This window comes from Epinephelus lanceolatus, chromosome 14 (genome assembly GCF_041903045.1).
Source record: "Epinephelus lanceolatus isolate andai-2023 chromosome 14, ASM4190304v1, whole genome shotgun sequence".
NCBI classification, from domain to species: Eukaryota; Metazoa; Chordata; class Actinopteri; order Perciformes; family Serranidae; genus Epinephelus; species Epinephelus lanceolatus.
In genome coordinates, this window is record NC_135747.1 from 16027591 (window position 1) to 16315948 (window position 288358).

Genomic DNA, 288358 nt, shown 5'->3' on the forward strand with positions numbered 1-288358 from the left:
TACATCAACCTACTCACAACAAGGTGTGTAGATTATCTTGAGTAAGCAGGTCATGATTTCTGGAAAGAGACATTGCTGATGATTTTTTTTTTCTTTGAGCGCCACAAGCAGAGTGCCGTCTAGTTTTATTATATTTGAGAAAATGCAGACATCTCTATGGCTAAAATTCCAATGATGGGCAACTCACACCAAAATAAGTTATACTGATAAATAGCACAACAGGTAAGAGGAAAAGTATATATCTTTGATTTTTTTAGGGTGAACTGTTCCTTTAAAGCTAGTATGCAAACTTTGAGTTTTTGATTTTTTGATTTTTTGCTTCATGTCCAACTAATTCAAAACTATTAACATTGCCTTGATGAACACGCTAACCTCCAGGGGCCTCTAGCGAGGCTTTAGACTGATTATCAATGTGATCGCTTGCAGAGTGAGGGGCTTTGTTTTTTCAATCCCAAAAAATATGGAAACTGTTCTCAGAACCTCCTCAGTAACCAACACACATTGTGTTACCACAAGCCTCCCTCTCTTCTAATGTCACAGGAAACACAGTTTTGACTCTTAATTGATAGATGTGAAAAGCACTGTCAAACTGTCATTCACTGCCATAGAAACTGAAGGCTAAATCTTTCTTTTCCTTTTTAACTTAAAGTTTCTACCTTAATGTAATTTACATTTAAAACACCATCATGTTTAGGTACTTCTGCTGCCTCTCACATTTTTCAAATACTACAGTAATTATTTTGTAATTTTCCATGTTTCACACAACTTCCTATTCACACAAGATTATCCAGCTCACATACTGTAGTGTTTGGTGCTTGGCTAATGAGTCTAGAGGATTCTTTTGTAAAGCAGGTCTCCTGGTTGATGCTGTAGTTCAGCTGCTAGCTGCCTCCTGAAGACAAAGGTTCCTGCCAGTCCAGTCGCCAGACAAAATGTTGGCATCATACATTTCTGCAAACCATGGATAAGTTACACTTGCATATTACTAGGTTTTCTTGGCACTATATCCACTCACAGATCACTACAGAACACTCAAGTTTTGAACCTTTAAAGCCGCTGGCAATAAAGCAATGACTTGCTAAAGCCAAACCGGCTTGGCAGCTGTCTCGCCAAGGTGACTTGCCACCCACCATCTCCTCAACCCCCTGATGGCAAAGTCAACTCATACATTACGTCACTATATGATATGATAACATATTCATGGTTTGCAGGAAAGCATAATGCCAACATTTTGTCTGGTCTGGTGTCTGGCTGTTCCTGTAAGTAAAAACTTCAGGGTTCAAACATCTGTTCGGTTTAATATACGTTTGTTAGTAAAGGTTATATGACCGTCACTGATCACTAAGAGACTGGCCTCACAGTTTTGGCTAACTGGGGATTTTAGGTTCCATGAAAGGCAATGAAATGTGTTTTAACTGAAGCAAGCACAAACTTTTCTTCAGAAAGTTTTGCCTTGACTATTATAAATGACTTTTGCTTACCAATGGGGGTGGGGGGGTAAAATGCTATATTGATTTTGATTAATATTTCAGCATGTACAGTACAGTATGCTCTCCTATATAGCCTGGTTTAAAACAGAGACTTACTGGCGAGAGACCAGCATAATAGCCTATTTCCAATGGAACTTTTCCAATAACTTAGGAACCTTTACTGTGTTCTGATTGGAGGAACCAGGGTCTAATTTTAGTTCCTTTGCTATAGTTCCTGGACCCCCAAAAGCCCCTGTACCAGGAGGTTTACCTTTGGATACAACTGTCAGGACAGAGTTTGTATCTCTTCACTGTCAAATATCTTTAAGTTTTAGGCTTTGACTTTCTATCTTTTGTTCAGCTCTGCCATGTGGTGTTTTTCAAGGGCGTATCTTGTCACTTTTGGAAAAATTTGAATACAAAATATGTCATTTGTGACATTTGTGTGGATCAGATAAGTTTTTGAAGGGGGGGTGGTCTGCAAGGTAAGAGTCAAGGGGAGTTGAATTAAGAGTCTCTCACAGTAGCGTTGTGATAGCCTTACTTGGCTTGTATGACTGTGTCAAGCTTGTGACTGTTAATTAGCCTGATTAGGCCGAGTTGTTTTGATTAAGCAAATGCTAACTTGTGTTCCCCCTTGCGCTGCTGCTATGAAATCTCCCCATATGCTATCTCTAATTTTAGCAGCCAGAGTCTGGAATGAGCAAGGATCATAGATATAACACACCCAGATATGGGTGCGCCGATCGACTGGCCACTGATTGTTATTGGCAGATATCCATTCATAATAGTTTGAAGGCCAATTAGCAGGTCTCTCTGATAATGCTATATTGTGGACAACAAATCTGCATTGACATCAGCAGGAGGAGAGCTAGTCCACGTTAGGTGTAGGCAGCCAATGGTTATTCCTGATGGGGGTTGCATTTAGCTATATTGTGATGGGTTCAAGCTCTCTTTAGTAAAAATGAGTATTGGGCGAAGGTAAATTATAACATTCTCACCATGTGTTCAAATGTAATCTTGTAAAATGTATGAAGGAGAAATTTGTTGATGTTTTTACATCATTATAAAAAAGATATTAGAGAGGGAATAATGATATATTTTATATGATAGAGAGGCTTTTGAAGCAGTTACTAAAAACTTTATTGTTGACCAAACAGCAGTTGCAATAGCCTTAAAGAGCAATACCCTGTTAATTTTTACAAGCTACAATATACTTTAATGTAGTTTTGGACCCAGCTCTGCACTCTCTTGGCTGTTTTTTGCTTTATTGCCCTGAACTGATGTCTCCCTTACATTGCTTTTGTAGTAATAGGATTACCTTAATTCTAGGTTGTGTTTTTCCCTATAATGTCATGCTGAAATTGACTGGAAATTGACATTTCTAGCTGAAGCTGATAGTTATAAAGGGGGGGGGGGGCTTTTTCATCCCAGATGAGTTTGCACTCTGTGTTTTTACTCAAAAATGACATTTCTTATAGTCAGGATTAAAAATGTCGAATTTTATATGTGAAAATATTAGTGGTCAACCAGTTTATTAGATTGGCCGATTCATTGGCGCTGCTAGGAAGATTTACAAAGTATCGTCATTGGCGGAACTTGCATTGTGACCAGTGGGTGTGCAGCCTCCTTCATTTTGTATGGGGACTTACCGACCGACACTGCAGAGGGAAGAGTTGTGTAAACTGGAGGAGAAAGGAGCAGTGGGTACAGTGAAAGCAGGTTTCTGCTGCTGCGTGACTGTGTCTAGTATACTGTTCTTAGCTGTAACTTGTATTTATTAGAAGTTGTTGCCTGGACAACTACAGCTGGTCCAGGGATGTAGCTGAGCTAAAGTCCGTAGGTCCGCAAGGCCATGACTTAGTGAAATCTGCCATTTCCTTTAACAGATTAAAAGTGCTCATTTCAAAATAAAAGCCTTCTTGCACTTTAAATACAGTCCAGCCATATACTAGTTTTTGACCTAGTCTTGTTTTATGTTTTATGAATCCTTGAGAAAGTATTTTGAGCATCACGAAAATACAAAATTACTCCTCTCTTTAGTATCTTGTTTCAAATTACATTTGATTTTTTTAACAATTTCAAAATGCATAAAAGTAATTGAAATACATATTTCATATACAAATAGCAGAAACAATTAATTAATAATATTCAGTCAATTTAAATGTGTCCTAAATTGCCCCCCTGCAGTTTGCATGAAAGCAACAGTTATCCACAGAGGCGTCCAATAGATGGAGCTTTTGGACGAGATGATGATAAAACTGTCTGCCTGCTCTTTTAGGGAGGACATCATCTGTTCACATCTTCCAGTTCTTTCTCCTACTTTTACTTTTCAATAAACCAACCAATTTTTAGCCTTCTCAAGCATATTTTGCAACATTTCCATTCGCAGAGAAGCCTTGTATTTAAAAAGGAGAAAAGCACTTGGGTCATGTCATTCATAATCTGTATAAAGTTTTAATTCAAACTAGCTACTTATGGTTGTGTAAGAAGTGACCTTGAAGCCCAACAACAGCCCTCGCTAATACATTTGCAATGTAAATAGTCCTGCAGAATGAGACATTATTGACAGTGTAAAAAATGACTTGAAGGTCAGCGACATTTAATCCATTGTATCTCATTTTTAGGGCATCAAACAGAAAACAGGCCTGGGGTTTGGAGTGTTATTGGCTCTGACAAACAAACGTAATGCCATGCACTCCTTGAATGGTTTTCATGTGCCAGATGTGCCTGCGTGTTTTTTATTCACATTTGGTATTTAGTCATGGCGTGGACTGTGAGCTTTCATTTCCTCTGTGAGACTGTAAATAAGCCCAGCATCCTCTGGGAGTGACTACATAAAACACTCTGTGGTTAGCAGACCTCAGTGCCTGCCAGAGGCATAGCTAAACCATGGATGCTTCACTTCTGTCAAGTAAAGGAAATATCCTAGATATCTGTTTATCTAGCAGAGGAACACACCATCAAAAGACAATCCTACTATGAAAAAAAGTATAAAAAGCAAATGTCTGAGGCAATGACAAAAAATATAAAGGAAAAAAGGCGGTTTGGGGATTTTTGTTGTTACATTGTTTTGTCCCTAAAGGAGATGCTGATTTTTATCGAGCCAGAGATATTAATTATAGAATTCTAATCTGATTATTCTTAACATTTAGTGTTTAATTATGCCAGAAATTTTCAAGCATAAATGATGATGTTTTACAGTTCAGCATCATCAAGAAAATGGTTGGGGGGTAAGAAAAAGCAGGTCTCTGTTGTACCCTTATTCATTCTGCATTTTTGAGTAATCTCGCATTTCTGATGCTCTCTCGGACTTGACTTGGCACGTGTATTTGTAGCGGTTGAATTCACTTTTAAATATGCCTTTTCTCTAGAGGTCCCAGCCCCTTGTGATGCGAATGTGACCCGCATGACTAATTCCATTTAAAGGGGAATAACATGCATTAGGGCTCTCACTTTTCTGCCTCGCATTTGCATAATTTTGTTTGGCAACTTGGAAAAGGGCCATTAACAGCACTAAGACACACACTGTAAAGGATGGGGACGGAGGCAGATCAATACTTTATTTCAACATCTTTAGCAGCATCGGGGTCCCGATTAGGAGGCATTCACTAATTCAAATTCGTGCAGGAGTCTTGTGATGCTTCCATTAGTTCCTGATAAGAAAACACCGTTGTACTGCCTCTCTTAATCTCTGACAGACACCTTCGCTCGATCAATAGTCTTTTACTTTTTTGTTGCAAAGACAAGATTGATTGCCAGGAGTCGCTTGTGCTCAATTCCACTTCTCGCACTCCTCATTATTGTTTCAATTAGGGATTCTCTAGAGAACTCTTTAGGAGTGGCATTAAAAAGCGCTGACCCCCTGCGATGCGCATCAAACACCGGATGTTTGGCAGAACAACCTTTGACACCAACTTTATTCAGGTCAAGAAGTGGAGGCGCCCGTCCAAACAAGTGGATTAGGCAGGAGGGGGCTGTCTGCGGGAAGTGCTGGGATGACCGCGGGAAGTTGCGGCTCGCGCCAGTGAGGAGGAAATAATCACAATGTTACCTTCTCATGAATTATTAAGTACCCTGTGCCTATTTTAGTCCGACTGAAAATGCTGCATTTTCATCTGTGGGTCTGAGGCAGTGTACAAGGGTGTTTTTTTATTTGACAGCTGTATTACTGCTGATAAGCGAGACTGTGTGAGCTGATCAAGTAGTGAGACAAGCGTTCAGAGCAGTAGCGGCACAGCAGCAGCAGTGCTCTAGTCACTAGGAGCCGTGGCGGCAGAAGCAGCAGCAGCACTATCAGTCACAGCAGAGGCAGCAGCGGCAGCAGCAGCAACAAACTCTCTCCTGTCTTTTTCTCTTCTTTCTGGAGTTGTTTCCTGCTCAGAGGACAAAAGCCAAGGAAGTAGGAGGGAAGTGATCCAGGGCTGATAGCTGCCATCAAAAACAAAACCAAAACGCAGACCTGGCTGCCCCCATGCCTATCGAATTTGTTTGCAAAATCAAATTTGCAGAGGAGGATGAGAAGCAGAAAAGCAAACAGGATGGGGACAAGGAGAGCCTGATCGAGGAGAGCTGCACACCTCCGACTAAGGACTTGGCCGGGTTTGCTAACTCCTGCTCTCTTCATGGGATTAACCACATCTTTGTCTCTGGTCGCCTGGGCATCCGGCAGACTCTCTGGGCACTTGCCTTTTTGACTTCACTGGCGCTGTTTCTATACCAAGCAGCTAAGTGTGCCATCTCTTACCTGGAGCACCCTCATGTCACGGCTCTGAATGAGGAGGCGACCCCAGAGATGGTTTTCCCCGCTGTGACCATCTGCAACATCAACCGCTTTCGCTTCTCCGCGCTCACCGATGCCGACATCTACCACCTGGCTAACTTGACAGGTCTGCCCCCCAAAAACAAGGATGGGCACAAACCCACTGATTTAATGTATCCTGCCCCTGACATGCAGGACATCTTCAACAGGACAGGACATCAGTTAGAAGAGATGCTCATGAGCTGCAATTTCAGTGGACAGAACTGTTCAGTCGAGGACTTCTCTGTGGTGAGTGAAAAAGTTTCTCAAAGTTCTGTCTTTGCCAAGCTCCTATCATATTGCATTACACCATTGTGATTTATTGGTTTCATGAAAACTTTCTGTGTAAAACAAGTTCAGTAAAAGCAACATTTTCACATTTTAGGAATCATACAAACACAGCTTTACAAGACTTGTCTTGTTCATACAAAACTTCCGATATGCATGAAAGCAAAATGAATACTTTAAGGCAAGAGGAATTGAAATTCTCTTTGTGCGTGTACTCATCTCCAGGGGCCATGTGGTTCCCACGATACATTTCTGCATGCAAGATTCATGACTTTGGCTCAGTCATTGAGCTGTATCTCGTCTCACTAAGTTCTAAGCAGCAACAGTGCTTCTCTCCAGCCGTGTGTTTCAGCCTGTACTCGAATCTATTATGTCAAAGAACAAAGGCTGCTCCCGAAAGAGAGAAATGGAGAGCTGTCGTATGTGGTTGTATACTTTTCTAAGGCAAACTGTGCTTTAATGCTGCTTCCAACTCCAGTAGCTGAGAGTGCATGGCAACAAAATTGTCATCGAAAATAGCCGAGTCTCTTCTTCCTCTCTTTTCCATCTCTCCCTGTCGCTCCCCCTCTCTCTTTCTGACATTGCAGAGCAGCTGCCTCTCTCCCTCTCTCTCTGGCTTTCTCTCTCTGAGCTCTTGTACCTTTCAGGAGGGAAGGAGTAATGCTTCTTCAACGTTGTATTTCAATCTTGCTGCTGTTAAGATTAAATATTTAAAGACAGACATACATGATTTTTGCATTAGCCAGATTGACTAAAAGGAATGAAACAATTTCCATGAGAGAGGGAAAGTGTGCGTGAGAGAGAGGGAGAGAAAGAGAGAGGGGGTCAGGTGAAAGAGGGAGAGTTTGTGCCTGTGTTCTGTGCACTATTTATTAAAGGCACTGTCCTTGCCGGAGATGGATTTCCCCATCTCTCCTGCAGGAATAGGAATATGCAATTGCTTTAGTGATGATAAAGTGTGGGTGTCAAGTCTTAATAGGGTATGTTGAACATTGATATGCTCACCTTCCTGAGACCTAAAGATTCTGTCTTATCACGGAGATGGCTCCACATTACCTCTAATGTTCCAAATTACACTAAAGAAATAATGACATTTCACTGCTTCTCACTGGGTTTCTCCAGCAGCGTATTGAGGAATTTTTTTTTTTTTTCTTTGTTGTCTTTAAGGCGACCCCTCACTTGAAAACATAAAATTACCTGTGACATGAGAATGGATCCCCCTCTAAGAGATTTTCTCAGTTGTTTCATCAGGCAAAAGAAAATGTCATGCTCCTCAGGGGAGCCAAAAAGTTTGACGCAATTCAGTCTGAAGCAACAACATGACTAAAAGTTTATAATGTGCTTCTAGAACGTTTGACGGCGATGTCCTCCGACACTTTGACACTCAGTCCTCTCTGAGTACATTAATTAGCAGACAATTCTGACATCCAGGAAATGTCTGTCCCGTGTCAGTCTATGAAGTGTCCTGTAGCTCTCTTTGGACACTGGGCGACTTCATCACAGATTAAGATCCTGTTGAAAGTTCCCGAAGCTGCTGTTTCCTCTCTGTCGGCTATGTGATCTGCATTTTCGGGGGCTGTCAGTTAGATTTGTTACAGGCTACTTGCTGCCTCCACGCATGACAAATCACTTACTCTGAGTCCTGGTGGGGAACAAAACTGGGAGTGCATAGGGAGGATGGACTGGGAGCTGTGGGACCAGGCAGGAGAGCAGAATGTAAAAGTAGTAGAGTGCAAACTCGGTCACACGCGTTCACTCCTCTGTTTGTGTATGCGTGAGTGTGTATTTTGTAACTACAAATTGCACATCATTTGTTACAGCAGGAAGGCCATTATTACAGGTGGTGCATGTGCTATTAATTGCACACAAGCATGTACAAACCCACATCTCCTGCGCGCCTTGGTCATTATTCGTCCTCTCATGGGGCCCTCCTGTAGGATCGGCTGCTTGTAATGTGTTTTCTTTCGATTGATCACCATGTGTGCTCCAGATGTTTCATTTTGATAATAGCTACATAGATGTTGGGCTCTTGGGAATTTTGCATGATGAAATATAATGGAAATATTTTGTGACATTTTAGCCTCCTCTGTAAACAGACCTTGTTTTGTGCAATAGACCTCGGCTTACCGTTTTGTTTTATTCCACAATGAAATCCAAGTAATTGCTCATAATTGAGTTCATCATTTCATTTGAATGGTAAATTTAGGCGAAACACACTGTCTGAACTGTGTGCTTTAAAATACTTGAATCACCAAAAAATCCAGTGTGGAAATGATGTTTTCGCCCTCCATTTTAAGTTATCAGTTTATTACAGAAAATCATTAATTGGCTTCTGTGCATTCAGTGTTCAAAAGATTTAAATAACGACACGTCTCTGGGCCAGAACAAAATTGTGTTGCTCCTCTAATTTATGGCAGGAAAACGCATAATCACGTAGCTGAGAAATTTGTTTTCCCCTTCCCAGCATCGTGGACCGGCGTGATTATTTGACGTAGGTAATAAGGCCATTCTTTATAATTAAAGATTACATTATTGACTTGGATTAATCACAGAAGATAAAGCTGATTCAACAAGCCATGAATAAATAGATTATTTTTCTTCCAGTCTAACTCTGAATAATTGTTCATCTATTGTGTTGTGCTGTCGCAGAGATGAGCAGCAAGCCCTTTGGCTTTTTTTTTTCTTTTTTAAACAGAGCTCTGAATTGGTTTGCTCTGACTCTCTGCTGTGTTTGCTGCTGCATTATCAGATTTTGCTCTCAGCAAGGACAGATCCCTTCTGCATATATTCATGGAGATAACTAAACAGCTATAGGGTGGCATGCGAGGTGAGCTATAAAAACCTGGGTTAACGGGGACAACACTGAAGAGCTCTCCACCTGCAATCTGTCATTACACTGACTGAAGCCTCTATTGTGTGTTTTATAGATAATTGAAAGTTTAATAGTGTAAGCCATAGATGATATTCACCCCCCCTCCGCTTGTCCTATCCTTCATACTGGGATGAAATCTTAAACCACATCAATGTAAATCAATCAGGGACATTATTGTGAGTTGATCTCAATACGTATGCTGCTCCTGTGTGGTTCATAAGAAAAAAATCATTGTTGGCAAAGAAAAAATATGCATACAGCCTTAAAAGGAAAAGCATATTCATAATATTTGTATTCGAGTGTGGCGTGTGTGAATTTTACCTATAGGGCTTGTACGAGCAATGCAGAGAAAGACTTCAAGGTGCAATTGTACAGAGATGAGTCACCAAACCAACAACGTGTCCGGTAGAGCGATCTGGCTTTACTTCTATTGCAAAACAAGTTATACATTTTCTGGCTGTGTTGCCATGCACAGATTTCATTTCTAACTTTCAGGTGCAAGGTCGCACCACTTCGTCAGTCTCTCTTACAAGGCGTGTGGTTTTCCAGCATCTGTGGAAAGACAGAAAGTGTGATCATCCCTGTAACCTCAAGAAATACAACCCCTGACTATGTCCGCAAGTCCTGTGAAAACTCCTGCACACACGCTTCCATTCTCAGTGTTGTGTATATATATGTTTGTGTGTATGTGTGAAAATGTGCTGTCTACATGTGCAGATGACTGTGAGAGTGACATCCACCTCCCTAGTGGGTCTGCACGCACCCCTTAACAGCATACCCACCCACCCACACACTCACACTCACGCGCACGTCTCGCTGTGCCACCCACCTTCCCCCTGGTGGAGAGCGGGGAGTGTGGGAGCGTGAAAGTGACTGGCTATCTGGACCGGCTTCGTCTCCAACAGCCTGTCAATTAGCCGTCTACAGTTCCACTGCTGTGGGTGTCCCTGCAGCTTAGCATGCTGTCTGATATCTGATCCACACACCCGACCCTGGAGGCCGGCACTGAGCATTATTACACCCCCCCACAACCCAGAAACAAACAAATACACACGGCATCTTTTTTCTTTATTTTACCCTTCCTGCCAAATGCGAAAAGAAATAACTGAACATTGATCCCATATCTTTTGAAGCTAAAGGGAGGACTGCTGCTTTTGCAACCTACTTCAGTCCCACTGCACTCCTTTCCCAGCTCCTCCTTCTCCTCCTATCAGAGGAAGATGAATTACAGTGCAATTGGTCGGCTGCACCCCCTGATATGCATCACCACTGTCTAATCAGATGAAACCCACCTGTGACCAGCCACTGGATAACACCAATATGCAAACAGTTTATATTTGGGAAGATTTACCCCTTCTATCACTCCCTGAGCCAGTTTTAAAACCTCTCACTGTGCCAAGGTTTGGAGCGCTCGGTTTGATGGGGAGAATCTCCGGCTCAGGGATGGCTTTTAACTCAACGATAAAGGCTTCCGATGTTGTGGTACCACTAAACCCCCCTCCTCTAACCCCTGGGAGTCTTTTACTCACACAGGCATTTGTCTCTTTCTGACAAGTCATACACCAAGCTGTTGGTAGTGTTAATGTGGCTGCACACACACACACACACACACACACCAACATGTGTATTTAGAGTGTGTATAGTGTAGATAGAATGCTTCCCCATACAAACACACACAGGTTTCATCACAGATTGAGAGAGTTGGCTCGCAAGATTGATCATGACTCCTGACCAGGGGCCCCTCCCTCTCTGCAGGATCAATACATCCTTCAGTCAGATTGCTTCCCTGCCCTTCCTACTCCAAGCTTGGTGTGACTAATTATCTTGTGCCTGTGTTTTGGGGCCCAGTCTCAGCTGCATTTGTTAATGCCGCCAGAGTTGGTGAAGAATTTGATCTTTAGAACAAGATATCTGTTTGTTTTAGCGTATATCCAGCCCAAATCAATCAATATACACTGTCTACCTCTTCCCTAAAGGGCGCTGAAATTATCGAGCAACACGAGATGACTCACAGCTTGGACTGCGTGGGGATGGGGAGGAATGAGCATTTTGATAAAGTGAAATCAAATTTAAAGTCAGATCCATGAAGTCAAAATAGAAGTTTTTCATATGTAGCTGATTGATGCTGAAGTTCCACGTAAACAGCACCGCCTGAATTAGGATCCACCTAATAAAGAGCAAGAGGGAATTTTGATTGATATTGCACCCTTGGGCCTGGTTAGATTACTCTGAAATTTAACAAACTCAAAGATTACTGAATTTGAATTAGGTCTTGCAATTGAAGCGTGTGTGTCTACATGTTGCAGTGTCGTCGGGGTAATGACATGTAATGCTCTTTCTCTCTTCTCGATTTCCATTTTGCGCATGTTCTGCACATTAACACTGCTAATAAATTGTTGTGGCATTTTCAGGCTGGGTCTCTGTATTACCAGTTTGAAAGGTTTCATTTGCTTCAGTGATCCTATCAAACAAATACATCTCAACCTGACTCACGGCACTGCCCACAATGCCGGTATTATTCCCTGGGATCATTTTTAGAAGAGCTCATTAACATTATCAGTGTATTTAGGAAAAGGCTGACCTCTGTTTGAATAAAGCTTAATAAATGATTTTAGCAGAGAGTATACAGTTTTCTTTTAAAAAACAATGGTAGACTGAAACTCTATTTTGATTAATGAAGCATTCCAGTACTTCTGCACATCCGTCATAATAAGGCTTTTTAAAAAAAACAATTTACATTGATGATGAGTAGCATCCACCATACATGATAACTATGATTATGAAGGCCTTTGGCCGAGCACACTTTACACGCACACTTTTCTTCTAAGCTGCCAATGTGAGCTTTTTATTTTGTCATGTTTCCCAGTCTCTGAATACATTAGTAGAAATTCCTCTGAAAAATTAACCAAGCTTGCTTTTAGGCCACCGCCACATAATGGGTTCGTGCTTCCTCATCCCCCCCACTCGTACGGTTTAATTACTTTGGGAGAGATAGCACATGCAGGAGGTGGACAAAAAAATAGAGACACCTTATAGTGTAATTTGGTTCAATGCAGTAATGTTATTTCCGTTAATGAAAACTAAACTGAAATTTAGAAAACACAAATAACAGTATAGAATTTTCAAAATTATGATGAAGGCTATAATGTTGCAGATGTAAAATAAACTGATACAAAACTGAAGTTTTTCATTTTCTGTATTTAAATGCCATGTCCAACTGCACAGAAGCAATTTCCAATATGTATCACATTCCTCGCTGAAGGAGTGAATGTTTGAGAGCATGGACTTGAGCCACCAAAGTAGAGGTTTCAAACGAGAGTGCAGTGTGTGGGATCATTTGGAGTTCATACCAGAAAGTATCAAACTTAAGTGCTTAATGTCTCCTGGCAGCCGTTTGTGACTTTGAACTAGCAGGGAAAACCAGAAAAATCTCATAACATAACTCAACTGTTGCAATAAAGATGTACCTACCTGATGTTAGCAGGTAGTATTGTAAGCCATGTATTTGATTATCAATAACTAACCAACCTTCAAACTAATTATATTTAATAATATTCAGGGGGGCTAATGTTAGCCAGCTCTATGATGTGTTAATGTGATATAAATCTGAACTTTTATCACTTATCAGTAGTTGTTACAAATGCTACCTGAACTAAGTTAGCATTTGCTAACATTAGCTAGCAGATGCCCTACATTAATTTAGAGATAACACCATTAACGTTAGTAAGAAACAATCCTTGTGAAGCTGTAAGGGAAACAGACAGGAAGCCACTGTGTTCGCGGATTATAGCAAATGTTAAAGCCTCGCTAGCTTAATCGTTCATCATGAGGCTGTGTGTGTGCTAGCTAATAATATAGGCTAATGTTAGATGACATTAGTCTGAATGTAAATGACTGAGGCAAATTTTAAGGCATTGTAGCTTATGGTTAAATCCTAGTTTGGCGGATATTTACCTAACTCTTGAGTCCATCTAGAAAAATAATCAGAGCCATTAATAAATTGATCTGGTTATACGTCGATACGCGTAGATCTGTCTTGTTGCCTTTGCTCAAATAAAAGTTACTTTATATATTTTTACCTGAAGAAGGAGTGCCTCAGCTTTTTTTCCTTGGTTGTCTGCATTTTTTACAAACAGCAAGACCTCCTTGGTTTTTTATTCTTGATCTGGTTATAATTGCAGTCTGTCACAGGTTGGACCTGCCCCGTTTGTTAATGCATCGTTATGTAGCTTGGAGCAAATGGGCTTGAGTTGAGCTATATGCAGCTGCTGGACAAAGCCATGATCTTTTTGGAGAGCAAAAACAAGGAAAACAGACGTGCACATTTAGATTTAAAAACAAAACAAAACAAAACAAAAAAAAACATTACAACAAAGATATGGGTTATAGTGTGGTTTGCTGTGTCTTCAATAGAAGTGGCACCAAAGTCCGGCAACAATGCAATTTGAATCCTATTATTGACTTCATGACCTTTCCTTCTTTTATAGTTTCCTTGGTAGCTGACAGGAAAGTAACAGGAACCAAAGCAGTTGCCCTAGCAGCAGAATAGCAATGAAAAAGTCGATTGAACTTTACTGCCATCTACTGTATTTTAAGATGTATGGCATTTATTCCACCAAGGCCAAATTATCTATTTCGTAATGTTGACGAAAGTAAAAAAAAAAAAAATGTGTATCTGCCCCATGATTTGAGTCCCTTTCAAAATTTCCTTTTCCTATTTTTTGTTTAATTAAAAGTCTATTAAAATAAGGCAGAAAAACTAACTAAGATGGATATGATGAAAAGCTCAGAAAACTGAACTCAGAGGGTGAGACTGTGTCAGAGAGGTGTTATATCACCTCTTCGTAGCAAGAACACCTTACAGTCTATTGGTGTTCCCACTCAGTGTGCGCACCCCCTGCGTATGTGATATTTTAAATAGATTTGAAATGTAGAAATCACGGCCAGTGTGACTTGGATGAAAATGTCAGTCGGCTACAATTCAGCCGATGGAAACAGCATACAGCACAAATGTCATAGTGAATATTTACCCCTGGCATAGTCTGAACATGAAGGCCTCGTCTGTCCGCTTGGCTGGACACTTGGCCCTTATTCTGAATTATGTCTAATGTCACACACTTGCCTGCACCCCTTGCTGCTTTTTCGAGTTTGTTACCACACACACTGCACATTACCAACATGCTTTTTAACATCTCTTTCCTGTCTCTTTTCCTCTCTGGCTACATTACTGTTGGCTACAGTTATGCAAACAAGGTTTGAATAGTTGTACATAAACACTAAGGTGTCATGACAGGTGTGATATGTTGTCTGAATCTATATGACTGTGTGGTGTAAACCAACTGAACAGGGCTTCCTGTATGATGACATTTGGCATACCTTGAAGCTTCCTCTTGGGAGATGTATGCAATGATTTGTCAAATGGCTTCGAGGTTGGGTCAGCAGCGAATGCACCAAATGCATTTTTTTTTTTTTTTTTTTGCCACTGTAATGTTCACACCTAATGAAAATCCCTGACATTCTATATTATTTAATAATGTACACCAAGCTTATGGAACAATATACTCCATAATAGAAAATGCTGAATAATTCAAGTTATTGCCCTCCTAATGTCAGCAGTTCTTACTGGCCATCACTGAGGCCATTTGCTGTGGAGCGACCCTGGTTATGTCTTTATACTGTTTTGTACAGCCAAGAGGAATCAATGGCAGATTAAACACTTGTGGCAAATTTGAATTTAGGTTGCAGATGGAGCCTGGCATAATTCAGAGCGGCTTTAGTCATAACCAACAGAATGTTGAAAAAAAAAACAAATGAGGCATTTGGTTGTTCATTGTGCTCTGGTGCTTATTTGGGTGAAAGATTTGAGATTTTAATAAAATCTTATCTTGGTATTTCTGATTGCAATTAAAATACTGGTCATTTTCTTTGAATGAAACAACAGATCTGTATTTAAGCTTAAGCTAAGTTTGCTTCACAGACAAAAAAAAAATGCATCACCGACCTAAATCCTGGACGTCCTGATCTTGAGGGTGATACCTTTTCCCTTTTAAAATCTCTTTATTCACCAATTAGTGCATATACATGTAGACTAGATGGACATACTAAGATGTACAGAAAAGATGATACTGAATCACAAAACATAAAATGACACGTACAAGTAACGGGGGGGTAGTGTGTGAAGAAAGAGAAAAGAAAAAAATGGAGATAAACTCATTTGAAAAGAAAAAAGGGCGATATATTTGAATAGATCTGACAACTCAGTTTGTTCACCAGCTGTCTGATATACTTGAAAACTCGAGCTGCCTGCCACCTACTCATCTAAAATTGACATGAGACCCACCATAAACAATGAAGTTGTCAGTATTTTCTATATCTTGGTATCTCTGTTTCCTCCTGGGGGATTAATACCGTGCTTTGACTCATATTGAATCTTTTTTAAACAGCAAAAAAACACAGCCCACTCACTTTATATCAACATTATATATCCTTTTTTTTAAAGCTGTCTTTTCCTAAGGGTTAATACTAAAGACCCTGTTTTGCAAACTTAAAAACAAAAACAAAAAATAGCTGCACCGTTATCACATTTTTCACGTCTGTTATTGACTTAAATTTACACTTGCTACAGCTTCTTTAGACACTTAATTATATGTTACACTCAAAATTGCAAGGTGAAAATTGCTGTAATACAATTCTGATATTAAAAACGATTAATTGATTGTTGTTGCGTCCTATTTTGTCCCCTTTTTCCCTTTTCTCTGCACTTTCCACTTGTTCAGAATAATGAATTTGTTCTTTCTTAATTGTTTCACGCTTTGCAAACTGACACAGGCCAGAAAACAGCATATAGACACATAGATGTTGTATCACTCCACATCCAAACCTTCATTGTACCAATGTAAATCTTACTGTTTACCAACATTGGCAAACCTCCCTTCTTCTCAGACGCGTTATGTCTGCATCTTGTTTGGGTGACATGTGGACTGGCAATCTTTCACATGATGTTGGCAGCTTCGTTGTCAGGCTCTGTCCATGTTGACAAAACACTTGACCTTCAGGTGCAGCGAAATGTCATCTGATTTAACACAGCCAGCTTGAATTGCCACCACTCATTTTGGAATCCAAGCACTGTGTTTTGGTTAGGAATTGTCAGAGCAAATGCATTACAATATAATGAGCTTGCTTAGAGCATCAGAATCACACCCATCACAAGTCCTAATATCATTTGGACGCAACATTTGCATAGCTGTTAGTGCAAGTGTGTGTGTGTGTGTGTGTGTGTGTGTGTGTGTTTGTGTGTGCGTGTGTGTGTGCGCTTCAGTGAAATTGTAAAGAAAATGAAAATGGATGACTATCCATTACATGCTATTCTTTACCTCCGATAACCAATTTGTTGGTCAAATAAATGTGAAATATCTAGACATGTTTTGCCCTGCATAACAGAGATACCAGATTCATGCACTACAAATCTTTAAAGTGGCATTCATGCTGAAAACCATGATTTTATCCAAAATGACAGTGAGTGAAGCCATGATGCACTGAGGTCTTGCAACATTAAAGATGATATTGTGGATTGCTTTATCATTATACATGCATAATGCAATGTTTAATTTATTGTCAGAAAAAAAAAAAACACCGTTGTCTCCAGTCATCCCTTTTTCTCTTTATTTATGCTTCTCCCTCAGTTAGCACAGTAGCTTTTTGTCCGGTGTAACGTCTGTCAGGCTGTATTTACCTACATCCCTCCTCACGTGATGCCGAGCCACCGTCAGGCTTGTTTGTTTAAACAAGCGTGTAACTCCAGTCATGTTCCCCGATGGTGTTGTCAAGATTAATTCCGTGTTTTCCTAATGCATGCTAATGAGAAAGTTGTGTGCATTTGATTGTCAATAACGTGAAATACGGCCCTGCTCCCTAAATGCTGGCTCCGTTCAATAACCTATTAAAGTTGAATCACAGATAACTTGGCGCACATCAGGAAAGCAATCTGAAATTTGTGCTGACATTGATCCAGCAGGAAGGAGACCTATTGCTCCGATTAACACTGTTGCCCCAGGAGAGGAGTCCCTTGGCCATTAATAGCCTACTGTCCTAGATTTCACTTAGACCATATAAAATGCTTATATTTATGAGACACAGGGGCAGAGCACCACGGACATAGCAGACCAGAGCTAACCTTTTGACTGTCTCCGGGAGCTGTGCTGTTGATCAGTGTGTTTCATTTCCAGGTAATATTTTATACCATGCTACTTTTTGATCTGTCAGTGTAGCATAATTTGCTGATTGTACTATGCTGTAAAACTAAAGTAGTGCACGTAATGGGTAAATTCTAAACTATTCACTTACACAGTAGCAGCCATATGTGTGTATATGCTGAGAAATGTTAATGTTGCAAAGCTAACAGTCAGTGTTGTGCAGGTTTAAAGGAGCAGTGTGTGGGATTTAGCGGCATCTAGCAATAAGAATTGCACATTGCAGCTGGCTGAAACTTCTGTCATGTGCTAAGTGTGAAACTCCATTTAGGATTCCTTTAGCATTCACTGTTCAGGAGCCGAATTATCCGCAGAGATCTCTTCCTTTCCAAAACAACCAGACTGGTAAACTGGTAAATACACTTAATAAAGCAGTTTCACATTACAAATCAGTGTTCCTCTAATGCTGTTTGGCTAGTCCCAGACGAGCTGCTAGCACAGCACCTGCTAATGTGTACTCATCTTATATGATAACATAAGATAATGTTAATGGCTTTATCTAGAGCCAGTGTTTGGTTTGTCCATTCTGGGTTACTATAGAAACATGACAGCGTAACAAAGCGATCACCCCAGACAAGGAACATTTCCATTTTTAGATACAGATATTAGATAAATGGTTCATTCTTAAGTAACAAAAACACAATGACTTTTATTTTCAGGTGATAATACACTAAAGAAACATGTTTATTATTTTATAATATATTCTATATTCCACACACTGAACCTTAACGCAGTGTTAAATCAAAACATTGGAAAGATAAATGTGCTGTGGCACAAAAAGTTTGGCCTTTAAAATATTAAATAATGAGTGAACTCCGATTAAACTTTAATCTCTTTGTTGTTGTTGTTGTTGATATTTTAGCAATGTTTCAAGATCTTGAAGATGTGGCATTTGAGTTGCCCTTAACAACAGACAGAGTATTTGAAGTCGGGAGGTTTGAGTTCCTAGTTACAGTTTCTTGCACTTTGGGTGTCATCTCAGAAGCAGCTAATGGGTGTCCTGACACATTTTAAACAGTGCACAGGAACATCTGTAAAATGCCGTGGACCCTCTCTGTGTGTGCCAATTATTTGAATACCAGATGTCTGCGTGCTTCTGTAGTTTAACGCCAACTCATGGGAGGCTGCTATAATTAGACCCACTCAAAATGGGATTGTCTGATCTTACAACGAGATGAAAAGCATATAACATGCACCATGGCTGGAAAAGACAAATAGCTCATCCATTAAACAACCCCCCCAGGAACTTGATGTGAGAAAATGACAGATCTTTTCAAACTTGCGGTCTCATCCATTTAATTATAAACACTGTGATAAGGGCATCTCCTTAGAATAAATATGACCAGTAATGAGGTATGGCATCGCTGTTTACGCCTGTCCTTGACATTCACTTTGAGAATAAGGAAAGGGGGTAACGGCATCTTTCTAAACAGATCTTGAAAGTCCACGGGAAGGGATAAATGTCAGTGGGCTTCACTCACAAATCACTGTGCTTTTTTCTGCCTCTCTGACCTTCACTGTGTCTACTCTAAAAAGAATTAGCAGGATATTAATAAATAATTGGTATGTATACCATGATGAAAGTGATCCCCAGAGACAGATTGAATATGTCTTCCATAAAAGCATGCCCTTAAACTGACAATTAATTAGTGCGTTTAGGTAATGATAAATAATTAATTAGCATGACATTGAGGGACTTCTGGGACAGTTTGACAACTGGATACATTTCCAAGCTTCACAGTGAGCCAAGCAAGTCTGAGATTCTTGCCCACACCACATAAATCCTTTGTGTATTTGAATATCAGCGTAATCTAATTGGTGTCATCATATCTCTCTTGGCAAGAGCTTCGCCTGAGGATACCATTTGGCTGCTCCAGTGGAAGTGTACTGTGAACAGATCAATAGATGTAGTAGGCATGATTATGTTACGATTATAACTGGAGAGAGCCTTGTAAAGCCTGGAGAAAGGTGATTTGAAGAGAGGCGCCACACCTCTTGGCACAGCTCCTTCGGCTGAAACAGCTCAGTGGGAAACAGAGCGGTCAGTGAGATTGGCTGCAGCCCTGCTTTAGGACCAGCTGGCTCGAGAGCAGAATTAGAGCCTCCCCCCTTGTTTCCACCTGCCGTATGCTGCTCAAGTGTTCCAAATCAAGCCATTATTTGCTTCATTTCCTTGCTGAATGACTCAGCTTGCAAGAAAGTCAGCTGCTCACCCCTTTAGCATGACATCTCTCTGCTTAGGCAAGTATCTGAAAGAAATCTAATGGTGAGAGCTTTGAAAAGAGGGTTGATATCAATTCAACTAACATATTCCAGAAGATTACTACCAGAATGAACATTTCCCAGCATCACCATAGGGCCAAGATGTCAACGTGAATTTCACTCTTCAAATATCCTTTTGAATAAGACCACAACAAAGATGTTTCTCTTTTCTTACGTCTGAATAATTGAACTAACTGCTCTTACAAGTCAGTTATGATGTGTAAAATGAATCAGACCTGATCCTCACAGAGCTTATGATGATACTCGGAAGAGGTCACCTTTAACCGTGCCTCTTTCTAATGCAGGTTATGCAGGACTATGGCCTGATCTCAACAGACATCGCCTGTATACAGAGTAGATGCCACTGAATAAATAAAACCCTCACCCCTCCAAACACCAGCGTAAGATGCCAGGATTAGCATCTCATTAGACAGTACTTGCGCCGCTGGTTTGTGGACAAAAGAGCTAGAAGCCAAGCAAAAGGGGGACTGTTTGAGGTCCTGTCCCTGTATGTGGAAGAGATTTAGATTTTTGCCTTCCCTGGAGAGTTCATTTTATAAATGTAGAGAGTGCAGCCTTCTTTTTATTGGAAAGGATCTCCTTTTTTGTGGGTACTGTGAGCTTGTTGTAAGGCATGATCGCCTGCTCAGTTACGCCAGCTGCATCATTACAAAATACTGTGGCAGAGATGTTGGTTGGATGTACAGACAAGCTTGCAGAGGCAAAATTCGCCCATGTGATATTTGTAAAAGTGTAAGATTATTGCAGAAATCCATTCACTCAGGACGACAGTCTAATCTAGAGAATACTTACACTGAAAAACTTGGTGACAGTTTGCTTTTGAGATAAATTGGCCTCAGCCAAAGTGTCTCCTGCTGGTGGCCAGTCTGTGTTATCTGCGCCATGAACATGCAATTTCCCCTTGATTGTGCTCCCCACGGATAAGTAAACACATTCAGCAGAGCAGTAAACTACAAAAGACAAGAGCCCAAAAGACAGTGGTAATAATCTGCCTGAGGAGAGAAATTCAAACCGTAATTCACAGAGATTCTCAAGATTTTAGATATTCAGATTGTCAGCCTGCAGTAAACATGTGGTCTCTTTTGGAGCATCCATTTATTAAGATAAAACTTGGATGTCAGTTTGTTCTTCCTGCATGGCTCCAGAATACGAAGCAAAAAAACCCCTTTCTATCCACTCTGATTTCCTAGATGTCTCCGGGAGATGTACTATAACTGACAGATATGAATGAAATATGAAATGCTTGGATTGCCTGGACAGCCCGGACTATCCCACACCACCACCTCAATTTAGCCGTACAAACAGCTCTTTGCAGCATCGGATGGCTGGGTTAATGTTACAGACTTGTGTGGAACAAAGTTTAAAAAGAAGGTTAATGTTGGTATTTTAAATGGCATTCCCAGGTGTGCCGTGCAGCAAGCTGAACTAAAGAGTTTTTATTCCCACATGGATTGTTAAACACATATTTCCATATCTAAGGTGAAATGACATCCCCAGCATACATATGCTGGAAATGGAGGCTGAAGTCTGGATGTTGATTGAAATGGCAGTGGTGTGTTTACTTCTGGCTGTTGATAGCACCATAATCTCTTTCCAACTCTGAGGACTGTTCCTTGTTAGTGTGCAACACTATCATAAAAATCTTCTTGTCACTATGAGCAGAGCAAGAAATCATACTGTGAATTTTACAGAAGTTAAACTGCCTTGCTCTGTCATCGTGACATGTAGGCAGTGTCTGAAATTAACTTTTTAGCTCACTGCCAAGGGGTGTAAACTAAAAAATTACCTGCCAAAAATACCGCTTCTTATCAGCCAAAATATTAAAAAAATATATATAGAAATGTCACGTTCAGAGGCTTTTCTGAATAGAGTCACGTCCTGCATGTAGATTAGTTTTAATACTCACTTGCGTACTTACTTATTTTGCCACTCTCTTTTAATGTTTCAGACTTGATAGATACAGTGTAATCATGCACACAGTGAAATAGCGTTAAAGGGACAGTTCACCCCAAAATTAAAAAATACATATTGTTCCTCCTGCCTGTAGTGCTATTTATTAATCTAGATTGTTTTGGTGTGAGTTGTTAAGTATTGGAGATACTGGCGGTAGAGATGTCTGCCTTCTTGAGATGGCACTCAGTTTGTGGTGCTCAAAATAACAAAAATACATTTAAAAGCAACAGAAATGTCTGTTTCCATAAATCATGGCCTGGTTACTCAAGATAATCCTCAGACATTGTTGTGAGCAGTTTGATGCAGGAGCTATTTAACTTCTACTGAACTACACCTGCCACCGCCTCAATGCACAGAAGGAAGCGTGCATCTATTCATGAGGCTCGTGACAGCGCCAGGTGCATAATGGCGTCCTCCTCAGCTGTCTTGTAACATTAGCTAGCTCAGTGGTGCTAGGTAGCAGATACTGGCTTCCGTCTTCAGGTTAATACGGTAGGCAGGTGTAGTTCCGTACAAAGAAAATAGTGGTCGTGACTAAATGCTTCTCCAAGTGGTTGCTTTTTAATGTACCCCGGGTTTTGACAAATGTGGGGAAAAATGTATTTTCCTACCATGCACCTTGGGCATAGAATAACCTGCAAAAAGATCTAAAATTAGAAACTTCAATATCCATGTGGGCATGAGGCATGTGATTGTTTTTCATGGAAGGCCATCTTGTTAAATAGCTGTGCTTTTGTTTTATTGTGAATTTTTGTTAGCATGTTGTATGTTTTAATATGGGATTTTACACAGCTGCTACCTTGGTCAGGTCTCTCTTGTAAAAGAGATTTTTGATCCTAATGGGTAAAATTGTGAAATAAAGATTAAAAGAAAAAAAAGATGATAACCCTAGATTTGCAAAACTCTCACTAGTCGCCGTTATTGTTTGATGCCGGCTGGTTGCATCAGGAGGAAAAGCAGCCGGACAACAACGAAAGTTAAAGGGGTGAAAGTCCAAGTGGGGTGGGTGCGGATGGTGGATGGGTCCAACAACTACCAACACCGCTTCCTGTATGATTGTAAATCCAAACCCTGTTCTTTTTTCCTAAATCCAACCATGTGCTTTTGTTGCCTAAACCAAACCACATGCATGTGTTGGGGGCCGCCAGCATTTGTTGAAGTAAAAAAATGCAATTTTGGGGTGTTGTATTGATATAGTGCGTTTCATTTGAAAGAGACTGTATGAAAACTTTACATTTCCTGTGAAAACAGAATGCATCTAACAAGCTGAAGTTGACATGGTGTCCCAGAATGTCAGCATCCAATGCACCCAGGGTACCTTGCAAGTCATACGTCGACGTGGAAAGTCCATGCCTAAACGTCAAAATGTGACGAGGTCAAAGTGAGAATGTGTTGCACTAGCCACTTCAGATTCATCTTGTCCTGTTTTATGGTGTGATGATGCATGTGGTTAAGGTCTAGTTAGGTTTAGGCACAAAAATAACTTGGTTTGGGTGACAGACATATAGGCTAACTGTTCAGGTAAAATGATCAATTGTTTGTGACATGGAAGTAGGGCTGTAGTCAACCAAAGAAAATCTTGGTCGACTAAAGTTGCACATAATCTTCAACTAATCGATTAGTCGTGGGGGGAAAAAAAAATCTGCACGTTATTTTTACTTCTGCGGTGGTGTGTCTGTGTCACTCTGCAGTTACACCTCCAAAACACTAGTCGGCCGTGGACGACTGTGTTAAGTGCTGTAAAGTTTAGTTCAAATCAGACTTTATTTATATAGTTGATTCAAAACACACATTAAATATGGCTTAATAGAGACAATGTCAAACATAAGTACGCAAATTGGCTTCACTATAAATCGCAGAACTGACAGACAAACACTTGTCTTTATCTGGACACATTTCCCCCACCAATACAACATGCTAACGTTATTAGCACAAGTCTATGGCATTTTACATTTTATACATTAGCCTAGCGATGAGTGGAGATTTCCTCTGCTCATATGAAGCCAGGATAAATCCCGAAGTATAAATCCCTAAAGGATAAATCACACACACAACTAAAAATGCTATTTTACTGTCTTCACAATTTATTGTTTCTTATCTGTGAAATACAAGTAAATACAAGCTACGTTCCCACTGAGGGAAATGGTTTCAGCTTATAGAAACAGACAGGAGGTCTGCGTCACCGTGACGCTGAGCGTGAGGGTGAGGGTGGGCGAGTTCAACTTTCTGTCAACAACATTTTCACAGGTAACTTAGCCTGTCCCCCCGCTGCAGGAAATAATGGATTAATCCTGGAAAGCTGTTGATGTAGCACTTTTCTCCTTATGAAGGTAACACGGCGATTATTCGACCAATGAGAATTTGGTCGAACGAGAGCATAGCAACTAAATAATCGACTAGTCGACCAGGAGACTACAGCCCTACATGGAAGAAGTAGAGTACCATCTAGTTTCATTATATTAGAGAGAAGGCAGACATCTCTATGGCCGATCTCCAACACTCAGCAACTCACACCAAAATAATATAAACTGATAAATAGCACTACAGGAAAGAGGAAAATATGTATTTTGGATTTTGGGGTGAACTGTCCCATTAAGATAGATATTACACTGATTGCATTAACCATCCAGACAGTAAGACTTAATGGTTGAACAGTTGGCTTTCAGATGGTTGGATTTGCTGAAAAGTTTCACAAGTTGATTTCACTGCAAGAAATATTGAGCGTCTTTCCCTGCTGATAGGTTAGAAAGGGTTTTTTTCTTTATCAGGCACATAGTGAACAATACATGAAAGGTTTTTGAAGCTGATACAAAAGGGCATAGACATGAGCAAAAAAAATGAGCAGGAAAAAAGAAAAACAACTGTACAATGGACTGCACCATTGTGTGTTAATAAAACCACAAGTTGTGTTATATATGTATATGCATGTATGTGTATATATATGTGTATGTGTGTAAACACACACACACACACACACACATATATATATATATATATATATATATATATATATATATATATATATATATATATATATACACACACACACTATTTTTAACATTTCATTTTACCCTGTTGGTGGAGTGAAGACAGAAATAAAAGGCACAGTTTTTCCTTGCGGGCAAAGGTATAGATTTAAACCTGTGACATGCTAAACATTGATTTACTTTAGTTGTTTTTAGCTGTAAAATAGATTTCAACATTCACCAGGTTCTAAGACAGCGTAAACACCTCATCACCCATTCTGCCTACAGAACAGGAGGCACCCGCTGTGACTTGCATTGTCACACCTGTTTGGTTCCTTTAGTCTGGAACAAAAAATAAAAATGATACATCGTTGTCTTTGGATTCTTGTTCATTTTGGGGTCACAGTGACTTATTAGACACCAAGTGAGGTAAACATGAAGTCAAATGGACTGACAGGCGTTCATTGGACAGTTTTGGTGGCTTGTCGTCCTGCATCATCACCACCACGCGGACCTGCAGGGGAAAATCAAAACAAGGTTTGTTTTGGTGACTGATAGAAGGTTGTGCTGCACTTCACTGTGCTCTACAGCTTTATTCATCTTCTAGGGTGTCACAGTAGAGCTCACAAAGAAATTGTTGGTCAAAGGCATTAAAGGGGACAGCAACTGCACTTCAAGCATCAGAGGTAATGTCGGACACTTACTGTACAAACGGAGCACAGAAACGAGATTTCTTGTACCTTAATACCTTAATAATACTGTCCAAGATGAGACATGACTGTATATTTTTTGCAGTTCTGTGAATTGTTGTCCCTCCAAACATAATGGTGTTATAGCACCATGAAACCTCCAAGACAAGGAGGTTAGGGTTGTTTGTTTGCGAGGACATAGCTTGTGCCTCTGACATGGGAGACAGCTGTTGGTTTCCCATGTCTAACTCAACATGTCATTTTAACCAATTTTCCTCAACCAAATAGTTTCTGGTTAAACCTAACCAAACCATTACAATAGCAGTGGCAGGTCAGAAAAGAGTCATATAACAGTCAAGAGTTCAAAAACTTTCAGCGCACACTAGAATATCAGGATTGACACAAAGTTTATTCAAAAATATTTAACAACAAAAGGAGCGAACAATGCGTTTTGCTTGTTGCGTCATCAGATTTGCGAATCTGACGACGCAACAAGCGAAACGCGTTGGATAAACTTTGTGTCAATCCTGATATTCTAGTGTGCGCTGGAAGTTTTTGAACTCTTGACCATGATTTATCCTGCACCAGCTGGCACCTAGAAGAAGCACTGCGCCGCTGTGCACAGGGATTTACTATTTTTTTAGAGTCATATAACAGTTTTGGCAGCCACTGACAAACAATGACAACGTTTACATGCACTCTACATTATATTGCACAATTATTATTAAGGCCCGAGCACCATGCAGTGTGAGGACCCTTTTGAAATCCGAGGAATTTTTAATCTTCCTCCAAATTGATTGCATTTTTGAGGTGCTTAACATGCTCAGAAACTCATGAAACTTTGCACACATCACGTCATGTGAAAGATTTGATATTTTAGTGTTCTCATGCTTGGTTTGCAAAAAAAAAGCTCAGTAGCGCCCCCTACCACATTTCTACGAAGCAGCCCTCTGAAGCTGGTTTGACTTACATGTACACAACTTAGTAGGCACATGTAACATCCCAAGACATACAAAAAAAAGTACCTTGGAGCCATGCCCTAAATCCAACAAGAAGTCAGTCATTTTGAATTTTATGTGCATTTCTGGCCATTTACAGGGGTTGCACGTTAATGAACTCCTCCTACAAATTTAATCTGATTGACTTCAAATGTCTATATTATCTAAAGACATTGGACATCAAAAGTTGCTTGCTTTTGTCGAACCATGTCACCGTGTCAAAGTTCCATGTATAGTAGCCACCAAACAGGAAGTTATTGTAACTTCTGTGTGCCTTCTTCAAGCAGCACCACACTTCACATGTTTTAAAAGGGTCCAGGCCCAAAGCCAGCTACATGCACATTAGGTGTCATGGTGATTGTGCCACCTTCTGGCAACAGGAAGTACGTCTTTTCAGACACTTGTCTTTTGGTTCACATGAAACTTTACACGGTTAGTGTGTTCTCCAGTGCCACATGTAAACAGCTAAGTGGGGATATTGTCTTTTCAGAATAAGGCCAAAATCTTAAAATTTGTGCATGTAAACGTAGTCAATATTGTGCTGAGAAAAGGAGTACCAAATCAGAAAACACTCACTCATGGGACACTGACTTGTTGCCATAACCAACTTGTGCATTTGTGATCTGATACCCCTATGGTTTAGGCATTGTCAAGTTTAAGGAACTAAAATGATTTGATAAGGTAGTAAAACCAATCACACCCTTCACAGGACTTCGCAGTGGTATAATGTGGTACTGTGCTTCCACCTTTGCCACTGAATGTTTCCATGCTGTGTATTGTTTCAACAAATAGTTAATTAAGAAATGACACTAACTTTGCACTCTAGACTGTGTGAACAAAAGATGCTGTGGACAGTCTAAGTTACCTCCATGTTTTCAATCACCAAAAGCCAATGACGCATTGAGGAAAAAGTCAGTTAACAGAGAAGCTATTTGATTTGATACACTAGTTCACCCCTCCCGTCATTGGTCCTTTACTCTTACAGCAGTTATCCTGTCTTCTGTCTACTGTCAGACCTGACACAGATGCTTGCCTCTCCTAATGTGAATTATGCTTTTATTACACAAAAGGTAGTTCTAACCAAGTTATTTGATTGGACTAGATGCATTCCATAAGTGCAAATAAAGTACAACAGCACTTAGACTTTTAACTGTGCATGTATAACTCAGCTTTACAACTGTTCTAAACCGTTGATTAGATGAACTGTTAAATAGCTTACATTTACAGTCGTCATAACAAACTACATCTCAAAGATGAACATATTTCCACAAATGACATTTGAGTTAAATAACGAGTGGTCGCCAGAAGAGGATGAAGGGAAGGAAAGAAGTCTGGATACTTCACTGCAAACCTCCAGGTGTGCTCATGTGACATCAGCCAGTCAAAGCCGTGCTGATATTCAGAACAGCAGTACTCCCTCTCATGTGATATTGCTTAAATTATCAGCCTTGATTAACTAGTATGTCATCTTGCTACACTGTCTTGTCACCTACAATAACACCACCCTGGAAAGATTACACAGTAGTTTCTACAGTTGACAGTGGTGCATCTAAAGCAATGCTCAACAGACAGGTTTTATTACTGTCAACATGGTGCAGCTGTGACAAAAACAGCACAGAGGTTGTCTTATCCATAAAATTCTTTGTGCAGAAAAACACGAGGAAGGCCCAGCACTTACTGTTTTGTTTGTGGTAGAAACACTCAAGAAGGAGCAGGTCCATCAATGTGCAAAAGTGGATGTAATTGCCATCTCATTTGAAAATCAGGAACTTGCCAGCCTCCTAATTTTAACTTTGCCTCTTTATCAGCTGTATTTTTTTTATCATCAGGGATGTGGAGATGATGATGGACTTCTTTGCTTGTTTATACTATTAGCATTAGTAAGAATGATGTTCTCAGGGGAACATATTGTCATAATTTGAAAGGAAAGAAAAAGGGCATGATCATATGATGGAAAAGTGGTGGGAGGCGCTGTCATTCTCTCCCAAGGCCAGTCATGTAATTTCTGTTTCAGATTCACAGGCACAGAAAAAAATGATCAAACAGAGCAGTGAAACCAAAAAGCTGCAGTTGCTCAGAACTACCAAGCAGCGTAAAAACAGAAGTTTAAATGTTTTTTTGGAGACTGAATAATGGAAAGCTACTCAGAGCCATTGTCTTGCTTTGATGCAACAGACAGACCATGCATGAAGGCCAGCAGGGACACAATGTGAGAACCGAGGCATTCAAATGTTACTATTTTTATTAGCAGACAGTAATATATACACCAATTACAGTTTTAGGGCCAAACCACAAATATGTTACATTTGCATGTTTCATAACTTTTCATATCAATGTAAGTGACGTAATGTATACACTGACTTGGGGGAGGTAGAAGGGATGGTGAATGCTGTGTCTAAAGGTGGATTTATACTTGTGCGTCAGCTCTATGCAGAGCCTTAGCCTTAGCCTACACACGTGGCCAGCGCAGTGAGCATTTATACCTGTGTGGTGATGTATCTGTGTCACTCTGCAGTTACACCTCCAAAACACTAGTTGGCGGTGGGGTTTCTGTGAAGTGCTGTAAAGTTTACTTAATTCAAAACACACATTAAACATGGCTTTATAGCGACATTTTCAATTACAAGTACATAAATCAGCTTCACCACAACTCACAGGATTCACAGACAAAGCATTACCTTTTGTTGGACACATTTTCCCCACAAATACAACATGCTAATATTTTTAGCACAAGCCCATGGCATTTTACATTGTATAAATTAGCCTAGTGGCTAGCAGACATTTCCTCTACTCATATGAAGCCAGGAGCAACAGCAATATTTAACAAAGGTAACGTTACAAAATACAACTCCCAAAGTTCACTGAAAAAACATGTCTTATACTGAACACGTTTTTCAAACAAATACAACATGCTAACGTTATTAGCACAAGCCTAAGGCATTTGACATTGTATAAATTAGCCTAGTGACTAGCGGAGATTTCCTCCACTTATATGAAGCCAGGATAAATCACACACAAGACTTAAAGTGCTACTTTGTGGGGGCTTTATTGTCTTCATAATTTATTGTTTCTAATCTGAAATAGTAAAAATAAATAAATAAATAAACATAAATAAATAAAAGCTTGTTTCCACTGAGGGAAATGGTTTCAGCTTACAAAAATATAAAAGGTCTTTGTTGCCGTGATATGTAGTTACGTATCTGGAGAGGTGCATGTCAGGCTACGGCATCAATTCGATGCACAAGTATAAATCCTGCTTAACCGTAACCAAGTGGGTTTTGTCCATAAACCAACCACACCTTCACCACAGCATTGGTGAGGAATATAAAGCTTTGGCGTATCCACTTCAAAATAATGTACAAATGTAACATATCCATGGTTTGCAAAAAGATACATCAGGCACATTTTTTTCTGGCGATTAGGTTGGAATTGCAAAATGAATGTATGTTGAAAGATTTTTTCACCGGCCGCATTTTATAGTCAAATTCTCTCTTGAGAAAATGCATATGTGGAAATGTATTTATGACTGTAAATGTGAGGATTTGGGTTACTCCAGGCAATGTAAGATGTGATTCAGATGATCTTAAAGCTGGTAACACCTCCTGTGAAATATTGATAAGTGTGTCTGGGAACTACTACTCCAACAGTCTCCCCATGCTGGAAAGTTAAGATCATTTGATCACCCACCTCAGAGGCATCCACAGCAGTGATTTACTTCCTGTATTTTATTTTATATTTTATCCGGCCGATCATCTATCTTGGCCCAGCACATGGAGCCTGGATTTGCCCTCTGTATTCTGTCTTCCAGATTACAACAGGTTCAGCAGCCTGTCCACCGCCCACCACTCAGCTGAAGCCTTTTGTGAGGCCTGTGGGACGTGGCTCGGTGCCGATGATCCTGAGATGTTGCTGGAAGTTTAATCCCCACACTGTGAGAAATGAGGTTCTCCTGCTCTCCCTCTTGCTCTTGCAACTTTGATCAAGCCCTAATGTGATTAGGCAGTGACCCTGACATGACTGGCCCAGGAACTTGTAAAAGAAGCCTGGGGAGTGGGGGGTGGTAGAGTGTCTGATCTGACCAGTAAACCAGGAGAAGAAAGGAATTATTCTGAAGGTGTCTTTCCTCTGTTGCTGCTCTGCCTTGTGGGTAATAAAGGTTTCATGTATTCGTTTTACCCCGGCAAAAATTGCGATCTATAATGACCTGACATTTCTTTTTTAAAACTAGCCAAGAGGCTCATGATTTGAATGTTAACCAGGGCTCTGCTTGATGTAAGGTGCAGTCTACTGGGAGGAAGCTTCTTTTGAATTCTACAGGATCTAGGCTCCTCTCAGTTGAGTCCTCATGGTAAATTAATGTAAATCTTCCGCTCCCTGTATTACAGAGCAAAATGTTTGTGTACACACCCCGTCATTGTGGTGTATCTGCATAAATAACACATTTCAGTCATTCACATGAAACTCTGGCTAGACTATGCCCCTCACAGACAACTCTTGTTCAGAGTCATGCACTGAGCCTGTTTACTGTGTCGTGTACTGGACTGCTCCCATATGTGCTGCACATTATTCTTGCCGTCAACTCGCTGATGATGTGTGGGGGGAAACGCGCTGCCTTAACTTCAGAGGCCAAATGTGTCAAGTCTCGATATATTAACTTCACTCTAATGGACTTTATCAGCCATAGTGCAGAAAGTCATGGAGATTAGAGCGAGAGGGAGTGGATGTTTGATTATTTTTGCATTCTGTTTGGTTTCCCGCAGCGTGCCAGCAGTTGCATGAGGATACTTAAAATGCCCTTTGGAATCTGTTGAATATGTCTTCATTTTCAGATACCTGAATTTCCTCTAATGATACAGAGGCTAACCACAGCCCCATAATTCTCCCTTGAGATGAGTTCACAGTAATTTAGGGCAATGTATTCACTGTTTTGCCCCTTAGTCTACGTCTCAACAATGTATGATGCTCTCAAGGTGTGCACAAATGTTCGAAGTATGGAATTATGTGCCATAGAAATTAGATAAATATATCTGACATGTACACTGTGTTTTTAATAAGCATTCCAGTCAGATACTTGTACGAAGATCCACCCACATGTTGTGTATTCCTCGCTTGCTTTTGCAACTCAAAGGGGACAATGTCAAAGAAGAGACAGAATGTGAAAGATGTCCTGTACAATTGGCAGTGAGATGGAAAAAGATGCTGCACCACAAGGGATCGTTTGCCATTAGTCTAGAATGAGGGAGCTGGTGTAGAATGGAAATAGGCTGATTTGCAGACATGATGGTGCCTTGGATCAAGAAAAATGTGTGGAATCACTCACATTGTTGATGTCATTAAACCGTTTACTTTTGACCAAATATTAGGAAAATGAGCCGCTGCATATATTTTGTTTCAGACTTTTAAACTGACAACACACAACCATTATAACATTTGATGAAGTTTGAAGTAACTGCATAGTGAGACTCACTCTAACGTCTGGTTTGAGTCTGTTTACTTTGAATCTTTCATTGCAATCTGTAGGTATGACTCGTACTGACATATAACAACAGCCAATATAGGAACACTGACAGGTATCTTGTACAGTCACTGAATGCTTCCCATCCATTGAGTTATAGTTGCCTACACCATTAGGTCCATTAGGTTCAACCACAGAGCACCAGAACTCAAAGATATTGCCTGCCTGACTACATCTCCAGTCCCTCCACATTCAGCAGCGTCATTCAAGGCCGTGTGGAGCTAGACAGGAACATAAACTAACACAGATGCCTGCGTGGTGGCCTTGATAGATCGGGCAATAAATACACCATTTGAGCAAGGTTCATTTCTTTGCCTCGCCAATCTTACAATTGTTTTTTCTCTTCTGTAAATGTAAGGACCACAGATTGAGTCAATTATAATGAATATCACCGGTTCATTCTCCAGCGCTAAGAGCTCATTGTGATGTGGTGTTTTTGCAATAGACTTTCCAGAGTTCACTTGTCAACTGTTTAGGTCTGTACTGTTTGCAGAGTCTATTTTTGCAGCATTTTCTATATTGCTTGCTGCTGTGTGGTAGGTCCTGTAGAAACAGATGTACCACCTTCTTCTGAACGGCACATTGAGGAGGTAATGCACATTTCGAACTTTCTTGAATTACTGTAGCACTCCACCAGAGGTTCAACTGCCAGGCATTAAGATATGGTGACTATATGGTGACCATGAGGTAATCGGCTTTTCTGCTGAAGAGGGTCTTTGCAAAATAATCTGTCTATAGGTTAAAATTTATCAGATCATTTTGAGGATAGTGATTTAGTAATACAAATGGGCGTTTTGAAATGCATGATAAAATATCTGTTGCCTGTTGTAAGGCAGTCATCTTAAAATGACCTGTGATCTTTTGGCTACACACACACACACTCCTGTTGTGCATGGGTCAATACCTCCCTGGCCTTTGAGTCTGACTTTTTTTTTTTTTTTTTTTTTGTGGAAAAGAGCAAAAGTGGGAAGCTGTTTCTGTGAAACAGTAGCAAATTATTATATCAAGTGATGCCATCAATCGCCTTGTGTTAATTTAGCAGAGCACTTTAAGAGCCCCTGATTTCACATGCCAAAGACCAAAACCAGAGGGGCGTATGTGACATTTGACCAAATTCAGGCGAGCCAAAACCACAAACAAAATAATGAACAATAATTTGACATTTACTGAAAAAAAGTATTCCTTTTTTTTTCTCAAGTGCACTTCAGTTGCGGCCCCAGGGGGTGGGGGAATGGCCCCCCAGTACAGTTGCTTTTGACAGAACAACTGGCATGACCATTTTCAAAGGGATCCCTCCAACTCTCATATCAAGATGTCTGAATTAAAATGGCTTCTATGGGTGCCCACAAGTCTTCCCTTAACGTAAGAAGGCTTATTGCCAGTAAATGTTTTGTTCCTTACAGTTGATGTACTTCTTCAAATTGAAGCTGTATATTTGTCTTTTAAAGGAAAAGAACAAGCAGCCAATCTGAAGAACAGTAAATCGCCTGCATAGATAAATAAAACATTAAAAAATGGTATTTGTGAAACTCAAAGTGTTAATGTACTGGTATTAGTCTATGCACATCAGATAATTAGTAATTTTAACTTTGAAATAAGAAACCAAAGTATATCAGTATGCGATTCCTTAACTTCCATATTGACCTAATTTTCAACTAGCCTGTATGTTGTGCCACCCAGAGATTTTCAGTGGTGCCATCTGGCCACCACTATGACGAATTTCTAGGGGTGCCGCTGGTGCAAGTACACCTTTTTGGCCCCAAATTGTTCACTGCCCTCAGTGGTACATCTTTTGGTATTTCATTAATAACTCCTTTTGATTGAAAATTCACATGATATAGTCAGACACTGTGGGCCTCTGAACGGACTAAACACAAAAGTTCCTGTTTGCAATGCATCCATGGATTTTTTTATGTGATGATTCTCAGGCGGCTTCTGAAGTCATAAGAAGTGTCTTTTTTCTGATGTTTAAGCGGATTTAGGAACGTTTTATACATGATTCACAGCGCCATAATGATATCCTCTGAAAGTCTAAAAATATGTATATCATCTATGTGTATGGAGATTTAACTGTGCAATGACTTCACGAAGGTGTACAACTTTTTGACACTAATAGTGGCAATCTGGGGTGCTAACGGTTTTAAAGTAATTAAGGTAGTTAATTGCCTCCATGAGCTGTCACAACCACTGCGGCAGCTGCAACTGCTGACCGTGTTCAGTGGGCCAAATCAAACTACAATAACTGACTTCCCGTTGTTTTCAGAGCAGCAGCATGCACCTGCTCCTTTCACCTCACGCAGTATTGCTGCCCATGTCTCTCCCTCCACACACCCCCTGCATTATAGTATTAGTATCCCTATAGTTGAACAGATTTAAGGTGCCTTTGTTCGTTTGTAAATAAATATTGTGGCCTCTTGTTCGGTAAATATATTTGTCAGACTTGATTTACAACACTGGATACATGGAATCATAACCTTGGTTCATATAGTGTCAGTCATCTCTTCTCCTGTAAACACTACTATTGCTGCACTTAAACTGTTTTACTGCAACGTTTTTATTTTTCACAGCGGAGCTCCGTCCTCAAAATGAGACACAAAGCATATTTCCACTCAAGCCAAAATAGAAAAACATACAAGTAGTTTACATCCCACACAGAGTGGGTCAGACATCCCACCTTCTTCTGTGTTGGCCTTTTGTTACTACTGTTCTCTATATTATACAAACACACACACACACACACAGATACAGACACACACAGGCCTGCTGTCCTTTTCGGCTGCATTTTGAACTAGTATATCAACACAGACCTAGAAGTAGATCTAAGGCAGTGTCCCCCCCCAAGGAAAGTCAATCAAAGCCTCCCAGCGGTGAGCCATTTCTCCAGGCCTAGCTGATCATTTTCCCTCTAATATCCCAAGTCCCGGCAGCTCAGAGGCTGATCAATGTTGTTGAAAACAGAAAACTGTCCATTCTGTCTGGGAGCGGTGGGGGAAGTGAAAAACACACTGAATTGATGACTTTGTTAATGGAAGCTGGGATAGACTTTGTGACACCCATGGTTTCCCCCCTCAAAATACGTTCCCTGTCGTCCTCATCACAAACGAATTAGCAATTCAGAGCGTGGCCCTGGGGTTGCCAAATGTTTATGTGGATGCCCAGTGCGATGAAGGCTCACATTTGTTTCCTGTCACTGACCTGTCACTCACTCTGCCATTAGAGCCAAAGGCAACGCTGATTTTAACCTCAAATAGTAGCAAAGACGAAAGCTGTGACCAAAGAAAGAGGGACAGAAAGAAAGAAGAAAAAGAGGAGAGGAGGAATGTTTACCAACTGCACACCCATCTCCTTTACACACACACACACACACACACACACACACACACACACACACACACACCAAACAAAGCAGACGTTATACCATCAAAGCTTTCAGGGAGAAATGCCCTTCACAAAAGTGGTGAGCTGGCACCCTCAGTCTCACAGTAGATTACCCGGTGAGAGACAGGCTCTGTTTTTAAACATTATTATATGGGATCAATACTCCTAATTAGCACTTCTAAAGCGGCCTAAAGTATTTGTCAGATTTTCAGATTATATTTCCCAATGCATAGATCAATTAGCTGTTTGAAGTGTCATCTTACTTGTGCTACAGTAATTCTCACCCTTCACACCCCGATAAAGAATGCCGCTCTGCCTTCTCGGAGGTGCACCAAGTTTTTCAAAAGGTAACTTACAGTAACTTTACACCGAGTCTGAGCTGAAAGATGCGGCTTAGTCTCAAAGCACACACCTCACATTGTGTAATGCAGATTAGCGGCAGAGCATATTACATTTAAATGGCATTTAATGCTGTACATCACACTGATCCAAAATACCAACAGCAGGTGTTAAATGAGATTCAGTGCGATGAATGCTAGTGGATTGATGAGGGTGGCAGTAACGCCTCGCGTTATGCAGGGGGTTATTTTATATTCAGTACTCACAGATACTGTATGCCTTCAGTCTTACAGTATCTGCTACAGCGAGTGACGCACAGTAAATATGACAGTCAGATGTTTACATTTAATTTTAAATATGTACATTATGACATTAAATGGATCCTTTATCAAAGGTGCTTTGATTTTTCTTTGTAGACAAAGTTATGTTTACTTTCAGTTTTTCTCACCCAAACACAGTGCGTGTCCTCGAGGGATTAAACACACCAGAATAAAGTCAAATTTATTTAAATAGCACATTTCATATGGCAGAACTGTCCTGGGCGGGAGGCGGAGTACACCCAGTGTCACTCATGACCTTGGACAGGATAAGTGGTTATGGACAATGAATGAATGAATGAATGAGTGAGTTTTATATGACAGGCGTAAACTCAGTGTGCTTCACATAAAAGGCAAAAATAACTGACAAAGATCATACGTATGTGACAAAAACATTCAAGATGAGAACATGTAAGATAAGAAGATATTACAAATGTATGAAAATGTAAGATAAGAAGATATTACAATGAAACGAAGAAAATTAGAAGGTATTTTTGAAAAAGGGCATTAGCCACACAATTTAAACCCAACTTAAAGCTTGCAAAATAGATGTGTGTTTTGTCTGCTCTTAAAGAAGACAGACATCGGTTCTTGTGGTGGGAAATTCCAGGGAGTCGGACCATAATGATAATAAATATGTGAAATGTATTACTTTCTTTCTTTTGAAATCTACAGTACATTGTTTATCTCCATGTCTGCTTACTAGTAGTCATCTTCTTCTATGCCTAAATTGGGGCATTGCTACATTTCTTGGCATGTTACCACCATGAGCTGTCAATCAGCGAAATAGCAGGAAACCATCTGCGGGACTGTGCACAGGCGTCCGCGTGTGCGTGTGCAAGATACAAACAAAAACATTGCTCCGTATTGATATTGCTCACGCTACCTTTAGACCTACCAGCACTTTTATTTTATTCCATTTTATTTTCATTTTTGGCCACAGAGGTGCAACAGAAGCAGCTTTAAAAGCAATATTGACTATGTTTACATACACACTGATATTCCACTATTCTTCTGAATGCCCTTCTCTGAAGCATTATCTGATCAAGACATGGGACATGCTGGTATTAGCCAGGTTTTAGGAGCATTCTTTGGACATACAGTACAGGCCAAAAGTTTGGACACACCTTCTCATTCAATGCGTTTTCTTTATTTTCATGACTATTTACATTGTAGATTCTCACTGAAGGCATCAAAACTATGAATGAACACATGTGGAGTTATGTACTTAACAAAAAAAGGTGAAATAACTGAAAACATGTTTTATATTCTAGTTTCTTCAAAATAGCCACCCTTTGCTCTGATTACTGCTTTGCACACTCTTGGCATTCTCTCCATGAGCTTCAAGAGGTAGTCACCTGAAATGGTTTTCCAACAGTCTTGAAGGAGTTCCCAGAGGTGTTTAGCACTTGTTGGCCCCTTTGCCTTCACTCTGCGGTCCAGCTCACCCCAAACCATCTCGATTGGGTTCAGGTCCGGTGACTGTGGAGGCCAGGTCATCTGCCGCAGCACTCCATCACTCTCCTTCTTGGTCAAATAGCCCTTACACAGCCTGGAGGTGTGTTTGGGGTCATTGTCCTGTTGAAAAATAAATGATCGTCCAGCTAAACGCAAACCGGATGGGATGGCATGTCGCTGCAGGATGCTGTGGTAGCCATGCTGGTTCAGTGTGCCTTCAATTTTGAATAAATCCCCAACAGTGTCACCAGCAAAACACCCCCACACCATCACACCTCCTCCTCCATGCTTCACAGTGGGAACCAGGCATGTGGAATCCATCCGTTCACCTTTTCTGCGTCTCACAAAGACACGGCGGTTGGAACCAAAGATCTCAAATTTGGACTCATCAGACCAAAGCACAGATTTCCACTGGTCTAATGTCCATTCCTTGTGTTTCTTGGCCCAAACAAATCTCTTCTGCTTGTTGCCTCTCCTTAGCAGTGGTTTCCTAGCAGCTATTTGACCATGAAGGCCTGATTCGCGCAGTCTCCTCTTAACAGTTGTTCTAGAGATGGGTCTGCTGCTAGAACTCTGTGTGGCATTCATCTGGTCTCTGATCTGAGCTGCTGTTAACTTGCGATTTCTGAGGCTGGTGACTCGGATGAACTTATCCTCAGAAGCAGAGGTGACTCTTGGTCTTCCTTTCCTTGGTCGGTCCTCATGTGTGCCAGTTTGGTTGTAGCGCTTGATGGTTTTTGCGACTCCACTTGGGGACACATTTAAAGTTTTTGCAATTTTCCGGACTGACTGACCTTCATTTCTTAAAGTAATGATGGCCACTCGTTTTTCTTTAGTTAGCTGATTGGTTCTTGCCATAATATGAATTTTAACAGTTGTCCAATAGGGCTGTCGGCTATGTATTAACCTGACTTCTGCACAACACAACTGATGGTCCCAACCCCATTGATAAAGCAAGAAATTCCACTAATTAACCCTGATAAGGCACACCTGTGAAGTGGAAACCATTTCAGGTGACTACCTCTTGAAGCTCATGGAGAGAATGCCAAGAGTGTGCAAAGCAGTAATCAGAGCAAAGGGTGGCTATTTTGAAGAAATTAGAATATAAAACATGTTTTCAGTTATTTCACCTTTTTTTGTTAAGTACATAACTCCACATGTGTTCATTCATAGTTTTGATGCCTTCAGTGAGAATCTACAATGTAAATAGTCATGAAAATAAAGAAAACGCATTGAATGAGAAGGTGTGTCCAAACTTTTGGCCTGTACTGTATATACAGCATATTCAGACACACGGCCTCTTGCTTGTTTACGGTTAGCTCTGCTGATGTCATGGATATATTGTACACAAACAACACATTCTCACTCCGACTTCGTTACATATTGACATATCGCCTGCACTACGTTGGTACAACACCGCAAATTGACGTTCCCCCCCCCCCCCCCCCCCCCCCCCTTCAACAACAAACGCACCTGGTTGGGTTTAGGACAAAAGAACAGGGTCGGCTTTATAATCTTACGGGACCCAACTCTGCTCTCCTTGGTGAGTGTTGGTGTTTGTTGGGCCTATCCACCCCTTCCTCCAGCATTACTGACTTTTGCCGCCTTAACTTTTGTTCTTAACCCGCCGTCTTTTCCCCCGATGCCACCAAGCGTCATTCAACAATAACAACGACCAGCTGCGCATCATGCAGACGTTAAAGGATGGCTTTTTTCGCCAGTGTCTCACACTGCAAGTCACTGCCCAAGTGCCAAAATTTCGACAAATTTGAAGTGAGACTGGGTTGACACAAACCAACCAGCCAACAGTTCAAAAATAGACAAGGCTGTAGAGTAGGGATACATGTCCAAAAAAAGCCCACATTTTTAGTCAGAAGGAGAAACACACCTACTTTTAAACATAAATACTTTGATATCAACAGGTTTTTAAATATGTACAAGTATCGCAATGCTGATATTTTCAAGAAGGTAGTTGAAAGAACAAGTCCACCGAAAGTCCTATTTTGACACAGAGAAGCAAAATGCCACAAGCAGCTTTAGCCGTTCCACTTTTCCATATTTTGACGTGATAAACAACATGTTAGGGGATGTTACTCGGAGTATGCACGGCTGCATTTAAACGGGAATATTGATGGGATATTTATATTTATTGGGCATGTACACAGCTGGGTACAAATATTGTCTTTTTCTGAATAAGGGCAAACAATGGAATATTTTATGCATGTAAAGGTCGTCATGACATATTGTAACTTTGTGAACATTGACACATCCAGCAAGTGACACTAGCAATCATTCGCAATGCTAATGTCTAATAGTCACTCTCCTTTTTGCCCTGTTTTCCTCTCTATCAACTACTGGGGTTAATCTGAATCTAATACCTAGCTGCTTATACCTTCACTATGTTTACCAGCCCGTCACTAAATTTTCTGTCTTCCATTTAGTGCTGAGCACAGGTCTGTTCACGGTCAATAGATCAACAAACATCCATTCGACCCTTGCACATTGTAATGACAGGTAATAATACTTGCTTAGGCTTTACTTCTCAAAGATTGTCTTATAAATAAGAACCCATACTTGTTGAATTGTTATGGTGCATACCAGTTTCTGAATTAGAGGCTATGCTCTTATTAACATGTACTTGTCTGTGAATGACATTCAGTCCATGTGGGCTGTAATAAAACAGAACAGCTTGCTGCATAAAACAGACTAATCAACATGTTATTTCCTGCCACATTTTTATCCACCGCTTCCATATAGGATGACAGCTCATTGTGGCTGCACAGTCTTATTAAATTCAATAGCGGTCATGTCAGCTCAGGTTTTATATATGTGGTGTTTGTCCATTGCTGACCCTAATTATTTAAATGTAGCATTAATCCTCAGAATCCGGGGGATTGTGAAGCTGAATTAGGGTCAGCCAGAGGTTAATGATGGTCAGAATTATCTGGGTGGTTCTCAACAGAGCCTTTTTAAAAACCTGCATTTAATGTGGCTGCTGCGTGATTATAGCTTGTAGACTCAGTTTTGCCCACCTTGCGGATGTCCTGTTGTGTTCATGTTTGTGGATTTGGGGGCAGTTTTAACCTTTACTCTGTTGAAATATCAGCTGTATGTTCAGGCTCACTGCCAAACGATTCTTTCATTTGACTCTTTTGTTGGTATTTGTCAAATGTTTTCAGCTATACAAGTGGCCCATCACACAGAGCTGTTTAATAGTACAGATCCCAGTGGGATAAGTGTCAAGGTTTGACTGCTTTTGATTTCTGTCAAAAGATCGTGAGTGTCTGATCTTTCAGTGTGCTATAGCCTAATCAATAAGAACTTGGGTGGCCACTTACATGTTCTGCATGAAAGCATTCACTCGGGTGCAGTTCAGCACAAACAAAGCACAGAGGAAATTGAGTAAAATGAATAGTGAATAACTGATGGAGCTACTGTAGGTGAAAAAATGTTGCGAATACTAATTCAATACAGCTTGAAAGCGTTTGATGTGATTTTGACGTGAGTTTTTCTTCAGGCTACACTACAATCTTTGCACATCAACAACTCAAAGCGTTACTGGAAGGTGAGTGGGGATGTGAAATGCTCTTTATATAATATATTATTCTAAAAAATCAGAGCAGACCTTAAAGGCATGTTTCCAAAGTCTGTTGTCAGGTGAAGCCACTGGTTGCCTCATATTCCTCAGCATTTAACTCTCTGTGGTGGGGAGATGTGCCTTGCACGTTGGATGAATTATTGCAAGACATAACAATGATGATAATGGACGTGTTTTTATTACTCTAAGTGCTAATTAATGTAGAGCAGATCCAGACTACAGTGCATATTTCCAAATAATACTACAGAAAATGATGAATCACAAATGACATTTTCTGACTTTTATGTCTCTGATTAAGTATATTTTCACTGAAATGACAACCCACAAGTAAATTCTAACTGAAGTCCATCTTGACTTCTGTTTTATACTTTTGAAACAAAAACTTTGCCATGAATTCGCAAGCAGTTCAGTCATCACGGTTTGGTTCGTCCTTTAGACTGTGAAATCCAAAGTCGTGCCAGAACGTGGATGATATAAGATGCTGCTTGAAGTCGAATTTCCATCGACATATAATTATCCTTCCAGTTTGTTTCCACCATATGAACATCCTGCCTGCACAGAGAAAATATATCTTATGTAATGCCTATACTCTCTTTGGTTAACCTGCTTTGAATGTAGCAAAACCAATAATTATATGGTTTATGGCAGGCTAAAATATAGGGTATTGATTTTTTTATGGCAATGAGAAAATTTCAATTTTAAATTTCATGACTGAATAAATGTTTGGAAACCGTCCAATTTCGTTAGCTCATTGCACACTTATCATGCTCAGAATGGGTGAAGGAGCCCGAAGCCTCACCTGTTTGTGAACCCAATAAGGAGATCAAACAGCCTGACAAGGAGGGCTTTCATGTAATTAATATTGTGTCATGGCTTAGCTGGCATACATGTAGTATTAGATTCCCTACAGCTCTCATCACGTCTAACATGATGGCACTGGTAGCCCGTGACTTGGCATAAGCAGTATCTAAGGAGGAGTGCATGGGGCCCAGGGGTGCACTTGATTTGGTCATCAACATAATGAGGTAATTTTAAACAGATTGCCGCTGAGACAGATAATAAGCACATCATCAATGTGCCGGCCTGACCTTTACTAACAAAGCATAAAACTGTCGTGCTCTGGCTTGATGTTCAAGTTCTCAGGGCAGTATTGTATAAAGCCTTTGTATCAAGTGATAAAGTCTCCAGACAGTTTTCCTCTTTTTGCTCCATAGAATTAATGTAAATCAATGTGGATATAATGATTAATAAACCCTTTGTGGCGATCCCATTTTATTACCTTTGTGTTACTTTGCATCAAATTGCATTAAAGGTGTAATCTTTGATCCAAATGTAATCAAAAGGAAACCACCACAACCAAAATTATAACCACTTTGAAACCTTGTTACCATTTCCAAATTGACTGGCAGGTCTTTTCATACAAGAAGTAACAATACACGGTGCATATTAGGAATAATTTAATCAGGTTGTTAAATTAAAACTGGCCTATACCTTTGTGTTTAGCTGAGAAACATATAACATGCTTATTTAAAATCTGGTTTTCATAATCTAGAATTCATAGCCTTCAATTACATGAGGAAAAAAAATATTTTGACATAATTTCCCATTGACCGTTTTTAAATCACATGCCAGCTAAAACACAATGAAGGTTTAATGAACAGATAAATACAACCTGGTAAGATTAGAAATTCTGTAAAAGGGATTCAGTGCAGCTACTGAGAAAATCATACACAGAAAACATTCAGATAACACCCATATAAACTACTGCTTCTTTAAGAAGTAGCCTATTTCAATGCAATAACACTGGGCTCTTTATGCAGTAGAAAAATGCAAATACTGACGCTGATGCTACATGACTAGAGAAAACAGAAAAGAAAGGGCGTGTCATAACCGTTTGCTCAAGAAGTAGAAAACCTACAACTACCAGAATGCACTGCACTGCACTGGACCAATAAACGCTCCCAATGGTGGGTGAGGCAATGTCGGTGTGGCTGTTTTGACACAGAGAATAATATGAAGGCCGGCTGGTAACAAACAATCTTGAAATTACAGTTAAAGAAAGCTAAAATTTGTTCTTTTTTTCTCTCCTCTGTTTTGACAGTACACAAAAAATTATGACACCCACTTCCTGTTTACAAACTCTCACATTACAGTGAAACAGTGCACTAAAATATATTTCTTAAGACATTTTAGCCAGGAAATAGCCAATACTGTAACAGATTCTTTGTTTATTTTTATCAGCACTGTTCAGTTTTATCATTTGATCAATTTGTTTTGAGTTTGAGAGGGAGAGGGGGGCGGGACTTACTCTCAATCTGCTCTGTATTCTTTATGCACTTCGTAGCAGGTATACAAATATGAGGAGGTGCAATCTGCAGTTGGAGAAACAGCCCATGAGCCAGTGAAAATCCAGTGATTTTGGCAGAGAGATGAGCAGGGACATCTGGGTGCTGGTAAGATGGATGGAGGTTTATCACAGTGCATTTACACACACTTCCCACATTGTTATGATACAAAGCTGGTTGAAAATCTGCAAAGTATCCCTTCAACTGAAACTTGATTCAGCAGCAACATGAAATTAAAATTGTATGGCTATTCATCCAATATTTATTTAGATATTTCCGTCAAGAACAAAATGGTTGACCTTATGAATTCCTCAAATAAGGCATTTTTATAAGATTAATTTAATTTCTCCGAGAATCTCTGAACATATGCATCAATTTTGTATTTATTCTAAACGTTATCACGTTCAATATGCGGAAGGCTCTACCTTGCATTGAAACTGCATTACATTAAATGGTGGAACTGGCAGTGCGAGCCTGTTATTTACTTTGTACAAACTGACAACCTCAAATAGAAACCCTGTTCTGACTGATGGTCTCATCTAACCACGCCGCTCAATGAGAGATGCACACTCTATCTCTGGTCAGTGAAAAATTGTGGAGTGCTTTTGGGTAGATATGCCAACTTGTATGCACTGTCAAGTCTCAGCAGGGCTTAGACTGATCTGAGCTGTGGGCTTTCATTTTGAGGGTGCGTGTGATTTTATGTATTTTATTTTTTGCCTCATCTGCACTGTGTTTCCCTCGCTGGTAAGAACATAGTGCTCTCACAACCTCTGTGTCTGTTTAAACAAAAAAAATGTCAGCTGAGACGATGCAGCCACATTAACAGATAGGACAAATTAAGTACATTTTTAAACTAATCTGCAGTGAAATAGCTCATTGTGGGCAATTGGCTCTGTGGTTAATCTCAGCATTGACCTTGATTTTTGAGAATGACAATTAGCATTACATCAGCCTGCAAAAAGAAGTTTCAGATGCTTGGTATAACAAATTAAATTGGCTAAAGAACAAATGTAATAATACACTATAATAGTCCACATGCATCACAGGTTGTTATGATGTCTGTTATCAACGTCCCAGTCATTAGTCACCATAGACAAATGCTCTCTGTTGCTGGCAACAGACATTAGAGAGATGGAGGACAGCAGTGCATTGAAAAATGCACTATCCATATTCTTCTCCCAACCAAGTGCTTTATACCCTGTCTTTGCTGAGTTAATGTGAACAGGGATTTCCATTATGGATTTCTGTGTATAAATATGATATGACATATGTTTTGACAAATAGACAAACGTCAGTTTCAGACATCACACTTTGCTGTGTGATATACAGCCAGGGGTTGGGAATGCACACAGGAATCTGAACAAGAGCTCTCCACTCAAATGTCTCAGAGAAAACACCTGCTTGAGCCACATTCATGTGCGCGCACACACACACACACACACACACACAGGACGTGACTGTCTTGACTCCCTGTGACACGACTATACACTCTAATCTCCGTTAGGGTTCAGCCGGCGTGCTACGTGCTTCAGTCTGAATAATGTTTCTCCATCCTCTGCCTCCTAAGCCACGCTGGCCTTTGACTTGTTTACACAGATTAAAGATGTGATGTTGAAACATGTGCTGGATCAAACAGTGGCTCTGCCGAGGCGTAACAAATGTCAGCATGATGAAGGTGAGGACTCTAATGCTGTATTATCTCTGCTCCATTGTTTAGTGGATACAAGAGAGGAAGCAGGTGTGATGAATGTCCAGCAGAGACAGACACACATTTCTACCTGTCTCTACCTGTCTGTGGAGGGGAAGGAGGGGGGCAATCTATTTAGCCGCGGGGGTGGGGGTTGGGTCAGGCAATCCAATCTGAAGATGTTTGCTGGTTGACGGGGTGGAAGCAGTGAATGGACATGGCACAGTTTGGCCCTGGGAGATTTCTGTCTGACACTGCAAGGGAGGATAGACAGGAGCGGGTCGAGGACAGAATGGGAAGGTCAGCATGGGACAGACAGGTGTCACCTGATGTATTGTGGGTTAACAGCTTCCGAATGATGTTGCCATCGGCTCAGCCCACAACAGAAGCATCTATGAAACAAGGCTGAATTCCTTCCTTATCTCTGCACGTCTCCGATGATGTTACACAACTGAGGTCTGTCTTACTGACTTTATGTATGTTAAATTTGAAATGTAACGCTATAAGAACAAATCAATAATAGAAACAGTTCATCAATTAATGTGGTTATCATGAAGTGATGTAAATAAGTTGACAAAAGATCTCTAGTTATATAAATCACAAATACAATACAATAAGTTCTCCAAACTAAACAACAAAATGTTTTTGTCAGCAGCAGTTGCCTACAAAGACTGTAAAAAATATTCATGTGATTGTTTTCAGATCTTCCACCATTATAAAAGCCTTTGCACACCAAGTATGAATATTTTGTCCAAAATTGAAGAATAAAACACATCAGACTCAGTGTGCAAGTTTTCTGTGTGAACAATCGTTATCAGACGGATTGGACTGAATCAGGACTGAATGTTGGTGTTGGAGGTAAATCATGAGGTAGGACAGATTTGTCTCGTATAAATAATTCCCAGGGATAATGAGAATTACAGCAGTAAAAAGTGTAACAACCATTGTTGGTTTCTTTTATAAAATCACAATGGCATCTGTCGAATCTTTAAGCCCTGTGTCCACTTTGGTGTTTTTTCCCAGCTGAAAAAGCCAGGCACTCTTAAGTAATATCCACGGAGGTAAAAATGTCAGTGCAAGGTAAAATTCTTGCTCTGGATGGAGGGAGGGCTTTTTTTCTCCTCCATTGTTGTTGTTATTCAGCATTTGCACAGATAAGATGTCACAGCAGGTCCTTGTGGTATTTGTCCCTCCTCCACTGTGACTGAACAGCTGGGTAAGAAGTGACAGTGACGAGCACAGTGTTTTAACCCAAAGTTTAGCATTTTTCAGTTATAGGCACATTTAAAAAATGCCCAACGGGCAGCGTTCAGAAAAAAATTCACTCAACACCTAGTCACGCTGCTGGCGTTTGTAAGGTAGCGTAAATACATGTTGCTCTCATTGCAAAGAATTTAAAAAATAGGCTAGCCTCGGGAAAAATTGCTTTGGTGGACACAGGCCCTAACCAAGTCGTTTTTGGTATGCAGAACCATGAAATTTCCATTAATGAAAAGGCTAAATAACAGGTAATGTACTTAATGGTTTAGAAAAACCTTTAAGCAGAGTGATTCATGCGTAGTTATCAGCACACATGGAATGCCTCTTGTCTAGTCAAATTATTAGGTAAGAACTATTCATTCATTTATTTTCCATTACCGCTTATCCTGTTAGGGGTCGCGGGAGACTGGAGCTGACAGCGGGTACCCTGGATGGGTACCCTGTATCGCCATACTATCACAGGACTGAGACAATTTACCCATTTACACCCACGGCCAATTTAGAGTCACCAATAAACCTGCATGTCTTTGGACTGTGGGAGGAAGCCAGAGTACCCAGAGAAAACCCACGCTGACATGGGGAGAACAGGCAAACTCCACATAGAAGGGCTCTCCCACCCCAGGGTTTGAACCCTCCTCCCTGGGTTCCAACCAGGAACCCTCTTGCTGTGGGGCGACAATGCTAACCACCACGATGCCATGAGAACTAACTGTTGTATATACATATTTACATATAATCACACACACAGAGTTTCTGCTGAAGCTCCAAATAGACAAAGATCACACAGCAGCCAGAGGTCTGGTAGCAAAGGTCTAGATGGGTTTTTAAACAAATGATGACAAATGCTGTCATTTTTCTTGTGAGGGACAGTCTCGTAATTTCCATCAGTTCCTTTCAGTTTCATCACTATCAGTACACAGATAATATTTAACTTTTTTAAAAAATCATCCATCACAAAGGCTGTATGCGTCAACAGTCAGTCAACAACAGTTAAATTGCTTTTCAGACTCAGTTTTAGATAATAAATCACATACTTTTGTCAGCAGTAAATGCGGGTGAAGCTCCCTTTTCTGTTATGTAGACAGACAAATTCCACTCCGGAAAAGAGATCATGCTGGTGTCAGATTTCTGAGAGAAAAACAGGCTGTGGTTTAAACATGTAAAATAATTACAATATAGCACACTGACCTTTTCTGTGACCCTTTTTTAAAGGCTGCTCTGCTGACAGGCTCTAATTAACATTAGCCTCCAGCAGCTGACTGGTGTCTTCTGGGAAGCAGAGAACAATCCTGGCCAGGCTGTAGTCCTGTAAAACACAGCAAAAGGCCATCAGTTCATCTGTTCGTCCCCCCTCCTCTCACCACCCACCTCCTTCTCCTCTTCCACTCTAGTGAAAAAAAAAACAGCTGGAAAGATACTTTAAGATGCTGCCATTAGAGATGCTCTCTCTCTCTCTGTTTTTACATTTAATCTTTTCCCTCCCTATTTACAGCCATGTAACTGACTGAAAGCTTGCACTTAAGAAAATGTAGGATGTCGGTAAGTTCAAACAGGTTTAGATGGAATGGATGTGCTGATGATTTTGTGAAGGTAAAAATGCACAGTTAGTACCCACTACGTGATCGTTGTTTGGAGTCATTGTTGCACATTTTTTGGACCACGAATATTGTACAACATTCCTTGTACTTTTGGAGATGATCTTGGCACCTCTTGTTTTCTACAACCCTTTTTCTGCCAATTGAGCTCTGGGTCTTGAACTGCTTTCATCCAGGATTCTTGGAGCTGTCGTGCTTCCTACCAAAACCCGACTGCATTTCCACCAATTTTGAGCACAACCAGTGTTATCAAAGATTCATTAACAAAGAGCGTTGCACAATGCACAATAGAAGTAAACAGTAGTAGCAACATGTTAGAAAAACAGATAACTGGTTGCGCTGTGTTGTAGAGTGTAGATCAAAAAATGTATCGGGTGCTCTTGGGAAAAAAGGAGGGAACTCCAAAACACTGCAAACAGGAAAGGAATCCAGGCACTCCAAACAAAAATGAGAATGAGGAAGGAAAGATTAGATTAAAAAGCCTTTAATATAATGGCTCATTAAAAAGCCAACATGTTTCGACCACTGTTGGTCTTCATCAGGGCTGGAGAAACAGATGCACCAAGGTGTGGTTTCATCTATATAGTAGCAGCAGCCAATAATAAACTATCACATGACACAGTTAATGACATGACAAGTGAAGCCAATGAACCATGATAATAAATCACAGAGAATGAGAAAACAAGAAAAACACACAAAACATAACCAAACCAAACATCAGTCAAACTTAATAAAATACCCATGAACCAGTATTCAACATATGTTTAAGATATGATAAACATATTAAACATAACAGAAACATTAAAGGAAACATGTAAAGTCTATATCTTCATTAAGACCAGGATATTTTAATGCATCCAATTGATGAATCCAAAAAGCTTCCCTTTGGTTAAGTCTCTGTATTTTGTCACCACCCCTAACCATAGTTTTAATGTGCTCACTGCCCTCAATGCACAGTAAGGAGTCATTGGCATTGTGATATTCACTAAAATGCCTGGCGATGGGGTAGTCATGATTTTTAATTCTAATGGCATATTTATGCTCAGCTAGACGATCTCTCAGGCGTCTTTTGGTGTGGCCTATGTGGAAAAAACCTTCCTCACATGGACAGGACAGGCAAAAGTAGTGTTACAGTTAATGAAATTACTTTGTTTATAAGTCCTGTTTGTATTTACATCAACAAAACTTTTAGTTTGCAGGACATTATCACAGTGAGAGCACCGCATACATTTAAAAGTGCCCACCGGCTTGGTCAAATAGGTACTTTTTTTATCTGCTGTAAGATATGAATGCATGAGCTTATCCCTGAGAGTGGGGGCATGTCTAAAAGAAATGACCGGTGGTTGAGGAAAAACTTGATTCAACAGATTGTCACTTTCAATAATGGCCCAGTTACTTTTGTAATTGTAGAAGCAACATGTTGGATTGCATTGATTACCTGCCAGCTTTTGTTCAGTTCTGACATTTGTTTTTATCCCAAAAAAAAAGCATGGACAACTGCACTTTTTTCCCCTTCTCATTGACTTGAATTATTGCCTTCTCCATCCTCTCTTTCCAACCTGTAGAATATTTCCCGCCTACTGATGTGATGGATTCATTCAGGATTCATTATTCAGATTGAGGAAAAACCGCTCATTTTTGGTTCAAGCTGGGGACCAATTTTTCGAGTTCAAACCAATTTATTTTTGGTCAGAATGCTCCTACTAGTTCAAAATTAGGTGGGGTGATGGTGAACCCACACACCTGCCATAATCTTAAAGAGTCATGGAGAGTAGGTGCTCATCATCACATTGGAGTGCACCAATTTTCCTGGCATCAGCATTCCAGAAACATAACAGTTGATATGGGAATAATATGTATTGTGTCACAGTGTTGAACCCCGCTGCTCACAAGGAAAGTACCACGAATACTTGTATGGCTATAAAAAAGTGCCACATAGAAATTCAAACTCTGCACAGCAGACTGATGATGGCGTGAAGAAGGTGTACATGTTGGATTGTCATTTTAGGCTTTTCTATTTACACTATTGAGTTGCATTATGGGGAATGTAATATCCAGCACTCTCTGACTGAAATATAGACTGCTCCAGGAGTGTGTCCCTAAAGCCTGAAAATAAGTCAATATTTTGCCACTCCCAGCTTCCTCATCAGTGTCAGTGGGTTTTTACAATAGGTTTTTGGTAAGAAACTTGAAACATCTGTGGTTAGCCAAACCTAAAGAGACTATTTTACAACATAAAACATGTTAGTAAATACCCCACTCGTATACGTTAAGGCTTTTAGTATGTGTCTCTTAAGGAAGACTGTTGCTAACAAGCGGCTAAATGAGACTACAGAATGTCAAAACACCATGCACTGTACAGCATAGTTATGGTGGCGATGTTAAGTCAAGTAACTGTGGTGTAGTTTGTGTATAGCCTGACGTTAGCTTTTTACTTCTGGCAATTGCATTTACGCTTCAAAAGAAATAAAGAGGTGTTCATTTGTAAAAGATTATCTTGCTGAGCAAAAGGTGTTAGTATCATGAACGTTTGTTTGCCACAGAGTTTATTTTCTGCAATAATACAGAATCCGGTGAAAAAATCCCATAGGCTTTTTAACGAGGGAACCAGGGCGACGCTAACTTCCCGTGTTGTCCTACAGAAAAACAAAGAAAAATGTCCTGGAGCGCTCTATATCTCTGACTCTGCTACTTTGACTTTGGTCATTAGTTTTTAGTCCACCAACTGAATTACAGTACAATACTAAATAGCTGAAATACCTCTTTAGCTATTTTATAAACTTTTCGTATAATGTGTCTAGATTCTGTTGTGCAGATGTGAAATCCAGCAACAATACAAGACACGTCCAGTGTTTGTTGCTCTTTAGACCCTGCTGCTAGCAGAGCCAACACTAAATTAAAGCTCAAACAGCCAGAAAATGTTTCAAGATCCTGTATACAACATTCAGAACATTAACATAGCAGAAAACAGCTATTTTCCATGTAAAGATATAGTGTAGTCATGGCGTCCTGGGCAGATTATGATGTCACGCTCCCTCTGGGTGTGTTGCAATCTTTCTGTTTGTTGTGGTGGATGGTTGGAATGCTCGCATGCGTTAGTGCATGTGAGTTACTGTGTGAGTATCCCATTGGCTAGCTAACTGACACCGCTCTGCACTGCGCTCATACAATGGAACAGAGGCATTGTGGAAGCGTAGCGCCCACCCTGCTGTTCACAGGTTAACACTGTTAACTATGTCGGCACCGTTGCAGTTGTTAGCACTGTTAGCATTAGCGGCTAGCCACCAGCTCAGGGTCCATGTCATTGGTTCGACAGCCCATTGGTTCGACATCCCATTAGTCCAGCTGTCCGCGGTGCTGAACGGCTCACGGTGGGCGTATGGTGCGCCGCGACCGGCTTGAGGCGGAGCAGGCTCACGGCTTATGTGTTTGTCACTTTCTTTTTCATTTTAACCCACACCATGATCTTTTCCTGACCCTAACCAAGTGGTTTTTGTGCCTAAACCTAACCAGACCTTAACCACAGGGCATCATGACGATTTCGGAACGGACTTCAGAACAATGAGTTTAATATGGTCGGAACAATGGGATGTCGAACCAATGGGCAGTTCCCCCAGCTCAGCCATCTTCATGTTGCTCAAATTCTGAATCATAGAATGTTGTATACAGCTCCTTTAAAATGAGAATTTTCTTGATGTCTTTGTGCATTTTGATGGTAATGAAAACACAGAAAGAGTCAAAACTCCAGTCTTTTTGCTGTAGTGAAGGCTGCAAATCAATGAATGTGCTCCAGTACTTTTTTTCCCCTCTGAAGCTCACTGTCCTTGATCTGAGAAGCACCTGATTCAGCTGCATATTGCTGGAAGATGCTAATATGTTGGTCCTGAGATCACAGAATCATGCAGGAGGCTGTTATGGATGACTGCAGACATCATCGCAGTGCTGTTTTGGTGCTGTATTTACTCAGGCTTCAGTTAACCCTTACTCAGGTTGTAGTATCAATATCGATTCAGTGTCTAAATATTTGCTGGGCTCTGTAGCTGCAAGCTGAATTGCTTTGAGCTTTGCAGATCTTTTTGCCCCAAATACATTTTCTCTGGGCTGTCTGACATTTTTATTTTTTTAATGGTAACTATGGATGATCTCTCAGAGGAATAAAGCCAGGGTGAGTTTTCTAATCTGTGACTGTTCCAGATTTTTTAGTCAAGGTCAAAACACTCTTTCAGCTTTGCAACTCATGGCATAGGACCAGTCTCCCCTCACTCTCCAAGATAAATTCGGGTAGCGTGAGAACACCTAGTGAAAACGATTCCCCATACCTTCTGCGATTTGTTCAGTGCCGACAAGTACTCCCTACGCACCTGCCATTTTTCACTGAAAAAATCAATCAGCTGCATCAGGGGGGCTCATTTTCATCATCACTTCATTGACTTTCTCCGGGGCTAAATTCTCTTTACAACTACCTGGTGATACAGCTGGAGGCCAGGGAGATCATAGCACGTCTTAATGAGCTTGCACTTCTTTTTCCTTTAGCCTTGTTAGCTGACATTTAGCGGAGGCGCTCACATGTTGCTGACAAAAGCATTCCCAGTGATGCTCTTGCTAGGTGAGGCACGTACAGCTCTGTGCTTGATCTTGGCAGCTTAGAGGCATGATCATCACGGCAGCGGTCAGAAGAACAAACCAGGTGACAAAGAAGCACCCTGCTAGGATTTTCTGCTGAACAATTGCATGGATGATTTTAGTTTTCCTGCTGATGGCAGGATGGATAAAGCGGCAAAAAGAGTCTTGATTGCCTTGTATTCAATGTATATAACTGAGCCATGGTTGTAGCCAGTGTATTTTTAGTACCTTCACATTGATGTGAACATAAAAATACTGCACTATGCAAATCGATATTATGCAAGTTATTTTCTTGGGTTGGACCAATTTCATGTCCATAATTGATCTGTCAGTCAGTTCGTCCCATGTCAGACATGATGGAGGTCGTCCTAACATCTGATACAAAAACTTGTATTTTTGTTAATTACATATTGTTTGTTCATTCACTAATAATGTGCTTTTTGATTCAGCGTTTAACACCCTAGTATATCCCAGATTTCCTTAGAATTTATACTCAGTTATTAAATATGTAATAGCCATGTAATGATACAGTTTATTATGCTTTGTTATTAAAATGGTTCAAATTGCAATAAAACCCAATATTTTGTTTCCCACAGGACAGGAATCTATTTGTGGTGGTTTGGGGGGGGGGTGAGTATTTTTCAATACTCATCTGTGTGAAGGAGTGAACATCCAACGTCAGAGTTAATTACTAATGAGCAGAACCTTACAGCCAGGCTCCACCTGCAAACGTAAGCGTCACGTCAGCGTAGCGTAGCGTTGCGGCGTATTCATTTGGGCTCCACTGACTGCGTACGGAAGCGACACGTAGAGAAGCCAGCGGGGTTGTTTACCGTTTGCAGAGCCAAGAGGCTGCATGTAGGCTGCGTGAAATGTTAAAGCATTTTCCACCTAAGTTATTACATATATTTGAGTTATCTACAAGTTTACTGTACTGTTTGTCATCTACTCGCTTTCAAATGTCCGCCACGGACATTTATACAATGTCACGGATAAACATGGGTAAATGCATGAAAAAGAATCATCACATATCACCTCTGATAATGGTTTATTCATTTAAAAACACATTGTGCTCGTTTAGCACACTATTTCATGTAGTTTTTATCTGCTGGAGGGTCGCATAGGGGAGCGTAGCGTGACAAAAATAGAAGAGCCGCGTAAAATAAAGAGTTGTCGCGCGACAGACAGTGGTTGTCGCGCCACTCCCGTTGCCGGTGCAGCCGCTGTAATTGATTAACGGGGGCGAGCTGCTACAGGACTCGCGCTGCAGTTAACACTACTAACAGCGTGAGTTAATGTCTCTGCACATGTTGAGCTTCCAGCTATGTTAATACAGACACAGGCTAATATAACATGATGAGTTAGAGTTGTTTGGACCACTTTTGGACTTGTTTGCCCACATATTTGTACCGAGAGGTCTTTTGATCCGTTCTGCTACTACGTCTGCTTCTTCTTCTGGCGGACCAGGTGCATTAAGTGTGTCTTTACGATGCATACCGCCACCTATTGCACCGGAATTGTAACGACAAGCTACATTCACAGACAGTGAGTCCCATTATAATGTGTTTATGAGCGAGGTCGAACAGGTAGCGCCAAAAGCATAAAAATCTATATGTGGCGGAGATAATTTATTCGTGGCACACCGCCACAGATAAATGAATGTATGGGAAACACTGCAGTATCAAATAGTATTCCAGCCAAGCTATCGACCACTGCTGACCACTGTTTGAGACCATCAACAAAACCAGTTGTGTTTTAGTGAGTCATTGCTGTGTTTCCAGCCCAGTCTTTTTCTAAAGTCATCAAACACCGGCGCTTGGGTAGTTACTCCTGCGTCAGACACCGATGAAAAGAGCCGTCCTTTTACGTCGGCATGATAGGGGGCCGGGTACTGTCAGTGCGTAATGGCGCATGATGATGTCAGGGGGAAATGTGGCTGGACAACAACGTACATTAAGGGGGCAAAAAGTCCAGGTAGGGCAGGTGGGAGGGGTGGTGGATATGTCCTACAGTCACTGACTTACACCTGGAAGGCTGGTGTTTGCGTCCTGTATGAATGTAAAGCCAAACCTTGTAATTTTTTTCTAAACCTAACCGCATGCTTTTGTTGCCTAAATCTAACCACTTATGTCTGTTGTTGAAGGAAAAAAAACATCAATTTGCAGTGTTGTACTGACAGTACCTTTATTTTGAAAGAGACTGTATTTAAACTGTAAATTTCCTGCGAAAACGGAAGTGTATTTCGAAAAGACACAATGCGTGTAACAGGCTGAAGTTGACATGGATGTCAACAACAGATGCAGGAATACTTTGCCATGTATATGTGGACATGGAAAGTCCATGTCCATGGCTTTTTAGGCTCCAAATATGGGTGTTTTGAGCGACCTGTCTGTGGGGATAGTGCCATGAAAAGCCGTTGTTTTTTTAGACATTGCTGCTTTTCCTGCCTGGTCTATGCTCCCTAAATGGGGTATTTTAAGCTAAAGCATGATGCTCTTCTGACCATAATCATGGACTTGTGCCTTCACCTAGCCACAAGTTAACCACAGTGCTGAAGTGTTTCATTGTAGTCTGCTTCAAGTACAACTGTAACATGTCTGTGGTTTGCAGAAAAGTAGGATGTCAATATTTTTTCTGGCGATTGGGTTTAGCATTCAGGTATTAACAATTAAGTTGTGCTTTTTTTTATCTGATAATGTGTTTACAAGATAAACCAAAAATCTAATAACAGAACCAGTGAAAATTGTAATTACATAAGTCATTATTTTCACATCAAATATTAATTTGTTGCTCATCATGAGGAAATTTGCACCAATTTGTGAAAAACCATGCTATTTACCATTTTTATTTCATTTTTAACATATTACTGAACACTTTTGCTTTATCCAGCTAGGTTATTATGAAATAATAACCTGTAGAGCTTTATCTTGGGTCCTAAATTAAACACCAATTTGTCCAGTGATTATATTGATCCAATTTAAAACCAAGTGCAGAATTGATAATGCGGCTCTCTTTGCCTGTTGCTGAGGAGATTATTGTTAGGGAAAGCATTTTACATTATCTGTGAGGGATGAGGCGTTTGACTTTGACTGGAGGTCTGACAACTTTTGCACTGGCAAGATTGGGTGGAGTAATTACTATATACTGGGCCTTTTTTGTTTTTGTGGCTCAATTCACCAAGAGAACAGAAATTCCCTTTTTAAGTGCAACTCTCTCCTAAGCAGCTGCGACTGTCTAATAATCCCCCACCACCGCCACCCCCTCTTCCATCTTGACTCGGCTTCGTCCTTGTAGCCACTGAGGTCTTCCACGCTTTTCGATGCTGACCTTATTCCCAGTATGTGTGACGTGATCCAACATGACATTCAAGTATGTCCCCTGGACCACCGAATGACTCTTAGTGCTGCGCGCTTTCAGATGAGGCCCGGCTTTCTGGTTCTCTCTACTATCCTATGGGGAATGAGCCAATCATCTCTTGTTTTCCAAATGGACCTGAGGCACCGCTGTAGAGCTGCTCCTTAGGTAGTCAGGTAGGTGGAAAAGTGGGAATGAAGGTCACTGGGGGGAAAAAAAGCGTATCATGGATTGTTGTTTTTTTTTAATCAGATCTACATAAAGTATAGCACTGCTCGGCTGAAGAAAGTAACACTGAAGTGCACCATAAGATTGTGTGGTCACAGTGATCTCCAAAGGCACTGAAGTGTGTTAAACAATCTGAGTGTTCAAATATCCTGACCAATGTGCCTGTGGCCTTACCCAAGGGATGTGAACTGCACTAATGGAAATCAATGAAAGCACTGGCATTTCAAATGTGGCTTGATTAGATGTGTGAAGTTACCAAGAGAAAAGGGATAAATTGATCCAAAGTATAAATGCATGCAGACTGAAGTGATGGATGTCGCTCGCTGATCTTGTATAATGATTGGCGTATATGTGAGCTAAACATGGGCTGAGTGACCTGTAGCTCACCATATACCTACCATCATTACGTAAAAAGACCTGATGGTACACAGAGGATCGATGCCCCAGGGGTAATCACACCAGCAGTTACAAAAGACAAAGCATCAGGGCAGGATACTGTGAAATGTTAGTCTGTGATATTACTAGCTGAGGTGCAGATCTTAAATCGAAGTTATGTGGGTGTTGGATGTGTTTTAGAAGGTTCCCCACGAGAATCGCGGTGAGAAATGTTCTTTGCCGAAGGAAAGCGAGAGAGAAAATGCATTCTTACCTCTTTTCTCCAAGATACACAGTTCAAAGGTGAACTGCCAGCCTCCTCATCTCACCTTCTCATTATTTTACAACAAATAGCATTCCTGCCATGTCAAAGCACAGAAATAAAATCATTTTATTACTTGCTTCTTTTATGTTTGTCCAATGTAAAGCCAATGAGCCACATACACACTGTACCGTGTAAAGACATGTTTGCTCTTTCTCTGCAGATGCATGACACTGAACCAACACACCGCAGGCTCTCTTACAGTGAGAATATCCACCTATTTATTTTTCAAAGGTATATCTCCAAAAGGCGCACATGTATCAGGTTTTATATGAATTCCCAATTGCAAATATTCAGAATGAACGTAGGACTAATAGATTTAATTGCAATGCTTTCCTCTGATAGACCTTTTGTTATTGAAATGTTAATACGCTGATGGCTGATTATTTTGGCAGTCACTCTTAATTATTAAAAACTGCTGTTATCTGCAGGTTGCAGGGTTTGAATCTGATAAACTCTTGATAAGAGCAAAAAGAGGGATTAATGGATTTCATTAGCTTTGTGATTAACTAATCTGTATTATGTTTCACTGTGTTAAAAAATATGTCCACATCTATCGCCTTGTCAACGAGGGTTCAAGAAATAAGAACCAACAGGTTTGCAGAAACTGCTTTGATATAAAAATGACAGAGGGCCTTCTTGAACAAAGACACAGATGTTCCGTAGAGTTAAATGAGTTTGTTGTTCAATAGCATGAAGAGAACAAAGTCGAACAGAAACTTTAGGGAAACAGAGAGGCTGAGAGCAAAAAGCTGCCCATTTGGCTGACAGACGGCTGCTGTAGCGGCTCCCAGCAGCTTTCTGTAGACTCTGCTTTTGACAGCCAGGGATAAGTGGCCATTAAAATCCCATGATCACTAAATACACCTGTCATTAGCCATCAACTGTGCATTAACGCTGCTAGCTGGGGCTTACCACAAAGGAAGAAATACAGTATTGCCTCAATTAAAAAAACAAAAACATGGTTCCACATTTTGCCAATTTGTCTGGTCATTATGCTCTAAGTGCTCTCAGGAAAGTAAAAATATGTTATATGTTTAACATTTCACACATAAGTGAAAGACACGCAATATTCACATTTTATCTTTGACAGTCAACATTTATAAGAAAAAAAACAAATGTCTTTAAGCTTGAAAAGAGATTGCACAATCATAAGAAAAAACTTTTCTAGCACTGATTTGTAGACATTCAAAGACATACCTCATCAGTGCTACAACATGCATTCAGACCATACCACTGTTTCTTACTGTCACTATTGGACCTATTAATTTATTAATGGCTGTTATTTGCAATGAAATCTCATATATTTCCACGTAAACTACTCATGAGCATTTTGTTATCTGCTACGGTAACACTTTACTTGAAGGTATCTACATAAGAGTGACATGACACCTAACTATGACATGACACTGTCATGAACTTGTCATAAACATTATGAACATGTCATAAATGTTTATGACTGCTGTCATTAAGTGTCATTCGGTTTTTGTAATGACAAGTAGACATTGTTTGGGTTGTCTTGATTATGAAAACTTGACATTAATTAAAGTGACATTACCAGAAGTTGTCTTTGTCATGACAAGTTGACATTAAATTTGTTTGGGGTGTCCTTAAAATGACAACTTGACATTAACATAAAGACATCTTCTGGTAATGTCATCCTGGTTAATGTCAAGTTGTCATTATAAGGACATCCCAAACAAACTTAATGTCAACTTGTTATGACAAAGACATCTTCGGAAATGTCATCCTGGTTAATGTCAACTTGTCATTATAAGGACATCCCAAACAAGTTTAATGTTAACTTGTCATGACAAAGACAACTTCTGGTAATGTCACTTTAATCAATGTCAAGTTGTCATAATCAAGACAACCCAAACAATGTCAACTTGTCATTACAAAAACCGAATGACACTTAATGACAGCAGTCATAAACATTTATGACATGTACATAATGTTCATGACAGGTTCATGACAGTGTCATGTCATAGTTATGACAGTTTCATGTCACCCTTATGTAGATACCTTCAAGTAAAGTGTTACCCCTGCTACCTTTATTGTTACAGGAGCACTTTACCCCCAAAATGATCATTTGTATATCAATTACTCATAATTACTCATAATACGAGTCTCATTTATCCAGTTGTATGCTCAGTGCTTCAATAACATTTTTACTAAAACATTACTACTTCCATATAAACAGTCTCATGCATTGGAGAGGAATGCACCTGGGTAACCACATGCATTTGAACTCTGCTGTGCATCTCATCAAAATCCCGCCTCCCAGCTCCTTCATTTGCCAGGGCGTGACAGGTGTGGGTGGACGACAGCAAAGCTCCTGGGCAATGAACAGGCAGAGTTGAAACCCACATCCTTGCCCAGGTGCGCTCCTTCTTTGTGCCTGGGACTGTTTACATGTAAGTGTTTTAAATAGTAATGTTTTAGGGAGATGCAAACGTTTGGCAAGTTCTGAGCATATGACTGGATAAATGAGACTGTTTTAGCTGTAAGTTTTCCTCATGGAATCAAGGTAACATGGGCTGAGTAACTGATATACAAATGATCATTTTGGGAGTGGACAGTCTTTTAAGGTTTAGTTAATACTGAACATCAGAAAAACATTGTAGTCTTTGTAAAGGTTAGGGAAAGATCATATTTGTTTCCAAAAGAAACAGACATCAGACACTGCGATCTCTGGCATCAGCGTCACATGCTTTCAACACCCAGCCACCTTGACCTCCTGCCTTCTGTTTCGCAACAGTATAAATACGTCACACTTCTGCCTTGGCTTTAAAGTCTTTGAACAAATGACTGATGGTGTAATTTTTCCGATAAGAACAGTCCCCTTTGGAGACAGCTGTCTGGGCTTTCTGGTGTTTTTTAATCTCCCTCTCCACCTTTGCACATTTCCTGTTCAGAGAACATCTTGATGACTCTGTGTTAATGTCTCGACACATGCTAAGGTGACATTTGAAAGCACCCAGATGCTTTTTAATCTGAGAGCTGTCTCATTTGCCCACAATTTTTTTAGATGCAGTGCAAGCACAAAAACTGATGCATTAGAGGAACATGTGGTCCCCAAATTTGTTCTTGGGGCTTATAGTTCTTGGAACTGTTTGGTTGAAAATGGCTATTTGTGGACACCAACAGTTCTTAGGGGGATTATCCAGGACCGAGGACATATTTTCGTATCTGCAAATCTCATTTTTATGAAAAGGCTCAGAGACTGTGAGCCTGTTAAATCTGCCTAAGCAACATTGTCGGAGAATCACCTCCAGAAATTGTAGTTGGATACAAGCACAGATTAGGATTTCTGTTCTCCTGATTCTGGCATTTGGGTGAAGTTGTCGGGTGTAAACAAATACAGTATCGACTGGGCTGTCCAATGTCTCACACATTCTGATGCATAACTGCTGTTTTTATTGCAGATTTGCTCTGTAAAGACAACCGGCAGTTTATCTCAAAACAACGTTTTCTCTCATTTTGCTCCATAAAAAAAATGGACAATAGAGTTGGGACCTTGCCCAGTCAATGGAATGTTATCATTAATAGAGTCATTAAAAGAATAGGAAGCTGTATATGTATAAATGGATTTTCTGGTAATTGTTTTTGTAGCCTGAGGCCTGGGATGCGGATTTGTTTTGTTGGTCTGTTTATTTCTTTGGGTATCATAGCTAAGGGTTGCCCATTTTCTGCATGAATATACTGTTGGAAAAGCGTGGATGCCAGGTCATTTTAATTAGGTCCAAAACAGGACGTTGTTCCTGCCAACACTTATAACTCTTCCTCTTGTTATTAATTGATATGCAAAATTAGCTTGTGTGAAACTGTCCATCAAACTGCAGATCTATCCTCTGAGCTGTGAGTGATAGTACTCCCATGGCTTCTAACAGTGTTGTCATTAAAAAAAAAATCCACTATAAAGGAACAGTTTACCTCAAAATCAAATCCCTGTAGTGCTGTTTATCAGTCTTGATTGTTTTGGTGTGAATTGCCAAGTGTTGGAGATATGGGCCGTAGAGATGTCTTTTGCCTTTTCTCAAATACAGCAAAAATAGATGGCACTCAGCATGTGAGGCTCAAAGCACCAAAAACAGATCACTGGAAAAGCTCAACACCAGTGTCTCTTTCCAGAAATCATGCCCTGGCTGCTCACAATAATCTTCAGGAAGTGAAACGCAGAAGGAATTGTGCATCTACTCATGGACAAGAGGCCTGTGCTTGTGACTTGTTCACTGAGGTGTAACACTAGCTAGGTCAGCAGTGCCAGGTGAGCTAGCAGTAGATGCAGGCTTCCTTCTGCACAGTGATACAGTTGGCAGGTGTGGTTCAGTAGGAACAAAATAGTTTTTTACATGAAACTGCTCACAACAAGGTCTGTGGATTATCTTGAGTAACAGAGCCATTTTTTCAAATTTTTCCAATGTATTTTTGGCACTTTGAGCACCATGAGCTGAGTGCCATCTAGTTCCATTATATTTGAGAGAGGGCAGACATCTGTATGGCCGATATCTCCAGCACTCGGCAGCTCACACCAAAAAAAAAAAAAAAAAGCACTACAAGAAAGAGGAAGAATATGTTATTTTGATTTTTGGGTGAACTGTCCCTTTAACGTGATGTAAACACTTAGATCATCTGTATCTAACTTGCTGCATTATATTGAGCCTTTTAAACCTTCATCACAATTAAAATAAATCATATCAGGCTTGCATTAGTGCTGCAGCCTTGGGAATGATTCACTGAGCAATAAGGATTTGAGAGATGACAATGTGAAAGATAATGGAGTAGTAAATGTATAGCAGTAAAAAGACGAGTAGAAATAATCAATGAATGTGAAATAGTTAATAGAAAGACAAACAAAAGAATGATACCTTTCCTCCTTGAATTTATGCAATAGTTATTTTAAGGTGAACAGCCAGTATGGGGGAAATCAAATGAATGAGGAAGTCATTTAACGTCGTCTTCCACTCTATGCTGATTTTTATAATTACCGCTGCTCCAAATCAGTGAATACAGTAATACCTCTCTTCATCTGCAGTCCTCGAGGCTCCTGTTTTTTTTCCATAAAGCCCTCCAGAAAAGCTTGTTGCATCCAAGGCTGAAACCTTAATGCTGGTTGTAAGGTCAAGTGGAAGTCATCATCATAAGATTTTGAGTTTTTTCCCTCTTCCTGGAGGCGGGTCAGTTGTTTTGTGCTGTTAATAACAGTCGAGTTGAGCTTGCTGCAGGCCTTCAGTACTAGCTGCCCTTGTGCATATTATACTGTCATCTACTAATCAGAGCCATGAGCTAAGTTGCACTGAGATGTGGCTTCGAATATGAATATCCATGCTTCAGTTTTTCCAAATAGGCATGCTAGCTTGAATTTATGCACATGTGGGATTTTTCTTGTTTCTTTGCTGCCTGAGGGTAGTTGACAGCTATTCGGTTTGCCAACAATCTTGTCAGATAGCAGGCCAATGAGTTACAGCGTTTCTTTGCTCGTTTCTTTCCTCATCGCAGTTTCACCAAAACAAATGTGGAAATGGAGGTTGTCAGTGTTCAGTCCCACAGGATGCTGCACAGAATCAGTGGCATCTGACTCTCTGTGGTCGCCACAAAGGGATGTGGGAGGGTTTGTTTTTTTTTTTTTTTTTTGGGGGGGGGGTGGTACTGTATGTGCCAGGGATAGTATTGGAACTTAATGTAGCTGCAGTTAGCTTGTCTTTCCTCTCCCCCTTCACCCCAGCCAACCCCCACCACCACCACCACCACCACCCAGCGCTGACTGATGTCAGACAGTCAGGGATGCTGGATGCTGAAGGAGAGCGCAACGGCAGCAGGCGGCAGAGATAAGGCCCCCCCATACCTCCACAGATTAAACAGCAGGATTAACCTCTCTACTCTACCACTGCCACCACGGTGTCTTTCACCCCCTTATCTACCCCCACCTCCCCCTTTTCTCCTCCAACATTTGCCACCATACATTTGTACAGTTGTCATGATGTAGGAAATTGCTTTTTAACCCTATGTGGCTCTGCTCTGTCCTTGGCGATTGAAACATAAGAAAATGGAACAGACCATGCCAGGAAAACAAACAGAAACGTTTTCCCCAAAATGCTTTCTGGTCTCGTCCCAAACCAGTCTTGAAATAGCATGTCTGCAGAAATAAGGAGAGAAGGGAACCCTGCTGAATATGTCACCGATTACAGCAATTTTGGTAATTTCAACAGTTTTTCTGCTTCTTTTCTTTGAGCTTGCCAGATTTAATGACTTGAAGATTCAGTTGCAACATTTGATTTATTCATGTTCAAAGGAATAAGGGAAGCCAGAAGCACCAATAAATAGTCCAACAGATAATGTCCTCAGCTGTGCCACCCTGAAGCCACACCACGGAAATGATTTGCAGATATTTATTTATTTTGTGCTCCACTGTTCAGAGCTCCAGCCACACTGACAGCAATACATTTCCAGTTCTCTTGTTTCATAGATACTGGATAGCAATCAAAAAATGTATGTGTTTAAGAGCCCTCTTAAATGGAATGGTATATATTTACATACATTGTGTGGCGCGTTGCCTCAGTCAGCATGCACTCTGAAGTCCATGCATTTCAACTATCTGTACTCAAGGCTTATGTTAAAATTGTATTTAAACTACATTTGAAACACCACATTTTTGTTAGTCCTACTCTAGATTTATTTTCATACTTCTGCATTTTTAGTTTTTGCCACGTCAGAGAGTTGGAATTTCCTGCAGTGTCTGGTAATAGCGCCTGGCTCTTCACTGAAAATATATTTCGAGGTAAACAACACATCATATCATGTCAACATTTTGTCTGTGCGTGCAAAGGCTTTTGTCTGTCAGGTAACAACTATAATCAGTCATATCAAATATTTGGTTCTGGCTGTCAGACGTCAGCCTAAGATGGAGGAAATGAAGATCCCCTGCTCTCCAAACCAGGCAATTAGCATAGCATCCCCCTGTGTTAGGTACCTGCGATAAGAGGGCTAGTGACCAAGTGAGCTATGACATTCCATTGATCCAGAAAATTGCTGCAGAGCCAGCCTTGAAATTAGTTTAAATTGCTGAATCAAAAAATGTTATCCTGGATTCTGGCAAGGCCAGCGTAAACCTTATGCCTCTAATCCCCAGACTGATGTGAAAAGTTGTCAGGGATCGTGTCGCCCACCGCCACGATTGATGGGGGAATTTGGATTCCATGTGACAGAGAGAGACACATGCAAGCGACTGGGATTTGACTTGGATGGCACTTATGGCTACTAGGGTCGTGACTTGGTTTCAAATCCTCAGGCTTTGGGAATTTCCAGTACGATCTACCACTGGCTTTGTGCTTTTCAATTCAATTACACGCCAACTCTTTACTCTGTGACAATGTCGGATATCAAGCCCTCTTAGATGTGAGTTGAGTCATAAATCTGAGCTTTGACGCACAGTTCAAGGATTGGGGGGAATAATTTACCATCACTCAGGTGCCTCGTTTTATCCTCTTTGGATACTCTCAAAATAGCTACAAACAGCAGCGTTGGAGTTGTAGATTGATGGAAGGAGGGGAGCAGGCAGGAATATGTCAACTCTAAACACCCTTAATGTGGAATCAGTTCTGGTAAGAGGATCACTGAAGCAAACACAGGAGTGGATTAAAGTCAAATATATTCTGTTATAAGTATAATCTCCAGTCTGCCTAAAAACAGAGCTTGACCAAGACTATCGGCACGGCTAGTGTTTTTATAAATCACATATCTGCTATCTGAACAAAAAAATTAACACTGATTGCTCTCGATGATGCAAATAGTAACATGTCAAACTCAAAGGGAAGTTGTAATTTTAACTTTAAGAAGTCACCCACACATTGGTTGGCACATTATACTTTTCACACAGTGATTAACCAGGCAATAGACACAGCCTGCTTAACCTATTTGAGTTCACCACTTGCCTGCAGCATGCTGCTGCCCAGATGTGCAGAGACAGCTCACTAATGAACGGCTGAAATATGACTTTAACACCACTGTCAGAGCTGCAGAGGTTGTTTTAACCTGTTTATACAATAAATGTATTATGTATCTGTTGAAATAAAACCCCAACCGCCCTCCTCCCTCCACCCGACACCGATGCACCCCACTTGCCGTTTTTTTTTTTCCTTTGGCACAATTGTACGGTTGTGGATTCAGTTTCACATTCAAAGAATTTCTTCCATCTTCACCACTGAGTTTAGAAAATGTCAACAGCCACAGAAAACAGAAGGCATTTTATCTGCCAGTTTGATGGGGCAATCTTTGCACAGCCCCTGTTTTTAAGGTTTGTTTATCATGTCCCACGATGTCAGCAAATGTAAAAAAAAAAAAAAAACAAAAAAAAAACAGGTCTTTTTTTAGTTTCTCTTTTTGCCTCATGTGGAGAAAAAGTTCAACTCTAAGTGGGTGAAGCTTTAAGTATCGTACATAATCCCTCTTGCTTCTGACAGGAATAAGAAACTTGCCCTAAAGACCACTCAACGGATTTTTAAGTTAGTGTGTGAAAATCCAGTAGGATAAGAGAATGCCCCACTGGATACACCAGGATTAGTATATCTATTGATTTGTGTCATCTTGAGGAACACGCAGTATATTACAAGCACATTAGAAGACAGTATCTCTCCACATTAAAATGTTAAGCAACAGGAACAGGCAAGGGCACTTCAAACAGCTGCTTAGCAGCTTACTGATTTGCTGAGTGTGTCTCTTCCCAACAGGTATGTAGTAATATGTTCTCATTAGAGCTCCAACATCAAAGCCAAAACAAAAAACTCCTTATCTACTAGTGAAGGCTCAGGACTTCACCTCTTTTACAGGGAGAAACTTTATAAAGCTCCAGATTACAACATTTTATGTAACTTCAAAACAGCATGTGAGGTGAAGGAACTGGCGTTGCAGTGACCAGAGCTTTACCTGGAGCAGTCCTCAGTGCTTTGTCTGCTTTAAGTCTCCCACTGGGGGAGCAGAAACCACAAGGCCTGACAGAGTGTTGACTTAGCAATGTGTTGACACTGTCCCGTATGTCACACCAGCACACATGCTGAACTGGAGTAAAAATAGCCCACCATTGCATGGTCAGTGTCCAGCAAAGCTAAATAATTTCTAACCTTATCCAAGCAAATGTACTGATTTTTTAATAGGCACCATCACAGCACACACTAATGGAAATAAATGGAAATTAAAATCACACACATAACAAAGTCCTGAAAAATTGTTTTTGAGCTTGTTCATTATAAAATGCATCCCCAAGCACTAATATATAGCCGAGGGCTTATCTCCAGGTCTGAAAAGTAAAGCCAATGCGGAAGTGCCTTAATGCTGAATTCTTTCTAATAACTAGCAAGGGTCAACTCCACTAGCTGCGAGAAGAAGTCAGATTATATAGAAGTCTATCAGAAAATGATTGCACTTCTCACTTGATTTATCACCTCAGCAAACAATTAACTAATGAGTATCTGGTCTCAATCTCTAGTTACAAGTCTTTACTTCAATACAGTACGATGTTCACTTTGTAAACTATCATCCCATTTAGAGTAAAATAGACCATAAAGCGGGTTATGCTTTAGGGCGTGGCTACTTTGTGATTAATCTCTTGAAACAGATGCATGTTGTGTAGAATCTGTAAGCGATTTCAGTATCGGAAGTGTTCTTGTTCGCGACTGTAGTTTGTTTGTAGTCCGAGTGGTATTGACCAATCATGTCTAAATGATGGTCAACAATCCATGAGGAGAGGCGGAACACATTGGCTGAATCTCTTTATAGAGGTAAGCCAAGATGAGCAGCGCATGGAAGAGGAAGTGTTAGCTCAAATATCCATTGGCTACAGCAGATCATCCCGAAAAATTTCCCAGAGGCTTTATTGTCATCAGACCAAAAGCCGATGAGTTTCGAGATTGGCTTGTGATCGACAAGTTGCTACCAAGGCAGTGTCCTCAGATTCTCAGTCAGATCCACCGCTCACTTCTCCCCGGCTCCACCCTCTTGCCCAAATATGGTCACTTCTGACTCCAAAAAAACACGATGGCAATGGCCAGAATGCATGCTTTAGTTTTCAAAATGGTAATCCATGGGTGACATCAGGGTGGTAAGGTCTACAAAACTACTTCAGGTAGTTTGTCAATGGCTTGTGTGATTAGTAACACTACCACTGTAGTGATAACTGTAAACACACCTTGCTAATAAGCCCAAAAGCTAAAGTAAATGAATATACTAAATTATGATTGACACACTGCTGCCACTCCAAGTGGTAGAAACAGTATGGATTGCAAAAGAAAAAAAAGGTGTTGGACATGTTTTATGAGACTGACAGTGCTTAAATTGGAAATCATGCAGTTGAAATAGCGACTGAGTGGCAGTGTTGATGAGAAGAGCGCACGGGGGCATTTTCAGAAGATGTAGAAAGGACTCACTGCATCATTCAAGTCCATCAGTTCTGTTGTGAGCAGTAATGCAGTGAAATGACACACATCGTCCTGTGAATCACAGACTGATTCAAAGTCTTTGTCAAGACCATGGATCAGCGCTGCTCCTCAGCTGCTTCGTCAGGTGGCTGTCTTGTGTCAAAAGCATTGAAAAAACTTTTTTAACCTCACACTGAGATATGTGCTTTTCTAAATGAGCACCTGAACCATCCAAACTGAACGACCTGAACTTATCACTGCGAGGTAAAGAAACAGAAATCCCACAAGGTTAATGTTTTCAAAAGCAAGGTCAGACTGCAGGAGGGGAGATGTGAGGATGGAAAAGCGAGCTGTTTCTCAGACAGACAGAGCTCCTGTAGTGAAAATGGTGAAAACGTGTCTCTCCGAGCTCCACAGTGAGTTGAGCTCATGTTTGAGTGATATTGACAGGACATCTGTTTAACTGGACGGGGCAAGGAACCCTTTCAGTAAGGCTGGGAGCAGCAGCAGCAAGCTTCCTAGGCTGCAGGAACATGATGATGGATGTGTGCTCAGACTGTGGACTAAAGATTAAAGATACAGGCGAGAGACGCTGTCGCACTGTCCAGACATGGGGAAATGTGGCCTTAATGAACCCTTATCCTTTGGATCAAACCTCTTGCATGAAGTGACTTGCACAGCTTTGACCCAAATCAAAACATAGCAGTGGAAAAGATAATGTCTGATCACAGCTATGATCAAACTACCATTAAAGATTTTTAAGACAAACAGTCCTCATTAAGGGCAAGGAGATTATTTGGTCAAACTAACATACTGTATTTCTGTTTCGGTGTTGATAAAAGGATAGTTGAGCCATAGTGATAGGGCAGTGGAAGTCAACGTGACAAAGAAGGTCAGAAAATACTGCCCCAAAATAACCATGCTGCCACAGGAAATGACATCTTCACGAGTACCAAATTGAGTGGAAAGCATCAGTCTGACCTTGAATCTCTTGGAGCAACTTTTTTTATCCGGCTTTAATAGATTTGACCAAACATTCAACCTTTAAAACCTCAAAGGAAGAGAAAGACTTGAATTCCATTTCTCTGGTTTTGAGCTGCTTTGACTGCTCATATTTTTTACTGATGGTTTGAAGAACTGGAAAAATAAATTTGTTGATCACTCAGAACAACCTGATCAGGGCTGTGTTGGGTTTGAACCCAAACCAACACAAAGTTTCAGCAGCTTAAATGCTTATACACGAAGGACAGTACAACTACAACTAAGTATGTCTAAAATATTCATAACAAAAAGGTTTTAAGTACCAACATGGGTACTATACTGCTTTAGCATCTGTGGGGCCAGGCATTAGAATAAGTCATTGTTGCACATGAAAATAATAATAAATAACCAGTACAAAAAAAAAAAAATACAAAGAAAATAAAATTATATTTGTCATGTAAAAATTTGAAGTATGAGCTTATCATCCAAGTGCCAAGTTTTATGTATTTTTTTATCATGTACCTTTTTAGGTTTGACTTTGATTTCATGGATTATGATGATGACAGTGATTAAGATATTTATTGTGTTGTTGTTGTCACATAACATCAACACCATGTCACTCATAACCCCGAACCATTTTTTTTTTTTTTTTTACCAGCTTTTCGTTTGTGGAGACTACATCTTATAGACTGATCATTTTTTGATAAATATTTGCACCCTCTGACTGGCATGTGTAACTGTTGCTTAGCTCACTGAACCTCTGGTGTAACTACAGTGTCACTGGGTGCAGCCTTTTCTGTTGTAGCTTGATGCAGGGGGTCGACTGTAAGGATTGGACGGCAAAGCTGCTTGGTTATGATTAGGAAAAGATTGTGGTTGACATTAGTCAAGTCAGCGGACTAATGGGAGTAACAACTGAAGTGACTAATGACTGACTAACGAGTGACTAAAGACTCACATGATTAATGTTTCACTTAATAAAATAACTCAATGTTGACTTTAAGTTTCACGCGGGACAAAAACAGACCTATCTATTGAGCCTAAGTTGATGTATGGACCCTAAGTCACACCCTCTCCCTCCATTGCTCTGACCATCTAATAATGATGTGGATGAGTTTACACTGGAGTTGGCAGAAAGCTTGTTGCATCTCATACAGACACAAAAGGGCAGAGATGGGGACTCGAGTCATTGTGACTTGGACTCGAGTCGACTCGAGTTGCTGTTTTGATGACTCGTGACTTGACTTGACAAAAAATAAAAGACTTGGGACTTGACTCGGACTTGGAAGTTAAAGACTCTGGACTTGACTTGAGACACGATAACTTGAATGACTTGAGTGTTATTCACATCAAAATTAATAAATTAATTTAATTTAATTTAATTTAAAAAATAATGTCGATTACCCGGTAGGAGCGCAGGCTGAAAATGGCGTTGTCATGAATGGATCACTACCCTGTCAATCAGTCATGCCCTCTCTTCGTACCTTTACTCGTACCTTCGTACGTGTTTATTGGGGAAACACACCCTCTTATATCAGATAGGCATTAGTCTGAGTGGGTGGAAGTTCGCTGCAAAGATCAGCCTCTCATTGGGCGGAACGAGCCACCCGATGAAGCTTTTGTGGTGTTTGATCTTGTGGGGATGTAGCAATTTTTCTGCCATGGTTCGCGTCCTGTAGGCAATATTTTTGTGGGCTTGTTACACCAAAACCTGTTCCCCCCCGGCAATATTTTTGCAAGCGCACCATTGCTGTGGCACCGCCAAGAACGATTGTGATTGGTTGAAAGAAATACAAACAGCCGGGGCGTTTTTTCCTCCAATCTCACAGTGAGAGTCGGCCCAGCCAGACCTTTGTTTTCTTGAGAAAGGTCTGGTGAGCGAGACTAGATAGGCATCAACATGTCAGCAGGAGGGGTACCGAGGGTCATCATCTTTGTTTTCTAATTTATTTGCTAACATCAACCCCAGAAAATGAAATAAATAGGATTTTAAAATGAAGTAACTTTTAGTTAAAACCAGCATATGCAGTTGAGCTAAGATCAGATTCTGCAGGTAAAATGACAATAATAAGGTGACTTGACTTGGACTTGACTTGACCTATTACAGGACTTGACTTGACTTGACTTGACTTGACATAACCTGTGACTTGACTTGACTTGACTTGCCCAAGAAAAAATGACTTGGGACTTACTTGAGACTTGAAGGTTAAGACTTGAGACTTACTTGAGACTTGCACATGTGTGACTTGGTCCCATCTCTGCAAAAGGGTGCTTTGTGCGTCTGACACCAAGGGCTACTGAGTAAGCGGTGGGTTTTGATGACCTAGGAGTTAGACCGGACAGAACGTTTGCTTGTTAATATATATGTGGAGTTTAGATTGCTGAGTAAAAGAAGTAATACGGAATACTGCGATCAACACGTGACCTGACCTGATCAAAATGCTTTTTAATAATGATGTCAGCTGGGAGTACTTTTAATTACATTTCACACACACTCATACTGTGTCAGGTCTGGCTGAACCTATACTAATTCTACACTAAGGGAAAAAACAATGCTCTGGGTTGTTCATGGCAGTAGCTTCATCCATAGGGACTTGGCTTGAAAACCAGAGGATTGCAGGATCAAGTCCTGATACACACCAAGTATGGAGTGTAGGCTGGAAGCTCACTTCCAAGGTACTGCTGAGGTACCCTTAAGAAAGGCACTGAACCTCTTCCTCTGCCTCCTCCACCTCCTCCTCAATCACAATCATCTTGGACAGTACAAGGCCCAGGGTGTATCCATGATGCACTTGCAATATATGTCGGATGGGAACTTCTTGTGGTGTAGAGGCGACCCCTGCCAATAAAATGGCTGTATTCTCACAAAAGAAAAGAGATAAGACATTAAAGGAAGTTTTAGTGTGTAGGTTGCTAGCCCGGAAGTTATTGTTTTACTGGCAGCGCTAAAACAAAGTGCGGGTATTGGTCTGGCTGTCTGAGACTAGTCTAACGTATCAATGGGGATTTTAAGATAGGTGACCAATGATGGGCCTTATACTCACAATTTGTCTGAGCCAGACTTCACCTGAAATGAATAATGGATTTATGCAACCCACTCTGGGACTCGTTTGTTTACCCCAAGGACTACAATGGAAATGAGTGTTGGACATTATTGTATGACGCTTGACATTTTTGTAGTTTTGTGTTGTGTAGTTTTGTGTGATTTAATGTTCTCTGTCTCAGTAGGCCCATGTCAAAAAGACTTAATTAAAATCTATTTCTTTCAGTGTTTTGAATGAATCAGGAAACCTAATTATGGCATAATTAAAAGGAAAATAGCTGAGAATAAAGTTGCAGCTTTTCAGTGTTTTTATCTCATAATTCTTTGTCTTTAATTGTTTAATGTGATTTCCATTTGGGTAAAGTTGTATTGTAGTTTGTTATAGCAGCACTACAGTGTGTGTCCCAGTGGAAGGCAAATAAGAGTAAGTAGTACTAAGCTTTGACTAAGCACAAGAGCGGACCATGCAAATAGGAAGAATATTTCATGTTAGGGCCCATCATAATGACAAAAGAAAAAAAAAGCATACCTTTTAGTTTCATTCAGCAAAGCTGCTCCATCGTTAAATAGTTGCTGTGCAAGGACCTCCTGGGAAATTAAAAACATATTGTGCCACAATTTCCCTGTGACTCAGAGCGTCCCTGGGGAGAGCACTTTTAAAATTTCTAATAAAGGAGACTTCAAATTACAGAGAGGGGACCTGGCATTAATTAAACTGGGGATTTCAGTAGGGTCAACGTCTCATATTTATCTGTTTATACCCATGCTTTGGCCCTCTGTAAAGACTGTTTGGTGTATTGAGGTCACAGCTCATGGGTAAAACAAACGTGGATGTTCTCAAGTATGATACAGAGATGATTTATGTGTTACAATAAACTAAAATCATAAGGTGATAAAAATGTGTTGCAGTGCAGAGAGCTCGGGAAGATCTGACAAAGTTCTCTTTTCTGTTATTTCTTCTTCCTTGAAGTGTCACGAGGGGCCTTTCACTGTGGGAAATGGGCTGTTTTCTCCTTAATTATCAGATTTTAATGTCATCACCTCATTTGTCAGATTAACCTTTTGAGAGGGTGTACAGTGCAAGTCTGTTTAAACAAGGTTTTTCTTGCTGTACAAAAGGACCTGCACCAGTATGTGTCTGACATTATTTCTTCTGAACCAATCTACAAATGCTCACTCACCAACTATCTGCAGTTTCACAAGAGTAAAAGTGCCCATAATTTACTGTCCTACTACAGCAGGCTGCAGTGAATCTATTTTAATTCAAGATACTAAACCTGCAGCTAATGTCGTTTGCAGCCTTGACTTGAGCTAAATTGCAGACATGGTTGGCAGGCAATATACAAACAATAAAAGATGTTGTTTTTCTGTGTGTGTATTCTTTGTGTGTGTATCTGAAGCAGGACTGTTGTAGGGCATGACTAATAATATACTTCCTGTTTTGAATGCATGAATGTTTTGGCTTTAGGTTTTTGTCCCGCTCATGGTGGAAACTTAACTTGGCAATGTTGCCCAGATTACTGAATTTGATGTGAAATTGAAAGCTGAAGCTCTTGATGGCATATCGGATGAGGAAGAAATTAATCAGGCAACAATAAAGACCTTTTTAAAAGGCAAGTTGATGACAAAATGGGAGGGACAGACATAGGATAGAAGACAGTCTGCCCAGAATAAAAACGCAGCCACAGATCTACATAGTCAGCATACATACATCACCAGGGCCCAGTTGATTGGAGGTTATTTGATTTTGACTATCAGATTGGAGCAGATCTTAAAAAATGGGTTTTTCAAAAGAAAAAGAGGATTCTGAAATTGGATTTTTGTCACATAATATAGCCTTGGTTTTGATCTGGCTCAAACCTTCAGTATGTGTCGTTCAAAACTGTTTAGCAAGATTGAGATACCTTTGATTAGAAAAATCAGGGTTAGTCTGATCCCAGCAGACGGTTGGATTTATGGTGGATTTCAGGAACAAAATGTAAAAAAAACTTGGTCACATAAATTGTTCAGATATATATACATTTATTAATGTTTTTGCAATTGAGTTGTTTAGCATAGATAAAATAGACATTAGGCCACCAATTAAGTCTTTTAGAACAGCACAGTAAAAATAAACAAGTCTATGTCCCCATAAAATAATCCCCCAAATAGCTGTCATTATCTAACAAAAATTAGTAACAAGTTACATTCTTGAAGATCTCCATTTAGTTTTCTTTGTCGGCACCCATGGCAATAAGCTGTAATTGCAATGTGTTTGTTGGCAGACTGACACTTGAAGCCAAGCTGCTGATTTTTTTTATGAGCCCTGCAGCTGGCGAGATGAAAGGGTTACTACAGCATGTACGTATGTTTTGGTGGGTGAGATATCCACAGTCACAGACATCCAGTTAATAATCCTGCAAATGCTTTCATCAGTGAGTTACCAATGTGATACCTCATTCAGCAACAGAAGTGACTCAGCATTTTTTTATTTAAATGAAAACATTTAGATTATTACTTAAAGTAACTTTCATTTATCACTTCATATTAATTATAGTGGTAGTCAAAAGTAGTCTCTAAAAATGTCACCACCCATACTGTTTTATGTCTCTTCAAATGAAAACACTTAAAGTGCCCCCCTGCTGGCTATTCTACCTGTTCTTCTTTGCATAGCTAGTAGCCTACACTGTGATATCTAGTCTCTAGTCTAGTGTTGCTTTGAACAAAATGGCACAAAAGTGAGATGGATTATCTGATCCTGGATTGAAAACATGGGGTTTTAAAAACCTGGATCATTCTAATCCAGATTAAATTTTTTGGCTGGGCCCAGAAGCTGTATGTTATGTCACAGTTTCAAGTCATGGTTGCTTGTTAAACATAAATTCTAAGTATAAAAACTGCTGTGAAACAGAAAATATCCATAAAGTCAGAACATTTCCGTGGCCGCTCTCAGTGTCTCATCTATAACATCTTTCCCAGTTATTGTCTATGGAGCAGCTCCAGACTTAATACCCTATGCCATCACAAATTTGAGTTTTAGCACCCTAGTTTTGGATTTGGGAGAGAGTTGTTCATGTTAACTAATAGCTTGTGGACTATCTTAGATCACAGAAATAACATGTATGAATTTTAAAAAATGGGCGTAGTTCCCCTTTAACAGATGATATGTCAGTGTTGCATTTACAGGTTGTTGTACTGCCCCCAAGTGGCCAACAAATAAATACATTTAATACTGCAGGATTAATAGTTAATGTCAAGATTTTATAAATTATTTATTTATACAATATCTATCGTGGCAGTGTTCAGGAAAGATAGCAATGTTGTCAGCTTTGTATGTGAGTCATGTTATTTGTCATTTCCTCTGGATGAAGAACAACATTTGCTGGCAGTGTTTACAACACAAGGATTTAATCAGGGCTTTGTTTTACATCACAATTACAACTAGTGATCCCAATCAGTAATTTCCTGTTACATAAATGGAGTGGGACAAATGCGGTTCACTGTGAACAGAACTTTACTGGCCTCGTTTTACAGCCAACAGCAACATTTTAGACTCCTTGTCTTTGCTTCTGAATTACGTCACTTTAAGAAGTTTTATTGTCTTTTCACACATGAGGGTCTATGGACTTTGTTAGACTGTAAACATGTCTTACAGCAGGCTTTCTAACACTCAAGCATTTTACGTTGTAGGATCATAAATACAGCAAACTGCTTACCTTAATATAACCATCATTTAGGGGACCCTGAAAACCTTCTGAACGCTGACACAGGGGTGTAAATATAGACAGTGCAGACAGTACAGTTAGAGAAAGCAGGACCTCCAAAAACGTGTTGGGTGGAGAACGAGCCCTGTGAGTGCTTCAGTTTGCCAACTCCGTAATACGCCTGTGTTCAAAGAACAACCTACTTTAAATTAAAAACAGTGCCATTTGCTATAAAAGGCAAATCCATCTCAGTTGTGGTCATTTCTTTGTAACACAATCAATAGCAATCTGTAACAAAAGTATATGCTTACAGAAAATAAAAATAAACTAGAAAAATCTGTTAGATTAAATGAACAATTTCTTATTTTCTTTGGTATGTTTTTGTTATGGACCGTTTCATTGCTATTCTATTGCTAGGGCAACAACTTTGGTCCCCGTTTACTTCCTGTCAGCTTCTGCATTAACATACATTCAAACAGGAAATACAAAGGAACCCATTTAGAATGTTTATGTTGTCAAGTTTGAAACGGTCTTATAGACCGTTTCAAACTGGACAACAGCAATGGTGATTGCTGGGTAATATGTATGTTGGCATTGTCCAGTGTCGAGGCTTTATTCAATCATATGACGAGCACCTAGTTTAGGTGCAAGCAAAACACATCTAGGGGCAGTAGCACTGTCGCCTCACAGTAAGAGGGTTGCTGGTTTGAACCCAGGAGGGAGCCCTTCTGTGCGGAGTTTGCATGTTTTTCCCCGATGGGATGGGTTAAAGAGGCAATAGATAGGACTTGGTTTTTTTAGCTTGGTGCCACCTAGTGTCAGTGGTGTTGCGTCGCACTGTCGCAACGACCAAATTGACCGTGGGGATCAGAGATAATCAATAATATGACTCTATTAGACTCTCTAAATTAAATAAAATGTAGGCTGTAAAGCCACCGGTATACCTCTATGTATATATAGAATGAGATGGTGTGTGGACACTCTACTAAATAAATGAGTAAAGAGACCGAGCAACAATTATCAGATTTATCTGAAGAAAAAACAAATAGTAATGCAAATAATTATACCAGAATGCACACTACCAGAACAAACACCTCACAGTAAATGATACCAATATGTACAGTATCAGTACAAACAACAGTAGACACAGTGGAATTCTACCAATATGCACATGTAAACAGTCCCAGTTCTAGAATAAACGGTAACGGTACCGTATTGATTGATTGACTGATTGATTGATTCTTTATTTCGAATATATTTTAAAAAAAGAAAGTAAAAGAAAAGACATATTAAAATAAATCATACCTGTTATAGTTTCTCAAAAAACAAAACCAATGTTCAAATCAATAAACAACGTACGCTCGAAAACGAGCAGGAGGAAGCCAAGGTTTTCAGTTCCCACCCCTTATTCACCGCTCCATCATTACATTTTAAAAACAAAACGAAAAAAACCCAAATACAAACAAAGTCAACAGACTCCCTTTTAGTTTTATAATTCCATATTCAAACAAAACAAAAACAAAGCCAAACAACCCCAAATACAAATGAACCAAGTCAACAGCCTCACTCTTAGTTTCATAATTCCAAAAACGATAACAAAAACCAAATACAAAACAAACAAACAACAAAAAAAGAAAAAAACAAACACAAAACAACAAAGTCAACAGACTCTCAGTTTTATAATCACCTATCCCTATGTAATCAAAATAATATTCCACTCTCCACCCTACTTTTCCTCATCCTCATAGTTTTTTAGAAACATGTTTTTGTATAATTTTTTAAAGTTTTATGTTTGTGCTGTTTTTGAGCTCCTTCTCCAGACCATTCCACAATTTCACCCCACAGACTGTTATGCACATACTTTTCAGAGTTGTTCTGACTTTAATTCTCTTAAAATTAAATTCCCCTCTCAAATTATACCCACCCTGCCTTTCCCTAAATATCTTTTGAATTTCACCAGAAAGTAGGTTGTGTCTTGTTTTGTATATGATTTGTGCAGTCTTATGTTTAACTCTATTGGTGAATTTCAGAGTGTGTGTCTTTATGAATAATGAATTTGTATGCTCAAGATATCCAGTTTTATTGATGATTCTTATTGCTCTTTTTTGTAATGTGCATAACGGCTGTAGGTTGGGTTTGTAGTTATTACCCCATATTTCTCAGATTGCTCAGATATGGTAAAATGAGTGCACCGTATGGAAATGATGTGGCCGGTTGGAGCTCAAATTGAATGGGAAACAAAGTCCAGTGTTCACTTAGCTGGGCGTAACTTAGCTGGGTGATGTCCGTTGATAGCTGCCTCCGTGAGAAGAGAATGGAAGGGGGGGGGGGGGGGGTATCACTATCCGAGGGCCGCCGTAGAATGGCAACGAGGTTGTCAGCCGACCAACACTCGCTACCCGGTCCCTGGTTGCGGCGATTTGCGATGCTGGCCAGCTAGGAATGAACTAGCAGCCAGTACAGTACAGTCCTCTCTCGTCTAGCTAACATTTAGCCGTGTTACTTACTGATCCATTAGAAAGAAAGCTAGCTAGACACCAGTGTTGAAGCCTCTCTTGAACGCCTTACTGAGGTTTACTCTTGTTTTTCCTCTTCTTTTATCACTCTCCTCTTTGTGCATCCTCGCCTCCTCAGACAGAGGAGCTTGTTTTCTTTTGCTAGGCCGTTTTTCACTTGTCTCCAAACTTTGTCCGTCTGCCATTGCGCTCCTGACTCAACTATCTCATGCCACGGCCAGTTCCTCATAAGGACCAGCTCCAGTCCCTGACTGGCTGACCAACCAATTTCGCAATACATGACGCATTTCCTGCCGTAAAGCAGATTTTTTCCGCGAAATTTCGGCGCCGGTGGCAGAAGCTTATTGCGAAGTCACTAAGTAACCTATGTAAATGCTGATAGTCTGATTTTACTGTGTATACTACCCTGTGCAACCCACATTATTTTCATAATGATATACAGTACAGGCCAAAAGTTTGGACACACCTTCTCATTCAATGCGTTTTCTTTATTTTCATGACTATTTACATTGTAGATTCTCACTGAAGGCATCAAAACTATGAATGAACACATGTGGAGTTATGTACTTAACAAAAAAAGGTGAAATAACTGAAAACATGTTTTATATTCTAGTTTCTTCAAAATAGCCACCCTTTGCTCTGATTACTGCTTTGCACACTCTTGGCATTCTCTCCATGAGCTTCAAGAGGTAGTCACCTGAAATGGTTTTCCAACAGTCTTGAAGGAGTTCCCAGAGGTGTTTAGTACTTGTTGGCCCCTTTGCCTTCACTCTGCGGTCCAGCTCACCCCAAACCATCTCGACTGGGTTCAGGTCCGGTGACTGTGGAGGCCAGGTCATCTGCCGCAGCACTCCATCACTCTCCTTCTTGGTCAAATAGCCCTTACACAGCCTGGAGGTGTGTTTGGGGTCATTGTCCTGTTGAAAAATAAATGATCGTCCAACTAAACGCAAACCGGATGGGATGGCATGTCGCTGCAGGATGCTGTGGTAGCCATGCTGGTTCAGTGTGCCTTCAATTTTGAATAAATCCCCAACAGTGTCACCAGCAAAACACCCCCACACCATCACACCTCCTCCTCCATGCTTCACAGTGGGAACCAGGCATGTGGAATCCATCCGTTCACCTTTTCTGCGTCTCACAAAGACACGGCGGTTGGAACCAAAGATCTCAAATTTGGACTCATCAGACCAAAGCACAGATTTCCACTGGTCTAATGTCCATTCCTTGTGTTTCTTGGCCCAAACAAATCTCTTCTGCTTGTTGCCTCTCCTTAGCAGTGGTTTCCTAGCAGCTATTTGACCATGAAGGCCTGATTGGCGCAGTCTCCTCTTAACAGTTGTTCTAGAGATGGGTCTGCTGCTAGAACTCTGTGTGGCATTCATCTGGTCTCTGATCTGAGCTGCTGTTAACTTGCGATTTCTGAGGCTGGTGACTCGGATGAACTTATCCTCAGAAGCAGAGGTGACTCTTGGTCTTCCTTTCCTGGGTCGGTCCTCATGTGTGCCAGTTTCGTTGTAGCGCTTGATGGTTTTTGCGACTCCACTTGGGGACACATTTAAAGTTTTTGCAATTTTCCGGACTGACTGACCTTCATTTCTTAAAGTAATGATGGCCACTTGTTTTTCTTTAGTTAGCTGATTGGTTCTTGCCGTAATATGAATTTTAACAGTTGTCCAATAGGGCTGTCGGCTGTGTATTAACCTGACTTCTGCACAACACAACTGATGGTCCCAACCCCATTGATAAAGCAAGAAATTCCACTAATTAACCCTGATAAGGCACACCTGTGAAGTGGAAACCATTTCAGGTGACTACCTCTTGAAGCTCATCGAGAGAATGCCAAGAGTGTACAAAGCAGTAATCAGAGCAAAGGGTGGCTATTTTGAAGAAATTAGAATATAAAACATGTTTTCAGTTATTTCACCTTTTTTTGTTAAGTACATAACTCCACATGTGTTCATTCATAGTTTTGATGCCTTCAGTGAGAATCTACAATGTAAATAGTCATGAAAATAAAGAACACGCATTGAATGAGAAGGTGTGTCCAAACTTTTGGCCTGTACTGTATTTAGGAAAATATGCTATCTGTTGCTTCTTTAATTGGTGACTCTAAATTGGCCGTAGGGATGAATGGTTGTCTGTCTCCATGTGTTAGCCCTGTGATAGTCTGGAAACCTGTCCAGGGTGTACCCTGCCTCTTGCCCAATGTCAGCTGGGATAGGCGGAAAGATAGCAGGGGGCTGGAGCCCCCCTGCGACGCTCAAGAGGAGAAGCGGTTATGGAAATGAATGAATGAATGAATGAACACACCTACGAGCCAAGAGAGCAGTCATGCCTTTCAGTCATAAAAGCGGCAGTAAGAAAAGACAAGAGAAGCAAAGCTCCCTAAATTAGACGCTTTGGCATTTTTATAAACAATCGCCTGTGGTGTGTGTGTGCTCCATAACTAGTAACTAGCATGCACTAGGGCCCATCATAATAGCGTGCACTGGAGCATGTTGTAACTACCTCACGCCACTGCTCTGAAATCTTAACATGGAAGCATATAATTTTCCAGGTCGTATTCTTTTGTGTCTGCCAGACCTAGTTTAATATGAGTTTGTTTTCAATTGTTCATTAGGTGTGTCCTTTTTGTTGTGTGATGGCTGTATGTGCAGATGAATGTGAGTGTGCTGTTTGTTTGTTGTCACCTTTGTGGAAATCCCTCCTCCTCAAGTCAGTGTTTATTTCTTTGTCCTGTTCATTTGTGGATGGAAAGGTTTTCTCACCTGCTTTCGACCTATCCCTTCTCCTTCTCCTGTACGCTGTGACAGCGGGTATGTGGACCACAAAAGATCTTGGCTGCTCATATTTGTGCAGGACCATGGCTGGCTTCCATATCTCTCCTCTTTGCATCCTGACATTTTCTCCAGCTTGCAGATCAGATAGTTGTCTTGTTTGCCTGTCGTAGTTGAAGTTTTGTTTCTCCTGCTTTACTTTCAACTGCCTGCGTACCTGGAATGTTCCCTCTGGAGGTTGAGGTTGGCAGTTTTCCTTTCGACGTCCCATAACTTACTGTACTGGTGACAATCCTACATTCCACTGGTGTGTTGTGATAGTTCAACAGAGAAACGTATTAGTGGCCATTATGTACAGGTCTCTGTGAGTGTGGCCGGCTTTCTGCAGAATCTTTGAAATCAGCGCTGGCCTACTGAGGACAATTATCTGAGATCCGACATCAGGAGTAACATGCATTGCAAGCATCAATTTCAGTGCAATAATGACACTGTAACTGGTGGTGTCCCTCAACCTATGATCTCTGGGGCTTTGAAAAGTAGTCTCCACATAGCAGAAACTCAGATCCTTTGTAGTGGAAGAGATCTGTCTCTACTTCTCCCACAGTCTTTCTGGTACTGGGTGTGACTCTTGCTGTTCCTGTTCTTGTAAACCACAAAAGGCATGCAGACCTATCATCTCCTCAATATGTATAGTCATGTTTGGCCAATAAAGTATGTTTTAAGCACTTTCTTAACTCGTAACAATTCCTAAGTGTGACTCATGGATATTATTGCATTACTGCATTTCTTTTCTCAGCTGATGTGGGACAATGAGCTTCACTGCTTTGAACATCAAGCAGACGTGTGGGTGATTTCGTCAAGTCTCCATTATGGCTGAAATCTCTTTGGTGCTGCATTTCTTTTATTCAGCCATCCATTCAGTGTTATGTCTTTTAGCTGCTGCATTTTGGGCTCTTCTGAACTTGTGCAGTTTTTCCTCTGAGGTGTTACATAGTTCACCTCCAATTCTTTCTGCAGCAGATCTTCTTTCTGCTCTTTGATGAATGCTTGACTTAAAGCATCTCCAATATGAAGTTCCTTGCCTTGCCAATAGGTGACTTTAACGCTTTATTTTTGCAGCCTCATAGGACATTGGTGAAGCAGCCTTTTGAAGATGCTCTCAGATTCAGTTTTCTTGGCCAAGTATGTGTGCACATACAAGGAATATGAATTTGGTCCTGTGTTGCTTTCAGTGTACATAAGCAAGACACAGAACCGAAGACAAGGACAACAAAGCTGAACACAGTGAGTAGGGTTAATTGGGGAGTGGAGGGCTTCTGGAAGGTTGGTGTTGAACAGGAAGCTGAAGTCCACAAACAGGATCCTTGCGTATAGTAGGGAGTTGAGATGTTGTAGGATGTAGTGGGGTCCCATTTTGACTGCATTTTCCACTGACTTGTTTGCCCACTAGGAAAACTGCAGGGGGTCCAACAGAGGGCTTGTGATGTCCTCCAGGTGGGCCAACACCAGCCTCTTGAAAGATTTCGTGACCACAGACATCAAGGTGATGGACCTGTAGTCATTTAATCCAGTGATGGAGGGTTTCTAGGGGACTCAGATGATTGTGGAGCGTTTGAAGCAGGAGGAGACTTCACGCATCTCCAGTGATCTGTTGAAGAGCTGTGTGAAGATGGGGACCAGCTGGTCAGCACAGATTTTCAGGCAGGAGGGAGACACACTGTCTGGGCCAGGTGCCTTTCTTTTCTTCTGACTGTGAAAGAGCTGACACATGTCCTCTTCACAGATCCTGAGTGCAGGTGGGGTGTTTGGTGGGGACGGTAAGGGGGTGGCAGCAGTGGGTGCAGTTGCTTGAGTGATGTCTGAGGCAAAGTAGGTGAGGTTTGTGAAGATGGATTTGTCAAATCTACAGGAAAAAACATTCATGTCATCAGCTAATTCATAGGTCTTCACAGTGTAAGTAGATTACCTCCTGTAGTTTGTGATGTATTGCAGGCTCCTCCATACACTGATGTAGGGTTGTTGGCTAATATATGTTTTTCAGCTTTGCTCCTCTGACCCTGTTTACAACTGGTATTAGCACAGGTCTTGGGTGATGGGATCACAGATGTTCACACCTGGCATTACAGTGCATCTCCATAAGCATCTTGATTGACCACTTGTGATCGGATCTTACTTCCCGGCTCTATAGATAAATAAACATGTACATCATTCGTGTTTGCAATAACCAAATGTTGTGCTATACACAGCCTTTACTATTACTTTCAGCCACTGGGAGACTACTGCTGAGAGAGTGTGAGCTCCATGCTGGGGACAGTTGGTACAGTGGGTACAGTGACAGCACTAACTGTTAGCATGACACAGCTAACACTACCTAAAGGTTATTAGGTAATTAGGTTTAACAACAGAGTTGAGATGTTTTGTGTCTGTGTGAGTTTGTTGGGACTGTTAGCTCATGCTAACCGGGCAGACATTTTACCCCTGGGAGGAGAGCGGCTCTGGGGACCATCCTTAAATGCCGCGTCTTACCTTACCAGTAGCAACAGAAAGTTTTCGTATCCAGAGGAGAGTTGTATAAGCAAGGACGTCAGGTATTATGTTGATCATTCAATGTGGCCCAGGACACATTAGCGTACACACTGCTAAAAGAACATGGCCATTTGCGGCATAGACCACCTTTGAATGTGGTCTTACCGATCGGATCTCAAGACACACTGAGAGCACAATTAGTTCATTCACATTTGTATTTAGAGTGATCTGATTACCCAAGGCTTATGTTATTTCTAGGTGAAAACAGGGTTTCTGAACTCCTTTTGTCATTGTGTTTCTGGCCTGATTGTACAGGAGCTTGTCCCTGCCTCTGTAGGCCTCCTCCTTGGCCTGACGAAGCTGTCTGGGGTTTGCGGTAAACCGAGTTTTTATTGTTGTTGTATGTGAAGAAGGTTTTAGTCTACACACACATGTCCTCACAAAAACTGATGTAAGATGTCACAGTGTTGGCAAGTTTATCCATGTCCATAGTATAAAGCAGGCCTGTAACTCCAGCTTTGCCTCTGTGGTCCATCTCCTCACAGTCTCAACCACAAGCTTAGCAGATTTAGTTTCTGCCTGTAAATCAGGAGAAGATGAACCAGACAGTGGTCAGAGAGTCCCAGAGCTCCACGGGGAACAGAGCGATAGGCATCCTGCAATGTTGTATAGCAATGGTCCAGTGTGTTGTTGTTGTCCCCGGTGGAACACTTGATATGATGTCTGTATTTTAGCAGTTCATGGCTGAGATTTGCTCTGCTAAAATCCCCAACAACAATTCGCCAGGAGTCTAGATGTTTTTTCTCAATGTTACTAATCTGGTCAGCCAGTTGTTGTAATGACTCACTAACACAGGCCTGAGGCGGGATGTAAACACCGACCAGGATAAAAAAAAAACTCCCACGTTGAATAAAATGGTTTATAGTCAGTAATAAGAGACTCATGAGGACTGCATGATTTCTCCTACACTGTGACATCTGTATACCAACCTTTGCTTTGGCAGAAGCAGATTCCACCTCCTCTTGTCTTCCACGATTGCTCTGTGATGCAGTCCACTTGGAAGCCTGGCAGATGGAGTGAAGTGTCCTGTATATGTTCACCAAGCCAGTTTTCAGTGAAGCATAGTGCGCATCTGCAAAAGTCCATGTCTGCTCTGTTGAGATATAGCTGTTCGTCAATCTTTTGGCCAGAATGCAGACACTCACAAGATGTGTTGAAGGGAGTGCAGTCTGAAATACCCACTGTCGCAGTTTACCTGTGCTTCAGCTCATTACCCCTGTCTGTGTCTTCTTCTTATTCCATAGAGAGCTGCTGCTCCACCAGCGTAGAACTCCATAAAACTCTCTGGTTGGGTGAAGGGTGGTAAAGCGGGCCATGTTAGTAAGTTCCTCCCTGGTGAATGTAATCAGAGAGGGAAACCAGGAAATGGAACAAATAAACAAAAACAGAAAAAGTCCTAGAAAGTGCAACACCAAGGCTGACATAAGCGCCATCTACGATCCACGTAAACAACAAAAGGCACACTGACATACCAACTCCATCATATGTAAAGTCATGTTTGGCCAATAAAGTGTATCTCTGGCTCTTTCTGTACACTTAACAATTCCTAAGTGTGACTCATGTATTTTGTGTCTACTAAAATGGAACAAAGAGTTTTGCTGCTTTGAACATCAAGCCAGACGTGTGGGTGATTTCATCAATGGTCCATTATGCCTGAATTCTCTTTGGTATTGCATTTTTTCCTTCAGTCATCCATTCAGTGTTACGTCATTCAGTTGCTGCTTTTCAGGGTCTCCTGAAATTATACAGTTTTTCCTCTGAGGTGTAATCCAGTTCATCTCAGATTCATGGCCCAGCAGATCTTCTTTCTGCTTCTTGATGAATGCTCGACTTAAAGCATTTGCAATATGAAGTCCATTGCCTGTCCAATAGGTGACTCTAAAGCTGTATCTCTGCAGCCTAAGCAGGATCCTTTGCAGCCTCACAGGGCCTCTGTGTAGCTGCTTTTTAAAGATGCTCTCAAGCAGCTTGTGGTCACTCTCAGCATAAATGTCTCTTCCATAACTATACTAATGGAATTTCTCTCACATGTACTATATAATGGTGAGTAACTCTCTTTCTGTTTGAGCGTACCTGCACTGAAAGAAAATGAGTGCTCTTGACCCATATGCTACAGACTGCCCATCCTGCAGTTTGACTGCTCTGATATCCTCTGAGCCAGCATCTACTGACAGTGTGATCACTTTGTTAACATTATAAAAGTTCAGTGTTAGAGCATTGGTGACCAGCGTTGTAATGCCTGGGCCACAGTGGTCGGTGAGCACCACGTGATGGCTACCTCGCTTAACTGCTGCAGCACACATGTGCACAGTGTTCATACAGACAGCGTTTCTGCTGTACTGCACAGCTTCCTGCTGCTATAACTACTGTATATTCACAATTAAAGTATGTACTCCACAAATTTATGTAGTCATGCAAACCACGGCAACAACACAGTCATGCAAATATTTCACAATAAAAAGCCTTGGAATAACAAATGTAGGAATTCTATAAACTGAAACATTGTCAGGGTTTTTTTTATTGTGAAACAGACACATGAAAGGTTCAGTTATGCCTGTGACAGGTGAAGACATTAAAACTGTATTAAAAGGCAGTATAATGTCAATATTATTACTATAAAACCATTTTCACTTTCTACTTTTGCTGAAAACCGCATGAGTTACACAGAAAAAACAGATGATGATTCTCTAGATGTACTGCAGCTGAGCAGGGCCGCTCACATGGGCAGTGTGACTGCTCTAACCTGAACATGGGCACTGAACAAAAGATACAACAGGTTCAACCAGGCAGTGTGGCCTTGACACACGTTATTCAAAACTGCTCTTTTGTGCTTCCTCCCTTTGCCAGTGTCAGTATGAACCTTACAAGATACTAGATCATTCTCATAAACCTGAGCATCTCCTGTTTGTCCTGTGTTGGTGGTAGCTGGATCACTGCTCACATTTTTCCCTTATCCAGTTTCACACTGAGTGCGTGTCCAATTTCTCTTGTCCTGATTTAGCACTTGTTTTTGATTAGTTTCAGGTTGTACTCCCTTGTGCTCACCAACAACTTTCTCAGCCTGTGGTCATGCTCTCCCCAAACAAGCAAGTTATCAGTGATGTTAACAGCACCTTCCAGACCTTCACTCATCTGTGCAATGGCCCAGTGAAACACATCAGATGCCAATGAAATCCCACAGGGCAAGCCCAGGAATCTGCATCTTCCTTTAGGGTTATTAAAGGTACACAGCTTTTAGCTTTTATCATCAAGTTTTATCTGCCAAAAGCCCTGATAAGCATCCAGCACAGAAAAGTACTTTGCATTTTGCAAACAGGGAATTACTTCCTCAACACTGAGCAATGGATAGTGTGTAACAGTAGGCACTTTTCCATTTACCTGCTCTTTACGCATTTTCAGTTTCTGCATGGAAATATCCTGAGTGGGATGTGGGAGTGGGAGGCCATATTGCAATTTTTTGAAATCAGATTTTAGGAAAATGTCAATGTTAGCAGTGAACCTTTTATAACTTAATGCCTGTTTCATAGGCCTGTGTTTTTTGTGTTTACACTAGTATATAGTGTTACGTCGGAGTGTAAGAGTCAAATGGATAGGAAAAGAGCAGCCAAGGGCTTCAAACAAAAACAAATCTTTGCATTCTAACTAAAAACCAGTAGAGTTTTTCATAATCAGTACAGTACCCCAAAACATATTATTGTGATACCCACATGTGTCAGTATTTTCTTTCACCCCTTATGTGAACGCCATTATATGTACAGTAATAATACTTCTTGTATGTATGAAGGCGTATGACTCTTCAGTGGTAATAGTTTGGTCTTTTGAAAGGCCTCTGAGTCCTTCACTGTGTGTAAGAAGGAATATAAAGAGGCTTCAGGATGTCTGAAGGTTAGTATAAAAAGAAAACCGTGTAGATGGTGAGCAGACTGGACTGTGGGTTACACGAAGACTGTTTTGAATCATCCGTGATAGTGTGATAATGTGTGCTTCTGTACGATTGGTGAAATACAGTGTATAAGGCTGAATCATTGTTCTGTTACTACTTAGGTTTTTGGTTTGTCTCTATCCATGTATGCGCTGTACCAAGAGCTTATCAGATCTGATTTGTGTTTAATTAAACTTACAGATTCAAGTAAGAACAACTGAAGCTCATTGAGTTTATTGTATTATTCATTAATTGAAGACTGACAAGAGTACAGGACTTTCTTCATCAACGTCACCTCTCGATGGCTTTTCACATGCTTGTGTATGCAAACAGTTATTACCAGAACTCTTCTTAAAGCACATAGCTGTAATAGTTGTTGTTCAAAACTCTATTTTTATTGTCCAGTGTGCTCCCCGTTATTATACACCCACTGTTTACCTTCATTTGAGGTTTGGCTAGTGCTCTTTTAATTACATCTTTTCTGGCATGCACCTAACTGGAGAATTAGTGCCACCGATTTTTTTCCACGAAGAGCCCGATCTCACTCCAAAGCCATCGCAATCCGGTGCTTGGGCAGTGACTTGCAGCATCAGAAACCAATGAAAATAGGCGTCCTTTGACGTTGGCATGATACACGGCCAGTTGCCATTATAGTTTAACAGCATCAGGGGGAAACGTGGCAGGACAAGGATGAAAGTTAAAGCGGTGAATGTCTGAGTGTGGTGGGCAGGAGTGGTGGTGGATGGGTCCAACAAACACTGACTTTCCCCTGAGAGAGCGGTGTTCGCGTCCCATAAGATTCTAAAGCCAAATCCTGTTCTTTTTTCCTACACCTAACCAAATGTTTTTGCTGTTGAAGGAAAAAAAAACATCAATTTGTACTAACATAGTGCGCTTATTTTGACAGAGACTGTAGGTAAAGGTTAAATTTCCTGTGAAAACAGAAGTATATTTTTATAGAAGACAATCATGTAACAGGCATAACTTGACACTGTCCCAGGACATCAACAACCAACACACCCAGGGTACCTTGCATGTCGTATATATGGACATGGAAACCAAACGTCAATATGTGACGAGGACTAAGTGAGAATGTTTTGCTACGAACCAACTCCCTGTGTTCACTTAACAGTAGTCGATGTAAAAGTTTATAAAATTGCATTTTATTTTGCTAGTTTTCTGGAAATTTGGTTAAAATTTGTGTTTCATTTGGATAGAAAATTGCAGTCAATCTGTACATGGTGCTGACCACTGAAAAGTTCATCAGTCTTTGACTTTGTCCTTTTTTTTTTTTTTACATCCCATACTTTTTTCACTGTGGTCGCCCCTTGTACTCACATGACAGTGCTCTCTTGCCCAGTGGTGCTGTCTTATGACTAGAGAAGGCAACAAGTTTGTTTGTACTTGCCCTGAGGCTGCCTCTTAACATCCAGTGCATTGAGTGTTTGAACTGACATTGCAGCCTGCAAATGTGTCCAGTTTAAAAGTCACACTTTTCTTATTCATTCTCAGGCTTTCAGGCCATTTTCCTTCCTCAGACTCAGTGTCCACAGTTCTATCATCCTGGTGTATTTGTCATGCTCCTCTTTAGCTGTCCCAATAAACATGTCATTTCCACTCTCACTCTGCTCGGTTGCATGCACTTTCATGCTGATGCTAACCCTGTGAGCCAAACATCTTTGTAAAGTGATTTTTCTGAGCATGATTTACATATCTGGTCAATTGCAAGACATTTTTTTTGATTATATGTTAGAAGCCACGTCTGCTGCAACTCTATTTTTATTCAGGATTTATTGTGTTTGCTTTTATTTTGTTGTCTTTTTGCGTGACTGTTATTATTCTATTGACTTCCACTTCTACTGCCAGTACTTTGACTTGGTTTGTAACAGTCTCACTTGCACGGCAGATACCAATCTCTTTTTCTAATGTCAGATCTGCTTTTCTCACCCGATCGTTAGCGTTAGTTAAACCACATATTATTGTTACATAGAATCACACAGCTGTCCTAATTCGCTATCTTTGGCTTTTTCTGTGTCTGTGACATAGTCATCAATGGATTCCAGGCTTGAGTGAAGAACATGTGCATTATGTGAGGGTTTTTTTCTGGGGTCAAAATAGTCTTGAATCTTCCACTTAAGAATGTCTTTTTCTGCCTTCCTCTTTCACCTTTTCATCTTCTTAAAAGTCAGAAGTTTGCATACTTTATTTGCCTCTTCTGAGTGCAGTTGCTCCAAATTTTGGAAATTGCCTTGCAGACTTAAACTCGATGGAGCCTGACACTGCGGCATACTCTTCTCCCACCTTAAATTCTGACACATTTTTATATGAATAGAGCAGAGCAACCACAGTTAATTGTGAACATAACTGGCCCCATTTTAAAGCCAACAACAACATTTTAGACTCCTTTTCTTTGCCTTCACAGAATGTTACATGACATAAAAACCTACTGCATTAGACTTCTATTACCTTGTTCCCCCACTGTAACAAGTTTACACTAATGCTCAGTCCCTCTAGATTTTGCAGGCTTATTTGGGATGCAAAGGCCCCTGTCATGATGATTTGTCTTGTCTGTTGTCGACGCATTTCAATTATCCTGTGGATGTGTTGCCATAGACTAGTGTTTGTCAGTCAACTTTTGTATGTGTTTAACCACAACATTTTACACAGGACAAAACAGTTTAACCCTGCTTTCATGCCGAAGCATTTCAAGCATTTCAACCAGAAGCAAGGAAGTGAGTTTAGTGATGCTTTTCATCAAAATACAATATTATATTGTTTGTTTGGACAATGATAGAATATTTGCCGATATTACAATGTCTCCGATTTCGATTTGATGCGATTCCAGGGCCTGCTACAGATATGAGACAATATTAAAACTTCTCCCAACAGCCATAAAACATGGATTAACAACAAAATTGATCAACAAAAGTATTAAATTCAACTCAGTAATACTTGTCAAGGTTCATAGACAGAATATTTGTTTTTTGCTAGTGACCCATCATTAGCTAAAGCATGTTTACACTGCTGCACCTTTTTTTACTCTACTCACAGCTTAACAAATTACATATAACATTATTATTTTGCTTACTCACCATTGCTTTAAGTCACTGCATCTCCTGACAGCACAGTTGAATTTCAGCCTGCATGCACGGTTTTTCAGCCAAACACTGTTAAAAGTGAGCAGCTAATGTTACTGTAATGAGAGGTTATTGGACTGAGATGCCTGTCCAGGCAGGTCGTGTTTTATGTTGTAACAGCATTGTGTATGTAGGGCATGGGCTTTGTCTGTTCACCTGTGTCTTCTCCGAAATCCAAAATATTTCCACTCTGCTGAGTTTTTCCTGAATAAAACCGTAATCCTCATCATCTTTCTCTTGGCTACTTGCCAGTATTTGCCTGCCACTTTTGACGGTGACACAGACTTTCAAAATAAAAGCATATCCTGACGCATAATTTATAGTTCTTCGAACTTCATTTCATCGCAGTACAATTCACCGCCAGAGCGGTAGGAGGCTGTGTTCCTTTCCTGAATGGTTATCGTCGTCTCTAGTTGATTCTTTGTTTAGCTTCCGGCTTTTCCGGTCACAGAGAAATGAAGGCGGAGCACGGACAGACGGCTCTGTCCGTATCCATATCCATATTGAACGTTGAGCATAAATGGGCCTTAATACTGCAACATCTACATCGCAACAGAAGATGTTTAAAGATGGCGGGGATGGCGCAATCTGGAAATACGGAACCGGAAATGCGTTGCTACCAAGCAAACCAATCACAGCCTTCTCGGTCTGCGTCGCCTCGACGTGTAGCTACATTTTTGGGGAGGTGCACGTCAGGCTACGCCGGGGGCTACGGCGAGCCTTCTGCGTAGCCACGTACCCTACGACGTAGCGACATCGTTGATTTAACGCAGGACCATAAATCAGGCTATAGGCTCCACGTCCATTTGGAGCCTGCGTCGTAACCTACGCCGTAGCCTAACGTGCACCTCCCCAGAATTGTAACTACATGTTGCAGTGACGCAGACCTCCTGTCTGTCGCTGTATACTGAAACTATTCCCCTCAGTGGAAACAGAGCTTGTATTTACTTTTAGTTCACAGATAAGAATTAATAAATTGTGAAGACAGTAAAGCCTCCACTAAAATAGCATTTTAAGTCTTGTGTGTGATCTATCCTTAAGGGATTTACACTTCGGGATTTATCCAGGTTTCATATAAGAGGGAAAGATCGCCGGCCGCTAGGCTAATCAGTACAATGTAAAATGCCATAGGCTTGTGCTAATAACGTTAGCATGTTGTATTTGTTTAAAAAAACGTGTTTAGTACAGGACAGTTGTTTTGTCAGTGAACCCTGTGAGTTGTTATGGAGCCAGACTGTGCGCCGTTACCTTTGTTAAATGTTGCTGTTGTCCCTGCATACGAGAACAGGAAAAGAAAGCTGGTTGCTAGGCTAATTTACACAATGTAAAATGCCATAGGCTTGTGCTAATAAAGTTAGCATGTTGTATTTGTGGGGAAAATGTGTCCGGATTAACACAAGTGTTTGTCTGTGAATGCTGCAAGTTGTAGTGAAGCCAATTGGTGTACTTGTTTTTCAAATTGTCTCTGTCAAGCCATTTGTAATGTGTGTTTTGAATCAACTAAACTTAACAGCACTTCACAGAAACCTCCGCCGCCGACTAGCATTTTGGAAGTGTAACTGCAGAGTGACACAGACACACCACCGCACAAGTAAAAATGCTCACAACAGCATAGGCTACATGCATAGAGTCTCCGCACAACCATAAATCCCCTTTAAAGATGAAGAAATGGATTGATGTTTTCACTTTGTATCACTGATACTGGATTTACTATCATTGAATCGATATCATCCCTTGTGATGCTATGCGGGGGGCTGCTATGATTGGCAAAATAACAGCAAACTGTTTAGTCAAATTTGTGGAAAAGTTACACTGATTGGACAAAATTGCAAGGTCATGCAAAATACATGGGGGTTGGTTGAATTTTCATTAATTATTGCTAACATGACATCGCACTATCCTGGGCTGACTGCTGATTTTACTGATTCTGTGACGTACTGTAAAAAATATAACATGAATTTAGATATCTAAAACTACCTGATGCTTTTAATTAGAATTAGCTGACTGACCAAATGCCAGCATTAAAAACATGTGTACATATACTTCAGTATTTTATTTACCCAAAAATGTTGATGAAACAGATATGTATTCCCAGATATGACAGGCTGTCATGTTGAAACAATAAGTGTCTCCTTGTAGAAACAAAACAATTTAGAATCTGTGTCAGTGCACTCAACAGAATAACTTTAGAAGAAGGATGTGGCCACATGTACCTCAGTTATGGTGAAGTCCATGGTTGCATGACTTTAATTACATTGTCTGTTTCTCAGAGCAGTGGCACATCAATCTTATCTGTTAAGCTGCATGCAACAAGCTCCAAGAAAAACCTCTCAGCTGACACAGAAGTGCAGCACATATTCTGCTCTCTATTTTGTCAATACAGACTGAAAACCTTTTTTTGTTTTGTTTTTATCACTTTAAAATCTCACCTTCTGTAATATTAAAAATGTAGACATGATCGCAACTGCTGTGAGAGGGAATGTAGAAACTTCAGCTTACGTTAGTGTATTGGTTTACATAATTTGGGTTTATATATTTAGATTTTGATGAATAAGGAAACATGTGGCACAGTTAATCTGTATTGATCCACATGTGGAACTTGGCTTGTTACAGCAGTAATATCATGGCTAATACTAATGATATGGATCCGACTGTAGTTTCCCAGTCATAATATCCTTAAGTACACCTTTTATCAGTATTATTGACACAGTGCTGCAGACTGTTGCATCACTATTATACCTGTCATCGCAGCATAATAAACTTGCAATTTTCTATCAGTCAGTTTGACAATAAAGAATGTGCTGTGTGTGTCCCAGGCGAGCCTCTTTGTTTGTTTTGTTTAGCATTACAGATTGGGCCTTAACAATGTTTGATCAAGCTTAATTGAAGATAAGGCCAGCTTTATCTCCAGCTCAACAAACAGCAGGGTAGAGCCAAGTAGGAGTGATGGATGGCTCCCTCCTAGCTTCTCTTGTTGTTTGTTTCATCCCTCGTCGTGTTTAAAAATGACCCTTCAAAACGGTACCAAGGGTGGAAACTAGTGTTCTCGGCTGCGCTGAAGGAGGACATGCTTGCTTGGATAATCCTTTACCATGGTTTTTACAAGGGCCTTTCTTGGCACCAAGGCAACCCTTCAAACATCAATATTGGGTGTGCGCTATCCCCCTTTGGGTAGGTTTAGTTGATGGCTTTCCATCCTTGTATGAGGGCTTGCTGGCAGAGATGGAGGAGGCATGGGAATGCACTGACATTGATTTCTTCATCCCAATGCACACGCTGATGTATTGACTGTCGTGCCGATCAGTTAGAGACATTCTGTTTGCCACTGTTTGGTGGAGCTGAAAGACAGTGAACAGAATTTTATCAGACTAAGCCAGCGAGTCAAAGGCCATACTCATTTCATTTCACTGGAACACTGCTTTCTTTTTCTGTTTCTTTCAGGGAAAAAAAATCCACTTTGACTGCTTTTCACAGTGAAATGTTGCCACAGTCAGTTTAGAGAAGAAGTCTTGACTTACTGTTCAAGCTATGATGACAACCAATGTGCTGAGGGGTGTCTAAGTGCAAACGGTAAGCTTGCTCTTCTGTGCTGCACTTACTGTCATTCACTTGCAGTCAGCTGCTCGTGTTTAAAATGTCTATAGAGTCTGTGAAGGGTAGAGACACGCACAGAGAGCCTGGTGTGGAGTCGGGTGGGCCTTCCCTCTTTCGTCACCGTGAAGAGTCTCTGATGCATGGCGCTTTGTTATCATAATTTAGTCATCTCAATGGTGTCAACGCCCGCTAATGATAAATCACACGTGGCACAGAACTCACAGGCTGCGGGATGTAAAGGCCTGTGATGTTTTCAGAGGTATATTTTGCAGCTTGTTGTCATGGCGCGGCCAAAATAAACATGCTCCGTTTCTGACATCTGTCAAAGTGAATTATAGATCTCGAGAAGAGTTGCAGAAGTCACAATTCTTCTTCTTGGTTTACAGCTTTGTTGTTTGTTATAATAAGTCATGCGTTTTTGGTGCCTGACTGGAGTCTGACTTATACAACACGTGCTCTAGAGGCAGAGTACAAGGAGAGAGACACTGCAGCTGCTCTCCACCTTCAGGTAATGGAGTATATTCTGTGTGTGTGCATGTGTGTGTGTGTGGTCGAAGGGTGCAAATGACCTTGCAGCAAGAGAAAGAATCCTGCATACTTTATGATTTAATATCAAAATGTAAACGATGAATTAATTGTATGTCTTCACTCGTAACCCTAAAATCATTTAAAGAATTGAAATTCAAATAGCCTGATGATTATCTGACGTGCACACATTTCTAGATATGTAAAATGCTTGCATTATATCATCTCACTTCTGCCTGCAAAAGTGCTCATCACTGGGAGCATCCAGGCTGGCTTTGTGTCTGTTTAAATGCAACGAAATTGCTCCGAGTTGTGTTAATGGAACTCAGTCACAATCTGAGCAGCTCGGGACAAGGTCAAAGTCAAGGGTGCCACCTTTGAAATTGATTTGACACCAATTCATCCGCATGGAGCAAATGCGTGTTAAAAAATGCATGCGCTTGATATTTTCATATTATAAATGTTGAAGCCATAGTCACCTGTGACACAATAAGGAAAATAAATGTATTAATGTCTTGTCTCATAGGTAGAGATACAGTATAAATACCTCCATATGCATTGATGACAAATAAAATTGTTTATCTGTTTAGATTAAAACAATTGTATAACCATTGGCTTACAATTTTCAGTCAAACACTTTTTTCCTATTTCTGCAAATGTTAAAAATGTAAATGAAGATTCACAGTGAGAGCACACTGTGGCTATAGGCTATAGTTACTGTTTGTTCAGCCTTTAACAATTTCACTTTATATACACCATTATAATCCATGGGTTATAACACATAGTGGGTGTCTAGGTTCAGATGGAGAGCGTAACACATGTAACATACTGTTTTAACGTCAAACTTTCCTAATTAAGTGTTTGAAGATGTGCTGGCTTAAACTTTTTTTCCATCAGATTTCATGTTCTCACTTCATTAAAAAATACACGCTAGCTGCATGCATTCAGTGATATGTTAATTATGTAAAAATAACAATAGAAGCAAACTCTACCACTCTAACCACAGGTTGGTTTCAAGTGAATGTGATAATTGGCCAGAGGTTGGTTTCAAGATAAATAAGGGTTTATCATAACGCAAAGAGAGATGCAGCAGTGTTATATAGTTTATTTGTATGAGGATGGTATAAACAATAACACGTTGAGTCACTTGGGAGATTTTATAATATTTTATCAAGTGTTGGATGAGCAAAGGTGTCAAAATGACATAGGAAGATTTAAGAAATACTGTCTTTATTTTTTCTAAATATAATTAATAATAAAGTATTTCTGATAAGACATAGTATCTAGAATAGTTATGGTACCACAGGGGCCTCATTACAGAAACTTCCCAAGTCTTATACCCTGTCTTATCTCAGTTTAGGATGACATTAGGATTTTCAGTATTAAAGAAAACTAGTCCATACCCATTGGTAGCTTTGTCACCTTCTACCTATGCCAATCCTCAATGCCTATGTGCAGTTTCACATAGATTGACCACGTCAGTGAGTAGAAAAACATGGGACTGACAGAATGACACACTGACAGTTTCCGTGATTATGTACAATATACATGTACTTAGTCATACCAAAAATTAGAAAAAAAACAACATTGGTCCACAAGGGGAGCCACAGCGATCGGTCGCATTTTAGCCATTTTTAAGCATCTTTCTGTTGTTATAGCGCCACCCAGTTGCCAATTAGAGTTAAATTTCTCCAGTCACATTGAGGCGTCCTGTTCTACATATCTACCAAGTTTAGTAAAAATCAATATGGCGGTTAGGCCTAGATAAGAAATTAGCTCTCTAGTAAGTTACGTGGTGATCGGTGAAACCCTTGAGGTGTTACACACCTTTATGTGATGAGCCACACCCTCCGCAATATTCATTGCCTTATAGAAGCTCAGTTTTAGTAAGTTTTCCAACTTTTGCCAAGAGGGAACTTTAGATATTGGTTCCTAGATTATGTTCACTGAGTTTCATGCAGATCGGTCAAACTTCCTAGGAAGAGATCGAGTGTTTTTCAAAAAATTCAAAATGGCGGAAAATCTATATAACCGGAAGTTATGGGTTCTTGAGGCAAATTTGTTCCTCATGAGGAGAGGCATCTCTGTGCAAAGTTTCATGTCTCTACGACACACGGGGCATGAGATATGCACATTCAAAGTTTGAAATTTCAGTCGGTTGCTATAGCGCCCCCCTTTGGCCAATTGATGTAATATTGGTTCATTAATTGGTTCACTCCCATGACCCTCTACCACTGTGCCAAATTTCACATGAATTGACCAAGTCAGTGAGGAGAAAAACGTGGAACAGACACACACACAGACAGTTTTCGTCATTATATAGTAAGACATGTTTGCTAACTGCATGTAGAAAAAATTCTTTTATTTTAGCATAGGAATTTAGCTATTACAGAACCATCCTTACTTAGGGATTTCCCATGTTAGGAATCCTAAGTTAGGATGACATAGACCCTGTCCGACATTCAAAATATCTACCAAAAATGGCAGCAGCACCGTTGTTAGGTCTGTATGCCAATGACAATGACGATGGGGGGCAGTACAAAGAAAATTTAACTTCAAGATGTTGTAGAGAATGCTGTGAGCAGATGGCAAACCACAGTCATATTTTGGTCCTGTAACATTCTAAGTGGATTCTGGGAAAGTTCTGGGTATTGAATTCTGGGTATTCATGGCACCTGTTGTCGTGTCCTATGTTAGTCGGCTATAACCACTGACTTAAATGTATCACTAACCAGTAAATTATTAATGTAACCTGGTAAATTATATCCTACAAACTTTACTAATGTAACCATGTTTCTTTACTTACTTAGTTCTTGACTTTTTGAATATGTATGTAATTGTGTTTTTCTTTATAATATTATTTTCCTGATCTTTCTTTCTTTGTATTTGTAATTCCAGCAAAATCATGTGATATAATATCTTGAAATGCAAATTAAAAAAATAAATAAATAAAGAAGATGGGGCACAACACAAACATCAAAGTATGATGATTAAAAATGCTTCTCCAATCATACGATGACACTTCAAATTTCAATTAACAATTCAAATGAATGGCTTGATTTAAATAAATAATTAATTCAAATATTGAAAGGAAAATGTCCGGAAAGTGTGAGGTTTTCTCTCCTTCACTGACACGATTAGTTCCTCCAACTCCTAATAGCTCAAATGGAGCTTCTGTCTTTTGATATTGACGGATTGATTGATTCCCATTGATATTATGGCTTGTCCATCTCAAGTGGCCTCCCAGTTTATTCTAATCAAAGATACAGGCATGACAGGAAGAGTGTCAACTGAAGAATTGAATTTAGAGTTATTGATCTATGTTAAGTTGAAATAGGACGTTTGAGACGAGATAGGACACAACCATGAGTTTAGGAACTGCTTCCATAATAGGAAAATAAGATTTTTCCTATCTGTAACACCAAACAATTGGGATATGTTCCTGTAATGAGGCCCCTGGCTTGTCATTTCTGTACTGTTCTGTAGTCGGCATTAGTGTTTCCATCAATGTGTACAACTGGTGCCATCTTGTAAGTGTGTAAGCGTACTAATATTTGCTATTAAGCACAAATGAAGCTGCTGGGATTGTCACTAATTTTGACAGTATTTGGTCATGAATCAAAGTGTTAGGAATCACTAAAATCATTAGAGATAAATACTCTGGGCACCACGGACATCTGTACCAAATTTCATTGCAATCCATCCAGTAGTAGACAAGACAGTTTACTAGAAGAAAAAATGTCAACACCACAGAGACACCAGGGGAAGGTCAAAGGATCAGGATCTGGTCACTGACCGACCAACTGATATTCATCATTGTTTCTTTTAAACATGGCAGACATTTACATGCATTTAACTTCAGTGTGTTTTTGGACTACAGTTTGACACTGGGATTACATGAGCATCATGCAACAAAATGGCCCTGTGGTCCCTGTATGTTGCATGTATGCAGGTATTTGTCTCCATTCTTATTGTGACAATGAGTAATGTGTTTCAATAATGGTTAACATAATGGTAACGATCATGTCGACCTCCACCACAGCCCGGCTGAGTGTACAATGGCACAGACCCACTCTGAGGCTCTGGCTGTAAATACCAACAAACGGCTTCAGTGTGAGTAAACTCCAAGGAGATCAAATGCACATTGACAGTCATGGCTGTAACCACAGGAAGCCTTCCAATATTTTGAGGCCCTATCACAAGCAAGTTCTTTAACTGACAGTCAGAGCCCAGGCAACAGGCCTGGGATTGTCACGACTGTGGGATATGCAGAGCCCAACATCAACTCTTTCTAATCCACACTGAGCTTCGTGGCCTCTGATGCAGGATATCAAAAGTGCCCGTTATGTTCATAGAAAATTAAAATTTAAAAGTGAGGCAGCTGTGTCATCAACTTCTAAAGGTGTCTGGATCAAATGCAGTAACCTTGTTAGTAAGGTGTGAAAGAATGCTTTATGAAACCTCTTAGCGGACATTAAACAGCATACATACGTATATGGCAAACATAAAAGGGATTGATAGATTATTATAGGAAATATGTAACATTTCTTTAAAATATTTTGACCGCAAGCTTGTCCTTGAAGTTTGGGAGCCTCAGATGCTTCCTGGAAGGCGTCCTGTGGTCTCATGATTCCCATTTGGCAGAACCTGAGTCCACATGCCAAACATCTGGGCAGGTGGCATCCAGCCACTCGGTTAATAGCAGGCCAGATATCTGGCCTGTCTTTGATGTGCAGACAGGGATTACAGTGGTCCTCTGCTCTCACTCTTAATAACCTGGTATTAAAGGAGCATCAAATCATCTATAATCTTTATCGACCTCCATTGGTGAACAGTAGGAGTTGCAACAACAGTGATAGATGAGCCTCGGGCACAGAGAGAAAGGCAGGCTACGTGTGAACTAGAGAGATCCAACAGAAGGTCTGGTGAGGAAGTGATATGTCAGGGTGCTAAATACTGGAATAATGATACTGTAGTGTAATAAAGGTGCTTTGTTTGCGAGGGTGTGCAGCTTTCATGACTGAAATGTGAAACCAGTTGCTCATTTGTACGGTGGTGCTGCAAGGATGCGTGTGTGTGTGTGTGTGTGTGTGTGTGTGTGTGTGTGTGTGTGTGTGTGTGTGTGTGTGTGTGTGTGTGCGCGCGTGTGTGTTTGTGTGTGTGCATGCGCGTGTATGTGTGGGTGGGTGGTTGAATGAGCTTGTGGCGTTTTTGTTCCAGAATAGAATAAACACAAGACACCGATTTTATAATGCCAGAAATGTCACCACCTGAATTGTAATTAATGAAATTAATCATCAACTCTGTCACTCCCCTGCAGATACACTGAGCACAAATATGGTCATTTTGTCCTGTAAATTTTTTTTCCCTCACTGTGACTTTGAGCAGAGTCTGTCAAGGGCAGGATCAGTGGAATGAGGATTTCAATTCCTGTTCGATCTGCTGGCCCCTTTTTTCCATCGCTGCATTATCCCCTTCTTTAACTCAGCCATTTGAGAGGACTGTGATTAGAGGCCAAATTAAACTGGGCGTGTTTAGGTGTGCAGTTTAAACCTCTGCGTCTGCCAAACTTCCTTGGGCTCTGGCTTTAGATCCAGCTTAGTCTAATGGACTGTGAGATCTGCTTTCGACTCAAAACAAGCTCTTTCGCCTGAGCAAAAACACTAATCAGACTTGTTTACTTGGATGATTTATGTAGCATGAAAAACACGAATCCCCATGCTCATAAATGTTACACGGTTGAGAGGCAAATATTGTTTCACTGTTGCGCTCACCAAAAGGGGGAAGGTTTGGGTAAGTGAGTCAGTAAGTGGGTAAGTAAGTGCACTTATTGCACCATCTTGTGAATAAAGCAAGTGTTGCATGTCATTAGGAGTCCCAGGACATTAGACATGTTACACTGGGGTACAGGAGGGGAAATAAAAACATTTATTTATGATCATCTAATGCTGCAGGCGCATTTTATAAAATACTTGCAATCACAAACACTTGTATATGTTGATACATGTGCTCAGTTATGAATAACTTGTCAGAAAATGACAAGAGGTAGCAGCTGATATTTATTTGCATCTGTATCTCCCTCATATCCCTGAAGGGACACCATATTTTATATTGATGATTCATGTCAAGAGATAGTAGATCCTGCTTTTCCTCTTCGGCAGTTTCATCAACCCTAACATGTGGCTCCAATCCAACAGATATCATTTCCCCAGAGTTCCCTGGAAAAGAAAAACAACCAAGCAGGTGTCTTGGTTATGATGAATACTAAATAAAAGTTTGGCCAGGGAACTGTGACGGCGTTTCTTCAGTGGCAGTTGGGTGGGAGTGTTTGTGTTTTGGAGTGGGTGCCAGAGTCTGAGAGAAGCAGAGAGTGGTGCGAGATTGAGAGCTTAGGAAATGAAATCCTGTGTTAATGACAGAGGTACCTTAATTAAACCTGAATATCTAAATGACTGCAGGAAAACAAAGTCGACAGTTAGACAAATGCCTAAGGCGGGACTGTTTGTCGGCGCAGTGCCCTGGGCAGACTTCTCCTCGGCAGTGTCGACCGTACAGAATGACTGATCAGAGGACTGTGGGCAAAATGAGGTGAAGTGGAAAAGTGAAGCATACTTGGCTCATGTATAGAGAGCAATATGCTCCTTTGCTGTCTTGAGAGCCCCATTAGCTCATACATTCAGCATGACTGTACTGTACTCCGCTCCTCTGAGCCATGACCTCGAGCTCTGGAGTGGAATAAATAGCCTGAAATTGTTCCTAAACCACCATAGGCCAAAAAATAACCATAGCCTAACCAGAGGCGGTGTAAGGGTTTGGCGGGGAGGATCCTGAATGACTCAGATGAACCAGACTTTGACAAGAACCCTCGAACAAGCCAGGGATTATACATTTATATGTTGTCGGGGCAGTTTTGGAGCTGTTATCTAGGGGATTAAAGAGACATGAAAATCACCATCCAGGTTGGCTCATTTTAACGTAGGTAAATGGATAATGGCACCTATTGTTCCATATGGAGCGTAATTAATAGGCACTGTTCTGTTGGACTCTTAAGGTCAAGAATTATTACCATTTTGGTTCGACCCAGGCACAAGCTCTCGCTGCAGGAAATGATTCATCTCAATTACACATAAAGACTGATTAGGGACCTGTCTCACTGTGGTGATCCAGATGAATTATCCCCATTATGACAGTAGTTTCTAATCATATTTATAAACGGCACCTTTATGGGCCCATGGCCATGATGTTAGTGCAGACTGTACTCAAAGGAAGCTTTCACATCTCTGAGAGTGCTGAATGTAGTGGACTATTCTATTTGTGAGTTGCTGTATTGTGCTGGAGAGCCTGTCCATTTTCAACCTCTTTTTCAAGAGCATCTCTCACTGCTCCATTAGCTGAGTATGCTCGGATATGCGGGGAATAGCAGCATGGGGGGGTTGGGAAAGGACAGGAGGGGGAAAAAATGGGAATACTAACATTTGAAGAGAGAGAGGTTTGCTGAGTGCACTGTTCTGACTTCGGTACTCCACTTATTTTTGATGCTCTGTTGGAGGAAGCCAGAAAGAGGGCAGCAAAGGCAGAGAAGAGATGAGTCAGAACTCCTACACTAATGACTGGAACAGGCCCTGCAGGTTTATATCAGAGTTCATCATTTTAATGTATGGTATTTAGTCAAAGGGGAGAGCAGAATGTATAGACACCTTGCTTAAAATGATCAAGTCAGTTCACCACTATGTAGTGTAAACCCACCTCAGTCATGAACACAGTGGGTCAGCGCTAAAATTCAGTCAAAAAAAGGTGCTTTGCTTCCTATTAATCAGAGGGTCTGCTGGGAACACTAATTATAACCAGCATTCATTTACAATTCTTATGACAATTTGTGGAAATTATCACATTTATTAAACATGTTATTCTGCCCAACAGCAGAGTTAGACAACCACGGTGACAGCCCGCTGATTACACAGTATTTACCTCACTTGAATGACTGTATTAAACTACCATTGAGATCTCGCCACTCGGTTGTGTAATGAAGGTCGGAATTGATACACAATCACTGTAATGTGTTGAATGGCAATCCAAAGCTGCGTTCACAGTGCCGACATGAGACGGAGGTTAATGGTGCAAAACTTGTGTGGCTCACATTCCACTCTGCACTGTTTAGGCTTCATGTCTGAGCCTCTGCTCTGTTTGGCCAAACTGTTATTCTCTGAATATATCAGGGGGGGGGTTAGGGACGTTATGATGCTAGCTCGATTTGTATTTACTCCCCACTGTATGTATGTAGAGATCTCAAAGCGCTGACCCAGGATAAAAGTAATCTGCCTGACATTTGATTGAGGATTATTTATGAATTATGCAGCTTAACTGTGGTGCACGAGGAGAAGAAAGATTTAGCAACGAGTTCTTATCACTTCTTGTCAGTATTTCAGACATGTGCGCTGAGTTAACACATCACTATCATTTTTCTTTTCTAATCTTGAGGAAAAAAAAAAATCTCAGAATCTCTGCAGCCTTGCTGTTAGCCTTGGTGGTGATTTCTACTGAAGGACTACTGAAGGTTTAGTCACAGTAGAGGGATGTTTCGTTCCATGACGGGTCCAGTGGCATGTTGTTAAAGACATTTTTGTGTTGAGTTTTGGATGAATTAAATGATACACTGAGTTAGCAGTTTGTGTCAGATCTAATGCAGTAGCAGTGTAATGCACCCTATCTTAACAGAGCTCATAAATCAGTTGCTGCTGTCACTGTGTCAAGCTTTTATTTAGCTCTATGGGCATTTATAAGGCTGCAGATAGTGTTGTTGTTGACTGTATTATATTTAAAGGTGTTGCTTATGTTGGGAGCGTATATATGTTTCCCGGGTTTTATGTTTCCCGGGTTCTATGTTCCCCACTTAACCCTGCAAAAAAGCTTCTATGTTCCCCGCTTACATAAAAAGGGTTCTATGTTTCCCGCTCAACCAAGCGGGAAACATAGAACCCTTTTTTGTGTATCCACAAACCAATGGATGCTACAGTAGCTATGTCCATTATTCCAACACTCTGTAGGTACACTTCACAAAATTCAGACCTGGCATGTGTGCCTCTGTGTGAATGTCAGGGCAATCTCCACTAAGAGCAGCTAAGGCTAGATAGCTTACAAATGATATTTTACCTGGAGGTCGTCTGTTGCCTGTGACCCATATTTTCACAAGAATCTGTTTGGAGATGGAGACTCAGTTGTGGAGATAGGCAGCATTTTATCCCCTACATATCCAGCCACAAGCTTCATTAGTTCTCTGTCTGTTGAAGCCTGCATCTGTACACAATTCAAATCCAGTTTAAGTTGTTTGGCCAGTGCAGGGCTACAGCCATCCTCCACGGCCAAGGAGGGCTCACCTTTGGTGTGGTGTACTTCCTGGAGGGTCACATTGTTGCACTGTTGGTCATGGTAGGTATTTCAGGAGGTTTGAGCTCATGTTTTTCGCAATGGAAAGAGTCTTAGTACCACTACCTGCACACAGTTTACATTTGACAACAATGTACTTGTTATCTTTCCTCTCGATAAAATCAGTGTAATCAATGTAACCGTTTCCATCTTCCAAGACAGCTTGCTGTGATAGATTGTTGGATTTCAAATCAGTAGGGGGTTGACAACACAAGTAAGGTTGTAATGAGATATTTGTTTGGGGAGTAACCGTGTATTATTAACGAAATCTTATTAGTAATTTGTTACACTACCAGTTACTGGGGAAAGTAATATTGCTATATTCTCTTTTCTCCTTTCCTTCCCTTAACCATTCTTATTTTTGTCAAGTAAAGTTAACAGCAGAACAGAATTTATACATATAAATACCAACAATGATGCAGAGACCATCTTTTTCCTCTACCTCTTTTGTTGTTCAACTGAAGATCACATGCAGTGTCGTGTTGCCTTATCACCTTTTGTTGTTTTTTTTGGGTGCTGGTGAAGAATCTTTGTCTGCATTGAGAGTTTTAAAGGGAAACACAGAGTAAAGGTTTTTATCTGAGACATAAATGGGAGTATGAAGTGCAAGGGCAAAAGGAAGAAATGCAGCAAAATGTTCACTGTAAATTTGTTGTTTTCTTTTGAAGACTTATTCCCTGTATTTTCTCTTTTCTCTGGTGAGAAGGACCCCTAAGGTTAAGACATCACATCTTTTTTGTGCGTCCCTCTAACGCCTGTTGACAACAACAGTTTTGACCAAACTGAGATGTCTCCCTGAGTACTTTTTGAGGCAGCTCGGCTTCCTGTTGTTACAGTATGTCCTTTTGTCCTCCAGTGCAGGTTGGGCAAAAACGATGACACTGTCTCAGGTGCATTATGTAAGATTTATGCATTGTCAAGGCAATGTTGATTTATTTATTTGGGTGCTTGTTTAACAGGGACGTTTGAGGATTAAAATACAAACTGCAGGTATCACCTGTCCATATAGTCCATAAAAAAGTGAATTGGGACACTTTAAGTCGCAGTGTGAATGTAGTCAGACTTTTAAATGACTTGTCTTTATGGCAGGGAAGTAAAACATTTTTTGTTCAGCAGTTCCCTCATGCAAATGGCTTGCGTAGAAATTACATTTTGTCCAATTTCCCTCCCTGTGTATGGGTCATAACTAGCCATTTTGTCTCACATTATGTATTATGACAACACATCTGCCAATTGTATGAGAGAATTCCATTTGCTCACAGTGCAGTTTCCCTTCAATAATAACTTCACTAGAATTAAGAAAAATATTGAAGCAAACTAAAGTATGTTTATCATTATCAATTTCTTTCCTAGTTTTAAGAAGCTGATAATAGATGAATACATAAGGAGCGGATAATAGACTAAGTGGGTTAAAGATCTTGCAGTGGCAGTCCTGTTGCACACACTGTTGGTCCTGCAAAAATTATTATGAAATACCATGTAAATATTCAGTTCATGTCACATTGTGATCCGAGTTTTTCTGCTGAGAGATTGTAATGAAGCCATTAAATCAAGGAACGCTCTGTCTCAACCTTAAACCTGCATGAGCCAACCTTAATGGTTTTCAACTGCCAATCAGTGCTCTGGCATATTCTACCACCCTGCGTAAATGAATTCAAATCCTCCTTCCTCATACTTGGAGAGCCACCCGATGACACGCAGCCTGCCTGGAAATGGATGTCCTCCGGAGAAGCACTGAAGTGATTCCTGCAGGTTATTTAAAAGGAAAAGTGCCATGGGACTGTCAGATCATGGTCATAAAGAGGGTGTTAAAGGGTTTCCCCCACAAGGGGTTATGAATTACATGGTAAGGGGTTGGTCTCTTAATGCATTTAGCATGGAGAGACAGAGAATGAAACAAGGCACTTTGGGAGAAAAAACACTGGCAAAAGACACATAATGAATTGACATTTAAGACAGTTACGCTATAATTGGTGAGATACAGTATATGCAAATGACATGAAGTTAGGCATTTTTCCAGAGTATGTAGCCGCCATAGCTGAGGGCTCCACATTAATGCATTGATTCCTCACTGTCTAGTCTAGTCTAGTCAAGTCAAGCCAACTTTATTCATTTTGCCCAGAATCACAGATTTGTCTCAGAAAGCTTCACAGTGTAAACAGACCCCACATTTGAATAAGGATGTAAATCCACACACAAAAAAAAAGAGAAACAGAGCATGGATCCATCAGACATCCAATAGATGTCACCTATAGGAGTGGCAGTGCTGGATTAAAGAAAAGGTGAAAAGGTTCTTTGCACTGTCTTTGCATTATGTATGTATTCTGTTAAGTGCTCGTCATGTACAGTGCACAGAGACCCAACCAACCACCAGTCCTATACTGAAATACTGTCCTTCTGGAGGTTTGCTCTCTGAGTTACTGTGTGGTTATTTGATTAAACCCAAATTAATTTAAATATAAATGTGTTACAAATACAGTTTGACACAGGATCCCTCTGTAAACACTTGGCATCAAGACAAGGTAAAAATGCAGGACCTTAAACCAGGGTTAACTGTTGTTTGCCACTTGGGGGCAGCAGAAACAAGCTATAAACAACACGGACATATTCTCACCCTTATAAAGTTGTTACCCTTTTGTGATGGTCCAATATTGAGCCCACACTGTAATGGACTTTACTATATTATAAAATATTATCACATTTTTGGAAAAAGGAAAAAGCAATTTCACAAAGAAGCAGATGGAAGACTCTACTAAATGTGTGTGAAGGATATATTCAGGATGTCAAACTCACTCAGCAGCAAAAACAGGCTAAAAGGCAAAGACAGGTATAAGCTAAAGCCGAACTATAGGCTACAAATGACAGTGTAAAAGTGAACCACCACATCACTGGCAATCAAGACACAAGAGAAGGAATGTATAATGTAAACACTATAAAAACAGAAACAGATTTTCAACAGGAGATGTGTCATCACTGTGTGTGCAGACGAATGGTGTTTGGCTTTACCCGTGTCACTCACCCCGACCTCCCGCCATCTGCACACACTGCGATTACACACAGCTGGTTGGGTATTGGCAAACCTTCCCCAACCCCTTTTACACAGAGATCGTGCTATAGGGCTGCTACGAAGCCCCTTCTTTATGCTTCCTGCATGGCAGCATCATTCTGCTCCAATGTGTGGTTATACATGGCATCGTGACTTTGTGGAATCACAATCACGGTGATGCCACACCGCAGACTTTATACTGTTTTGGCGCTGTTAATACTTTCTGACGCGGATTAATGGCAAGACCACTCTGCCCAACCCATTCTCTAATCGTACCTTATATACAGCAAGGCAAGGTGACATGATATTCCCGGCTTGTATGGGCAGTGTAAAAATGGCTGCATTTCTCGAGCAGGGTAGGTCTTTATTCTGTGTTGTAATGAATAAAAAGCAAAAGTAATGTATGCATTCAGTGGCTATACCTAGTTAACCCTACACTTTTCAGGGTTTGATTTTGGAATGGGAAAGAAATGCATATCTCCTTCCACCATCTCCAGGTGCCACAGGTGCAACGTTTAGCCACAAAACCAGCCTGAAAATAAAAAAAATCTGAAATGTCATTGGAGCACAGCCGTGTAGTTGTTGGACTCTGTCAGAGCTAACTGCTGCTACACTATGATTGACCAATTCGATTGATTTGATTTTTTTTTTTTTTTTTTTTAAAGATATATTTGGGGCATTTGCCTTTATTGGACAGGACAGGAATGTTTAAAAGGGGGGGATGACATGCAGCAAAGGGCCACAGGCTGGACTCGAACCCGGGCCGCTGCAGCAACAGCCTTGTACATGGGGCGCCTGCTCTACCCACCAAGCCACCAACGCCCCTGACCAATTTGATTTTGAGGGGTGGGATGTAGCAATGGATAAATTGTAGTCTGTTTACTCATCCAGCTGATAAGGAGCAACATTAGCAGTCATTTAGCTTGTTTGTTTGTTTGTGTGTGCCTGCTTGGTCTTGGTCTCTACCAACACCTGACAGAAAAATGACTGCCTAATATTCCACTATGTTCACCAGCTGGATGCTAACATTGCCATATGCGCTGGGTTTTTTATTTTTTTGAGGTTTTGTTTTTTTTCTTAGCTAAAGAAAGCTATCTACTGCAGCCGAAAAACAAGGCTGTAAGAGTGCTGACACTCAGCCAAAACAGTGCAGTTGCAGCCTGTAAAACCAAAGCAATAGGCCTGTATAGTGTAAATAATAAAATTAGCAATGGCTGAATTCCATTGATTCCTTTCCTTTTGATTCAGTGTCTTGCCACTAAGTGTCCTATTACAACCCAATTACCAGAATAAATGTTTGCTCTGTATGGGTCTGCAAAACACTTATATGTTACATGTATGTTTCATATATAGCAAATATGTTAAAACTTTACATTTTTCATTTTTATGTTAGCAATGACAATGCTATGGTTAACATCTGGTTAGGTACAAAAACCCCTGCGTAGGGTTAGGCAAACACATGGCTTAAAATACCCAATTGTTGTCTCTACAGGCACCTCTGAAAATGTCATGACATGTTAATAAAACACAGCTGGTCTTGAACAGGTCTGCTACTCAGCAGCCATCTCGCCTCAGTGTCACACCGTCCGTCATCCCCTCCTCCTGATGTGAAACTCAGCTCATATACATGTAATCTAAACTGTGTCACTGTAGAAGTGTTTATGATAAGCAATAAACATACAAATGTAATATGCAGTCTGTGGTTTGCAGAGACATACACAATGCCAACATTTTGTTCTGGCGACTGGGCTGCCGTTCATATACAAGTACTCATGTGGTCCATTATTAATATTAATATATAGTGCTGAGGCCCATCTCATTTTCAGTTTATATTGTTTTTTAGTGGTGCAGACAGTATTACCAAACAAATCAGCAATTATTCAACCTAACTGCTATACACATGAACATGGGGCCTTGGGGAACCCTGAGGTTATGGAGCCCCAGGCCATTCGATTTGCCCAGTAGTGTAATCCAGCCTTGACTAGCAGAATTACACTATGGACAAACAGAATAATGATATGCAAGTAATGTACATACATAAGAGAACAATATGGGGCCAGAACATATAATACCAAGTAAATATTTGGCGGGATAAGTTAGAGAGTTTCAGGTTTGTGAGAGAGTCTATGTTCAAACTCAACTCACAGAAAAATACAGACCTGAAACAAATGTTTAGATCTATTTTCCATTACCATCTAAAAGTCTGTCAGATTGAGTGACACTGTTTTCGACCTCAGAATGAGTACAAAGTGAACAATGCAACATTAAGTTTCGCCATAATTAGCTCTTGTAAACAACTTGAGTCACTCAGAGGAGTACAAAACCTCTTTTCATTTGCTTTGTAACTGCCATGCTGCTGCTTTGTTTCAGCTTGTCAACAGGAGTGCCAAGTCCCCACTTGGGAATTGCCGAAGTCAGCCCTGTTACCTTTGCTAAATTTGGTGCAAGATGTAACAAGAGAAAAATGCTCCATCAATCACGTTGCAGATGCCGGCAGAGAAGAGTGGGGGGTTCAGAGGCAGAGAAATAAACCAGTAGAAGCTCTGCCAACAACCATTTCCTGGGTGAGATGATGGGAAAACTTCGCTGTACTCTCTGGGGACATCATTTGTGAACACACCGGCGTCCTCCAGAGCCTAAAGTTTTAGAGCGGAACCCAGGCACTTGGTCGGGGTGTTTGAGCATTTCTAAAGTGAAATCCTCCTTTGCTTCTGTTGCCTGCTCCATCAGATAAAGTCTGCCTGCCGAGGCTTAAGTGTGTCAATGAACGGGGGGGAGGATCAATGATAAGTGCAGCTTACCTCCTCAACTGCTCCGCACCAGCCAAATAGAGATTAAACCATTTCAACCTAATAGCACATGTCAGTCAAAAGTCACACTTGAACTCTTCTTTCAGGCCCCCGTCCCCACCTTTGCCACCTCCCATTTTCTAATCACAGCGGCTACAAGATGCTGCAATTTACAGAGACATGCAGAGTGACTATGGGAACTAACAGAACCCATTTTTGCCATGGAGACCCCTTTGTACCACATCAGAGCCCGAACTGAGATCTGTAATTGTGTCAGCCATTTCTCTGAATCCTCAACTAAGACTCACTTTGAAGGTTACCATTTGTAACGCATTCAAAAGCACACTCAATACAAACATGCATACACACACCCCCAGATCAAAAGCCTCAAGGCCTATTATTGCGTAAAATACAGTCGTCCTTCTAAACACCAAGCTTTTGTAAATGGTACTCATTTCTTGCTCTAATCACTGTTGTGGATATTGCTAAATTGCCACTCTTCCAGGGAATTACTGGACTGAACCCCACAACTGTGGCTTTGATTTGTTGTTCAACCATCTCAGATGTGAATACACCCTGTGGTCTGTAAATGAGAGTGTCTGTTGTTCCTCCAGCATCCCTTATTTAGACATCACAGCACTCATTAGGTGCATCAAGCTGATATCAAAGTCAGAACACAGATGTCGATGTTGTGGAGAATGCCGGGACCATCGCAGTGTCTCTTTAATGATACGTCTGCCGTCTTTTCAGCTCGATTGTTATTTCGCTGTCATTTCTCCAGCGACTTCTCAGCTGACCTCTGTTGCTATGGGATTTCTATGACTTTAATACTGTCATCACTGCCCTCTTTAGTTTGATATTTGGACAAAATGAATATTATAATAATAATAATAATGATAGTGACAATAATGCATTTTATTGATAGGCGCCATTCAAAGGACCTTATGCAACACATTTATAAACCAACAGCAATGTATACAGACATCATAAAGTCAAACAAAGCAGTCATATGCAATATGATAGTTAATAAAATAACTAGGCATATCCTAGGCATATCCTGCGTCTGTCTTGAGCATTGGTCGATCATCTAGTAACAGGCATAGTACATAGGCAAGTATGAGGACGTTCACAACGCAGATAGTGGTCTATGCAAATTTGTGGTTAAATAGCAAGTATATCTCCAGCCTTATAGTCAGAATTAAACTGAATACCTGATCTTGAAAAGGTGTGTTTTCAGATGGGATTATAGGGTGGAGTCTATATTGCAAACATCTTGTAAAGATGACTTTTTATTGCTCAGTGGAAAGATGTATGACAATGTGTTATAAATGTTTGGAATTTGGAGGAGAATCTGTGAGTCAGCCAAAATTTAGGCACATTTTGTGACTTTTTTTTCTCTTTCAGCCACACTTGTTTTGCCCGGTTTGGTTGCCAAGTTATGATTGGATCATCACTCCTTGGGGGAGGGGTTTAGCAAACGGTCCTATTGGGATTTTAAAAAGTATTATTAACTAAGATTTACTGTAGTTGCCGAGTTTAAAGACTCAGTATGTTGGATTCAGGGGGATTTATTGGCAAAAATGGAACATACTATCACAAGTGTATTTTCTTTTGTATATATCACCTGAATATTGGAATTGGCATGTTTTTGTTACCTTAGACTGAGCCGTTTATATATGTAAGGAGTGGGTCCTTGTTCATGGAGATTGCCATGTTTCATTGCCATATTTCTACAGAAGCCCAGAATAGACAAACTAAACACTGGCTCCAGACAGGGCCATTCGTGTTTAATGTCGGCCACCATACTTATCAGCCCCTCCACAATAGAAAAACACAAATTTTTTCATGTGAAACTGCTTTATTCAGCGTTTTTACCAGCTTAAATCACCGGGTCAGTTTGTTTGGGGAGGTAAAGACCTCTGTGGATAATTCGTGAAACGTCTGCATCAGAGGAAAACATGTGAGCGCACATTAAGTGCTTTAAGTCTGTTTATTGAAATATGTGTCAGTAAAGTTGGGAGTGATGGCAGGTTCCCATCCTGCGTTTTGGATTTTAAATGTTACATTATCTTTTTGTTTCCATGTACATCACGGATTGTCCCTTTAAAACTCACAGGAGATCCCCGATGAATGACTTGTAAAATGGACATTTTCTGCAGTGCAGCAGTTTATATGAGGAGCATAAACAAAGAGATGATGTGTCCCCCACAGAGACAGCTCCTCTGATAGGTGGTGACGTGACGGCTCATTTTAAGCCATCTCTCTCTTATTGTCTTTTGTTTTCTTTTGAAGGAAGATTAAAGAATCTCTTATGCCATTTGATATTTCAGTGGGACGGTAGTACTATTGAGCAGCTTTGTGCAGGCTTTGTGTGGTGGGTGATGGGAATTCATTCAGATACAGCTTATCAAGTCCACAAGGGACTGAGACAGCAGACTGCATCCAGAGGTTTGTGGGTAATATTCAGTAACTTGCCCGAGCAGACGCTCAGTTTATTTATTTATTTATTTTTTCCATATCTCTGCCTTCATTGTAATGCACCACAAGTATGATCTTGTCTCAGCCGGCGTGTGGACTTTGTCATGTTTATGTTTATGGTGATGTTCATGATAGGAATCTATTCTCTTCCAGGTGTACACCAGATATGGGAAATGCTACACTTTTAATGGCAACAAGACGACATCCAGGAAAAGCAAGCAGGGTGGAATGGGAAACGGGCTGGAGATCATGTTGGATATCCAGCAGGATGAGTATCTGCCCATCTGGAGAGAGACAAGTAAGCCTCAAAACTATTTGTCCAGTGTAATCTCATCATATGCTACAGCGTGAGATACCACTGCTGGGCTTTAAAATAACCTGCATCCATTTCTCTGGGTCACGTACTGTAAATAATGCATTTCTTGGTTGTATTCCTGCAACCTGGAAAATGTGATTTGTAAGGGGAAATTCCTGAACACAATACACCACCTCAGATTAGTGTTTGCATGGTAGGTGTCACATACTATTAATCCCTACTGGGGCTTTTTTCAAACATGACTGAAATATGGTTTGCCATTAGCGTCAAACTGAGTCCAAGCTGTCAGATGAGGCAGCCATCTGAAATTCCCTTGTACTCTCCCTTTGCAATGCTCCGCACTCCTGCTCTGTTTCATCCTGAAGATGAGACGTCCCTGGAGGCCGGCATCCGAGTTCAGATCCACAGTCAGGACGAGCCTCCCTACATCCACCAGCTGGGCTTCGGCGTCTCTCCGGGCTTCCAGACCTTTGTTTCATGTCAGGAGCAGAGGGTAGGTCTTCTTCATCACAGCTCACCATCCCTGCTTCCCTCCCACCCCCCACCACCACCAGATTACTCCTCTCCCTGCAACCATTCGCCCCTGGTGGTTCAGACTGGGGTCTAATAAATCTCTGTGTGCTTAGCTGACCTACCTGCCCCAGCCCTGGGGGAACTGCCGTTCCACCAGCAAAGAGAAGTTCCCAGGATACGACACATACAGCATCAGTGCCTGCCGTCTGCTCTGCGAGACCAACGAAGTCCTGAGAGTGTGCGGCTGCAGGATGGTGCACATGCCCGGTAAGATCACCCCCTAATTCACAGTTACACAGAGCCCAGCAGGTGCCATGGGGAAAAAATCGTTTGTGTGCATGAATTACAAATGCACACGTATTAGTTATTCATGCTCTCCACCGTAATGTTATTGTTACCTTAGAAACAGAGAAGGAAAAAGAATTAAATATAAACTAAGAACAAAATCTATGTGTGGTTGGAACTCAGAAGCACACCAACATGAATCATTTTAATGTTTTGTGGTGACTTCAAGGTCATGACATAGCATATCTATATATATATATATGCTATATATGTACACAGCCCACAGTGAGAAAATCCAAAGTATAAAATACTTCAACAGAGTTAGTATTGTCAGGTATTTTTAAAATTGTTTTGTCTAGTGTGATTGAACACAGCCAGCCCAGTATTTGCATCATATTTGATGACCAATTGTGCAAAACAAGTCATCATTTTTTGGCCCACTTGAATATTTCCCAGCACAGACATAATTTGGGCTGCCACATGCCTGACCTCGATGCTTGATATCTGGAGTGGAATGCTCTTCAGCAGCGCTGGCAGCTTTTTGGACAGTGACTCTTCAGACTACATGAAAGTCTCGATGACTTTTGGATCCATTTGTTCATACATCTCAGCTGTTTGGCAACTGTTCTGTTGTGCTCCTGCGGCCCTCATTAATTATTTTGATTGATTATTTTTATCAGTCCCGGTTGCTCTTGTGTTTAGTTTCCACTGGTTGGTGGAAACAAGTAGCTCTTAGGATTCCTGCCTTTATATAGGATTAATTTAGCATTGACTTACACACTGAGAGATTGCCTCCAGCACACAATCACTTTAAAATCTCTTCTGATTACAAAGATGTGGCACAGAGCAAATCAGGATGGTTTTCTAATTCACACAGTGTCTTCTTATTTTTTTAATCATTTTTTCCCCCAAATTTAAGATAGAAAAAAATCAATTGGGCCTTTCATACTGAAATCAATTATTATAGTGTTTGATATCTGTAAAAAAAAATAAAAATAAAAATAACTCAGAATCTATTAAGGTTTAGTACACAAGATATCAGATTGCATGGATGGGCAGGTATACTTCAGTCTCATTTGTATTAAGACTGAAACACAAAATGACTTAACTCAAAATGACTTGAGTTACAATGTGAGATGTTCATGTTAAACATGGACAAAGATTTAAATAGTAAGGTAAACATATGAACTATGAAACATATAGAAGTAATCCCTGTGAGCAAAAACCTCAGACTTCTGACTGTACTGAATAATCTGTTGCCATGTTGTTGTTTTTTTGGCTTCAAGCTGATGTCAGCTTGTGTTGATATTCCTTATATGGTCATGTGCTCCAGGCACGCTACTGCAAGTGCTAACATTACATAGCCCACACTGCTACATGTAGCTACATGCTAACATCGGAGAAAGCTGTTGAGTTTGCCTCAATTTCGGATCATATTCCTGCTGGAACATGTTCAGTTGTGAATATTTAGGTGTTAGGTAGAAAGTGCTGTCGTAATCCATTACAGTCATTCATGATCATCGTTTTAAATCACTGACCCGTACTTATTATATTGCAAGTGAATATAATACTGCAAAGCTCAGGTCTGTTGTGTCTCAACCTGAGTCTTCCAGACTGGACTACTGTAACTCTCTTTTTACCTGTCTAAACAAATCTATGAATCACCTTCACATAATCCAGGAAGCTGCTGCTCGGCTGTTAACCAGGTCAAACAGGTCGACCCAAATCACTCCCATTTTAGTTTCCTTACACTGGCTTCCCATCATGTTCAGGATTCACGGTCAGGCACCTGAATACATCAGTGATCTCCTCCATCCATATATTGTCAGTAGGTCCCTTAGGTGTTCAGAACAGGACCTATGGGCTGTCCCCTGCACCAGACTCAAAACAGGGCTTATTTTGGGGGGAGGGGCTTAAGGAGACAGGTGCTAAAATGGAGTGTCTCATACTGAGGGTGAATATAGTTGTTCCAGCACAGAAAGTAGAGTAGAGTAGAAACCTAAAACACAAGAATGAACCTGAAATGCTACACAGTACATAACTTAATAAAGTGGTGACAAACAAATATATCAAGATATATCGAAAGTGGAAAAGGTGATGACATAAGCAGAGCAGATTGATAATCAGACAGCACATAAAAGACACGTCACAAAGGTGTGTCAGCTAGATACCCATCACTGTTGCTCCACCACTTAAACACTTTCTCTTCTCTGACACGTGAGTCCAGCAAACACAAACTAAGACGCTGAGACATCGTCAGTGTGTGCGTCATCATAGCCAGGGTGCATGAAGTCAAAGAGCTGAGTCACTGGATGCGAACTGTTTGTTGGCTGATGTGTCTGATAAGTGGGCATGTTTGAAGTTGTCGCATTTAGAAAGTCACAATATATGCAGGAATCACTTTGGCTCCCACATCCACACAGTGCAGCTGACATTCGCGGCCTTGTTTAGCACTCTTGACAATATGAGGAAATTTATTGATGTGAATAAACAACACAGTATGAGACATTTGAGGACAGGAACAAGTTTTGATACTGATTTAACCCCACACTGCTGTAACTGAACTGATGCCAGGCTGATGAATATAAACGCTGCCGTTCTCAGGTTCAAATTTACATGTCAGTCACACAACTCAAACTTCCATTCGCAGGCTGTAATGGCCGCACCAAAGTGGCGGTGGTCTGATCTGTGGAGAGAAATCGCAGCTAATCATTTGATCTCGACAGGCTGCGAAGCGGACACGTTTCTAATCAGTTTGTGTGTGCTGCGGGGTGACAGTACCTGCCTCGCTGCAGGATCGTGATTGTGTTGCAATAAGCCTTGAGCTCACATTTAGGGGGAAACTGGCTGAGGTGGCTTTTGACTTCAATATCACGCTATCTACATGGGAACATCTCACTGCTTTGACTTTAGTTACCCCTATTTTGCCAAGTCTCAGACCCATCGTATGCCCACCCAAGGCTTCAGGTTCAAACCTATAAAAGCCCTCCGTCTCACTAATCAGTCTCAACTAAGAAAAAGAGCTATTGAGTGGGAAATTTTTAAATTAATAGATAGTGAGGGCTGTTCACAGAGCAGAGGTCTTCAGAGAGCAGCAGAACCACTTTGCTTCCATGATGATGTATTACATCAGATATGATATTTATTATATCAGATGTAATAAATGTGGAAGCTTTTCCAGGCCATTTGCCCAGTCCGGCATTAGAAGAGGGCCTCTATCAGGTAGCGGGAGCCTCACATTGGTTCACTGCACTTATCAATAGAGAGTCAAATTTATTGTTGCATATTAAGTTTGCTGAAATTCCTTCATAAGCTTCCAAGGAGCGATTGGTTCAAAAGCTCGCCAAGGGAGCATGAGGCCAGCCGTGAATTGAAAATCTTTTTATAGCCTCGATGTGACAACACGGTGCTGTATCAATGAAACGCAGGAGTGCTGCGCCTTACACAATTTACAGTATCCACTTTTTTTTTCTTCCTCCTGCAGTCCTCTGAAGCCACAGCTGCAATTTACAGTTGGCTGCTCCAGATTTGTGTTGCTCAAATTTTTATTCACTTTAATAGTTTGCTTTTAAGAGAATGGCACTGATGTTTGTAATCCATTTCTTTCTCATACTCGCTTACATAATCCAGCAACTGTTTACAGTCTGTTTAACGTGACAGAAAATTGTCATCAGCGTGCGTTTACATAATCCATTTGTTTCCAGTCTGCTGCTTCTAGTTTTTCAGTCTTTTGTACTCGTTGAATTGTCTTTCTGTGGTTTGTGTATTTATGTTTCTTGTCCTTTTGAGACACTGAGTTACATTGTTGTTTATGTTGCTTTCATATTGTTCTATTTGTTGCCTTCATTACGTATTTTGTGGCATATTTATGCATCTGTGTTTTTTTTGGCAGGATACTACAAAAACAACTGCATGGATTTCTAAAATTTGGCCAAACCGGTGATCAGTTTCTGAGGTGGCTGTTTTGTAAAGCATTTTGTATTTTTTGCTCATGACTCCTGAACTGAGAGGCATAGAAGCAAAACTGTGTTTTCCTGGATTCTTTGGTTCAAGATTAATATTTTAGTATGTCGTCCTATTTCTATATTTGGATGACCACCAGAAAAAGGCTTTTAAGTTGTTCTTGTTCGTAGAGTGTGGACAGCATACAGAGACACGGCACAGCTTTTGTCTCCACGCTCAAAATTCCTAAAAATAAAATACATAGGATGATTTAAAGTTATTTTTTTTCTTCAATCAGTGATGTTTAATGATAGTTTATATTGTGTCAGATCATTGCAGGTTATGTCTATGACAGAATAACTTGGTTCAGAAGCAACTGAATGTGTGAATGGACTCTCTTCATATCATCAGACATTATTTCACTGTGTATTAATTAACATTTCTGAGTGACTGGGAAGGAGACTTCCACAAAACATTAACCCCATGAACATTTCACATACACACACACACACACACACACACACACACACACTCCTGCCAATTAATTGTGCTGCTGATGAATACCTGTCATTAATGGCCCAGGCGATTTGTTCGTCTGCGAGGAAGTGACTCATTGATTGGTTTTTAAAGACTTTCTAAATATGCGTTATGGGTGAAGCCAGCATGTTCCATTTCTCAGTGCAATCAAGGACAGACGTCCAAGACGGCCCATGCTCTATGGATGGAAGTCGTCCTTTGTGTGCCTGCCCTCATTTGAAAATGACTAATAAGCTGTGGAGTGTTGTTCACAGCCACAGTTGCTCATTGCAGCAGACACGGGTCACTGATCATTTTGTTTCTGATTGATCAGACTCATTTTCTGTTCTCCTCTCCAGGAACTGCAGATATCTGCCCTCCCAGTAAAATCAACTGTGTTGACAAAGCACTCGGTAAGAGACAATCTTCCTTCATTTCTTTTCTCATTACAATAGATTCCCCCAAAGGGAAATGGAAACACACTCTGTAAATATGATAAGGATTTTTTTTTTCTCTGTAATACAAATACCTGGAGGTAGACTTGATATTTTGAAATTACTTTTCCTCATTGTGATTTAGTCACTTTAGAGCTTGATGGCTGTGCTGCCTCCATTGTTGAACTGTTAATATTAAACCAACTCTCCATTCCTGCATATCTGCACCTCCCCACCCTTCGCTGCAACTCCAACCTCACTCTCCTCCAGCAGACATCGAGACTGAACAAAGGTGGCTTGGTCTCAAAGGCATCACGGCTGTAGAAAAAAAGAAATTGTTCATGGTCATGGCAGACATATAAGTACAATTATCATTTCTCAGCCAAATAAGCCAGAAATTTAATTATCTCTCTCTTTGCTGAATTCAAGCCCTTTTTAAAATATGGTTGAATGAAATCTTAGATATATCTCACGAGAGTGGGCCATATTCATCTGGGTCATATTCCTGAATCAAATAGTGTGAATACATTCAGCCTCCATGAAAGGTAATAAATTAGAATATCATTTATATATTTATATTCTAAGGTTGTTTTGTTCCCATATCAGACAAAGAATATATGCCATCGTGCTCCTGCATACACATAACCTTACTGTTAGATTTATGAAATAAATAAATCATCAATTTATAATTACTGCTTTCAGTGTTCCTCACTGTTTTTGTCTGAACTGAATGCATTAAGAATTTGATGAGAGATTGAGAAGAGCTATTTACTCTCGCCCAACCCATACGACCACACAAATTAGTGTGGTTGGGTTTAGGAAAACAATCATGGTTTGGGTTCAAATATTTATGTTAGTACGTAACTGAGCTTGCATAACATAACGTGACAACATGACGTAAGTATGTAACGAATGTATGTTCAAACAACTCAGTGTTTACTGTTGGTTTAATAAAGGACACAAACAGCAGCTTGTGTTTTGCTGTGTCCCAATTCGAATGCTTCCATGAGTACACTTCCATGTACTGCACTGTGTACACTACTCTCATGCATTTCTACAGGGTAGTGTTGTTTCAAATCGAACGCCACAGTTGTGCACTCACCAGAGATGACAATCACAGCATTTGGCAACTTCTTGTTCGTCTCTTTAAAGACAAATTGCAACCAGATGGAGCATTACCGCCAACATTTGACTGTGATCATTGCCTGCCAAAATACCTCCCAGCTTGTTTGCATGCTCACCGGAGCAACCACAACCACTGCAGTTTCCTCAGCCGCCATTTTCACAAGTTTGGTGGTCCTTTCCTTCTGCAACACGGCCAAGATGGCGACTGTTGAGAATAGGCTTGTTCTCGAGATGAACTGTGCCTTAAAGTGGACGAGATCAGGCAGCTGCAGCAGGAGGCAGTGATAAAAAGCTGTGGTGTTGTTGGACAGTTTCCCGACAGTTTCCATCAGCCTTCAGTCTATACAGGAAGTCAAAGGAACACTCACATCCTGTCAGATCTAATGCTGATTTATTACAAATGTTATCAGACTCATGTATCAGTTTGTTCTCAGTCTCCATTTGTTTTAATTATGACAGAGTAGCCTATTAAAATGCTTTATAGGTGACCTGGAATTTATGTTCATGGTTCAACCTCCATTTTACATGAATTCTTATGTAAATCAGCATCAGATCAGTTCGCTGCTGCAGAGCAGACCTGTCCCCACAACTACAGAGGCTAAATAAATTGTGTCTATTAGGTTAATGTTTTCAGAGGAAAACAACTCAAGACAATAGCTTTCATCAAGGATCAGTCAGATAGAGTCAGAGTTTCACATCTGCACAGATGTTGTATTCAGAGTCTCTTCCCACTGACCACAAGTCTTTGTGTTGCTAAATACTTCAATGATTAAAACAGTCCAATGTTATTACTATGCCACAGCCTATAGTTTATGATGAATGTATTCAGTCTCTGACTACTAAACGTCACCATCAGTCACACAACATGTATTCTGTTAACAGAATAAACCTTCAAGTCAGACAAATAAAATCAAACTCTCTCCCATTCAACAAAAATTTTGATTTATATTAAACGCATCTTATTGAGTCAACATTTAAACCAATCAGCTGTTTGGTCAGATGAGAGCCAGGCATTTCCCATCATGCCTTGGGTCTTGCAGTCAGCGGACAGCAACTGCAACATCAGGATGAAGTCGGACACAAATCAAACTGACGTGCAATGTGTGCCAATCAGGTCTGGCTCATCTCAAATGAGCCTAATAAAAAATGTATGCAGCGTTTCACACTCAATTTTTTGACCATTATGAGTACACCATCCGGGTATTAATAGTGCACTTAATTTGCCATACATGTCAGTGTTAAAACACTTATGCCCTCAAAGTACCAAGTAAAGTACGGAAGAACACAAATAGGATGGCGTTTATTTTGTAGGCTAACCCAGAAACATCACCCTGGTTACCTCGACAGAAAAGCCCAGTGGGATTTTTCCATTATAGTTTGGATGATTGCATTTTGGTGATAACACTTTAAGGAAAGTTTGAATATTGAGTATTTTTGCTTTGTGACATTACTGCATTTTCCAAAGTACAGGCTCTGAATAAGTCCTCTTGACACACTTCTCTTTAAGACACAGTCTGTTTTGGGGTAATATAATATTGCTAACTTATTACGGGTAGTATTATGGGAGATGATTGAATCATAGTTTTGCAGTCGAAATGATATCCTGTATCCTTACTTGTGGATTTGCAGTAAGAAGATGGTGTTCAAGAAGAGGAACAATAATAAAAACCTGAGATTATAATATAAAATGTTTCTTTTGCATTAAACTGTAAATTGAACAAATATTCCAAATAATATCTGCATTCATACTTTAAAGACTAAAGCATTTAAACAATTTTGCAAATTACCATAATCCACTCACTTTAAAATATGAATTATTTATTATGTTTGTTTCAAATGCATTTAATATTTTAATATTATTCTGAATCACTGGCTACAAAACAGCAGCACACTGAATGAAAGAGCCTGCTGAAGAAGCCCTGCGCTCTCTTCTCTTTGACCTCTGGGTGCACTGTAACGATGACCACAGGTTTAAGAGGAGGTGATGAAGCTGGGAAAACAGAGGCCACTTCTCTGGTAGTTTTTGGGGCCCTCCTCCAGGCTTGGTGTCCTCCATGTCCTGAACATCAGTAACGTGAAGTTCAGTAGGAGATGTCGGAGGAGCTGGTGGAGAACTTGTCACTTGACTGGATAAGCTGCTTTGTTGCAGCCAAGCTGGTGGTCAAGCCATCCTGCACTGCAAAAACTATGACAGGTTCATCAAGACGGGTCAGTGGAGCCGGGGGAGCAGGAGGCACTACAGAGGCTGGTTCCCTGGTGGGATTTGGATCCTTCTCCATGCAGGGTTCATCATTTTCTCCCCCCCTGCAATCAGTGTCATCAACAAATGAAGGGTTGGAGAGCCTAGAACCACTGTGGTGGCTTCTGGGTCATTCTCAAGGCAGACTCTGTTGATTATGTCCTCCCCTGCCTCAACATCAGTAAAAGATGGAGGTTCAGCAGGGGATTTCAGAGAAGCAGGAACCACTTTGGTAGATTCATGGTCATTCTCCAGGCAGGGTTTGTCGTCTACATCCTCCCTGGCCTCAACATAAGTAATAGATGGAGGGTCAGCAGGGGGTGTCGAGAGGCTGGTGGAGTTGACACTACAGTAGAATTTATCTCTTGATTGGCAGTTGGCGGCTCATCACTTACAGCCAGGTCTAAATGACCCTGGAGTGGAGTGTTAGCAGCAGGTTCAATAGTGCTTGTCAGATAAACACTTTAGGGATCTCGGGCTGAAACACCCCACTAACTTACCACTGCAACTTCAACAATCTCACTCAGCAGCACTGGCGTAAAACTCTTGATCCTGTTCACCAAGACCTCATGTGGATGCATCTGTCGGATCTTTGTCATGCCAGACTGGACCATGTCGTCCCTGACTGAGCGGGAGAAGGTGGCCTGATGTTCCACAGTGGCAAGAGTGTTGGAGACTTGGTCCAAAACAGCCTTTGTAACCCCATTTTACTAAATCTCTGGGAGGATATGTTTAAGAGGGGGCAAGGAGGAAGCACCCAGAAGCCCTGCAGGACTCTGGGAACAACCTCGAAACACCACCTCTTTTGGACTGAGAAGTGTGGGGCTGGGAGCCTCTATCTGCTTCTGTCACAGGATCCTGATGTAGTGTTTGGCCATGCTGAGGACTTTAGGATGTCTGTAGGTTACAGTAATTAAAATAAATTTTTAAAGCACTTTGAAATATCAAAGAGATATTAAAATGACTGCAGTGTAACCAGTAATAAATATGTGTCAAATATAGCCTACTAAAAGTTCGGAGGTAAGGCCTCTGGGGATTTGAGGAGCATCTGGGCTTTAAACTCAACATCCCTCATTTTGTTGCTGACATTTACTGCCCACACCTGAAACAAGGAATTAGGCATAAAGTGCAGTTTTGACATTGACATGCAGCTTTAGAGGTTAAAATTAGCAGAATGTAATAATCTAGTGTAAGTATTCCCAGGACTCCTGTCTTACAAGCATCTGTGAAGGTTTGACATCCTCCTCATCAAAATCCTCCAGTTCAAACTCCCAGAGGCTTCAGACAGAAATGAGAAGTTTTATTTTTCCTTTTACTCTTAACACTGTCAGAGTAATATTAGTGCTGCATGAGGAGAGTTGGAGATGTATTGGTAGAGCGTCTGTATGTGTCTCAGTAACTCACTGTTCTGTCAGAGTATTTTTGATTTCCTCCAGAAGGAAGTTGATCATGTCTTCAGCAGTCACCTGAGATGGGACCTGGTTTTTCTACAGAAGCCTCAGGAGTTCTCTCACCAATAAAATCTAAAAAAAAAATGCACAGGTCTTAAGAAAATACATTCATGTTGTTTATGCCAAATTCTGACCCTACCATGTGAATGTCGCAGCAGAAATCGAGACTCATCAGACCTCCAATCTTCTATTGTCCAATTTTGGTGAGCCCGTGCAAACTATAGTCTCAGTTTCCTGTTGTTAGCTGACAAAAGTGGCACCCAGTGTGGTCTTCTGCTGCTGTAGCCCATCTGTTGTTGGTTCAGAGATGGTCTTCTGCAGACCTTGGTTGTAACCAGTGGTTATTTGAGTTACTTTTGCCTTTCTATCATCTTGAACCAGTCTGGCCATTCTCCTCTGACCTCTGGCATCAACAAGACATTTTCACCCAGAGAACTGCTGCTCACTGGATATTTTCTCTTTGTCGGACCATTCTCTGTAAACCCTAGAGATGGTTTGTGTGGAAATCCCAGTAGATCAGCAGTTTCTGAAATGCTCAGACCAGCCACATGGCAGATGAGCGTGAAGGGGGGAGAGACAGAGGGAGTGACATGCAGCAAAGGGCCACAGGCTGGAGTCGAACCCGGGCTGCTGCGGCAACAGCCTTGTACATGGGGCGCCTGCTCTACCACTAAGCCACCGACACCCCTTCCTTCCCCATTCTGATGCTCAGTTTGAACTTCAGCAGGTCGTCTTGACCATGTCTACATAAATGCATTGAGTTGCTGCCTTGTGACTGGCTGATTAGCTATTTGTGTAAACGAGCAGTTCAACAGGTGAACCTAATAAAGTATACTGTTATTAATGATATATATAATGAAAAATCTTGAAGTAAAAAAATAATGTTAGGCCATAAATGAACTATGTAAAGGCTTGAAAATTATCGTTTGGGGTACTGTGGGGGTGGGGTATTTACTGATGTGTTTTGTGTTGTAGAACAAAACATCAAAGTCTCTTAACCTTATTTCAGACAGCCAAAAACCCACTGACTCAAGACAAGAGACACCAGGAGCTAAAATGCTAACTCATGTCTGGGTTTTAGGACTGATTCCTGCAGCACTCTATTGAGACCCAGCATTTGTTTGACCCATCCGTCCGCTCCAACCTCCTCCCTATGCTGACTTTGTCGCTCTTTTTACTATGTCACCCACTGTAAGCTGCGTATCTCATACATAGTGTTATTTAAAAGGTGAGCTTTTGAAAATTTATTTTTTAATATGTGAACAATTCATCCCTGCAAGTTAATTGGGTGTAAGTCTACCTGTATGTTTGGCAGAGCCTTTAGTGTCACTGACTGTACTCCATCATTTATTCTCAGAACAAATAGTGTAACTGAATTACTGCTGCCACAGTTGTTGTCTATTAAATAACACGGTTAGCCTAACACATCATTTTGTGTATACATCCAGAACGATATCACTCTTGTAATATCATGTGATCTGTTTCTAATATGGTAGAGACCACTGCTAAAAAAAAAAAGTCTATAAAAAATGGTGTGACCTGACATTTTGTTGCACATTTTATTTGATTTGATTTATTTATCAAACTGTTAATTCTTCATTCAAAGGCTGCAATGAATTTGTTCATCCTCAAAATTACCCATACATCAGGGAGAAACGCTAACTACTACTAATTTTCTGGGCACGGAAGTAATATAATTTAATGATGCTGAGAGCCGACTGCTCCTTCTCACTAAAAATACACATTTTAGCCTTCAAAAAGCCTTATTACTGCACTGAAGAGGCCGCTCGGAGAAAAGGCCTAATCGTCTACCGTACATCAGCTGGTTTATACTGCAATGTATTTGTGTTGTTGTAAGTGCTGTTGCTATGGTTACCTGTTGTCTAATGTACAATGTGCATAGATTTACAAGTGGACTTGAACTGTAATTTAAGTGTCCTGATATGTTTTACAGTTTTAATGGATGCCTGCCAACCAATCAGAAACATAGGTTCATTATTTCTGTGGTCATACAAGAAAATATGACAGTAGACGTCTTTAAAGCTACACCAATCAATATTTTTATTTTAACAATAGATCAAATTATTATGTGAAAATGTGAAAGGGGTCACTCACAGTGACAAACCCACAGATATCATCACCTCTGCCATTTCCCTCAACACTATGGAGCATTTTAGCGTCTTTTAGCTAATTGTTAGCGAATTGTTTTGGTTGTACTGTTTTGGTTCATTCGCAACGATTTTGTCAGCCTTGTTGCCGCCAAGCAAGCAGCTGTTGTTGTTAGTTAATGATTAGCTGGTGAACATAATGGAGCATTTAGATATTTGTCACAAGAGGTGTTGGGGACCAAAACAGAGCTTAAAGAAAAGTGAATATTGAACTTACTTTTGCCAACACAGCTCCTAATTGATGGTAATACTACTAATGTAGCCATTCAACTTTATGAGGTGTTAATTTGTAAATCTTGTGTTTACAGCCTGTTCTGCTGCACTCAAGGGAAAAAAAACATCCCCTGCTTTCCTCCCTTCACACATTTTCCTTTGTTGCAGCTTGTTTTTGCCTCTAGATTCTAGATTCTGTACAGTATCTTGTATGTTTCCCTGCTGGAGTGTTTGCCTGGACCAGTCTGTAGCTGTTAAACCACTGTTTCCATTATGTTGCAGCACAGCTACAGAAGAACAGTGGGGATACCTGTCCATGCGAGACACCCTGTAATCTCACCCGCTACGGTAAAGAGCTCTCCATGGTCAAAATCCCCAGCAAGGGCTCTGCTCGCTATCTCTCCAGGAAATACGACAAGTCAGAGGACTACATCAGGTACGGTGGGAACCTTCAAGACTAAACTCACATATGGGCAGTGATGTGGTGCTCAATAAAAAGGGCCATAAACTATGACCTTTAGTGTGTGATAAATAACACACAACCATAAATGAAAACAGACATCAGTTGTGTTTTCATACAAGCATCAGTTTACATTTTGTCTTTAGGCGAATAGTAGATGTTGAAGGTCTGAATTAGGAGGTCTGGTAATAACGAGTTGATTGTGAGGCACCAAGTTCATGCATTACATGTTTAATCTGGATATTGAATATATATCTATTATACTGTGTCATAAGATTTTGAGCTGTACTCTTCCTTTAGTTTATCCTGGTCTGTCAAACACAAAAAAAAAATATAATTACGGATTACAGATTACCATAAACCTTAATAGATACCCCATTAGATGGATAGAGTCCGCTGAATTATTTCATAAGGTTTTGATGACTCATACGACCTGTTTGGCTCCACCATTAGGCCAAAATGTCCCTTTGATGAACACGTGATGAAGAGATGTTTGTGTTTGATTTTCATGGTCACCACAGAATAATAATAAGGTGTTAGGTGACTTCCTGTCTTTTCCTCCAGCAGCACCTAGGGTAAAATTTCTACTCATACATAAAACATCAGATGATCACATTGTAGTGACATTAAATATACAATAATAAAAAGATTGCCATGAAAATTTGGGATGAATCAGTTTTTAAAGACCTCATGGACTTTTTTATGGTGCAACCCCCCAGGGGAAAAACCCACTACTAAAGCTCAGTGTGAAATTCAAAATTGTAGTTTTAAAATAATATTAATATGTTTATAATAGCTTAATTATCCCTGTTTTTTTTCCTTGTATAAGTAACTGCAATATAGCTTGGGCAGTGATCAACAAAATCACAATGTAAAAGCCATTTGCAGGAATTGGCTGGGCTGAGAAAAACACATTTATAGAGTAGTTTGGTCTCATTTTGGAGTAGACCACTGGCAGATTAGTTCCATACCCAATATTTTGTTATCCACTAAAGTTAGGCACCTTACATGAATCAATTCCTGCTCCTATTATCTTTGCCATCATCTTTTTATTATGTCCCATGGGAACTGCCCATTGGTCCGACAGCCCATTGGTCTGACATCCCATTGTTCTGACCATATTAAACTCATTGTTCCGAAGTCCCGTTGTTCTGAAATCATCATGATGCCCTGTGGTTAAGGTCTGGTTAGGTTTAGGCACAAAAACCACTTGGTTAGGGTCAGGAAAAGATCATGGTGTGGGTTAAAATGAAAAAGAAAGTGGCAAACACATAAGCCGTGAGTCTGCTTCGCCTCAGGCCTTTCCCAGCTGACCCACAGCCGGTCGCAGCGCACCATCAAGGTAGAAATACGCCCGCCGGGAGCCATTCAGCACCGCGGACCATCGGACTAATGGGATGTCGGACCAATGGGCTGTCGAACCAATGACATGGACCCATGTTCCACTACTGTCATGTGTACACGCTGGACACACAGCCTGTTCTGCACTCCCCCTTCCCCACCCACAGACACACCTAGTGGAGATCTACACTTGGGATGGTAATGATTAATCGACGATCGATGAAGAATTTGATCAAACAATTCAAATTTAATCAATCAAATAAAGATCTGATTCTAAAAAATAAACAATGTGCAGACTCCTTTTACATTCTAGCTGTCAGTAGAATTGTGTATTTCAAAAGCACATTTCAATGACTAGCATTAGCAAACAAAGGGTGCAAGATAACTGTTATCTTACTATATAATGATGAAAACTCTGTCTGTGTGTGTCTGTTTCACGTTTTTCTCCTCACTGACTTGGTCAATCCATGTGAAATTTGGCACAGTGGTAGAGGGTCATGGGAGGATGAGAATGAAGCAATATTACATCAATTGGCCAAAGGGGGGCGCTGTAGCAAACGATTGAAATTTTAAACTTTGAATGTGCATATCTCATGCCCCGTATGTCGTAGAGACATGAAACTTTGCACAGAGATGCTTCTCCTCATGAGGAACAAATTTGCCTCAAGAACCCAGAACTTCTGGTGATATGGATTTCCCGCCATTTTGAATTTTTTGAAAAACACTTAAAATCGATCTCTTCCTAGGAAGTTTGACCGATCTGCATGAAACTCGGTGAACATAATCAAGGGACCAATATCTAAAGTTCCCTCTTGGCAAAAGTTGGAAAACTTACTAAAACTGAGCTTCTATAAGGCAATGAATATTGCGGAGGGCGTGGCTCATCACATAAAGGTGTATAACATCTCAAGGGTTTCACCGATCACCACGCAACTTTGTAGGCATATGACCACACATCATCTGAGGGGACCCCTCCATTATTGACCCCATCAAACAAAATGGGGGCGCTAGAGAGCTAATTTCTTATCTAGGCCTAACAGCCATATCAATTTTTACTAAACTCGGTAGATATGTAGAACAGGACGCCTCAAGGTGACTGAAGAAATTTAACTCTAATTGGCAACTGGGTGGCGCTATAACAACAGAAAAATGCTTAAAAATGGCTAAAATGCGGTCGATCACTGTGGCTCCCCCTGTGGACGAATGTTTTGGGGTTTTTATTTCCTAATTTTTGGTATGACTAAGTCATGGTATGGTATGCTGTACATAATCATGGAAACTGTCAGTGTGTCATTCTGTCAGTCAGTCATTCTACCAGTGCGCCCCACTTTTAAGTCAATACAACATGTAAACACTTTAACTATCTGCCTTTCACTGTGCTGCCTCAACTACTAATGTACAGTTTTAGCCCACTAACTATCCCACTATTGGCAATGGTACTACTGTAATTTCAATAAAGCAATTGTAATCATATTATCAAATTCACAAAAACTCTGTCTGAATACAATGTTCTTCTTAATGGGTTCAGTTGACTATTTAATCTGCAATTTCCTATGACCTGTATCCCAAACACACACCATGTCAAACTGTACGTGGGCAACTGTGTACTCAATGGGTATGGACTAGTACTATATAACTAGTATGCAATATGTTGTTGTGAGCTTTGATTGAGCAAAAAACATATTAGGTATTGTTTGGTATAAGTACAATTTTATGGTTTTTTTTAATCATGATTAATTGATTGTAAATGTTACCAATGATTGATACATAAAAGTGCCTACAATTCACAACCCTAACCTGTATAACAGTATATTGTTTGTTCCATGCAGCTCATTAATACTGTGAGGCGTAATGAACATTGTAACTTCTAACGACCACAAGCAGGGCTTCAACTTTTAATCCTGTTTTACTACGTGCATTGTGGAACATTTACTAATATTCAGATTATAATGAACTTAATGCACTTACAACGTGCTTACACTGTAATTCCTCTCAGCGCCTAATAGGCAGGGATGTAGTAGAAGGTAAACATGCCTAAACCAAAGAGCTCATGATGCCTCACAACACTTAATATTACCAGACTTTCTAAATCCAGAGAGATCAGAGACGTGGCGGTGACTGAGCATGCTGTCATTGCTCGTTCTGCTCATCTCAGTTAAACCCTGAAACACCTCATTATCTCACAATCGCTGGTTGGATCTGTGTAAAGCGCTGTAGGCCTGACAATCCCATCATAACAATTTACAGTGAGCATAAAGACAACTTGAAATGGTGTTTTTTCTTAAATGATGTTAGATTTGTAGAGAGTTGTGAAAACAGCGCAAGTGCATTTCACTGTGTTTGACACTTGTTCTTCCAGAGACAACTTCCTGGTTTTGGATATCTTCTTTGAAGCTCTGAACTTTGAGACGATTGAGCAAAAGAAAGCCTACGATGTTGCAGGTTTATTAGGTAAGAGTTCTGTCACTTTGTTTCTCTCTTTTCTGAATATTTAAATAGACCTGGCAGGTGCAGAGTGAAAGGCGTTGTTATAGAAGCTGCACTTACTTTTCATTACCATTAGTGGCAAACAGAAACTGCTTTGGTATCAGGTCCATTGTGCTTCTCCCTAAGTGCTCCTGCTTTTCAGGTGACATCGGCGGACAGATGGGCTTATTCATCGGAGCCAGCATCCTGACAGTCTTAGAAATACTGGATTACATCTATGAGGTATGGTGGCTGTGCAGGCCCACACACACATCAGTCAGTCACAACATGAGGTCAGACCTAGCTGTGATATAATTAGAAATAATTAACAGCTATTGTCCTCAGCAAGAAATCTGCTGCAGCCGACTAATGTGACTATTAAGAAAACACATATGTGCCCTCATGGATTATTTTACTTTCCCCAAATAATGACAAATTTTTTTACTTTCTGTGTTCTTCCCACACATAATCATCAGAACATCTGAGAACTGGCAGTGTAAATGTTATCGCTTACTCTACATGTGAGGAGTTTTATTTGATTTCCAGGCTGGAGAAACTAATATCCGCTCGGGTCTGTGCTGAAGACATGCATGAAATGAACTCCTGTCTCAGCTGTATTCCCTTTAAGCTCTCCAGCGGGCTACCTGCTGACTGCAAAACATGTATGAATATAGCGAAATCAGAGGGAGGGCCTGTAATGCAGACATCACAGTGAATGAACTCTTCACTCTGCTGCATCTCTTGTCTCCCTCGCTCATCTGTGCTCTTTCACCCTCCCTGCTGCTGTGCTATGGGTGAAACCAGGTGATCAAGCACCGGCTACAACGTCTGCTGAGGCCGCAGAAAGAGAAGAAGAACAAGCAGCAGACCAGCACTGTTGCAACAGTGGGTCTAGAGGAAATGAAAGCAAAGGTACAGCACATACTGTACTGTAACAAATAACTGTGTTCACGCCTAGTGTACAACTTTCCCTGCGGCACTGTAACTGCATTAGGAAACTACAAGGGAATAATTCAGGGAGAGGCAAATTAATATTTTTCCACTTCTAAAATAATGAAGAATGTATTGCTCCTAATTAGTCTTAACCACTGTGCAAAGCACATCCTCCCCTGGAGCCTGGATTTGTTATTGCACAACTTTATTGTGCTTATATCTGAACAATAGACTTCTTGTCTCACTGAACCATAACTGTGACTCAGTTCCACACAACATACTAAAACTATAGCAGGGTTTAAACTTCTAAACAAGTCAGCCAGAGAAACTGAAAAGACACTTTATTCTGTTACCATTCAGTATATGCAGCATTTATTAGGTTTGGCTGCTCTGACTGGCTTACATCACATTTTACTTTCCACTCCAAATTAGTTTTAGAATGTGGGCGCTCCATGTCTATTGGAGAAGTCATTAACAATTCACAGAAAATTCATTTAAGGGACTTCAGCTCTTTATTAACTTAAAATATATATACAGAACTTAATAAGTAATGCTCAGCTACCTAACTAGCTGAAATCTTTCTCTTGGAAACCATGGTCAAAAAAAGCATCCGTGGCCAAGTGTAAGTGTTATACACACCGTCTTACACATGCAGAGATCCAAGAATTTAACTTGACCATCTCACTGAATTAACAATTAGCTATGCTGAGAGCCGAGAAAATGACAGTTGTCATTTCAGCCTCCTACACTTATGCTGCATTTGGACACACAGTATACAGGATCACTTCACTGGGTTTATCTTGCCAAAATCTTTTATGTAAAGCGATGATATTTTTGGGAAATGCAATTATTCAGTTTTTTTTTTTTTTTTTTTCAAGAGTTAGATGAGAACATCAGAATCACATTAAGTACAAAGCAGGAGTAAGGATGTAATTAGCATTTGTTTTCAATGTATGCATAAACAGCAATGTAACGTATACAGTTTGTGGTTTAAGGGGAAGTTACGTACTGTAACCATGAGCCAACAACAGCCAGGTGCAGTCATCACGGTGCGGTTGTTAGGGATCGTGCCTGTACAGAGAGCAGTAACAAACTCCTCTCACTGACCATATCTGTGCTATAGAGACGCTGCACTGTAGCACTAGATAAATTCTTGCTGTCACAAAATAATTACAAACTCCTCTAAAACCACAAATCTTCATTTCACATATAAATTAAATATCTTTAGAAGCAGTGTTACCAACCACTGTATGTGGGAAATAGCTAAAGCCAACAGTAAAGTCGCTAGATGTTGCTAGACGATGTCATGTGCTAAAGAAAAGACAGTAACTAGCTATATCATTAGCCACATTTTTTCAAGCAGCTCCTTAATGTGCGTCAACATCTACACTTTCTGTGTGATCAGGGCCTTACTCTGGTTTGGTATGTGAATAAGTGTATTTCCCAAAATGTCGAACTTTTAATTTTAATTACAATGTTAAAGTACTACTATGATGATATTTTTAAATGACTTTGGCACATACATTATCATCTACAGATTGTCACACATGATCTCTGAAGCATGATGTCGTATTTGACTTTTGACGTTTGTTGTGCCTTCAACAGGAGCCCAATGACATGACACGGAGTCACCCAGAGGGGGCGTACGCCAATACGATCCTCCCCAACCACCACCATCCCCACCCACACCCACACCCACACCCACACCCCCACCACCATCACGCCGGGCACCACGGGGTGTTTGAGGACTTCGCTTGCTAGAGCCAACCATCGTTTCCAGTCCTGGTGACACCAAAAGATAAAAGCCGTCTGTGTTCAGATCAGTAACAGACTCTTGGCATTTCCGTCGCTCCTTTGCTGTCACCAGTGAAAAGCTACAGCCAAAGTCGAACACCAAACTTGTGCTGCTAACAAAGCACTTGTACGTACAGTATGTAGGCACAAATTGGACACCGCTTTTATTTATTATGATTTTTTTTTTTCTCTCTCCGGATGGGACCCCTCTCAACTTTGTCAAGCTTCACCTGAGAAGTCAGGCACTTTGTTTTTTCAGGACCAATTTTTGGTACATGATCACTACAACGGAACAAGAGGAGGACTGCATGTCACCTTGATCCAGTTTATACTCCAGTGATTTATTTATTCAGCTAGCATCCTTGACTTTTTTTCTGTCTGTACTCCTCCATTTCTCTCCTCCTACTTCATGGAAGACACACTGTACCATATCAAGCCATTACACATTCTAAATTATGTAATTATTTAAAGAGATACTATTATCTATATGTTCTATATTGTATACAAGATGAGAATACTTACAGTGAGCAGATCTTACTCGTGTTACAACCATCCATAACGTGAGGGGAATTACATAGGCTGAACTGTATGACCTTGGCTTAGAAGATCTAGCAGCATCTTTCCACATGATACACTTTGTCTGGTTTGTGGTTAAGGTGTTAGAGAGTAGCATTGTACCTGTACATAAAGTCCAACTTTAAAATGAGAAAGTTCTAAAGCTCTGTTTCAATGGTTGTTGTTTATATTCGGTTAATATATAACTTATGTAATATTAATTTGAGTTATTTATACATTTTAGAAAAAGACTTTTATATGACAATAGCGGTCACGATTGTAGCAATTACTGTACACTTACAATCTGCAGATATGTTAGACTGCCAAACATCAATACATTTGTCCAGGTGACAAAAATGGACTGTATGGATCGTGACTATTATATCGCCATCGTTTCCTTTTTATATGTCCTGCTTTTTCCAAGACCACACACACATCCTGGATGAGGGGTGGATGATGTTTTCAGTTATGACATGGTTGTACTTAAATTATCCTCCTTATTCATTTCATTTCTGCCCACCATCCACTCTTCACTTTGGTTAGCATCATAACTTTGAGCTGACATAAGCAATAAGAAACAGAATTTCATGTTTTTTGCAGAGTCATCTCCTTCAGCTTGTGGGGTAGCACCACTGTAAAAGTGTAGCAGCTATTTACAGTGGAGACCCGGCATCAATGTGTGTGTGTGTCTGAGGTGTGTGTGTGTGTGTTTGTTTGCATGTGCACTTTAACATTTTGCACACATGACTGAGCACAGTGGGCTGATGCGTCTTGGCCGGGCTGATCCATGGGGGAAAAAAGGGATGTTTGAAATCGGAATAGTTAGCAAGAAAGCAGGGAGTTTTTATTGCAGTAGTAAGGTTTTTCTAAAATATAGAGGGAGTTAGGGCAGCTCAGAGTTTAATTTAAAAATTGCTCTGGAGGCTGAAATATTCTTACTGGTTAACTTAATCCTCAGTGGGCGGGACAAAGACACAACAGCTTTAAAGAGCACAAGTTAGCAAAGTGGGAACATGAACTATAAATAGAGACCCTTATGTTGATTCATTCATGATTATATCCTTCATTATGTAAAGTCAGCTTGCTCACTTGCCCTTATGCACTGCAGGAACTTAAACTGTTACCTCTGCCCTCCAATAATCCTCTCCTTTAAGAAGATTATTGGCTTCAGTGAAAGGTTCTTCCTTGAGTTATCCCTTAAAAATTGAGACTTTTGGATTTAAAGGCAACAGCAGCACCTCTTATACTGTGTCATATAACTTACCAAGAAATTTTCATGGTAGGAGAGTTCAGTGGGACAGACAATGGAAGAAGTAGTGCACATTGATTTTCCTGCACATTTATGCTAGCTCCAGGGCACTGCTGCTGCCGGTGGTCAAAAATGAAGTCCAGCTCTGTGAACCACTTTGTAGTTTTTCAGTTGTTTGATCTTTTTACTTTACTCCCTGCACTGTTGGGCCATGTGTCATTGCCAGATGCTGAGAAATCCTCTTGTCTTTTTCTTGTTTTTCAGGGTTCCCTCATCCAGACATTTTTTTTTTTTTTTTGCCTAGCAACTGTTCTGTTCAGTATGGAGGCAGTTGTAAAATGGTGATGGCTGTTGTCATTTTTGTTGTAATGAGACAAAACATTTGCTTGATCACCATTACCTGCAGCATCAGTAAACCCAGAAAGTACTTGAAATTTACATTAAGTATCACCTCTTGCTCCAGGAACTCATCTACGAAGCAAGTGGTGGAAACAAAAGAACCCATGCATGTTAAGTAATATTAGGGTGCTTTCAAACCTAGAGTTCGCTAGCTTTGGTCCGAATCAAGGACTAATTTTGTTGCCTAGAGTTGGTTCGTGTTCTCATGGCAGCATTTACAAGCAGACCAGATTAAATGCCTTGCACGAGAAAGCTGCTCTTGATTGGTCAGAATTTCCATGCGGGAAAAATCCAGGAAGTAAACAAAACCTTGAAGAAGAGTACACTTGCAAGATAAATGCAACACTCACTCCAACTAGAAAACAATGTTTTGATGCATTGGATGTGCTGAATGTGCATATTATGGCAGTACAGGAGGAGGTGCACATTAATAATCCTCTGGGACTGTAACATGCTCATGTTTAACCCAAACAATGTGTAATGCAACTGGACTGCAGTTGGTTCGTATCAAGGTTGGAACATGTTCTTACCACAAACAAACCACATCAGAGTTCATTTATAACCGGACCGAGACCACCTTGTCAAGAAGGTCTCGGCCTGTTTGTTTTGGTGCGCACCTAAGTAGAGTGTGTTCACACTTGCCCAAATGAACCACACTTTGGGGGCAAACGAACTTGAGTTCAATTGAACCAAACCAAACAGGGCAAGTGTAAAAGTACCCTTAAGTTCCTGCAGTGGAAATAGGATTTAGACTCTCTCTAAATAACTACAGGCTGAGACTGAATTTTTAAGACTAGACAATTTGGCAGGACTTGGCCTTGTTCTTTGTGTTGATAGAGAGAATTTTTTTGGCCTCGCAATATAATTTCTTCCTTTCTTACCCTTTTGCCCTTTGCTTCAATCTAATGTTACTCACAGTGCAGGCACACTTGCATCATCTTTTGCAAATATTTGTTTAGCTTTGCTTTCGCCTTCATTTAGAGAAACTTTCAGGACTGTGCTTTCAGAAATGATGCAATGCCTGAGATGCGGTCTTTTTTTAATTAACTCTCACCCACAGAACATTAGACGCTTTGCTTTATAGGGCGTCATAAGTTCTGATGTTGCCCCATCAGCCATTAACATATTTGACAATGCTCGGGTAGAAGAAAGTAATTCACATCCAGTTGTAACACGGGACCACATGTGCTAAATCACGTGGGAATTGTTTTGATGTTGGTGGAGATGTCGATCATGTTTCCCTCATAGCATGCCAGCAACTTATTTGCTATTATGCAGCAGTTTGGGCTTCAAAAGTGTGGCATCACATGCTGTATTGCTTAAAGCATAAAGCGTACTGCTTAAAGTTCTGACAGGCCTTTGACACCCCACTCTGTGTGTAATTCATTACGTTTGTCTGGGAAGTTTATGAAATGCCTCACATTACAGGATATCATGTTTACAAATGATGCCATAATTTTTCTGTTAATTTGGTCGACGCATTCTGTTGCCGCAATATCGCCATTCATCGCTTTAGCTCACAATGAGATTCCTCCATCTGTCAAATCCCCTCCTCCTGTCAAGTAATCATGGGCTATACATGGCTGTTTAATATTCATAATCATGTGTCACTTTGACATTTTCAAAAGGTTCCCAATCACAGTCTCTGATGGCATCCTGTACAGGCTATGCATAACAATCTTCTCCTCTGTCATCAATAATTGTAGCTATCCTCAGACAAGTCGCACAGGGGCTGGTGTGTTGAGATGAATACTGGGCTGCATTATCACTGTCGAGTTGTGTTTGAATGCTGGAGCCTGGAGTCGATGTAGAAAAGGTTTTCTATCCTCGAGGTGCTGTACGCTGTAAAACACAACCTGATTACAAAAGCATTTAAAAACGCAGATGAGTACAAAGTGTTGACTTTACAACGGCATGCCGTCTGTGTGAGGTGCCACAGGACTGGGTGGTGGGCGGCAGGTCTGTACTGTAGCAGATGGGACAACTTCCCTGCTTGATAACATGTAGCTCACATTCCTGGGATTCCTCGAGCCTCTACTCTGAGCTCCCTTCTTGCACTTCTCTTTGGGCCTACCTTTTTATAGCTCTGTGACATTCACTCACATGTGCTCTATGTGCTTATGACATTATCCGTAAAAATCAATTTAATCTGACCAGCCACTGATGTTAAATTTAGAATATCTGATGTTATGGCCTTCTTTTTCAGCCGCTTATTTTTAGCTGAAGTCTAAGAGGTCATCTGAGAAACGGGAAAAAAAAAAATACGATTGCATGGTGACACAAGCAGCTGTCAGGAATTCCTAAGAAGAAATTCCATCGCATATCTGACAGACAAGGAAATGGACCATGACTGCAGTAACAAGGAGCGCTTACATTTTGTACAGATGTGTCATCTTGTGATTATTTCCTCTGTTAGAACACATTTTATAAATGTTAAATATGGTAAATACGATAACTATTAAAGTTTAGATTGGTAAAACCAGTGCCTCCTAAATCCAGAGCCCACTTCACATTGTCCTTTTTTCCTTCACAACACAGTGAAAATGTATTGCAATTATGCCTCCCATTTTAAATCCTTTCCACCACTGATGAAGACGTTCTTATTAAATTACTTTCAAGGTTTCAAAAAGACTTCAGGCATCTCAAAGGTAGGTTTTAAAGACACAATAAAGGACCACTCAGACGGTCTTTGAAGAAGTGCAATTATCTAGTTAGGATAAGTGATTTCTTGACCATTCCTCTTAATGTCTAGTAATTTGTGTAATTCTGCTCCTTAAAACACCCTCCAGGTGAACCTGAATTGTCCTGAAAACTGAAAACTCTTTGCACCAGTTTCAAGGGGACTTGAAACAACTGTGTCCCTGTGTGGGAGGAGAAAGTCCTGGGATTGAACGTAAAGCGAAGTACAAAATAATGACTTACAATTAACTCCCAGCTGCTCTGTAGTTATGTGGTTTTACAGCATGCCTCGGGGTAGTGCATATAGACCCTTGAAATAACTAAAGCTGTAATTAAGGTTGCAACGTTTTCCCTGTTTTTACCCAACCCAGACATCAGGAATACCTCGGGTCTGACATGGGCAGGAATGTTAACTGCAGTCCCACTGAGCACACGCTGGGAACAAGAATGAGACGACCAGTATGTGTTAGATATATATTCTCTAAATGTTGTTCAATATTGCCGCTCACCTCAGCAACTGACAGCCAGGACCTGTGCTGCAGACAGTAAACATGCTCTTCTGCTGACACCTAAAGGACAAACTGGATTTTGTAGCTGCAATACAAAAATGACTATTTTTTAATTCTAAAAAATAAAAACGACAAAAAGAGGGAATATGTATATTCAAATATTCTTTATTTAAAAATTACATTAATTCACAGTTCATTGGGAATTACAGCACACAATTAAATGTGATGAGCATTAATTAAAATGTATCGCTTTGGTTATACTAGTACCCATATGCATAAAATAATGTAAACCAATAGGTCCAAACATCGATGGAAATTTTAAAAAATGAGACTGTTTTTTAAAACATATTACTTGATTGAAGGTGAAACACACAAATTAAACTGTCTTCATGGTCAATTTACATGATTTTCAAAGCACAAAATACAAAGTAAGATATATGTTTAATGTGTCACCAAAAATAATAAAGTATCAATTGCTGTGTACATAAAGCTACAAAAAGGCGTAAAAATAGAGTCTATAAAATATTTATACATGTACAGAGAATGTCATGAAAGTCTCTGCTAGTGCGGAAGTATTCAGAATCTGCATAATTCATAGAGAAATTACAGATAAATAAGTTATGGACAAAATACTTAGAGACTTCGCTCAGCGACGGCGGCTGTGTTAACAACACGGGGTGATTAATCTGCCACACACGCTTAATTTTAAGCTTCTCGTGTCTATGGAAGGCAGCGATGACGCAGATCTTCACACATCATGTTGTAATATAAGCCCTCCATCTTTCACAGTGGTTTTTTTGAAGATTCAGTTTCCATTTCCGCACATTATTAGCGTCGTACTCTTCTGCTCTCATCAAGAAAGAGATGCGTTATAAAATGACCTCCGTGGTCTTTCACATGGCAGATAATACAGCAAACACTGGATGTAGTGTTTCCAACAAAATACTTTGAACCCAATTAGAGTTAAATAAAAGGACTTGCCTTGGTTAATTTGATATATTTCAAAGTAAATTTGATGATGAAAAGTGTCTAGTGTCAGCAATATACATTAAGGTCTTGTCAAAAGAAATTACAGTGTATTTACTTAATGAACAGAAAGCATGAGTCTTTGTGTGATGTCATAAACCGTACTGTGATAAACACACACTGCTGAACTTGCAGCAAATGTCTTTAAAAGTTAAAGTCCCTCCATCAGACACCTAGCAAGTTGTGTTATCTGTAATATTGCACATTATAATACACTTACAACTGTCTGGTGTCCAGTACCGCTACCTCCACAATCACTCAATAATGTAGAAAAGGCCTCCCATTGGACTGCACTGTGACTGGGAGGACGCACCCATTTCTAAAACTGAGCTCAGGAAATGGAGGACAACGACACCATTCAATAACTTACAAAATCTTAAACAATACAGTCCAAAATACTTTGGAACATTTAAACATCTTATTATATAGTATAAAAACTGCTGAACTTGATGACATGGGGGGAAAAAGTTTCATACATTCTTGATTTCAATCATTTCTAAACTAATTAAATCCTGTTTTAAAGTACCACTTCAATGAGGACTCACCTGCAATCACTTAAGACATTTACCAAGGTGATTTCTCCCCTTATTATTGATGATTCTCCTTTGCCTCCTGCATGTAAAATTTTCTTGCAACATCAAAAGGTTTCATGGAGAAAACTTAAACTCAAATACAAGCTGCTGGCCTACACTTGTCTTTATCTATGACCTCTGAAGACCACAGAATATACTTTTTGCCAACTCCTTGCCTGCTTTGAGGCACGTATACAACCTGTGGACGGTTGTGATCATTATAGTTCCAAGTCACCTTTAAAAGATTTAAGGTGAACCGACTACCCTTTCAGTTTTCCCAGCTACGTAACAGGCCTCATCCAAAGTGACAGATAATGTCCCCCACCCATTCAGAACTGTTGTTCATGTTCTAAAGAAAAACGCCAGCTGTGAGTCACCTGAAGGAGTGAATTGCAAAACGGTGTAACTTAAGTTCAAAACAGTCAACATATGAAAAGTCAGTGTGAAGGCACATATACGAAGACGCGCTTTTGTAAATACTCAAATCAGTAAATATCAAAAGCTCAATGTTACAATGAACAAGCACACAACCTGTGGTGCATTATACTAATATATACCTAATAGAGCTATATATCAGCTCCACTTAACAATATCTTTGATATTAACATTATGACATTCTAAAAATGTGAATCCGCCGCTGCTAGTACTTCTGATCCCGCTGAAAAGCAACAAAGCACCGCAGCTTTTTCGCCACTTTCAGCTCATTGCTTTGGTTAAACTGATTCAGTCCTCTTTAACAAAACTATAAGCAGCTGCACCCAGCACATTATCACAGATTGATCTCACGCGTGATACCTCCACAACTCAAAATGGTCAAATGAAGATTTGTCTTCCAGGAATTTATCGACCAAACAGGATAAAATCCCATTGAATGTTGAAAATACACTGGACACATTGAGAAAAAGACAACTCCAACAGGTTACCTATATAGCCCTGTACCGGTTAGATCTGTAGCAACCACCTTTAACATTGCAACTGGATAAGCCAGCACTACGTCAATGCTCTGCTGCTGTGAATTTCTGCCACCTAGTGGTCAAAAACTTTTCTTTAGAAATCGTCAGGGTAGCAAAAACATTTGGTTCTAGCAACTCATCTGTATGGACAAGTACTGTAAACATTTAAGGGAAGGTTTGATAAGGAATGTACTGCATTCATTTTTCCAAACTAGCTAAAATCTCTGACAAGCCAAATAGTCCTTGATGCACACTGAAGGATGGAGAATGTAAGGCAAGGTCACATACGTAACCTCAGCCCCAAGATATGGGTTGTCCCAGATTTTAGCTTGCATTGAGCAGCTATTTCAACAGACGCACAACTTTTAACATCCATACATGCGGGAGCCGAAGTACACAGATGCTCTCAAGTGCTGTTTCCTTGTTCTTGCTCAAAAAGCAGCATGGCAAGCTGGGCGCGAGAACCGAGACCTTCCAAGTTGCTCTGAACACATCTATGATAGATGTCTTCACTTACCCGCGGGTTGCATGCTTGGTAGCTGTACTGCTGGTGCAACGCTGGCTCCACTGCCCTGAATACATGCAGATCTGAATACTTTAAGAACATGTCAAAGATGTCCAGAGTCTCTAGAATCTCCTCATTCTCTTGGACATCTGCCACCATCCGCGTGCGTGTGGCCATGTAGTCCGAGTTGTAAAAACACGCTTCTTCAAATGACCTGCGGTCAAAATGGCCTGCGTCCCTGATCAGATCGACTGTGGCTGGTTGCTGCTGGTTGTGGTAGGCCACATCAGGGTTGAAGTCCTGGAAATGGATGGGGAAGAACACCTGCCAGTTGTTTATGGAATTCATGCGGCAGCGGTTCAGAAATTCCGAGTTAACATTTGTGTGGACGTTAGCCAAGAAGAACAGTGAGTCAACTGGGTGTTTCTTTGAGATGATGTCCATAAATTTGATCTGGGATGGTGTTTCTGTCTTGACACTTATCCAGGGGATTTTTACTGTAGAGTATTTGTGTTCATATGTGTTTATCTGAGTCTTCACGCTGGCAAATATATCATTCTGGTTAACCTGCTGTGCCTCCACTGGGTCATAAATAAACAAGAATGTTAGGATAGCATTTTCACTGGTCTCAAAAGCATTTGAGGCAAAGACTTCCAGGAAATGGTCAACATAGCTCCGGTCCTGCAGAGTAAGCGGTATTATGATGTGAACCCTTGTAGCTTCAGTGACATAGGGCATGGGGATGATCTCAATCCGACTCAAAGGTCGCACCAGATGAACTCGCTTGGTGATGGATCGGCTGTGACCTTTTTGGTTAACCACCTCCAGCTGAAGGTCCAAGGTGTACTCCATGCCCCTGACAGGGTCGAAGCGCCTGTACCCGTTAATCAGCTGCTGCTTCTTCAGGTGTAGGACAGGCTTGTACTTCTTGTTCAGCTCTATCATGGCTATGTCAATGACATCAGCCACATCCATGCGGTCAATACCCTGCAGCTCACACTTTGGAGAGCCATCGATACATGAATAAATCTCCTCCTCTGTAAAGTATTCCCACTTCAGAACTTCAAACCGAGATTTCGGTTCAAAAGGTGGATTGATCCCCACAGGCCACTGGGCGCTTCGGTTCCCCTCAAAAGCGACAACACTGACGTTCTTTATTTCAGCCTGTGGAAACACAAGAAGTGTTCAGATCTGGACAGTTGCTGACCCTCCAGAGGTAAGAAAAAAGAAGCCAGGTTTTTATTTTTGACTGAACCATGGGTGATGTGTGACACTTGAAAAGCAGCTTACCTGCAGCTTAGCAATCTCATCGTAAGTCTTCTGGAGTTCAATCTCAGTGAAGTATCTGTGCAGCCTGTACATCTGCTCAGGGTCAGACACTGGATGGACAGTCAGAGCATTCTTGAACTGTTCACTTTGTTCTTTACTTGGATCAGAGTTTTTTCCCAACTCATAATGGTGGTAGTGAAGCCCCTGAGAAGAAACAGAGACGTCTTTTCATGAGGCATTTTAAATCAGGAATGACAGAAACATGCTTAATGTTTTTCCAAGCTTAGTTGTTATGCTGTGCTACTTCCATTCAAACAAACATCACACACTATCTAGTCAGCATCTTGGGCTCCTCTCCATGGCAAACAGGCTGGCTTCAACCATAATTGCATAGTGAGGGGAAGACAGAGATTCATTTTGTAAGAACTGGATGCTATTGTTATACAACAACTGTCTATTGTTGGAGTTTTGATCATTTCAAGAATTAAATTTGTCTGGGAACACGAGGTTTATGAGATGCTCTATCTTTAGCTACATTATATGTATAATAAAGTATGATAACTGGAGCATCAAGAAGCAACAGCTATGAATCTAAAGGTTGAAACCTAATAACACAAATGACTGACACTGGCACCAGAATCCCACTTAAAGACATAGTCACTTAAGCTGAAAAAAGAGTAGTCACCTAAAGAGCTTGAGTGATTAAAAAAAAGTGAATCCAATCTCATCAACAAAGAATGGAGACACTGCTTAACTGAGCAGCGAGGCCACTCTGTTGTAAATGTTTGCCAACAGCCTGTAGTGGTACACTTAGTAAAGCATTATCCGTGCCTAATTGTCATCAATGTTCTCTCTTAACAGAAAAAATTGATGCTGGCTCTGAGCTCAAGCTGTTTTCTTCACTCACACCAGGCCTTTTAACTTTCCCCCTGCTCCCCTCCCTCATTGAGGGGGCTCTGCTGGAGCTCTTCTGGCTCAGGGCACTTTAGTTAGCCATGCAACTCACTCTCAACTGTGTAACAAGATGGTTTCCTGCTTTGTGTCATGGCCAAGTAGGAGAAAATGGAAGCAAAAGACAGCTGAATCACTCCCACTACAAAATAGTGGTCTGTATATTGTCTACTTGCACAATGTAGTGTGCATATATATGTTTTACAAACTTCGTTGCAAAAGCAAGCAATAAAACTGCGTAGTGCTGACCACCCTCATAAACTTGATGGTGCTTTTCTTCATTTTAGGCTAGGCTAGCTGACATGCTAACCTTATGGTAGAAAGGATAAAAAAAAACAGACTTAAAGTCTATAAAACGGATATACGGCACATTACATTGTGCAAGTAGACAACTGTATAAATAGTTACCTGGTCCCCAGGACTGCTGCTCAGCCTTGCAGCCATTTTTTCCCAGTGACCAAAGAGCATTTTCCCCACAGGCCACCATTATAGAAGACATGTCTGTAAAACTGGACAGGTCACCTCGAACTGCAAGGAAGGTCATTATGACTCTTTCTATTTTGGATTTTTGATCCAAGGAGGTTTTATATTTGTAAAACTTCCCTCAAGCTGAGAAAATCCTTGACCTCATCGCAATGTAGAGTCTATGAGCCGAGTGGGAACTCTTGTGCGGGGCCAGTGACACTACTCCACATATTCAGTGGGCCGCATAGCATTCCCGACTGAATTATATTTTTGACAATCAACAGTAATGTGGATATGATGACTAAGTGGGTAAAGACAAATAGTAGAAAAGCTACAACAGTCTGATAAGTTCAGAAAATTACATCACTTAACTGTAATGCAGCTTTCATATCAAGAAAAGACAACACTATATATATACACACCATATTACAATATCCAAAAAAGATGATAACGTCACATATCACGATACTGATACAGGCATTGATTTATTGCCCAGCCCTCATTTACACTGATAACCTTGTGACAATGTATATATGAACAAAGGGCACAAACGTTAGTATGGATTAAGTGAACTGTGCTGAACGCAACAAACAATCACCTGAGAGCTGAGAGGGCACTGGGACAGATCAGGTCTCCGCAGAGCTTGTTTGACCTTAAATGCTAATGACATTACAGGAGCAGAGCATGTTGACCCACAGGGGATTTTCGCACCATTGAACCTAAGCAAGGTTGAACTCAGCTGTGTTCTGCTTGCCTGTTTACCTATTCCACGTTGCTGCTGGAGCTATGGAAAAGAAAAAAAGAAGGGCTAAAGGGTATTAGCAATCTATTCGGTAATATAAACACCACCTCTGTGCTAGCGCGTGGTAATTACACTTTTATATAGCTGTCTGTCAGTTCTAAGTGCTGTCCCAGAGGCAAAGCATGCTTTCTGCCGTGACAGTTTTGTTTTTCTTTCTGGAAGCAGAACCCCTGCTGTAACCTGTCTCACAATTGTTCTGAGTGACAGTCTGGGCATTTTGTTTCCCTCTGTGGCTCATCGTTCATTTTTACTATGAACCGCCCCAGTCTGTTCCCTTTAAACATCAAACATTAAGAGTCCAAGACACAGTTTTACAGATTAAAAATTGATGCATCATTGAGAAAAGAGGTGTGTAATAGGTAGAGTGTGATCGTGTGCCCCTGTAAGAAACACACATAACCTACCTCATATTCACTGACGCAGTTTGTGTTCGTGTAGTCAATGATGCATCTTCCGAGCCACTCATCGGGCCTGGCGCTCAGGATATCATTCCTACAGTTTTCCAGGAAGGGCTGGAGTCTGAGGAGCAAGGTACGTGACAGGATGTACCCGAACCCTCCGTAGCAGTACTTCCCTTCCATTTCTCCACCAATGAACTCCTCCGGACTGCCTATGTAAAGCTCTCGATCCATACTCAGGTGTTCCACCAGGACTTTGATTCTGTCAGCTTCGGTGTAGGCGTCGTCTTGGACAAAGTAAAACCAGTCGTACTCATTGATGTAATGGTCTAAGATGTATTTGATGTTCTGAAACATGTTCCATATCTGCCTCTCGTCTCCATGAGAGACGACAAACATGCCGTGAGGGACTTTGCGGTTGCGCGTGCCGGTGAAGAAGATCACGGTGTCCAGGTGATGGCTGATGGTGCGATTGACAGCTACACCCAGAGTGTTTATGGTGTTTTTGGATGTCAAGACCCCGACGAAAAGACGCTCTCGCATCCCCAACTCTGTGCTGATGTATTTAGCCCTGAAAGAGACATCAAACAGCTACTGAATAAAGCTAATAAAATCTGATTTAAAAATACAGTGGACAAATTGATGATGGTGATAACATTATCTACTGAAAACATTAGTTTGTAAAGAGAAAATGCTCTTCTCAGTGGGTGTTGCCCAATAAGATGAGGAGAAGAAAGGCACTTGGGTCTCTGTATGGGTCCAACTTTAACTGGATGATCTGAAAGTAATTTTCCTCAAATCCAAATGTATACAAGGCGTATCGTGGCACATCTAACACCAAATAAAGGAACCTTCTAAAAACGCCTCTCAGAAGTTGAAGTGTTTTTTTTTTTTCTTTGTGTAGACTGTGGGCGTCACAAATCCATGTATTGTCTTTTGTCTGGAAGATGCTACAACAGAAAGAGAGAACATGAGGCAGGACTGCCCACTCCGAACTTTAAATCCTGACCTCCACGCAAGGCCCAATGTAACTCTGAAGTGGACTGGTTTATCTTTATGGATGTGCCAGTTAGGGGAGTAAGGGAATGTGAACAGGGCTGCAGTTAACCATTATTTCCATTAACTAGAGGAACTTTTTTTTAGTTTATCAAGTTGTCATTTAGCGAAAAATGACCATCACAACTCTCCAAAGCCCTTAGTGATGTCTTGAGATTGTCTTCAGATTCACAATCCAAAAATATTACATGTACAGTGACTTAAAGGGACACTGAACCAAGCAACATTTGACATGTTTGCTTAACAAACGATTTCAATTGTTTCAAGTGTTGCTAAATATCAAGAGAAACAGGCTAACAAGAAAAACCATAAGCTCACTAGAAAGAAAACATGCAAAGACTTGAATTGTGATTCATTATTTCAACAGTGACCCAACCTCACTTTTAGCTCTCGATGATACTGTACATGGCTCTAATATGCCTCTTATCAGAGCTGCAACATTTTGTGAATTAGTCAGCTACCAGAGAGAAATCAGCAATTATTCTGCTAAGCAAAAGTGCCAAACATTTGCTGGTTCCTGCATCCTGAATTTAAGGATTTGCTTCGCTATACATACATAGAGTAAATTATACATATTTGGGACAAAACAGGATTTTAGGACACATCACATTGAGCTCTAGGACAGACTCCAGACTTCTCCTTAGTCATTTGTTCAAGGTCCACACAGTTTAACTTAGTCAGTGTCATACTTGCATTTGGCCATGTCGTGGAACTAGTTTACTGTATCTGTTAAGCAGCTGTCCATTCAGAATGGACCTGTGACCCACTTTTTGACCAGGACCCACCAGTTGGGAACCACTGCCCTAGATAGTTATGATGAGCATTTCTTCATGATGTTTTGGAATTCACTAGAAATGATTGAGCAGTTCACCCTGAAAACAACCAGAATTAATCAATGGTGAAAATTAGTTACAAACAACCCTACCTTTTAATTAAGGCTGTTAATCTGTCTATTGTTTTCTCTATTAAATTGATGAGTTATTTGAACTATAAAATGTCAGAAAATGGTGAGAAATGTTGATCAGTGTTTCCCAAAGCCCAAGAAGACATCCTGAAATGTCTTGTTTTGTCCACTATAAGATATTTAGTTTACGGTCATAGAGGAGCAAAGAAAACAGAAAATATTCACTGGAATCAGAACATTTTGACTTTTTCTTCTTCTTTAAAAAAAATCACCTAAACCAATTAATCAATAATAAAATCAGTTGGCAATTACTTTACCTCTACCTTTTATATCACAAACCACTGCATGGCACTAGTTGCCTGTAAAACCTGGGCGCTGAAATGCTTCACAATCTAACCTCAGCAGAACTTTTCCACAGGGAAAAGTCTCTTTCTCAGAACTGCGATGCAGTGTAACTGCTTTGGGTGTGAGGACCAACACTCAAACAAGGTCTCTATCCAGGTAATCTTGGACATGTCTGCCTGTTTACAAAGAAAATGTAAGGCAGGAGTCATTCTGCATGGAGACATGGCACAAAATGTAGTTAATCTTAGCTCTGTGGCTGGGGATGTTAGCAGGAAGAAACCAGCAGAAGGAATGAGGCTGCAGACTTTATATTTCATCAGACTCTCTGTGTCAGTTTGATCAAGACTAGTGACATCAGGGAGTGGAGTTACACTTATTCATGGTGTTAGTGTTAAATCTCACACCCACACGGCACCCAGTGACACCTGTAAGGTACACTTACAACAAGTGACCACAATGATTGATTATGATCTTTTACAGAGGGTGAGCTCCGGCCTGTTGTACAGTAGCCTGTAATGATGTGGCCTGTATTCAAAACAAGTAAACGCCATATATTGTAGGCCTGGTTACAGTCTGTGTTTACCAGTCAAAGTAGATGGCCATGCGAAGCTTACCTGAAAACTTTCTTTGGGGCACTCTGCTGGACTTGTTTATATGGGACTATTCTTGGTTCAAAATCCTCCTCGGACTCCACATCGTTGATGGTGGAGATAGAGTTGGGCTTCCGGGCTCCTTTGAGCTGCTCATCCTGACCCACAGTCACCTCCTCACCCTCCTTACCGTCTAGGTAACACGCTTCCTCCGTCCAGTTCACACTCAACAAGCTCAACGTGAACCCTAAAGAAATACCGATTACCACCGGGCCGACCGACCGCAGGACAGAAATAAACGCTGAAAATCTCATCTTGTGCGTCGGGCTCCTCTGACTGACAGCCCCGCGTCGCTTCAACAGCGTCCGAACAGGCCTCTGGTCCGGGACAGGTCAACTAGACATCGAGTCGGACTCGAAGCAGCCGTATCGACATTCAACTTAAGGAAAAGATGTAACTTCTTCCTTAAATTTTACGCAGGATTCTTACGTGTCAGTGTGCAGCTACCTGGCTCCTCCCCGGCCAGACGTTAGCGTCAGAGGCGGGTCTACTTCCAGGCTGTGGGGATGCGTTCAGGCTGCACAGGGCGGAGGGATACTCAGCACTGGCTGAGGGCAGAGACATAAAACCTCTGTGTGTTTACACCAGGTGATGCCCTCCATACCTGCATGCTGCCAGATTTAACTACGACACTGTCCGGAAATGTATCAAATGTTAATGCTTTTCTGGTTACACAAGACACACAATAATCAGAATAAGCAGTAAGGGACTGTCCGTTACTTATCAGAGGAGGAGGAGGAGGAGGGTGGTTGGCTGTGGCTTTTTCTTTTTCTTTTTCTTTTTCTTTTTTTTTTTTATCCTTGAGCCTCCCTGAGTGACTGGAATAAAATGCATGACCCTCCCTCCACTATAAATCATTTATTAGATTTTTAAATCTTACAAAAGAAAAGACTTGGTTCTCACTCTTGTTGTGCATGCTTGTTAATGATAATATTATAATAATATTTATTTATAAAGGGCTTTTCAAAACAGTTACAAAATAAGTGTGTCAATGACTAAAACAGACAAGACGTGAAAACAACAGCTTCTAAAAGAACTGATAAAAAACACTTTGGGGTATAAAAACTGAGGAAATAGAAAACACTTTAAATTAACCTAAAACTCAAGTAAAATCAGGAAAGGCTCTCCAATAAAAGTATGTTTTAAGAAGGGACTTTAAAGAGATCACTGACTCGGCTGTCCAGATTTTTAGTCAGTGCACACAGTTTATTTTTGGCCAAATTTTAAAGGAGATGTACAATGAAGTAATTTTGATGAAAAATGGGCAACAACATCAGATTTGGTCATGTTTTTGTTTTGTTTTGTTTTCTTAGGGAAGCATTTGTCACGTGTCCAAGCACTGTTGGAAATCTAAATAATCTAATGATAATTTCAGTTTTTACAGTTTCTGGCTATGATAAGTTATATAACTTTGGCAGTTCTGCCATACAATACCTTCCAAACCCACCCACGTTTCCTTTAAAAAATCTGACAACCATTTACATTTGTATGCCCCTCTCCTAAGCCAAACTAAAAACTATATAAAAACTAAAAATATAAGTCCCTCCCCAGTACCTAAAATGATTTGCCATGCCTCTTCCTTTTTGCACCAACCCTCCCCCTTATAAATAATGAACAGTCCCTAATAATTTAGCAATCACAGACAAAATATTTAAAATGGCCAGTTTCGCCAAAGACCAAAGAAATACATTTTAGAATCATTAACAGATGTTATCTAGCAGCAGAAACCATTGTTGTTTTTGTTTTGAAGAACCTGAAACTATTGATTTTTTTTTTCTTCTTTCTGTTCAGTCACATTACAATTTTGGCACAATATAAATGACTGGCTATGTATTCAAATAGAAAATTTCTAATCTACAAAGATAACTTCTCCAAGGAAATATCTGATATGGTTAACATCATCATAATAATGGCTAAATATCACATTCACTCATGTGAATGGAAAAATCAGAAACCTTCATTAATTTGGTTTAGCGATTCATCAAACAAGTATTTTTCTTCTATACAAATATCAACAGATTCATGAATACAAAAAGTCTGTCGAACTTCTGGTATTTTGACCACGAGGGAAGGATTTGTATTATTTATTTATTGTGCTGGCTCTGTGTCCATAAGGGGCTACTGTGTGAATACCAAACAATATGTTGTCTTGAACATCTATTTTTTATTTATTGTAAATCATAGCCTCACTGATTTGATTTTGTTTTGAGTATGTTTTGATGCTGTTTATGGTTTGGAAGAATAATAAATCATAGTGTATTTGTCATAATATATATTTTATAATACTAATCTCAGTCTGTAAAGAAATTAAAGTTATCAAATAAATGTAGAGGAGGAGACGTATGAGGTGGCAGAAAACTGAATTACTCAAGTGAGGTCTAAGTACCTCAAAGTTGCGCTTAAGTAAAGTACTTGAGTAAATGTACTTAGTTACTGTCCGTCACAGGTGACATAACTACTTTCACCTTCAATTATGGTGTTTATGGTGTTTGTACTTGAGGATTTCCATTTCATGTCACTCAATACTTTGTTACTACTACTATAACAATTATTTGGCAGCTGTAGTTACTTATGAGCTCCACATCGACTACACATTAATGCATCAGTGATCATAATTTACATAATACATGAAAGTTTAATACTCAGAGAGGCCAATATTCAGCATTGAGTACTTTTGTCTTTGACACTTTCATCACATTTTGCTGATGATACATGCTTTTTAACTTAAGTAATATTTACATTTCCCTCTACTTGTAATTTCTGGGGTGTGGTGTTGCTACCTAAGTAAAGGATGTGAAAACTTTCTCCGCCATCGTGGGACTGACACGCACCGTCATGCCTCTCTGGATGAACACTGTCATTAGCAGACTGATAGCAACAAGGTGCACCACTGAACGCACAGATGTTTCCTCCCTCTGGCCGTCAGTACTCTGTCAGTGCTGGACACCAGACACTGACAAGGATTATTCTCATGGACTCCATCCTTGGTTATCACTGCTGTTATCACTTTCATTGTGATGCACCCTTTCTAAATCTATCTTTCATTATTGATTAGTGATTATGATATAAACTGGTTATATTGTACCTTATCATGTGATACGTTTCCAGTCTGTCTGTACAAATGTGTTTTGTATGATTTCATATATGTTATTTAAGATATTGTGTGATACTCTGGCAGTCAGGTCTAGCCTGCAGAGGTATCAGCACTGTGATCAGGGCTGGACAAGACAAGAAAGTTGATTTCTGTGTGCCTTGTGAATGATTAAAAACAATATGGGCCTGTAAAGCAGTTTGTTACCAAACCCAATGAAAGCTATTGTTTATTAACCGAATTTACCCACTTGATCCATACCACTTTATTTTTTTAAAGGATTCACCCAGAGTTTAAAATGAGTACAAAAGTGCACACTTCAGCAAAGTTTCTCAAGACCATCATTGATAATGATCCACAAAGAAGTAATCAGTCTGCAGCAGATGTCTTTCTCTGCAGCGGTTTATATTTTAGTGATGATTAGCTCAGCTTTCAGCTCATCCACCTGGCTCTCACTGTTCTCTATGTGGGCTCTGTGCTCCTCACCCAGATGTCAGGGCCAGTGTGCTTTGTGATCTGCTCAGCCGATCCTTCAACTGCATCTTTTTCAGTCCTTATTTGTAACTAGCTGCCCCTGATCTTCCATGTCACCGAGACCTCCCTCAGCTCTCCCCTACACAGCTTGAACAGCTGAATAACAAAATTCCTCATTGGCAGCTAAAGGTCCTCGTGTTTTTTTTCTTTGCTTCATATCTCCAATTAAAGCCCCTTTTGTGATATGGAAGAAAAATAAAAAGATAATGAGAAAATTCACTCTTGAAATATTGTGCTTTCAATCCTCTGTTGCGCTTTTTCAGCCTTTTCATTTAATCAGGTACAAATCAAATCTCAGCTCTCTTCTGTCCTCTGGTGGTAACAAAAATACTTACCTCAATTAATCTGAGTTTGTATCTTAAGAGTCATTAAAACTGATGAACTATGATAAAAGGTCAGAGGTTAAAGAATAGGTGATGAATTACAGTATTGTACATTAACCTCAAATCAGTTTGTGAGTTATTTTTATTATTAGTATTTTAAAGTGTCGTTTCTCTTGGTCAGTGTAAAATATTCAAAATGATAGCCAGATTCTTCAAGTGTGGATTTTACACACATTTCCAAAACACTTATGAACACATTGTTTACTCATGAACAGGTCTACCTCTAAATCTGATGGCACTTCACTCACTGATGATGCTATATAATGAATTTAAATGCTCATAATTCAGAGGTCATAATCGTGTGTGTGTGTGTAATATTTCCATGGCCACCAACATTTAATCACCTTAATTTTTATTGATATGTGTTTTTTAATTGCAGATCCTGATGCAGATTCAATTTTTCCTCAAACTTTTCTATTCTTAAAATAACTAATTTAAAGCAGAGTGCAGCCTTGGCAGAAGTACGTGCTCTCTTAGTGCTTTATAATATAAATTGATTGTATTTTGTAGGTGATTTATCATTTTTGTTATAGACATAAATGTCTAAAAATCTGACTGTGGAAATTATTTGAATTAGTTTTTATTCTTTTTGGACTCTGTGGTTTGAAAATGTACGTGCTGTATTCTGAAAACTGTCAGTGGTGTAGTTGAAGAGGTGGGTGTACCCTCCTTTGTATCCCAATGGCATGTGTATACCCTCCACTACACCACTGAATATATATTAATTAAGGGAGTAGTTGGATACATAACACAATTTAAAGGCACAGTTCACCTTTAAATCAAAAGTACATATTTTATCTCTTACCTGTAGTGCTATTTATCAGTCAAGATTGTTTTGGTGTGAGTTGCTGAGTGTTGAAGATATTGGCAGTAGAGATGTTTGCGTTCTCTTGAATGTGGTGGAACTAGATGGCACTTGGCTTGTTACTCAAGATAATCCACAGACCTTGTTGTAAGCAACATATTACCTGTAAAACGAGCCTCTAGTTCCCTAATCTTAAAGTCAGTGGGTTTTTGAATAGGTTTGTGGTTTAATGAGCCTCAAATAAGGTCTGTGGTTAACACAAGCTTTAGGAATTTTCATGTTTTGTTCTGTGACATAAAATATATCAGTAAATACCTCACTGTGAATTTGAAGCTTCTATGTGTCTTAAAAATGGCGGCTGCTAACGAGTGGCCAAATGAGACTACACAACATCAACACGCCAAACATGGCTTTACAGTCTTGCTTTGTTGGTGACGTTACGTCATGCGACCATAGTGTAGTTCGTTTACATTAGCTTTTTCACTTCTGGCAATTGCATTCAGACTTCAATGATTATGGAAATTGTGTTTAATTGTGAAGATTATCTTGCTGAATAGAATGTGTAAGTATCATGAATGTGTATTTGCTGAAATATCACATAGGCTTTTTGACAATGGAACCACGGCAAAGCTAACTTCCATGTTGGCCTACAGAAAAACATCATCCCTGGTGAACTGCATTTCAATGTAAGTGATGGAGGACAAAATCTAGTCTTCCTAGTGTAACTTATGTGATAACAAGTTTCTTAGTACCATCTTGCAATCCAGAGTGTTTCATGATTATTACAGAGGGTTACATACACTGTCTCCAGGGTCAATGACCTTATCTACTATGGAAAAAGCATATTTTAAATCCATCAAGTGACCTGTTGCCCAAAAAGTTAGAGAAATTTATTTTAAGATCATTTATAAGATTTATCCAACAGCTGTGTTTCTTAAGCAAAGTTTTAAAGTTGAGGTTGACCCCTTTACCCTCTGTGGTGAAAACTTTAGAACACGTTTTTTCTATGCCCTGTGTCCCAAAAATTTTGGTCTGACATAAAAAAAAATGTGCTTATCACTGAAGATTGACTGGTTATCACGGGTTGCATTGATATTCCAACATTTGACATCTCTCACATCCTTTCATCATCTGTCTCTGACATAATAAATACAATTTGACAAGTGGAGAAATACTAAGAAATACCTGCTTTAACTGGTTTATAAATGACTTTAAACTGTTTTTCTTGTCACTGGAAAAAAATGGTCTCTAGCAGAACAGCAAGAAAGTTAAAATTTTTGCTGTTTTGAATTATGACCTTAATGTTGGACCTCAATGCTGTTTGCTCCCTTTTGATAAAGTTGGCATGCCTGTTTTTTTCTTCTTTATTTACTAACTCAGTTTTATCATTCTTATTTTTATGTATTTAAATCTCCCCCTAGCCTATTTTATTTTATTTTGTTATTAATTTTACACACATTATCTACGAGATATTGTATGTTTATGCTTTTGTATGTTATTCTAATGTAAAAAGTTGCTCTAACAAATGTAGTCTTCCTTCTCTGTAAAAACAAACAAACAAACAAAAAAACGTAGTAGCTGAGTAATTGAAGCTGGGGCCTTATGTCATCTTCAGGTAAACTGTGAAATGTATATGTCGAAGGGCAACTGTGGATTTGTCCCCCATTATAGATCCAGTATAAACATAAGGAAAGAAAACAGCAAGTAAGTCCTGTTGTACGGACCCTAAATATTGTTCCAAGACAAACATCGTGAACCAGTCCTTAAACTAACTGAAAGCTGATGTGACCGTTTTTTCTGGTAGGAAGCTGTTGTCTCCCACATTCCTCGTGAACCTCTGAACGTACCAGTTTAGGTGTCCTTATAGCTGCCTGAAGAGAAACCAGATGTCACTAGCGGTGGCACCGCTTCTGCCCTTCAATGCCGGAGTTATTCCTCACATGCTAAGTATCGGCGTATCAGAGGCTGCACACATTTTTAATGCAGCTCTAGGGTTTGTCTCGTCTGTTGTCTCTGCGCGGTGTTTTTAAACGCAGTCGGAATAATTGCGATAATGGAGTGTCGTGTGTTGTCCATTCAGAGTCATGTTGTCAGGGGATACGTTGGGAACAAGTCGGCAACATTCCCGTTGCAGGTAAGACCTGGAGCTTACACTCAGGTGGCTCCTAAAGATGTCTCAGCTAAGCCAAGAAGACAGAGAATAGAGAATGAAACAGGGAAAGAAAAATATATGGAGGTGTATATGGAGGTGTGTTTTCTACAAAGAGCTTGACTTCCTGAGTTGTGAAAGGACTCTTGCATTGACGTTACATGAGGATCCTTCACTGTCCTGCTGAAATATCAGAGGCCGTTTTCCAGTTTTGAGACTTTACCCACCCAGCTAAAGACCTAGACAATGGCTGTATAATAAAATAAGATAAGGTAAATACTAACATATCCCCAAACTCAGCTAAAAAACTGACCTAATACTTTTCAATCTGACATTTTGTAAATGAATTAGTGCCGGGTTGCCAGTTATCCCCCTTCGTTACACAACACACCGTGTAGCTACAGGTAGTAGGCAGTCAGTTGGAGCTTTGGACAAGTCTGTTTTTGAGTTGATTATTGAATATAATGGTCAGGAAGTCTGTGTGAATTTATAAAATGTTTGAAATCAAAGTAGTAGTTTTTCCTCATGCAGAAGGCAATATTAAAGCACCATACTAACGTTTCTGTGTGCTGTAGACTCAGCTTTCAAAAATACCACTTTACATTATAACTTTCAAACACATTGAAGACTTAAAGATTTTTTAAATCTGATTTCCACTCTAGACAGCTATTGCTTTCTTTTCCAGGGTGTCTGCAGGTCCTTAAAAAGTCTAAAAATGTCCTAAATTTTGCAAATAATAGGTCTTATACATCATTAAATAGTCTTAAAATTGAATGTGTGAGGTCGTGATTACTATAAACGTGTAATTTCATTTCATTAATCTATCTTTTAATTTCATTTGTCATAAATAATGAAACTCTTCTGCATGAAAGTCCTCATTTCTGATGTTACAAATCTTTAAACCCACCACTGAATGTCACACTTTTACTTTATACTAACACTTAACTGTTGGCAGATTGTAGATTAACCTAGCTCACACCCATAACCATATTCTTACTACATAAAACCATAGACTGTATATAAACATGCATAAAACCTTCCTCTGCAAGGGATCATGTACATCCTACTTACCATAAGTCTTACTGCAATTCATGAATAAGAAAAAGACAACATAAAAAATTAGTCCTAAATTCGATTAAAAATTGTCATGAAAAGGTCTCAAGAAGCATTAAATTGAAGTGTAAGATACATGTAGACGCCCTGCGTTTCATGTTCTTATCAACCACATTTCTGAGACGAAGCAAGAGTTAGTTTGTCCAATAACCATATTCCAACTGCATATAACCTAACTCTGCACAGGACCACATACATCCCACTTGCCTTAATACTAACCTGCAATACATGCATAAGAAAAGGCGATTTTTCAAGAAATCAGTCTTAAATTCAGTTCAAAATTATCTTGAAAAGGTCTTAAAAAGCATTACAGTGTCTGATACCTGTAGACGCTTTTCATTTTCATATCAATCACAGTTCTGAGACTTACAAGCATGAGTAAGTAAATCTTTTGAATACCATGTTTGTGTAATTCAAAATATGTCAGTGTTTCTTTGCGTGAAGGAACTGATCTGGAACTATGGATATATTTACCAGTGAAATATCTTTAGGAATATCTATAGAAATATATTTCTACATTTGCAACAGTTGTATGACTGTGCAGAAAAGTGGATAGATGATCCATTTTATGTTCCTTATCTCAACCAAGTTTCCTGCTAAAGCTTTGCAGGATCATTTTCAGACAAAGCATTCAGGAACTAAAGTATTACATAACCGTATTAAAATGTAATGTGATTTATTTGTGCACTGAAGTAGGCCAGAACTGACTTCAGTCCGTCCAATGATCACAAAAGACAGTGGGACACTTCAGTGAATCTGGGGTTTAAGAAAGCAAACAGTTCTCATTGAACAACTCTCACACAGTAATTCACTGTGCTGTTCCCACAGCACAGTGAAATCCAACAGCTCCTTGTACAAATGTCGTTGTTCTCTGTTTTAACAGCTGCTTAATTTCTCTTTTCTCAGGTGCTGGGCTTTGAAGTGGACTCTATCAACTCTGTGCAGTTCTCCAATCACACAGGTTGGTTGAGTGCTCTTAAAACTGCCCTGTGTGAGAGAACTGAGTCGTTTTTATTCAGTCTCATGAAGTATAATCAATCATTTCCCACTCTCCAACAACTTGACCCTTTCATCTTTTTATTCAAATATGAGGCTGTGAGTTTTTGTCATTACTGGTGTAGTGCATGGATTGGAAATGCTTAAGTCAAAAGCTATTAAGTTGTGATCCATGTAGTGTCATACAGTATCTGAGAGTCTCTTTGTGTAAACTTTGACCACTAGCGGTCATTCTGGTTGCAACCTGTGCTCTACCAGCACACACAAGGACACACAAAAAATAAATTCATAAAGACAATGCAGGTTGCAAACCATTGATAAAATGGCTTTGGAAATAAATTCACTGCGTGTTCGTTAAGGACAAATACAATATCTTTGAGTGAGAAACACTGGAGACAGTAAACTACTTGTTTGACTCCACTGTGTTCCTTTAATTAGGTATCCAAGGTGTCTGTTCAGAGGTGTAATGAACAGAGTTAATCTCTGTCTGAAGTTCTTGTACTTTGCCCTGCGAGCACAGAAATCTTTGGTTGAGCTCTGTATGCACGCTTTAGCTGACTTAATGAAATACAATCTTTTTGACCATCTGTAGGGTTTAGAGGAGGGGAGTCAGTTACTGTGTTTTAAAGTTAATGTTTTCCAAGAACCATTTCTGTCTGATCAGTTTATCTTCTTTCTGAGTAAACTTTACATTTAGTATATCCGTGGGAGTGTGTTACATAGTAGGAATACTGCATTGTATTTAACTATTAAAGGAGGGTTGATGCAAAGTCAGCCAAAAGATGCAACAGTCCCTTACAAATTCTGCATACCAGGGTTTTAATTAATGTAAATGTGATGTTCGTTTCTTCCTTAAATTGAGTTTATTAAGTCATTACATCAACAAATAATCACACAAAAAACACATATAAAACATATTCTGCAACAAGGGGTGGGCTACTTAGGTATTTTTCAACCTGGGCCCTATTTTCCCATGTATATGTGTGCGTATGATTCATAGGTACAACTCATTCTAAAATTGGTTCAGTACTGAGGGAGGCGGATGCAGCTGGCAGCCACGAAACGAGCTAAAACGGTAACGGGGGCAAATGCGTCCTGTATAAGTTTGCGCATTAAAAGTGCTTTTTTTTCGCCACTGACCAGTTCAGATCGCCAGTGCTATCTCTGTAAATAGCATACTAAGCATTTCGAACATTGTTTATATAACATTACCTCCACTGTGTCTGTAGCTCTCTCTACTCGTGGGAGGAAGATCTTTTTTTTGTTTACCAAAAACATCCCTGAAATCACTATGACCAAACCCACCAGACTCCACTAAGATATACAATAATTTTACCATTGTAAAATACACACTTCATGCAAAGTCCACAGAAACAAACAAACAAACAACAAACTTCGTCTTTTCACTACTTCAACAATCCCCATCTTTGGTTTGGTTGAAAAGATGTGAAAATATGCAGGCTCTTTACACGCTAAAATTATGTTTATCTAAATGGGGTCTGGTGATGGCCATTTCACAGCTGTTTCTGGTTAAACATAATGGATCTTTCTTTATAACAAAAATAGTTTGGTTCCTTTGCATATTATTTTCAGACTCCCACTATGATAATCTGAGTCTGTCAGTGGTAAAACAAGCACTTTTCTTTGACATAAATTGACGGTGAACAAATACCCCTAGTAGTTCCATTGCAGCCAGCCCTCTTGCTCAACATTGGACCAATTAAAAAGCTGTTGTTCCCATTAGTAACTTAAACACAAACACATGGGAAAATGGGGTCCAGGTTGGAAAATGCTGATGTTACACTATAATGTTGCAAAATCCTTTTGATCCAAAAAACTTAATCTCTGTCTTGTTGGCTGCCTCTCTTATATATAAATTAACAGCACTATTATTATCCCACATGTACATGTGCAGCATGGTTGTTTTGTGCAATGGGCAATAAGAATATGTATCCACTAATGAAATCAACATTAAATTTATTGTCTTAATCGAAACTTGTGGGTTGAAACACTTGCAGAGAGGATTGGATTATATTCTGGGGGTTATGTGCCAAAGTATGTGAAGAATGTGTTTTCACCACAGGGACCGGAGACATTTGGACAACCTAAATCAATATGAGCATCTGCTGCTCTGTGAGAGGAAACTGGTCAGTGTTGAGCATATGGAGTAAATTACCCAGCTGTGAAGAATGTAATCCTACTTGTAGTTCACACCAGTTTAGTACCAGTATTCATATTGGAGGCATTAATACAAATGTTTACCTCCAACCACAGCACATGCCTCTACCTTGCGAAGTCCTCACTGCAGGAGGTGCTCTCGCTGGCTGGGGGTCAGGTTTGGGCTCCCTGTGAACAGTGTGAAGGATAAACCAAAGTGTGTTTGTGTGTGCATCCATTCTGTGTCCCATCATTTGCAGTCAGAACAGCTTTTGCGGGTTTATTCCAGGTCAGTGGTGAAAGAGGGACAAAGAAAGGGGGAAGCTGGCAGCCAGGATACAGGCATCCCATTCACTCAGTGTGGAGGCCCCGGTTTGGCCCTCGACACAGAGGAGAGGGACCTCCGCAGAGGGAGCGGGGGGATGGGAAGACGGAGCAAGGAGGAGAAAAACATTTGGGTGTCTATATTTTAGATTGATTCACACACACTGTTTTTCTAAGTTAAGGTAACGTCTAGTGTGTGTCATGGTCCCCCACAGGTCCCCAAAAACTCATGAAATGTCTTGAGTTTTGTTTTACAAATTCAAAGTCAGTATCTCTTAAATGTCATGTTGTTTGTAACCTCCGTTCTCCCTCTTTAATCCTAGGCTACGCCCACTGGAAAGGCCAAGTACTGACAGCAGAGGAGCTAAATGTGCTTTATGAGGGCATTAAGCTCAATAAGGTGAACCACTATGACTACATCCTCACAGGTGAGTCTGAGCCCTGCATCCCTGTTAAGACTAAAGAAATATGGAGGTGAGGAAGCCCAAACATGGCAGCATGGATCTTGAACAGACACAATTTATGACAGCTTTGTTTTGCTCTGTATTAGCAGAGATACTGAATTTCCCTTCAGCAGCAGCAGCAGCCTCAGCAGGACAGAAATCCAATGCAGCCACAATGTGGTGCTGCAGTTTGAGTGAAGGGGCAGGTTTTTCAGCTCAGAGTTATTGATTTGCAAACACGAGTACAGTGTACCTGCATTTTTTCCTGACTGACTCACTCTATTAATTTGGCCATTAGTTGGTATGAGCTGCCATATTTGGATTGACACACTTTGGTTAGTGGTTTGATTACTTGGAGAGGGAGCAGCAAAGTAAAGCAGGCTCACATTAGGTAATTTTCCTTTCATCCCCAAGGATACAGCAGAGACGCCTCCTTCCTGGAGATGGTGGTTGACATTATTCAGGAGCTGAAGAAGACCAATCCCAGCCTGGTATATGGTGAGCGTGCACTGTTAACAATGTTTACATTTCAAATAGGGCTCAGCAATATATGTGTATTTATCAATATTGTCATAGTAGACTAGTGTTGTCAAGAATATCGATTTGTCAACACTAGGGGCGAAAACAATAATCAACAGTCACTTAATCGGTCGTTAAGAATTTGATTCAGCCTGTGAAAGCTGATTCTGTGATCTGATTCTGAAAACTAAACAATGTATAGTCTCCTGTCACATTCTATCTATTAGTTGATTGGTGTGTTTTGAAAGAATGTTTCAGTGACTAGCATAAGTAAACAAAGGACGCAATATAACGATTTTATGACAAAGCAGCCATCTTGGGGTCTGAAAAAAGAGTGCGGCGACGACACTGAAAATGAGGCGGGGAAATTGAAGCATAATTCAGTTATATTCAATGTGTTTCACATGTCGACGCCTCTACAGCTTTAAATGTTTGACAGGATATACAGTACTATCAAAGAATATGCAACATGTTGCTGTGAGCTTTGATTGTGGAAAAAAAAACGCAATTGGTATTGTTTGGTATAAGCAAACATTATTGTTACCAATCACTGATTAAGGAAAATACTCCCAATTTGCAACCCTATTCAATACATATCGATTCCGAATATTTAAAACCACTTTAAGTAGAGTCGGACTGATATATCAGTTAGCCAATATTGGCCTATGACAGATATATTGATATCGGCTCATATGTTATCTGATATGTAAAGTTTATTTTTAACAGAACAGTGCAGAAAAAAAATACTGTAAGTAATTTCTAATCATTACATGTCCAATGAAGTTTACTGTTTCAGTGCACTTAAGTCATTGGTACATATGTATCAATACTGGTATTAGCATTGGCCCCAACAATCCAGTATTTCTCTGCATTATCAGTACACTGGTGCTGATAATGTTTACTAGAGTCATTCTGCTGTTTTCTGCTGCTTACCAAGAAAAGTTGTTGTCTTGTTTTAGCCTTGTTATGTTTATCTTTTAAAAAAAAAAAGAGAAAAAAAAAGTATGCCCTCATTGTCAGTTTTTCCCCGTGGTATCAAAAATGATATTCAAGGCATTGTATCAAAGTTAGACATTTCAGGATTGTGAGAATATTAGTACATTACACTGGATATTGCCCGAGATTTTGGATATTGTAATATTGTCTGTGTTGTCTTCTCCTGGTTTTAAAGGCTTCATTACAGTAAAGTGATGTGATTTTCTGAACTGAGCAGATTGTTCTAGCTGTCTATTATTTTTCGAGTCATTATTTCCACGTTACTGTTTTTGTATTTATCAAAAATCTCATTGTGTAAATATTCTGTGAAAACACCAATAGTCAACCCTACAATATCGTTGCAATATTGATATTATGTTATTTTGTCAAAAATATTTTGATATTTAGTTTTCTCCATATCTCCCAGCCCTATTAAAATTGATATAACTAATACTGGTTGGATGAATTGATTAGTTGAAGGACAGAAAAATGATGATAACTGATCGATTGTTTCACGCAAGAGTGCTAAAGACACTCTGCTTCCAGTTTCTCAGTTGTGACAATTGCTGCTTTTCTTTGTATTAAGTGATGTTAAACTGCATATCCTTAGGTTTTAAACTGTTTTCTAGACCAAAATAATAAATCGATGGCATCATCTTGGGTTTTAGGAAATGATGATGGGCATTTTCACTAATTTCTGACAAGCTACAAGTTGATAAAATAATCAGAAACTAATCATTTTTATAGCCCTGACAAGGTTTAACTTTTGCTTTAAGCAGTAAGTCCAAGGCTTAATTTTGATTCTTCTTTTCACAGTTTGTGATCCAGTGATGGGAGACCATGGTGCTATGGTAAGCATCTTTTAGTGAATTCCCATTTTTCGTCGTCTAAACTATACAGCTGATAAATGTATCTTTTTGTACTTTTCCTGCACACCATTCACAAAGTGATGTCACATGTAAGGGGGTTAAAAACTGCATGGAAAACCGGGTTAAAATGAATAAAATCCTTGTTTTTGCGCTGTGTTTCAGTATGTTCCAGAGTACCTGCTGCCAGTTTACAGGGACAAAGTAGTGCCTATAGCAGACATCCTCACCCCCAACCAGTTTGAAGCAGAGTGAGTGCACTTCCAATCATCATAAACACAGTTTATAGTACACTACACTGCATAGTTTGAAAAACATCCATAAAAGCTAGCTGTAAAAATGAATTAGGGGTTGACACTAATTTGGCATTTTAAGCTACGAGGGAGAAATATTGTCTGAGCCACTGATCATTATACAAATGCAGGTAAATACTTATAATGGTACATCTGTGACTACTGTTCTTTTTCCCACAGGATATTAACTGGGAGGAAAATCACCACAGAGCAGGATGCTGTTGAGGTGAGTGCCAAACACATTTCTCACTGTGCTGTTTCTAGTTTAGTTTCTGACACCAAAAAGTACAAAGCTTGAGGACATTGGCTGTCTTCTACTCTCCAGGTGATGGACTTGCTTCATAAAATGGGTCCAGAGACTGTGGTCCTTACTAGTACAGACCTGCCCTCGAAACGTGGGGACCAGTTCCTGGTGGCCCTTGGGAGCCAAAAAATAGGTAAAGTTGCAGACCAACTTTCTTCAGACAGAACATCTACTTTCCTGTTTTTTATTTTTTTATTTTTTACTGTACATCATTTTCACTGGTTTTACATAAGTCCCATATTCCAGTGTATGCGGATGAGTCGACAATCACCATCATTGAGTAAAATACAGATTTAAAATTAAAATTGATCAGTGGTGGGATGGAAAATGGTCCTGAATGAGACAAATAGCATCGTATTTGGTTCAAACTGCACACTTAGTAGAAAACCAGTTTATGTCTCCGCATAATTGATGTGTCTATGATCCAAATGCAAGACACTAAGCTCTGGGTATTGTCTTACATAGTAAATTATCATGGACAAAATACATGTATAAGATAGTTGCTAAAACAGAAAATGGTATTTCTGTCATGAAAAGATGTGGAGAATTTTTGACACAAAATTAAATTAGACAGGTGACTCAGGCTTTAATATTGTCCAATCATGATTCTTGCCAATCAGCTTGGTCTAATGCTTCAATGGAAAAGAGAAAAAAATTACAAATGATACAAACCAGAGCAGCAGGTATAGCGCTCTGCTGTGAATACAGGACAAATTTAGTTACTACGGATGATGTATTTTTAAGAAACATCTCTGTTACAATGACTCTGTGTATTTTGTATAAGAAATAGTCATTCAGTGTAGTTAGATTTCACTACTCTACCAGACATTACCAAAATATAAGGACAAACACAATCAGAACAGCAGACATGTACTGAGCATTTGCCGATCTTTTGACTAGAGAAGTTGAAAGATGTAGACTAAATTTTGAACAAAATGCAGTAGTGAATTTGATAAAGTCATTTGGGTCATGACTGGAGGGTCTGTCTGAGTTGTGGACCAGAAAAACGGTAAAGGGACGGACTATTGTTACTATTATTTGTGAATGTATTTTGCTGATTGTATTGAATACTGGATAGAAATTGACAGTATTTATGATTTTCAGTGTGTCAGTACAATAATCAAAATAGTGTGTTTCACTCCAGTATCTCTGACTGCAAGAGGGAAACAGTGTGTACTATGTTTTGCAAAATTTTAGGGAAACTGATGGGCTGTTCCTTTAAGCTGATGATAGAATTGTCAGGAGCTTGTCTTCTATGAGTGTGTGTCTTAGTCATGTCCTGTTTCTTCTGTAGTGTTATGTGTTAATATAATGTATGCGTTATGATGTTATGTATGGCTCTGTGTATTCTTTAATGTTATGATAAATTATGATCATAACAACTGTTATGTGTTATGATTTAAGTTGTAATGGTTGCATTGTCATTATGTTAAGTCTGTTTTGTAGACTCCAGAGAGAATTGCTGCAGCATTGCTGGAGCTAATGAGGATCCTCATAAACTAATCTAAAATGCTGTTTATAACACATTATGGAGTTTTTACTTTTGCATGGAATTTTACTTTTGCTTCAAGATAGTTTTGATATAATTATCTTGTGTGTCCTCACTGTAGTGAAACCAGATAGGAGCAACACCAGTCAGAAAATCTGCATGGACATCCCCAAAGTGGACGCTGTGTTTGTGGGGACAGGAGACCTGTTTGCTGCCATGTTGCTAGCCTGGACTCACCATCACCCCAAAGACCTGAAGGTTAGTAGCACACTTGACATTTTAATCAAAAGCTGATAGGATCTGGTCTGATTATGTTGCCACACTGTAATAAATCAACCCTGATTTGCTTGTAACCTTGTCTTCCCTCTGTTTTTCACAGACTGCCTGTGAAAAGACTGTTTCAGTCATGCACCATGTCATTAAGAGGACCATCACTTATGCCAACGGTAGGGATTGTGTATGTTTATTGACTTCTGTTTGTCGTGGTCTCTCTGCTTTATCTTGAAGTCATTTACTGGACATAAAGGAGCACTGTTTGCTCCCTTCTGCTGTTAGTACTATATTTACACACAATCAATAGTAATCAGCCAGCAGTGTGCGTTACGTAGAGGCCACTGGCGTTGGTGGCATTGTTGAGACACACGTCTTAGTTGATTACATTATTTTAGTTTACTATCTCACAGATTTGGTTTTGCCATTGTTAGGTATTGAGTAAAAGGTAATTACATGAAGAATGAGGCACAGAAGTAATGTCTTAACTGTTACTCATGTAACTGCATGTAAAATGCAACAAGAGGATTAACAGCCTTGGTATTTACAAGAGAGAAAGAAAAGAAAGACTTGTTTACTGCTAGGTTGATCAGAAAGCTTAAGGCCAACAAGCTCTTTCTTTCTTTCTTTACACTTCTCTTCTCTCTTTCAGAGATGGCCGGCCCAGGGAAAAGGCCCAGTCCTGCACAACTGGAGCTGAGGATGGTTCAGAGCAAAGCCGACATCGAGAAACCTGCCATTGTAGTGGAAGCGAAGGTTCTACAAAAGCCTTCCCACTGAAGATCGTAACGTTATTGTGAACATTCACAATGCGCTGGTACAAATCGGCTTCAAATCTGGGCGGTCCGCCAGACACATGTAGGATTTTCGCATCAAAGACTGTCACGTGTCTCTGCCTTACAGAATCTCTGAAGGAGTGCTACTATGTTTTCATGGGTTCAGCAGGATTTGTTGTTCGTACATTCTGCTCAGAAACACTGGAATCACTGCCATATGCGTCTGTACTATGGCCTGTGTAGACATCATCTGACATTCAAAAGAAAAAAAGGACATTAGCCAACGATGTTTAGGGTTAAAGGTAGTGTAAGTGTACTTGAATCCTTCTTAACACGGTTGAAATGATTTCTCATCTTAAATTAAGCTGATAAATGCATGCATGACCATGCCTCTACTTGTTTTGGCTATGATCCTATGTGAGGACTAGTCACATTTACTTAAAGTGTGTTGCTCTCAAGGCATTATAAGCACATCAATATACAATTTATTATATGAGTAATGAAAAGATAATGATTTAGGCCTAACACAAAATTCAAAAACAAAGGGGTTAACAGCTTCTAGTGCAAAAAAATACATTTTTTTAACAATGATGTCAGATTCACAGAGCATTTTATTGCATTGTGAGTTTTCTGAAATGATCATACTAAAAAGGTATGAATGCATGCAGTGTGCTTATAATGTACTTGGGTGTTTTATCATGCACTTTAAGATTAGTGTCATCACCAATAGATCCAGATTGGATGCATTGTAAGCGCTGACATGAAGTGTATCGTGACTCCCACAAACTGTCAAACATCTTATGCAATTAATATGTAGTCGATACGATTTCATTACCCCAATGTGTTTCATTTTTAACTGTAACTTAATGATAATCAGGAGAATAGCTGATGTCTTAAAATTGTTCCTTTAATCAATTTTCTGGGAAGGAAAAAAAAAAGTTTTTCACCTCTTTTTTTAATTCTGCATTGATGTCTTGAACTAGCAGATGTAATAACATGTTAGGTCCATGTCTTCAGCATCTCAAATTGAGGTATTTGCACAGATAATCTTTAATGTATTTACTAATGATCATTGTTTTTCTTTTTTTTCGACTGTTGTCATATCTCAACAAAAGAGTCGGTATGAGAGACCATGGTGTAAATTAGCCTTAACGGGGTTAAGAAGAAAACATTGGTTGTGAATGTTTTTTTGTGTACCAATGTAATAGTTGATCCTCGCACGTAATGTTAGAAAGTCAAGTGCCAAACCTTGAGCTGCTGCTCTGACATAGAGCAATATAAGAATAGAAGTAATAAATGAATAATATTTTACTGAAACTGTCTTTTATTGCTAGGTGTCAAGACGAGTCACCCAAGCACGTCGTATTTATTTTTAGGGATAGGTCTACTAACTCTGGGTCAAGAGCATAGTCAAGGTTGAACAGGAGGAATAATGCGAGGGAATAAAAATGATTTTCTGGCATCAGAAATAAACTAAACACACTATTTTGTAAAGATTTAAATTACTGAGATGTAGAGTGACACATAATTCACTTGGGTACTTAACATTTTACACATTAAACTTAAATTACTTTTAAATTTTACCTCAGAAAGTAATAAATGGCTTATTAAAAAGGTACTTAAAAACATATATGATTGCATTTGTTCTTCATGTATTGCAAAGAGGACAAAAGGAGAAACCAGACTGGGTGCTTTTAATCTGAAAGGGTACGGAAATAAAAACAAGGAAAGAAAAAGAAGAAAGGCAAACAAGCCAGCTTCCAAGTGCTTACTATATTGTGTGATTAGGGCCAGGTAACCACTCTGTTTTGCGAACACTAATCCACAGTATGAATAGCCAGCATTGACCCAAATAACCAGGCAGGCCAATATGTCAGCCCAACTGCAACCTGGATACAGTAAGCAAAGTTGGAAGCACACTTCCTCCATTTGGCACTATCAACAAGGCAACCTGAGAGAGAATCTCCAGGTTCTTTTGTGAAAGAGAAGGGATTACCTTGTTTTAATGACTTGATCATGTTTGAGACATTATAGTCCAGCAAGATAAAGTGGCATATGTTATCAGCAGACATGGCAGATTTGTCAAACAAAAGGCCTTGGGGATTATGTGGACAAGTTTCTGATCTCTCAGCTTGTCTCACTTCAGATTTGTGCTGCAGCTATGCAAAAGCACCAGCAGGGGGCTAAAGAGCTCTAAAGTTGATCAAACATGCACACCTATTCAGGGAATAACTTAAATGATATGTCACTAGCTGTGCAGGGTTGACAATTGGGAGAAAATTGTCTATTAAAAAAGTAATGCTTTGTGCACATTACCACTGCAGGGTCAGGAAAATGGATTCCAGGCATTGAGTATTAAATAAAAGTGCTATTAAATGTGCTAAATGTGTTTTAATTTCATTTTCAGAATAAACTCTGCCACAGGTTGTGACTGCCATTATATACCCACTTTAGGCTGTCATAATACAGGTGATGTAATGTTACCTGCAATTTATGTGCATGTACTGGGTACTTCAGATTCAGTTTCTCTCTCTGAGACAAAGATATATACTTACAAAATCTAATTTAAATATGACATATATTCTCAATAGTTGAAGCAATACCCTGCTGTATGAACTGGTGTAGTCTAACTAGTCACAGGGGACTACAACTGTACGACACAATGAATAGCCAATTTTAGTAAATATACTTGTACTACTTTTAGCTGTATATATATATATATATATATATATATATATATAATGAATATAATGAATGAGGGGCCGGACCGGATGTAGGGCATACCACCTTCAAATGGGCTTTGAGGAAATGTGGGGCTTTAACAGACAAACAATAGCGGTCTTGCAAATCGCATTACCTCAAGTCATTTTTTATTGCGTTTAGGGAAACGGAAGAAGTAAGCAGGGTCCTTTAACCGAGTTATTTTACGCCCCTGAAGACGAGGAAGCAGCGAAAAAGTCTAACAATATCCACCGACTCCCAAGTGAATAATATTCAGGTAAGCACAGAGCACCGTTACACTGACAGCTAACGTTAATGCTAGCTTGCTAACACTTAACTAGCATAGCTTAACGGTAAGCGGTACATGTCCATTGACTGTTTGCAGACAGTTCATGTGGAGGATTTGGCACTCATTGGTAATTAAACTATACAAGTAGCCGACTCCATCTAAATCCCTAAATATAATTACTAGCCTAGCATCACCGGTTCCGTTAACCTAGCATGCTACTCAGTACCATTAGCAGCCCACTCTGTCCTTGTGCTGCTCGGCTGAGTTCGTCAGGTTCAGGTTCCTGTCAGCTAACGGTAACGTATTTGCTGTGCTGATAACAACAGCAGGGCAGGAAGGGTAATTTTAATTTGTCACGTTAAGATGTGGAATGATGTGTTTGCAACTTTGAGCCCACCGCACACCTAGCTTAACTTGCGGCCGCAGTCAAGACGTGTGTCAGATGATAAGCTCAGTGGACATACTGGCTAGTTCGTTATTTAGCATGAAGCTAGCCATGCCGCACTAATGCACACAGCAGTCCAGTTTGATTCGGGAGAACATGGAGCTGCAGAGCTAAGCAGGGTAGCGTTGCATACTGAAGTAGCAACACAGTGTAGCATGCCAGAGTTGGATGGCAAAATGTCACTGGGTTCATTTAAAACGCCGCTACACTGCGAGCCGCCTGTGCCCCCGCTGTAACGTCATGTGAGGCAGCTGGCTCCGAGTTGACCTGCGTAACGATGTCGTACCACACACCAGACGAAAGGTTGCTGGAGTTCATTTAAGTCTGCGGCTCTATTAGCCAGGGCCAACTTTAGGCTGCCTTTTAATTTTACCCAACGAGGCGAGAAGTGCGAGCGTGACAGGCAAGTGTTGTTACCCTGATCGTTCCTGGCAGTTGTAGCTATCTGTGTTTTCATGTTTACTGGTGTGATCACAGTAACGCTCTGAGTGTTGATGCTTTGTGCAAGAGGCAGCTGTGTTGTCCACGTAGTTAAGTTATACTACAGCCTTATGAGGGTAGTCCATTGACAGAGTGTTTGACTTGACAGACAGATAGACAATAATGAATATTTAATGGGAATATGTATATTGACTCAATGGCTTCACACTGATATTCTTGTTAGGTGTGCCTGCATGCAGTAAACCTTGACAGGGAGATGTGTAGACTGCTGTGCTGGGCTATGCCACTGATTCATGATTATTGTTATAAATTATATGTTAAGTGTCTATCATTTCAAGTAATCTGATAAATGGCTATAACAAATAGCCACTTATCTAAATTGCAATCTGGTAATTTTCTGTAGAGAGAATTACCACTTGACTGTCTTATCTTTTCAGTATTGGGGTAATCACGATTTCATCCTGCTGATCACAGGGTCTTGTAATCTCTCATTAATCAGGTAAAGCGTGTAGCAAACAGTAATTATGACTATAATGTACAATGAATCAGGAAACTGAATCTTGCTGGCCAACAAGAGATCATCAACTATTTACTCTCTAAATGTTCATAACCATGTCTTTGTTACTTGCTCAGTTTCTCCTTAAGAATAATCAGTCAGTTTTTTTCTTTTAATAATCCCTTTAGAGTCCACAGCATTTTAAAAGCCTCTGTTGGGGGGTTTAAGCGTCTTACTTATTACAATTAAGGCTGCAACGATTAGTCGACTAATCGATGACTAATCGACTATTAAAATAATCGGTGACTATTTTAGTAGTCAACTAATCGGTTTGAGTCATAGAAAAATACTATAAAAATACCCCAGAATACTCTTATTGGAGCTTCTTACGTTCAATTATTGGCAGCTTTACACACTCTCCCATGATGGTGAACTGAAACCCTTTGGCGTGAGTATGAAACAAGACATTAAATTACATAATTTTTGGGTTTGGGAGAGACAGCCGACATTTTTCAACATTTTAACACATTTTTCGATAAAATGATCAGTTGACTAATCGAAGAAATCGACAGATTAGTTGACAATGAAAATAATCGTTAGTTGCAGCCCTAATTACAGTGTCTCACACAGCATTGGCCACATAAACCTAAGTGCAAACAGACATCATGTATTCTATAATAAGACATGCGTGTGTTACAATGGTGGCCAAATTTAAGCATCTACCACAAAAGTCATACATATCATAAAAATACACTTGTTGAATAAACTGTTTGTTCAAAGTCCAGTGACATGACTGTTTGCACATAGTGACCTATTGAACTCTTTATCAGCTAATCAAGTATTGCCCTATAGGACTCTGAGGCATACCCATGCAGATAAGCCTTTATCTGAGCAGTGCCATGTTGGACGGTAATCCCGCCCTAGGAATGTATAGTTTTACTGACCTCGTAATTAAGGATAGACCGATACATCGGCCGGCCGATATATTGGGCCGATATTTGAGTTTTTTACTTGTATCAGCATCAGCCGATACGCGCGTGGGTTCGCGGATTTATTTTTCCCTGGCATGATCTACAGACAGGCATCCACGGGCAGCTCTGTGTTGCCGTAAGACCCTGCAGCGCACATGCAGCGAATCCTACTGTGTACAGTAGTTGTTGTTTTATTTATGCTTCAGCTTAAATATTTGTTTATTTTATAAAGACATTACTGGAAGATTTAAGAGCACTGAACTCTTTTTTTTTATTTGAATGTATAATAATAATATTCTACCTGTTCTACCTCAACTTTCCATCTTGTTTTAGTATTTTTTACTGTTCAATAAATGTTTCTTATTTTAAACTTGAGACCTGTAATATTTGTTATCATTGTGTCATTTTTTTAATGTAAATTGAGGGAGCAAAAGCAGTATCGGCCCCAAATATTGGCTCAAGAAAATCGGCAGTCCATAATCGGTCATCGGCTAAGGGTGATGGAAAAAAATCAGTATCGGCATCGGCCCTAAAAAATCCATATCGGTCTATCCCTACTCGTAATCGTTTATGTGACTGTCTGGTTAACGGCAAAGTTACTTTGAACCATCATACTCAACTTATTGTGTTCATACTCAGGCAGTCAGTTTTACCCATTAGTTCCCCCTCCCCCCTTTTCCATTAGTCCCATTATTTTGCTGACTACAGCAAGAGCTACCTTATGTATCCTTGAGTCTTATCAGTCATCGCTTCTTACGAGGGCTACATCCAGTGCCTGGAGGGACCTTTGAAAGGGTTTTAACCGAGTTAAGTGATGCAAGGCCATGCTGTGTTAGCCAGCTCTTTACCTTATTTGTTAAATACTGTCTGTCCTCTCTGAGATACCCTTCTATTGAGGCTTTTCATGGAATGTTTGAGTAGTTTTCAAGGTTTCGTCAATATCAGATCCCATTGTTTTGAAATTAATTTGAAACAACACTGCAGCTGGATTTTTTTTTCTATCTGGAGAGTAGCTTTGACATCACTGAGCATGCTCATGAATGCAGTTTGCTTTGCTGAAAGGCTAATATCTTGAATGATTAAGTAGTCAAAAGTCATTATGATAATGCTATACTAGGGCTGGGCAATACATCAATATAATGATATGACACTAGATATCATCTTAGATTTTATATATCATAATACTGTAAGTGTCTTTTTCCTGGTTTTAAAGGCTGCATTACAGTAAAGTAATATAATTTTCTCAACTTACCAGACTGTTGTAGCTGTTTTATTATTTGCCTTTACCCACTTGGTCATTATATTCACTCAGGGAGTAAATCACAAGTTTCATCACGACACAGTATTATATTGATTCTCTGGATGACAATATGATATTTGCTGACAGCACAAAGTCTGCCACAATATTTTGAGTAGATTAAATTCAAGGGGCCTGTGATCGATATGAGATGGTATCAGTAAATGTCCTCATTGTCTTCTTCTTGGCTGCCTACTATTATCTGCCCGGCACCAGGGTGCTAGCACTGTTTAAAAATTATATGTATTGATGTTTTCTCTTTGCACTGATGATATTGGAATTGTATATAATTCAAGGGATATATACGTAGATCTAGACTGGTGTCGTTACTCCCCTAATATTAACATTACTGAAGATTACCAAAATTTCAATATCATCGCAATATCAGTGTCAAGGTATTTAGTCAAAAATATTTGTTTGTTTTTCTCCATATAGCCCAGCCCAAAGTTGTACATTTTGGTTTATCTTAAACTGTGAAATACTGGCAAAACTTGAAACCTAGCCAAGTGTAGGTGATATTGCGATTGGTGTATCATCATCGTCCTAAGGACAGAGGGATGTCGTATGCTGTAAAGCCCTGTGAGGCAAATTGTGATTTGTGATATTGGGCTTTATAAATAAAATTGAATTGAATTGAAATTGAATCATCCTCCATGTTAGTTTTTTGCTCTCTGGCCCATGTGTGCATGTGTTCATAATCAAAAGAACTGGACGCACTTTCAGTGTTGTTTTACCTGGCAAGAGAACAGCAAGAGAGTGACTTTTAGCCGTAGTGGTAGCAAGCGGTGTGGCTCTAAAATGTCACACTTGGCTTAACAACCAACTGTATAACTGTAGATGCTATTGTTAGAGTTCAGCAGTGGTGCTATCTGCAGTTTTTGGAGCGCTTCATACTTTGAAACATGAATGACCTTCATTGTCAAGCTATCACAATGTATTTTTATCTCTATTTATATTTGGCTTTAACGGCCAGTGGCAAGGCCTCCGGACTGTTCTGTAACCTTTGACCTATTTGCTTCAGTAAACGCTGGAGTTTATTTCTGAATCATCTCTGCCAGCATGTCTGAACCACATTGACATTAGCTCTGTGTGGGAACCCAAAGGCTTTTGTTGGCTTCCCCACAAGCTCTGTTTGCCTTCTCTCTGTGGCTGAGCATTACAGATCTGTTGTATATATTTTTAGGTACCCGAGATACTGTCAAGAAGAAAGAGAGAGCAAGGATGTGGGATAAACATCACTGATGTCCAGGCTTTGAGTTAATTCATCTCTAATTACGCTTGACTGTAGAGAAACGAAGCACAGTTTGGCAACACACATGAAGAGATTGTTTAAGGAAACTGTTGCTCCTCTCCTTGATGTTGTCATTTCTGCTTAATGCTAGGTGTTACTAACAGGTAGCCAGTGGCAAGGTGAAGCAAGAAATTGTACATTATGATTGATTCCTTCGGCGTAACACATGCCCTTCTGCTAACTCCACCCTGGTTGGGGAGAGCCCAGCTTTCTTCTTTGTTAATGGTAATGAAATGTGACATATCCAGGGTGCCCATAGCCTGCTAATCAGCCTTAATCTGATCCATTGGATTAGCGAATGGGAATGCATGTAAAACACTGCTTACAGTACATGTGTGCTTCCCTCCTTCCAGCAGTGAGCCATCTTTCAGTCTTTCTAGCATTCGTTAGCGGACTCTAGTAAGAATCTACGGTGGCCTGTGGGAGTTTATGGTGCTCCTTTTTGCACTTGCTCCTAATGAAGATCTATTCTTATTGATAATTTTTGCTGGTGATATGAAATTCTCTGCTCCTCAGTAAACGCTTGTGCTGATTAGTCAGCTCTTCCAACAGGATCTGGGATCTGGCTGTGTTCTTGCTGTCATCAACATAATCTCCCTCTTTCCTTCTGTGAGATTATCATGGCGATGAGGCAGGACAGCCTGTGACTATCCACTGCTCTCAGCAGGACTTTTCTTTGTGTATATATATATATATTTTTTTTTTTTGGCTTTGATTTGGTGAGATACCAGGAGCCAAAATGCTGAACCAGAGTGCTGTGATGATCTTCACTGGGATTTGTGGGGCATTGGTGCTGATGGCAATGGCCTACTATGTATACTGGTAAGTTAAAAGCGAGAGAGGTGGTTTGCCTGGGAAAGGATGGGCCCGACCATATTTATTAGATCTTGAAAACAAGGTAGAATAGAGCAAAGCACTTCGGGGCTCAGCTGTTCTCAGTGGTAAGTAAAGTGCAGACTTTGCAAGCCAAATGAAGTTTTTAGTATTAAAATGACTTGACAAAGGTACCTTCCAGGATGTCACTGAAGTTTGCCTGTATGTAGCTGGTGTCTCTGTATGTACATTTCAAAACTCCTTTCTCATCAGAGACGCATAGAAAGCAGTGGTTATTTGTTGGCATAGAGGCTATATTCAGGTGATGTAGAGCAAAAGCAGCTGTCCAGCCTTAAGCAGCTTTAACCCAGTCAGCATCTCTAATCTTCGTGTGGTTGCAGGTGGGCCTGCACCCACAGGGAAGTGGACCTGCACTGGTTGTTTTCATGGTCCAACCCAATGTTTGTTTCTGTGAACGCCTTTTATTCAGTCTTTGTTATATGAGGTTATTGAAACCACAATTCATGACAACAGTCTTAAAAAGAGGCACCTGGAGTTTTGTTAAACCACCTCACTGCAGGGAAAAAAGGTTGATTTGTTTGATTAGCGCGATGATGTGACAAGGTTATTGTGTTGTTTTATGCACAGTAGTGGTGGTATTCTGAGTGGGTCTAGAGAGAGGGTGAACTTTTTTTTTTCAAAATGGAGTTTCACTCTCTACTCCTAACTACACTCCTAACCTGTATAGCCAAAATGGAGCACTGATCTAATCAATTACACTTTGGCTGAGCAACACAGTTGTTTATCTGTTGACCTCAGATGTAGAGCAACATTTACATTGGCATTTATATGTTTGTATAATTACACTGTAGTAGTCAATATATTGTGTAAAAAAAAAAAAAAAAGAAAAGAAAAGAAAAACGTTATAATCCAGAAAATAGCTTTTTGTAATGCTTTATATGACCTATTGCACAATCTTGGAAGAGCAAGCTGCCATTATCGGCCAATATTTTCTTATTGCAGTGAACTCAGTATCAGGGTATACGTCCAGCAATAAGTAAAAAGAAATTTGTGTACAGAAATGTCAAAGATAATTTAGAAATTGTGTCGCCCATAAATAGTTTGTTCACTAGGGAGCACTTACAATTTTTTATTCTACTGTTCCACAAAGTACTTGGTTTAACTGTTTGATAACCAAATTTAAGGGATACTTATTACATATAATAACTTAATGTCAGCCTAAATGCCTAGTATCCATAGTATAGTTAAGATACTTGAAGGGTTAAGATGTGTAAAGGGAAATCAAATGTTAACATTGATGGTGTACACAGTATACGCCCCTAGCCTCAAATACATTCAGCTCAGGAATCAGACTGATTCAAAATACAGGGTGAACAGTCCAATAAACTCTCAGTACTTTTAACAAAACTGAACTGAAAGACTAGCTATGACAATTGGATTTTTTTGTTTGTTCATCTAAGCATTAAAGTTTGCAGAAACTGTCAGGTTCATCAGTTTCATAGATTTCTTGTAGAATAGTAGACTCTCTTAAAAGACGCTACCCGGAGTGTCTCTCCTGCTTGGCTGCTGACGGTGCTGTCAGCCAAACACTCAGTCATGCTGGACGGCAGTAGAGGAAGTTTTACCGGCATGTGGTGCAAAAGTAATTTACACAACTTCACTGACAGTCAGCACCAGAGCTCAGAGTGTCTGTGTGACCAGCAAACGTGAGTCATGCTGCCCTGCTTTGCACTGTCCACTTCCATACTGCTTCCGGTTTATTTTACCCTTCTCTTCTACCAACACATTTTTCTGGCTTGGTCATTTTGAGATGAGACTTGGTTTGTTTGCAGCCTGCCATGTTGCTGCTCCTGAATTGCTCTGTGTTCAGTGAAGCAGCTAAAGCAGTGTTTCGACCAACAAAATGCGTGTCGACTTTGGGTCTCTACTGATGACTCGAATCGTTGATTTTTAGGGAACTGCCCATTGGTTCGACATCCCATTGTTCTAACCATATTAAACTCATTGTTCCGAAGTCCGTTCCGAAATCATCATGATGCCCTGTGGTTAAGGTCTGGTTAGGTTTAGACACAAAAACCACTTGGTTAGGGTCAGGAAAAGATCATGGTGTGGGTTAATATGAAAAAGAAAGTGACAAACACATAAGCCGTGAGCCTGCTTCGCCTCAAGCCAGTCGCGGCGCACCATACGCCCGCCGCAAGCCGTTCAGCACTGCGGACAGTCGGACTAATGGGATGTCGAACCAATGGGCTGTCGAACCAATGACATGGACCCGATTTTTAGGGGGCAGTCCTGAAATCTATATACTTTTTTTGTTTTCCAGCAGCTATTTATCCTCATTACAATAAAATTGAACAATGAACGATAATTATAAGAATGCAGTCATGAAGATAAAGAAAAAAAAATTAACTTGGTCAGAATAACATTCTCTTGAGACCTTGACTGGCGATTTATTTCAAAGCAGATATGTTGAGTGCTGCTAATTCGTTGCATTTTGCAAAGTGAAGTTGTTTTTGGAGGAAGCATGAATGCACACAAAGCTGATGATAAGATGGTCTTTCCCCAAGACTCTGTGACTCAAGGCCTCCATTTCAACTTGAGTGAAAATTTGTGGTTGTTGCATGACTCCATGGATGTACAGAGGCAGAAAGAGGAGAATGTGGAGGAAAAAATGAGAGCAAAGTTCATGGTATGTTTGGAAATCTGTTTGTCTGATCTCTCACTTAGAGTTACTGCCTGTTTCCACAGCAAAGGTTGGCTGGGCAGCTCCTCTATTGGCTGCTTGTAACCAAACAACACAGACTGAAAGTTGAATGTTTTCTCTAACAAGTTTCAAGTTTCCACAAGTTTATTTTCATACGTTACTGGCAGGAATTTATACCAGTGGCTGATAGTGAAGCGAAAAATAAATGAATAAGTTCAGTCCTAAAAATACCACCCAAAGTACTATGTTACTGAGCTTGAGGCAATTATTTGTTCTTTCAAATTGGTGAATATTCCGAGATTGAATTCCTACATTTAATAAATGCATACAACATAATATTGAATTATATTTGACCCTAGTGAGGTGAAAGTCCATGACCCTGTAATCATTGGTGACAGTGAACTTGAGCAGGTGTGCTCCTATGAGTAATTGGGCAAACGACTAAATTTCACGTTCTCCGCAGACTGTCGGAACTGAGATCATTTTAATATTCTACAACGCTGTGCTGGAAAGCATCATAAGATATGGTATGACATCATGGTGCGGCAGTCCAGTTACAATCAAGAATTGACAACCTAGTGAAAATGGCAGTAAAAATTACATGCTCACAGAACTGTTAAGGACCTGTCACACAGTCTGTATTGTGAATACCAACTATACCTTCAGGTAGACGTCACACAGTCCCAACATTTTTTTCTTCCCCACGTCTACAGCACTACTCAAGAAAACAGGTTAATCCTTACTTAGGTGGTTCATAAGCAAGGAGACACTGTTGGACTCAGTTTTCCGCATTATATATCGTGGTTTTAGGGTTTTTGTGATCTTCATTTTTAAAAAGCCCTACCGGTATGTATTTATGTTACTACACTAGAAGTGTGCAATATTTTATACTGTACTGTCTCGTGTTGTTTTAAGTTGATTGCAGCTGTGCTTGCCCAAACAAACTTTCCACTTAGAGATAAAGAAGTATATCTTATCTTAAACATAATATAGATGAATTGTGATAAGTGGCCTAAGTAACTTGATCAAACTGCCACAGGTTGCTCTTGCTGTCACTCAAAATGAATCAAACTCAATTGAAAATGGGAGCTAAACAGTAGCCTACAGTATCATCTGTGGGACAACAATTTAATAACTTTAAAATTTACCAGTAATTTTCACCAGAATATTTGTTAACCACTTCAGAAATACAGTATTGTAAGTTTGACTGTTTGAAGTTGTAGGGGAGGAGGTTTCTGAAGATTTCCCTTCTGATTCTCAAATTATTCTCACATTATTGGACAAAGGTCTGTCTTTTTGCAGTGTAGTAAGCCTATACAGTAGATTGTACTGTAGTCAGTTTTTTAAGGAGCAGTGTTATTTAAAACAGACGAACAGGTCGGGTAACTTTTGAGGAACTTGAGAAACATTTCCCCCACTGCCCATTCTAGGCTTTCATTTTTATTGTCCATAGCACATTTACTTCTCCTCTTATCATCATCGAGCTGACTAAAATAGAATCACATGTGCAAGTTGTTGCACTTTGTATTTACTACACATTGTCCTCTCTGGTTCTTCAGTGTTGTAGCTCGCCAGCCTCTCAAAATATGTTACAGGAGCCACAAGCGAAATGTGCAATAGTGTAACTCTACCTCTCCAAGTCACTCTCTCCCAGTCGGAACAGAGGTCACATCTGTAACACAATGCAGAGACAACCGTTGGTGTGTGGACTGATAATCAAACCCATCAGGCGATGATGACGTACATGCACACGTGACAGTTTTTCAACACTTTATTGTGTCCTAACCATAAAGATTTAGAATCAGTTACGTAGAAGCATTAGCGTTTGCCCAAGAGACTGAACTGAAGTTCTGTGGATGGGCATGCAAGATTTCATTTCCTTCACACCCAGGCCACTTTGTTATTCTGTGTGTTGTGTTACAGTGTTTGAGAGGGATTGATTGCACCAGATAAGACGAGTTGCCTTCATTAGTGGCCCACAATGAACTGGCCTCGTGTCAAATATGCGGCTTCATTTGGGGTTGCTCTTTCCCCTCTCTCTCTCTTTCCTGAGATCAACAAATATGATGCAGACTTGAGGTAAAAGATGGCAGTAAATCTATTTGGATTGCTTGAAACTTAAGTGTCTTGGATTTCTGGTCATCTTTATTTAGAGGATTTTTAAAAATGATTTTAAAAATGCTTTTGATTGTTTTAGGGATCTTCTCTCTGCCATCCATTTCTGTTTGTTTTATCTAGTTGCACTTGTGGAAAAAAAACATGTAAGATAATAACTGAAGCAACAAATAAAGTAGTCATTACACATGCTGTGTGAACAAGACTCTGTCTGTGGTTGGAGACCGTTATGTCAGTGTGACACGCAGGCACACAGTGTTTCTGTCTGTCCCTTGTTGTCTAGCATGCAGGCTGTTGTTCTGAAAAGCAAACACCAGAGAGCCTCTTTTTTGCTGGGTTTGCTGACACAGTTGTATCAGTGAATGCAGGTGACTGTACATATGTTCATGTTGCTAGCACTGCAGAGTTAATCGTATAATAAAACACAACGCTGCCTTTGGCAATGAGTTTATCTTTTTCTAACTGCAGTATTGATGCTTTGCTTTGAAAGGGCATGTTGTAGTGAATCAAATCAAGTGCCCATTTTCAGATTGGAGCTTTGTTTTATACATCTTGTGCGTATGGAGAAGACACTGTTTTCATGTAAACAAAGATGTCATTAAAAAGAGAAATAAAGTGTAAAACAAGGCAGGTGACAGTGCTGAAGTGGATTGAGTGCCCGCAGATAGCCGCACAGACCTGCAGCAGGACAACTCAGTCAGATTAGAAATGTTTCTAAGAACAGCTTTAAACTGGCTTGACCTACACTTTAATGGGCTTTGGTGCAGATGTGGGAACGGACCATTCAAGGCCAGACAGCCTGTTATCATGCCGGTGGGAGCTCATTGATAGTAACTTTTGAATAAAAATTCTTGAGATTTTTGTGAACATTGGTATGAGGACTGATTAAACAAGTCTCTGGCCAGTACATCGTGTACTGTGAGATGTTCTCTAACATATAATGAGCACCTGACCTTACCTGGAGAGCATGCAAGCTGTATAAACACGCAGCAGGTTCCTGCATAATAGAGAGCCCTCTTTTCCCTACCCTTTATTCTCTAAACCTGCTTATTTTTATTCAGCATTGTGGAGGGATGGAACCTTTCCAGCATGCTTTGTACAAACACTGAAACATCCTGGATATGTCCCCAGTCTGCTGCAGTGTTAATTGTCAGACAAACAAAGTCACATCCTTACCTAGGGGCACTGAAATGTTTCCTGAGGTAAGTGTTTTGTTGACATGTTGGAGGAACGTGGAGCACCCAAATGAAACTCGCACAAGCAACAGACTGAGCCCTAAACTCTAAAGTGGCAACAGGTCTGTCATGGTGGGCAGCATCATCAGTGGAGTATGATGTGTTATGCCTGCTAGTGATCATTTGTGTCATCAGTTTATTCTTATGTCTGATCAACAGTCTGAAATATGCTCAATTTACGATAATATAAAACAGAAATAGACAGAAAGTTCTTACATTTTTGAAGCTGGAGCCATCAGAAATGGATCAGGCTTCACATAACTGATAACCAATCACTTAAAAAATGACTTGATTGCCCATGGTACCCACCCTGTGTATTACGGCAGCTGTGTTAATAGTGTGTGTATATCCAACCTGGGCGCAATAGGACCTGACAGGCCAGCAAGGGTTCAGACAAATACTTGCAAATGATGTCTGGGTTGAGTCTGGGTTCAGCCTACTTGACATGATGCGTCATGATTTGCTTCCCAGTTAATTTATTCCTCCGCACTTGATCACCTTTTGGTTTGTTGTCAGAGTGACACAAGGATATGGACATGGCAGTGTAAAGAGGGTCGCCTGTGTGTTTCCGTAGCAGCACTGGAGTGTTTGCATTACACTAACTGCGTCAGGTTCAGACATAAGAAAAACAGAATGCCTGTCGAGTTCAGGTTGTGCTCAGCTACTGCTTTCTTGGACTCGGGTTGGATTCAGACGGAAACATGCAGCACGAGTTGCGCTCTATTATTAACACAATGGAACATCACAAGAATTAGTAGTTTTTATTAGGACTATGGAATAAAAACCCTGAAGATGATCTAGCTGAGCCTTTGTGTGCTCTACATTTTAGCTGAGAGAGAAAATTTCTATACACTTAAATCTATGCAGTCTTTAAAGTGAAACACTGCATAGATTCAAGGGTGCAGAAATCTTTTCTATCAGCTTGGACTCATTGATATTTCCAGCACCTTTTGCCAAGATTGAGCTGTGTGGAGCGGTGGTCGTCCCGCATTATTGCACTCTGCCTTTTAAAAGATGTATAGTCTATTGAAATGAAACTGCCTGCATTCATGTGGTGTTGTGGTTCTGTGTAAAATGTCTTCCATCTCGTAGCCTTTGTGAAAGTTCAGGCTCAGGTCACAGGGAGGATAGCCACAAAAAAATCACCATGCTCTTTGTTGAACCAGTGTGTAATAATCACAGCTGTAATGGCACATTATTTATTTACCAAGGCGTGTGGTACAGTTTGACCCAGCATCTGTCTTCCTGGTAATGTTAAGGATAGGGGCTATTTCTAACGTTCTCTTGCCATTAGCTAACACAATCAAACAAGGCCTTTATTGAATTCTACTACAACCTGTGTTGTTCTGTCTCCATCAGGTCAGTAGTATTGGCTGAAGGACCGTGTAAACGCGGCTTGTAAAAGGATCCCACCGTGGTAAGAAACACTGCTGTTTTTGAATTTCTAAAATCATCTTTGCCCGCAGAACAACAGCCTTAAAGGGCACATCCTTTTGACCGCACTATTCCCATCAATGTCTAATTGTTTGCCACCCTCCCCTCCCTCATGCTCTTTTTTGCCCCCATCTCTCAGTAAAGTTGTTTTCATTGCTGTGGCACCGCCTCCTCTGTTTGCACCCTCTCTCAGGTTGGTCGTAGTGTATAGAGAGGAGCCTACTCTGCTCTCCAGGCTCCTCAGCCATGGCTCTGCTGGCCTACCTGAAGAGCCTGTTCATCCTGCAGCTGCTGATGGGCTTTGTGTTCGTGGTGAGTGGCCTCATCATAAACTTCATTCAGCTCTGCACCTGCATCCTCTGGCCGATCAACAAGCAGCTCTATCGCAGAATCAACTGCCGGCTCTCTTACTCCCTCTGGAGTCGTGAGTACATGATATGTTGTTGCTATACATTATATTTTTATGTAATGCATGCACCAATTTCATAGTTCAGAAAAAGTAAACAAGAAAAGGCACCAGGTACTGTGTCATCACACTGGCTGGGAGTGTACGTTGGTTATTCAGTTCAGTTTAGCTCGGTGGTAAATCTGAGTCTGTAGCTGCTACATCTTCCACAATATGTCCAGGCACCCGCTAACTTTATCTGTCCACTGTGTTGGCAGGTAGGTGCCCTATGTTGGTTAATGAGAGCAGCTGAGGCTCAAACAGACAATACATTTACACCAAAATAGCTCCATTCAGCTACTATCCTGCAGACAACTAATTTGTGTCATTAATCACTGTCATATTAATCAGCAAAACTGAGGAACAAACCAAGCATGTATTTAGAGGAAAATGTCCTGAGTTGGTACTTTAAGTAGTTCTTACAGTCAATACTATGAAAGATGAATCGTTGTCAGTACATTTCGAGCACCCATGATGTGTTGTCGTCTCTGTGCAGAGCTGGTAATGCTGCTGGAGTGGTGGTCGGGCACAGAATGCACCCTATACACCGACCAAGCTACGGTGGACAAGTTTGGTACAGAGCATGTCATCACCATCCTCAACCACAACTATGAGATCGACTTCCTGTGTGGCTGGACCATGTGTGAAAGATTCGGCGTCCTAGGGGTCAGTAATGTTGCAAAGATGAATTGAATTAGTTATTAGTTAGTACTTCATAGTCGTTCAGTTCATAGTTGGACTTCAAACCTGACTGCAAGTTATCCAAGCTTCATCTCATAAACCTGTCTTCCCCCTCTAGAGTTCAAAAGTGCTAGCCAAACACGAGCTACTGAAGGTCCCTCTGATCGGGTGGACCTGGTACTTCCTAGAAATAGTCTTCTGTAAAAGAAAGTGGGAGGAGGATCGAAAGACTGTCTTCAAAGGACTGAGCAGGCTCAAAGACTACCCTGAATATATGTGGGTAGGTACACATCAGACCTGCTGTGTTAGTTTGTCTGCTGGTATGAGTGTGTAAGTGTGGTAGTAAGCTGTGTGTGAAGTTTATCAGTTTGCTGAGAAGCCTTGTCATGCTGCTACACATCCCTTTGCACAGTTTATTTTGCAATTATTCAACTGTAGCCCAGTTGGACAATCAAGGTTGTGAAACATCCTGTCAGAATAGACTTGTTAGTAAAATTAACGGACATATAGTTACATGAGCACATCATTTCAATGAAGTGTTTGTTTGATTGTTTCAATTTTGATTAGAAATACATAATGTGGGCAAAGCAGCTTACTTATTTATTTCTGTTAATTACAACTTGAGTCTCATTTTTAGTAGCTTATGCATCCTTTTTACTGAGATTTCTAAAAAGAAGTCCTACATTTGCACAATCAGACCAATTTATTTGGGGGTAATAATCCCATATTGTACATGAAAACTGTGTGTTAGCACCACTATGGCAAGTACAGTAGGCCAAAGGTCAACCATAAACTCATACCGAACTGTTTGCCTTTGGGTTTTTTTTTTTTTACCCTCCAGACAAGTTTGACTAACCTGGGAGTTTGTTAAAAACCGTCATGATGGTGTGACAGCTTGTGTTGCCAGATCTCAGCTGTTAACTTGGTGAATGCAATGTTATCCCTGCCAATAGAAACAATGGCCAAAACTTCAAAAATGAAATCCAAGCTGTCATAAATTGGACTTGTTTGTCAGTTCTTTAGGTTTCATGTTGAACTCTCTGGCCTCTCTAAACATGAGGAAATCCAGATGCTGCCTTTGATCCAGTTTTTCTACATAAATTGAACTCAGTAGACATATACACACCAGTTCTCTGGGTGCACCAGCTGTATTTAAAATCGCTCAGCAGGAGGATCAGTGTTTTCTTTTTCTGTGAAACCTCATGAACCGGACTTTCCACTGTGCGTAAACAGCCTGAGGTGGTTTCACCCAGCTTTGGAAGGCAAAACAGCTCTTTTCTGTTGAAACAAGCAAGCAAGTGCCTTACATTCGTGGTATCTTACCTGGTGGCAGTAGGTGCTGCTGTTTGTTGTGCACCTTTTTGCCGAAGGTGTAAAGCAGATTTTCACCTTGACTCAACGAGTTCACCAGCTGAGATTAGGCAGATCAGCAGTTGATCTAATTACCCCTTAAGTCAAGCGTTAGGTCACTGCTGATGACATAGTTCCTATATGTTCAGATAAACAAACTAATCACTGTTTGGTAGAGTTAGCATCCACGTTCCTTTTGAGACAAGACAGTGACTTTATTTTAGCATTGTGTTACATTGAACTTGATCTGTAATTCAACCAAGCAGAAGTAGGGTAGTGGATGGGACAAGAGAAAGGAGGTCACCTCAAGACTGTGTGATTCTTTTTCATAGGTGTGTGTATTAACACAGCTCGTCTCCCTCCTCAGTTTCTGCTGTACTGCGAGGGCACCCGCTTTACAGAGACGAAGCACCAAATCAGTATGCAGGTTGCAGAGAGTAAAGGCCTGCCCAAGCTCAAATACCACCTACTACCCCGAACCAAAGGATTCACCACCACACTGCAGTGTCTTAAGGGCACAGGTAAAGTCTAGTCACACTTTTCACACTGCACCGGCTCCAAGAAAAAGTCTGGACAAACTTAGCCCCTTTTCGCACACACATTGTTAACCCAGTGTTAACCTAAGCCCAGGGCTATATGAGTCACACTACCCTCTACTAGCCCCGGGTTAAATATCCATTGGAACACGTAACTAGTGTTTACAATTTAAAATGATGCATGATCACTCCTAAACAGCAAGCAGCAAAGTTAAAATGTTGCCATTAGCAACATTACCTTTTCTAGCAGTGTCTTTTGTCGTCTCTAGAGGTTTTAAGTTGGCTAGCTTGCTAGTTATCCCCTGTTTCGGTTAGTAGTAGTTACCATGGTTACAACATAAACCTAAAGCACACACTTACTGATGATGTAATGAAGAAGTTGTGTGATGCTAATTAGCTCTGTTTCGCACTGCCAACTTTTAGCCGCGTCTTTAGACGATTTTCAGGGTATAACCCCGCAGACTCGAGGCTTACCCTGCTCAGGAGAAGGGCCAGCAAGGCCTAGGCTAAAGTCGGGGTTAACCCACTTTGTAATGTGCCAGGATTGTGCCAGTGTGAAACCTTTTTAGCCCAAAGCTAACAGTTCCCTTGGCCTGGGGGTAGGTGCAGTGTTAAAATGGCTCTTTAATCTTAATCTGAGTTTTTTCTCTTTTATAGTAACTGCTGTGTATGATGTGACTCTCAACTTCAAGGACAACCAAACTCCCACTCTCCTGGGCATTGTCAATGGCAAGAAATACAGAGCTGACATGAGCGTAAGGTGAGTGCCACTGATAGCCTCCATTTGCTTTCGAATCATCGGTTATTGTTATAATGATGCAGTACACTGCCAGCTTTACTGAGTTTCTTCGAGTGGAAAATGATGAATGTATTCTAAACCTTTTGGCCTCCTCCCAACTGCATTTTTTTGCCCCATAACAATGAAAGAGACGTTGAGAGTGCTCCAAATGTTGGCTAGTTTCCCAGCACGTTTATGGGTTCAGAACAATAACTCTAATGGCTAGGACACTCCTACTGAGGAGAGAGCTGGCCGTGAGACAGCAGCAGATTGGGATTGCTCAGAAAAGCATGTCTTTTGTCTGAACAGCAAAACTGAATTAGAGAAATATAGTGTTGATTTATTTTACTCAAATCTAATAAAAAGGAGAATACTAGAGGATACCTTGTTTTAGTTTTGTGGTAACGTGAGTGAGTAGAGTGAAGTCAGTTAAACATACCAGTGAGTTTAAGGAAATCACTCAGCACTGTAACAGATGAGCTGTGGTGCAGAGTTGAATAGAGTTTGAGGTGAGGGAGCCATCTCGTGGTGAGACACTGTCATAACAACCTGCAAATAATTTTCTGTATCATCATAAAATATTTTCTGTTGCACTCTGGGAGGACTGGATTGATCGTGAAATGTATGTAACATCTTCTTGTCCTTTAGGGCTGCAACTAATGATTATGTTAATTGTCACTTAATCTGTCATTTATTTTCTTCATTAAATGACTAGTTGTTAGGTCTATAAAATGTCAGAGTCCTAGATGACGTCCTCAAATGTCTTGTCTTCTCCACAACCCAAAAACATTTAGTTTACTGTAGACACTCTACATAAATGAAGCCAGAAAATATTCACGTTTAAGAAGCTGGAATCAGAAAATTTGTCTTTATTTATTTCTAAAAAAAAAAAAAAAAAAGTCAAACCAGTTACTTGATTTTTAAATTAGTTGACAATTCATTTCATAGTTGAAAACTAATCAATAAATTGTTGCAGCTCTATTGTCCGTTACATGATGATTTTAGAGTCCTACTCTTTAATGCAGTGTTAGCTGAATGTCCTCATACGTTAAAGGAAGGTCAAGTACTTAAACAAACTGTCTTTGTTTAAAATAGATATTTTTAAATGGGTTGCAGCGCCTGTAAACTGTGTGAATGCTTTATGTATAACTTACCAATGGTTCTCTAGGCCAGTTGGTCATTATTTCAATATTTCTACTTTTTTTCATGCGGTGCTGAATATATCATGCCCTGTAAAGGCATTACACGTGACCTAATCTAGAGACTTCCATACAGTGTGTGGCGTTTAAAGATTCTTCTAATCCAGTCGCTGCCTTTCATTCTCATCCATTATGTTCACAACTAGAATCATGACCATGGCATATAATATGTGTGAGCAGGAGAAATCATAAAAGGGAGAAAAATAAAACCTTGGCAAGTAGGGTTGCAGTGATATACTGGTTTCAGGGTATACCAAGATATAAAAGTTGACAGTTATCATACTGTGTATATTTGCTTATCTACGATACTGTAGTTATTTTCTAAGGGGAGATTTTTTACACATACATCCATTAACAAAATGGTTTCAAGTCTCAATTTTAGTAATAAATTTTAAGTTTGTCCAACCAACAGTAACCGCTCTGATTTTATTCCTTTCAGGGTCATTCTGACTGATCATAATTTATATTCTGTAAAACCACGATACTGTGATATTTTCTGAGACGGTTGTCATGCCGTTAAAATCTCACACTGTTGCAGCCCTATTGGCAGGCCAGCGGAATAATGTTTGGTGTGCAGATCTAATTCATCAGTTTTCAGTACACTTGAAATCCACATCATTCTTGTAAAGGTCACACACCTTCTGCTCTCTGTGCGTAGTTACAATCACGCGCTTCTCTGTAGTCACCTTTCATCAAAAGTTTTCCTTTGTTTTTTTATTTCTTTGCCCAAACTGCTGCTTGTATCAGCAAGTCACACAGTGTTTGATGGACATACATTTGTGTTTTGCTGCATTTTCTTAAATTTTGTTCTCTGCAGCAACGTGTCATACAGTGTGTCGTCCTTTAGTATTTCCTCAGTTGTTCATTATGTGCTCATTTCAGACTGTGGAGGCAAAACAATCCATGAATGTTAGCTGAAATAGTTAGTGTCTAATCTTTGAAGTTTCAAGAATCTTAGAGTCCATTCCCAGTTTAAAACTTCTTTTTTATTCTCTCCCAACCAGGCGTTTCCCTGTGGAGGATATACCAGATGACGAGAAGGAGTGTGCCATCTGGCTGCACAAGCTCTACCAGGAGAAGGTAAACTGAGGAAAGCTGACTAAAGGCATAATTGTAATCAAAGTGTAAAATGTGCAAAGTATTGAATAATTATTTTCTGATTTGATGCATTACTTTATCATTTCTCACAGTCTGTACAGTATGTCTGATGCAAGTATAAGGGAGGTTACTGTCTCAGGTCAAATGAGGCAATGGCATACATGATCAGTTCATTCAGTGCAAACCGATTCTTCTTCCTGTCCTGCTCAGGATGCATTACAGGAACTCTATAAGAAGGAAGGCAAGTTCCCCGGACCCACAATAGTACCTCGTCGCAGGCCATGGACACTGCTGAACTTCCTGTTTTGGGCCACCCTGCTGCTTTCGCCCCTAATCAACTTTGCTTGTGGAGTGGCTGTCAGTGGCTCCCCCCTCCTCATCATTGGCTTTATCATCTTCCTCATCATAGGTAGGTGAACTCTGCAGCAGTGGCCCTAAGAATGAAAAATGAGACTTCCTTTTGTGGTTTGACTTTACCTGGGAACAAAAATGAAATGAGACGTTTGTTCACTCCACTCTTAATATTCTCCTTTGGTCTCTCCCCAGCCTCCATAGCTATCCGCCGCCTCATAGGGGTCACCGAGGTGAAGAAAACAGGCTCCAGTTACGGCAACCAGGAGGCCAAGAAACAAAACTAAAGTGTGTCACCCCCCCTCCGTGTACGCCCGTTTCTGTACGGTCGCCCTGCGGTGTCTCACCACTACCCAACTCCATTCTCCTCCTACTGTTGAGTCAGTTGGCAGGTCGGGGAGGAGACCCAGCTGTGAAAACATAATAGAGACCAGAGTTAGAACTACTAATGGCACTAGAGTGAGAGAGAGAGAACATGGAAGGTCTGAGGTTCAAGTTCTCTGGTGTAACACAGAACATAAGGAGGGGGAGATGCAGTACTGTATTCCCCTGCATCTTTCTTAATCCAGCTAGCGACCCACTGTCCACCTCCAAGTCCCATTAAATCCCGGTAAAACCCAAGGTTAAGCTCCTAACCTGTCTGAGGTCACATGGACAGCCAGTCAGCCCATTTCCTGCTCTGCGCTACCTACCTCCACTTCCTGCCAGAGTCATCAGCCAGTCAGAACACAAGCCGATCCGTACCTGATCTTTTAAATCTTAGCCATCCAGGGGCAGTGCGTTTCTGCAACAGCAATCTGTAACATGCAGGACATCTCCCTCCCTTGTTTTCACTAAGTGGGACTTGTAATAGGAACCGGTGCCTTGAGGCCCAGCCTAGTTTCCTTAATCTTAAAGGGTTGGTTCACCTAAATCACAAAGCGTTTACCATTTTAACTTGTGGGTATGTGGCCAGGTGGATAGTGTGGGGTTTTATGTGCCCAGGGTTTGAGATAGCCTGCACTGACACTTCTGCTGCCGCTCCAACACAATGTAGGTGAATGAAGTGTGGTTCATGGTGCTCAAATCACAGCAGAACTACATGTGAAAAGCTCAACAGAAATGTGTTCTGTCCCTTAGGACAATTTTCATCTGCTGTATATGTCGAATGTGAAAAATAGGAGCAGTATCATTGGATTATCCAAGTATTAGGCGCATTGTTTCCAGAAAGAAACGTTGCTCTTGAGCTTTTCAAATGTAATATTAAATCATTTGAGCACCACCAGTGACATTCAGTTCACCTCCATTGTATCAGGTTAGCAGCAGTAGTCTCAGGGCAGACACCTCAAAATACAAATCCCACACCATCTCCAGGGCTCGATAACGCAAGGGTTAAGTGGGAAAATCTTTTGTTGTTGTTGTTGTTGTTGTTGTTTTTTTCAATCTCATGATCTTGGCGAACTGACCCCTTAACATCTTGGCTCAGAAAAGGCTGGTGTCTGCTAAACTACAGCAAGGGCTCTGAATGTGAAAACCGTCCTCATCAAGGACACCTACCATCTGTTACAGGTCTCATTTGTAGCCCGCAGCACCAACACCCACGGATTCATCCCGACACATTTTAAATGATTTTTTCCAGTTTTTATTCCTGTTTTCATGTGCTTTACACAAATAGGAATTTGCATACATATTACTGTTCATTTTTAAAACACAATCACTCTCTTACCCGCTAAATGTGATGTTAATTCAACCAGCAATCTTAGTCCAAACACTGAAGCTGTTCGACTTACCATCCGCCCCCCCCTCCTCTGATGCCAGTGTTGACAGTCTAAACGCCGTGCACACTGCTCTATTCTGCTTCTGCTGTTGAGTTTCAGTGGAACCAGATTCCAGAAAAAGGTCACCAACTGTCTCCACGTAGCCTCACAGCTGTTAGCATATAATTTCTGTGTCCAGATATAGACTGTAGTAGTGATGTTTTAACCTTTGCCTTAAATCAAGCTTGCTCAGGCAAGGGATTGCTTATTCGCCACCCCTTTAAAACAGCACCCACCTCTTACCTCTGCGTTATGTTTGAATATTCATCCTCTTCCTTCCATTAAAGTGCATGAGGGAGCAGTGTGCATTCATTTGGTTAGATTACCAAAGCGAATGAGTAATTAAAACAACATTTTGAATCTTTAAAGTGGAAAGCTTGAAAGTTGTTGGTTTGTTAAAGGCGTCCTCGTACCTGTACATAGTCGTTAGTTAAAGGAAGCTGCTTACACAGTGTCCTGGCAGCTTCGTTTCTCTGCAAGTCCTAGCCATTGTCGGTGCAGGGCTCCCTACATTTTACCATTTTAGAATCAGTCATCCCACAGCTGGTTGTTTTTAACTGCAACAAATGAAACGTTAGCTGCTGCAGTATGTGAGTGAATCTCTTCCAGTGTCACAAGCCACATGTTCTGGTCCAAAATGCAAACAACGGTAGCAAGACATGGAGGGGATTTTTCGTGTCCTGCTCTCTCCTCCCCTCCCCCCACCGCTCCCGTGCCACATGTAGTGTTAATCATTTGTTGGTTTTAATTTATCACTCCTCAGCAGCAGCATGTTGTGTACTTCCTCTCTCTGTAGAGTTCTCTCCACCCAGACAGATTTCATGCAAGCCTTAATAGACAGTGCTGCTTAATTTTTGTGTGAAAATGTAGAAGCTAACTGAGCCCCTGTGGTAGTGAAGGTTGATTCAAACATGTTCTCCAGTGTCGTAAAGCAAGCTGCTGGGATTAGTTGCCAGGCGGCTTTGTTCTAAAGTTTTAACATTAAGAATTAAAACGAAATGTTTGCTCTTATGCACAAAGAGCTCTGTTTGTAATTAATTCTCATTGTTACAAGAAGATACTTTGAATGGCTTTACCTTTAAATATTTGGTTAAAGCTTCATTATCTTGGCCTGTTATCTTTTTCCTCAAGAGAGCTGATCAGATACAAATGCAGTCCAGCTCATCCTGTCATTCAGTAAAAATCATAGCCCAAAGCAGAAAGGATGCTGAGAAGTTCAGATAGGTATTTGGAAGAACTTTTTACACTGGATGTTTTTTTATTCAGTAAAGAAATAGTACTGTAACTTGTGGTTGTTGTTTTTTTCTGAAGTCTCCAATGGAATCAAATAACTTTACAAACTGACACCACGTAATTAAGTTTTTTAAAAATCAAAGATAATTGAGTTAGTGGCACCTCTTGAGTCAGCCTTTGTTTTGTTTTCTAAGGCTATTTTTATGGTTTCTTCGATTAAAACACTTGAGAATATTAAAGGATTTAATCACAAAGCAACTCTTACTCCTTTGACTTATTTGGATTTGTGTGACTCTTTCTATTTGCACAGCAGCTCAGGTAAAAAGATGTGCGTGATTCCAGGGGCGAGGGCTGCTGAATCCACCATTGAAACATTTCCGCCCTCCATCTTCTCTCATCCATCGACACAGCCATCGTCCGTTCATCATCACACATCCACACTTTTACTTTAAGATACAGTATTAAGCCACACAGGTGTGACAGTATGTCGAGACTGTGTAAACTGAAAATATGTACATAAGGTAAATGATGAATGTCACATTCACTTCTAGAAATTGTAGAGATGTACGTAGCGGTTCTTTTGCAGTAGACCTTCTGAATGACACGTTACCCAACTGTCCATCTAACACCCTGAGGACATTTTGGATATACTGTCACAAGATGTGTGACATGATGTTGAGAGACTGTATAAATATGTACATAATGTAAATGATGAGTATGATGTTCACTTTTAGAAATGGCAGAGATGCTCTTCTGTTATTTTGCAATAGTTCTTTTGAATGATTGGCCATGCGTTCAGGCTACAACCAAATGTAACACTGACGGAAATGCTACAGCACAAGAGGATTTAAACTGAGCTGGCCTCCAGGGTGCAGGTTACGAAATGATCTGCAAAGGTTATACCTGACACGAGCTCGCCTTTTCAGGTTCGGAGCTGTGAATACCTTCAGCGATGCCTCTCTTCTCATTAAAGCCACAGACAGAAGGCTGTAGTCACAGATGATGCTTACAAGCTTTGTAAAACTTTGTAATTAATCATGGTTTCTTACTGTAGTCAATTACTTTTTGCATGATGTGCACTTCTGCACAGTCGCTGAATCGAGTTAATTCTGACTCAGGGACTCTTTTACAGACTGGCAATGCAACAGCTGTGGCATTAACTCTGGATTTGAACCTGAATAAAAAGGCTTTCTGAGGAAGCTGAAAAAGTGTGACTCTTGCTTTTGTGAACACAAATACTATGTTTTTCTAAACGGATATTAAGTATTAATGAAAAAATAAGCAACAGTCAGCTAATTTTGAGTCGGATATAAACATCTTCATGTATGAAAAGGACAGCACGGTGGTGCAGTGGTTACAGCAAGAGGGGTGTGGGCCCAAAACCCAGGGTGGGGGAGCCCGCACGCTCTCCCCATGTCAACGTGGGTTTTCTCCAGGTACTCCAGCTTCCTCCCACAGTCCAAAGACATGCAGGTTAAATGGTGACTCTAAATTTCCCGTAGGTGTGAATGTGAGTGTGAATGGTTGTCTGTCTCTATTTGCTGCCCCTGTGGTATTCTGGTGACCTGCCCAGGGTGTACCCTGCCTCTCGCCCAATGTCAGCTGGGATAGGCTCCAGCACCCCTGCGACCCCAACAGCATAAGCAGTTATAGAATGAATGAATGACGGTATAGAAAGTTAGATGTAGAAAAACTCAGCTAATCTTCATCAGATGGAACTGAAATGTTTGAGCTGGTCATATGTTACCCTGCTCTAATTGGTGCACATAAATCCATTACATCACCTTTTTTCCAACTGAGCTGTTCGTGATAATTAGGGGCCGGGCAGCCTAAGCTGCCAGGACCCTATTGTTATCCTGCATGTTCTTCTTCTTCTTCTTCTTCCGAGGAAATCCTACTTCCCATGCGCGAAGAATCACCAAACTTTGCACAAAGGTCCAGTCCCATGCCAGATTGCCTCAGCCGCAAAAACAGGCAAATAGTCCTGATGGTGGCGCTACAGCAAGCCCCTAAATTTCAAAATTTTGGAAATTCACAACAAATCAACTATATGTGTTACAGATTTGCAACTTTCACCAAAATGTAGCCCCAATACTGAAGAAACTTTTGTACATTTAAACCTATTGCAAATTATGAAGTCCATCACTCTGTTTTTTTCAAAAACTGTAAAAATTATTAAACCTATCTCCTCCCACAATTTTCGCTCAATTGACACCAAACTTGCTACAGACCATCTTCAGACTGTCCTGCACAAACGATCCACACAGCTTTTTGATTTATCGAAAATTGAGCCTACAGTGCATCAAAATGTTTGACTGTAAACGGTATTGTAAACATATACTTGCAAATTATTGCTAAATACATTTTCAATGTTCATTAAAAAAAAAAAAGACAAAATTTTGGAGTCAAGGTAGATGATGTTTGGAAAATATCAGAATTCTATCTCAAAAACTGAATTTTTGACAGCATTTTGAATTTCGCTCTCATGTGAACAATTGGAGTCAATGCAAAAATGTCATTTTTAAACATCAGTTTTTCACTTATGGAGCCAATAAATCATTGTTAAAAACAAATTACCAACATCTCCATGCTGTCTAGATGCAATTTCTGTATTTTCGGATTTTTGTCTTAATAACTGAATTTTTGACAGCCGTTTGAAATCTGCCTTTACACACTAACAGCTGCTGTCTTGCACACAGGTGACTGGCTTAGTCAATTTGTGAAGCTACATGTGACATTTCTGTTTGCCAATTAGCTCAGTGAGATAGAGGATGGTTCTTGGTGTTGAAGATTGTGAGTTCAAGCCTCAGCTTGTGTAACATTTCAATATGAGAAACCAAACTTTTCATAAAGGTCCAGTCCCATGCCAGATGTCCTCAGCTGGAAACACAAGACAATAGTCCTGATGGTGGCGCTACAGCAAACCTCTAAATTTCAAAACTTTGAAAATTCATAACAAATCAACCATATGTGCTACAGCTTTGGAATTTTCACTTTGAAATTTGCTTTTCCATGGCATGGATGGCTACTGTCTGGCACCCTGATGCTTGGCTTAGTCAATTTGTGAAGCCACACATGAACTGTCACTTGCCAATTAGCTCAGTGAGATAGAAGACGGACCTCAGTCTCAGAAGTTGTGAGTGCAAGCCTCAGCTAAGGCAGAATGGACATTCTAATGTGAAAGTCCTATGTTCAGGCATTATGCTATGTGGATTAGAGACTACCAAGGTTAAAATAATTATGATCCAGGCAGTTTTGCGGAGAGACAAATACTCTTTATCAGCACTTTTCCCTGTTATCCTTGTCTCTTTTCCCTGTTTATTTGGCTTAGCTATCAGTCAATATGCAGAGTCTATCCAATAGCTACTTTTACATTTCAAAAAATGTTTTCATCTTTTTCACCATGGATAATGTTTAGCTTTAAGCTAGATCAGGCCAGTCTGTTCATAATTGCTAGCACTTAATATTATTCTTACTTTCTTGTTCATGAGTTTTTTCTTTCCTTTGTATATTATGAGTCTGATCACTTCAGCCACTCATCCACAATTTGAATGGCATGTCACAATTACATGATGTAACTTCTATGTTGTGATATGCTTTGTTTTAGTGTGTGGGTTGCTCAGAATTGCCTAATTTTGCCTAAAATTGCCCGGCCCCCGACCACTGCTGCACAGCAGCTATAATTACATCTGATATCTCTCCTTTGAGAGATTCTGTGTATTTATAAAGAGAGTTTTATGACTTGCTGGGTTGGCTGGACTTTGACCACTTATCAGACAGAAAGCTGAGTCAAACATTAAAGTGCTGGCTGACACTGAGGACCGACAGCATGGTGTTTGAAAGAGTATTTGAAAGAATAAAAGATGGAAGACAAGGTTTTAGTGGGCTGCAGAGCACAGGCACGGAAAGGTATGCTGTTAATTATATTTGCTCTTGTGTCTTACTGACTGTTATATCACAGTTATATGACTTTAGGTTTATGGTTGTCTAAGTAGAGCCAACAAAAACACAGACCTGAGTAAACAATCTCCCAGCATGATCTTTGTGAGCTTTTAATGCATCAAATGAGCCTCCTCAGCAGGTGTCATAGTCAAATTTCCAGTTTTTCTGTGTACTTTTAAGACCTCTTTCACAAGTTGCAATTGAGAAGTTTATTTTTTTTTTTTTTTTTAAAACAACATAACAGCTCATGACAGGATCGAGCTGGAAGCTTTCAACCATAATCCTCAATTATCCTCATCAACAACTGTTTCCAAGGTCCAGAAGGAACTTTTCATTTCCTTCAAATTCACTAAAAAATGTTTCCAGAATCCTGAATTTCAAAATATTTGAGTACATCTTTATTTATTGAATGTGGATTTATGATATAATGATATGTTTGCACTGCTGCTGAATAATCTTGTCTGCTGCCAGGGCATAAGCGCGGTCTTCAGGAGCTGAGGGTCGTCCTTCTGGGGCACGACTGGCTGGAGAAGAGCTTGACAGGAAACACCCTCCTCAGCCGACAGCTGTTTGATACCAGCAGAGACGTGAAGATGTGCGTCAGGAGACAGGGTGTTCTTGACAGCGGCCGTACAGTTATTGTTGTCAACAGCCCTGAAAGGTGCATCCACTACTCTGTCCGAGACCCCGGCCTGGTGAGCGACAACATGGCAACCTGCATGGCCATGTGCCCGCCAGGACCTCACGCCTTCCTCATGATCATACCCATCAGCCCTCACCAAGGCAGAGAGTGGACAGTTGAGGGACCTCTTGAGCTGTTGAATGACACAGTGTGGAGAAACACGATAGCAATATTCACCAGATGTGAGAGGCTTAGAGGATCATCTGTAGAGGGCTACGCTGCAAGACACAGCTTTCTCAAAGCAGTTTTGGAGAAATGTGGACATAGATACCACCTTTTAGACACAAGCATTTGGGGAGACGATGATGATACTCAGGTTGCAGAACTTTTGGAGAAGATTGATGCAGTGGTTGCAGGAAACATAAAAGCAGGAGGAGCTGGTTATGTGACTACAAATGAGGAAGTCTCTAGAATAACTGGGAGGGAAAGGAAAGAGGTAGAGGAGAGGGCGACTCTGAGGCGAATGAATGTGCAGATGGCCAGGAGCACACTCAGATCTCTCATAGGTAAGCTTCTATCAACTAATATTTTTATAAAAACACTGGATCAAATGTGTAATGTGAATGGAGAAACTTACAAAGAATTACCACATAATTCTGCAGTTACTCTTACAGAGCTTTTTAACTCCTTTCAGCTCATTCTTTTGTTTTTTTTCGGCCTGCAAATTTACTACAATTGTTTGGCCACAATAGGCACGTGTTTTCATTTTAAAAAGTAGCTGCAAAAAATGTAGCAGCTAAAGTGCTAGATATTTCCCTCAGTAAATCTGAACTAAAAGCAGAGTGAATATTTACAGCTCTAAATAATTGCTCATGTTGTTTTGTATTTGCTGGATGTGGAAATAGCCGACAGTATGCCATATCAACTTAAAAGAGCTTTTTCAACCAAAATCAGCACACATGTACACAAGTTTTTAAAATATGGGAACCTGCTAAAAATACTGGTGTGTCACACTGGATGTCAAGGACGGGCTGGAAAACAGGTTAGTAAACAGTAGAAAGCAGCATCGTGGCCAGTGAATACATTATGGTGGTTACTTTTTATAGATATATATACATATACAGTACAGGCCAAAAGTTTGGACACACCTTCTCATTCAATGCATTTTCTTTTTTTTCATGACTATTTACATTGTAGATTCTCACTGAAGGCATCAAAACTATGAATGAACACATGTGGAGTTATGTACTTAACAAAAAAGGTGAAATAACTGAAAACATGTTTTATATTCTAGTTTCTTCAAAATAGCCACCCTTTGCTCTGATTACTGCTTTGCACACTCTTGGCATTCTCTCCATGAGCTTCAAGAGGTAGTCAACTGAAATGGTTTTCCAACAGTCTTGAAGGAGTTCCCAGAGGTGTTTAGCACTTGTTGGCCCCTTTGCCTTCACTCTGCGGTCCAGCTCACCCCAAACCATCTCGATTGGGTTCAGGTCCGGTGACTGTGGAGGCCAGGTCATCTGCCGCAGCACTCCATCACTCTCCTTCTTGGTCAAATAGCCCTTACACAGCCTGGAGGTGTGTTTGGGGTCATTGTCCTGTTGAAAAATCAATGATCGTCCAACTAAACGCAAACCGGATGGGATGGCATGTCGCTGCAGGATGCTGTGGTAGCCATGCTGGTTCAGTGTGCCTTCAATTTTGAATAAATCCCCAACAGTGTCACCAGCAAAACACCCCCACACCATCACACCTCCTCCTCCATGCTTCACAGTGGGAACCAGGCATGTGGAATCCATCCGTTCACCTTTTCTGCGTCTCACAAAGACACGGCGGTTGGAACCAAAGATCTCAAATTTGGACTCATCAGACCAAAGCACAGATTTCCACTGGTCTAATGTCCATTCCTTGTGTTTCTTGGCCCAAACAAATCTCTTCTGCTTGTTGCCTCTCCTTAGCAGTGGTTTCCTAGCAGCTATTTGACCATGAAGGCCTGATTGGCGCAGTCTCCTCTTAACGGTTGTTCTAGAGATGGGTCTGCTGCTAGAACTCTGTGTGGCATTCATCTGGTCTCTGATCTGAGCTGCTGTTAACTTGCGATTTCTGAGGCTGGTGACTCGGATGAACTTATCCTCAGAAGCAGAGGTGACTCTTGGTCTTCCTTTCCTGGGTCGGTCCTCATGTGTGCCAGTTTCGTTGTAGCGCTTGATGGTTTTTGCGACTCCACTTGGGGACACATTTAAAGTTTTTGCAATTTTCCGGACTGACTGACCTTCATTTCTTAAAGTAATGATGGCCACTCGTTTTTCTTTAGTTAGCTGATTGGTTCTTGCCATAATATGAATTTTAACAGTTGTCCAATAGGGCTGTCGGCTGTGTATTAACCTGACTTCTGCACAACACAACTGATGGTCCCAACCCCATTGATAAAGCAAGAAATTCCACTAATTAACCCTGATAAGGCACACCTGTGAAGTGGAAACCATTTCAGGTGACTACCTCTTGAAGCTCATGGAGAGAATGCCAAGAGTGTGCAAAGCAGTAATCAGAGCAAAGGGTGGCTATTTTGAAGAAACTAGAATATAAAACATGTTTTCAGTTATTTCACCTTTTTTTGTTAAGTACATAACTCCACATGTGTTCATTCATAGTTTTGATGCCTTCAGTGAGAATCTACAATGTAAATAGTCATGAAAATAAAGAAAATGCATTGAATGAGAAGGTGTGTCCAAACTTTTGGCCTGTACTGTATATATATGTGTGTGTATCTCTTACTTATTCAGTCTCTCTTTCAAAGTTGGTGCCGACCAATTTGGAACGATTTTCGAGTGGCGCTTGAGCAGAAACAGACGGTGTTTTTGGCGACCTATCACTACATCACTTCAGTAAATTGGCTACAATTAGCAGATCAGAGAGACAGAAGAATGAAATAAAGATGAAGTTTAATGTGGAATATATGTGTACAGATTAAGAGATGATTTGTGCTGATAGATTTAACAATATTCTTCAGCGTTAAGACACCAGAGGGAGATTATTTGTGATCCTGGGACATCTGAGCAGCAGGAAGATAAATCCCCCCATGGAGTCTAGACACTGGTGGTGGCTGATGACCAGAGTTGGGTATAACACGTTACAAAGTAACATTAGTGTACTTTGATTACTTTTTGCAGTAACGAGTAACCTAATGCATTAGTTTGCTGTTTGAGTAATCAAATACTTGAGTACATTTTCAAACAAGCCATCAGTTACTTCCGTTACTTTTAGAACGCTGGTCCTTCAGCTCCGAAACAGCAACGACTGTCTTTTGGTTCTAATAACAGAGATAACGTTAAACCTATCAGTCTGAAAGAAGCCACGGAGCTTGTGGTTCGCTACGTGGTCGGAGAAATGCTGCCGTTGTCTACGGTGGAGTCTAAAACAATCTGCAGGATCGTCAGTAAAATCTCCACGATTCAATAGATGGAGGAGGACTTGCTGACAGACAGGTCAGACTCAGGACTTGCATTATGCCTGGTACACACTACACGACTGCCCGTTCTGAAAGTCACTATGTCACATTACATGATTGTGGAGTCCTAAAATTGTGCCGTGACTTGGCCGACAGACATGACACACTACACGATGGTACTCACCAATTATCCCCGCTCACCTTTCATGACGTGTGTGATGTCGTCGGGTTATTATTGTCTTATTTTCATTACTATCATTTGAGTCACTGTGTGTCTGTTCATGTGCCAGCTGAAATGTTGTTGTAGTCACCTAAAAGCGCCAGCAGGTGGCAGGAGCTACATTTGAAGTAAACTATCAAGCTACTGTATCCTCCACAACCAAGTTCCTACAAATGTTTCACAATAAAAGCTCTCAGCCGAGGTTATAAGGGGCTTTTAATCTGAAAGAAATTCAGGAAGTGTTGAGTGAGGTTGAAATGACGACGCGATGTGTTTACTTTATAAAGACAGCAGGAGCAGATAAAAAGTAAATATAAAAACACACAGAGGGATTAATAAATAACGGACCGTCTATAATGTAGTTTGTTTCAAATGAAGCTGGGAGCCTCTGCAGTTGTGGTGAGTAAAAGCTAGGCGGTGATGGGGAGGTGGAGGGTACGCATGGCTGCAGCATGAAAGGACTAAAATAACTAAAATTTCTTAAAATAAAGCTTTCCTTTTTAAAAGAGTTCAGTTACCCCTCACCTGTCCTAACAGATCTCCATGTCACTGTCATTTTTATTGTCAAGTGCATCCAAACATGAGATTCTTCCAATTTAATAATGTTTCCTAAACCCTGACTTTTATTTAAAATCCAGGAGAGTCTCCTCCGATCTCAATGCTTCAAATTCTTATCGTGGGACCGAAGCAGGTTGGGAAGAGCTCAGCTGGAAACACCATTCTTGGGGAGGAAGTATTTCCTGCTGGATATCCAACATCACAGTGCACTGAGAGACAGGGTGATGTTCATAACAAGCGAGTCACTGTGGTTGAGGCTCCTGGCTGGCATGGCAGATACTGCTCACATGACACTCCACAGGAGGTACAACAACAGATTACCCACAGTACATCTCTGTGCTCCCTTGATCCCCATGCTGTCCTGGTGGTCGTACGCAGCGATGAGACTTTCACTGAAACAGATCGCTTGAAAATGGAGGAACACTTAATCCTTGTTGGAGTTTGGGCGTGGGCTCGAGCCATCGTGTTGTTTACTTGGGGAGACAAGCTGGGAGTCACCCCCATTGAGAAGCACATTGAGAGATGGCCTGCCCTTCAGTGGTTGGTGGACAAATGTGGGAATAGATATCATGTTTTTGATAACTCAGACAAGGTTGGAGACCTTCAGGTTAGGGAACTGCTGGCAAAGATTGAGGAAACAGTGGTGGGAAATGATACTGGACACTTGTTGCGTGGTTTTATGACACTCCAAGAAAGCAACAGGCATCTGGATCTGATCTCCAAAAAGAAAGCAAGACAGCTAAAGAGGGCAAGGAAGGACAATGATCTGCTGAGGCAAACAGTCGAGCAGAAGGAGAGGGTAGTACAGGACATGATTAAAACAGCTAAAGGGAAAGATGAGCAGATTGAAGCTCTGAAGGCAGCAGCAGAGAGGAAAAATAAAGACTATGAAGAAGAGATTGGCAGAAGATTAGCGGAGGCTGAGAGGGAGAACAACCAGCTCAAACAAGTCATTATGGGCAAAGACAGAATAATAACAAGCTTGCGTGAAAGATGTGCTGTGAAAGATGATGTGATTAAAGCTACAAAGCAAAGCAGTGAGCTGGAAAAGGAAGAGCTGGAGGAGAGAGTGAAGGAATGGGAGCAAGAGATGGCACCCTTCAAGAAAAATTGTGAGGAGAAAGATAAAGAGCTGGATCAAATGATGATCAATCACAAAAGAGAAGCAAAAAATTTTAAAGAAACAATAGAACAGCTGAAGAGAGAAAAAGAGGATATAAAGAAGGTGCTGGAAGCCACAATTGAAGGGATGCAGAGGCACTATCAGAAAAAAGACACCAAAAAAGAGATGAACACTGTGTGCTCTAACAAAGGTCACAGCAGCACAGAACCTGAGTGAGATGATCCTGAGTCTGGTGTAGTTATGTGAGGCCTTGTCTACACGTACATGGTATATTTGAAAACATAGCTTTTTGCAATGCATGTTGGCCCTTCATCCACACACAAACAGTTTTAGGTCACTGAAAATTGATCTCTTGTAAAACTCTGGGGTTGAGATTTCAGACACTGGGTCTCATTCATGAAATGTTAATAAATCTGTGAGTAGGCCTGCACATAAAAAACCTTGGTACTAAAAACTTACACTGGATTCATGAAGGCCGCGGAACATTCGGATTTGATCGTAGGCATGTGTGTATGTTTATGAATGCCAATTAATCGTTAATTGACCGTGCACTCCCCCTTGTCAGTGGTTAGCATACATGCCCACCCATAAGTAGCCAGTGACTACCATGTATGAAGGTGATAATTACTATGGATAGTAATTGTCAAAGAAAGAGATAGAGAAAAAGAAAAACTGAAAGACTGAAATTATTTTAGGTGAAGTGGGGTTGAAAAAAGCATTTTAGTTTCTTCTCTTAGTAGTGGTGTGACAGGGACAGGTAAATCACAGGCCTGGAAGGAGGTAGTGGGTGCTGTTAACTCCGTGTCATCTGTAAGAACCATCCAAAAAGTTAAGCGAAAATGGTTGGGTATGAAACTAGATGCAAAAAACACACAAGTACACACAAAAAAAACACAACAACTACAGGAGGCTCTCCCCAGTCACAGCTCTCTGCTGCAGAGGAGCACATTGCTTGCATCATTGGAGAGACCTCTCTGTCAGTTTGCCCTAAGCCTTGCATTACAATTAAAACATCTTAATACAGGCAGTCTAATATAGGCAGTAAACCACCACCAAGTAAGATAGTCTCTCTCCAACTCTCTGCCAGATTCGGGTTCACCAGCTGCCCAGTGTGAGCGGAGACAGACGCCAAATTGCTTTCCCACATCCACAAGTCTTATTAAACCAAGACTCAATTTGAAATTATGTTTACATCCCCCACGTTGCATCTCTGATAATTATATTAAACAAAAATGACATGCAGTTTGGGGCTGCAGTGCGTAAAGAGGGCAGAGGAGGAGCGTGTTGGTTTGTTATTTTATCTATTCAGAGAACAGGGGTTTCCAATTTTGTATCAAATCCATTGAAATAAATCATTCTCATTTTTAAGAACCCCAACGCCATCTGTGTATTGTTAACATAACAGAGCACAATGCAAAATAAAACTGTAATTTCTAATAATGATAAGCAAAATTAATGTGCAATATCTTGTTTACACAAGCACTACGAGCAGTCAGAAGCAGGCGTAGACTTCGTTGGTACCTATGAAAAGATCGGAGCTACACACATACAGTATAGATGAATGCCGAAATACTCTAAATTTCCTTCTGTGAACAGTTTACACACAAATTCCTTCTGCTCACGTTTCATGAATGAGACCTACTCTTTTTTTTTAGTGTTGACGTGTAGACAGGGAAAACAGAGTTTTTGGATTGTAATGTCAGAGTGCACACCGTTATCTCCTTTGTGTGGTGTCACAAATGAGGTGACATTTCCTGCAATGGCAGCTGTGACCAAAATAGTGCTGGCTTTAACCTTGCTAACTTTTTCACATATTGTAAAACTTAAATTAAAAGCCTACTCCCAATTTAACGCACAGTCCCTTTGACGAGCCTGGTGTGGCTACACATTTTGACAAATTAATACCTGTGTCATTTAGACACCTGGTCTGGTTGCCTAGTTGTTCATTTTTATAGAAGTTCTTTGTATGTATAAAAACAGGTTGTTGGCTGGTCACTTAGGCTTACATTCGTTAGTTGTTTAGGTCGCACATACAAATATGAATGTTTAAAGTTTTGTCAATATGGAGATGCTACACATCATTAGCTCAGTTGGATTCTCAGGTTTTTAAAACCACGAGCACCAGAGAAGACCGTTAATTCACTCAGCTTTAGCAACAAGACAATAACAAACAAATGGAGACTCACCTCCTCTGACGCGGTCATAAAGCCAGAGTATGTGTCCATTCCTTGATTACACGCTAAGTTATTCATATTCCTTTAGTCCATAAAGATCCAGCAATCAAAAGAATCAAAAGGGTTTTTCATAAATATTGTTTTAAAGCAACACAATGGAGTTTTTGAGCCCTCAAAATATATATCCAAGATCTTTTTGATGGAACATCAACTCACAATAGGTTGGATGACACCTCCATCATTGCTTAAGAGCGTCTGTTTCACTTGCACTGGCACTATGCAGTTTTGGGGTTCGGGTAGGAACCCAGACACAAAAAGGACTACAAAATCTGGCTGCTTTACGGCATATGTCATATCCCCCTCCTCTCTTTAGAGTAGCGTAGCTGAACCGAGGTGAACTAAGTTAGATGTGGTTGTCATGGCTGAAGCGACAAAGAAAAGGAAGAAGGTGAGGGTGGTGTCTGAGGAGACAAAGAAAAGAAAACGAGAGAGCGATTAAACAAGAGCTCAATGAAGGATTAATATTGGCCCGGCTTTCACATGCTGGCGAGAGCTGAAAGAGGAGGAGGGATGCTCGACTGATGGTGACCTGGCGCTGTTACTGCAGGAGTCATAAGACTCACTGTCTGCATGTCGGCTGCCTCAGGTACATTTTAAGATAAAGTGTTAGCCTACATACAGACAGCTTTCATTTTAGTTTGTCTTTAACTGTTTGCTGTTAGCACCGCAAGCGCGATGTGCTTGTGTCGACTACGATCGTAAATCATAATAGCGGTGAATGAGAGACTGCATACAGAGCAGATTGAAATGTGGCTTTCTACATGCTGATCACATGTATTGATAAAATATTGGCTTGGCTGGCAGAGGTTCACTTACTTACAGTAACAAGCGTAGTTGTCGTCAACTAGAGTAATCTTGACGTTATATTCCCTTCATCTGCTGTTGTCTGACTTCACTCTGTTGAGTTTGTGTGTTTGTGTGTGCGCACGCTGTGAGGAGGAGGAGGTCAGCCCTGACATGCAGAGAGCAACTCATTTCTGAGTTTAGAAAATGAATAAATAAATAAAGCAATCGGCCTAATCATGTGTGTACAAAATGCTATAAGGCTACTTTACCTGGTCTGAAGACATGATGATCGCGCATTACACGGCCAGCTTCAGGAAGTTCACCGGTATTGTTGTCTTGTCAACAAATGCACGCTCAGAAAGATTTTTGCGACAGTTGCAACAGACAATACCGTTTTTGTCTGTGGGGATCCCGTGAGATTTGATTGACTGTTTGACCAAGTTCTTCTTACCTTACGTGGCTTAAAAGTTATGGCTATATCTCTCCTGTTGGTTTAGTAAGCTGACAATGCTTCAGTTTTGTTTTGCTTTTCATTTGGACTGGGATTTTTTTATTACATTACATTGTGTGGACAGGATTTTTCTTTCTTTTTTTTTATCCTAGAATGAAAGAGATAAAAAAAAACAAAACGTTTTCACAAATACCTATGCCTGTGTGGACTAGGCCTGAGTAAACGTCTCTAACCTCTTTAAGTTACAGAGACAGAACAGAAAAAGGTGGTGGTGTTGGACAATGACATCATGTCACATGAGAAGGTGAGTGAAAATATCTGTTTTCAACATTATTGCAAAACAATTAATAAGCCCATGTAGATTAATCTTGGTTGATAACTGTATAAGGGGAGGAGCCCAAAACAAGTGACCTCTGTCAAATTTATTCATGACCATGTCACAAAGCAAGCTCAGATTTATCCTTTGGCGAGTGTGAATGTATTCAGCAGATGTGGCTCATGATAAACAGCTTTATATTACTTTATGCACGATTAGAAATTTAATCCCAACTGCAGTGCCACAGAAACTGTCGGTGCCTTAAATATCCACAGCACGTCCCTGGGACTCATTCATTAGTTTCTGAGGAATTTTGTCATGAGCTAGGGGCCTGCTTGGCAGTTGTTTCATAATCAGGGTCTGCCTGTCCGAGGTTCACATACTTTTTGCACATTTGAGATAATCAGTTGACGAAATATAGTCAGACATAAGCACATATTTTAATCAGCTGTAGGATACTGTGCACTGATACTACTGAGTGTTTGGATACCAGCCTGTCACATTACCTAACACAGTGATTCTTATTGGGTCCATAGAACGAGACTGCAAACCAAGAGGGGCAACTTAAGGCTGACTGCACTCTGTCGTGGCTGAGGGCTGGAGGCGCCGCACTGGGAGCTGCATTTGGGGCCCTTGCTGGCTCATCCAGGGTGGCAACAGGGTTGAGTACCCGGTCAGCTGTTGGGGCTGCAGCTGGGGCTCTGCTGGGCAGCTTACTGGTCCAAAGAGTCAAGCTCCAGCAGGGGAAAATGTAGTCAGACACCAGTGGTGTGTACTGGCTACCTGGCATACCAGGACAAATCCACATCAGTCAGCTGGTTTAAAAGATTCAAATTTTTACTAGCCCTGTGGCCCTCTCTGTGTGCCTGTCATTCATGAGAGCTTGCTACGTGTGTTCCAGGACTAAGTTCACTGGCCAATTAAAACCAAGTTATTTAAACTTGTGTTTACATCATAGGCCCTGTAGCCTATTAGGTCACTATTTTTGCAGCTGTAAAATGGTGGATGAAGGAAAAAGGTATCCACCAAAATAGCCGAAACATCTCTAATCAAATGATACCTGCATTCAATTCTCTTGCACCGGGGTCTGATCCCAGACCATTGCGACTCCCTGTTGGATCAGCAACTTTCTGTTGCTGCCATCTCTAGAGACGCTGTCCTTCCAGTAAGTAGTTTAGCATCTGCCCAGTTAGCATGAGCTAACACATCAGCAGATAACAGAAATTTTTAAATGTACTTTTACAAAGATTGATTGCTCCACAAGTGACAAACTGATGTTTGCTCTCATTTCCACTGACTGCAATAGTGTACGTAAAGAAAGAATTCAAAATATTGTTAAAAATTCTGTGTTTGAAATACGATTCTGAAAATTTACCACACTAGTTCTACCATGGCAAAATATTTGTCTTTTTTCCCTGAACACTGGAGATTTATTTGCTGTGGCTGTTTACACTGAAACATTATGATGCACTGTGGGTCAAATTTTTTATATTTTAAAAATCTGGCAGTCGGAGGATACTGTGTGGCAAGATTGATGACAGTTGAAAATGTGGGAGGAGACAGGTTTAATTAGATTTACAGTTTTTGAGAAAAACCTTCATAAATCCTGCAGTTCAAAGCATCTGAGCATTACTGCTGAAATGGGGCTACAATTTGGTGAATATTGCAAAATTGTAAAACGTGATTGATTTGTCATGACTTTTCAAGTTTCTAACTTTAGACGGTTGCAATAGCGCCACCATCAGGACTATCAGCCCATAAAATTTAAGTAGAGGAACCTTGGCATAGGAAGGGACCTATGTGCAAAGTTGTGTTTATTTAGATGCATGGACAGTATGATTTCATGGAAAGAAGAAGAATAATAATACTAATATTGGCAAAACAAAAGGGACCAAGGGACCTTGTGGCTTTACAAATGTTTTGTCAACTAAAAAGATGAACCCTTGCTAACAGAGATAAGGCAGGCATGTGTACACACATGACTGCGTAGCCACTTTTGACTCCAACACTATCATCATGTTTGCTGACGACACAGCTGCGGCGGGCCCGATCACATATAACAATGAAAAGGCATATATTACAGAGGCAGAGGACCTTACCCCCTGGTATCAGTACAACAACCTCTTCCTTTTGGGAAGACTAAGGAGATGATAGGGGAGCGTATCTATGTTTCCAGGGTTCTATGTTTCCCGGGTTCTATGTTCCCCACTTAACCCTGCAAAAAAGGTTCTATGTTCCCCGCTTACACAAAAAAGGTTCTACGTTTCCCAGGTTCTGTGTTGCCCGCCCAACCAAGCAGGAAACATAGAAGCTTTTTTGCAGGGTTAAGTGGGGAACATAGAACCCGGCAAACATAGAACCCTGGAAACATAGGGATGACCCCGATGATAGTGGAGTTTGGGAGGAAGCTGCAAAGGAACTACTCTCCAATTTCACTAGAATTGTATTTTATACAATTTCATGTGTCAAAGAAATTGATAATGACGAAATTGTAATAAATGGTTTTATTTCAAATAAAATAGACATTTGCATTCTTTTAAATATGCTTTCTTGATATTGTGGAACATTTAGAGAAGCATTCTTTAACATAAAAATGATGCAACTTAAAAATGAGCTGGTTGATTTGTATCAGATTGGATACTACTATATGACTGATGGGGGATAAATCAAATGGAAAAAACACAGTATGTTTGAGAAAATGTACAGACATGCAAATGTACAAATAATGTAACTTATCATACCCACCACACCATAATGTAACATTTAATTTCATTGGCACTCTAGTTGAGTCAGAAAAAGAAAAGAGGCAGTGTTTGTTTTAAGAAAAATGTTTCAAAAAAAAAAAAAAAATACTAGCAAAGGATAAAACAAATACTTAAGATTATACTTGCAATCAAGTTGCACAGACTTTGAAATATGAATTTGAAAATAAATAAATAAAAATCTTGATTATGGAGTACTAGCCATTATGACATGTATGTATAAGTATGTAACATGGCTCAGAGACAGTCAAATCAGACATGAACAGGAATTTGAAGGGAATAATGATATGAAATAAACACTGTAGTTATTTTTATCCCATGTGAACATTCTGAAATAACTTGAAATTGCTAATCCTTGATTACTTTGTCTCGACATTTTCTTTCCTTTCTTGAATAAAACCAAGAACTCTACTGCGAATTTTGGTCAGTGTTAATCCATATACCAGAGGATTCAAAACTGGAGGAATTAAAAACATTTTTATTGCCATGAAGTTCCGAAGGCCCTGTGATGACATTCTCGAACCAAATCGAGTGTACATTAAATCAAAAAGCACAGCAAAGGCAAAACTGAATAAAGAGACTAAATGTGGAATGCATGTTTGCATAAACTTCTTCCTGCCCTGTTGGGATGTTAGACATGTTCTAACCAGGTACATATAAGACCACAAAAGAAAGAAAAAATGGACAACATAAATAGTAATGTTGACATATGCAATGCTTGTATTTGCTATGGAGGCAGAGCAAGCTAGTTTATCAATGAGTATGTTTGAACAGTAAAGTTTAGGTATGTGTGAGCTGCATAACTTTGACTGGAAAATTGTCACTGTGTTAGTGAACATGCATAAAAGAGGTAAAAGCCAAGAGAAGGCAACTAAGAGAGATATTCTTTGTGTAGTCATCACAGAGTGGTACATTAGTGGATGACATATAGCCACATATCTGTCATAGGCCATAACAGCTAGAATTGATAAGTCACTTCCAATTGAAGAGTATATCACAAAACTCTGCAGGAGACATCCAGCATAAGAGATGACATGAGTGGTAGAAAGAAGATTCATGAGGAATTTGGGGTAAAAGCCTGCTGTCCCATAAAGTCCACTGATACACAGATTGCACAGGAAAATATACATAGGCTCGTGAAGTTTTCGGTCCACAGTGATGGTTATAATCACAACAACATTTACTATCCAAATAACTGAGTAACACAGTAAAGTGAGAACAAAGAGAATTATTCTATGTTGTACTGTGTAATTTAATCCTGAAAGCCTAAAAAATGTTACTACAGAGGCATTATCCATTAAACTATGTCAGCTGGCACAATTTCAGTTATTTAGATCTAGTAATAATTCATACCTCAACATGTGCAGATTATAAAGAATGACATCTAAGAGGCATCTCTTACGTACTGTTCCTGAGTTGCTGGTGCAGTAAACATCCTGTGCCGAGTGTCTCTGACTGCACCACTGTTGGTTATTCTCTTTAAATTACCTCTCTCTGGTGATACAATCCACACTGGGAATTCAAGCAGTGGTGGTTGGAGAAAAATAACTAAAATACAGTTTCTCGTAGTTAATATGTAGTGGGAGGGAAAAAAAACTGCAAACTTGCATATCAATGTGAGATTTTAAACTTTTAATGAGTGTTTGGCATTGGGAAAAAGTTTTATGGAGGGTAACTTTTATGTATTTGATAGTAAAGACGAATGTAAATACCAACTTATTGGAACTTCATTTTTGTAGTTTTGGCCATCATTTCTTTGAGTAATATTGAAATTACACTTGCCAAGTTAATTGCTTAGATCTGGGAACACATCTGGGAACTGGGAACACAGCAACATTGCTCAAAAAAAGTCTGACATTGAAAAAGATATGAAATGTTAGTTACATACACCTAATGATGCATTCGGACACATCTTCAGTGATAGTACTTGGGATCAATGGGTGTTTCGGATCTTTCAACTTCAGATAACTTCTTCCAGGCAACCTGACCAGGAGTGATCAGTTCTATCCCCCACACAGGCTTCGCCCTCTACTAGACTCTACGGGTAATACTCCTTCAGTCAGGAGCATGCATTTATACACTGCTGTCTGGCAGCAGAAGATGGTATGTGGCCTCTGACTGAGGTCTGACAACATGCTCCAACACTTTAGGCCCCTAACACAGGGGAAACACGTGTTAGTGAAGTCCAAAAATCCCACCACCGTGGTTTACATCAACAGGCAAGGTGGAGTTCGGTCTGCCGTCCTGTTGTGGATTGTGGAAAGCCTGTGGTTGTGGGCTGCAGAGGCCATTTGACTGTAAAGGCTCTTCACGTTCCGGGACTGGAAAACAGGGGTGCCGACCTCATGTTGAAGGGCTGTCCCCTTACCAGATGAGTGGAGGCTGTACCCACAGGTGGTAAGGGAGATCTGAACTCGGTTCGGGAAGGCGGAAGTGGATCTGTCACCGGCTGACGCAACATTCACAGCCTGCTATGGTTATTGCCTGGCACCACAAGAAGATTTCCGCTGGGGTTGGACACGTTTGCACAGGTGCTGTGGCGAAGAAAGCTGCACCTAGGAACTCACTCTCAATCCCTCTGCTAGCGATCTGTTTGACGAAGATCCGCAGTCTCCTGAAGTCCCTGAGTTCTCTCCATCTGCTCCATCCATTCAGTGCTGCCAGCAACCCTGGTTGTGCACGGACATTCACATTCCCTGATGCTTCAGCATTCATCCTACCACAACTTCAATGTCGTTGGTCCCTCGCCTTCCAGCAGCTCACCATCAGGTACTTGGCATCCTAGGGACGTCGTCCCCTTGAGACGCCTCTCGCTTACATGCTTGTGGTCCAGGCGTTCATATGACAGGAGATACCACCATGAGTAGTATTCACCACGCCACCACTCCAATCTGGACTCAAACATATCCAAATGAACAGTCGCTTGCTTAAAGCACACCCTCATTGAGCAAAATATCACTTTCCACCACCCCGACGAGAAAGCCAAACTATTCAAGCTGCTCATATACACCCAGCAAAATGCCACTCTGGCTCTCCAAACTCCAAGACCACTTCTAGGCTCCCAGCGTTGTGCCCGCAGCCACGCCGATGATGTCACGATGCAGTCCACCAATGCCGAGGAAGCTCAGCCTTCAGGGTCAGAGCTGGATGACTACTTGTCTCTGACTCTTCATCTGAGTTTGTGGTTTGGTGGCAGTGGGTTCTACACTTACCACATTGTTTTTGCATCCCTAGCTGATGGTCACCTCCAACAATTTAATTAAAGCACATTCCAGGGAACACTAGATCCTGAACTGTATTATTGTGCTTTCGCCTCTTGTCCCTCCTTGTGCTGCAACCTGTGTGGTGTGCCATCCCATCTAGCCTCAGCATGCACCCTCACAGCCTCTCTAGCCTGCACCTCAGCCCTAAATAAAGAAAGCTCTGCCATTCTTAGGAGCGTACCCTCCGCAGCCCCGCACCACCCATCACCCCTAAACCTGTCAACATCCTGCCAACCACCCCCGGCCCCATCCCCAAAGGCGTGGATAAAAGAAAAGAGGAAGACCAGTCCTGTACCAGAATGGAAGGATGGTCTGTAATAACTTCAACGATCTTGAATGCAATGATTCAAGTTGTTGATTCCTCCACACCTCCACTCCTTCTGCGGAGCCCATGCCCGAACAACTTGTTCCTCATCGAACCTTGCACAGCCTATCACATCAATGCTCTTGCTACTGCCTTAAAAGAACACCCAGACAACTAGTTCATAAGCTTTCTCACCCAAGGTTTCACACACAGCTTCCACCCAGGTTTGCAGGTAATGCCAGAATCATCCTACACATGCCACAATTTGTTATCAGCTATCTCTGATCCCGACACAGTGGATAAACTATTAGACAAAGAGGTTGAAGAAGCATTCATGATCAAACCATGTTCTACCCCACCTTTCCCCACATTCAGAATCAGTCCAATAGGCATAGCTACCAGGAAATATTCAGGAAAAAAGAGACTCAGTATAGATCTCCCCACAGCTCCACTGTCCCCAGCATCAATAGCCTTATACTCAGCCCAGACTTTTCCATGCAGTATACATAAATCAACCATGCCATCTCCCTCATACACCGCGCAGGCCAAGGACCCTGGTTATCCAAGGCCAACATTACAAGTGGTTTTTGGCATCCTCTGGAGGGGTGAATACTACTCCACAGGCTATGGCGAAGTCACGCTATGGCGTAGGTTACGGCGTAGGCTCTACGTCGACGTGGAGCCTACGCCGTAGCTACGGTGTCAACGCAGAACTATATGAATCCATGAACCCATTCATGACTACTTAAACTCAAGACTAGCCAGCAAAGCTTCTCCTTAAGACCCTCTGTTTGTCTCAGAGACAGGCCAAGTTCACACCCACTTCTGGTTTCACCCAACACTTTCGCCAAATTCGTACCAGATCTGGAACACTCCCCGAGCTATACTCAGGACTTTCCTTTGGTATCACGGCCACCTCCACCATTTCCAGGCAGGGAATCCCGGACCATATAATTAAAATCCTTGGCTGCTGGTCTTCTCGGGCGTACCTCACCTGCATCCGCAATGATCTTAACAATATCAGAAACGCACATATGCACCATTCATCATGCTCTATTCATAGTAGAGCAGGCAAAGAGATGACTCCTCCACTCTATCTCAACTTACCTGGTTCAGTTGCGCCCTCCTCCCTTCAGCCAACACCAGACCGTCATCAGGTTCCACCTGTCTGCAACCCTAATTTCTCCAATCATTCCTCCCACCTTCCTTTCCTTCCTGACCCTACATCCCATAACCCTCAGTCCTTCATCCCACATCCCTCAACCCTCATCGTTTCATCCCATATTCTGCGATCTGCTTCCCTACTTCCCTCAACCCACATCCCCATTATACATTACACCTAATAAACTAATAGCAATCTATAACTCTATTGGTGTTGTCTTTGTTAGTGAAAGGAAGTTTTAGAAATAAGTTCGGGAACAAAGACCACACCATAATCTCATCCATTTCCACGCTAAAAAAGTATTTAAGCACACCTTATCCGTTTCCTCCTCTTTGACTCCTTTCTCACATCCCTCCCCCAAAAACACCCTTTTTTTGTTTTTCTTTTTGCTGTTATCTTCCCCTTTTCTATCTCACAAGAGGGCTCTATCCATAGAAGAGCAGGCGAAGAGATGACTCCCTAACTCTATCCCAACTTACCTGGTTCCGTTGCGCCCTCCTCCCTTCAGCCGACACCAGACTGCCATCAGATTCCACCATTCACCTGTCTGCAACCCTAATTTCTCCCATCATTCCTCCTACCTTTCTTCCTTCCCTGTGCCGACATCCCCTCATTCCTCCATCCCACGACCCTCATCCCTTCATCCCACATTCCTCAACCCTCATCACAAATCCCTTGACCCTCATCCCTTCATCCCACATCCCTCGATCCGCTTCCCTACTTCCCTCAGGCCTCATCCCAATCATCCATTATACCTAATAAACTAATTGCAATCTATAACTCTATTGCCGTGGTCTTTGTAGTGAAATTACAGTGAAAGTAGGCTTTAGTGTAAAATGTAAACTTCATCAGCCAAAAATGAAGTAATGAGATGTTGGAGAACAGCACACCCACTTGTATTTACTAAAGTAGCCATTTTAAACAGATTTATACAAATTCAAATTAAAGGAACATTTACACGTATTCAGTTACATAAAGGTGTCTTTTGGAAGTCGACTGCTTTGCTTAGATTGTATTCCCTAACTATTTTACACAGCCATCACTTGACAGATTTCATGTTTATAATATCATTAATAATACATCTGAACCTACTTTAATTGATATTAAAAAACATGCACATATTAAAGATTATGCTTGGCATCAATATGAAAATCACACAGTAGATGATGGTTTCCTAGTCTAGAGATGTTTACAGCACAGAAACTCCATAATTCTATTTCTTATTTGTGTCAATTTGAAACCATATATCAGGGGATTGAACAGTGGAGAAATGAGGAGAAATACAATCTCCATAAAGTTCTGGGCACTTTGTGGTAAATCTTTTGAGCCAAATCGCATATACAACAAATCAAAAAGCAAACACATAGAAAAAGAGAGTAAACAGAATAAATGTGGCAGACATGTTTGTATAAACTTTGTTATGTTTTCTCTGGATGTTAGACATGTTCTGATCAAATATACATATGACCAAATAATAAAGACAAAATGGCCAGAATAAAAAGTAAAATTAAAGGCTGGGATTGCAACATTTGCTATGGAGGCAGAACAAGCTAGTCTACCAATCAGCCAATTTATACAGTAGATTTTTGGTATGTGTGAGCCACATAATCTTGATCTTGATATTGTAACTGAACCCATGAACACCAAATAAATGGGTACAAGCCAAGCAAAAAATACAAACACACAAACTCTCTGTTTAGACATCACAGAGTGGTACACCAGAGGACGACATATAGCCACATATCTGTCATAGGCCATCACAGCTAGAAAAGAAAACTCCGCATTGGCGGAAGAGCGCAACACAAAACCCTGCAGAAGGCATCCAGCATAAGAGATGACATGAGTGGTAGACAGAAGATCCATGAGGAATTTGGGGTAAAAGCCTGCTGTTCCATAAAGTCCATTAATACACAGATTACACAAGAATATATACATAGGCTCATGAAGTTTTCTGTCCACAATGATGGTTATGATGAGAGCAACATTTACTGTCCAAATGACTGAGTAACACAGTAAAGTGAGAGCGAAGATAATTATTCGGAGCTGCACTGTGTAATTTAATCCTGAAAGCACAAAAAAGGTTAGTACAGAAACATTATCCATTAAAGTCTATCAGCTGGCACAATTTAATTCATTTAGATCTAGTATCCTGACAAACCTCCCCATGTGCAGATCATGTAGTGTGACTTCAGAGAAACAGCTTTGACATACATCTGCTTGAGTTGCTCATGCAGCAGCCCTGTAATGCTCTCAGCCTGTGCTGAGAGTCTCTGACTGTACCTGGGTTGGTTCTTCCGTTTAAATCAGCTTTCTTTGATGACTAAACACAAACTGGGAATTCAGTTTGATGTCACTTAAATACAGGTTGTTTGAGTTGACGGTTTGAATATATGAAATGACAGTCATAATTTATGAAATAAAACTTAAGAATATTGAATGAATGTTGTCATCAGGGTGCTGGCATCATCACCTTTACAAAGGGTTAAACAAATGATTTTACTTTTTTACAACAATTCCAATGATTGAGTGGATTGGGTGTTAATTATCTTTTCATTACTTAGGATTGCTGATACCAGATTTTGTGCTGACTCACTCCAAGACTGACTCTACTTACAGCAACATCCATACCAATTAACCCTTTGAAACATGCGAAGAAGACAATCAGCAACAAAAGGAGAAAATTAATAACAAGAAAATTAGTTAATAAATACATAAAAAAGAAAATTAAAAACAACCAACCAAACAAGGAAATGATATGGGAAAAGTGCATAAAATTGTGATAATTTTATACCACAATTTTACATATGTAATAATAATATTTATAAATAGAATTTTTCCCTAGCGTTTTACCCTATTTTCCAATGTGCTCAGGGCAGAGACCAGCACTGCTCGGTTACCCGCAAAAACAGCTGATTTGTGGGTGTTTTTTTTTTTTTTTTCCCGGGTTCGGATCTGGGTGGAAAAAATAACGTGCGGGTCGGATCGCGGGTTTTAGATAAACACATCAGTCATTAGTTCGGTAAACTACAGATAACTGTCTTGGTCATTATTTACTCTCTGAGGATCGGCTCCACTATTTCGCAACGGTCACTGGTTCAGCTGTTTACACGCGTTTCACCATCTAATAACACAATTTGTGATTGGACGACAGAATCAACATGGCTGCCACCGTCTAACAAGCGCCACTTCCAAAACAGTAAATAATTATTTAGGTATTTGAGAAATAAATGGATAAAGGTACAACTATCACTCTATAATGTTTCTGAAGTGTTTCCCTGATGGATTACTTCTCTCCTCGATGGATTCTAAAAATACGTGACGGCTCGTAACTGCTGAACGTCGCTCTGGACACGGCTGCGGGTTGTGTTTCAACGGGTCGGACCGGGTTGCGGTACTAATTGGCCTGATGCGCGGGTTTGCGGTCGGGGCGGATCTTGAAAACTGGACCCGTGCAGGACTCTGGCTCAGGGTTCAAAGGTTTAAATACTTGCAAAAGGCGTCTGAGCATTGCAAGAAAAGTGATGTCACTCCACGTTTCAAAGGGCTAAACAGATTTAGCGGTTATATAATTCTCTTCAAAGCCACCAGACTCCATTGGAAAAACAATTGTTTTACTGCTGCCAGGTCATTGTGTAACTTTGGTGTTTTAAATGGTTAGTTTGGATCCAAGTTAACCATGTAAAATTACTTCCAGTTGTTACCTGTTTTGGGCATTTTCAAATGAACTGGTGAAGACTATAGATGTAGCGCTTGTTACAGGGCCACTGGTGAGGTTGATGGTTTCTTTCTGTGATAATATTTGCTGATAAGTGGGAATGTGGGACCTGTGGATACTCTGAAACTCACAATCAAAACTAACAAAGAAACATCTGCAGGGCTTGACGCTAACTTTTTCCCCAAGGAGCACATGTGCTCCTAAGTTGAAAAAGTAAGGAGCGCACAAAGAACTTTAGGGGCACAATGTAAATTGATCATATAATGTGTTTTCCATAATAAACGTGATGCAAATAGACATTTACAAGCAAAATTATTTAATGAATTTGTATACAAAATGTACAGAAAGGTAAAATCATCAAGTTTTGAAAAAGTATTGCAATTTAATTTTGTCTTTAATGTTATTATCTTATATATATATTATCTTTGCAATATGATTATCTTATATATGTCTTATATAATGTTATTACTATCCTAAAACATTCTCCAGGTCCTCTGAAACTCTGCAGGACTTAAGCCTCTTTCACACAGAGCTTTCGCGGTGCCCACCACGGGGTAGGGCGCAGAGGACAGGATTTGGGGGAGTACAGGCTCGTTCAGGAGCTACAGCTCCATGGTGACCACTTTCGGGTCTACTTCAGGCTCTTCTCTGCTATTGGACGCGCGGCGCCAAGGTGTCGTCACAGCGCGTTGCGGTGAAATTAAAAAAATTTCAATTCAAGCGCAGGCTGGCGGCGCGCGCCGTTCAGCTCGGCGGTAGAGCGGTGCGCTCTTGCGCCGCAGTAGCACATACACAATGACTGGGTTCGTCGGCGGAGGTCTGCGCTTTGCGCGCTCTGTGTGAAAAGGGCTTTATTTCCACCCTGCCCAGCGAACGGTCCCTAAAGGCCTCTACACATGATCAGCTGTAAAACCGCTTTGCGCTGGCTGTCCCATTGTTTGTCTGTGGAGAGGGCAGCAACGCCTGACAAAGCGGCACAACAGTGGCTTGGAAAACTGCCCATAACCGTGTCACACGGGGAAGAGGGAAGGCGGCGGGAGTTCCTCCAACACTTGCGGTTAGATTATCATATTTTTTTATTAACAAAAATATAGGCTGCTTCGGCTGATTTTTTTATGCGCACATGTGCCCCTAAATATTTTTTACAGTTCGCACACACCTATTTTTAGTCGCAAATGCGAGTGAAACGCTCACACTGTCGAGCCCTGATCTGGTAGCACAGTGTTCCACAACATCCACAATCGCCAACTACTATCACAACTAGAGATCAATGATATACTTCAACAATGCGACGTCAAGGGGGAACCGTGATGACAGGTCAGTGGGGGGATGTCATCATCACCCCCACATTCCGAGACTGGGTACCAAGCCCCAGTAAATACAAACAGCCTCAATGTAGGAGCAGCTCATCTGAGAAGGAAGATCATGAGCAAACTGGAAACCTGGAGCCTCCGACAAATTCCATAACTGAGTTGCCAAGTACCTTAGATGATCTGCTAAAAGAATGTGAATGCTGCCCTAAATACCATCCCTACAAGTACCATCACTGAGACCAACAAGCTGATTCACAGTACAGCAACAGTGATCCTGGAGATGCTTGGATACAAGATGGACATGGTACATAAAAACCAGTACCCTCCATGGAAGAAACGGTTGGAGGCCAAGATAAAGGCAACACGGAGAAAAGTTAGCCAACTAGCAGAGCTACACAGAGGGAACATGGTGAATAAAGGGGTACCAAGAAAATAAAACAAGTTCTCAATTCCTGAGGCACTTGAAACTGCCTAACAAAGACGAACAACCCTGGCCACCCGGCTGAAGAGATACACCAAAGAAGTAGATGCCAGGAGAATAAACAGGATGTCCTCCACTGAACCAGCCAAGGTGTTCTCTCAGTGGCAGGGAAAGAACAGCAGGTCAGACGCACCAAGAGCTGAGATGGAAACATACTGGAAGGGCATATGGGAAAGAGAAGCATCACACAACACTGATGCCCAATGGCTGGTGGACCTAAGAGCTGGCTGCAGCAACCTCCCTGAACAAGAACCAGTAAACATGTCAATGGCAGACATCCAGGAAAGAGTGTCAAAGATGAAGAGCTGGACAGCACTTGACCCTGATATGATCCATACATACTGGCTGAAGAAGCTAACTGCACTCCATGAACACGTAGCAGCACAGATGGCCCAGCTGCTAAGGGATGGGGCCCCCCCAGAATGGTTGACACATGGCAGGACAGTCCTGATAATATAAGACTTCCAGGAGGGAACCATCCCATCCAACTACAGACTGATAACCTGTCTCCCCACAACATGGAAGCTCCTGTCAGGCATCATAGCAGCTAAGATAACTAGGCATATGGTCCAATACATGAGCGAGACACAGAAAGGCATTGGCAGTAAAACTAGTGGAGCCAAGGACCAGCAAGAGCAGGAAGACCAACCTGTGGACCATCTGGACTGACTACCAGAATGCCTACAGCTCAATGCCACACACATGGATACTGGAATGTCTGGATTTATACAAGATCAACAGGACACTAACAGCCTTCATAAAGAACTCCATGGGAATGTGGAAGACGACCCTCGAGGCCAACTCAAAGCCAAATGCCCAAATCAAAATCAAATGCGGCATATACCAAGGGGATGCACTGTCACCACTGCTGTTCTGCATAGGTGTAAGCCAAACAGGAGTGGTCAGTGCAAATGTAAAAAATGGATTACATAAAAAGTTATTAACAGGTACTGTTGTAGTCTCACATGACCAGGGTGCTTGTCGTGTAAAACCGACAGTCAGGCGCTGAACTTTAACATCATGCCTCAGTGCTTTATTAAACATTCATTTTCACCACGGAACATACACTCTGTTCACAGGACTTGAGCTTGACATATCACTCTATGTCCATATCACTGACTTCCAAGCAACAGTATAAGTGAGCGGCACTTTATACTACACTACTGAGTGTTTGGATACCAGCCTGTCACATTACCTAACACAGTGATTCTTATTGGTTCCATAGAATGAGACTGCAAATCGAGTGGGGCAACTTAAGGCTGACTGCACTCTGTCGTGGCTGAGGGCTGGAGGCGCCGCACTGGGAGCTGCATTTGGGGCCCTTGCTGGCTCCTCCAGGGTGGCAACAGGGTTGAGTACCCGGTCAGCTGTTAGGGCTGCAGCTGAGGCTCTGCTGGGCAGCTTACTGGTCCAAAGAGTCAAGCTCCTGCAGGTGAAAATGTAGTCAGACACCAGTGGTGTGTACTGGCTACCTGGCATACCAGGACAAATCCACATCAGTCAGCTGGTTTAAAAGATTCAAATTTTTACTAGCCCTGTGGCCCTCTCTGTGTGCCTGTCATTCATGAGAGCTTGCTACGTGTGTGTTCCAGGACTAAGTTCACTGGCCAATTAAAACCAGGTTATTTAAACTTGTGTTTACATCATAGGCCCTGTAGCCTATTAGGTCACTATTTTTGCAGCTGTGAAATGGTGGATGAAGGAAAATGGTATCCACCAAAATAGCTGAAACATCTCTAATCAAATGATACCTGCATTCAGTCCAAACCTTGTGGCTTTACAAATGTATTGTTGACTAAAATGATGACAAAACTTTGGAACCCTTGCTAACAGAGATAAAGCAAGCATGTGTACACACATGACTGTGTAGCCACTTTTGACTCCAAAACTATCATCAAGTGCGCGTACAACACAGCTGTGGCGGCCCAATCACATATAACAATGAAAAGGCATACATGACAGAGGCAGAGGACCTTACCCGCTGGTGTCAGCAAAACAACCTCCTCCTTTTAGGAAGACTGAGGAGATGATAGTGGAGTTTGGGAGGAAGTTGCAAAGGAACTACTCTCCAATTTCACTAGAATTGTATTTTATATAATTTCATGTGTCAAATAAATTGATAATGACGAAATTGTAATAAATTGTTTTTATTTCAAATAAAACAGACATTTGCATTCTTTTAAATATGCTTTCTTGATATTGTGGAACATTTAGAGAAGCATTCTTTAACATAAAAATGATGCAACTTAAAAATGAGCTGGTTGATTTGTATCAGATTGGATACTACTATATGACTGATGGGGGGTAAATCAAATGGAAAAACATAGTATGTTTGAGAAAATGTACAGACATGCAAATGTACAAATAATGTAACTTATCATACCCACCACACCATAACGTAACATTTAATTTCATTGGCACTCTAGTTGAGTTAGAAAAAGAAAAGAGGCAGTGTTTGTTTTAAGAAAAACTTTTTCAATGAAACTAGCAAAGGATGAAACAAATACTTAAGGTTGTACTTGCAATCAAGTTGCACAGACTTTGAAACATGAATTTGAAAAAAATCTGGACACAAAAGAAAAATACATCTTGATTATGGAGTACTAGCCATTATGACATGTATGTATAAGTATATAACATGACTCAGAGACACAGTCAAATCAGACATGAACAGGAATTTGAAGGGAATAATGATATGAAATAAACACTAGTTATTTTTATCCCATGTGAACATTCTGAAATAACTTGAAATTGCTAATCCTTGATTACTTTGTCTCGACATTTTCTTTCCTTTCTTGAATAAAACCAAGAACTCTACTGCGAATTTTGGTCAGTGTTAATCCATATACCAGAGGATTCAAAACTGGAGGAATTAAAAAAACATTTATTGCCATGAAGTTCTGAAGGCCCTGTGATGACATTCTCGAACCAAATCGAGTGTACATTAAATCAAAAAGCACAGCAAAGGCAAAACTGAATAAAGAGACTAAATGTGGAATGCATGTTTGCATAAACTTCTTCCTGCCCTGTTGGGATGTTAGACATGTTCTAACCAGGTACATATAAGACCACAAAAGAAAGAAAAAATGGACAACATAAATACCAATGTTGACATGTGCAATGCTTGTATTTGCTATGGAGGCAGAGCAAGCTAGTTTATCAATTAGTGAGTTTGAACAGTAAAGTTTAGGTATGTGTGAGCTGCATAACTTTGACTGGAAAATTGTCATTGTGTTAGTGAACATGCATAAAAGAGGTAAAAGCCAAGAGAAGGCAACTAAGAGAGATATTCTTTGTGTAGTCATCACAGAGTGGTACATTAGTGGATGACATATAGCCACATATCTGTCATAGGCCATAACAGCTAGAATTGATAAGTCACTTCCAATTGAAGAGTATATCACAAAACTCTGCAGGAGACATCCAGCATAAGAGATGACATGAGTGGTAGAAAGAAGATCCATGAGGAATTTGGGGTAAAAGCCTGCTGTTCCATAAAGTCCACTGATACACAGATTGCACAGGAAAATATACATAGGCTCGTGAAGTTTTCGGTCCACAGTGATGGTTATAATCACAACAACATTTACTATCCAAATAACTGAGTAACACAGTAAAGTGAGAACAAAGAGAATTATTCTATGTTGTACTGTGTAATTTAATCCTGAAAGCCTAAAAAATGTTACTACAGAGGCATTATCCATTAAACTATGTCAGCTGGCACAATTTCAGTTATTTAGATCTAGTAATAATTCATACCTCAACATGTGCAGATTATTGTAAATATATATATATATATATATATATATATATATATATATATTATAAAAAACAACATCTAAGAGGCATCTCTTACGTACTGTTCCTGGGTTGCTGGTGCAGTAAACATCCTGTACCGAGTGTCTCTGACTGCACCACTGTTGGTTATTCTCTTTAAATTACCTCTCTCTGATGATACAATCCACACTGGGAATTCAAGCAGTGGTGGTTGAAGAGAAATAACTAAAATACAGTTTCTCGTAGTTAATATGTAGTGGAAAGAAAAAAACAGTTACAGAGTGATGTCAGTGGTGATGCAGAACAATTGCATATCAATGTGAGATCTGAAACTTTTAATGAGTGTTTGGCATTGGGAAAAAGTTTTATGTAGGGTAACTTTTATGCATTTGATAGTAAAGACGAATGTAAATACCAACTTATTGGAACTTCACTTTTGTAGTTTTGGCCATCATTCCTTTGGGTAATGTTGAAATTGCACTTGCCAAGTTAATTGCTTAGATCTGGGAACACAACATTGCTCAAAAAAAGTCTGACATTGAAAAATGTATGAAATGTTAGTTACGTACACCTAATGATGCATTTGGACACATCTTCAGTGAGAGTACTTGGGATCAATGGGTGTTTCGGATCTTTCAACTTCAGATAACTTCTTCCAGGCAACCTGACCAGGAGTGATCAGTTCTATCCCCCACACAGGCTTCGCCCTCTACTAGACTCTACGGGTAATACTCCTTCAGTCAGGAGCATGCATTTATACACTGCTGTCTGGCAGCAGAAGATGGTATGTGGCCTCTGACTGAGGTCTGACAACATGCTCCAACACTTTAGGCTCCTAACACAGGGGAAACACGTGTTAGTGAAGTCCAAAAATCCCACCACCGTGGTTTACATCAACAGGCAAGGTGGAGTTCGGTCTGCCGTCCTGTTGTGGATTGTGGAAAGCCTGTGGTTGTGGGCTGCAGAGGCCATTTGACTGTAAAGGCTCTTCACATTCCGGGACTGGAAAACAGGGGTGCCGACCTCATGTTGAAGGGCTGTCCCCTTACCAGATGAGTGGAGGCTGTACCCACAGGTGGTAAGGGAAATCTGAACTCGGTTCGGGAAGGCGGAAGTGGATCTGTCACCGGCTGACGCAACATTCACGGCCTGCTATGGTTATTGCCTGGCACCACAAGAAGATTTCCGCTGGGGTTGGACACGTTTGCACAGGTGCTGTGGCCAAGAAAGCTGCACCTAGAACTCACTCTCAATCCCTCTGCTAGCGATCTGTTTGACGAAGATCCGCAGTCTCCTGAAGTCCCTGAGTTCTCTCCATCTGCTCCATCCATTCAGTGCTGCCAGCAACCCTGGTTGTGCACGGACATTCACATTCCCTGACGCTTCAGCATTCATCCTACTTCAACTTCAATGTCGTTGGTCCCTCGCCTTCCAGCAGCTCACCATCAGGTACTTGGCATCCTAGGGACGTCGTCCCCTTCAGACGCCTCTCGCTTACATGCTTGTGGTCCAGGCGCTCATATGACAGGAGATACCACCATGAGTAGTATTCACCACGCCACCACTCCAACCTGGACTCAAACATATCCAAATGAACAGTCACTTGCTTAAAGCACACCCTCATTGAGCAAAATATCACTTTCCACCACCCCGACGAGAAAGCCAAACTATTCAAGCTGCTCATATACACCCAGCAAAATGCCACTCTGGCTCTCCAAACTCCAAGACCACTTCTAGGCTCCCAGCGTTGTGCCCGCAGCCACGCCGATGATGTCACGATGCAGTCCACCAATGCCGAGGAAGCTCGGCCTTCAGGGTCAGAGCTGGATGACTACTTGTCTCTGACTCTTCATCTGAGTTTGTGGTTTGGTGGCAGTGGATTCTACACTTACCACATTGTTTTTGCATCCCTAGCTGATGGTCACCTCCAACAATTTAATTAAAGCACATTGCAGGAAACACTAGATCCTGAACTGTATTATTGTGCTTTCGCCTCTCGTCCCTCCTTGTGCTGCAACCTGTGTGGCGTGCCATCCCATCCAGCCTCAGCATGCACCCTCACAGCCTCTCTAGCCTGCACCTCAGCCCTAAATAAAGAAAGCTCTGCCATATCTAGGAGCCTACCCTCCGCAGCCCCCCAATCTGTCATTTATTCATTTTAATATTCATCGATGATCATGTCTCACCTCTGTTCCTCACTGTCCAATTTTCAGGATCCCATCATATGATATTCATTGTTCAGGAGGTTCACTAGACCAAGCAGCTTTTTGGGTTCCTCTAAGTAAGTACTGTATAGAATAATGGGACTGGGCCGATTTTTTGTCCCAGTCCAGCCCTGTCTGGAACACTCTCCGAGCTATACTCAGGACTTTCATTTGGTATCACGGCCACCTCCACCATTTCCAGGCAGGGAATCCCGGACCATATAATTAAAATCCTTGGCTGCTGGTCTTCTCGGGCGTACCTCACCTGCATCCGCAAAGATCTTAACAACATCAACATCAGAAACATTTACATTTGCACATATGAACCATTCATCATGCTCTATTCATAGTAGAGCAGGCAAAGAGATGACTCCTCCACTCTATCTCAACTTACCTGGTTCAGTTGCGCCCTCCTCCCTTCAGCCAACACCAGACCGTCATCAGGTTCCACCTGTCTGCAACCCTAATTTCTCCAATCATTCCTCCCACCTTCCTTTCCTTCCTGACCCTACATCCCATAACCCTCAGTCCTTCATCCCACATCCCTCAACCCTCATCGTTTCATCCCATATTCTGTGATCTGCTTCCCTACTTCCCTCAACCCACATCCCCATTATACATTACACCTAATAAACTAATAGCAATCTATAACTCTATTGGTGTTGTCTTTGTTAGTGAAAGGAAGTTTTAGAAATAAGTTCGGGAACAAAGACCACACCATAATCTCATCCATTTCCATGCTATAAAAGTATTTAAGCACACCTTATCCGTTTCCTCCTCTTTGACTCCTTTCTCACATCCCTCCCCCAAAAACACTCTTTTTTTGTTTTTCTTTTTGCTGTTATCTTCCCCTTTTCTATCTCACAAGAGGGCTCTATCCATAGAAGAGCAGGCGAAGAGATGACTCCCCAACTCTATCCCAACTTACCTGGTTCCGTTGCGCCCTCCTCCCTTCAGCCGACACCAGACTGCCATCAGATTCCACCATTCACCTGTCTGCAACCCTAATTTCTCCCATCATTCCTCCTACCTTTCTTCCTTCCCTGTCCTGACATCCCCTCATTCCTCCATCCCACGACCCTCATCCCTTCATCCCACATTCCTCAACCCTCATCACAAATCCCTTGACCCTCATCCCTTCATCCCACATCCCTCGATCCGCTTCCCTACTTCCCTCAGGCCTCATCCCAATCATCCATTATACCTAATAAACTAATTGCAATCTATAACTCTATTGGCGTGGTCTTTGTAGTGAAATTACAGTGAAAGTAGGCTTTAGTGTAAAATGTAAACTTCATCAGCCAAAAATGAAGTAATGAGATGTTGGAGAACAGCACACCCACTTGTATTTACTAAAGTAGCCATTTTAAACAGATTTATACAAATTCAAATTAAAGGAACATTTACACATATTCAGTTACATAAAGGTGTCTTTTGGAAGTCGACTGCTTTGCTCAGATTGTATTCCATAACTATTTTACACAGCCATCACTTGATGGCAACATTTCATGTTTATAATATCACTAATACTACATCTGAACCTACTTTAATTGATACTGAAAAACATGCACATATTAAAGATTATGCTTGGCATCAATATGAAAATCACACAGTATGTATGGTTTCCTAGTCTAGAGATGTTTACAGCACAGAAACTCCATAATTCTATTTCTTATTTGTGTCAATTTGAAACCATATATAAGGGGATTGAACAGTGGAGAAATGAGGAGAAATACAATCTCCATAAAGTTCTGGGCACTTTGTGGTAAATCTTTTGAGCCAAATCGCATATACAACAAATCAAAAAGCAAACACATAGAAAAAGAGAGTAAACAGCCTGCGCTGAGAGTCTCTGACTGTACCTGGGTTGGTTCTTCTGTTTAAATCATCTTTCTTTGATGACTAAACACAAACTGGGAATTCAGTTTGATGTCACTAAAATACAGGTTGTTTGAGTTGACGGTTTGAATATATGAAATGACAGTCATAATTTATGGAATAAAGCTTAAGAATATTGAATGAATGTTGTCATCAAGGTGCTGGCATCATCACCTTTTCAAAGGGTTAAACAAATGATTTTACTTTTTTACAACAATTCCAATGATTGAGTGGATTTGGTGTTAATTATCTTTTCATTACGTAGGATTGCTGATACCAGATTTTGTGCTGACTCACTCCAAGACTGACTCTACTTACAGCAACATCCATACCAATTAACCCTTCGAAACATGTGATGAAGGCAATCAGCAACAGAAGCAGAAAATCAAAAACAAGAAAATTAGTTAAATAAATGCATAAAAAAGAAAATTAAAAACAACCAACTAAACAAGGAAATGATATGGGAAAAGTGCATAAAATTGTGATAATTTTATACCACAATTTTACATATGTAATAATAATATTTATAAATAGAATTTCAAGGTGAACAGGACAGAGTGAAATGGGGTGAGAGAGAGAGAGTAGGGGTTGACATGCAGCAAAGGGTTGCAAGCTGGAGTTGAGCCTGCGACTGCTGTAGTGAGGCATTGCCTCACTACATGGGGCGCCGGCACTATCCACTACGCTACCGACACCCCGAGGTTCAAAGGTTTAAATACTTTCAAAAGGCGTCTGAGCATTGCAAGAAAAGTGATGTCACTCCACGTTTCAAAGGGCTAAACAGATTTAGCGGTTATATAATTCTCTTCAAAGCCACCAGACTCCATTGGCAAAAACAATTATTTTACTGGTCATTGTGTAACTTTGGTGTTTTAAATGGTTAGTCTGGATCAGGGGCGATTATAGCATCAGAGGTTTAGGGGTGCTGAGCACCCAGAGAGCTGCCCAACCAGGCAAGATAAAGTTTACTGTTTTGTACACAATTTCATTCCTACATTTGTGAAAGAAAAGCACAACACTTTTTGGGAAAGTCTGTGACTAAACCATCAAATCTGATAAAGGTTATTTAAATGCTGAGCCACAGCAAAAGAGGAATGGATTGGAATCATAAAAGAAACATATCGTAACCCTAATTTCTGGGGGAGGATAACTAATTTTGATACAGCAGCTCCTCAACATACACATAAACAGTATGTATGTTTCTGGAGTAAACCAGCCCCCTACAGTGAGTACCAAAAATACCTGTAAAATACCTGCTGTATTTTTGTTGTTAAAATATTATGTTGCAACCAAGTACTGTATGGTTTTGACACTTTTCCAGCTTGTTAAAAAGGGGCATACAGTAAAAAAATATTTAAAAAAATCTCTCAAATTTTAGGGCTGCTGGGATTCAATTTAGGGGTGCTTCAGCACCCCCAAAAATGGTCTAGAAACGCCTATATGCTCTGAAACTCACAATCAAAACTAACAAAGAAGCATCTGGTAGCACAGTGTTCCACAACATCCACAATCGCCAAGTACTATCACAACTAGAGATCAATGATATACTTCAACAATGCGACGTCAAGGGGGAACCGTGATGACAGGTCAGCGGGGGGATGTCATCATCACCCCCACATTCCGAGACTGGGTACCAAGCCCCAGTAAATACAAACAGCCTCAATGTAGGAGCAGCTTATCTGAGAAGGAAGATCATGAGCAAACTGGAAACCTCGTAACTGAGTTGCCAAAGTACCTTCAGATGATCTGCTAAAAGAATGTGAATGCTGCCCTAAATACCATCCCTACAAGTACCATCACCGAGACCAACAAGCTGATTCACAGTACAGCAACAGTGATCCTGGAGATGCTTGGATACAAGATGGACATGCAACATAAAAACCAGTACCCTCCATGGAAGAGACGGTTGGAGGCCAAGATAAAGGCAACACGGAGAGAAGTTAGCCAACTAGCAGAGCTACACAGAGGGAACATGGTGAATAAAGGGGTACCAAGGAAAAAAAAACAAGCTCTCGATGCCGGAGGCACTTGAAACTGCCTAACAAAGACGAACAACCCTGGCCACCCTGCTGAAGAGATACACCAAAGAAGTAGATGCCAGGAGAATAAACAGGATGTCCTCCACTGAACCAGCCAAGGTGTTCTCTCAGTGGCAGGGAAAGAACAGCAGGTCAGACCCACCAAGAGCTGAGATGGAAACATACTGGAAGGGCATATGGGAAAGAGAAGCATCACACAACACTGATGCCCAATGGCTGGTGGACCTAAGAGCTGGCTGCAGCAACCTTCCTGAACAAGAACCAGTAACCATCTCAATGGCAGACATCCAGGAAAGCGTGTCAAAGATGAAGAGCTGGACAGCACTTGACCCTGATATGATCCATACATACTGGCTGAAGAAGCTAACTGCACTCCATGAACACGTAGCAGCACAGATGACCCAGCTGCTAAGGGATGGGGCCCCCCCAGAATGGTTGACACATGGCAGGACAGTCCTGATAATGTCAGACCCCCAGGAGGGAACCATCCCATCCAACTATTGAATTCGGCATTGAATTCATTAATCTAAAAATAAGGCCTTAATTGGCATTAAAATGTCTTAAATCAATCTTTCAAAAGTCTTAAAAATGTTAACACGTGGTAAGTAGGATTTTATGATTGGAATTAGTCTAAACTATTCTACTAAAAATAATAGGTAACATTTAGGCTTTTTTTTTTTTTTAAATAATTTGCCGAATAGCAGTAACGTCACACAATCATGAGAGCGGAACCAACAAAACAGTGATGTGTTTGCGGCCCTGACTCTCAGAGCAGATGCACGTCGTTCATGTAGCAGTTGGACCACATGGGAAAGTGTAAATTTAATGAAAATTGGCTGTCCAACAAAGATTTTTCTGGATGGCTGAAACCGGTACCAGGCAATTTATACGAGGCATGGTGTATTTTGTGCAAGAAATGTTTCAAACTCGGCACGAACGGGGGCGGTGAAGTCGGACAGGAAACTGTCCGACTTCACCGTGGCTGCGGAAATTTCCAGCAGCCTTCAGTCCGTACAGGAAGTCACAGACACACTTACATCCTGTCTGGAATGATGTCAATTCATTAAAAAAGTGACCAGACCCATATATCAGTTTGTTTTCAGTCTCCAGTTGTTTTAATTATGACAGATTAATTTATTAAAATGCTTTACAGGTGATCCGTAGTTTATGTTCATGGTTTATTCTCCATTAGACATGAATTCTCCTGTAAATCAGCATCATATCAGTTTGACCTGTCCCCTCAACTACACAGGCTGAATAAACTGTGTTTGACTATAAGGTTCATATTTTCAGAGATAAAAAAAAATACAAGACAACAGCTTTCATTAAGGCTCAGTCAGATACAGTCAGGGCTTCACATCTGTACAGATGTTAGTTTAAGAATCCTCACATCCCACTGTCCACAAGTCTCAGTGTTGCTAAATACTTCAATAAACAAAACAGTCCAGTGTTAATATACAGTACACTCTGTATAGTTTATAATGAATGCATTTAGTCTCTGACAACTAAACTTCACCATCAGTCACACAACATGTTTTCTGTTCACAGAATAAACCTTCAAATCAGACAAATACAATCTTAATCTCTAAAATTCAACAAAAATGAAAAGTTTATCTAAAACGTCGTATTGTTGAGTCAACATCTGAACCAATCAGCTGTTAGATCAGGTGAGATCCAGGCGCTGCAGTTGGTGGAGAGCAACTGCAGCGCCTGGCTCTAAAAACTGCAGCTGCCTCGCTCTCGCGGTTTTATCGCCATCCACTTTTGTAATATGTCAGAGCAAGTCGGGATGAAGTCGGACACAAAACTAACCGGCATTCATTGTGCGCTGATCGCCGGTGATCGAATCTGCGCAGACCTGGCTCATCTCGAACAAACCTAGTGTTCGGGTGCACACCTATGCTAGAAGCAAAGGTACTGTGGTGTCTGAACACCATAAAAAAACACCAATCATACAAATCAAATGAGGGAGTTGGAGATTTATTCATTTATTTCATTTGTGTTGATTGTGTCGTTGGTCTTAAATTTCATTTCAAGTGGCATTAAAAAAGTCTTAAAAAGTCTTAAATTTAACTTGCCTTAAGCTGTAGGAACCCTGGATAACCTGTCTCCCCACAACATGGAAGCTCCTGTCAGGCATCATAGCGGCTGAGATAACTAGGCATATGGTCCAATACATGAGTGAGACACAGAAAGGCATTGGCAGTAACACCAGAGGAGCCAAGCACCAGCTACTGGTCGACAGAGCAATTGCCCGAGACTGCAAGAGCAGGAAGACCAACCTGCGCACCGTCTGGACTGACTACCAGAATGCCTAGAACTCAATGCCACACACATGGATACTGGAATGTCTGGATCTATCCACCTTATTTTCAAACACGGAAGTATATCGTGATCAACTTCCGTGTTTTTGTGCGTGACTTCCGGTCAGCCGCTTTCCCTCATGCTTTCCCTCACCGGAGCTAATGGTGCAAGCTATTTTTTTCAATTTTCAATTGTTTACGTTAGTCAATCAGTTAGTTAGTTAGTTAGTCTGTGTATTTTATATAGATAACTGTGCCCACGTTTCCGTTATCCGGTAATTGTCGGTAAAAATAATTCCCTCTAAACGCAAATAAATCGCACGTCAATCAAAAACTATGAACCAAAAAAGCACAATCTATCCTGAGTGAGACAAACTGCTTGATCCCCGTCTCCAGCGTACCAGCAGAGAACCTGCAGAACCGAATCAGCGAAAAAACACACCGGGCTACACAGCCCAAAGTCTTGGAATCCATGTTCCTACTGGCATTTTTTGGCTTTCAGATTCAGATTCAGATTCAGAATACTTTATTAATCCCCGGGGGGAAATTGTTTTTGTTCCAGTGCTCCATGCAAAGTAGAAATAGAAATACAGCATGAATGGAAACAAGAGATAAAGATGAAGATATAAATAAGATACTAAAATAGACAATGAAATAAATAAAATAAAATATTAAAGTAGACATTAAAATAAAATAAAATAAAATAAAATATTAAAGTAGACATTAAAATAAAATAAAATAAAATAAAATAAAATATTAAAGTAGACATTAAAATAAAATAAAATAAAATAAAATATTAAAGTAGACAATAAAATAAAATAAATAATAAAATAGTAAAGTAGACAATCTGAAATATATAAATATACAATGAAATGGTTGTAGTGTTATAAATGAAATAAGAATGAGTAGTTATATTGTGTGTTTTGTTTTATAAATAGCCAAATGAGTCCGATCATCAGAGGGAGGAGTTGTACAGTTTAATGGCCACAGGTAAGAATGACTTCCTGTGGCGCTCAGTGGTGCATTTAGGAGCAATCAGTCTCTGGCTGAAGGTGCTCCTCTGTTCGACCAGAGCGTTGTGGAGAGGGTGAGAGCCATGCTGAAGTATCGCCCGCACCTTTGACAGCATCCTCCTGTCTGACACTGCTGTCAAAGAGGCCAGCTCCACCCCCACAACGTCACTGGCCTTTCTGATCAACTTGTTGAGTCTGTTGGCATCGGCTACTCTCAGTCTGCTGCCCCAGCACACCACAGCAAACAGAATAGCACTGGCCACCACAGACTCATAAAACATCCTCAGCATAGTCCGGCAGATGTTAAAGGAGCGGAGCCTCCTCAGAAAATAGAGGCGGCTCTGTCCCTTCTTGTAAAGGACTTCAGTGTTCTTAGTCCAGTCCAGTTTATTGTCAATGAACACACCCAGATACTTGTAGTGTTCTACGATGTCCACGTTATGCCCCAGGATGGAAACTGGGGTCACTGGTGTCCTCGTTCTCCTCAGATCCACCACCAGCTCTTTTGTCTTTGTTGTGTTGAGCTGCAGGTGGTTCAGCTCACACCATGAGACAAAGTTATTCACCACAGCCCTGTATTCAGCCTCCTCACCCTTGCTGATACATCCAACTATAGCAGAGTCATCAGAAAACTTCTGAAGATGACAAGACTGTCTGGTAGCTGAAGTCCGTGGTGTAAAGGGTGAAGAGGAAAGGAGAGAGGACAGTAGAGAGGAAGTGCTGTTCAAAGTACACTGCTTCTACCCTAAACTTCCATCCATCTTGAAATGCCACCTTATCAGATATCCTTTCATTCATCCAGCACCCTCATCTACCACCTCAAAAGCTACAAAAACCAACCAGTCAGGCCCATTTACCTCCTTCGACTAGACTCATACTTAAATCCTTATGAACCCATCCATGACTACTTAAACTCAAGACTAGCCAGCAAAGCTTCTCCTTTAGACCCTCTGTTTGTCTCAGAGACAGGCCAAGTTCACACCCACTTCTGGTTTCACCCAACACTTTCGCCAAATTCGTACCAGATCAGGAATATCCCTGAGCTATACTCAGGACTTTCCTTTTACATCGTGGCCACCTCCACCACTTCCAGGCAGGGAATCCCAGACCATATAATTAAAATCCTTGGCTGCTGGTCTAACAACACCAGAAACGCCCATACACACCATTTGTCATTAAGTTTCTCTTGGAGGCTCTATTCATAGTAAAGCAGGCAAAAAGATGACTCCCCCAGTCTATCTCAACTTTCCTGGTACCGTTGCGCCCTCCTCTCTTCAGCTGACACCAGACCGCCATCAGATTCCACCCACCACCTGTCTGCAACCCTAATTTCTCCCATCATTCCCCTACCTTCCTTTCTTTCCTGTCCCTACATCCCCTCATCCCTCCATCCCATAACCTGCATCCCTTCATCCCACTTCCCCCACTCCTTATCCCAAATCCCTGGACCCTCATCCCTTCATCCCACATCCCTTGATCCTCTTCCCTTCTTCCCGCGACCCTTGTAGAAAAGGCTCGGACTCTTAGAATTGATTAAATAACAGTCCTACCTTTTCTTAAACATATGACATCTTACAGTGACAAACTTAATATTTCCTGCTGTTAATCACAGTCTATGCATCGCGGCACTAATGAAATGTCTCTCAGCACGCTACACGCTTACAACTCGTGCTTACGCTTACAAAATATGAACATAACAACGAAGCAACAGGCACTTACGTTCCATCATGGACTCAATACTCGGAATGTTATAAGTGGATTACACAGGAGGGAGGTTAATCATCACACGTAAGTGACTCCAAACCGCGATGCAAGGCAGGCTGAAACTAGTGCGCTTGCTCACTTAACATACAACGAAAGACTAACGTTACATATGTCAGCGACTATGCATAGCAGATGTGAGTAATAATATGTTAAGAAGATGAAGGGTTAATAGTGGCTCCCGTGAGTAGAAATGTCCGCTGTGTGTGACGCCATTCTAGTTCCCTCATGGTGTCGCCATTGTTCCTTGCAACCTTGTTAATAGATCTCTATTTTTCTGCAGAGTAAATTTCTCACCTGTAGCCTATGTAACTTAAGGTGTTGCTTGTCAAATAATTATTTTAATGCTTAATGCTGCATGTAGGTTTGAATGAGTCTTGATTAATTGTTATACATACTGCATATGTATACAGATATTTTATTTACACTTACAGTAGATTGTAACTTGTTGCTGTTAACTGTCAGTGCCTAATGGTAATTAATTTGTTATTCTAGACTGATCACAATACTGAATGTTCAAGATCTTCAATAAATCCTACTAGAACACAGTACAGTTCAGGAAATATATCACGGCTCCTCACCTTCATTCGTGTGTTTTTACCAACACACCACCCTGCTTACTGTCAAACCCTAAACGAATTAGTCCTGATTAATTACCTCTCAAACAACCCTCCTCCCTACATCCCTCAGACCTCATCCCCATCATCCATTATGCATAATAAACTAATTGCAATCTGTAACTTCATTGCCGTGGTCTTTGTTCGTGAAAGGAAGTTTTAGAAAAAAGTTTGGAACAAAGACCACACCTTAATCTCATCCATTTCCACACTGTTATGTGCCGTAGAGTTTGTGGTGTGTGTGTGTGTGGGTGTCTTTGTGTTTGTTTGTTACAGGTGCGTGTTGCAGGTGTGTTCCCTGAATGGTGCCTCGCAGCTAGTGCCAATCAGGTGGAGGATAAAGGAGAGTGGACCGAGGCCGCCGGCTGTCAGTGGACCGCTAGTGCTCCTGGGAACCGTCTCACCACCACGTGTTTTAGTGTAATACCAGTGTGTAGTGATATACCGTTTAGTGTCTAAGATCCGGTGTTTTCTGAGTTGTATTGATTGTGCATTGTCGTCCCTCCTTTTGAGTGGACTGTTTTCAGTTCATAGTTAGTACTTATCATCCTCAGTTTTTGGAGGATTGTTTTGTGTTCGAGTTTACATTTTTGTTTAGTTAATAAAACATTTGGCTTACGTAAATCCTACCAGCGCTTCATTTTTTTCCTCTCCGGTATGTATTGTTTATTTAATTATTACGGTTACTCCTGAAACTTCCTAGACAAGTTGGAACGTAACACACACTAAAGGTATTTAAGCACACCTTATCCGTTTCCTCCCCTTTGACTCCTTTCTCACATCCCTCCCCCAAAACTCTCCAACTCTATCTCAACTTACCTGGTTCCGTTGCGCCCTCCTCCCTTCAGTCAACACCACATCGCCATCAGATTCTACCCTCCATCTGTCTGCAACCCTAATTTCTCTCATCATTCCCCCCAACTTCTAATCCTTCCTGTCCCTACATCCCATGACCCTCAGTCCTTCATCCTAAATCCCTTGACCCTCATCACTTCATCCCACGTTCCTCAACCCCCATCACAAATCCCTTGACCCTCATCCCAGTCATCCATTATACCCAATAAACTAATTGCAATCTATATCTCCATTGGCGTGGTCTTTGTTAGTGAGATGAAAGTGAAAGTAGGTTTTTAGTGTAAAATGTAAACTTCATCAGCCAAAAATGAAGTAATGAGATGTTGGAGAACAGCACACCCACTTGTATTTACTAAAGTAGCCATTTTAAACAGGTTTACAAATTCAAATTAAAGGAACATTTACATGTATTCAGTTACATGAAGGTGTCTTTTGGAAGTTGACTGCTTTGCTCAGATTGTATTCCCTAACTATTTTACACAGCCATCACTTGACAACAGATATTTATAATATCACTAATATTACATCTGAACCTACTTTAATTGATATTGAAAAACATGCACATATTAAAGATTATGATTGACATCAATATGAAAATCACACAGTAGATGATGGTTTCCTAGTCTAGAGATGTTTACCACACAGAAACATAATTCTATTTCTTATTTGTGTCAATTTAAAACCATATATGAGGGGATTGAACAGTGGAGGAATGAGGAGAAATACAATTGCCATAAAGTTCTGGGCACTTTGTGGTAAATCTTTTGAGCCAAATCGCATATATAACAAATCAAAAAGAAAACACACAGAAAAAATGAGTAAACATAACAAATGTGGCAGACATGTTTGTATAAACTTTGTCATGTTTTCTCTGGATGTTAGACATGTTCTGATCAAATATACATATGACCAAATAATAAAGACAAAATGACCAGAAAAAAAAGTATAATTAAAAGCTGGGATTGCAACATTTGCTATGGAGGCAAAACAAGCTAGTCTACCAATCAGCCAATTTATACAGTAGATTTTTGGTATGTGTGAGCCACATAACCTTGATCTTGATGTTGTTACTGAACCCATGAACACCAAATAAATGGGTATAAGCCAAGCAAAAAATACAAACACACAAACTCTCTGTTTGGTCATCACAGAGTGGTACACCAGAGGACGACATATAGCCACATATCTGTCATAGGCCATCACAGCTAGAAAAGAAAACTCAGCACTAGCGGAAGAGTGCAACACAAAACCCTGCAGAAGGCATCCAGCATAAGAGATGACATGAGTGGTAGACAGAAGATCCATGAGGAATTTGGGGTAAAAGCCTGCTGCCCCATAAAGTCCATTAATACACAGATTACACAAGAATATATACATAGGCTCATGAAGTTTTCTGTCCACAATGATGGTTATGATGAGAGCAACATTTACTATCCAAATGACTGAGTAACACAGTAAAGTGAGAACAAAGATAATGATTTGGTGCTGCACTGTGTAATTTAATCCTGAAAGCACAAAAAAGGTTAGTACAGAAACATTATCCATTAAACTATGTCAGCTGGCACAATTTCATTCATTTAGATCTAGTATCCTGACAAACCTCCCCATGTGCAGATCATGTAGTGTGACTTCAGAGAAACAGCTTTGACATACATCTGCTTGAGTTGCTCATGCAGCAGCCCTGTAATGCTCTCAGCCTGTGCTGAGAGTCTCTGACTGTACCTGGGTTGATTCTTCCGTTTAAATCAGCTTTCTTTGATGACTAAACACAAACTGGGAATTCAGTTTGATGTCACTTAAATACAGGTTGTTTGAGTTGACGGTTTGAATATATGAAATGACAGTGATAATTTATGAAATAAAACTTAAGAATATTGAATGAATGTTGTCATCAAGGTGCTGGCATCATCACCTTTACAAAGGGTTAAAGAAATGATTTTACCTTTTTACAACAATTCCAAAGATTGAGTGGATTTGGTGTTAATTATCTTTTCATTACGTAGGATTGCTGATACCAGATTTTGTACTGACTCACTCCAAGACTAACACTGCTTACAGCAACATCCATACCAATTAACCCTTTGAAACATGCGAAGAAGACAATCAGCAACAAAAGGAGAAAATAAAAAACAAGAAAATTAGTTAATAAATACATAAAAAAGAAAATTAAAAACAACCAACCAAACAAGGAAATGATATGGGAAAAGTGCGTAAAATTGTGATAATTATATACCACAATTTTACATATGTAATAATAATATTTATAAATAGAATTTTTCCCTAGCTTTTTACCCTATTTTCCAATGTGCTCAGGGCAGAGACCAGCACTGCTCGGGTACCCGCAAAAACAGCTGATTTGCGGGTGGTGTTTCTAAAAAAAAAATTTTCCAGGTTCGGATGTGGGTGGAAAAAATAACATGCGGGTCGGATCGCGGGTTTTAGATAAACACATCAGTCATTAGTGTGGTAAACTACAGATAACTATCTTGGTCATTATTTACTCTCTGAGGATCGGCTCCACTATTTCGCAACGGTCACTGGTTCAGCTGTTTACACGCTTTTCACCATCTAATCCACCTTGTTTTCAAACACGGAAGTAAATAGTGATCAACTTCCGTTTTTTTGTGCGTGACTTCCGGTCAGCCACTTTCCCTCATGCTTTCCCTTGCCAGAGCTAACGGTGCAAGCTATTTTTTTTTTTAAATTTTCAGTTGTTTATGTTAGTCAATCCGTTAGTTAGTTAGTCTGTGTATTTTGTATAGATAACTGTGCCCACGTTTCCGTTATAATGGAAATTTATTCCCTCTAAACGTGAATAAATTGCACGTCAATCATAAACTATGAACCAAAAAAGCACAATCTATCCCGAGTGAGACAAACTGCTTGATCCCCGTCTCCAGCGTACCAGCAGAGAACCTGCAGAACCAAATCAGCGAAAAAACACACCGGGCTACACAGCCTCTCTACCTGAGCAGCTGAAGCTGCGGCTCGCACCCTCGACACACAGACACACAGACGGTGCTTCTGCATGCCAGCCAAACGTGTGCGCAACTGTGAGAAATAAATATGTGAGATGTACGCTGCTTTTCTATCTTTTTTTTCCCTTTTCTTTCTTTCTTTCTGTCAGCGACATACACTCCTAACACAGGACGGGTTGTTTTTATTGACTGAGTTGATCATTAAGCTATAGTGATGCGCGGATCAGCTCTGATAGCACCTGAATCAGCATGTACGCATCAACCATCCAGCCGTTACAACATGATTGAGCTAGCAAAGTAGTTTTGTGTTGCTATGTGTGGTATTTATTCAGTTTGGGGAAATCATGATGTCTAGAAAGCATCAGTGGCTGCAGCTGACAGGGACAGCTAACGTTAACACTAGCAGCAAAGCTAACATCAGGACGTCATCTGTTAAAAGCCTCCCGTTGTCGGATACGACATGAAACTACTCCAGTTAGCTCAGTCGTATTGTAACTAAGACATCCGCTGGAGAAAATATTTTTTTCACGGGCCACTTTGTGAGTTTAGTGAGTTATTACAGGCACAGCTAACGGCTAACAGCTAACGGTTAGCCCAGCTAATCTACGATAACTATGTTATTAATTACACACAGAGAAAATACTAATGTTTGTTCAGTCATTGTGTTTATAGACTTTACAAACATCAGATTAGTCTAAACAGTGATATAGTGATGTGAAAAATGTGATATATACATATATATAGCTAAACTCAGCAAGGTAAACAACAAGGCGATTCCCATTTACACAGTGGTAAGAGTTCTGGACCGGAAGTGTCGCACAAAAAAAAGGAAGCTGGCTGCATTCTGTTTTGCCTCCGTGTTTCCGTAAAAAATAAGGTGGATAACACAATTTGTGATTGGACGACAGAATCAACATGGCTGCCACCATCTAACAAGCGCCGCTTCCAAAACAGTAAATAATTATTTAGGTATTTGAGAAATAAATGGATAAAACGTACAACTATCACTTTATAATGTTTCTGAAGTGTTTCCCTGATGGATTACTTCTCTCCTTGATGGATTCTAAAAACACGTGACGGCTCGTAACTGCTGAACGTCGCTCTGGACAGAAATTGTGTCTGTTATTACACATGTAAAGTTCCTTTACATAGATTAAAAGTTTAAAAGCATTAAACGTAACAAACGAGTGCTTTTACACTCGTATGGGAGAAGAACACAGAGGGTTGATGATGAAGCTGAAGTCAGGTTTTTATTGTGAGAGCTGCTTCATTCAGGTCGTCGTTTACTTACTGGCACCTTAACTTGTGGCGATGGTGTTCAATATTCAGTCAATATGACCCAAAATGATTACTTTAAATCCGGGTTATGGGTCGGCCTGCGGGTCGTGTTTCAACGGGTCGGACCGGGTTGCGGTACTAATTGGCCTGATGCGTGGATTTGCGGTTCGGGTGCGGGTTTGTACGTCTGGCATTGCGTCGGGCGGATCTTGAAAACTGGACCCGTGCAGGACTCTGGCTCAGGGTTCAAAGGTTTAAATACTTGCAAAAGGCATCTGAGCATTGCAAGAAAAGTGATGTCACTCCACGTTTCAAAGGGCTAAACAGATTTAGCGGTTATATAATTCTCTTCAAAGCCACCAGACTCCATTGGAAAAACAATTATTTTACTGCTGCCAGGTCATTGTGTAACTTTGGTGTTTTAAATGGTTAGTTTGGATCCAAGTTAACCATGTAAAATTACTTCCAGTTGTTACCTCTTGTGTTTTGGGCATTTTCAAATGAACTGGTGAAGACTATAGATGTAGCGCTTGTTACAGGGCCACTGGTGAGGTTGATGGTTTCTTTCTGTGATAATATTTGCTGATAAGTGGGAATGTGGGACCTGTGGATACTCTGAAACTCACAATCAAAACGAACAAAGCAACATCTGCAGGGCTTGACGCTAACTTTTTTCCCAAGGAGCATATGTGCTCCTAAGTTGAAAAAGTAAGGAGCGCACAAAGAACTTTAGGGGCACAATGTAAATTGATCAAATAATGTGTTTTCCGTAATAAACGTGATGCAAATAGACATTTACAAGCAAAATTATTTAATGAATTTGTATACAAAATGTACAGAAAGGTAAAATCAAGTTTTGAAAAAGTATTGCAATTTAATTTTGTCTTGAATGTTATTATCTTATATATATATTATCTTTGCATGATTATGATTGATTATGATTATCTTATATATGTCTTATATAATGTTATTACTATCCTAAAACATTCTCCAGGTCCTCTGAAACTCTGCAGGACTTAAGCCTCTTTCACACAGAGTTTTCGCGGCGCCCACCGCGGGGTAGGGCGCAGAGGACAGGATTTGGGGGAGTACAGGCTCGTTCAGGAGCTACAGCTCCATGGTGACCTCTTTCAGGTCTACTTCAGGCTCTTCTCTGCTACTGGACATGTGGCGCCAAGGTGTCGTCACAGCGCGTTGCGGTGAAATTAAAAAAAATTCAATTCAAGCGCAGGCTGGCGGCGTGCGCCGTTCAGCTCGCCGGCAGGGCGGTGTGCTCTTGCGCTGCGGTAGCACATACACAATGAATGGGTTTGTCCGCGGAGGTCTGCGCTTTGCGCACTCTGTGTGAAAAGGGCTTTATTTCCACCCTGCCCAGCGAACGGTCCCTAAAGGCCTCTACACATGATCAGCTGTAAAACTGCTTTGTGCTGGCTGTCCCATTGTTTGTCTGTGGAGAGGGCAGCAACGCCTGACAAAGCGGCACAACAGTGGCTTGGAAAACCGCCCACAACCGTGTCACACGGGGAAGAGGGAAAGCGGCAGGAGTTCCTCCAACATTTGCGGTTAGATTATCATATTTTTTTGACAAAAATATAGGCTGCTTCAGCTGATTTTTTTATGCATACATATGCCCCTAAATATTTTTTACAGTTCACACACACCTATTTTTAGTTGCAAATGCGAGTGAAACGCTCGCACTGTCGAGCCCTGATCTGGTAGCACAGTGTTCCACAACATCCACAATCGCCAACTACTATCACAACTAGAGATCAATGATATACTTCAACAATGCGACGTCAAGGGGGAGCCGTGACGACAGGTCAGTGGGGGGATGTCATCATCACCCCCACATTCCGAGACTGGGTACCAAGCCCCAGTAAATACAAACAACCTCAATGTAGGAGCAGCTTATCTGAGAAGGAAGATCATGAGCAAACTGGAAACCTGGAGCCTCCGACGAATTCCATAACTGAGTTGCCAAGTACCTTAGATGATCTGCTAAAAGAATGTGAATGCTGCCCTAAATACCATCCCTACAAGTACCATCACCGAGACCAACAAGCTGATTCACAGTACAGCAACAGTGATCCTGGAGATGCTTGGATACAAGATGGACATGGTACATAAAAACCAGTACCCTCCATGGAAGAGACGGTTGGAGGCCAAGATAAAGGCAACACGGAGAGAAGTTAGCCAACTAGCAGAGCTACACAGAGGGAACATGGTGAATAAAGGGGTACCAAGAAAATAAAACAAGTTCTCAATTCCTGAGGCACTTGAAACTGCCTAACAAAGACGAACAACCCTGGCCACCCGGCTGAAGAGATACACCAAAGAAGTAGATGCTAGGAGAATAAACAGGATGTCCTCCACTGAACCAGCCAAGGTGTTCTCTCAGTGGCAGGGAAAGAACAGCAGGTCAGACGCACCAAGAGCTGATATGGAAACATACTGGAAGGGCATATGGGAAAGAGAAGCATCACACAACACTGATGCCCAATGGCTGGTGGACCTAAGAGCTGGCTACAGCAACCTCCCTGAACAAGAACCAGTAAACATGTCAATGGCAGACATCCAGGAAAGACTGTCAAAGATGAAGAGCTGGACAGCACTTGACCCTGATATGATCCATACATACTGGCTGAAGAAGCTAACTGCACTCCATGAACACGTAGCAGCACAGATGACCCAGCTGCTAAGGGATGGGGCCCCCCCAGAATGGTTGACACATGGCAGGACAGTCCTGATAATGTAAGACTTCCAGGAGGGAACCATCCCATCCAACTACAGACTGATAACCTGTCTCCCCACAACATGGAAGCTCCTGTCAGGCATCATAGCAGCTAAGATAACTAGGCATATGGTCCAATACATGAGCGAGACACAGAAAGGCATTGGCAGTAAAACTAGAGGAGCCAAGGACCAGCAAGAGCAGGAAAACCAACCTGTGGACCATCTGGACTGACTACCAGAATGCCTACAGCTCAATGCCACACACATGGATACTGGAATGTCTGGATTTATACAAGATCAACAGGACACTAACAGCCTTCATAAAGAACTCCATGGGAATGTGGAAGACGACCCTCAAGGCCAACTCAAAGCCAAATGCCCAAATCAAAATCAAATGCGGCATATACCAAGGGGATGCACTGTCACCACTGCTGTTCTGCATAGGTGTAAGCCAAACAGGAGTGGTCAGTGCAAATGTAAAAAATGGATTACATAAAAAGTTATTAACAGGTACTGTTGTAGTCTCACATGACCAGGGTGCTTGTCGTGAAAAACCGACAGTCAGGCGCTGAACTTTAACATCATGCCTCAATACTTTATTAAACATTCATTTTCACCACGGAACGTTCATTCTGTTCACAGGACTTGAGCTTGACATATCACTCTATGTCCATATCACTGACTTCCAAGCAACAGTATAAGTGAGCGGCACTTTATACTACACTACTGAGTGTTTGGATACCAGCCTGTCACATTACCTAACACAGTGATTCTTATTGGTTCCATAGAACGAGACTGCAAATCGAGTGGGGCAACTTAAGGCTGACTGCACTCTGTCGTGGCTGAGGGCTGGAGGCGCCGCACTGGGAGCTGCATTTGGGGCCCTTGTTGGCTCCTCCAGGGTGGCAACGGGGTTGAGTACCCGGTCAGCTGTTAGGGCTGCAGCTGGGGCTCTGCTGGGCAGCTTACTGGTCCAAAGAGTCAAGCTCCTGCAGGTGAAAATGTAGTCAGACACCAGTGGTGTGTACTGGCTACCTGGCATACCAGGACAAATCCACATCAGTCAGCTGGTTTAAAAGATTCAAATTTTTACTAGCCCTGTGGCCCTCTCTGTGTGCCTGTCATTCATGAGAGCTTGCTACGTGTGTTCCAGGACTAAGTTCACTGGCCAATTAAAACCAAGTTATTTAAACTTGTGTTTACATCATAGGCCCTGTAGCCTATTAGGTCACTATTTTTGCAGCTGTGAAATGGTGGATGAAGGAAAATGGTATCCACCAAAATAGCTGAAACATCTCTAATCAAATGATACCTGCATTCAGTCCAAACCTTGTGGCTTTACAAATGTATTGTTGACTAAAATGATGACAAAACTTTGGAACCCTTGCTAACAGAGATAAAGCAAGCATGTGTACACACATGACTGTGTAGCCACTTTTGACTCCAAAACTATCATCACGTGCACGTACAACACAGCTGTGGCGGCCCAATCACATATAACAATGAAAAGGCATACATGACAGAGGCAGAGGACCTTACCCGCTGGTGTCAGCACAACACCCTCCTCCTTTTAGGAAGACTGAGGAGATGATAGGGGAGTTTGGGAGGAAGTTGCAAAGGAACTACTCTCCAATTTCACTGGAATTGTATTTTATATAATTTCATGTGTCAAATAAATTGATAATGACGAAATTGTAATAAATTGTTTTTATTTCAAATAAAACAGACATTTGCATTCTTTTAAATATGCTTTCTTGATATTGTGGAACATTTAGAGAAGCATTCTTTAACATAAAAATGATGCAACTTAAAAATGAGCTGGTTTATTTGTATCAGATTGGATACTACTATATGATTGATGGGGGGTAAATCAAATGGAAAAAACACAGTATGTTTGAGAAAATGTACAGGCATGCAAATGTACAAATAATGTAACTTATCATACCCACCACACCATAACGTAACATTTAATTTCATTAGCACTCTAGTTGAGTTAGAAAAAGAAAAGAGGCAGTGTTTAAGAAAAACTTTTTCAATGAAACTAGCAAAGGATAAAACAAATACTTAAGGTTGTACTTGCAATCAAGTTGCACAGACTTTGAAATATGAATTTGAAAAAAATCTGGACACAAAAGAAAAATACATCTTGATTATGGAGTACTAGCCATTATGACATGTATGTATAAGTATATAACATGACTCAGAGACACAGTCAAATCACACATGAACAGGAATTTGAAGGGAATAATGATATGAAATAAACACTGTAGTTATTTTTATCCCATGTGAACATTCTGAAATAACTTGAAATTGCGATAGAATAAAAAATTTAGAAACACCTGTTCTGGCTTGGATGAGTTGAGAGGAGGAACTCTCACCTTGATTACTTTGTCTCGACATTTTCTTTCCTTTCTTGAATAAAACCAAGAACTCTACTGCGAATTTTGGTCAGTGTTAATCCATATACCAGAGGGTTCAAAACTGGAGGAATTAAAAAAACATTTATTGCCATGAAGTTCTGAAGGCCCTGTGATGACATTCTCGAACCAAATCGAGTGTACATTAAATCAAAAAGCACAGCAAAGGCAAAACTGATTAAAGAGATTCCATCTAGCCTCATTATGCACCCTCACAGCTTCTCTGCCCCGCACTTCAGCCCTAAATACACAGAGCTCCGCCAGCACAACCATAAACTCCCTTACGTCATCCATCTCCTGGATGACTTCCTCACCGTCACGCCACCTTCATCACCCTGGTAACACGGCCTCAACACTCTGACTTCTGCACCCCACAAACTTGGAGTCCCTCTCTCCCCAGACAAAACAGAAGGTCCCAGTAGCACCTCCTTAGAAATTCCTTGGCATCACCTTTGACTCTGTCTCACTCCAAGCATCACTGTCTACCGAGAAAATCCAAGAGATTTCACTGCTCATTTCCAATTTCCTTCTGGCCCACATATGCACCAACTTTTTTCGCTGCTGAGCCACCTCAACTACACCATCTGTATGAACCCCCAAATGTTGATCCTTCTTGTCTCACCTCCTTTCCATCGCCGCATCCATTCCATCTCTCCACCTCCAAGTTTCGCTTGGTGAAGCAAAGAAAATTCAACTAAAACTATGGTACCAGTTCCTCTCCTCTTGGAATGGCATCTCTTTCTTTTACGGTGTGATATGATTGATGTCTAAATCACGGAATTGCTTCAAAACATTCTACACCTTCTTTAGCCTTACATTGCCTTCACTTGATGTCCTGACCTTCTCAAACTTCATCACATTCGCCCATACCATTCTCAAAATTATATCTTCCACTATACAAGTCTATATCAGCGGTATAAACTTCTTTTGTAAAACAGTCCTCCAGGGCACTGTGTCCAGCAGTGATCCACATCAGCATGTTAATCAAAGGCCTCTGCAAGGCTGAACCACATCCCATGCCTAAACGTTTGCCCCTCAATTCAGACATTCTCGCCCGATCCACCCAAACCCTCCGTTCAGGTTATTTGTCTCCATCAACAGATAAAGTCTTGGAATCCATGTTCCTACTGGCATTTTTTGGCTTTCTGTGCTGTTCAGAGTTCACTGCTTCTACCCTAAACTTCCATCCATCTCGAAATGCCACCTTATTCATCCAACACTCTCATCTACCACCTCAAAAGCAGCAAACACCAACCAGTCAGGTCTACACAACCCATTTACCTCTTTCCACTAGACTCCTCCTTAAGTCCTTATGAACCCATCCATGACTATTTAAACCCAAAACTAGCCAGCAAAGCTTCTCCTTAAGACCCTCTGTTTGTCTCAGAGACAGGCCAAGATCTCACCTGCTTCTGGTTTCACCCAACACTTTCGCCAAATTCGTACCAGATTGGGAATATCCCCCGAGCTATACTCAGGATTTTACTTTCACATCGCAGCAACCTCCACCACTTCCAGGCAGGGAATCCAAACGCCCATATGCACCATTCATCATGAAGTTTCTCTTGGAGGCTCTATTCATAGTAGAGCAGGCGAAACGATGACTCCCCAAATCTTTCCCAACTTCTCTGGTCCCTGGCCCTCCTTCCTTCAGCTGACACCAGACCGCTATCAGATTCCACCCTCCACCTGTCTGCAACCCTTATTTCTCCCATCATTCCCCCCACCTTCCTTCCCTTCCTGTCCCTACATCCCATGAACCTCGGCCCTTCATTCCACATCTCTTAACCCTCATCCTAAATCCCTTGACCGTCATCCTTTCATCTCACATCCCAAATCCCACAACCCTCATCACTTCATCCCATATCCTGCGATCCGCTTCCCTACTTCCCTCAACCCTCATCCCCATCATACATTACACCCAATAAACTAATTGCAGTCTGTAACTCTATTTGTGTGGACTTTGTTAGTGAAATGACAGTGAAAGTAGGTTTAAGTGTAAAATGTCAACTTCAACAGCCAAAAATGAAATAACAAGATGTTAGAGAACAGCACACCCACTTGCATTTACTAAAGTGGCCATTTCAAACAGATTTATACAAATTCAAATTAAAGGAACATTTACATCAGTGGCAGCTGCTGGTCTTTCAAACAGGGGAAGCTCACTTTAAGTTCACATCATAAAAGTTGTCATATTGTAGCAAGGCAGTAACTTATAGAAGAAACATTTAATTGAAGCCGTTTTTCAACAACACTCATGCCATAGAACCACAGCAAAACACACCTCAAAAATTTTCAGATGGGTTTACAAACGGTGAAAATGAGCTATACCACTTATGGAAATACGGAACTCCGGCTGGCACTCTGTCAGATGACTCCACTCGCAAATATCCGCATGGGCGCTGTCAATCACAAAGAGGTTCAGCCTTTTACACAATTCCTCCAATCATCGTGCATCCACCGAGCGTCCTCTCCCGCCTACCGCTCCATTAGGTCCCAGGGAAGCTGAGCCTCCCTGGGAGTGACGATTTTGTCGCATATATCCAATGACCGTCTCGCTTTGTTGTCTGAAAAAAAACTGCTCAGCGCTGTCTAATAGGAATGCTTGGAGGCTCTACATCCACCATGCTGACACTGGAATGTATGACAGGGAGGTCACGTTTGGTGATAATCAGGTGATAATCAGGTGACGTTGGAACATCATAGTCATGATGTTAAACGCATCCTAGCACACGTTTAATGCAATGTAAATTCTTATATTAATGTAAATTCAATAGTGCATATTTGACCATTTCTTCTTCCATTTTAGAGGAATATCTGCCTCCCTTGTTGTCTCAGAGCAATCGCCCTGATTTACATGTATTCAGTTACATGAAGGTGTCTTTTGGAAGTCGACTGCTTTGCTCAGATTGTATTTCCTAACTTCTTTACACAGCCATCATATGACAACGGATATTTATAATATCACTAATATTACATCTGAACCGACTTTAATTGATATTGAAAAACATGCACATATTAAAGATTATGATTGACATCAATATGAAAATCACACAGTAGATGATGGTTTCCTGGTCTAGAGTTGTTTACCACACAGAAACATAATTCTATTTCTTATTTGTGTCAATATGAAACCATATATGAGGGGATTGAACAGTGGAGGAATGAGGAGAAATACAATTGCCATAAAGTTCTGGGCACTTTGTGGTAAATCTTTTGAGCCAAATCGCATATACAACAAATCAAAAAGCAAACACACAATAAAAATGAGTAAACAGAATAAATGTGGCAGACATGTTTGTATAAACTTTGTCATGTTTTCTCTGGATGTTAGACATGTTCTGATCAGATATACATATGACCAAATAATAAAGACAAAATGGCCAGAATAAAATGTATAATTAAAAGCTGGGATTGCAACATTTTCTATGGAGGCAGAACAAGCTAGTCTACCAATCAGCCAATTTATACAGTAGATTCTTGGTATGTGTGAGCCACATAATCTTGATCTTGATGTTGTTACTGAACCCATGAACACCAAATAAATGGGTATAAGCCAAGCAAAAAATACAAACACACAAACTTTCTGTTTAGTCATCACAGAGTGGTACACCAGAGGACGACATATAGCCACATATCTGTCATAGGCCATCACAGCTAGAAAAGAAAACTCAGCACAAGCTGAAGAGTGCAACACAAAACCCTGCAGAAGGCATCCAGCATAAGAGATGACATGAGTGGTAGACAGAAGATCCATGAGGAATTTGGGGTAAAAGCCTGCTGTTCCATAAAGTCCATTAATACACAGGTTACACAAGAATATATACATAGGCTCATGAAGTTTTCTGTCCACAATGATGGTTATGATGAGAGCAGCATTTACTATACAAATGACTGAGTAACACAGTAAAGTGAGAACAAAGATAATGATTCGGTGCTGCACTGTGTAATTTAATCCTGAAAGCACAAAAAAGGTTAGTACAGAAACATTATCCATTAAAGTCTATCAGCTGTCACAATTTCATTCATTTAGATCTAATATCCTGACAAACCTCCCCATGTGCAGATCATGTAGTGTGACTTCAGAGAAACAGCTTTGACATACATCTGCTTGAGTTGCTCATGCAGCAGCCCTGTGATGCACTCAGCCTGTGCTGAGAGTCTCTGACTGTACCTGGGTTGGTTCTTCCGTTTAAATCATCTTTCTTTGATGACTAAACACAAACTGGGAATTCAGTTTGATGTTTCCAAATGGTTGTTTGAGTTGATGGTTTGAATATATGAAATGACAATTATAATATATGGAATAAAGCTTAAGAATATTGAATGAATGTTGTCATCAAGGTGCTGGCATCATCACCTTTTCAAAGGGTTAAACAAATGATTTTACTTTTTTTTTTTTTTTTTTTTACAACAATTCCAATGATTGAGTGTTAATTATCTTTTCATTACTTAGGATTGCTGACACCAGATTTTGTGCTGACTCACTCCAAGACCGACACTACTTACAGCACCATCCATACCAATTAACTCTTTGAAACATGAGAAGAAGACAATCAGCAACAAAAGGAGAAAATTAAAAACAAGAAAATTAGTTAAATAAATACATAAAAACAGAAAATTAAAAACAACCAACCAAACAAGGAAATGGTATGGAATAAGTGCATAAAATTGTGCTAATTTTATACCACAATTTTATATATGTAATAATAATAATGATAATTGTAGATAGTATTTTCCCCTATGTTTTTTCCCTAGTTATTTTTAATTAGTTAGTTTCCTAAATCTATAATTTATTTGCAATTTGCTGGACATTTCTTACCAAGTTGCTTATTGCCATTTTTCCCATGTTTTTGAAAGAAATCTCACCAATGTGCTCAGGGTTCAAAGGTTTAAATAATTTCAAAAGGCATCTGAGCATTGCAAGAAAAGTGATGTCACTCCACGTTTCAAAGGGCTAAACAGATTTAGTGATTATATAATTCTCTTCAAAGCCACCAGACTCCATTGGCAAAAACAATTATTTTACTGCTGCCAGGTCATTGTGTAACTTTGGTGTTTTAAATGGTTAGTTTGGATCCAAGTTAACCATGTAAAATTACTTCCAGTTGTTACCTCTTGTGTTTTGGGCATTTTCAAATGAACTGGTGAAGACTATAGATGCAGGGCTTGTTACAGGGCCACTGGTGAGGTTGATGGTTTCTTTCTGTGATAATATTTGCTGATAAGTGGGAATGTGGGACCTGTGGATACTCTGAAACTCACAATCAAAACTAACAAAGAAACATCTGGTAGCACAGTGTTCCACAACATCCACAATCGCCAACTACTATCACAACTAGAGATCAATGATATACTTCAACAATGCGACGTCAAGGGGGAGCCGTGACGACAGGTCAGTGGGGGGATGTCATCATCACCCCCACATTCCGAGACTGGGTACCAAGCCCCAGTAAATACAAACAACCTCAATGTAGGAGCAGCTCATCTGAAAAGGAAGATCATGAGCAAACTGGAAACCTGGAGCCTCCGACGAATCCCATAACTGAGTTGCCAAAGTACCTTCAGATGATCTGCTAAAAGAATGTGAATGCTGCCCTAAATACCATCCCTACAAGTACCATCACCGAGACCAACAAGCTGATTCACAGTACAGCAACAGTGATCCTGGAGATGCTTGGATACAAGATGGACATGGAACATAAAAACCTGTACCCTCCATGGAAGAGATGGTTGGAGGCCAAGATAAAGGCAACATGGAGAGAAGTTAGCCAACTAGCAGAGCTACACAGAGGGAACATGGTGAATAAAGGGGTACCAAGAAAATAAAACAAGTTCTCAATTCCTGAGGCACTTGAAACTGCCTAACAAAGACGAACAACCCTGGCCACCCGGCTGAAGAGATACACCAAAGAAGTAGATGCCAGGAGAATAAACAGGATGTCCTCCACTGAACCAACCAAGGTGTTCTCTCAGTGGCAGGGAAAGAACATCAGGTCAGACCCACCAAGAGCTGAGATGGAAACATGCTGGAAGGGCATATGGGAAAGAGAAGCATCACACAACACTGATGCCCAATGGCTGGTGGACCTAAGAGCTGGCCACAGCAACCTTCCTGAACAAGAACCAGTAATCATCTCAATGGCAGCCATCGTAGCAGCACAGATGGCCCAGCTGCTAAGGGATGGGGCCCCCCAGAATGGTTGACACAGGGCAGGACAGTCCTGATAATGTCAGACTTCCAGGAGGGAACCATCCCATCCTACTACAGAGTGATAACCTGTCTCCCCACAACATGGAAGCTCCTGTCAGGCATCATAGCAGCTAAGATAACTAGGCATATGGTCCAATACATGAGCGAGACACAGAAAGGCATTGGCAGTAAAACTAGAGGAGCCAAGCACCAGCAATTGCCCGAGACTGCAAGAGCAGGATGACCAACCTTGCACTGTCTGGACTGACTACCAGAATGCCTAGAACTCAATGCCACACACATGGATACTGGAATGTCTGGATCTATACAAGATCAACAGGACACTAACAGCCTTCATAAAGAACTCCATGGGAATGTGGAAGATGACCCTAGAGGTAAACCTTGTGGCTTTACAAATGTATTGTTGACTCAAAAAATGACAAAACTTTGGAACCCTTGCTAACAGAGATAAAGCAAGCACGTGTACACACATGACTGTGTAGCCACTTTTGACTCCAACACTATCATCATGTTTGCTGACGACACAGCTGTGGTGGGCCCAATCACATATAACAATGAAAAGGCATATATTACAGAGGCAGAGGACCTTACCCGCTGGTGTCAGTACAACAACCTCCTCCTTTTAGGAAGACGCAGATGATAGTGGAGTTTGGGAGGAAGTTGCAAAGGAACTACTCTCCAATTTCACTGGAATTGTATTTTATTAAATTTCATGTGTCAAATAAATTGATAATGACGAAATTGTAATAAATGGTTTTATTTCAAATAAAACAGACATTTGCATTCTTTTAAATATGCTTTCTTGATATTGTGGAACATTTAGAGAAGCATTCTTTAACATAAAAATGATGCAACTTAAAAATGAGCTGGTTGATTTGTATCAGATTGGATACTACTATATGACTGATGGGGGGTAAATCAAATGGAAAAACACAGTATGTTTGAGAAAATGTACAGGCATGCAAATGTACAAATAATGTAACTTATCATACCCACCACACCATAATGTAACATTTAATTTCATGGGCACACTAGTTGAGTCAGAAAAAGAAAAGAGGCAGTGTTTGTTTTAAGAAAAACCTTTTCAATGAAACTAGCAAAGGATAAAACAAATACTTAAGGTTGTACTTGCAATCAAGTTGCACAGACTTTGAAACATGAATTTGAAAAAAATCTGGACACAAAAAAATACATCTTGATTATGGAGTACTAGCCATTATGACATGTATGTATAAGTATGTAACATGGCTCAGAGACACAGTCAAATCAGACATGAACAGGAGTTTGAAGGGAATAATGATATGAAATGAAACACTGTGGTTATTTTTATCCCATGTGAACATTCTGAAATAACTTGAAATTGTGATAGAACAAAAGATTTGGAAACACCTGTTCTGGATTGGATGAGTTGAGAGGAGGAACTCTCACCTTGATTACTTTGTCTCCACATTTATACAGCTAGAATTGATAAGTCACTTCAACTAGATGAGCGCAACACAAAACTCTGCAGGAGACATCCAGCATAAGAGATGACATGAGTGGTCGAAAGAAGATCCATAAGGGAATTTGGGGTAAAAGCCTTCTGTCCCATAAAGTCCACTGATACACAGATTGCACAGGAAAATATACATAGGCTCGTGAAGTTTTCGGTCCACAGTGATGGTTATAATCACAACAATAGCTACTATCCAAATAACTGAGTAACACAGTAAAGTGAGAACAAAGAGAATTATTCTATGTTGTACTGTGTAATTTAATCCTGAAAGCCTAAAAAATGTTACTACAGAGGCATTATCCATTAAACTATGTCAGCTGGCACAATTTCAGTTATTTAGATGTAGTAATATTAGTAATATCTAGTAATATGTGCAGATTATTATAAATACATATATATATATATATATATATATATATTAGGGGTGTAACGGTACACAAAAATCACGGTTCGGTACGTACCTCGGTACACAAGTCATGGTTCGTTTTTTTTTTCGGTACAGTAATGAAAAAATAGACAACTATTAAATATCTTTTACTTATTGGTAACCTTATTAAAACATACCACCACAGCAGTTCACTCTTTTTACCCAATTTTTTAATGAAACAAATATATATAAAATCCTGCTTTTTCACATTGTTTGAATGAAAATAGAAATATAAAAGTGAAAAATAAAATCCTGCTGTTTTTTTAACACATTTTTTGAATGAAAAATATAAATATAAATTTAAATAAAAAAATAAAGTTTTACTCAATTAAAATAAAAAGTATAGTGCAGCTGGTCAGCTTTAAAGCCTGCTCAGATTCAGTTTTACTAGGAACTTACTTAGCTTTCCCACTTTGTTAAAGTGCAGTAAACAAAACATGCTTATATCTAAAGTGCAGCTTAAACAATTTTACTAAACTCCAATGGCGTTGGTTATTTCTTTAGCGCAATGGTCAGGGAAACACTCTTTTTTTTTTTTTTTTTTTTTAAATGACGACAATATCATAGTTTGCACCAGATTGCTTTTTCTAGTCGTGCCGGTTAACGTTCATACTCGGGTGCAGTTGCTTTAGATGCGTTAGCATGTTAGACGTGTGTCTGTGTCTGTGACACAGACACACGTCAACCCACAACCGATGGGATTCGCCTTTCGTTTCTGCTGCTGGTTGAAATCTGTAGGCTGCTCGCACAGTGTGCTGAATGATTTAAGCCTATTTTGCTCGCTCAAAACTATTTTTAGTCGCAAATGTGAGTGCCGTGACGGGCGGTTCACCACACTGCCGACATTTTATTCCGCCCGTCATGGCACGCCGTTTGATTGCGTTATCAAAACGCCGCTATTATTCAGCCTTGCTTTTAACTTAGTCCACCGAATACCGAATGTGTGTTTTTTTGCAATATTCGGCCGAATATATTCGGTTACCGGTTAACTAGATATTTTAAATGGTTCGGCTCGCAAAAACGGAATAAAAATAAAACAAAATAAAATAAAATAATATCCTGTGCCCAATAATTCCGTATAGGGTCATGCCGAACCGAAAGTCGCGTACCGAACGGTTCGACACAAATACATGTACCGTTACGGCCCTAATATATATATATATATATGTATGTATTATAAAGAACGATGTCTAAGAGGCATCTCTTACGTACTGTTCCTGGGTTGCTGGTGCAGTAAACATCCTGTGCTGAGTGTCTCTGACTGCACCACTGTTGGTTATTCTCTTTAAATTACCTCTCTCTGCTGATATAATCCAAACTGGGAATTCAAGCAGTGGTGGTTGGAGAGAAATAACTAAAATACAGTTTCTTGTAGTTAATATGTAGTGGGAGGGAAAAAAACTGCAAACTTGCATATCAATGTGAGATTTTAAACTTTTAATGAGAGTTTGGCATTGGGAAAAGTTTTATGTAGGGTAACTTTTATGCATTTGATAGTAAAGACGGATGTAAATACCAACTTATTGGAACTTCACTTTTGTAGTTTTGGCCATCATTTCTTTGGGTAATGTTGAAATTGCACTTGCCAAGTTAATTGCTTAGATCTGGGAACACAGCAACATTGCTCAAAAAAAGTCTGACATTGAAAAATGTATGAAATGTTAGTTACGTACACCTAATGATGCATTCGGACACATCTTCAGTGAGAGTACTTGGGATCAATGGGTGTTTCGGATCTTTCAACTTCAGATACCCTCTTCCAGGCAACCTGACCAGGAGTGATCAGTTCTATCCCCCACACAGGCTTCGCCCTCTACTAGACTCTAAGTGTAATACTCCTTCATTTAGGAGCATGCATTTATACACTGCTGTCTGGCATAGAGCAGAAGATGGTATGTGGCCTCTGACTGAGGTCTGACACATCCTCCAACACTTTAGGCCCCTAACACAGGGGAAACACGTGTTAGTGAAGTCCAAGAATCCCACCACCGTGGTTTACATCAACAGGCAAGGTGGAGTTCGGTCTGCCGTCCTGTTGTGGATTGTGGAAAGCCTGTGGTTGTGGGCTGCAGAGGCCATTTGACTGTAAAGGCTCTTCACGTTCTGGGACTGGAAAACAGGGGTGCCGACCTCATGTTGAAGGGCTGTCCCCTTACCAGATGAGTGGAGGCTTTACCCACAGGTGGTAAGGGAGATCTGGATTCGGTTCGGGAAGACGGAAGTGGATCTGTCACCGGCTGACGCAACATTCACTGCTTGCTATGGTTCTGCCTGGCACCACAAGAAGATTTCCCCCAGGGGTAGACACGTTTGCACAGGTGCCGTGGCCAAGAAAGCTGCACCTAGAACTCACTCTCAATCCCTCCGCTAGCGATCTGTCTGACGAAGATCCTCCTGAAGTCCCTGAGTTCTCTCCATCTGCATGCATTCAGTACTACCAGCAACCCCGGTTGTGCACGGACATTCACATTCCCTGACACCCTCAGCATTCATCCTACCACAACTCCAATGTCGTTGGTACCTCGCCTTCCAGCAGCTCACCATCAGGTACTTGGCGTCCTAGGGACGTCGTCCCCTTCAGACGCCTCTCGCTTACATGCTTGATACCACCATGAGTAGTATTCACCACGCCACCACTCCAACCTGGACTCAAACATATCTAAATGAACAGTCGCTTGCTTAAAGCACACCCTCATCGAGCAAAATATCACTTTCCACCACCCCAACGAGAAAGCCAAACTATTCAAGCTGCTCATATACACCCAGCAAAATGCCACTCTGGCTCTCCAAACTCCAAGACCACTTCTAGGCTCCCAGCGTTGCACCCACAGCCACGCCGATGATATCACAATACAGTCCACCAATGCCGAGGAAGCCCGGCCTTCAGGGTCAGAGCTGGATGACTACTTGTCTCTGACTGTTGATCTGGGTTTGTGGTTTGGTAGCAGTGGATTCTACACTTACCACATTGTTTTTGCATCCCTAGCTGATGGTCACCTCCAACAATTTAATTAAAGCACATTCGGGGAACACTACATCCTGAACTGTATTATTGTGCTTTCACCTCTCGTCCCTCCTTGTGCTGCAACCTGTGTGGCGTGCCATCCCATCTAGCCTCAGCATGCACCCTCACAGCCTCTCTAGCCTGCACCTCAGCCCTAAATAAAGAAAGCTCTGCCATTCTTAGGAGCGTACCCTCCGCAGCCCCGCACCACCCATCACCCCTAAACCTGTCAACATCCTGCCAACCACCCCCGGCCCCATCCCCAAAGGCGTGGATAAAAGAAAAGAGGAAGACCAGTCCTGTACCAGAATGGAAGGATGGTCTGTAATAACTTCAGCGATCTTGAATGCAATGATTCAAGCTGTCAATTCCTCCACACCTCCACTCCTTCTGTGAAGCCCATGCCAGAACAACTTGTCCCCATCATCCAACCTTGTACAGCCTATCACATCAATGCTCTTGCTACTGCCTTAAAAGAACACCCAGACCACCAGTTCATCAGCTTTCTCACCCAAGGTTTCACACACAGCTTCCACCCAGGTTTGCAGGTAATGCCAGAATCATCCTACACATGCCACAATTTGTTATCAGCTATCTCTGATCCCGACACAGTGGATAAACCATTAGACAAAGAGGTTGAAAAAGCATTCTTGATCAAACCATTTTCTAGCTCACCTTTCCCCACATTCAGAATCAGTCCAATAGGCATAGCTACCAGGAAATATTCAGGAAAAAAGAGACTCAGCATAGATCTCCCCACAGCTCCACTGTCCCCAGCATCAATAGCCTTATACTCAGCCCAGATTTTTCCATGCAGTATACATAAATCAACCATGCCATCTCCCTCATACACCTCGCAGGCCAAGACCCTGGTTGTCCAAGGCCAACATTACCAGTGGAGGGGTGCATACTACTCCACAGTAGGTTTGATTTTTGGATGCAAAAGCAGCCCGAAAATATTTGATTCCTTATCTGAAGCACTCTGCTGGATGTCAACGCACAACCATAAACTTCTGTATGTCATCCATCTCCTGGATGACTTCCTCACCATCACCCTTGGCACACGCCCTCAACACTTCTGCATCCCATGAACTTGGAGTCCCTCTCTCCCCAGACAAAACAGAAGGTCCCAACACCTCCTTGGAATTCCTTGACCTCACCTTTGACTCTGTCTCATTCCAAGCATCACTGCCTACCAAGAAAATCCAACGGATTTCACTGCTCATTTCCAATTTCCTTCTGGCCCACATATGCACCAAGCACCAACTTTTTTCGCTGCTAAGCCACCTCAACTACGCCATCCGTATGATCCCTCAAAGGTTGATCCTTCTTGTCTCACCTCCTTTCCATCGCCGCATCCATTCCATCTCTCCACCTCCAAGTTTCGCTTGGTGAAGCATGCAAAATAGAACTAAAACTATGGTACCAGTTTCTCTCCTCTTGGAATGGCATCTCTTTCTTTTACGATGTCTACATCTCCAGGCCAGAAGACATCCAGCTCTTCATAGACGCAGCCCCATCTGTCAGCTTTGGCGGCTACTATGGCAGCAGGTTTGTAAAGCTTAGGTGGAGCGGTGACTTCTCAACTCGTCCTCTGCGTGGTGGAGTATAAATAGAACGAGGATGATTCTCTCTTTAGCCTTCACTAGGCGTAAATTATTGTGCATTCATTTACAAAACCGAATACACGACTGCTCTGCAGTCTGCCAGTACAACTGACAACATGACCGACGCGCTCTCTGCTCGAGCGTGGTGACATCATCACATTACCATATAACATGTAACACATTGTCAACAGGACAATATTAGTTCCATAATACACTGAGTAAGGGCGCAATCACATATCAATACTTAACACCCCCACTCGCACTTAGCTCACTGGGTTACCTGAAAACAAAACAATAACAAGGTTTCCCTCTTAGGCAAATACAAACAAATACACTTTCACTTCTAAGTGCCAAACATATCCTGAGCAAACTTCTTTAACTTCAGCTTGGTGGCTGGTTTTGTCAAGACATCAGCAATCATTTACTCAGTAGGACAATATTCCAAGACTATCCTTCCATTATTTACAGTCTCCCTGATGAAGTGGTACTTAATATCTATGTGCTTGCACCTTTGCCTGCTTACTGGGTTTCTGGCTAGTGCTATAGTACCCTGGTTGTCTTCGTACACTTTTGTCTGTGCATACTGGTATTTATCTATGCCTCCAAGTAGCTGTTCTAAGTAGATACATTCCTGTATGGCTGATGCTAAGGACATGTACTCAGCCTCGCATGTAGATAACGCTACCGTTGGTTGTTTTCTGGTCTTCCATAAGATGAGAGAGCTTCCCTCACTCAAACTGACACAATATCCTGTTGTACTATGCCTGTCTGTTACGTCTGATGCCCAGTCAGCATCACAGTACACTCTGAGACCTAGTCTCTCTGTGTTGCTTCTTTTGAAGCATAACTCCTGCTCTGTCGTACCTTTGAGGTATCTGAACACATGTTTAACTGTGCTCCAGTGTTCTTCTGTTGGTTCAGTAAAGTGCTGAGATAGTTTACTGACCACAAAACATAGATCTGGTTGAGTGCATGTGGACAAGTAAATTAAACTTCCCACTGCCTCCCTATACTTCTTTGGCTCTTTCATTTTCTCAGCATCCTCTGAGTACTTGAAAGGTAAAAAAAACATTGAAAGGTAAAATAATTAAGGATTACAATGTAAAATGATTGAATTGTGAAATGATTAAGAAGAAGAATTTAGAGTAAATTTTGTTGTGTTTTTTTTTCTTTGTATTACTGATATTCTGGGTTATCTTATGGATTGTACAGGATAGACAAAAATAAGCCTCGGCTTCAGCCTATTTCTTTTTCGGTTACAGAGTTTGTTATATTTTGTTGTGAGAAAATGTGTAGTGCAAACATGTATGTAAATGTTTTGTCAGTTGATTGCACACAATTTAAGTATTTTATATTGTAACCGAAATAAACTATTCATTCATTCATACTCGAGCTGTGGCTCACATGGGGTCTCTCTGGGCCTGCAATCCTGCATTTCAAACCTCTCTAGTATCTTGTTCATGTATCTCTTCTGTGACATCTTAACCTGACCCTCTGTTTGGTTAAAGAAATGGTTCAAACTCCCCAGGCCCTTCATCTTGAACCTCTCTGCAAGCATCCTCTTAACACTGTTCAATACATCTTCATTACTAGCTGCTATAATCAAATCATCAACCCATATTATCAAGATAACATTTCCGTCATGTTTTTCTCTTGTGTACACACAGTGGTCTGCAGGATTCTGTTTAAAACCATTTTCACTCAAATATGTGTGTAACATCACATTCCAATTTCTGCCTGACTGCTTTAGACCATATAGAGACTTCTGTAACTTACACACCATCTTTTCACCAGTTTCAGACTCTTTCTCATAACCTTGTGGCTTCTCCATATGTATTTCACAGTCAATCGGTGCATACAAATAGGCTGTCTTAACGTTCATCTGGTGTAAGATAAGATTCTCCTGTGCTGCCTTTTGCATAACCACTCTCACACTTGTCATATCAGCTGTGGGTGAGAATGTCTCCTCGTAGTCAGTCCCTGGTTTTTGACTGTAGCCCTTTGCTACAAACCTCGCTTTGTATTTGTCTGACCCGTCGATGTCACTCTTGAGTGCATAGATCCACCTACCCCCCACTGCCTGTTTACCTGGTGGCAACTGGGTGAGGTTGAAGGTCTTGTTCTCCTCCAGTGATCTCATTTCCTCGTCCATTGCATTTCTCCACTGCTTTGACTTGGCTGACGCTATGGTATCCTGGTAGGTTTGAGGAATGTCGCATACGGCTCTGTAACAGAAGTCCACACATGTTTGCAGTTTGTCAACCGTGTCCTCGGTCTCAAACTCCTGCAGATGACTTGGTAGTCTCCTGGCTCTCGGTGGGTTCCTTCTGATTACAGTCTTGGTGGCTTTACCCGGCTGTGTACGTTCAGTCTGTTCAGGTAAAGCCCCAGAAACATCACTTTGAATACCCTGGCTTGGTACATTCACACATTCATCATCAACATTTCCTTCCTTGTTGACCCTGGGATGTACCTCTCTATCACTATATTCTATGTGTGGCTCAGGCATTTGTGTTTCTTCTTTGGCTGTCTCGGTTGTGAATTTCACCAACCTGTGCTTCTGAACCTTCTCTGTGTCTGGATAGTACACCAGGTATGCTGGGCTGTTTTTGTCATAGCCTACGAAACACCCTGCTCACACCTAGAGTCTAGCTTGCCTTTTTCTTGCTTGTAAGCAAAACATACTGATCCAGATTTCTGTAGTTTGGATACATTTGGTTCCCTGCCATTTAACAGCTCATATGGCGTTTTCTTTGTGTGTCTGCTGTAGCACCTGTTTCTCACGTAAGCCGCTGTCTGGATAGCGTAGTTCCACAGCTTGTTTGGTAGCTTACTCTCTATCAGAAAACACCTGCCCATATCATACAGTGTTCGCCACCCTCTCTCTGCAGTGCCATTTTGGTGGGGCGAATACGGTGCAGATGTCTCGTGTCCAATCCTATTCTTCCTCAACAGTGCCTGGAAGTCTCGATTTGTAAACTCAGTGCCGTTGTCTGAACGGATACTTCTACTACTTTCACCTTCTCCATAAGGTGCTATATCTGCCAAGAACCTTTATGTAGCCTGTACTGTATCACTCTTGGACCTTAGAAAATACACAAATATGGTACCTGAGTAGTCATCTGTGAAAGACTGTGCATATCTGTGCCCTTCTATGCTCGGTGTCTGCATGGGACCTGCTAAGTCAGTGTGTACTAGTTCTAAGGGTTTCTTAGCCTTACTGTCTGGCTCCCTATTCCTCGTCTGGGTGAATTTGCCCTGTGTGCACACTTCACAAAACACTGGCTTTAATGCTCTTCCCTTTATCTCCATGCCTTTCACTACACCTTGTAACTTCTGTACATCTTCGTAGTTACAGTGACCCAAAATCTCATGCCAAGTTTGCACATCATGACACACACATTGTTTACATTGATCAACATTTTCAACAGCTGGCAAGTAAAACAAATTTTCACTCTCATGGATATCAAACCTGTTACCGTCCTTGGTAACCATGCGACTGTCCTTTTTCTTAAAGGTGATCGTTGCTCCTCCGTTTGTTGCTCTTGCCACCGAAAAGATGTTGTGTGGGTATGAAGGCATGTACAGTGTCTCTCGTAGCTGTGCTGTGTGCTGTCGCCCGGCGTTGTCTTGTAGGTAGATCACTGCCGTTCCTCTCTGTTGTGCTATTCCGCTGCACTTAGTTCCGTCGGCCAGCTCCACTGAATGGGACTCAGGCTTGAACGAGTCATCGAAGCTCTTGAACATCCTGATGTCGTTCACAATGTGGGATGTCGCTCCCCCGTCCACCATGATGCCTTTCATCTTCATGTCGTCTGGTGGTCTCTCCTTCTTTATGTGGTTGGCCTTGAAGAACTGGTCTTGGTCGCTTGTCTGTTCCTCTGTGACTCTTCTCGCTCCATCTTGAGTCCCCTTTTTCCTGCATATGGACTCTTGGTGTGTGTTGCTTTTGCAGTAACTGCACCACACTTTTCTGGAGCATGCTCTTGACTTGTGTCCTTTTGTTCCACACCTGTAACACGTCAGGTCAGCATCTTCACCTTTTCTGTTGCTGGCGTGCGTCTTGGCGGGGCCTCGACCTGGCCTCACACAAGTCTTCATCACATTATCTGCAGATTCTGCTGTATTCATCTTCTCCGCCTCTTCATAAATCCGTAGCCTTCTCTTGAAGTCTGTGAACGTAATCTTCGTTCTGTGTTACATGCACGGCTAGCGGCTTGAAGGAGTCTGGTAGCCCGTTTAATATCATAGCTATGGTCAGTCCATCACTCATGGTCTCACCCGCATCTCTCAGCGCAGTAATGACGTTCTCCGCCCTTATCATGTAGTCAGTTACACTCTCATTCTCTGCCACGTTTAGCTTGGTCAACGACGTGTACAAGTTTATTATTCTAGGCTTGCTTTTACCAGAATAATGTTCTCTCAGTATTTTCAGGGCTTTCCTGCTGTCATCATCTGCATCGTGTCTGATCAGCGATAGGCTCTTATTATCTAACAGTCTTGTTAACTCTGCATAACAATCAGCATTCTTCGCGCCATCTTGGCCTAGCTGATCTGCATTGGCGCCGATGGGCTCATTCAAAATTGTCCCTTTTAGCATACGAATGTGCAAGTGGCCTAGGAATCTCATTTCCCACAGTTCATACTTATCTTCGGATCCATCAAACAAAAGCTGTACTGCGATGATTCCTGCCGTTGTGCTTGCTATTGTTGCTAACGCGCGCCAAGTTCACTCGGAGCCTACTAGCCTCTTTGCTAGTTTGCTAACGTTAGCTTCTTCAGCTTTTGCGTTATACGTTGCGACTCACATTAGACTTCTTCCGAGAATCTAAACAATCCCACAACAGCGCCATTGTAAACATCATTAACAAAGGACATTAACATTGTCCAGACATTATGCAGTTGATGCTAAAGCCTTGTTCACATTACAGGATTTTCACCCTGATTTTGCGTCGCGGAGACTATCATAATCTTTTGAGTGTTCATACCTGGCGACGTGTGTTTCCGTCAGCGGGAGTCTCACCAACTGCGTTACGACTTGTGTGTGCACACCACAAGATTTCTCCACGAGCCCTCACCGACAGAGCCCCACATAACGCGGTGACATCACCAAACTTGGAGATGACACATCATAAAAGCATGGATATTCTTCCCAGTGATGAATCAGATCTGCCTCCAGGGCCTGGGTCCAAACACAGCGCGCTCCCCATGATCCTGTGGAAACCGCCATTGTTGTTGCTGCTTGCTGGCTTGTCAGTGTTGCCAGATCTTGGGAGAGAAACAAACAACCAGGGCTATGGAAACAAGCCCAAAAGAAGCTACTATCACGCGTTTAAAAAACTTATTAGATGGATATATATATAGAGAAAGGTGACATTTAGAGAGCAAGCCCAAATAATAAACTCCGCTTTAGAAACAAGCCCAAAGTCGCGGCTAATAAGCGGACCTGGCAAGTGGCAACCCTGCGGCTTGTCCTCCTCATATTTCTTCCGTCCTCCTGCGTGCTGACGTGGGACGTATCCCGCCTCTCATTGGCTGATGCTCTTTGACAGTTGTGTCAGACTTCTCCAGTTTTCTAGCATGCCAGATATCCAGTCCCAGTCACAGACGAGGGGGCGACTTGCTCATAGGCTTGTTCACACATGAGGACTCGTTGTGGCAGACTATCTGTCGACTCACCTCCGACCCAAGGTGGCTCTCAAGATCCTCTGCGACGTCAAAATCACGATGAAAATCATGTAATGTGAACTAGGCTTAAGTCTAACCCTCATTTCGTCCCTCATTTCGGCGTAGGTTACGGCCGTAGCCTCGTCGTAGCGGTGTCGATTCAACGCAGAACTATATGAACCCATGAACCCAGACTAGCCAACAAAGCTTCTCCTTAAGATCCTCTGCTTGTCTCAGAGACAGGCCAAGTTCGCACTTGCTTCTGGTTTCACCTACCACTTTCACCAAGTTCGTACCAGATCTGGAACACTCCCCGAGCTATACTCAGGACTTTCCTTTGGCATCACGGCCACCTCCACCATTTCCAGGCAGGGAATCCCGGACCATATAATTAAAATCCTTGGCTGCTGGTCTTCTCGGGCGTACCTCACCTGCATCTGCGATGATCTTAACAACATCAGAAACGCACATATGCACCATTCATCATGAGGTTTCTCTTGGAGGCTCTATTCATAGTAGAGCAGGCAAAGAGATGACTCCCCCACTCTATCTTAACTTCCCTGGTTCAGTTGCGCCCTCCTCCCTTCAGCCAACACCAGACCGTCATCAGATTCCACCTGTCTGCAACCCTAATTTCTTCCATCATTCCCCCCACCTTCCTTTCCTTCCTGACCCTTCATCCCATGACCCTTAACCCAAATCCATAAAACCTCATCATTTCATCCCATATCCTGCGATCTGCTTCCCTACTTCCCTCAACCCACATCCCCATTATACATTACACCTAATAAACTAATTGCAATCTATAACTCTATTGCCATGGTCTTTGTTAGTGAGATGACAGTAAAAGTAGGTTTTTAGTGTAAAATGTAAACTTCATCAGCCAAAAATGAAGTAATGAGATGTTGGAGAACAGCACACCCACTTGTATTTACTAAAGCGACCGTTTTGAACAGGTTTACAAATTCAAATTAAAGGAACATTTACATGTATTCAGTTACATAAAGGTGTCTTTTGGAAGTCGACTGCTTTGCTCAGATTGTATTCCCTAACTAATTCACACAGCCATCACTTGACAGATTTGATGTTTATAATATCACTATTACATCTGAACCTACTTTAATTGATTAATTGATACTGAAAAACATGCACATACTAAAGATTATGCTTGGCATCAATATGAAAATCACACAGTAGATGATGGTTTCCTAGTCTAGAGATGTTTACCACACAGAAACATAATTCTATTTCTTATTTGTGTCAATTTGAAACCATATATAAGGGGATTGAACAGTGGAGGAATGAGGAGAAATACAATCTCCATAAAGTTCTGGGCACTTTGTGGTAAATCTTTTGAGCCAAATCGCATATATAACAAATCAAAAAGAAAACACACAGAAAAAGAGAGTAAACAGAATAAATGTGGCAGACATGTTTGTATAAACTTTGTCATGTTTTCTCTGGATATTAGACATGTTCTGATCAGATATATATATGACCAAATAATAAAGACAAAATGGCCAGAATAAAAAGTAAAATTAAAGGCTGGGATTGCAACATTTGCTATGGAGGCAGAACAAGCTAGTCTACCAATCAGCCAATTTATACAGTAGATTTTTGGTATGTGTGAGCCACATAACCTTGATTTTGATGTTGTTACTGAACCCATGAACACCAAATAAATGGGTACAAGCCAAGCAAAAAATACAAACACACAAACTCTCTGTTTAGTCATCACAGAGTGGTACACCAGAGGACGACATATAGCCACATATCTGTCATAGGCCATCACAGCTAGAAAAGAAAACTCAGCACAAGCTGAAGAGTGCAACACAAAACCCTGCAGAAGGCATCCAGCATAAGAGATGACATGAGTGGTAGACAGAAGATCCATGAGGAATTTGGGGTAAAAGCCTGCTGTTCCATAAAGTCCATTAATACACAGATTACACAAGAATATATACATAGGCTCATGAAGTTTTCTGTCCACAATGATGGTTATGATGAGAGCAGCATTTACTATCCAAATGACTGAGTAACACAGTAAAGTGAGAGCGAAGATAATTATTCGGAGCTGCACTGTGTAATTTAATCCTGAAAGCACAAAAAAGGTTAGTACAGAAACATTATCCATTAAAGTCTATCAGCTGGCACAATTTCATTCATTTAGATCTAGTATCCTGACAAACCTCCCCATGTGCAGATCATGTAGTGTGACTTCAGAGAAACGGCTTTGACATACATCTGCTTGAGTTGCTCATGCAGCAGCCCTGTGATGCACTCGGCCTGTACAGAGTCTCTGACTGTACCTGGGTTGGATCTTTACCTTTAAAGTTTAAATCATCTTTCTTTGATGACTAAACACAAACTGGGAATTCAGTTTGACGTCACTTAAATACAGGTTGTTTGAGTTGACAGTTTGAATATATGAAATGACAGTCATAATTTATGGAATAAAGCTTAAGAATATTGAATGAATGTTGTCATCAGGGTGCTGGCATCATCACCTTTACAAAGGGTTAAACAAATGATTTTACTTTTTTACAACAATTCCAATGATTGAGTGGATTTGGTGTTAATTATCTTTTCTTTACTTAGGATTGCTGATACCAGATTTTGTGCTGACTCACTCCAAGACTAACACTGCTTACAGCAACATCCATACCAATTAACCCTTTGAAACATGCGAAGAAGACAATCAGCAACAAAAGGAGAAAATTAATAACAAGAAAATTAGTTAAATAAATACATAAAAAAGAAAATTAAAAACAACCAACCAAACAAGGAAAAGATATGGGAAAAGTGCATAAAATTGTGATAATTTTATACCACAATTTTACATATGTAATAATAATATAAATAGAATTTCAAGGTTCAAAGGTTTAAATACTTGCAAAAGGCATCTGAGCATTGCAAGAAAAGTGATGTCACTCCACGTTTCAAAGGGCTAAACAGATTTAGCAGTTATATAATTCTCTTCAAAGCCACCAGACTCCATTGGAAAAACAATTGTTTTACTGCTGCCAGGTCATTGTGTAACTTTGGTGTTTTAAATGGTTAGTTTGGATCCAAGTTAACCATGTAAAATTACTTCCAGTTGTTACCTAATGAACTGGTGAAGACTATAGATGCAGGGCTTGTTACAGGGCCAACGGTGAGGTTGATGGTTTCTTTCTGTGTTAATGTTTGCTGATAAGTGGGAATGTGGGACCTGTGGATACTCTGAAACTCACAATCAAAACTAAAAAATAAACATCTGGTAGCACAGTGTTCCAACATCTGCAATCACCAACAATTATCACAACTAGAGATCAATGAAATACTTTAACAATGTGACGTTAAGGGGGAGCCGAGACAACAGGTCACCTGGGGGATGTCATCATCACCCCCACAATCTGGGCAGCAAGCCCCAGTAGATACAAACAGCCTCAATTTAGGGGCAGCTCACCTGTGAAGGAAGATCATGGGCAAACTGGAAACCTGGAGCCTCAGACGAATCCCGAAACTGAGTTGAGCTGACCACAGTGTTGACTTGTTTGTCAAATTTAAAGGCAGAGTCAAAAATGACACCAAGATTCCTGGCATGGCTATTGTTACCGGCACCAGACCTAGGGGTAATCTGGACCGGCAGCAAGGGTTACACAGGCTAGGGAGCACTGTGTAGCCAAGAGATAAACCTTTCTGTGGATTGATGGAGAGAGGACCAAAGTTAGCGTTTTCCTCATGCCAGAGCTTGTTTATTTCTGCATACAATTCTCAGTCACATTATACCACTAGTTCTCTGCTTAATGTGCATTAATATCAAACAATTCACACACTCATATGCAAACAAACTGACAATAAATAATGTAAACATTCAGTCTGAAGGAAAATAAATACACATAAATTCAAAATACTGTAACATACAGTACAGGCCAAAAGTTTGGACACACCTTCTCATTCAATGCGTTTTCTTTATTTTCATGACTATTTACATTGTAGATTCTCACTGAAGGCATCAAAACTATGAATGAACACATGTGGAGTTATGTACTTAACAAAAAAAGGTGAAATAACTGAAAACATGTTTTATATTCTAGTTTCTTCAAAATAGCCACCCTTTGCTCTGATTACTGCTTTGCACACTCTTGGCATTCTCTCCATGAGCTTCAAGAGGTAGTCACCTGAAATGGTTTCCACTTCACAGGTGTGCCTTATCAGGGTTAATTAGTGGAATTTCTTGCTTTATCAATGGGGTTGGGACCATCAGTTGTGTTGTGCAGAAGTCAGGTTAATACACAGCCGACAGCCCTATTGGACAACTGTTAAAATTCATATTATGGCAAGAACCAATCAGCTAACTAAAGAAAAACGAGTGGCCATCATTACTTTAAGAAATGAAGGTCAGTCAGTCCGGAAAATTGCAAAAACTTTAAATGTGTCCCCAAGTGGAGTCACAAAAACCATCAAGCGCTACAACGAAACTGGCACACATGAGGACCGACCCAGGAAAGGAAGACCAAGAGTCACCTCTGCTTCTGAGGATAAGTTCATCCGAGTCACCAGCCTCAGAAATCGCAAGTTAACAGCAGCTCAGATCAGAGAGCAGATGAATGCCACCCAGAGTTCTAGCAGCAGACCCATCTCTAGAACAACTGTTAAGAGGAGACTGCGCGAATCAGGCCTTCATGGTCAAATAGCTGCTAGGAAACCACTGCTAAGGAGAGGCAACAAGCAGAAGAGATTTGTTTGGGCCAAGAAACACAAGGAATGGACATTAGACCAGTGGAAATCTGTGCTTTGGTCTGATGAGTCCAAATTTGAGATCTTTGGTTCCAACCGCCGTGTCTTTGTGAGACGCAGAAAAGGTGAACGGATGGATTCCACGTGCCTGGTTCCCACTGTGAAGCATGGAGGAGGAGGTGTGATGGTGTGGGGGTGTTTTGCTGGTGACACTGTTGGGGATTTATTCCAAATTGAAGGCACACTGAACCAGCATGGCTACCACAGCATCCTGCAGCGACATGCCATCCCATCCGGTTTGCATTTAGTTGGACGATCATTTATTTTTCAACAGGACAATGACCCCAAACACACCTCCAGGCTGTGTAAGGGCTATTTGACCAAGAAGGAGAGTGATGGAGTGCTGCGGCAGATGACCTGGCCTCCACATCCACCGGACCTGAAACCAATCGAGATGGTTTGGGGTGAGCTGGACCGCAGAGTGAAGGCAAAGGGGCCAGCAAGTGCTAAACACCTCTGGGAACTCCTTCAAGACTGTTGGAAAACCATTTCAGGTGACTACCTCTTGAAGCTCATGGAGAGAATGCCAAGAGTGTGCAAAGCAGTAATCAGAGCAAAGGGTGGCTATTTTGAAGAAACTAGAATATAAAACATGTTTTCAGTTATTTCACCTTTTTTTGTTAAGTACATAACTCCACATGTGTTCATTCATAGTTTTGATGCCTTCAGTGAGAATCTACAATGTAAATAGTCATGAAAATAAAGAAAACGCATTGAATGAGAAGGTGTGTCCAAACTTTTGGCCTGTACTGTATACCACATAATACACTGATGTAGCTTACAATGCATGTACAAAAATAATATAACTCAAAACACACATTCACTTTACTATCATTCAATATCAGCAATATCATTCATACGTTACACATACAGTCCTGCTCACTCTCATATAACACGAGCGTAACATAAACCTTCCTATAGCATTTACGCATGTTATACTCTCACACATACTTGCACTTAACCTCAGTGCTAAACAACATGGCGTGACTGCGACATGTTAGCGAGTGACTGGAAGTGTAAACTGGTTTGAATATGGTATCTTCTCCATCACAATTTATTCACTACTGGCTGATTAATACTCTTAACAATCTCTAACAACACATTTTCTTACGTTACAGAGTACAAATATCAGCTACTTACACTTGTAAAACTACCATGTAAAACTGAAGTTCATGAAAACAACAAGTCAGCACGACGACGCTCATTGGGATTAGCTACAATGAAGCTTAATAGGCCTACACTTAACGCAGGTCTCAAAATCATCTCAAAACATTACCAAGCAATTAATACTGCATTCACATTCAATTCTGAACCAAGCTAGAGACAGAAACACGTTTTTTATAGTACCTGCGGATTGATAGAGAGAGGACCAAAGTTAGGGCCGTTTCATAGTCGACGCAAAGGCACGCAGACGCATTGGCCACCATGATGCATGCTTGCGTCTATAGCCATTTCTCAATATGCGTTCTTGTGCGGACTTGTGATCTTGACGTGATCGTGACACGTGATCGTGACACGTCATCAGTCACAGCCCAAGTACTGTTCCAATTCAAAGTTCACATCTAGCCAAGTTCAGTCCAAATTCCTGGATGTGTTCTCACCCACACCCATTTCACTGGGGATGCATTGGAGCAGACTTGTGTGGACTTCAGACAGCCAGGTATCCCAGCATGCATTTCGCAACAATCATCGGAAAATGACAAGTGAGGGAAAGGCGCACAATTTTAAGCCATAATGCCGCATTCGTTTGGCAATCCAGGCCGGTCATTCCTTGTCGGATTTATATGACCGGATGACACGTCTGATCTGAAAGCGTTTCATTGCAACTGTAGTGTATTATCATTCACTCTGAAGGTTTGGAACAGATGACCAGTAAGGGGCTCAGGGTAAAAAACATATATGGTCAGGGTCAAAGAAGATATTTATAGCGTAGGTGTAGGGTTGGAAAAATCCAACAAGAATGTCTCTTTGTCATCTGTTTGACTTTGTCTCACATTTCACAAACACCACCAGGTCTATATAAGCAGGGTATTTGGGGCTGTCTTTCAGAGCAGTTCACATTGGCTTCGAACCTCTCCAAGCATCCTAGATGTTTGATAGATGCTGTACTTCTTGTAATAAACCTTTTTTTATGCAAGCAAGATGGTGTCATCGGAGACTTCTTCATCACCTTCACATCATCACTATTTAAGAAACAACAATTTTGGCATCACGAACAGGATGTGCAGAAGGCACAACACAACAGTCCAGAAAACATGGCGGCGCGCCGTAAGTTTGTTTTTGTTTGCATGGTTGCTGAGCACCGGAGAAGGACATTGGTGATAAACACCTGAACATGCATTTTAAATGCTTAAGATGATCATAGGTGCAATGAAAAATGAAGCTATTCTACATAGGAGCAGAAAGAGAATAGCCTACAGTGTAGTCTAGCCATAGACTTTGCTGGTTCAAACGACTTTAGGCTACAACAGGCTTGCACAGACTTTTTTTCCAACACAAATCAACAGTGGAAATAGAAATGCCATTGCAAAGTACTTGTATGATTTTTACAACACAAACGCTTAATTAAACAGCATATATGAGGACAAATTGAGGAAAAATAACTTTGTTTACCATTCACAATGTGCGCAGCCATCTTCGTCGTGACGTCAATTCTACCGACTCGGCCCTCTTGGTCTGCACTGAGTCTGCGTTGCCTTGATGTGTAGTTACATTTTTGGGGAGGTGCACGTCAGGCTACGCCGGGGGCTACGGCGAGCCTCCTGCGTAGCCACGTACCCTACGACGTAGGTACGTCGTTGATTTAACCCAGGACCATAAATAAACTAGACGAAACACCGGTGAAAGGAGGTTCCCACCCGATGACCCCAAAGACATGTTAGTTATCACTGCTCACGGGTCTGTATAGTTAAGCCTTGCCATAATAGCTTATCGTAGGGCTTAGGAGGATTATTCACTGAGCGCTGATCCCTTTTTTTTTTTTTTTTTTTTTTTTATTAGAGCACAAACTTCTTGTGTTTATTTGAATTCAGAACTAGCCCAGCTAGTGACTGCTGTGAATAGGGCAGCTGACAACAAGGGAAAGACCATGTGACCGCTTGGAAAGACAGCTGACAGGAGGGAAAAGACCCCAGCGGTGCTGGCATGGGTTAGCAACCCATGGTAGCAGTGGTGAGGCCTAGCAGCCTTATTACAACCAAAATTAGCTACAGCCAACATAGGGAAAATACCCCAAGAGTCAGCGAGAGCAGGGGTGGAAGATGACCCACAGGTGGATTACACGGTAACAGACATTGGAAAGGACACGACTATGACTTGGACCGGTGACTCAGTGAAGGATAGGGGCACGGACCTATCCACCAGTGCTAGAATTAGCAGCACTCAGGGCAAGGTGAGCGCATCTGTAGAGGGCAAAAGTAGCATAGTTGAGAACAAGATGCTTCTGGTTTGTCCTTGCGGCTGGCAGAAAGTAACATCAGTGAAAGGCCTCAGAACTCATCAGGGAAAGAAGAAGTGTGTGGCAAAGAAAGGGCAGAGTAGCCGCATTGATCAGTACTTCCTACGAAGTCAGTCGAGTCAGTCGGATGAAGTCCAGCGGCAGGTAGAAAACCACAGTTCGCAGGATATCAGTAACGCTGCCACTGAGGAGGAGGGGGTAGTAAGAGAGGATGCAGGTGACACTGAGGCCAGTATGCTAGCCAGAGAAAGAACTATGGAGCAAAAGGTTAGAGTTAGATGGCCTAGAGCAAATGACAGTAAAGAATGGGAGATAGTTAATAGAGACTTGTCAGTAATCTTGAGTAGGCTTAGAGGAAATGCAATACAAAGGTTAGAAAAGATGGGAGATATAATGTATTCATATGGTGTAGAGAGGTTTGGGGTGCATGAGAGAAAGAGGAGTGAGAGGGTACAGTCAGGTAAGTCTAGGCGGCAGAGAGAAATAGAGAAGTTAGTCAAGGAAAGGAGACAGTTAAGAAAGCAGTGGAAAAAGGCTACAGAAGAAGAAAGGGAGGGAATTAAGGTGTTGCAAGAGGAGTTGAGAAGCAGGCTAGCAGTTCTTAGAAGGGCGGAGCATCTCAGGAAAAAGAGGAGGAAGAAGGAATATGCTAGGACAGGTTTTTTCAGGGACCCTTTTAAGTTTGTTAAAGGATTGTTCAGCCAGGAAAAGGGAGGGCAGCTTAAAGCAGAAAGGTTAGAGGTTGAAGAATATTTGAGAAACACGTATTCAGATTTGGAGAAGAATAGGATAGTAGGTTTCCCACCTGATGTCCCTCCATTAGGAGGGATAGAGCATGAGATGGATGTCAGGCCACCTAGGTGGAAGGAAGTTCAGGAGGTGGTCAGGCGTGCAAAGGCTTCTTCGGCCCCAGGGCCTAATGGAGTCCCCTACCGGGTTTATAAAAGTGCGCCTGATACCCTTAAATTTTTGTGGAAACAGCTAAGAATAGTTTGGGAAAAACAAATTATACCAAGAGCATGGCGTAGGGCAGGGGGTGTCCTCATTCCTAAGGAGAAGGAGTCTGTGGACCTTAGCCAGTTCCGGATGATTTCTCTCTTGAATGTGGAGGGGAAGATTTTCTTTAGTGTAGTAGCGCAGAGACTAGCTAGCTACTTAGAAAGGAATAGCTTAATAGATACCATGGTGCAGAAGGCAGGAATACCAGGTTTTTCAGGGTGTTTAGAGCATACTAGCATGATCTGGCACCAGATTCAGGCAGCAAAGATTAACAAAAGGGACCTACATGTAATATTTTTAGATCTTGCAAATGCGTTTGGTTCAGTACCGCACAGCCTCATTTGGAGTGCGTTTGACTACTTCAGAGTGCCACAGGTAGTTGTTAACTTAGTGAAAGCATATTTTCAGGATATTAGGTTGTGTCTAAGTACAGCAGGTTTCACAACAGGTTGGCAGAGGCTAGAAATAGGCATCATGGCAGGGTGTACAATTTCTCCATTAGCATTTACTATGGCAATGGAAGTAATCATCAGGGCTTCTAAGTGGGTGGTAGGTGGGGAGAGACGGCAGAATGGGTTGCATCTTCCACCAGTTAGGGCTTACATGGATGACATGACACTGGTGACCACAACAATGCCATGTACAAAGAGGCTACTAGAGAAGGTAAATAAGAACCTCAAGTGGGCCAGCATGAAAATCAAGCCTAGTAAATCTAGAAGCATCTCGATATGTAGAGGGAAGTTAAGTGATAGGAAGTTTGTCATAGATGATGAGGACATCCCAACAATTAGGGAAAAGTCAGTAAAGAGCTTAGGTAGGTGCTACAATGTAGAGTTGAATGATAAGGAACAGGTGGTGAAATTTAGAAAAGATGTGGCTGAAGGATTGGATAGAATAGATAAATCAGAACTTCCAGGAAAGTTGAAGTTGTGGTGTTTGCAATTTGGGCTATATCCTAGGTTAATGTGGCCATTGTCAGTTTATGAAATTCCAATATCTGTTGTGGAAAGAATGGAAAGGTCGGTTAGCTCCTACATTAGGAAGTGGTTGGGCGCTCCTAGGTGCCTAAGTAGTGTTGCATTGTATGGAAAAGGGATACTTCAGCTGCCAGTATCTAGTTTAACAGAGGAATTTAAATGTACCAAGGTCAGGACAGAGCTCTTGTTATCTGGGAGTAAGGACGTGGTAGTTAGGAGTGTGGTTCCAAATCCAACCAAGGGGAGGAAGTGGAACCCAAGATCGGCAGTTCAGGAGGCAGAGGCAGCTCTTAGACATGCAGAGATTGTAGGTAATGTTCAGTTTGGCCGGGGAGGCCTGGGGCTTGGCTCAGGTAAACCAGTATGGAATACAGCAGGCCTCAAAGATAAAAGAAAGCTGGTTGTAGAACAGATACGCAGACAGGAAGAGATAGTAAGGGGTGCAAAGGTAGTGGCCCAGGCTAAACAGGGACAGTGGTTGAATTGGGAAAGTGTAGAGAAGAGGAAGCTTAGTTGGAGGGACCTGTGGAGTATGGAGGAGAATCGTATTAGATTCCTGGTAGGGGCTACATACGATGTGTTACCAACCCCCCAGCACCTAAAACTGTGGGTAAATGAGGACCCATCATGCCCATTGTGTTCACGTACCGCAACTTTAAAGCATATTTTGTCAGGCTGTAAAGTTGGCTTGTCACAAGGCCGATATACATGGCGACATAATCAGGTGTTGAAATGTTTAGCTGCAGGCATCGAAGGGAAACGAAGACAGGTGAATTCAGAAGGTGTTAAGGATAGGGGCTTAGTAATTCAGTTTGTCTGTGAGGGAGAGAAATACAGAAGGGATAAGTTAGTGAGGAGGCAAGGGTGTGGCCGCCTAGAAGGTGCTTGTGATTGGGAAATGCAAGTAGATTTAGGGGGAAAGCTTGTTGTTCCTCAGGAAATAGTCTGTACCAGGCAGAGGCCTGACTTAGTGTTGTGGTCAGTGAGTCAACAGATAGTTTATTTCATTGAGCTGACAGTTCCTTGGGAAGACTCAGTGGAAGAAGCCTATGAAAGAAAAAAGCTTAGATATGCAGACTTAGGAGCAGAAGCTGAGCAGCGAGGATGGAAGACTAGGATTTGTCCAGTGGAAGTGGGGTGTAGGGGATTCATAGCAAGATCAACTGTCTCACTCCTGGGGGAACTCGGAGTGCGGGGACAGAATTTGAGGAAGACAGTGAGGGAAATGTCAGATGAAGCAATTAAATGCAGCCAGTTTATCTATTACAGAAGAAATAATGTCAGCTGGGGGCCAGCAGGGGGAACTACTAAGCAGGGCACATAACTCCTTGAGATCAGGTGGAGAGATCCACTTCCTGTCAGGAGAAATCCAGGAAGAGGAAGTATTTAAGTGTGGGAGTGGCCTATTGGAATCCATTTTGTTTGAGGCCATGCGGCAAGGTGAGTGTGCTTGCTGATCCTGTAAGTCCAGTTAGCTCCTTTAACTTTAGCTTATATTGTAGTTATGCTATGTAGTGTGTGAAATAGAGTATGGTGAATGTGACAGGAAAGCTAGTATCAGCATTGCTTCTGCCTGGAGCTCGCATGTATGGAGCCTGGGTTTGGTTGAAGATGGCAGTGCTGTTTGGGCTGAGAAAGCCATGTGTAAGTAAGAAGGAAATCCAGGAAGAGGAAGGTTATTTAAGTGTGGGAGTGGCCTATTTGAATCCATTTTGTTTGAGACCATGCTGCAAAGTGAGTGTGTTTGCTGATCCTGTGAGTTCATTTATCTCCTTTAACTTTAGCTTACATTGTAGTTATGCTATGTAGCGTGTGAAATAGAGTATGGTGAATGTGCTAGTAAAGGTAGTATCAGCATTGCTTCTGCCTGGAGCTCGCATAAACGGAGCCTGGGCTTGGTTGAAGTTGGCAGTGCTGTTTGGGCTGAGATCACTGTCCAGCCTCCTGGAGGTGTCATTGTTGTGAGGGCTCGTCCTGGGGAGGTAGACTGTACAGCCTAACCCGGCGGGGGAGTGTGATAGCCTAACAAGGCTTCCTTCCCTGGGTCTACCTCCTCTGTGGTAGTATAGGTAAGGTAAAGGAGGTTGTTCGGTTAGTGTGGGGAGCAGTGAGACCTGGCATTAGGGGAGTGTCTCTGGGACGCCAGAGATCACTGTCTAGCCTCCTGGAGGTGTTGTGGGACTAACTAGACGAAACACCGGTGAAAGGAGGTTCCCACCTGATGACCCCAAAGACATGTTAGTTATCACTGCTCACGGGTCTGTATAGTTAAGCCTTGCCATAATAGCTTATCGTAGGGCTTAGGAGGATTATTCACTGAGCGCTGATCCCTTTTTTTTTTTTTTTTTTTTTTTTTTTATTAGAGCACAAACTTCTTGTGTTTATTTGAATAAAACAGGATGGTTCACATTTCCATGTGAGACTACTACTGATAATGAGGGAGATTGTGGGACCTACAGTCTCCAATAATAATAATAATAAGAGGAGTGTAGGAACAGTGTCCAAAGGGCAGGTCGTGGATTTAGTGTGTGTGATGATATCATAAATGTTGGACAGAGACACAGGCTGAAAGTCAGTAAAGACGGCAGAGCTGGTAGACATCAGGGAGGGATCGCTGGCAGGCGATGAAATATTTGACTGAATGTGATTAATTTTTGAGGAGAAAAAGTTTAAAAATTCCTCACAAATGGCTGTGGTCGGAACGGAATTTATTGTGTGAAACAACACTTTTGGACTGTGAGAGTTTCTGGAGATGATATTGGCAAAATATTTTGCTCTTGCAGCTTTAACAGATTGCTGATAGTTTGCCAGGGTGTCTTTCAAAATGTCAAGTGAGATCTGAAGTCTCTTTTTTCCATTTGTGTTCTGCCTGTCGACAGAGTTGCCTGAGAACACGGGTCTGACTATTCAGCCATGGTTGACTTTTAGTGTGTTTTTGAGTGTCAGAGGGGCAAAATGTCTCTACGGATTGAATTGAACGCTGTGATTAGTTGTTCTGTGCTCAAGCGATGGGGATGGCCAATTACGGTTTTAAAAAGAGAGGAGGCAGTGTAAGCATCAGCGAAATTACTGGCAGTGGATGTATTTATAGAGCGGGAGTAATGGACAGGTAATTTAGGGTTTGGGACAGTGTGAAACGGGGTTGAGAACATGATGCATCTGTGGTCAGAGACACCCAAATCATCCACATTCAGAGAGGCAATAGTCAAGCCAAGTGTAAATACTAAGGGTATGGCCACGGTTATGAGTTGGACCGGAAACATGCTGAATAAAGTTAAAGGAGCATCATGCACTCAAACCAGTGCAGCACTGGCATTGGTTTAAGTGTCCACATGAAAATTAAAATCCCCAACGATTAAAATTCTGTCAAAGTTTAAAACAACTGACGATAAAAACTCAGGGAACTCAGTCAGGAAGATGGCATTGTGTTTGGGTGGGCGATACACAGCTACACATAATCTGTACCTCCTGTTTTGAACATAAAAACCTCAAAACTGGTATAAACGTGAGACGAAATGGGTGTGCACTGGTGACAATTTCTGAAAATAACTGCCACCCCTCCTCCCCGACCACTTTGTCTTGGTGAGCTGAAAAAGTCATAGTTGGGGGGACAAACCTCTGAGAGCTGGCTATATTCACCCGACATTAACCAAGTTTCAGTGAGAAACATGAAATCTAAAAGGTTGGAGGAGATAAATTCATTTAGGATGAACGTCTTATTAGACCTCACATATAAGAGGGCCAACTTACACATAGCGACAGGCGGTGGGACAGCTGTGCATTTTATGTAAAGAAGATGGAGTTTATTAACACCTTTAAAAGTATGGCGAGGACAGGGACCCCATCTGTGATATCACCCTAAGAGGGCGAGAGGGTGATTTTATATATATATAATCAATACTGGACTCAATTTTTCTAAAAAGGAATGTAGATGCATTCACTAAACCATTAACAAAAGTAGTGAATGCTTCTATCAAAGAAGATAAATATCCTAATGACTGGAAGTCAGCCATTGTGGTACCAGTCTTTAAATCAGGAGACTCAACTGCTATAAGTAACTATAGGCCAATCAGTATTTTGTCTCTTATCTCCAAAGTTGCTGAAAAATCCGTTGTTGAACAGCTAATTTCCCATATTAACAGTAGCCCATACACTCTGCACCCAATGCAGTTTGGTTTTGGGACCAACCACTCCACTGAGACAGCAAACTGCTTCTTCTTAGAAAATATTAAACACAAAATGGACAAAGGACGTGTTGTCTGTGCCATATTTTTAGATTTTAAGAAGGCATTCGACACTGTCAGTCATCAGATACTCCTCTGCAAACTTGCAAACTATAATTTTTCCATTGGCGCGCTGAACTGGATGAAGTCCTGTCTTGCAGATAGAGTCCACTGTGTAAGGGTTGGAGGTGAGACATCACCCTTTCTGAGCAATGAAATGGATGTGCCCCAGGGATCCATCTTAGTACCTCTCCTGTTTAGTTTATTTATAAATGATCTTCCGTCCATCTGCACAGGGTGCGAAGTTCAGATGTACGCAGATGATACCGTTATTTATGCTCATTCAAAAACTAAAGAACTGGCAGCTGCCAAATTGAATGCTGTAATGGTGAAGGTTAACAACTGGCTCAATGAGTCTCAACTGTTTCTTAATGTTAAGAAAAGTTTGTATGTATTTTACAAAAGCAAGCTCGACATCGGATATCAATCCTGATAGTGTTTGTCACTGGAGAACCGATCAAAGTAGTCACTGAGTTTAAATATCTTGGTGTTGTCCTTGACCCTACTTTATCCTTCAAAAATCAAGTAAAAAGAGTAATGCAGACTGCCAAATATAATTTGGCTAATTTTAGATATATATGAGGAACTGTCTAACATCCACTGCTGCGCTTCTTTATATGAATGCAATGATCATTTCTCATCTAACATACTGTATGACAAGCTGGACCCATGCAAAAAGTACAACGCTGAAACCCATTCTCTCTCTGTACCAGCAGGCTCTCTAAGTGCTTGACAGAAAACCAGATACTCACCATCATTGTCACATTCTCAGTATATATAACATCCTCAGCTGGGAAAAACCTAACAAAATAGGCCGATGCCTGCATATTGTTTAAGATCCTAAATGGCATGGCTCCTCCACCTCTCAGTACTTTTGTTAAACAAAAAACATCTGACAACAGGTCTACAAGATCTGCCTAGGAAGGGGACTGTATTGTACCTTTCAGGTCCAGCTCCTTCAGTCAATCTTGCTTTACTGTTAGAGCCTCACAGCTTTGGAACGCCTTACCAACTGAAATAAGATACTGTGCCACTTATCACACCTTCACAAAAAATCTAAAGGCCTGGCTTTTAAAAAAAAACAAAATTGTGAACACACCTAACTAGTTTATGATGTATTTTACCATTGTTTATTAACTTGCTGCTAACCTGCTAAATGTCTCTGTCCATTGTCAGGCCCCCAGCTTTGCATGGCTTGGTATGTACAAACACCCAATAGTCTGATTAATACCTAGATTGTATTTTATTTTGCTCAAGTTCTGATGCTTTGCATGGCTGACTATATTGCTTGATTACCATTGGACTGTATGCTGCTGCTCTGTGCTTCTTGCATGTCTATCATTATGCTGTTCAAGTTCTGCTGCTCTGCCTGTCTATCGCTGCTTTGCATGGATGACTATATGGCTTGATTGCTATTAGACTGCATGCTGCTGTTTTATGCTTTTTGCATGGCTATTATGTATTATTATGTTATCCTGTTCTGTATATATTGTAAATACTGTATCTTACTTTTAATGCTTCTGTTTTAGGTTATGGTTTCATAACATCTTGCCGGAGGACTACAGTTGCGAATTAGCCAGCTGGCTAAAACTGGCACATTTACAGTAATGTTGATTAATGTGTACTGTCCTTTTTATAAATAAAATAAACTGAAACTGATATATATATTGACTTTTATTCCAAGTATTCAAGATTAAATGTTTGCGGCACTAACATTATGAATGTATTAATATACAGAACACAGTTTATCCAGTAGTTATAGTAAATAACAAACCAAGGCACAAGATAGTAATGATGAAAACACATTTCATTGTACTGTATGTTACGTAGCAGCTGCCTAATTGGGCAAATATGCCGATCACACATGGACAGGAATTACAGTGTTTTGTCAATCAGAATTCAACTAATAAGAAATAACGTATGAGGTAAACTTTTTTTCCTTCAAGCACACCAAAGCTTATTTCCTCTTGTTCTCTGAATATTCAAAAGCAGTATGCCTCTCCAGAATCAGTACCGAATACAAAGGTGATGAATGTGTAATCCACCCAATTACAAGTACAATTTCAATGAAAATATTAAGAAATAGTCCCATTTAAAATTGTCCACAGTGACATCTGCACCCTTTGGACTCCCCCAAAGAATAAAAGAATCAGCATATTTAGCTGGAGTAAGAATCTTGAAATTATCCACTTAAAACAGATGAAAACCTGAAGGCTCTACTTCATAAACATGTTGAAATGTAATTGACTGTTTTCAGTTTAGTAGAACATTCATTTTCCCTTGTTGCTCTTGTTCAGTATCTAGGTTTAAAGTTTGCTTGCATTTAATAAAAAAGAGAATATCATATTTTTCAAACAAAGCATTAACATATTATGATGTATTTACCAACAAGGCCATTTTAAAGAGCATAATACAAACCAATGGAGCATTTACATGTGTTCAGGTACATGTCTTTTGGAAGTAGACTTCCCTGTGCTTAGATAATATATACCAACTAATTAAGCAGCCATCACTGAGCAGAAGATTCTTCAAATATCACTAATATTACATCTGAACCTACTCTATAAAAACTCTAATGAATGTTAAAGATTTTGACTACATACAAGTCTGAAAGATTATGCTTGGCATCAATATGAAAATCACACAGTAGATGATGGTTTCCTAGTCTAAAGATGTTTACCACACAGAAACGCCATAATTCTATTTCTTATTTGGGTCAATTTGAAACCATATATCAGGGGATTAAACAGTGGAGGAATGAGGAGAAATTCAATCGCGATGAAGTTCTGGGCACTTTGTGATAAATCTTTTGAGCCAAATCGCAGATACAACAAATCAATAAGCAAACACACAACAAGACCAAGTAAACAGAATAAATGTGGCAGACATGTTTGTATAAACTTTGCCATGCTCTCTTTAGATGTTAAGCATGTCCTGATCAGATATACATAAGACCAAATAATTAGAACAAAATGGCAGAAATAAAAAGTATAATTAAAAGCTGGAATAGCAATGTGTGCTATGGAGGCAGAACAAGCTAGTTTATTAACCAGCCAATTAACACAGTAAATTTTTGGTATGTGTGAGCCGCATAATGATTTTGATATTGTAACTGAACCCATGAACACCAAATAAATGGGTATAAGCCAAGCAAAAAATACAAACACACACACTCTCTGTTTAGTCATCACAGAGTGGTACACCAGAGGACGACATATAGCCACATATCTGTCATAGGCCATTACAGCTAGAAAAGAAAGATCAGCACTAGCGGAAGAGTGCAACACAAAACCCTGCAGAAGGCATCCAGCATAAGAGATGACATGAGTGGTAGACAGAAGATCCATGAGGAATTTGGGGTAAAAGCCTGCTGTTCCATAAAGTCCATTAATACACAGGTTACACAAGAATATATACATAGGCTCATGAAGTTTTCTGTTCACAATGATGGTTATGATGAGAGCAGCATTTACTATCCAAATGACTGAATAACACAGTAAAGTGAGAACAAACATAATGATTCGGTGCTGCACTGTGTAATTTAATCCTGAAAGCACAAAAAAGGTTAGTACAGTAACATTATCCATTATACTCATAAGACTTTCATCTACATCAGTACAGTAGTATTATTTCAAACCTCATTATGTGCAGATCATATAGTGACTCCACAGAAACGTCGTTGACACACATACTCCCCAAGTGCTGGTGAAGCAGCAAAGGGTATTTGACTGTACCAGTGTTGATTCCTCACTTTAAATCATCTTTCTCTGACGTCTCAACACAACCTGGACCATCCCACCCCATCCCACCCCATCCCACCCTCTGTTGTGGTAGCTGGTGCAAATTCTGGCTCCGGGAACACCTCTCTGTTAAATGGATATATTCCTGTTGCCCGGAAACCTGCCTGAATGTTGCTCAGAGTAAATGCGAGAGGGAAGGCTGTAGCCACAATTTTGGGGATATCATAGATAGTCATGGTTTTCCCAGGGTTGTTCAGCATCCAGGCAGAGGAGGCAGAGTTGATTTGCCTCTTCAATGGGCCGTAGACAGACACATCCAGGGGCTGCAGGCGATGGGAGCAATGTGGAGGGAAGGACAACATCACAACTCCATTGTTCTTGACATACTCCAGTCCCTCCACAGACAGGTGGGAGCTATGATTGTCAAGGAGCAGGAGGCATGGCTTCTCCCTGCTGCATCTTGTATGCGCCACAAAATGCTGCAGATATTCTGCAAAATGCTCCTCCTTCATCCAACCACTTGGATTCGCTGATCCTGCACTTCCGGTGGGGGCCGACAGTAAAAAGTGACTGCGGAAGTTCACCCTGGGAAAGATGAAGAATGGGGGTATGCTATTCCCAGTGGCAGAGATGGCACAGGAGAGAGTTACCAGGGTTCCTCTCTCAGCAGAGGTCAAAGATCCCACCTGTTTGAAGCCTTTCCTGGCTACCACCTTATTTGGCTTATGGATGGTGGTAATGCCTGTTTCATCCATATTCCAAATGGACTGTGGCTCAAACTTATATCTTGCCATAACCTTCTCCAAGTTAGCGAAGAAGTGGTCCACGTTGTGCTTATTAAAAGCACTGGCACGTGCTAGGCTGGTGGCCTCGGGGGTCCTGATTGAAAGTGACGGGTGTCTCTTCAGAAACCCAGAGAACCAGTCTGGCCCTGCCATACCATTTTCTGCCCAGTTAGTGCGGACAGCAATATTATTGTGCACTGCAAAGTTGTACGCCAGTTTGCGGACTTCAGTTGGAGAGAGGCCAAAATAGATGTCAGAGGCTTTTTTTATATATTCCTCCAGCTGATGTTCCTGCTCCTCACTCAGAACCATACGGTTCTTCACATAGCCCACTGGCATCGATGAGCAGGCGTCCCTCCCTGCGATCTCTTGCTCATCTATCTTGGAGCAATATCTTGCCAGTGTTCTATAATTTATCCCAAACGTCTTGGCAGTGCTCCGGATAGTCGTCTGTTTTAATTTCACCTCCCTGACTGCCATCATCATCACATCTGCCGGAGTCTGGCCCTTCTCTGTCTTTTTAACAAAATTTCTCCCCATGTTCCTTTACATAAAAGACAGAATTCAATATTAATTTTAATTAATACTTAATACTTACTTCTACATGATACTTTTCAATAGTAACAATTGTTTTGTTATAAACCCAACTGATTTTAATTAATTTTAATTTAATTTTTTAATGGTAACAATATTTTGTTATAAAACTAGCCCAGAAGAAAAATACTGACAAGCTTAATATTTACAAAGTGACACAAAAAACAGCCATCTCCTGTGAACATAGGGGGTGTGGGGTTGGTTGTCACATGTGACACATGTGACAACCAACCCCCCCTCAAAATGTGACAACCAACCCCAACTGGAATTTTTGGCTAGCAAGAAAGCTAGCAACCATCCAGCACCTACCTGGCTAGCAAATGACAACCAAAACTATAGCTTTCCCTTCATACTTTTTAATGGTAACAATTTCTTTGTTAGAAACCCATTGTGTAAAAGCCCAGAAGAAAAATAGTGTAGAGTGTAATATTTACAAATTGACATGAAAAAAAGTCATATCCTCTCATCTCAAGGTCAAGCATTACACTCCAGCAAAGACTATGTAAATTAACTCTGTTCCCAATTCTGGTCATTTCAATACCAATATTGTGTGACAGCGCCCTCTGGTGGGCGAGTTATAATGAGTGTGACAACCAACCCTTGTGACAACCAACCCCGTTCTCCCCTACTTTAAAAGTAATCAAAGAACGTTACTGCGTTACTTTTTAAAAAAGTAACCAGTTACTTTACTGCGTTACTCCCTGAGTAAAGTAACTCAATTACTTTAAAAGTACTTCCAATGTTACTCCCTGAGAAAAGTAACTCAAGCACTTTTAAAGTACTTTTGAGTATTCTACATTTCCTATTGGGCAATGGACCACAGGGCGCTAAGCCTACATTTTTTTGTCTCCAAAATTAAAGTTATGGACCACTTGCCCTTCACTGAGATCCAATTCTCCCATCACAGCCGTCACTTTGACCAGTAGAAGCACAGAATGATCTGCTGCCGTAGACAACTGTATGACAGCAACACCCCAGCGTTTTAATATTTCCTCTGGGGATGTTACCACACAGAGTAAAAGGGGGAAATGATGTGAAACAGCAGAGGCACTTTGTCAACCTGCTGAGTTAACGTTACTGTCATTAGCATTGTTACAACCCAGTATGTGTCTAGGGGTAAGGGAAGCAACATAAAACCAAACAATGAAAGTAAAGTGAATAAGGCAAGCTGCCGTTTATTTATACACAAAATAAATAAACAATACACACTACGCTTTTGTAAAAAGTGGCACACAAAAAGAAAGCACGCTCGCAGGCTCTGCAACACAACCCGGAAATCGGGCTTCAATAAAGGAGCCTCGGCGGTGAATTACATTTAATGTATAACAAACTCAGGGAAGGGCTGCGGGTGACGGCAAACCATAAAACAATTAAAACAAAACTCTAACCTGTCACCAACAAAATAAACACCCCAGCTAACGGTAGTGGAAGGCCACCCAGAATAACAAAACTAAAACAAATCTGCCTATCAGCTCTATCACTTACCTATCAAAACAAACAACACTCAAACCGACACCCATAAAGCTAGCGTACCATACAGCGAACAATCTACGTGTGTGTGTGAAAAGGATATGTGGCTAGGCTACAAAGCTAAATCCTAAAGCCCACAGATTCCCCAGATAAATAAATATTATTATTATTATTATTAACAACAACGAACAGATTACAGCAGCTGAAAACACAAACGGAGCGAGGCGGACTGCTCAGGTTAAATCACAGCCGCCATTGCTCCTGACTCCGTGCAGCTTTTAAAGGTTCAGACGAGGGGCCAGTGAAGCGGTGATTGGCTGGAACCGATGACGACAGCGAGGGGGCCGGCCGACCAGCAAGCGGGGGAACACTGAACAGCAGCAGAGGAGAGCGGGCTGGAGGCGTGGTTTGCCGGGGATTCCCTCCAGAAAAGCAGACAATTAGACACACACATAAATGATTGACAAGTGCTGGCCGAATAACTCCCACAATGACGTGCACAGCACATTAAACACAGAAAATAAACGGACAAAGGTCCGGAGACCGTAACAAGCATCAAGCTAGCAAACAATGTTACATCCTCACGGTTGGACATAAAGTAATAACATTAACAAATAGTGGCGGGGCTTTTACTCACCACAACTGCAGAGGCTCCCAGCTTCATTTGAAACAGACGGGCTGTTATTTATTAATCCCTCTGTGTGTTTATATATTTACTTTTTATCCGCTCTGTTGTCTTTATAAAGTTAACAAATCGCACCATCATTTCAAACTCAACACTTGTTTCAAATTAAAAGCCCCTTATAACCTCAACTGCCCCTTATAACTCAAATCCCTCTATTTTCTAAATAGGCTTTTATTCTGAAACATTTGTCAGAACTTCCTGTGGAAGATACAGTAGCTTAATAGTTACATATGGCGCTTCAAATGGAGCTTCTGCCATCTGCTGACGCTTTTAGGTGACTACAACAACATGTCGGCTGGCACATGAACAGACACAGTTCTGCCAGTGATTCAAATAATAGTGAAAGTAATAAAAATAGGACAAGAATAACCCGATGACATCACAAATGCCGTGAGAGACAACCGGGGATAATTGGTGAGTACCAGCGTGTAGCGTGTACCAGGCATAATGCAAGTCCTGAGTAGTCTCGCCACCAGACAATCAGAGATCTCCGCCTTCTGATAGTCTGGGGACACTCCTTTCTAAAGTGTATTTAACACACTGGCGAAAACGGCCAGCAACAAAGGAACGCCTCTTGCATTTTTGAAAAGGACACACATTCTCGGAAATGTGCGCTCCTCCTTTTCTTGTCCGCAAGGAAACAAACACACAGAGAGTTTGAAAATGGATGCCGAGAGATTTAACTCCGTTTTATCAAACGTGTGCTCATCCGTGAAGAAAATATTTTTTCCAGCGGATGTCTGAGTTACAACATGATTGAGCTAACTGGAGTAGTTTCATGTCGTATCCGACAAAGGGAGGCTTTTAACAGATGACGTGATATTTTTTTCACAGACCGTTTAATGAGTTATTACCTATTACAGACACTGCTAACGGCTAACAGGGCTAACAGCTAACGGTTAGCCCAGCTAAACGTGCACACAGAAATAGTAATGTTTGTTCAATCATTGTGTTTATAGACTTTACAAACATCGGATTAGTCCAAACGGTGATACAGTGATGCGAAAAATGTGATATATAGGCTATATATATAGCTAAAAGCTCTGCTGGTTTTCTACCCAGAAGCATTTGTAAACAACAAGGTGATTGCCTCTATAGTCCGGCCAGACAGATGAGTCATGGCCTTGTAAAAGGTTATGTTTGTTTCTTTTAGTTGGCGAGAATGTCGCCACAAACGCAACAAACATCCACTGAACTTTGACGGCGTTTTCTGCCAGCACGGCTGAGCCATTTTGTACCGCTACACGTGTTTCTTGTGGGACTAAGTTTACAAGCACAAGAGTACAGCAAGCCACCGAAGGACCGCCCTGCAGATTTACTATTGGTTCTGCAACGTAGGGAGTTTTTTTAAACTCTGAAATTGTATCCGCCCATCTAAACACAAAATCAGGGAGAAAGTCATCAGTCTTTAGTTAAGCAAAGCGTCTAAAGACTGACTTGTGAGTCTAAGTCTGAAATATGTCTGTCGGCGAGTCCTACTCCACCTATTTAGACTCCACCATAGACAACAGCAGCATTTCTTCTACCACGTAGCGAGCCACAAGCTCCGTGGCTTCTTTCAGACTGATAGGTTTAACGTTATCTCCGTTATTAGAACCAAACGACAGCCGTTGCTGTTTCGGAGCTGAAGGACCAGCGTTCTAAAAGTAACGGAAGTAACTGATGGCTTGTTTGAAAATGTACTTAAGTATTTGATTACTCAAACAGCAAACTAACGCGTTAGGTTACTCGTTACTGCAAAAAGTAATCATAGTACTCTAACGCGTTACTTTGTAACGTGTTATACCCAACTCTGGTAAACACAGTTCGTCCCTGCATCTACAAATACAAGTTAAGACTCTACCATGCAAAGTGAAAGCCATGTATCAACAACACCCAGGAACACCACCCACTTCTCTGGGCCTGAGTTCATCTGAGATGGACTGACACAAAGTAGAAAAGTGTGCTGTGGTCTGAAAGTCTACATTTCAAGTATGGAGGGGTGTTAGTGCCCATGGATGCATGCATGCATCATGAACACTGAAAGGTACATCCAGGTTTTGGAGCAACATATGCTGCCATTCAAATGACATCTTTGTCAGGGACGCCACTGCTTATTCCAGTAACACAGTGAGACACATTCTGCCCGTGTTACAACAGTGTGGCTTTGTAGTGTAAGAATGCAGGTACTCGACTGGCCTGCCTGCAGTCCAGACCTGTCTCCCACTGAAAATGTATGGCGCATTTTGAAGTGCAAAATATCACAATGCAGAACCCGGATCATTGGTAAACTGAAGTCGTACATCAAACAAGAATGAGAAAGAATTTCACTGTCAGAACTTTTGACAGTGAGCATCCTAAATTCCTATGTGCTTATTAAGTGTTGTTAAAAGAAAAGGTGATGTAACAGTGGTAAACATGCTCCTGTCTCAACTTCTTTGGAACGTGCTGCAAGCATCAAATTCAAATGAGTCTGTATTTACAAAAAAAAAAAAAAAAAAAAAAAAGATGATCGGTTTGAACATTAAATATCTTGTCTTTGTCCTGTATTCAATTTAATATAAGTCAAAAAAAGATCAACAAATCATTGCATTTTGTTTTTATTTATGTTTTACACAGTGTCACAATTTTTTTGCAATCAGGGTTGTAGTTGTGTCCGGGTGAAGACCTGTTTTACAACCTTGGGTCTCAAGTTGGTTGACAATGTGTCCAATACCTCTGTGGATCCTAGTGGACTGGCTCAGCTCTGATCATCTTGTGCATTATGACCATCACTGGAGAAAAAAAACTGTTTATTGATGCAAGATGGAAAGTGTAAACTTTGAAATGCAGGGAAATTATAATGAATGGTAGGCATGTATAATTAGATAAACATAAGATCAAATAATAAAAACAAAATGACCAGAAGACTAATATAATTGAAAAACTGGAAAAGCAATGTTTGCTATGGAGGCAGAACAACTACTCTGCCAGTTAACACAGCAGATTTTTGGTATGTGTGAGCCGCATAATCTCGATGTTTATTTTGCAACTGTACCTATGAACCCCCCCAAAAAATGGGTATAAGCCAAGCAAAGAATAAAAACACACAAACTCTGTTTCATCATCACTGAATGATACACCAGAGGACGACGTATAGCCACATATCTGTCCTAGGCCATTATAGCTTGAAGGGAGAAGTCAGCGCAAGCTGAAGAGTGCACAAAATTTAGGATGAAAGCCTGCTGTCTCATAAAGTCCATTGATGCACAGATTACAGTGGAAGATATACAGTACATATGTTTCATGAAGCTTTTTGTCCCCAATGACTGTCACAATATGTAAAAACTGTAACAATAATGATTAAATTTACCAGCAAAATCACACGAGCGCACATCAAACATAGTAATTACTGAAACATTATGCATTATTAAAAATCAAAAACTGCTACTTTTACCAGCTTTCATTATGGTTGCACATTTTTTAATGACAGAACCATTGATCTTTACATTTACAATTATAATTAATATTAATGTAAAAATTAAATAAAATTTTAAAAAAAATAAAAAAAATAAAAAAGCACATAACACATTTGACCCTGAAACCATGCTGAGTAACATATGAGAGCTTTGTGACTATAGCCTATTACTAAATATTTCCTATATGTTGTTTCATTTAACTTTGAAACGAAAAAATATGATGCTCAACTCATAGAGCAAGCCTTCAATAAAGCCTCACGTCTAAAGTGTGTTTTATTAGGACTGAGCCACCATGCTTTTTCCGGCCTAATCATAAACCATACAAAGATGACCTGTGCTCTGTGTGGAAGCACTGCACAGACAGCATGTTCACACACAGGTAGTTACTTTAGAGTGTATTTGAATGCTGTCTGTACAACAGCTAGCTAACACTAGCTGTGAATGTGGTGTGATTACTAACAAATGGCCCCAAAAACAGCAGTCATTCTTCATTCATCTTCTAACCGCTTCATCCTCTTGAGGGTCGCGGGGGGGCTGGAGCCTATCCCAGCTGACATCGGGCAAGAGGCAGGGTACACCCTGGACAGGTTGCCAGACTATTGCAGGGCTGACACATAGAAACAAACAACCATTCACGCTCACATTCACACCTACGGACAATTTAGAGTTACCAATTAACCGGAGAACATGCAAACTCTGCACAGAAGGGCTCCCACGCCCGGGAGCAACCCTCTTGCTGTGAGGCGAGAGTGCTAACCACCACACCACCGTGCCGCCCGCAGCCATTCTTTTCTAAACAATAACTGTGTGCTGTGTAATTGCTTGAGAGCACTGCTATGTGAAACAAAGCATAGTTTTTGTGATCAGGTACAGATTTATTGAAAGCCGCAGATGGTTGGTTAACCTAATTTGTATGCCTGAGAGACAGATTGTTCCCAATAAACTGCTTTCTCGTTTTTTGTTTTTTTTTTTACTGTACATGTCACATTGTCTAATGATTATCAATATTCCTAGACGTATTAGATATTTCTCCCAAATCACAAGCATGTATGATTAGAATTTTCTTTTGTGCAGACCGACTCATGACTTAAGTCTAATGACTGAACTTTTCCTGCACATAAAACTTTGAATTCGGTTTCTAATTTGTGTCAATTTGAAACCATATATCAATGGATTGATAATTGGAGGAACAATGAGAAATTCCATAGCCATAAAATTACGGACACTTTGTGATAACTCCTCTGAGCCAAATCGCATGTACAACAAATCAAAAAGCAAAGATGCAACAACAACTGTTAAAGCGAATAAATGTGGCACACATGTCTGCATAAATTTACTCCTGTTCTCTCTGGATGTTGTGCATGTTTTGATCAGATATATATAAGACCAGGCAACAAACATACAATGGCCAAAATAAAAAGTATAATTAAAAGCTGGAATAATAACGCTTGCTATGGAGGCAGAACAAGCTAGTTTAGAAACTAAGAAATTAACACAGTAAATCTTTGGTATGTGTGAGCCACATATCCTCGACAGTGATGTTGTTATTGTGCTCATGAACAACAGATAACACGGAACAAGCCAAGCAAAAA

At 40.8% G+C, this 288358-nt stretch overlaps 13 protein-coding genes and 4 pseudogenes across 15 annotated transcripts in view; 8 read left to right on the top strand and 9 right to left on the bottom strand.

Moving 5' to 3' along the window:
* Positions 1-5831: 5831 nt before the first annotated feature.
* On the top strand, positions 5832-133112 carry asic4a (acid-sensing (proton-gated) ion channel family member 4a). The gene is made up of 10 exons (XM_033614231.2): positions 5832-6519; positions 112034-112178; positions 112562-112689; positions 112823-112976; positions 117812-117865; positions 125365-125518; positions 129243-129334; positions 129513-129592; positions 130154-130261; positions 131888-133112. The coding sequence occupies exons 1-10, from the start codon at positions 5944-5946 to the stop codon at positions 132041-132043; spliced, it is 1647 nt and encodes a 548-aa protein (XP_033470122.2). The 5' UTR covers positions 5832-5943; the 3' UTR covers positions 132044-133112.
* A 4504-nt stretch (positions 133113-137616) lies between these two features.
* On the bottom strand, positions 137617-147842 carry chpfa (chondroitin polymerizing factor a). Its single transcript, XM_033618008.2, has 4 exons — positions 147328-147842; positions 144415-144979; positions 141814-141996; positions 137617-141687 (listed from the first exon to the last, which is right to left on the bottom strand). The coding sequence occupies exons 1-4, from the start codon at positions 147615-147617 to the stop codon at positions 140425-140427; spliced, it is 2301 nt and encodes a 766-aa protein (XP_033473899.2). The 5' UTR covers positions 147618-147842; the 3' UTR covers positions 137617-140424.
* Positions 147843-154029: 6187 nt separating this feature from the next.
* LOC117248690 (pyridoxal kinase-like) lies at positions 154030-166161 on the top strand. Its single transcript, XM_033613912.2, has 11 exons — positions 154030-154310; positions 156345-156399; positions 159239-159343; positions 159773-159856; positions 161669-161703; positions 161884-161969; positions 162192-162237; positions 162337-162448; positions 163926-164062; positions 164184-164250; positions 164727-166161. Exons 1-11 carry the CDS (start codon positions 154230-154232, stop codon positions 164852-164854), a joined length of 936 nt encoding a protein of 311 aa, XP_033469803.1. The 5' UTR covers positions 154030-154229; the 3' UTR covers positions 164855-166161.
* A 1478-nt stretch (positions 166162-167639) lies between these two features.
* Positions 167640-191798, top strand: agpat3 (1-acylglycerol-3-phosphate O-acyltransferase 3). Of its 2 annotated transcripts, none has more exons than XM_033617419.2 (10): positions 167640-167848; positions 181049-181106; positions 181317-181547; positions 182065-182234; positions 182368-182529; positions 183967-184120; positions 184793-184895; positions 187117-187192; positions 187421-187619; positions 187757-191798. In XM_033617419.2, exons 3-10 carry the CDS (start codon positions 181370-181372, stop codon positions 187846-187848), a joined length of 1134 nt encoding a protein of 377 aa, XP_033473310.1. In that variant the 5' UTR covers positions 167640-167848; positions 181049-181106; positions 181317-181369; the 3' UTR covers positions 187849-191798. The 2 variants fall into 2 exon arrangements, with proteins under 2 accessions (XP_033473310.1, XP_078030525.1); XM_078174399.1 differs by lacking the exon at positions 167640-167848 and adding an exon at positions 168565-168708.
* A 2580-nt stretch (positions 191799-194378) lies between these two features.
* On the top strand, positions 194379-207246 carry LOC117249545 (GTPase IMAP family member 8-like). 2 transcript variants are annotated; one of them, XM_033615271.2, is made up of 5 exons: positions 194379-194499; positions 195004-195720; positions 199461-199684; positions 204217-204278; positions 204827-207246. In XM_033615271.2, the coding sequence occupies exons 1-5, from the start codon at positions 194454-194456 to the stop codon at positions 204882-204884; spliced, it is 1107 nt and encodes a 368-aa protein (XP_033471162.1). In that variant the 5' UTR covers positions 194379-194453; the 3' UTR covers positions 204885-207246. The 2 variants fall into 2 exon arrangements, with proteins under 2 accessions (XP_033471162.1, XP_078030526.1); XM_078174400.1 differs by having other exon boundaries at positions 199461-204278.
* LOC117250724 (olfactory receptor 1P1-like) lies at positions 206635-208395 on the bottom strand. The gene has a single exon (XM_033616721.2). It carries the CDS (start codon positions 208348-208350, stop codon positions 207412-207414), a length of 939 nt encoding a protein of 312 aa, XP_033472612.2. The 5' UTR covers positions 208351-208395; the 3' UTR covers positions 206635-207411.
* Positions 208396-212949: 4554 nt separating this feature from the next.
* Positions 212950-213982, bottom strand: LOC144466859 (olfactory receptor 6E1-like). Its single transcript, XM_078174401.1, has one exon. The coding sequence runs from the start codon at positions 213882-213884 to the stop codon at positions 212961-212963; it is 924 nt and encodes a 307-aa protein (XP_078030527.1). The 5' UTR covers positions 213885-213982; the 3' UTR covers positions 212950-212960.
* Positions 213983-216304: 2322 nt separating this feature from the next.
* LOC144466801 (uncharacterized) lies at positions 216305-217911 on the top strand (annotated as a pseudogene).
* A 1558-nt stretch (positions 217912-219469) lies between these two features.
* On the bottom strand, positions 219470-224834 carry LOC144466860 (olfactory receptor 1P1-like). Its single transcript, XM_078174402.1, has one exon. The coding sequence runs from the start codon at positions 220992-220994 to the stop codon at positions 220056-220058; it is 939 nt and encodes a 312-aa protein (XP_078030528.1). The 5' UTR covers positions 220995-224834; the 3' UTR covers positions 219470-220055.
* Positions 224835-226613: 1779 nt separating this feature from the next.
* LOC144466861 (uncharacterized) lies at positions 226614-228123 on the top strand (annotated as a pseudogene).
* A 6238-nt stretch (positions 228124-234361) lies between these two features.
* LOC117251768 (olfactory receptor 6E1-like) lies at positions 234362-235282 on the bottom strand. Its single transcript, XM_033618298.2, has one exon. It carries the CDS (start codon positions 235280-235282, stop codon positions 234362-234364), a length of 921 nt encoding a protein of 306 aa, XP_033474189.2.
* A 2799-nt stretch (positions 235283-238081) lies between these two features.
* On the top strand, positions 238082-240812 carry LOC144466908 (uncharacterized; annotated as a pseudogene).
* A 5407-nt stretch (positions 240813-246219) lies between these two features.
* LOC117251709 (olfactory receptor 52E8-like) lies at positions 246220-247150 on the bottom strand. Its single transcript, XM_033618216.2, has one exon. It carries the CDS (start codon positions 247138-247140, stop codon positions 246220-246222), a length of 921 nt encoding a protein of 306 aa, XP_033474107.2. The 5' UTR covers positions 247141-247150.
* Positions 247151-248550: 1400 nt separating this feature from the next.
* Positions 248551-249580, top strand: LOC144466909 (uncharacterized; annotated as a pseudogene).
* A 13190-nt stretch (positions 249581-262770) lies between these two features.
* LOC117251765 (olfactory receptor 52E8-like) lies at positions 262771-263691 on the bottom strand. Its single transcript, XM_033618295.2, has one exon. It carries the CDS (start codon positions 263689-263691, stop codon positions 262771-262773), a length of 921 nt encoding a protein of 306 aa, XP_033474186.2.
* A 15030-nt stretch (positions 263692-278721) lies between these two features.
* Positions 278722-279648, bottom strand: LOC117251788 (olfactory receptor 14A16-like). Its single transcript, XM_033618323.2, has one exon. It carries the CDS (start codon positions 279640-279642, stop codon positions 278722-278724), a length of 921 nt encoding a protein of 306 aa, XP_033474214.2. The 5' UTR covers positions 279643-279648.
* Positions 279649-287408: 7760 nt separating this feature from the next.
* LOC144466802 (olfactory receptor 13C4-like) overlaps positions 287409-288358 on the bottom strand; it is a 1483-nt gene continuing 533 nt past the window's right edge. The window contains exon 1 of the mRNA XM_078174211.1: positions 287409-288358. This exon is cut by the window's right edge and continues 533 nt beyond it. Within this exon, the coding sequence (XP_078030337.1) occupies positions 287847-288358 (512 nt within the window). The 3' untranslated portion in view covers positions 287409-287846.

Excerpts from the sequence above, each read along its gene's own strand:
- asic4a (XM_033614231.2), top strand. The coding sequence starts at position 5,944 with ATGCCTATCGAATTTGTTTGCAAAATCAAATTTGCAGAGGAGGATGAG. Across the intron at positions 125,519-129,242 it reads AAGTCAGAGGACTACATCAG|AGACAACTTCCTGGTTTTGG; the intron begins GTACGGTGGGAA and ends TTGTTCTTCCAG. Across the intron at positions 130,262-131,887 it reads TAGAGGAAATGAAAGCAAAG|GAGCCCAATGACATGACACG; the intron begins GTACAGCACATA and ends TGCCTTCAACAG.
- chpfa (XM_033618008.2), bottom strand. The coding sequence starts at position 147,617 with ATGAGATTTTCAGCGTTTATTTCTGTCCTGCGGTCGGTCGGCCCGGTG. Across the intron at positions 144,980-147,327 it reads GCCCCAAAGAAAGTTTTCAG|GGCTAAATACATCAGCACAG; the intron begins GTAAGCTTCGCA and ends TGTCTCTTTCAG. Across the intron at positions 141,997-144,414 it reads ACTGCGTCAGTGAATATGAG|GGGCTTCACTACCACCATTA; the intron begins GTAGGTTATGTG and ends GTTTCTTCTCAG.
- LOC117248690 (XM_033613912.2), top strand. The coding sequence starts at position 154,230 with ATGGAGTGTCGTGTGTTGTCCATTCAGAGTCATGTTGTCAGGGGATAC. Across the intron at positions 161,970-162,191 it reads CCCAACCAGTTTGAAGCAGA|GATATTAACTGGGAGGAAAA; the intron begins GTGAGTGCACTT and ends TTTTTCCCACAG. Across the intron at positions 162,238-162,336 it reads CAGAGCAGGATGCTGTTGAG|GTGATGGACTTGCTTCATAA; the intron begins GTGAGTGCCAAA and ends TCTACTCTCCAG.
- agpat3 (XM_033617419.2), top strand. The coding sequence starts at position 181,370 with ATGGCTCTGCTGGCCTACCTGAAGAGCCTGTTCATCCTGCAGCTGCTG. Across the intron at positions 182,530-183,966 it reads ACTACCCTGAATATATGTGG|TTTCTGCTGTACTGCGAGGG; the intron begins GTAGGTACACAT and ends CTCCCTCCTCAG. Across the intron at positions 187,193-187,420 it reads ACAAGCTCTACCAGGAGAAG|GATGCATTACAGGAACTCTA; the intron begins GTAAACTGAGGA and ends TGTCCTGCTCAG.
- LOC117249545 (XM_078174400.1), top strand. The coding sequence starts at position 194,454 with ATGGAAGACAAGGTTTTAGTGGGCTGCAGAGCACAGGCACGGAAAG. Across the intron at positions 194,500-195,003 it reads CAGAGCACAGGCACGGAAAG|GGCATAAGCGCGGTCTTCAG; the intron begins GTATGCTGTTAA and ends GTCTGCTGCCAG. Across the intron at positions 195,721-199,460 it reads CACACTCAGATCTCTCATAG|GAGAGTCTCCTCCGATCTCA; the intron begins GTAAGCTTCTAT and ends TTTAAAATCCAG.
- LOC117250724 (XM_033616721.2), bottom strand. The coding sequence starts at position 208,350 with ATGGATAATGCCTCTGTAGTAACATTTTTTAGGCTTTCAGGATTAAAT.
- LOC144466859 (XM_078174401.1), bottom strand. The coding sequence starts at position 213,884 with ATGGATAATGTTTCTGTACTAACCTTTTTTGTGCTTTCAGGATTAAAT.
- LOC144466860 (XM_078174402.1), bottom strand. The coding sequence starts at position 220,994 with ATGGATAATGCCTCTGTAGTAACATTTTTTAGGCTTTCAGGATTAAAT.
- LOC117251768 (XM_033618298.2), bottom strand. The coding sequence starts at position 235,282 with ATGGATAATGTTTCTGTACTAACCTTTTTTGTGCTTTCAGGATTAAAT.
- LOC117251709 (XM_033618216.2), bottom strand. The coding sequence starts at position 247,140 with ATGGATAATGTTTCTGTACTAACCTTTTTTGTGCTTTCAGGATTAAAT.
- LOC117251765 (XM_033618295.2), bottom strand. The coding sequence starts at position 263,691 with ATGGATAATGTTTCTGTACTAACCTTTTTTGTGCTTTCAGGATTAAAT.
- LOC117251788 (XM_033618323.2), bottom strand. The coding sequence starts at position 279,642 with ATGGATAATGTTACTGTACTAACCTTTTTTGTGCTTTCAGGATTAAAT.